This window comes from Panthera leo, chromosome D3 (assembly GCF_018350215.1).
Source record: "Panthera leo isolate Ple1 chromosome D3, P.leo_Ple1_pat1.1, whole genome shotgun sequence".
In the NCBI taxonomy this organism is placed as follows: domain Eukaryota; kingdom Metazoa; phylum Chordata; class Mammalia; order Carnivora; family Felidae; genus Panthera; species Panthera leo.
In genome coordinates this window covers 31,450,437-31,692,543 of record NC_056690.1, presented here as the reverse complement: position 1 = coordinate 31,692,543, position 242,107 = coordinate 31,450,437, and the positions used below count along the sequence as shown (strand labels likewise).

Here is a 242,107-nt window from a genome sequence, read left to right as displayed (position 1 = left end):
ATCTGCACTAAAGGATAGAAGCATAGGCTATAGGAAGTCCAAAATTACAGCTATTGGTTTACATTGGACTTTAAAATACAATGTATATAAATTTTTCCCTTCTTCAGATTTGCCTTGTGATTAACCTAACAGAATTTGAGGTGAGATCAAACAGGTTGGATGCCTAGAAAAATTCATAAAACTGATAAGCCCTTTTATGGGTAACTGAAAGTTCTTTTTCTAAAAGGATAGCTTGGTTTTAGTGATGATTTTTTTGCAAGTGGGAAGCAGAGATTCAGGACAAACAAGAGGATGAATTTTGAGCACAGCAGCAGCCCTTTGCAGTTGGAGGTCTGTGAGGCACATGGCTGCCGTAGAAAGTGGCAGTTAGTTTTAAGCAAATCTACATAGATTGCTAATGAGGAGAATCATCTTTTTTAGTCCCTATATTTCATAATTTTGCCACAGTAGGTGCTCAATAAATGTTTGAACAAAATGTTTGCTACAAACTGATATGTAACTACTTTAGTAGTAACCTCCTGTAGATACAATGGCTTCATATAAAAGAATGGGTATTTCAGTTACTGTTTTAGGCCTGTGAGGAATTTTGTTGTTGTTGAAATTGCCATTATAAGACTTAACCCGGTAGTCTACACTGAGTTGGTGTTCACTCAGGGTAGCTCCCTAAGTCCTTCACAGCAATCAGCTCAGTGACACGACTTTGCCTTAGTTACTGCATTGTCTGCCTCTTCCCCGTGCACATCCTTCTGTAGAGCATGGCATGTCCTTTACCACCAGCCTCTGTTTGTTGTTTCCTGACCTTAGAGCGTACTCACCTTTCTTCTCTGTCTGAGAAATTTGTATTCATCTTTGGAACTTAGGTCAGCAAGTGTTTCTTCTATGAACTCTACCCTGTTTGCAGAAACCCATAGTTCTCTAGTATAACGTTTACTATGGGGTTTCTATTTAAATGAATTAAATTCATTCATTCATTTACCCATTCATGAATCTGATGTTGATTTTCTGTTACAGGCTGGATACTTGAGGAACTAGAGAGATGGCAGTAAAAGGACAGACAGGATTCCTGACTTTATATACTGTTTTAGCAGGGCAGGCAGACTAAGCTAATTATGTTATTTTGGATGTGAGAAGATGATCTAAGTACCAATTTCCACGTGTAGATTATGAGTTCTTTGAGGGCATGGATTTTGTCTCCCTTATATTTATAGGCCTAGTATATAGAATAGCAGTCTGGCAGCTCGTAGGTGCTCAATAAATGTACAAATGAACTGAGCACTTAATGTGCCTATTGGTACATGATTATATGCCTGATCACTTTACTCTCAGCTGCCTTCCAAATTTTTATTTATCATCTATGAAGTGAGCTAACTGATTCCTCTGACTTACTGGAAGTGCTGCTGCCTTCTTCTGGCATATGGTGAGAGTGGCATATGTGATAGTGCACGATGTAAGATAGAGACCAGCAGGATGGGCTCTTCTGGACCTTTCTATCTTGTACCACTAACTCCAGGTCAAGCCCAGGAGGGTGCATTGAATTCTTGAAACCAAGGTCACATGGCTGCACCCTAGCTACAGGTGAGGCTGGAACCGAAGGCTGTATTTGTTTTTGCACTTTCTGTTGTGATAGACCTGCACTTCCCATAAGACAAAGTAAGGAATTCCCTTAAAAATTGTTTCAGTGCTGTGTAAGAAAAGAGAATTGTAAATGTATACTAGCCACTGAAATGCAGCTGCTTGATTGTTCATAAATTCCAGCTATTTTTTGTTGCTTCTGCAGGAGTTGTATCACAGTATACTGTATCACAGTATATTTTAATATTATAAACTGCATTTTTCCTTTTAACCCTGTCTCTAGTATAATCAAGTCTGTGACCAGGCGTTTGTAATTTTCCCAGAACAGTGTCTTTTACAGAAATCAGCACGGTGGAATGTGACTTGGGGGAAAGAGATAAAGTCTTTGCTTGAGTACAGAAATTACATCTTTAAAAATCAGGGAATTCTAGTCCATCAATTCTAGTCAGTCAAAAAAATTTACTGGATGTCCAGCGTCCACTGAGGTTGCTGCATAATAATTTGCATTACTTAGTAAGTTTTTCTGAGAAATTTCGTATCTTCTTTCTATGACAGAATAAAGTTGGCACATGGAAGCTCATTGGGGAAAAGAATAGTTATATGGGTTAGCATTTCTAGCCAAAAACAAGGTTTCTTTGTTTGTGGTAATTAAATAAATGGGTGATGTTTTATCTGGTGGTATTCTGGACATACTTTCTCAAGTCGTAGATGAACTATATGATCAGCTACATTTTGTTCTACAAATACTTATTTGAGGCCTACCTGGTACCTAGTTTCGTGCTTGGCTAAAAAGAAATACAAAGATGAACAAGTTGGAGTGCCTGCCCTTACAAAGCAGTTCTCCTGATTGAAGGGACAAACAGGTGGGCTTTGGAGCTAAGCAGACTTAAGAAACCGTCATTCCTGCCATTTCTTGGAGTCTGTTTCATCCTTTCAGTATGGGGTTATTTATACCTGCCTCATTGGATTCAGCAGAGCAGTGCATGTACAGTGCCTGGCCTAGTTCAGTTCCTTGTACAGTCAACATCGCTATTGTCATTATCACTTAGAGGTCAGAGGGCAGGCAGGAATTTGGGTTTTACAGAGGGAAATCATTTTTCAACTTCAGAATTATAGGACTAATTGGAGAATATGATAACGTCCCCCATTGACACAATGAACCATTTTTTACTTACTTTTGCATTTCTAGTTGCTGCAGCCTAGCAGGAGGTCCATTAAACCAAAAGACCTCATTATCTTCTTAGGCCAGGGACAGTAAATGGGGAGGCTGGTTTTCAGATGGCCACCTTCTCTCTATTCAGCTTGAAGTGTTGGGGAGCTCAGAGTAGGAGGAAGCCCACACGACCCTAAGCCCTTTGACAGTGTAGCCCTTCTGAGGGGGGCTTCACTATTCACCATGAAGTAAAATCCCCATACACCAGGCTCAGCTTTATGCAAAAAGAGGGTACAAAAATTCTTTGTGAAGCCTGTGTAAGCAGTTCTTTGGGGATCATCCTTACTACTCTTCACCCGTAATCATGGATAATTGAAATTCACCTACAGTTGAAACTGTTGGTAAGATATTTGATGGCACCCTTGCATGGAGGTCTCTGTACAGTGTAGGGTCCTTAGTCCCAGAAATGCTGATTTACTCCTCAGCTAAGAGGTTGTTCACATTTCTAGAACATATACAATGTCTGATGACCTGAAACACCCTATCATTTTTATTTGTTCATTAAGATGGGTAATAGCCTAGAGGAACGACCTTTCTCCAGATGATTATCCTCCCCCCAGAAGTGGGGTTTGTGTAAGTTCATCCAGCATGTGGTGTGCTTGGGTTGTTGGTAAGAGTGTGACAAAGAGCAGCAGGGGAGGTCCTGATGCTGTTCCACTGAGGATGGGGTATGGGTGCTTTCTTCATCGAGGGAGGTCTGGTTGCATGGCAGATGCCTCTCCTTCATGGTCAAGAGTATCTGAAGGAGCTGGCCATGGTCTCAGGGCTGTGAGGCATATTGTGCCTTGTGAGGAAAGGTGACTTGTTTTTGAACAGCTCCTGGAGTTGATATATGAAGTGGGCAACACCCTCAGCTTACGAGAGGGGCAAACCTCACCCTGTAGGACAAGTCTTAGCAACCCGTTGGAATCCATTGTATCATCTTTCCCATGGGATTCCTGTTCTCCAAGGCTGTTGTCTGGAGAGAAGGACAGCTAGTTGCCTCATCTGCTGCCCCATCAATCAGCAGGGTGGATAGGCAGGCTGGTCTGCCTAGACCCTAAGTGGGTCCTTCCTGAAGCTGCATTTTAGTTCCAGCAGAAAGCCTTCCAGGATGGAAGGTTGGGTGGCTAGGATTGTGTTTGGCTGCTGGCCTCATCTCCACAGTGCTTTGCGCACTGTGGGGATCTTTTGTTTTGGACTCTACATCAGCTGTTAGCTGACTTGTAGGTCAGGGGATCAAAGGGGGGATGGTCAATCAGATCTTCAGTAATGACATGGGACTGGTGGGGGGTTTTGAATCTTTGTGATAATAGAAGCTGCTGGGTTGAATGAAAGATAAAAGGATTCAGAGCAGGTGGGCAGCAGCCTGAAAAGCAGGGCCATGAACTAAGACAAGGAATACCATGGTTGTCCAGTAGGACATAATTAGGAATTGATGCTGAGGGTAGTTTAAAGTTAAGTTTAAGGTTAGAAAAGTCATCAAAAATCTTCTTTTTAGGTTCCTCATTTTTTTTCAGGTATGAAAAACTAAGGCCCAGAGTTCAAAATCATACAATCACCTTTTAGCAGACCTGATATTAGAAACTGGAGTCCTAATCCCTGAGTGTAAGTCTCTACTCTGCCACACACTGGTTGTTCTGAACTGTGGCAAATCATCATCCTTGGTTTACCCTTGGGAAAGTGGGCCCAGTTATACCCAGTAATACCTCTTGTGGGTTTGTTGTGAAACTTACATGGGATAATGCCCAGGAAGCCCCTTCCCTAGTTATAAATATGAATGATCTTGAATGATTGCTGTGTTCATCAGCCAGAACATGAGGCAGCCCTGGGCCTCTTCAGGTTCTTGCGTTTTTTCAAGTTATGTGAATGGGATCATACCAGCACCATCACCTTTTGAAATTCTGGTTTTGTTCCCACTTTTCTTTCCAATAATAACAGTGACTTTGTCTTTAGTCGTTTGCAGTTCCACCTTCATTTATGGGTCCATTATCTTACATGATGTCTTAGGTCAGCATGGTTCATTATCACACCCTGCTGTAGAGATAAATAATGAAAACAGCCCTTATCCAAGGGCCACTGTGTCAATTATATAACAGCTGTGTGAAGTCAGTTTGTACCTCAGATGTCTGTGTTTCTTGGTATGATACTGGTGCCTGTATCTAGTGAAATAGGAATTCATTCATTCACTCACTTATTCAACAAAACTTTATTTTCTATGTGCAAAAAAATATAATTGATATAGCAAAAATAGTTATAGTACATGTTATTGGTGAAAAAATGTAAACTGCACAAGATTTATAATAAAGGGTAAAGACCAAATTCATATAATAGAAGGTATCGTTAATAATCATAGCACGCACTTACATGGTGCTCTCTATGCCACACACTATTCTTGGTGCTTTCTATGTATATTACTAGAATTCTCATAGCAACCTTATGAGACAGATACTATTTCTGATTCCTTTTTATAGCTAAGTGAACTGCAGCACAGAGAGATTAAGTGACTTGTCCAAAGTTGCACAGCCAGAAAGTAGTAGAGCCATGCATCAAATCCAGGTACTCTGGCAGCAGTGTCCACTGTTAACCACTTTGCCACACTGACTCTGAAATCAACTGCTACATTAGAAAAACCAAGGTACATAATTGTGAATGAGAAATGGCTCATAGCTTGAGTTTCCATAGTTCACAGCCCAGTGTGGTAGGGAGAGGCCAGGCCAAGATCTGATCAAGATCTGGAGATCAGAAAAGTATTTTCAAGAAATGTATTTGTGAGGTGCCTGGCCGGCTCATTCAGAAGAGTGTGCGACTTTTGATCTCCAGGTTGTGAGCTTGAGCCCCACGTTGGGTGTAGAGATTACTTGAATAAGTAAATAAAAGCTTAAAAAAATAAATGCATTTGCACATAAATTGATTCCTTCTCTCTCAAGTTGACCTGCCATAATTCACAAGCTTTGTACAAAATTTCAGTGCAAAAGTAAGGGGCTAAAGACTACCAATTATTTCTACCTTGGTGTGGTGGCCTGAACACATCTCTATTTGCAAATAGTAATTTGATGGTTTGATATATTTCAAACCACATGAACTCATGCTCCTGTCACAGTGGCCTAGAGTGTGGCCTACAGATGTCAGGATTCCTTTTTGTTCAATTTATTATAGGTAATTTTTTGTGTGTTTCCTTTTATCTACCTCTTTTACTATAGGTTTTACAATATGGCACATCCCAACACCATCGGGCATCTACTGAGGAAGAGAGGCCCTGGGAAATAAAAGCTTTCCCAATTCTGTGGCTCACCTCGTGTTTTAGCATTGACATTGATAGTCTTGGAGGCTTGGCTTCTCAGATGTTCAGGAGTCTTGAGCCTGCACTGAGCCCTTGATCACCTGCTCGTTACCTGAGACCTTCAAGGGCTTGTCCTGTCCTCCCTCTGTAGCCTTTTCCTCAGTTAGTCTCTTTTCTACCTCCCAGCCCAGCCCTGGCCATGGTGGGCATTCACAGTGCTGGGGATAGGCTCCTTCATGCTCCCCCACTCTAGGCACTGAGTCTATGCTGGGACCTCCATGCCTGCTTGGACACTCATCTGGGACCTCCATGCCTACTTGGATACTCACCTTTAGGAGACAGCTTGATGCCATTTTTATTGGGAATTTCACCTGGTTCTATCAACTCAGTGTCCCTGTGCTCCTGTCTAACTCGCCACCTGGGACAGGGAAGCTCATGCTATTGGACCTTACCTCTGCCAGGCCTCTTTTAGATCATTCTTCCTGCCTGAGGGGATTTTAAAACCGCATCTCATATTGATGCCCTGAATCATTATATTTTCTTTGTCGTTCATCTCTTAGGGGTTCTGGGTCTTTATGATTCCATTGTGGGCACTTGTGACTATGGACAGCCCACAGGTCTAATATGGTCAGCTCTTGAATAACCTTTACTTTTGTATGTTGAGATACCTAAACTACCTTTGGTATACCAAGTTCAAAGGTTTGAGCAGCAGCTAGTGAACAAACACTTTGAGCTATGGTTGGCTGGCACTATATGCCAGGCAGTAGTTTGGTTCCAGAAACACATATTCGTGGGCCAGGCATTGTGCCAGAGAATGCTGGCTGGTCACTTGTAGCTCCCATCCTTAAGGGATTTCAGCCCAGTCCTGCCACCTTTAGACCCTGATCAGTTGGGTTTCAAAACCAGACAATAGAAATTCTGTATAAATAAAAGCAAAGATTTTTTAATTCTATGGTGGCTTGATTGTATGACATAGAAAAATGCTTTATGTACTTTTGTCACCAACAATAAAAACTTGCAGTAAATGCTTCAGTTGGAATGTATTTTATTAGCTTTATAAATTACCTTAGGGTTATATTTATAGAATCATTAAAAGTCTAAAGGGGTCCCTTAAATTTTTCAGTTATACTTTGCTGCATTTTATTGGGGGAAATTATGTGCCATAACAGTATTTGGAAATTCACATAAGTTTTGGGACAAGGGCCTCTGTGTGTATACATATATAACAGAGATTCATGTTTTTGATGTTCATTCAGTCTTTTTGTCCTTTTACAACATGTTGTACACTCCTAAGTGATGATCCATGTTGGAAAGCAGTTAGCTTGGAAATCATTAAGCCAAAGTTTTGGATCATGGTTTGGTTCAAACTTAGTTTTAGGTACAATATTATCTATCTGGGAGTCTTTTAAGTTCCTTACATGAATTACACAATTTCATCCTTAAAATATTCCCATGAGGTAGATTCGGTGGTTGTCTGTGTTTTACAAGTATGCAAACTGTGACCCAGAGAAGAGGAGTAACTTGCCCGAGATCAGCTAGGTAGTCAATGCTCACATCAGGATTTGAACTCAGGGGGTCTGATTCTAGTTCCACCATGTTATAGCTCCTCCTTTCTTTGGGACTGAAATTTCTCATCTCTAAAATAAGGGATTTGGATTTCACAATTTCTAGTATTCCTTCCAGCTTTAACGTTCTTTGTTCTCAGCTGGTAGAAGACCGGACACACACTCCTGTGAACATGTTCACATACGTGCCACATACAGAGATGTCAGCTGAATGGTCTTGTTGAAATGCCTGCATAAATATTGTGTCTGAGTGCCACGGATGAAGACAGAATCTCTGTGCCAATCTGCATGCACCTTCAGAGGAGGAAAAATTGTTGGTCTCTTGCTAATTGGCTATCACACTTGTGACTTATAATGAAAACAGTGCCACAATATTGAGAACTTTTTTTAAAGAGGGAGGTTCTTAGGACACAGCAGAGCACAAAATGTCTTTTCAATATCTTAATTCTTTACAAAAATAAAGAACACGGGTCTTTGTTGAAGATAAATTTCACAAAAGCATACCTGAGCTCTGATATTTATTTTGCTGGGGATATCTGGTGAAATGTTGCTCAGGTTTCAGAGCCCAAGTGTAGAGCTTACTTGCATGGCTTATAGGACATAACAGTCCACATTCACCCTTGATTTAACACTTCCTGAACTTTGCAGAGGGTAATGGCTAACTATGGAATACTCCCTTTAGAATGATCTGTTGACATCCTAGAAAATATTAGTTACATTCACTCATGCTGGAAGGCACCTCAATCCTCTGTGTCCCAAATGTACAAGGAACTCAGTGCATGCAGCCTAGCAGATGCTTAATTTGGCAGGATGTTCTCATCTGAGCAAGCCGCTGAGTATGGTGATGGCATAGAGAACCTCCTTTAACTAGCCTTCCTCCACATTATACAGAGAAACACATACCACGGCCACTGAACAAAGTAATCATTGAATATTAAAAGGAGCAGGGATTATCTTTCTGCATTTAGTACCAGAGACTAACTTTTTAAAGTCTCTGTAGGAGGGGATAGCTGTGCAGGATGGAATAGTCAAGTTGCCTTTCAGGTTACTGCTGTGTGTGTGTGTGTGTGTGTGTGTGTGTGTGTGTGTGTGTGTGTTGTGGGGAGGTGTTTGTAGGCATGAATCCATGTATGAGGATATGTTTGTATGTCTTGATCATTTCTAGATCAAGGACTGGGAAAGATGGGCGGGGAAGTTATGTGGAATTTAGGAAGCCAGCCTGGGCTCTGCACCCCTCTCCTCCAGTCTGTAGATGCTGCAGCACTGCCCCCATCACTGCAGGAGATCCTCTGCCTGCTCCTCCACCTCTGACCTAAGTAGACACCATAGCTCCGTGTGGGTCCCAGGGGCCCAGTGCCCAGAGCAGGAGAAAGTGAACATGCGAAGAATTGTTTTCTGGCTCTTCCCCAGGTGACCATCTACTCAGAGAAGCTTTCTGAGCATCAGCTTCCTCATCTATGATGTGCAAAAGCCCTCTAATATAGGACCTGGCATTCAGTAGTTGCTGACTAAATGCTAAGTGATTGAATAAATAACAGTGGGATGAAGAAAGTAAAAGTTAAGGGCATCTGATATTTGGTGATGGTAAGGTTGGAAAGGCAACTGCTTTAATTGTGGTTAGTCTGAGGCACTCAGGCAGAAGGTGAAGAATAAGGGAAGCTGAAACTTGTCCAAGGCTGTGGAGAAACCAGTAGAGGCCTTCATGTTCAGGGGATGAGTGCTGCCCATTTGGGAAAGCTGAGGTGTCCGTTCCACCCAGTACAAGCCTCCTACCAATATAGAAGTCTTTAGAGTTCTGTGAGTCTCTGTTAGGCCTCTCGTCACTGAGGGCAGAGCTCTGTCCTTCGTGGAAGAAGGCATGGTACCGGCTGCTGGATGCCCCTCATCTCTGCCTCTGTGTTTTTGTAGATCTTCTGAGAGGCTGTCCCCATTCACCCCAGTCTTGCCCTGATTGCTGCTTATAGAATTAAAAGATACATTGGGCACTCTAGGGAAAGCAGAAATGTAGATCTTCACATGAGCTGGGGCAGCTGCAGGGGAAAGCACATTTTACCGAGCACAGTACAGTAGGTGTGCTCATGAGCGGGGCTGGAGGCTGTGGGCCTGACCAAGCCTGCATGGTACCTGCAGTCTCAGGTTTGTGACACTACCCCATGTTGGTGTCCTCCACACTTGGGAATGGCTTGATCTAGGGCCCAGGCAATAAGGTAACCAAATGGTTCCAACAGAATGGCTTACTTGTAGTTTCAATGCTCATTGTAGACTGAATACGTTTTAATTTCTGGTGTGATGAACAAATTATTCATCTCTAAGTATTACTGAATTAATGGCAACTTTTTGCATATGTGCATTTATATAACCCATTTGATTTTTTTATCATTCCTTTCTTCATCAAACATCCATTATTGCTGAGGAATACTTCTGTGAACTGGTCCCATAAGGCTCACACTATGGAAGATGAGGGGAGAAGAACCACAGTTAGGAAAAGGGCTTCAGCCCTTCAAGTTCCAAGATCCAAAGAAATATTGTCTCTAGCCCTATAGGGCCATATTAATTGCCACTTGCAAATAAAGCGAGACACTGCATACTGCTACAAATGTTTGTTTGTTAAAAACAACAACAACAAAGATAAAACTATGCTTACTGGTTTGCCTCTAGCAACATGTCTCATTTTTCCTCTTCTCCTGTCTCCTTCATAAACCACGTACCAGAAAAGTATGTTGTTAGATACAACTGTTCAGATATAACACGCCCAAATTTCCCTTTTGATTTGCTTGTGCAAGACTGCAGGCTGTAGTTGCAGCTTAATCTTGGTAACGTGAGTTTCGCTGACCAGAATTGAAAGGTGATTCTGGGAAAGGAGTGTGTCTCTGGAGTTAGTAGCAGCATCTGGGGTTGCTGAGTGAGCCCCATGGTTAATCCCAGCAGTTTTCACTGGCTGGGCATAATTTAACCTCCTATTGACGATTGACAAGCAAAGGTCTGTAATATTACTGATGCACAGGGCCTTAGTTTTATTTCATTAATATTGGTGTAATCATAGTGAGTTACCACTTTTCTTGAACTCTGATAATTTTGGGCCTTTAGGGAAGAAAGTTTCTGATTTTAAGGATACTTAGGAAAAACCCTGTTTACTACCTTTCCCATTGAGCTGTGACTTCAGCTGATTTTGAAACTGGGAGGGCTGAGTCCATGGGTGCTCACACGCATTGTTTCTGCATTTCTCACAGCTAACCCCCTGTTTTCTTTTATCTGCAGAATTCCTTGGGATTATTCCCCGTGTGTGCCCCTGAAGAATTGTAGAAAGTCCTTTTCATGTGGTTCCTTCTCACATGTCCTTTATCTCAAAGGAAACCTGTGATCATTGACATTTTATAATTTTGGTCTAGAATTTGTGTATAATTTTCTCTGTGTGAAAAACATATATACTTACATTATCCTTTAGCATTTATTGGCTCTAATTTGGACATGTAGTAGAGGAGGTGAGTACAATAGTTTATATGGTTTACACAGCTTTAATAGCTTAAATTAGCAAAGACAAATGGGCTTTTCTGATTCAGTATGAAACCAATGGAGTGAAGTGTCTTCTGCTTCTTTTATGTCTTTCTCTTTAGCTTGTATGTCTGTGTGGATAGTCTGTGGGGAAAGCATAGATTTTAGGTGCAAGTGAAAGAAACAAAACTGAACCCCAAAGTGTACTTCTCTTCACCTCTCCCAGTACTTTGGATTCAATTTAAGTCCAAACAGTTACTACACTTGCTCTGCTAGATGCTGGGGATGTAAAGATGTGATGTTTTGTGGGCTGGAGAGGTCTCACCATTGGGTGAGGCAGACAAATAGACAAATAATGACAGCAACATGGGAAGCACTGTACTAGAAGGATGTGCTGGTTGCCATGGGAACATAGAGACAGAAATATTTTATTGTAGCAGGAATGTAGAGGTTGGGGAAAGCATCATAGACATGGTGCTTTTCTTTTTTCTCCTGAAAGGTCAGCAAGCATTTGTCAGGTAAGGTGTGGGAAGAACAAGTCATTCTAGGCAGAAGAGATCATGTGCACCAAGGCAAAATGATGGGAAGCCATGGTGTGCTTGAGAACATCTTTGTGTTTTGGTGGGGCTGGCTTCCAGGGTGATGTGTAGGGGAGTTGGGAAGTAAGTTCATAAAAGTGGTCAGGAGCACTTTAGGAGGAAGAGTCTTACACACCTAATTGGTATGGACTAATATTGAAGGTGATGGTATTCTTCTGAAGAATTTAAAATAGAGGAGACACATGATATTTATCATTTAGAAATAACAATTTACTTGATAGAATAAACTTTATTTCTTTCAACAAAAAATTATTTTTGAGAACCTATTACATGCCAGATATTTTTCTAAGCCTCAGGGAAATAACATTAAACATTACCTTAAGGGGCATCTGTTTGGCTCTGTTGGTTGAGTGTCTGGTCTCTGTGCTGACAGCATAGAGCCCATTTCAGATCCTCTGTCCCTCTCTCTCTCTCTGCCCCACCCCTGCTTATGCACTCTCTCTCTCTCTCTCTCTCTCTCTCTCAAAAATAAGCATTAAAAAAACTTTAATAGAGAAAAAAACATTACCTTAAAAATTTCCTACATTCAGGCAAACTTAAATTCTAGTGATCAGAGGCCATAAACAAAACCAAAAGTTAATTGTAGGGCTTATTAAAGTGTTAAATGCTTTAGAAAATATAAAGCAAGGAACACAGATAGGCAATTTTGGACATGGGTCAGGAGGGTTACATTTTTAAATGGGTGCTTTGTTTTACTTGAATATAAAGAAAAATTACTTTGGTTTGTATTTTTTTATGAATTTATTTTTGGTGTAGGTTTGAGGTCTCCGGTTCTGTCACATATTTTATTTCTGTCAATTATTATTGATATTTTATAAATTTGTGTACAGAAATAGTATTGAGAGGGGTGCCTGTGTGGCTCAGTCAGTTAAGCATCTGACTCTTGATTTTGGCTCAGGTCATGATCTCATGGGTTTGTGAGATCGAGCTCCATTTCAGGCTCTGTGCTGACAGTGCAAAGTCTGCTTGGGATTCTCTCTCTCTCTTCTTTCTCTCTGTCTCTCTTCCCCTGCCAAAACAAACAAACAAACAAACAAACAAACAAACATTAAAAAAATTACTATTGAGAAAAATCTCCTATATTGGCTGTGAAATAGCATTAAAACTCCACTCCATGTCCATTTAGTGTATGTCCTCCTCCGGTAATGTGGATAAATATGACAAATTGGGTATTTGGAGATGAGAAAGCCAAAGAGTAACCTCAGAACCCTATTGGAGTGTGTGAATGGTTATTTAAGTGAGAGCATTTACTTCTATCTCCATTAAGGACAGAACAAGATAGAATGGGGGTTAGCTTTAGCAGGAACATTAGAGCTGAAGTGATGACATGTGAGTTTTCCATATTGAAGTGGCTGGCCTAAGGAGCTGGATGAATTGTTCTAATCATGTGCTTCCATACTTATGGAATCATTGATAGTACTGTGGTTATCAGTTCCAACTGATCTGGGCTTCGCAGCAACAACAGTAAACAAATCCATGGAGTAGGTCATGGATGGTGTTTGAGGCCCATTCTGTTTGAGGGGGTGTAGAAGGGTAGCCAGACAAAGGTTGACGGTGATTCTAGCCTATGAAGGGAGACAATTCCACGAAGGTTAGTGTGTGGAGCAGAGCAATCAGTGGGAGGACATTTGAGGACAGTTGACCAAGAGCAGCAGGATGCTCAGAGCTCCTGTGTGTTAGGTCATCAGGCATACCACACAAATGCAGTAAGCTTCCAACTGGGTGTACCTTCAGGGAAGAATTGAGCAGAATGATAGGTTAATTGCTAATTGCAAAAGGTAAGTATTTTATCAACCAGTGTTCCATTGAGGAGGATGGATTTTAAGACCTTGGTCCAGGTTATTATTTTTTTTCTTTAATATTTATTTATTTAGTTTGAGAGAGAGAAAAAGAGGGAGGGAGAGAGGGCAGAGGGGCAGAGAGAGGGGGAGAGAATCCCAAGCAGGCTCCCTGCTGGTAGCCCCGATTCGGGGCTCTATCTCATACAGCATGAGATCATGACTTGTGCTGAAATCAAGAGTCAGTCACTTAACTTACTGAACTACTCAGGTGCCCCAGTCCAGGCTATTAATCAAATTGTTTTGAAGTCTCTTAAGTCTACCAGAAATAGTCTCTTTTTGGTTATTGGGGAGATAGGCAAAGGAATCCAGGAAGTCTTATTTTGCCTATGGTACTATAAAGAAATTCTCTTTCAAAGACATGAAATGAACATGTTCAGGACAAAAAATTTCTTGTCTTTGAGGAACTTAGGATTCTCACTGGCCTCAGTTGTCAGAAGAAGGTCATTTTCTCCAATTAAGCAGTCACCATGGATGCAAGTAGAGTACAGGGCTACAGGCTTCTACATCTCTGCTGTCCAAGGCAGGATTGGCCCTGGATCAGTGGGAGCCTCCTGCTGAGAGCAAAGAGGGACTCACCCGCCCTGGTTTTTCTCCTTCTAAAGTATGGCATTTGAGGGAGGACCAGGCAATCAATGGCTTTTCACCCACATTGATCCCTGCTTTGAATTTGATTAGTTGTGGAAACCAAAGGCCCTTTTTTTAAGTATCTCAAAGATCTTCCTCTAGACATGAAAAGATAGCTCTGTCTACTGACACTGAGCATCTCTAGGACTGTATGTATTGTGAGGGAGCTTTGAGAGTTGGCTGGATATAGCACCATCATGGATAGGAGGCCATCAGTTTATCCTGGAAGACAAGCAGGGCTGAATAAGGCCTACAGTGGGAAGTTTGCTTGAGGGGACAGAGAAGAGCTTCTAAGGAACCAGTAGGGGAAATAAGACAAAACAAAATGTAGCAAACCTTGTTTGATTAGGGCAAGGTACATTCTCCTTACAGTGGAACATCCTGTTATCCATTAAAGAAAGTATAAAGATACCATCTCAAAATTCCAGTGTGGTTTGGCTAAAGGAGGCAGGGAATGCAGGAGTTTATATGGCTGTCTCCCAGCTGCTCCTTGAGGTCAGCGAGGTTGGATTTTGTGGAGGTCTCAGAAGATATAAGTTTTCGGAAGGGAAATTTCATAAAGGGTATGTGACAGTTGGAGGACTCCAGGCAGACACCCTTGTCAGGCTCAAGACAGGAAAGTAAGGCAGTTTTTACCCAAATAGGAAAAAATAACTAGCTGTGATCAACTTGAGGACAAGACTGGGTCAGTAGTACCATGAATACCTGCCTTATTCTCTGGCTCCTATGAGCCTGTTTGTAAATATTAAAAAATAAAACAGGTGGAGAGCTCAGTATCCACACCCAGTTCTCAGGGTGCTGGAAGCTGTCAGGGAAGGAGCTAGCTGTTTCCTGAACAAACAGTCCAGTGCTTTAGTCAGACAATGGGCTTTCTCTCCAAAACACACAAGGCTGCACTGAGAGAGAATATTGTGATTTAGGAATTAGGCCAGATGACTGGGAAGGGACAGATGGAAAAAGCCTAAACATTTATGACATTGAAGACTAGAGAGAGAATAATTCCATAAATGAAGGCCACAGGTAATTAAAAACTATTGTGGCTAATCATTTTAATTCTTTGCCTTAAAATATCTTATATAATTTGCTAGTAATATATTTGAGTTTTATCTCCTCTTTGTCTCTTTTCTACCTCATTTTCTGTATATGTATCCCTAGTGAAGATATTTGCTCAGTTAGAGAAAACTTTCTTCACTCGAATGGATACCAATTGTGTTAATTGTGTTTCCTATAAGAACCTCTGGATGAGCTTTTACTTCTGTTCTTTGATTTATTTAACAAGTATTTATTGAATGCTAATGATATACTGCTCTGTTTCAGACCCAGGGAATTCCTTAGTAAAACCAGGCAGACAGAAATCCCTACTGCCTTCATGCAGTTTATGTTCTAGTGGAGGGAAAAGATTATGCATATATATAAGTATTACATTAGACGGAAATGAATAGTGGAGAAAAAGGAAATAGGAAAGGAGGATGGGAAGGGCCAGAAGTATGGGGAGAGTGTAATGGATAAGAGGTTCTGATCTTAAACAGAGTAGTCAGAGCATACCCCACAGAGATGTTGACATTTGGGCGAAGGCCTAATGAAAATGAGAGAGTTAGCCAAGCAGATATCCCAGGAAAGTATGTTACAGGCAAAGGAATAGCAAGTGTAGGTGAGTCTTGTGTGTTCAGGAGACAGTGAGGAGGCCACTGTCCCAGAGACAACTAAGGGATGGAGAGGGGAGGTTGGAGTTGGTGGGGGTCCAATTATGGAGGGTTGTGTAGAGTTTCTTATAAGGACTTTGGATTCCCTCTGAGTGAAATAGAAGGTATTTGAGAGTTTTGAGCAGAGGAGAGAGCTGATCTGGCTCCCATTTCAGCAGGAACATTCTGGCTGCTCTCTTGGGACTAGAATATGATGGGAAGGACAGAGAGAAGATAGGATACTAATCAGGACACTGTTGAAGTAATCTGGTTGAGAGATGTTGGCACCTTAGACCAGGGTGACTATAGTCAGATGGTGAGAAGGGACCAGTTTCCAGATGTGTTTTGAAGTTGAAGCTAATAGAATTTTTTAATTGATTGGAGAAAAAGAAAGAGTCAAAGAGGACTCCAGTGTTTTTGCCTGAGCAATTTGAAGGATGAAGTTTTGAGATGTAGAAGGCTGTGAATGGAGCCAGTTTGCATGGGAAAACGAGGCATCTGGTTTTGGCCCTGGTAAGTTCAGATGTCTGTTACATTCTGCATGGAGATGTTGAGCACGTGATTGGAGGAATTGAGAGTCTAGGGAGAGGTGGGAAGGCCCAGTATAATTGTGGATGTTATTAGTATGGAAATACTAGACTGCTTGAGATATCAAGAGAATGAGCTGAGGGTGAGTCTGGGCACTCCAAAGTGCCCTCCAAATGAGGAGGTTTTGAGAAGGAGTGGTCCTTAAAGTAGGAGGACATGTCCCTGGATCCTTGAAGCAGTTGGTTCCAGGTGGTTGGGATTGATCAGATCTGTCAAAGGCAGTCTGGTAAGATGAGGCCTGAGGTGACCACATTGGAGCAAACAACATGGAGGTCATTGGGGATGTGGACAAGCAGTTTTGGTGCAATGATGGGAGCCAAAGCCTGACTGGAATTTTTTTAGGGGAGAATTTCAGATTAGAGGCATTAAGTTGTGGGAGCAGAGGAGTGGAGAATGGGGACAAAACCATTTTTATTTTAAAGATGGGGAAAGTTCTATCATGTTGGTATAGCTGATGTGAAGAATCCCAAAGAGGTAGTGTTGATAATCAGTATGTACCAAAATTTCCAAAATTCAGAAATTTTAAAGATCACCTGTCATTTGGATAATCAAGAGCAGGCAACAAAAGCAACAAAGGGCTAAAGTGGAATTTCATTCTTTAAAATTTCTTTCTTAAAATTTTACAGAATCATGATTGTAAGAATTGAAAGAACTTTGAGGATTTAAGACATTGGGTGGCTTTCAGAATTTTTAGCTGGGGACCTTTTTCCAGTGAAATCTCAGAGAAAAGTCTAACTGTATGCATATCTTAGTGGAACTTCCAGGATTTCTTTACTAACCCTACTCCCAACCTCATCTCTTGCAGATGATCCTGAGGACTCAAAGGGAAAACGTAGGTTGTTTAGAGGAAAGATTCAAAAGTACTGGTTTAATCCAGGCATCCCATTTACCAGTAAGGAATCTAGAGGTTAAGATTCTTGCCTCTGCGGAAACATAATATTCACTTTAAGAACTGGAGGAGAAGCCAGTTTTCTGAGTTTCAGGCCAGTGGACTGTTTACATTTATCCTTGGTGCCTGTGGCAAACAGTGCTCCTTGCCCCAAACAGTGCAGGACTCTTGAATGAATGAATGAAGTATTGAAGAGGGAGAAATGACTTAGAGAGAAAGAGCCTGAGGCCCAGAAGTCGCAATATCCAAGGATAAATGCCTCCCTTTCACCTGTTTGGGTCCCCCGTTTGGGGCCTAGGTTTGTGCTGTAAAACACTTGTACATTCATTTATGTTAGTCTTACCAGTTGAGTGTGGTCCTCATAGGCTGTGTACCTCAAATGCATATGGAAAAATCTGTTAGTGGACAACTTAAAACTCTTGTTGAGTTTTATGGTTTATGCTGCTTATATGCGGTTTATTTGCTCAGTGGAGCAAAGTAATAAGAGAACCACTATGCAAGGTTAGTCTTGATGAGTATATATTAAATGCTCTGTACTATCCAGTTACCATTACATTCAAATACATTTATTTAAAACCTATAGATTGAGAGCCATTAATAGTCCTCAGCAAGGCGTACAAGGTTCTTCATGACTGGATACCTGCTCCCTACCTCCCCTGCCTTATTTTCACATACAGTGACATTCTGTCAAAATGAAAGTTAGAACACCCCAAGGAATCACATTCCCAACCACCCCTTGCTTTTTCTGTTTCTTGATCAGTGCGCTGGTTATATGGATGTTCTTTTTTTCTTTCTCTTTGTATAAACCCATTGACCTGGATCTCTCTCTGTCTCTCTCTGTCTCTGTCTCTGTCTCTCTCTCTCTCTCTATCACCCCCACACACTTATACATACTGTACTGCAAGGAAATATTTTTTATAGTGTCAGAGTGTATCAGTCCTTATGCTTGATATTCTTTAATGCCTCAGATCTCATAGTAAAGCAGCTTTCTGTTCAGTGGCTCACAAGCCTCCACAGGCTTGGCTCCACCTCATGCAGACCTGTTTCATTTGCCACTCCCCTCAGGCAGTTACTCAAGCAGGTACTACCAACTGTATCCCTTCTGCTACTACTGTTCCACCCATGGAAGTGGTCAGCATGTACTTCATGAAATGAAATGTAACTGAAGTAGTGTTTATCCTTATGGGGTTGGAGCTGTCTCGATTTCTGTTTGGATGATGCCATGGCCAATTAGGTATTTTATTAGCGCCTTTAAAATTAGGATTGTGTGGCACCTGGGCAGCTCAGTTGGTTGAGCCTCCAACTCTTGATTTTAGCTCAGGTCATGATCTCAGGGTGGTGAGATCGAGTCCCACATTGGGCTCCGCGCTGAGTGTGGAAGCTGCTTGGGATCCCCTCTCTCTCTCTCTCTCTCTCTCTCTCTCTCTCTCTCTCTCTCTCTCTCTCTCTCATTCCCCCTCTGCCCCTCCTCTGCTCGCGCTCATGCTCTCTTGCTTTCTTAAAAAAATAAATAAAATTAGGATTGTGATACATTTAGAATTCTACAAACATTTGGTTCTCACAGAGATTTTCTGCCTTAAAATAGGACTTTATATTTTTCTTGGTTATAAAATAATACTTAAAATTATCAAGGAACTTATAAATTACTAGTGACCCCAGCACCCAGAAGTAGCCACTATTTATATTTTGATCGCATACTTTCAAACTATTTTCTCATGTGCATTGCATATATTGATATGCCTTTTTTGTTCCTCAAAGTATTTTAAGGTAGTTTTTACCTGCTTGCTTTTAGTACTGTGCTAAGAAGTAAGAATACCTCCTCATATTTTATATACAGAAAAACACAGAAACAAATTCACTCATTAATTGGTTTTAAACACAAAAATGTAATAGCGCTGTTTGCCAATTCAAGTCCTAAAGGACTTTTGCTGACTTTTAAAATGCCTTATGGTGTTTTGATGCAAGTTGGGCAGTGTTTAAAGCTGCTCCAAAAGGTAATTGTAGGACTAGAAGTCTAAAGCCTGAAAGTACCTTGGAGTTTTAAGAGCACATTTTTCACTTATGGTTTTCAGATAATTTCAGACACATTAAAGTTATCTTTTCAGCACCATATTGGGAGTGATAAGCCATACCATAAACTGGATTGAGTTAAAAAACCTTTATTACTATCTTTGATGGGAAGCTCTTCTATGTTAATCTTATTATATGGGCAGATATCCTTTTATCATGCCATATTCATCTTTTTGAAGGACAACTATGGTTTTAGTAGCACCATTTAAGATATGACTTTTATTAAATGCTTGGGGTAACTTAATTCATTATACAGAATATAAACCTTCTAATTAAATTCCCCTTTGTTCCAAATTTATAACCAGGAGAGTCAGCTCTGTCTTTGAGGGAGGGGGGAGAGCATCATTAGTGATACAGTGGTCTTTACATTTGACTTTCGGCATGCTGTATAAATCACTATATGATATTAGGTGAGGCACATGCAACTTCTGCAGACCTCTTCCCTCAGATTTTGAGAGAGATCAGTGTGCTAATATGTAGATATTAAGTCTCTTACAGGTTACTCAAAATGTATTCTTTGCATTGAAAAATTTTGTAGGAGAATATGCATATTATCAATCATCCTTATGCCATTCATATACTGTCAAAACCTGACATTTGAGAAGAATAGCCCTAAGGATTAGCTTTTCATTTCTGAAGATTCTCAAAGCCTTATTTTCATAATTTGCTAAATCACTACTTTATGGTGCTGTCATTCTGGCTCCAGTATTCTAACTTCACTGAAGGCTGATAAAAGAAATAACCATACAGGGAGCTCTTTTCTCTTTGTGACAAAACTGGTGTGTAAGATAGCTTCCATACTGTTGTACGGAATTCATACGACAGTATGTTGTAGTATTCCATACTGTTTAATAAAAACAGTTATGGGCGTTTTTAAGTCTTAGAAGCAGGAGAAAGTCTGTTTCTGATTAATTGGAATGCCTACCACTATCAGCTATCGATGGCTTGCCACCATGCCTCTGGTTTCCTTGTCTCTGTGGCAGCTCATTTGCTTGGACTTCATTTTAATGGCTGGTTAGTAAAGCTTTCTTAAGTCACAGAGTTGTTCTCTTTTCCCTTGCATTTTTTCATTTTTTTGGTTTGTTTTTTACTCATTGATTTTCATTTTTATTGGACTTTACCTTGTGGGGGGGTAGGCAATGTGTATACATTAATAAAAATATTGTTGTCATCTCTATACTAGGAAATGTAAACTCACATAGGTTGTGGTAAAATTGTTTATACTGATTTTAGAAGCCTATTAATTCTTCACCTATAGGTTACTGACAGCTAAGTTTAATCTCTGTTATTCACAGTGTAAGTACATAGAGAAGGCCCCTATTATTGAGAGCAAATTCTAGATTTTAATGTCAGAAATGTTGCAGCCAGAATCACTCTCAGTTTTCAGGTTTGTGAATGATAGAAGTGTGAACTGAATGAGCCGATGTTGCTGTATGAATTTTAACTGAAATAGCTACCATAGACTACTTTGCCAGTTCACAAAAAAGGCTGATTTTACAGCTGTGATGTAATACTGTATATAGGTCCTTATTTTGTGACTGAGATTATATCCGTGAAAACTAAGGCTTTACAAAGAGTGTAGGAAAAATTGAAACCAATGTTTTGTTCCCTGTCCCCCCAGATTTATTGATAATTGACGTATAACATCACATAAGTCTAGGATACAGCGTGTTGATTTGATACACTTATATATTGCAAAATGATGATTGCTATAACATGAGCTAACACCTAGGTTAGGTCACCTAATTACTATTTCCTTTGTTGTGGTGAGAACATTTAAGATCTACCCTCTTAGCAACTTTCAAGTACTTTTTATTGTCTTAACTAATAGAATGTTAACTCTACCAAGTCTATTAACTTTGGTCTCTGAGATGCAAGTTTGTTCTCTAGGAAGTAAGGATGGAGCATTTATCTTTGAATCCTGTTCAAGTTTGGGTGTAGAATATAAAGTTGTTAAGCTACTGGGAGGAGGCTCCAGGCCCAATGTGGGGCTCAAACTCATGACCCCAACATTAAGAGGCACATGCTGTACCAACTGAACCAGCCAGGCACCTCCCCAATTTTTTTTAATACAGTGTTTTTTTTGTGTGTGTGTATAAGTTTGGAATTCACAGAATAATTCTTTTCCGTTTTCCTCTCTAACATAGTATACTCCAACTGGCTGATATTAATTTATACATAATTGGAATGACATTTAGGACAAAAAAGTTTTTCCTTCAATTTGATAGAAATTTTGGGTTTTATGTTCCATTACAGGGAATTCATTTTTTGACTTTGGGTAAGTCAGGAATTCTCTCTAGACTATTTCCTCATCTGTGACATGAGAGGTTGGACCACTGTGTCTCTAGGGCGCTCTTAACATTAGAATTTTATGAATCTATGACAATTCAAAGTCACAGAAGCTCATCAGAAGCTTTATGTAGGAACGTAGAAAAACTAAAGAAGACCCTAAATCTGGATGAAATTCTCTATTACTAAGAGTATATAAAGTGATTATCTAAAATCTGTTGCTGATTCTGGAGTTGTGTTTTTTTTTTTTTTTTTTTTTTTCATAAGAAGTAGAGAGTTATGGCAGAAAGGGATGCCATTTTCTTCATTTAAAAAGTCCCAACTTTAGGGGTGCTTCAGTCGGTTGAGTGTCTGACTTCGGCTCAGGTCATGATCTCACAGTACGTGAGTTCGAGCCCCACATTGGGCTTTGTGCTGACGGCTCAGAGCTTGGAGCCTGCTTCAGATCTGTGTCTCCCTCTCTCTCTGCTCCTTCCCTGCTCACGCTCTGTCTCTGTCTCTCAAAAATAAGTAAATGTTAAAAAAATTTAAAAAGTCCCAACTTTAAAGAAGAGAAATTATTGAAGTATTACAGATTTTTAAATCATATCTATAGGTCCCAAAGGAAAAACTAAGTTACGTAGTTAGTTGTTCTTTCAGTATTACACGTCTGAAATCACCACAAATTTGGTAGCCAAAATATTTCCAATGTTTAAACAATCTTTGATACCCTTCAACTTCTGGCTTGGCAGAAATACTCAAGTTCCACAAAGAATGGATGAAATATAGTAAGAAAACATTTTTTTATTCTTCTGTCTTCTTTCTCTCACTTGAGTTTTACTTCATTGAGGACATTTTCTGTCGTTAGTGGGTCAAAATGGAGTTTGGGGTCACAACTGTGGTCACAAAGCTTCTGAAATACCCTATTGGCAGTACAGAGTTGTAGCAACTGGGCCTTATGTCCTGGAGTCATCAAAATACCTGCCTCTTTTAAGAGATACTTTTTTAGTAAATTAGCAAATACCAACTAAACATTCCAATAAAATATTATTAGCTAAAAAAAGGGGGGCTTATTAGGGCTTAATATAAGTAAGTTACCTAATTCTCACTAGGCAGTGGTTCTTCATCCTGGCTGTGCATCTGAATCATTTTAAGGATCTCTAGAAACAACCACTGCCCAGGCTGGACCTTGGGCCATTGAAAGCAGTTAGACTGGGACTCAGGCATCAGAAATGTTGAAAGATGCCCCGGTGATTTCAGTACACAGCTGAGGTTAGAGTCTCTCATCTAGGGTTCTTAGTTTGTTTCACATACCACAATAACCTATTAGAGGACCACTGAACACTGGGATTTTGGATAGCAAAGTGTGGTGGAGATGGCCTTGCAAGGTGAGTCGGGATCAAGTTGAAAGCCTGCCTCTGTTGTCACCAGTTGTGTTACCTTAGACAGATGTTTTACTCTGCAATTTCATTCCAGCTTTAGCATTAATCTTTAACACTTAATAGCATTATAGTAATTTTCTATATCCCATCAAGAAGTCGATAGATTCAAAATTTCATTCCAGTTGTTTTGATTCACATGGCCATGTAATGGAAAGACCTTTAGTTTGATATTTAGCTAATGACTCATCATTGAGGAGATTTAGATTTTATGAATTTGAAATTCTATGGATTGCTGTTGATGTTTGCACTAAGAACTAAGAACTTTCTAAGCACATTACTAGCAAAAGCCTTATTAATGCATCCTGAGTTATGTTAAGCCTACTTAAGAAAAGAAACTGTTTTGGGCTCCTGTGTGGCTCAGGGGGTTAAGCATCCGACTTAGGCTCAGGTCATGAGCTCATAGCTTGTGAGTTCAATCCCTGTGTTGGGCTCTGTGCTGACAGCTCAGAGCCTGGGGCCTGCTTCAGATTCTGTGTCTCCCTCTCTCTCTGTTCCTCCCCCACTTGCACTTTGTCTCTCTCTCTCTCAAAAATAAATAAAGATTAAAAAAAAAAAGAAACTGTTTTGAGAACCTTGTTACATATGTGGACATCCTCATTACAAATGAACCTTACACATTTGTGAAAGCACACTTGGAAACTGAGAGGCAGTTCTGGAGAGAGCCTGCGACCAGAGGTAATGGATTTGGACACACATCTGAATGTTGCCATTTATTAGGAGTTTAATTATGGGCAAACCACTTAATCTCTGAGTCTTAATTTCCTCATCTATGAAATGGGAATAATATCTAACTTAATTATTTCACAGGGTTTCTATGAGGCTCAGATTAGATCATTCATTTATTCAACAAATATGTGATTCATTGAGTTGCATTCACTTGTTGGGCAGCACTCTAGATATGAAGGAGATAAAGAAGGAAAATATGTCATTGGAAAGAGTTAGCAAATATATTGGTCACTTCTCATATGATTAAAAAAATTCATGTTGTGAGCCCTTTGAAGAGGGCTTGCTCTTTCATCTCTGTGTTTCCACGTCTCAATACCTGGCACATAGCAGGGAAGGGGCTAAAGTATTGATTACATAAATGCATGAATCACATAATTCATTTCCTTGAAAACATTTTTTTCTCTGGACTGGGTCTCCCTTGAACAAGTTGAAATAAGTAAAGTGTGGGTGTGGTTTCATGTTCCTGCTGGTTTAAAGTTCCACACAAACTGGGATGTGGTAGTCTAACCTGATATCCTTTCAATCCATAGCAATGGTTAATCTTTTAGATGGAGTTTGATTCAGTTTAGGTTAGTATTCCCTTTATTCCAGTTACCATTTCAACAACATCAGCCTGTTTTTGGCTAATGTCCTTTTCATGTTTGGTATTAATCTCAACTGTAGTATTTCTTTTGGAAAGTAAGATAAATTCTTTTCTTGACATCCCTTTTTTCCATTAAGTAAAAAAAAGTCACTTCATAAATGTTATTTCAAACAGCTGGATTTTAATATTTCTACCTTATGGGAAGAGCATTTGGCATCAGCAATGTTCCTACCACATGGCTTGGATCACACTCTGTGCACAAATTTTTTAACCCAGACCCTGTGGCCGGCAATGAACTTGTAGATGTGCATTTGGGCTGTGTTCACATGCTGTTCTAAATTAGGTCAGGGGGTGGGCTAGTGTCTTCTATACTCTTTGAGAAAAATGTGAACAAATGGAGAATTGTAATATCCTTTTCATACTGGGCCACAGAAATATTTTGAGGATTTAAGTTCTGTCTCTTTGCAACAGGTAAAAGGGTTATTCTCTTTGCAGCCCCGTTTATTGTTAGCATAACGGGAGGAGGCCTTGGTGTGTTGATGCCCAGTCTTTTATCTGAATAATGGAATTTTAGAGTTGAAAGGACCTAAGAATTGATGCAGACCTGCCAGCAATATTCTAGACAGACAAAATTGAGGAGAAATGAAGAGGCTGTGATAGTCAGCATCAGTAGTGATCTGAGACGCTTTTCCTGAAGTTTTTTTTGTACCCAGTGATGTGGACATACTGTGCAAGTTCTGCCAGCTTTTGTGGGTGCTCCTGGGAGAAACCTCACTGTCAGAATGCAAGGTGATATTCAATGTAAGATATACATAGATGTTTATGTGCTCATGTATATATAATTGTGTAATTTCCATTATTCTTAAATGCTTACTTTGATAGTAACGGGTTAAGTTTGCAAATTTATTTTAAAGTCTTGTAAAAGTAAATTCCATTTTCACATACTGATTTGTAGAGATTTCAGGGATCCCGTGTTCAGTGTGGCCTATAGGGATTTGGGCTGGGCTCTATCATATTCCGTAAGTTACTCACATGGCCCTTGGCATTGATGTTTCTTAGCTAGCAGAGAGCACATGTTATTTTCCTATGCTTTATATTATAAAGTCAGTGCTCCCCTTGCTTGCTATTAAAATAGGTTTTACTGAGGCACAAGATAAATGAATACCAGAGAGGTTAAATATTTTGCCCAGAGCTTCACAACATCCAGTGATGAGTTGGAAATAAAATATCTGAGTCTCCTTTTGTTATGCCTGAGCTCCCAAGTTCTTCTGGACTTGTGCTGCTTCTTCTCAGGGTCCGCACATCCTTGGAGGCTTGGGAAACTGCCACAGATGTTTTCAAGCAAAATAAGAGCCTCATATCTATGACTTTTTTTTTTTTTTTTTTTTTTTTTTTTGCTAGGCAGGTCATGGAAAGAAAGCACCTGTATTACTTATTTTGTGGGTTAGAGACATGGGTGAGTAATGTACAGCAGGCTCCAGAGTGCCCCTGGGACACAGTCTTGTGTATTTCATAAGATCCTTACCAAGATAGCCCTTTCTGAGTTCAGTTTCTTGGGATCTACAGATAGACTGATTTCCCAAACTGTCATGGTGCACAAATGCACAAATGCGGAAAAAAAAAATTCAAGTATTGAATTCACTACTTGTATTGACTACTTTATGCTTTATATTGTACTTTTTCAGAGTGCAAATTCACCTGCACCAGCGGTAAATGCTTGTATCTTGGTTCACTGGTCTGTAATCAACAGAACGACTGTGGGGACAACAGTGATGAAGAAAATTGTCTCCTGGTGACCGAGCATCCACCTCCCGGCATCTTCAACTGTAAGTCCCTCCTACTTACTTTGGTATCATTAAATTGGATGTGTTTTTGAAGTAATTAGGAGGTGAGGTCATAGGGAAATAGAAAGGATGTTGATTTTTGGTTAAGAAAAGAAATTTTATATTTTCACAAAGGGAGTGTTTTTTTCTTTCAGGATAGAAAGATGGTGTGTCTAAACTGGGAAATTCATCCTACTTTCAGAAATGGCCAGTGGCATTGTGTTTTAGAATAGGCTTTGGCTACTTACCTTAGAAACACTAACAGGATTGTAAGAAATAATATATTGATTTAATATTCATGCCAGTTTTGTAAAAAGTTTTAGAGTAATTTAAAATAATAATTTGAAAATAATTTAAAATAAGCAAAGAAAGATGTGGAGAGTTCATAATTAACCATGTAATTAAAATAATAGAATAGAAAAATTTATATGGGATGTGAAAAAAAGTTCTGATCATGTATTTTTCTGCTTGGTACTAGATAGAAAACAAATTAAGTGAGGTGTTTACGTGTCTACATCCCAAGGCTGAGGCTTTGACCATTTCTTATACTTGAAAAGGTGAAATCAGAGTTTGAAGTTCTTTCATTTTTTGATCTCATGGTTTTTATGAAGAGGAAGGAGTAAGAAGGCAGCTTTGACACACTGCTGAACTTCTCTTAGGAAATTTGCCTTACCTTTTCCTGTGTTTTCTTGAGCTGAGTGAAGCGGGTTGATGATGAGCATGTCTTTGCAATAGCACATCCAAGGGGGATGTTTGCTCCTCTTCATGGGGTCCTACTGAGATCATTTTATGAAATTCAGCTTCTCTCCCCAGTTTTACTGACATTATCTTGAGAAGTTATATTTGTTTTTATTTACAGATTTAAAATTTCTATTATGGCTATCATACTGCATAAATATTGATACTGTAATGTGAAATGGGAGGAGATTTTTTAAAAGAAATGGTTTTCTGTATTCCTGCTGTATTTTTATATTGAAGGCAAGCTCAGAAAATGGCCATGCCTAGTGAGTTTTAAGACCTATTCTTATTTATGCTTGCTAAATTCAGGAGTCTAGTAGTGTAATAATTCTCTTCATGTCAGTTTGCATTTTCTTATACTGAGTGTTCTTAGAGTCCTATCTCTATACTATAAGAAGACAATTTAAGGTTAGGAGGAATGCTTTCCTGATATTTGGTCCTTGTGTCTCCTGTGGAGATTTTTTCAAAGCTTGTGCCACATCTTGGTTGGGGAGAGCAGAGTTCCTTTGACTTACCAGAAGCAATAATTGAGTAGCCCTTGTGGCCATAAGTACTGTAATTTTCATAATGCAGCTTGTTTGGACACAGGGAAGGGATCCCCATAGTGAACTGTCCTGCCTGCTCCGAGTTTGACTTTTGGGTTGGGATCCTGGCCATGGCACTCACCTAACAGTGGGGCAGCTCTTTGACTTTATCTGCACAGTGGGGCATGAGGATGGGTATTGTGAGGATTAAGCAGGATGGTCCACAGAAAGCACTTAGAATCTTGCTAGTCCTAAGCACTTGATGTAGGTCAACTAGACTCAAGCCAGGGGGTCTTTGAAGGAGAAGAACAATGTAAAGGCAATTTCTTATTTTGTTTTCTCTAGACTTGAGTAACAGCAAACATATTACATGATAGACTATGGAGAGAATATTACAACTGTGTGGTATTTTGACTGGTTTAGAGAGTTCTGTGTGAAAAGCAAGCCAACCGAAACTTTGTCCCTCTAAGCTTGGGCACTTCGCAGACTGTTTCTCTGTATCTTGAAGGTGCTTCTCCTTCTCTTTAGGATAATTCAACTGCAGTCCTCTTATTGTATTGAACCCTCTTCCCTCCACTCCCCCCTTCTCCTCCCTTTCCCTTCCCTTCTTCTTTTCCCTTCCCTTCCTCCCACCTCTCTCCCCTTCTTGTTAGCATTCTTTTCTGTTTTTTAAAATGTACTTTTCTTAAAGTTTATTATTTTTGAGAGAGAGAGAGTGAGAGCACAAGCAGGGGAGGGGCAGAGAGAGAAGGAGAGAGAGAATCCCAAGCAATCTCTGTGCTGTCACAATGGAGCCCAAGGATGTGGGACTCTGCTCATAAACTGTGAGATCATCTCCTGAGCCAAAACCAAGTGTCAGATGCTTAATTGACTGACACCCAGGTACCCCTCTTTTCTGTTTTTGAAAGCCTATTTCCAGGTAACTTATTCATTCATTCATTCATTTTATTATTTATTTATTTATTTATTTATTTATTTATTTATTTAGAGAAGGAGAGCATGAGCAGAGGAGGGGCAGAGAAGGAGGGAGGGAGAGAGAGAGAGAGAGAGAGAGAGAGAGAGAGAATCCCAAGCAGGCTCCATGCTATTAGTGTGGAATCTGACATAGAGCTTGAACTCACAAACTCTGAGACCATGACCTGAGCCAAAATTAAGAGCAACCAACCAAGAGTAATCAACTTAATCAACTGAGCCATCCAGGCACTCTTTTCATTCATTTTTTAACAATGTGAATGCCTTAATTTTGCTTAAAGCAAGGTGAAGGAGTTACAGGTATAAACGTTTCAAAGTTGCCCAGGCAGCTACAAAAGTTTGTCCTAATAAGAATCTTAAGATCCTGTTGACAAGCTGTTGGTCCTTGATGTTCAGATATAACTAACATTTGTTGTGTCCTTGTAGCTAAAATAGGGCATTAAGACAAAACCCAGGAGACATAAGGACACAGAGTGAGACCATGGCTGTGACTTGGGTTCAAGTTTCAGCTCAAGGAAGTGACTAAACCACTTTGACCCTTAGTTTCCCTATCTATGAAACGGGAATTAGTTCTCAGTCATATAAGGGTGCTATGAGAATTTAAGTGAAATAATACACACAAAAAGTATAGTCTACATAATTGCATCATTACTAGCATCATCCCCTCTCATGGTGTGGCCATTTCTTGGAGAGGTGGACCACCATGGCTTTGTATCTTTTGTCTCTAATGTCAGGTTCACTCTTCATATGTTACAAAATTTTTCATGTGTCCAAAGGTTAGTTCATCTTCACAAATTCTAGATGTTTCCTACCTACTTTGTCCCCTCCTCAGCTGAGAGCAGCTTACTCTGATGTGGCCAGCAGCCCTTCTGCACTCTTTTGCCCCAGTTCTTCACAGCCACCAGAGGGAACTCAGCCCACTTGTCACATCAGGACACTTGCTCTGAGTTTGTTGTAGCTGGTGTGTTCTTTGTAGTCAGGAGTCTTTGGGAAAGGTTGTAGCTTCCCTGCTCTTTGTTGATGCTAGAAGAGGATCTAGTATTGAATCAATATATTTTCTTCCCCATACCCTATTGGGCAAGAATATAAACAAAGGATATGTTTCTTTCTGTTAATAGCTATGTAACGAGGCTTAGAAGCTCTCCGTTTGAAAGTGGGTTTTAATAGATCTCCCAATACATTTCCTATAGCAGATGGACAGTATGCCCTTCACCGAGTACTAACTCTGATGTTGAGGCTCCCCTTCCTCTCTACCTTGAGAACTTGAAGTTTTACGGGAATTCCTGCATATAAAATATCACATTCCAGAAAAACACATAGCGCTTCCTCCTTGTTCCTGTTTAAGAACAAGATCCATTTACTTGATTTGCTTTGTTTCCACCTGTAGGAAACATTTGGTGTTCTGCTATTTGATTGTGCTTATGGTAAAGCAAATTGGAATCTTCTGGATTTCCAGATGAGCTAGAATCAGTTTTATGCCTAGGTTATTGGCTGTGGGTGTGCACCATGGCTCAGATGTCTTGGTAATCTCTGTCTCTCACTTGATATTTGCTAAAATTTACCATGAATTAAGGGTAGTAAGAAAATGTTACTGTCATTTATGAAGTTGGTAATACTGATAATCATGGAGGCCCTTATAAGAGCTGTAAGTAGTTTTTCCTGTCAAAAAATGTTGTTGGAACTTAAACTGAGTGGTTTCACCTGCTTGTCTACTTTGCTAACTATGGTTAGGCTCTCCATTGACTGAGGCTAGTTTATTTTCCTGTTAGCCTCAAAGGATTTTGCACAGATGTGGATGACTGGGCTGGTGTTGATGGCCTTGCGGAAAGAATTTTGTTGGATGCATCTTTTTATAGAGGAGGAAAAATGCTATCAGCCTAAATTGCCAGTTTTTCTTATGTCTTTTCCCTTGGCTGTTACATCAATATATTGTACTCATGGGCACTAAAAATACAAATTATATAAATAAAATGATTTATTGTATGAAAGAATTATTTTTGTACATATTATTATATTTACAAATAAAATTATTAAGTGCCTTGTTTGATCATTGTACCAGGAATTGTGTGGGATGAAGGAAAACATAGATCCTGTTATCAAGGTGCTGATATTCAAGGAACTGAAAGATAAATAAATATGAACACAGGATAGTGAGAGCTAAGCAATTCTAATATCTTGTGGTTCAATAGTTTAGAGAGAATTATTTTTATTGGACTGGTAGTCATGGTGACTTTGTAGAGGAGACATGCTGGGTGGCATAGGACAGCGTGTCAGAGCCAAGAACAGCATGAACATGGGGAGAATCAGGGGTAGCGGGTAGCCTGAGACAGGGTTGGAAAGGTGAGTTGGGCCCCTAGAGAAAAGCCAGTAAGTCATGCTATACTTTCTGCCCATCTCTAAAAGATGGACTGCCTATGCATCTGCTGTGCATGTGCAGGGGGGAGCTGCACAGCTCACCTGTTGCCCTGAGTGATGTTGGCATTGCAACTCCCAGACATTCAGTGAACTCTTCTCTCCGTACCAGGCTGAGTGTTTCCTGTTACACTACATTTTCAAAGCCACTGTGCTTCATCTTGGTTGGGGAGAGGCAGAGTTCCTTTGACTTCCAAGAAGCAATAATTGAGTAGCCTTGGAAAGAGCTGTGTGCTTTGGAAGTGTTGGCAAGAACAGACCTTCCTTAAGCAATCGCTGCTAAGGAATTCATGCCACTAGACCTTAAGAGTAAGCCCAAATTTGAAACGAAGCCAGCAGTTTAATCAGAACAACTTTCACTTTCAGCTTCAGTGGAATTTCCAATTAACTGAGGGGATCTGATTCAGGGAAAGTGGGGAGTGTAGGAGCTCCTGTCCCTATTGGAGGGGGAAGTTGCTTCTTTCTCCATAGGTGGTCTCATAAAACTGAATCTCAAAATCAAATGAACTAAAGCTAATAAAGCATACCCAATTAAGCCAGGATTTTAACTACAGGACTTTGTAAGGAGGAAATTTTTTTTGGCCCAAGACCATTTAGGGTAATAACAAGCAAATAAGATGAAATTCAACATATTAAAATCTGAGCTGGGTATCTTTCTTCCCAACCAGCTCTTCTCACAGTCCTCTCCCCTCCCCGTCTCCCACCCCCCATCCTGCCAAAGGGACTGGCACCTAGGCTCAAGTCATGTTTAGGCACTGAACTATACTACCATGTACTTCACCTTTGACTGTTAACTTCCTACTTTCCAAGTATGCTTGTTTGTTTGTTTGTTTGTTTGTTCATTCATTCATTCATTCATTCATTCATTCAGTTTTAAGACATAATTGACATACAGCACTGTGTAAGTTTAAGGTATATAGCATAATACTTGACCTTATGTGTATTGTGAAATGATTACTGCAATAAGTTTAGTTAACACCAAGTATTTTATATTTGGGACCAGACTTATAACCAGGTGGAGAACTTACCACGATCAGTCTTCACAAAGACCAGGCCTTTAATTTTTTCTGTAATTATTTCAGTAAATGTTAACCCTCACTACTGTCATCACATATCCTGTCAGAGTTCATATTTCTTCAATTGTCTTATAAATGTGTATGTTGTTTTGTTTTAAAGTCTGTTTTTAAAAAAAATATTTATTTTAAGTTCTAAGGCCCAACATGGGGCTTAAACTCATGATCCCAAGATCAAGAATCTCATGGTCTACCAACTAAGCCAGCCAGGCACCCTTGTTTTGTTCTTTTATAGTTTGTTTGAACCAGGATCCAAAGAGGCTCCAAAAATTGCTCCAAGATGGATTGATATGACCCTGAAGAATTTTTTACTTTCTTACGTCATGTAACTTTTTGGTAGAAGGGTCTGGATTGTTTGTTCTATAGGGTTTCCATACTCAGAATTTTGCTGACTGCTTTCCCATGAAGTCACTAAATGTGCTCCTCTGTGCCTTCTAATTCCTGTAATTTGATAGTTACATCTAGAGTTTGGGGAGATTTAGGTTTGAATGTTGTGTAGGTGAAGTGGCTTCATAGGTGCCATTGTCTTCCATTCTGAGGCCCACCCTGTCTTGTTGTCCCTCTGTTGTATGATTATTGTTAGTCATGAGGGGTTGCAAGATAGTCATAACCTAATACTACCCTTTTTTCTTCATTTATTAGTGGGGATACTTGTATAAAGAGAAACTTCTCATCAACTATGTGATTACCATGAAGTAGGTATCATGTAGGATCAGTTTTCTTAATAATGAGAAAGTTCCCTATCACCCTTCAGAGGTAACCAATGAGATTTTCTTTATGTGTCATTATGAACTGATATATTAAAACACATCTGATGTATATATGGCACCTTTTGGGAAACCCCCTCTGGTGTACTTGGGTGATCCACTTCCTAGGTCTTATCCAGAATTCTGGATCCCAGTGGCCTGTTTAAACAGGTGAAACTCCAGGAGTGGAGGGTCTGTCCAGTTCCCCAATGCCCAGGAGCCTCATGAACTCATTTCCTCATGCCTGTTCTTTCACCTCACCCAGTTGACCCTTCCTTTCCCTCCCTTGCCCTCTGAACTCCCTACAGCCCTGTGCCTCTGAGCCCACCACTCTGTGTTGCATGTACTTTGTAGACCCTGGGATGTAATCTGCTCTCCAGCTCTTCCTTAGAAGGCTTCAGCTGCCAATAGGCACCACACCTTGACTGGACATGGCCTCCACTTGGACAGGGCCCTCAGCATCTGTGAGAATCCTTGCAGTTCCTTAGTTGGAGCCCTCTACTGCTTTTCTCCACACTTGTGCAGAACTTTGCTGCTTGCTTCTACCCTCCATCCATTCCCTGGCTCACCTTAAAGTGCATTTGGAAAACAGCTTGACAGCCCCTGACTGCTTCCTCTGTAACCCCTTTGTACTAACCACCACTCTCTCCTAGCTACTTTTGCTGGCTCGCTTACTCATTGCCAAGTCCAGTGAACTTTTTTCCATTTCTGATTTTACTAGTCTTTTCTCTGCAGTTGACAAGGCTGATCATCTATCTCCTTTCTGAAATTCCGTTCCCTTGGGGTCACAGGATCTGCAGCTGACTGGTCTCTGGACACCTCCAGCTGTTCCTTCTCTTTGGCAGCAACTCTGTCCCCCAGGTGCTAGCCTTGGCTTATAGTTCTCATTCCTAGCCCTTGTCTGGGTAATACCAGACAGCACATGGGCATCAAAACCGTGTCCATATTCTTATCTCCAGCCCAGACCAATGTATCCAACTGCTTATTGGGCCTCTTCCAAGCCTCTTAAGCCCTGAGCATCCAAAGCTGAAGCAATGCTTTTTCCCTCCACCCTAGACCAGTTTCTCATTTGGTGGTTTTTTTAGTGTTTTGACCATCTGCCAGTTATATTGAGGTGGTGGTCACCCCTTCTAATCCCCTCCCCAAAGCCAGAGACAATTTCTCCTACTTGGAACTCTACAGAACATTGTGCCCTTCGTAAGGTGCTGTCTGTTCTGCTTGATCATTATATGTGTACAAATATAGTCCCCACTAGATGTTGAGCTCTTTGAAGGCAGGGGCTATGCTTACATCTTTGGGAGCACTGATGCTCCTAACATAGCATAGACTGTACATATATGGACACTTGAAAAGTATTTATTGAATTAAACTGAAAACCATTTATTCTTCCTCTGCTACTTTTCAGCATCGTATAAGCATGACCTTCAGTGAACAGGGCCTATACGGGTTTCTGCTATAGCCCCTATGCCCACCAGAGTCCATGGCATATATAGCATATGGTGCATGGCATATATTTAGCATATGGTGAGTGGTATATATAGTGTATGGTGCATGGCATATATAGCATACGGTATGTGACATATATAACATATGGTAATATGGCATATATAGCATATAATACGTGGAATATATAGCATGTGGTTCACGGCCCTGTATGTGTTTGCTGAATGAATGGATGAACGTGATTATTTTTGAAAACTCAAGTCTGACCAGAGGATGCAAAAAAATTTCTGTTGGCATGGCCTAGTGCCCTGCTAGTGGAACTGAAGAGTTAAAAATATCTATACAATCCTGGCAGCCCACATGACAACACACAGAAAGAGATGAAGATAAGGTCTGCCCTCCCAAATTGTCTGTCATTACAGTATATATTGGGTTACCATAAACACCCAAACTAACCAGAGTATAAGCCTGCTCTAGTGTAGTGTTTATTCTGTGATCAACAGTATGATAGACTTTTACTATGATGTATATGAAAGTATGTAAAAGTAATAGACTTTTAGTGTGATGTGCTTTACTGAGATCAAGGTTTCCCAATACAGCAACACTTGGGAGATAAATCTTTGGCTTCTGGATACCCACATGCTTTATATGAAGGGCTGGTTCATGCCGAGCCCCGAAGAAATGTAAAACGCTTCCTTCCGGCCCTAAAGAAGTGTGAGTGTGTGTTCCAGAGTGTGTGCTGTGTGTGTGTGTGTGTGTGTGTGTGTGTGTGTGTGTGTGTGTGTGTAAGTATGGGAGTGCGTCTCAGTGTGGACATGTTGTGTAGCTTTAGTTACCTGATTAGTCCTATCAGGTCAGGTCCCCGTTTTATGCCAGTGTATCTTTAGCATCCCAGGTTTCTTATTGCTCCTGGAGAACATATTCTCCTGTAGTCCCATAAACTGTGATTGGGCTCCCAGACTAGCCCTACAATTTGCTTAAAATACAAAGTATAGGAGTGCCTGGGTGGCTGAGTCCAACAGCTCAGAGCCTAGAGTGTGCTTCACATTCTCTGTCTTCCTCTCTCTCTGCTCCTCCCCTGTTCCCACTCTCTCTCTCTCTTTCTCTCTCACAGAAATAAATAAACATTAAAAAAAATTAAAATACAAAGTATAGTATTAGGTCCTGAGTTCCAATCCTGTAGTCACCACTCACTCACTGTAGCTTTAGGCAAGTTGCTTAACCTCTTCCTATCTTGATTTTCTCATTTATAGATGAAGATGATAATATTGGTATTTCCTTCAAAGGGTTCTTCTGAAGATTTAATAAGATAGTTTAGGTAAAGCAATTACCGTAATGCTTTGTACATAGTAAATGCTCAGTAAATATTATTACATTTATACCCTGTTTATTTGCTGTCTTTTAAAATTCACTTTGAAATAATCATTAAACTTAGAATAAAGTTACAAAACTAATTCTTTTTATCATTCTGTCACTCTATATTAACATCTTAATTTTTCTGACCCAGTTTAGAGTAAGTTGCAGACATCATGTCTCTTTACCTCAAAATATTTCAGTGTGTATTTCCTAAGAAAAAGAGACGCTTTCATAACCATAACATAGTTACCCAGACCCTGAAAATGTAATGTTGACACAGTTCTGTTTCCAATATACAGTTCACATTAAACTCGTGCCAGTTGCCTCATTTGGGTCCTTCATAGAATATTGTTTGTGTTTCTCAGCAAAGGCTCAGCAGGAGAACTGCTTGTGGGAGGCTGCGCTAGGACACCTGTCAGATCCCTCCCACTCTTAATCTGTTGATCATCTTGAATGTTGAAAAACAGGAGTGCACACCGGGTGCTCACTGACCCTGGTTTTTTACCCATTTCTGGTTCCCGTGTGTTTTGTCACTCTTTATTTAAAGAGGATGTATGGAAACACTGTTCCCTTTCTCTGATGACCAGTGGGTACAAAGAGTTTATCTGAAGGCCTGCAGCTTCAGGGGTAGAGATGAGGTAGGCACAGAGCTGCCATTACTGAGTGTCAGCTGTTTACATGCATCATCTCATTCACCTCAAAACCATCCTAGAAAGTTTTCATACGAAACAGTACTCCGAGAGTTTGGGTAATTTATTCAGGCTCACAGAGCTAGAACATGCTGCATTTAGGTATTGAACTTAGGCTGTGGTTTTGTTTTTGCTTCTAGGTGTTTGAGGTTTTTATAATGATTTTTTTTTGAGCAAAGTTAAGGATCTACTCAGCAGTTTTTAGAGGTTTGTAGGGTTTGGGGCTAAAGATCAGACAGACTGTTATTATGAGCACCCATAGAAGTGCGTGCTCCAAGAGAAGTTGTTTCTATGATAATTTTTAATCAATACATAGATGCTGATAATCTTGGTTTCACCCTGGATTTTAAAATAGATTACAAAAAATTAACCCTGTAGTCCTAGTGTGTCAAGGACTATTGGGTTTCCTCTACTAATTAATTAATTAATTAATTAATCCCTTCTTTAGTTCTGCCCAGGTTGTGTACTATTTAGTGACCCGGGGGAAGTCAGTTCCCCTCTCTGTCTGACTTTCCCCATCAGGAGGGTGAGTGTGATGACAGCTGCCCTGTACACATGAGAGATTGTGTGGCTCACGCTTGGTGGGATCCAGTGAGCAAAGCAAATTTCTGCCATTACCCTCCCCCTTTTACCTGCTGTGAGCACCAAGAGCCCTCCTTGGCCAGATGTGGGCTTGTGGCCCTACACCCCTAATTTCCCTTCAAATCTTGTGTGTGCACTGTAGTCCCTTCAGACCCCTTTCAGCTGTCCCAGTGGAGGGAGGGCACTGTCTATTTCCTGGGTCCTTAAGCAACCCAGTGGATTAGACCTTTGATATTGCTGACTGCAGGGAGGGTGGAACAAGGGTCTTCCAGTGTGTTGTGTTGTCCTAGAGCATGGGGGGTGGGGATCGCTTGTGCTTTGAAGGCTCCACTTGCTGAATTCTGGCTTACCTTGGTCAGGGCCAGCAGTAGAGGCTGCTTGTAGTAAATCAAGCTGTTCTACAGAGCAGTGTGTATGTATTCTTTGACAGGGCTCCCCACCCCTGTTTCAATGTTAAAAAAAAAAGAAAAAAAAAGAATCCATGACAAAAACCATTATTGACTTGTATGAAAATGATCCAAGATGGTATTTAAAACAAGGTGAGGAGAAGGATGTGCATCTGTTTGGCTGAGCCGGATCAGATTGCGGGTTATCACTGGCAGCATTCCACCTGGATGTGTTTTGTGGGGTGAGCCACAGAGGAGGCACTAGCAGCGTGCTCACCCTCCTTCTTCACTGCCAAAGAGGGGCCTCCTTCCCCTGCCCCCCCCTTTGGTTTTCTGCCTTTGTTTCTCCAAGACAGTTTTCCGATCAATTAAAATCTTGTAGGGTCTTGAAAGGCAATTCTGCCTTTTCAGATAAACAAAGGCAGAGAACAAATGGGAGGGAAAGTTTCAATAAACCTGAGGCATCATTTCCTCCTGCTGTGACACTAAATTTACGTGGATAAAAACAACCTCTTAGATTTACATTTTGATTCTGTTCCTGCTTTCATGTGTGCAGGGCTGTCCCACTTCAGATGAAATTTATCCACTTCTTTAAATATTTAGTAGTCTAGCGTGGATGTTAATGAAAGTCTGGCGGTGCTATTTTGAGAATTGCAACAATGATAGTAATTTTCAGTGTCAGATTCCTGCTTTGCAAAGGGAGAGAGGGATGGGAGGAGGAGGAGGGAAAAATGGTTTCAGTTCTAATAGAGTTTGCCATCCGCTGGGCCGTGCCAGACAGATGGGTCATGAATACTGTCTAGACGCTCTCTGCCTGAGCGAAGCCCTGGTCTCTAAGGACACGCAATGAGACGCCGGCTTAAGTAACCGGGGAAAGTCAGGGCAAGCTCTCCTGTAATCAGATAGAAATCAATGTGGATCCTGCTTCCTGGGGGAGGCCAATGGGTGGAAGGGGAGGTTAGATGTGGCAGGGGTGTTAAGAGAAACTGCCCTCTGTTACTGATCAATTTTAGTGCAAACTTGACTAACACTAGGCATTAGGGAGAACGTGAAAGGAGGGTTGTAGTATGATAACACTATTGATTTCAACTGTACTCTGCCACAGAATGCAGAATGATTTAATTCAGACATGGTCTTTGGAAGGCCAGAGAGCAGAAAAGGAGGATGTCTTCTTGTGTCATTAAAATAAGAACACAGACTGTTGGGTGACCTGCATTAATTGTGTATATTGATGAGCCAGGTACCCCACCAGTCAAGGCTGTCCATTCTGACTGTTCATTTTCTAGGGGTTAGCCTCTTAATTAAGAAGGGTTTTAGAAACTCACCTGGCTTGATTTCTTTTCTGATGAATCTCTTGAGAACTTTCCAAAGCTGGATCTAATCACAGGCAGCTCTGCTAATGGGGCTATGGGAAATGAGATAAAAATCTCACAAGTACCCTGCCAGGCTGTGCTCTAGTACATGGCTACTTTTTGATGGTTATTTTACTCTATGTTTCCTCAGTGCCAGGAATGGTGTTTACATGATATAAGTAGTGAGTTTCTGTTTATGAAAATTCACAATCTAAATGTGGCGGTGGTGGGGAAGGGGCTGTTTGCTATCAGGATGAAATTATGGGGGAAGGCAAGGGACCACCAATGAGGAGCATGACTCAACTCAACTGGAAAGGGCTTCATTATTGGGCTTGATGTGAGTAGTCATATATTTGCCTTAGAAAACTTACTCAAGGGGAGCCTGGGTGGCTCAGTCAGTTAAGCGTCCAACTTCGGCTCACGTCGTGATCTCACAGTTTGTGGGTCCAAGCCCCGCGCTGGGCTCTGTGCTGACAGTTCGGAGACTGGAGTTTGCTTTGGATTCTGTGTCATCCTTTCTCTCTGCACCTTCTCTGCTTGTGCTCTGTCTCTTTCTCTCTTTCAAAAATAAATAGTAAAAAAATTTTTTTTAATTTAAATTAAAAAAAAAGAAAACATTCAAAAGCATCTGTGGTAAAGCTTGAAAGGAACCATCTTTGAGTAATTGTAAAAATGCAGCTAAAATACAACCACGATGTGACATGTCCTCTACTGCAGAGCTGGAGTTGACCCCCCTATTCCCCTCCACCCCAAGTGTAAGGCCCCTGAATTCACTATCTGGGCTCATAGCTTTTTTGATCATGTCTCAACAGAGAGGTGAACATAAACTTTTAATTTGGAAAAAAAATCTCCAACAACATAAATTTAGCAATAATAATTTTTTTACTCCTTTATCCATTCTTGTTATGCTCTAAGAGCAGAGGGAAAAGTAGACAGTTTTTGCTTCTTCCTTCCCAGAAAGAAAAGGAAAAACAAAGATGAAAAGTATTCTTAAAGTATATAATTCCTGGAGAGGAAAGAAAGAAATCCTGTGTTCAAGAGCTGCAGCCATAAGCAAGGAACAAGTCAGTCCTTGTTCCAAAATGTCTCTTCCCAGAAATACTGCCGAGGTAGCCTGGAAGGTGTGTTGGTATTTCAGAAAGGCATCTTTCCTCCCCCAAATTTTTGCCTGTTGTCCCCATCAGACTCTTACACTTACGGCATAAACTTGCCCGCCCTTTAGATAACCTATAGAGAGTGTCCATTTGTGGCAACAAGGCATGATGTTGCGGGAGTGATGTCAGCTCATACCAGCGGCCTTGGGTGTCTGGAGGGTGAACCACAACACTTGGCAGAACCCCAACACTTTTTGGTTCTGTTCACTTACAGTCAGAGAAACAAAGCATGCATCTGCGTGTTTTAGAGACTCCAGAGATTTTGTGGGGTGACTTGTGGGCTCATGAATGTGCCTTGGCTAGGAGAATATAGTATTGTTCCCCTTCTTTGAGAAAAGGTACCTGCCCTCACGTTGGCACACACCTGTAATGGAAAGGGTGCCTAGGTGTGTTGCCTCCTTATCTTTTCTCTTTATTGGGGGTTTGGGGCTTCTGTTACTTCATTTGATTCTAAAAAAGGGAAGAACAAGGAACATGAGCTAAATTTCTGATCCCTTTCTCCTTAGATCTTGGGGGGAAGGCCTAGCTGTTGTTCCTGTAAGGTACACCGGTGGGGTTTGCTCATACTCACAGCCTCTCCCAACCAGTCTGGGTTTGAAGCAGGCAGCTGGTTGAAGTTTGACGGCAACTCTCTCTGTCATGGAGGGAGTGGCTGGGCCAGGCAAGGACAATTATTTACCTTCTGTGACTTGATTTAAATCTGTGTCTATTATTTGATGTAGTTTTCCACAGAAGGGCGACCAAGGAAAATGCACTCCTCAGAGACACCCTCCTCTTTCTGTTAGGTATACTTAGAAGATAGAAATGTCAAGTGTCGTCTGTTCCATGGGGAGAGAGCTTGTCATGACACCAAATTTTTAAATGCTAATCTGATCTTAGGAGATGGAAAGGGTCTTCACTTCCTCAGACCTATCAGTGCATCCTGTTAACCCCCACAAGGCTGTCAGGAGCCAGTAACCACTGCCTCCTCATGCTCTTGTAGTTCCATGTTTGTTCTCATGTTGAGACATTTAACCTGGAAATGATAAGAACTGATGGCCAGGGTAGTTAGCTTCTCCCAAAAAAACCCAGCATACCAGGACTGATTAATTTTTAAAAGTTGAAAGAGAATTAGTTGCTGAAAGATAGTATCTGAACAGGAGGTTGGAGAGTGCTCTAGATATATTTAGGGTACTTGCAGAAAATGATATACTAAATAGAAGCAATGTACCCTTTTTTTGGAGGCATGTTTCATGGAGAATATTTTTGGGGGTTGAGTATGTAAGAGGCACAGGGCTGAGTAATAGGGTGGGTGCAGGATATATGGAGGATGGGATGGGTGCAGGGTATGCAGAATATGATCTCTGTTTTCCAGATGTTTCCATCCAGTGCTAAAAATGATGCACTTGTCGGGGCACCTGGGTGGCTCAGTCGGTTAAGCGTTGACTTTGGCTCAGGTCATGATCTCATGGTTCGTGAGTTCGAGCCCTGCGTTGGGCTCTGTGCTGTCAGCTCAGAGCCTGGAACCTGCTTCAGATTCTGTGTCTCCCTCTGTTTCTGCCCTTCCCCCACTTGCACTCTGTCTTTCTCTCTCTCTCTCAAAAATAAATAAAACATTAAAAATTTTTTAAAAAATAATGCACGTGAGAAGATCCATAAAAGCTTGGGGCAGTTTCTCTAGTGCTAGTGTGTGGGACAGCAGGGAAAATCTCTTTGAGCTTGGGTGCTCAGAGCAGACCTCATCATGGGGCTGGAGAACTCTCATTTTCTTGAGCAGCAGGAGGGGCTGGAAGCACGGGGGGGGGGGGGCAGGGAATGGGTTCCCAGAGATGTCATGTAGGAATTGTCATGATAAACCAGCTTGCTTGGAGGTAAGGGCTGATTTTGAGAAACAATACTACAAAAGGCAGGTTGAGGCCAGATTCTGAAAAGCCTGGGATATCAGTCCAAACAGTTTTTATTCTCTATCTTGAAGGAAGTCATTGAATGTTTTTGAGTAAGCGAATGAAGCTACGCTATAAAGCAATTATGTACAGGAAGGTCCCGAGAGATCACCTAGTTTAGTGATCCTCTTTATAGACCTGGGAACTTTAAACCCAGGGAGTGTAAATAACTCTCTCAAGGTCACAAAAATAGTCAGTGGCAGATACCCTGATATGAATGCTTTCTATCTCTTAGGCCAGTTCTCTTTCCACTGTATAATGTCAACATACTAATTTGTCCAGTTAGACAGTGACAGGGAAAGACAAAGAATAAAGAGGAAGTTGCCTGGGAGAACCCTTCTCCACAGAATAGGTGGACTTCAGGTGATATTGGTATGCACCCCATAAGGGCAGAGGCACAGAGACATAACTCAGAAGGTTATTAGAGGCAGTAGGCACCCCCCTGCCCACCCGCACATTGGCCACAAGTGGCACCTTTTCAACAGTTTTTGAGGATAGTCCTATTGCTATGATAGTTGTTAAGATCATGTAGAAAAAAGCATTTGGAGGAATCAGTGTGCAAGCCACATCAGGAACTAGATAGATAGGTAGAGTGTGCTCCAGCTTGCAGGTGTCTTAGTTTGGGTGGCCCTAGTGTGGGTCCTGCCTGTGCCTCTGCAGCCTCCCTCATGCTGTAATGTCCACTGTAATGTCTGTCCAGTACCCTCCTAGAGGCTCTGGGAAGGAAGGGGAAGGAGATGGAGGAAGGAAAAAGTCTTTGAGGGAGACAGGATCCAACCTAGTGAAGGGGAGAAGCCACGAGGTGCTGAGGTGGAGCAGCACACTGAGATGCAAATGAGGAAGAAAGATGACCTCATAGGGCAGATCTTCACAGTAATGGGGCCAGTCAGCTGGGGCTCCAGAGTCATAACTGTCAACATCTTGGTTGTGCTTAGCAACTTTCTTTAATTTTTTTTTAATTTCAGCTTTATTGAAGTATAGTTCACAAAAAAAGATTATAAAATATTTAAAGTGTACATCATGGTAATTTGATATATGTATACACTGTGAAAGGATCCCCCCATCTAGTTAATTATGTATCTATCTCACCTCACATTTTATCTTTTTTTTTTGGTGAAAATATTTAAGTTCTCTCTCAGAAAATTTCATTTACACAGTGCAATATTTTCAACTAAAGCCACCTTGCTTTACATTAGATCCTCAGATCTTACTCATATTATAGTTGAAAGTTTCTTCCCCTTTACCAACTTCTCCGTTTTCCCTACTCTCTGGGGTGCATGTGAGTGAGATGTATGTGGGATTTTATTGTGTGCAAATATAACATTTGAATAAGAGCAAGAATTGTGGGGCGCCTGGGTGGCTCAGTCAGCTAAGCGGCCGACTTTGGCTCAGGTCATGATCTCACGGTCCGTGAGTTTGAGCCCTGCGTCGGGCTCTGTGCTGACAGCTCAGAGCCTGGAGCCTGTTTCAGATTCTGTGTCTCCCTCTCTCTGACCCTCCCCCGTTCATGCTCTGTCTCTCTCCGTCTCAAAAATAAATAAATGTTAAAAAAATTTTTTTTTTTTAAAAAGAGCAAGAATTGTATTTGAAGGAATACAGGTTCGAGCTCTTTTTCCCTTTGAAAGCAGAGGATGATGGACCGTGTTTTGCTTTGCTGCTGATGGGTTTGGTGTATGTTCATGTGTGTGCATTGTGGAGATCAGGAAATCTGTGAATTGTGATAGTGGTAGGTAGAAACTTTGGGTGTAATGTTCTCTGAAGGGCCAGGACCTTTAATGATATTTTTCTTGGAGGACCAGTGCTGAAACTTGTTTTTATCATGGATGGCGGTGGATTTGTGTTTACTTGTGTCACAGGAATGAGTTAGAATATGGAAGCAGCAGCTCTGCTACTCTCTGTAAGGACCTTGTTTCATCAGCACTTTAGGCCTGGGGTTTCTTGGTCTGCTCGCAAGTAAGGTGGTTTTTGATCCTAGAGTCCCATGTCATTCAAAACAGCATGTGAATCGGTGACTTTACTTCTGTTATTAACTTGAATGAGATGTCGGATACAGCATTTATTCAAGGGAGGTGTTTATTTGTACATAATGTAATTATTTTCAGGTTTTTGAGAGAGGTGCTCATCAGGCCAGAATATGTCTACCAGTGCCCGCTCAAATTAGAACCTCCCTCTGTGTGATCAGCACATTCGTTCATTACAAAGTGCCAGGTTCTCCGTCTGCTTTTCCCACTGTTACCCCTTCTCATTACCTTTCAACCTCCATCCCCAATATTGCTGTGTAATCTGTTCACTGGGGACAGTAATGACGCAATGTGTGAATCCAGTGTCTGGCACCTAGTAGCACCTTGACAGAAATAGAAAGCTGTGATCTCAGCATTAAAATATGCTAACAAGCTGCAGGAACTAATGGGCACTGCTTTTATGCTGCAGATGTTCTTTCAAGTGCGGGTGACTCTGCTGAGTGCGGGGACAGAACAGGAGGGTGTGCTGCTCATAGCCCAGCATTTGGTGGTGGTTTTTGTTTATTGCAGTGTCATTCTCCAAAAGGGACCTCCTGTCTCCTTTGTAAAGTATGCTGCCTTTCTGGGGCTGTGATGATGGAAGAACCCCCCTTTAGTGAGGACTGTTAGAGAGAGAGCACAAAACAGCAGAGATTATGTGGAAGAGAAATGTTAACAATAATGATAGAATGCAGTAGTTTGATTAAAATAAATTAGATTTTATCCTCTTGGTGGTTGATTGTTTATCTAGACAGAGATTGAGCCCTAGAAAGAGGTTCTAAATGTATTATATAAATGCGTAAAGAATTCTAGCATACCAGATTTAAAGGGATGATTTGAGTGCATTACATTAAAATTTAGCTATATAGAATTTTGAATTTGTCCTGTATTTGCTTCCTGACTCATATTAACAAATGACTCCATTCTGTTCATAATCTTTGCTCTTATTACATCTGAGACACACCCTCAGCTCCCCTCACCCTTTATTTGTTTGCTCTCACTTTGCAGAAGTCAACTGGGTGAAAAAATGTAGTCAGACTGAGTGGACAAGATAGCCAGATGCTATCCCTGCTGTACAGGGTTGGTGGTATTTGTCCAGACTGAAGGATGACTCTCTCTGTAGGAAGGGTGCCAGGAGGAAATGCTTGGCCCACAATGGGAGTTTACCTAAGCTGCAGATCCAGGCAGAGTTGAGGTGGACAGGGTGTCAGGATACTCAGGTCTTGGGCATACACACAGCAGGCCTCATCTGGAAGGTGCTGGGGAGCAGAGAAGCACTGCATTCCTATGACAGATGCTGTTATGTTGGATGTTTTGTGTTGCCTTGGATTATACACTCTGAGTCCATAGATACAGGTCATAATCATTGATATATATTCATCCTTTCATCAAGTGTCCCACTCGGATGTACACTTAGCTGTACATCCTCCAAAGCAGGAACAAGGCATAGAACCTAGTAGGTATTCAATCAGTATTTCTTGAGTGGATTCATACACACCAGCCATTGTACTGGGTAATCCAAATCATGTAAGGCTTGATGGTCCTCACTTGCAAAGGACAAAGAAGACTGATGCTGGGATACCTGTATACACATATGAGCTGGGGGTCAGAAAGGAGTGAGAACTGCCAAGAAAGGGCCAGGAGAAGCCTGGCAGGGGAGCATGCATGCTGAAGCACATCCTGGCACTGGGACTGGGATTTCCCCAGTCATTCTACCCAGTGGGCAGGAGCCCAGGGTCTCCAAGCCTTTTGAGGGCCTACACAAATAATGGAAACCTGGAAAAAAAGTGTACTGCCTCCGAGATAGGAAAAGAAGACTGCAAATTGAAATGAATGCATGTAATTAAATGTCAACATAATGTAATAGCACACCAACTAGTCAATTGTGGTTTATTGTTTCATGTGGGATGTGGGTGCACTTTAGTTTAGGTTTAGGGTGCATAGGTGAGTCCCTTGCAGATGCTGATGTGACCCTGGGAAGCCTATGGTGAGAAGAGCCTGGAGCCTGCAGTGATTCCTGCTCCTGATTGGGAAGGTACAGAAATACCAGGAGCTAACTTCTCAGCATTATTCCATAGCCCAGACATCTCATTGAGGGCATGTCTTCCTCACTGTCCCATGTATCCCCACTCTTCATGGAGGAGTTGGGCTTGGTCACTTTGTGTGTGTGCTTAAGTCAGGAGCCAAAGGGCAAGTACAGAGATGTAATCCCCCTGCACCTGGGCAGAACATGTGTTCCTTCCTTTCCCCCTTCTGCATAGCTCCCAGGTAAGCTGCCCAGGAACTTTCCTGACTACCTCCCCTTCACCTGTGTTCGGCCCCACAGCAGGCAGCAGTTGAGGAAGATTGTGAGCACAGGGCACCCCTGAAAATATTAATTGAACAGTAAAAATTTATCAAGAGGGGAGCCTACTATGTGATAGCAGAATGAATAAAGCCAGAGTCCCTGCTCTTCTGGAATTTACAGTTGGGCTTAGGTGGTAAGATGCATCTTAACTGTTAAAGGACAATAGCAAAGGGAGGGTATGGTCACTGCCCATACCCTTACAGACTGCCCCAGCCCCTTAGTTGGGTGATCCCATGCTTCCCCCTCAGTTCCATCTGCACAGGAACGTTTGCTCTTGTCCTAGAATCCAGCCTGTTGGCCTAGCCCAGACACATGCCAAGATTCTCCTCTTGAGGCAGGACCCTCTTCCCACAAGAGAGGGGAGAGGGCACCCCTTCACCTGAAGAACAGAACAGTAGGGGAATTGCCAAGGGGGAGTTTCAAAGAGAAATGGCTCCCAATAGTCTGGTGGATGGCACTCTGTATGTGTGTGTGTGTGTGTATGTATATATATATATATATATACACACACACCAGGAGCATATTCTTTTGCAATCTCTCTCTCTCTAGTACGGTTCATTGCTAATATGTCCCACCTGCAGTCCGGGTCACTAACATACAGTTGAGGAGACTATATATAAACTGCTTTGCTGTATAGTAGGAAACTCATCATAGATTCTAATTAAAACCACAGTCACCCCTTCTGCAAGCTTTTCTTAATACATTAATATAATAATTTTAGAAGGATATTTTGCTATACCATTTTTTTTCTGCTTCCCACACAGGAGCTAAGCTTTGAAACATACGTGTTCTCTTCTCTCCCCTCATCTCTTTCCCCTTCCCTCGCTGCACCCTCACCATCTGATTCCCTCCTTCACTTCTCTTACTTTCTTCTTCTTTTTCTTTTTTTCTTAGACTGGATAATGATATCTGCTGTCTGTACGTAGGGCTGTTTCAAATGAAATGTGGAAGGAAGGTTTCAGCATAGGCGTTATGGCTCAGGGAATGAGAATGTATTTCACGGGGAGGCAGAGCTCTCCAGAGAGTGCACAGCTCTATAATGGTAGCTCCTTCACACACTCGAAGTCCACACTGGGAGTCCACCTGCCTGCAGATGTGGCCTCTCTCTTTTTGGGATCTTTTCAGACACTGTAGGCACTTGCTTGCCACACAAGTTTTTGAAGACTTTGAAGTGTACTACTGAAATGAACATGGGCACAAAGTGCAGAGTGACAAAGTATCTCTGTGACATGTGTGTGGAGGGAGGGAGGCTGTACATTTCTGTAGTTTACACTTTTTATTATTTAAAAATGGTCTCCTGCCTTTCTAAATTGCAATATTGCAAGATCTCATAGGATCCTGAGATGGCTTTTTCAGGAACCAAGCCTCATTTATAACATTCCAAGCAACCATCTCTTTCTTCTGGATGCAGCCCTGCATCATTTTGAGCAGAAGTCCCATCTTGAGTAATTCTTCTTGGATACCACTTACCAGACAGCAATGACAGGGAACCAATAGGGTCTTTCCCTCCTTTCTTAAAGACTCAACTCCACTAACCTTATATAAAATGCGCAGTCATTATCCTTGCCGTCAGTAAGAACAGGAGAATGAAATTGCCCTTTCCTACAATGGGAAATACTACCTATTAGAGGAGATGCATTGTCAACTCATTCCCACAGAGTGTAACAGGTGCAAGAAAGAGATCAAAGTAATGAATGACAAGAATTTCATCTCAACATCTCTTTGTTTGTTTGTTTCTTTTCTTCAGTCCTCTGCCTCCTCTGTGGCATAGATTTTCTGCTTGGCAATTCTGTCTTAACAAATTCTTTGTACATAATTCTTGCATATTAATAAACTGCAGGTTTGCTATCTGTTCTAAGAATGGATATGTTGGATATGGCAAGGTCAGGTTAATGTGGCCATAGAGGAGAAGAGAACAAGGTTTGGAAGGAAGTTTATTATGTTCACAGGTCCCAGAGAGGGAGTCAGTGCATGTCATTCAGAGCCACAGGGGAGAACATCAGAGTGGAGGCAGACGGTGGAAGTGAGGAGAGTGTGGGCCACAGCCTTTATTGGGGTTTCTGTGGGAAAGACAAGGTAGGGCAGGGTAAATGGTTTGGTTAGTCTGAATAATTTTGGCAGGCTTTGGGCTACAAGGGTGGTCCCTAGCTGCCTGGTACCTGGCCCTGGGTATGATTGAGACACAGGAATATTGCCTCCTGGGGTATATAGGCCAGAGAGAGTAGGTCTGACTCTGGATAGGTCAATTCGCATATCAAAGGCATGCTCTAGGCTGAACCCTTTGCTAGGTCCAAAAATTGGCTAGTCCTGGGAGGGTCAGTCTCTTCCCAGCTAAAAAGGTTTTTTAAGATGTCAGGGCATCTTTTGGGATGAGCACTGGGTGTTGTATGGAAACTAATTTGACAATAAATTTCATATATTAAAGATGTCAAAACATCATAATATACAGAAAATAAATATATATAATACATTATCACTCTATGTAGACACACAAGTGCTGTATCAAACAAGTCACAGCTTTAAAAATATTATTTAGTGTATAAATTTGGGGCAAAATAAGCATATTTGTTAACACAAAGGTATTGATTTATCTGCATTTAAAAAAATTTTTTTAAGTTTATTTATTTTTGAGAGAGACAGAGAGTGCAAATGGGGGAAGGGCAAAGAGAGAGGGAGAGAGAGAGAATCCCATGTAGGCTCCAAGCTGCCACTGCTAGAGCCTGATGTGGGGCTCAAACTCACAAAACCAAAAGATCATGACCTGAGCCGAAACCAAGAGTCAGATGCTTAACTGATTGAGCCACCTAGACACTTCGATTTATCAGCATTTAATAAAATGCTCTTATTGCATTGATATTGGACATTTACTAATAAAGGACTAGAAAAACCAAAATCCTAATACATACAAGGATGTGTTTTGAAAAATAATTTTATTGTATCTATATAGTAAAAAGTCATTCTCAATTTCTCAAAATGCAGTTACTGGTCCTCTTGTGAAAACTGCAATGCTTTTGGTGTCATTTTTGGTGACTTAATGTGCAGTTGACAAATATTGGTGTTGCTAAGATGAATGGATGATAATGTTATATATTTTTAAGATTATGAAGAAAGCAAAAATATTTGTGAAATAAGCCTGTTCATTAGTGTACCTTTTGTTCTGATTCCCATCAGGTGACTGTTCCATTATATGCTTCTTTTTATTTCCATGTGTATGTCTGACAGGTCTCCTCACAGGAGAACCAGTTGTCTCACAAGTGCTTTCTGTTGTTAGGAGAAACATGTTCTTGTTTGGCTCCCAGCATATGGGGGAAGAATCACATATTTCACTGATGTGGTAAGAAAACATCTTCTAAGCACCAAGTGGCATCTTCTCATGGACTTCTAGGCAGGAGATGGGTCAAAAGTCCAGTATACCCTGTTATCTGGGTTGGGGTCTGAATCAGTAATTACCAAAATGACCAACCATGGTGGGGAAGTGAGAGGCTAGCCTGAGTTTTGCTTGAAAAGGGGAGACTAGATTTTGAAGATGGTAAAAACTTTTATTTCTCTCTGAATATCTTTCTCTGAGCATGCCTTTCCTGTGAGAGATTGCTGCTTCCTTAGCCGGGGTGCACTGCCTGCTTCCTTCACCACTTCCTGTACACCTCAGTCACTCTTTTGGTTAAGGTGTTCCCAGGAAGGGCAATGAAGCAGCTGTCATGGTATCTGAGCCATTTTACATTCTCAGTGAGTTGATGTCCCTTACTTTCTCTTTCTGTTGTGCTCTTTGATCACCCCGAGGAGCCCTCTAAGCCATATCGCTTTGGGTTTTAATTATTGTTTAAATATCCCTCTCTACTAGATTATGAGTAATCCCTCCAGGATACGGTCTATATTTTATGCATTTTTAGATCCTTAGTGCCCAGCACAAAGTCTACCACACTCAGTGCATGTTGATTTTGACATAACACAGACTTTTGCATATAAATGATTATGTATGCATATATTTATTATAATTTTATTTTATTTTTAAATTTTATTTTATTTTATTTTTTGAGGAGGTGGGCAGAAGGCAAGGGAGAGAGAGAATCTTAAGCAGGCTCCAAACCCAGTGCAGAGCCTGACGTGGGGCTTGATCTCACACTGTGAGATCATGACCTGAGCCAAAATCAAGAGTTGGACATTTAACTGAGCCACCCAGGCACCCCTATAACTTTATTTATTAAACCATTTGTATAAACAGAGATAAGAAAACAATATTATATTTGCAAACATAAACCAATTTGTACTATTAATGTAGGTTTGGACCCCAATCTCAAGCTAAAGAATCTTAATTGTAGTTCAATAGGACTATGCCATGTGCTTTTCCTTAAACACACATAGTTTATTCTGAATTCTGTGGTTTACAGTGTTATCTAAAATTACTTCTGTCACTTCTTTGCCTTTTCTCTCATTTCTAAAAATTCACATCTCACCCTCCTTCATGGTCCCGCGCTATTGCCTCACCCTCCAAGCTGCCTCAGTGCTCTCTGCTGTGAGGAATTGCTCTGTCAGCTCCATTCTGTTAGCACATGAGGCCCTGACTTCTCTTTTGCAGTTTACTTACTTCAGTGCTTACCCTACCAGTCTTCCTGGTCAAAAGTTCCCTAAAGAGGGAACCATACCTTAGAGATCTTTCTGTCCCCTGTAGTACCATGAACATGACTAGTACTTAATAAATGTTAAGTGAACAAAGCCATAAATGTTTGTAGAAAACAATGTGTTATAGCACCATAATGTTGGTCACTGGTACATGTTCCGATGATTTCTTTGCTTTTTCCTAATGGTGAGAGTTGTAAATTCATTCATTTCTTGTTGACAAGTGTAGTTATAGTAAAGACTCCCAAATGGATCAAGAACACAGCATAAAAGTCCTGGGTGGAGGGAGGGGAAAGGAAATGCTTGGTGGCTGATTCTAAGGCAGGAGCAGTGGAACAAATCTACATAGTTTTATCAACTCTACATGACAAGGGATTCAAAATACCATTCAGGCAAAAAAAAAAAAAACAAATTAGCAACTAAGAAGGAAAGCTGCACATTACTTTGAAAGTGCTATTTGTCAGCATGTGCAATGTAAGACTTAACTCTTCTTCTTTGGCTGGGGAAGGAAAATGAGTCTTTTTTTTTTAAATGTTAATTTTTGGGAAAGAGGACACAGCATGTGTGTGCATGCATGCGAGTTGGGAAGGGTCAGAGAGAGGGGGACAGAGAATCTGAAGCGGGCTCTTTTCTGACAGCAGAGAGCCTGATGTGGAGCTTGAACTCCCGAACTGTGAAATGACCTGAGCTGAAGTTGGACACTTAACTGACTGAGCCACCTAGGCACCCCAAGAATGAGTCTTTCTTATGCACATATCATTTATACAAATATCATCCTGGGCTTTCTACATGAGCAGATTTGTGGCCATGCTGGATTGTGCATGCCAGGTGAAAATTAGACCTGTCTCCATGACAGCAGTTATGCACATATGCTGAGACATTCACTGCATTATTTTGTCTTTCTGTTTAATTACAAAGGTGCAGTATATTACATAGGTAGAATCATGTCCCCCCAAAGTTGTCCACGTCTTAATCCCCAGAACATGTGAATATATTACCTTCAGTGGCAAAGGGACTTTGAGTCCCTAAGGATCTTGAGTTGCAGGAGTTATCATGGACTATCCAGACAGGCCCAAATACATAGGCCTGAAAAAAGGAGAGAGCCTTTCCTAACTGTGGTCAGAGAGAGATGTGACAGTGGAAGAAGGGTCAGAGAGATGTGATTTGAAAAGGAAACGGCCTGCCATCACTCACTTTGAAGATGGAGAAAGAGGCTTTGGGCCAAGGAAGGTGGGCAACTTCTAAAAAATGGAAAAAGCAAGGAAACATTGCTTCTGTGACCCTCTGGGAAAGAACGTGGGCCGGCTGACATTGTGATTTTAGCTCAGTGAGATTCAGTTTAGACTTTTGGCCTCCAGACCTGCAGGATAATAAATTTGTGTTTCAAGTCACTAAGTTTGTGGTAATTTGTTACAGCAGCAATAGGGAACCTAATATACATGGTCCTGCATACATCAAGATACTGTCTAAATAAAAAGAAGAAAAAATATTCCACTTCTACATTTTCTCAGTGTTAATACCCTGTGAGCAATATGGACATTTACATTCACTGCAAGTCAACAAATTTTAGCCCAGCCACTTCATTTTAGTAAGCATTTCCTAAGTTTCTGTCTCAGGTCACTTACACTAGCAGTGACACTAACTTTACTGAAGGACAGTGGAAGGTTCTTATAGGAAAGGAAATTATGCTGAAGAAGGAGTTTGGGGTCAACTGTTCAGTTAGTTAATGTAGTTGAGATTCATTCTACAGAAACTACAGAAAATTTTTGAGCAGTAGGCTGACATAAACCATGACAACAACAACAGCTACAGCAATAGAACACAACTAATGCTTATGTAATCCTTCACCATCCACAAAATAGACAGATTGTCAACAGTGAACAGATAGGAAATAAGTGTGCCAAGTGTGAGATAGGTCTGAATGGGATAGTGGCAGTAAGACTAGGAAGCAATCAGTCAATGTGAATACTCTTAAAACTTAAGGGAAGGATAATCAAAGGACTATGGAGCTGGTGGGAGAGAAGCCCAGGGGAAGCTTTCAGGCGTCAAGGGAATGAAGGTGTGATTCATCAAACCATGCAGTCAGGGAGGAGGGTGCTTCTCAGGAAAAGATGCCAAGTTTGGTGTAAGATGAGCTGAATTTTAGATAGGACTGTGAGACGTTCAGTGTCCTATAACTAGTCAGATCTTGGAACTGATTTTAATGATTATAAAAAAAGAAATCCGGAAGGTATGTAATTGGAATTTGTTCTCTTAATTGATGCAAAAGTCTACTATGCTCAAGCCTTGAAAAGCTCTCCAAGGAAGGGGTGTGTCAGTGCAGCAGGGAGATGGTCCAGAAGAACAGGGCAGGCTCAGTTGTGGTGGCTGTAAGGGGTAGAGCATGGACAGTAAGGACATTGCCCAGAAATGTAAAGACCCCAAGCAAAGCCTGATCCAGGAACTTTTCTATAATGTAGGAGCCAGATGGATCCAACCTTTCGGTGAACAACTTGCTGCCTAGACTGAAAAGGAGGATAATAGTTCTTGTGAAGAAGTGTTCATGTGAGATCTGGACACTTTGGGTGGGGTTGCCATGGGAGTCTTCCCTGGGCTCTTTAGGGACAGCTGATAGGCAAGTCCAGCCCTTCAGCCACAGTAACTAAGATTGGCTTGAAGGGTAGTAGAGTGTTTTTCCTACTTGCTCTTCTTACAGGCCCATGGCTGTAGAATCTTTGTGAAACAATTGGTGGTTCCCACACAGAATGTCTAGATTCTGGCATGATGTGTGTGTGTATGCAGGGGAAGGGCTGCTGTGTGGATGCTGACTTCTTCCTGGATGTGGCCACATCATTGGGCTTTGACAGGTGAGGACAGACTCTCAGGCTCCCTCCTTTTCCCCAACCTTATTTGTGTCTGAAGAGAGCTCCTTGCTCCTCCTCCTTCTTTTTTTTTTTTTTTTTTTTTGTTTTTGTTTTTGTTTTTTGTTTTTTGGAAAGGAATACTTTCTCCTCCTTTGAAAGGGTACACTGCTTGTCAGGCTCCACCTGCCAGTTGTTGTGCACCCTGTACACCCTAGCCAGGGGGTTGGAAGAGCATAGCCAGTGAGCTACCTGTGGACACATGATTGATGAAGAACAGGACACACTGCCTTTGTTGCCTGTTAGTGTTGTAGCTCTGTTCTGTTATTTTAATATTTAAACAGGCTTAAAAACAGTTTCTAACACATAGTCTCATCTCTTAAATTGTCATTTTTTTGAGATAGTGACTGGACCAACGTACATTGTGCCTTCTGGAGGCTCTATTTTGCATCATATAGTACACACTCCACCCACACAATTCTGATACTTAGTCCTAATTCTGAGAAATTAATTTCAGGTTACATTTCAGGCATCCCCAAATACTCTCATGGGCACTCTTGTGCGTAGGAAAGATGGCGCTGGCATGGAGACCAGTTGCAGAGCACTGCATTTTCAGACCATCTTGACAACCACCCTTCCATCTTTGGAGGAAATATAGCAGCTAAGAAATCTGTGCTGCAGAGTAAGAGAAGAGGGCCCAAGATTTCTTTTTAAAAATGTGTTTCTTGTTTTCTGGCATAATTTTTACATTTATGGATAGTACTTCTCAGCCTTTCATGAAATTTCTGCCTCTTATATGTGGAAAAAACAGAGGCTATTTTAAATTATAAAGACAGGCTTTAATCTAGTCCAAGAAACTGGGGGAAATAGACTTCTTTTCTCGCTTTCAGCCCCATTTCCTTACCTAATGTTAAATATGGCTATTTCTCTCAATTTAGAGGGTTTTCTTTGTAGAATATGAATGAGCTATTTACTGGGTAACAAAAAGACAAGCCTTTTAAGTACAAATGGAGCTTTGGAGATCTCTCAATTTGAAAGACTAATCTCTGCATAAACACAACTGTTTCTCCATATTGCTGGAACACTCCATCTAGCTGTTTGGCCACATTTTCTATTATGGTTTTTATAAAATGAAACTATGGCTAATAGCTCAGCAGAGAAATATTTGGGCACAGTAGCAATAGGGATGTGTTTACATTGCCTTAAACTATGCTGATGAACAAAGAATAGTAATTTTCTATAGAAGTTGATCTAATCTGGTAAATAAAATTAAACATTGCATATTTTCATCCCCCTACATTTTTCTGAGATCATGGCAACCAGCAATCTCATTTCAGTGTTTTAGGGGTTTTTATGAAATGTCTGATTATACGTGTTACCTCTCAGGCTCAAAATTTTACGGCAAGCCTTCCTTCTTTATGTAAGAGAATGACATAACATCAAGACTGTCTACCATAGAGAATAATTTGGAGGTCACTCTACATCTAGCACCTTCCACCAGGAAGTGCATCTGGGTATGGAAAGATAGAACCATTGCATTCAGAAATACCTTTTGGGGCTGACAGAACCTGACTGTTTCAAGTTTCACATCCCTGTAGATGGGGCTTGGGAAACCCTTCTTCCCTTCTGCCCCACCCCCAGGGTTCTAGGATAAAACTGGATTAGTGAATTCATGGCTTGATAGACTAAAGAGAAAAATGAGGCTCTGTGCTCCATATTCATGTGCATCTGCCCCTCTTGGTGACATGCTAATTGGTTGGCCTGGGCACAAGACTAGGAAGCACAGGTTTCCTGTTGCTCACACAGTGCATCCTCTCTGCTGTGATGGGAGAAAGGCGAGTGAGGTGAACACCCTTAAAGACATCGCTCATCCAACAATTGGCAGTCTCTTGGATATAAAGTCAAATGATTGTTTTCTTGAGGAAGCTCCTTATGAAATCTACATAGCTATTAATAAGTATATTGCTATTTTGTAATTGAAATTAGGTTGTGTTTAACCTGCATAATAACTGGTTTTAAAAACCTGGATATGTTTTATTTCTGTGATTTAGTTAAGTGGCATTCAGTTGTTGCTTCCATGTACACAGTCAGTTTATCAAATAGCGTGCCTGCTCTTCATTCTCATGCTGCATTTTTCATTATTTTGAAGGTAGATGAATATGTTCAAGTTATTTTTTTTAATGTTTGTATATGTTGACAGAGAGAGAGAGCAACAGCAGGGGAGAGGCAGAGAGAGAATCCCAAGCAGGCTCCATGCTGTCAGCACAGAACCCAATGCAGGGCTCGATCTCACCAACCGTGAGATCATGACCTGAGCCGAAATCAAGAATCGGCTGCTTAACTGACTGAGCCACCCAGGAGCTCCTAGTTCAAGTTCTATAGCACATTGGAGTAAGCAATGAAAAGACAATGTAATATTTTATAACTTCTTAAAGAATCATACAGTATCGAGAAATTAGCCTACAGGAGTTACAGACAAATGCACAGTCATGAATATTTTCAGCTGTCAAAAATGAATAAAAGAGATGAAAACTGGAAAGGGTGGGTATATTGAACTATTTGATTTTGGACTATTACTCGTTTATCAGTCGATGAATTCTACAACCTTGTTCTGGTTGAAGAGGCCAATATTTGCTACCATTTATGCCCTCATTGGCTCATAACACCTAAAAAACCATGTTACATTTGGCCACATGGTCAGTAGAGGACATGGAGCCAAAAGGAAATGGTATTTCCTAGTAGGGATTGTGGCTTGGCAGAGGATTTTTGTGGGAGACATTAAGTCTATTTAAACAATTTCTTCCTCTTCATTAAAAGTGTTTTTCTTTATTTCTAAAGCAATGCTATTATGGACATGTGTGTAAACTGTAATGCTGCAAGTTAGATAGGCCTCTACGTAAAAGAGCTCTTCATATTCTCTGCCCCCTTTGTTGTTTTATTATTTTTTCTTATCACTTGCCACTAATTAACATACTGTATATGTTACTTATTGTCTGTCTGCCATCCCAGAATGTTATTCCAGGAGAGTAGATATGTCTGCTAAGTTCACCGGTGTGATATACCCTCAGTACTTAGAATAATGCCTGGGAGTGCAGTTAATATAAGTTGAAGGAAATAATGAACTAATCTTTAAAATGATGCTCAGAGTGTAGTTTTTATATAGTAATACATATTTGTGATTAATTATCTTTTAAAAAATATTGGAATTGTAGTTCAGCATAAGAAAGCCAACCAAAGTAATATACTACATTAATAGAATAAAGGGAAAAAAACTGTGATCACTCAGTAGACACAACTATGGCATTTGACAAAATTCAACATCCTTTCACAATAAAAACACTCACAAAAACAGGAATAGAAGGGACCTTCCTTACCAAAACAAAGGACATTTATGAAAAGCTCACAGCTAACACCTACTCAGTGGTAGGAGACCAAAAGTTTTCCCTGTAAGATCAGGAACAAGACACAAAGCCCTCTTTGACCACTGCTACTCAATATTGTACTGGAAATTCTAGTCAGAGCAATTAGACAAGAAAAAGAAATACTAGGTGTCCATATTGCAAAGAAAGAAATAAAACTGTCTCTATTTGCAGATGACATTATCTTATGTATAGAAAATCCCAAAGAATCTACAAACAAGCTACTAGAGATAATTTTTAAAATTCAGCAAAATTGCAGGGAAGATTAACACAGAGAAATCCATTGTGTTTCTATACATGTGCAATGAACAATTTGAAAAGGAAATTAAGAAAGTAGTAACATGTTGGTATCTAAAAGAATAAACTACCTAGAAATTTAACCAAGTAGAAAAGACTTGTACACTGAAAACTATAAAATGTTGCCGAAAGAAATTTAAAGAAGCCCTAGTTAAATGGAAAGATACCATATATTCATGGGTAGGAGGACTTAATATTGCTAAGGTGGCAATACTACCCAAAATGATCTGCAGATTCAATGCAGTCCCTATCAAAATGCCAAGAGCCTTTTTTTTTTTTTTTTTTTTTTTTTACAAAAATGCAAAAGCCAATCCTCAAATCACATGGAATTGTAAGGGATCATACATGGCCAAAATAATCTTGAAAAACAACAGTGTTGGAGAATTCATACTTCCCAATTTTAAAACTTAAAAAGCTACAGTAATCAAAACAGTGTAGGATTGGCATAGGAATAGACATATAGACCGATAGAATAAAATTGAGAGTCTAGAAATATACACAGATTAGGAGTTGCCAGCTGCCTGGAGGGAAGAAAGGGAGCTTAGTACTTGTTCATTACAGAGTTTTTGTTTGGAGTGATGCAAAAGATGGAGACACACAGTGATGGTTGTTGCACAACACTGTGAAAGTAATTAATACCACTGAATTGTATATTTAAAATGACAAAATTTGTTATATATTTTATCACACAAAATTAAGATGGAGTTATTGAGAATAAAATTAATGTTGAGTTTTATTTTTCCTTCTCCAGAATTAGTCTTATAGTTCTGGAGATCAGAAGATATTGAATAATAGGCTTTCTGTATAATGACTGTTTACGACAAGAAAATAATATTCAGCAGATCCTTTCCATTCAGAAGGATGCACCTGAAGACTTTTGTAATATGTCTTAACTATGAGGCTGCAGAAATGTTTTAGGGCCTCCTAGCTTTCTCCAGAATCATGTTTTCATAGTGGAATAAGTACTTTCTATATATTTCTTCACCCTGAAGTTTAATGGTCATGCTTCATGAAAAAATGAAGTTTTCTGCATTTAACTGGCTCCCTCACTAGCCTAGTGGTTGGATACAGCTTCACAATCCATGACTCAAATTTGTACAAATTGCAACACAGCAAATGTCCTGGACCACTGGAGCATAAGCTTCATGAGATGTATATGAAATCATCTTGCATCCTACCTAGCATATAGTGTAAACTCTAGAAATATTTGTTGAATCAGTGGATCCATAGGTCACTTTCAAGTAGTTGAAATCACAGACGTAAATCTGTCAGTGGATATGGCTATTCTGTACAGTATTGTTTTTAAAGAATATGTTTTGAAATTTGGGATACTTTCTGAGAAATGGAATGTTTGATCTACAATAATGACACTTCCTCTTTCTCATTCTGAAGTGGGGCTTGCAGCTTGGTTCTCTCATCCTGTGGGCAGGGTTCAGGAAGACTGGGGTGCAAGGAGGTTGTTTTCTCCTTCCCTAGATTGACACCTTCCCTGTTGGCTGCACAAGCACTTAGTGGTGCTCCCTTGTGCCCTGCCCTCAACTTCCATCTCTCCCCGGTATGCTGGATAACTAGAGCACCCCCACTGAGAGCACTCTGATGACATATGTGGACCATCAGATTTTCTCCCTTCCTCTTGCTTCTGACTGTACAACCACACTCACTTCTCTATGCCCGGACTGACCTAGTTAAAGAAGTGTGTTTGCAGACAGTGTGTTGGAATGCCATTGCTGTGGGTGACATCACACACTTGGAGATATTTTGTGAAGTCCTGTAGGTATCATTAATGATGTCATAATTAGTATGCGACACTTTTCACTATGTCCCAGTGACTGATGGCTGTTCCCTCAATTGCTCTCCATGGACTTTCTTACTGGTTTGTTCCAATGGGCCATATACTTCCCTATTAGGACTGATGTCTGTCTCAGACTGTGGACTTCCTTTTGTAGCCTCAGAGTGGCCCAGCATAAATAGGCATCTGTAAGAATCAGACTCATAACCTTGATCTGATTAAGGAAATTTGCAAATAATAATAGTGAACACCGATCAGGTTCTTTGCTCTAGTAGCCTGTCACTGTCTGCAACATAGGGACAGTGATGGTGGTGAAGAAGTGAAACACTTAGCATATGTCTCAATCATAGTAGGCATCACCATCACCATCAGAAAGGAACAAAGCACTATTTTTTCTTTTTTAATAGGGAGGAGGGAGAAAAATGTTCAGGCAGTGATTGTCCAATTTTCTGTGCATCAGATCACTCTGTCCTCTGAGATTCAGAATTCCTGGGGTGTTCTGAGAGTTTGTGTTTCCTACAAGTTTTCAGATAATGCTGCTGCTGCAGCAGCATTAAAGGGACTGCATTTTGAGAACTACCAGCCTAAGAGCACTAGAGAATGTGGTGGAGTCAGGTCTTGAAGGCAGCTGGAGGAAGAAAGGAAGGCTCAAGGTAGACTCACATACCTCATAGCTGTGCCTGAGACAGCCTCCAGATCCAGAAAAACTGGGTGCCCCCCAATTTCTTGCTAATCACTCGATGATGCTACATTGTTCTTGAACAACAGGCTTGTTGTTTCAGGCTTTTATGGAGCTTTTGGCACTACAGAAGACATTTACTAAATAATTTATACCTTATTGTTCTAAGCGTTCTCATAAGGGAAAGTCATGAAGAGAAGGAAACTCAGATCATAAAAATATTGATATTGACTTTCTACTCAGAGAAACGGGATTTGTGGTTTTAGGCAGAGGATTCAGTGGAATGAATTTGTCATGGGCCACTGAAATTAAAGCCTCCCACCTACCACCACCCACTAGGACAGAGGGAGAAAAAGGCATGCCTATTGGATGAGGCCTCACTCTGTTTCATCCAGCCAGCACCACAGCATGGCCAGTCCACAGGCAGTGCTTTTTCCTGCACCCTGCCATCTTGTGAAGAATGGCCTTCCAAAGGCCTACTAACCAAATCAGTTCTTTGCCCTCTGAGATGCTGTGGAGTTCATTGAAACCTAGAAATGTGACAGCACTGGCCTTCCTTGTTTTCATTCAGGCACTTGAAGGGAATGGCCAGCAAGCTGGGCAGATAAAAGGAGTCATTTAGGCTTCAGTTTCAGATAAAAGACTTGAGGTTCATGAAATGTTCCGACATAACAGTGTAGCTTCTGTTCTGTGCCGTGAAGCACATTAGAATAAGAACAAAGGAGCAGTACCGTGGAGTCGGCAGGATCTCGACCTTGCCAAGGCTGAGAGCCAAGTCTGAGGATTTGGGCGTCCTCTGAGCTAATGAAAAATCCACCTGACAGGCTCCTTCACCCTATTCATTCTCCTACCCCCATCCTTTCTGTCTCGTTACCTTAACTTGCACCTGCCTGGCTTTAATGTTAGCAGGAAGGTCATGGAGACAAAGTTTAAGGTCAAGTGCAATAAAATGATTTTATTTATGAATCACATAGGTTCCTGGTTAGTGCACTACAGAATTTTGTATTATCTCATGAATAATCTTGCTCCACAAATCTATTCCATAATTTTAGTGGATGAAAAGGAGCAGGTTTCCTAATTCGCAGTGGGCATTTATGAACAAAAATGGATCTCTCTCCTTGGGTAATATGTAGAGAAGATTTTGTGGGTGCTTACATGTCTTTTACAAATTTCCAAAGATCTTGTTAATTTTTAATTTACTCATAGTCTCTGTATGTCACTATCATTCTCTGAACAGCATTTGTTTGTAGTCAACATTAATTAAGCTTCTCAATTGAAATAAAAATACTTTATTGGTATAGAGTGAATGCCACCAGTGCCCCCCTACCTCCAGCACATCAGATGGGCTTAAACACTTGATGGCAGAATGTAGTTCACAGAAGAACTAAACCTAATTATAGCCTAATGATCATATGCCAGGTGACTTGTGTTTTATTCAAAATGGAGATGTTAAAATTTGTTTTCATCTTCCTCAGACAGCAGTCCTAGACAGGAAAGGAAGAGCGCGCTGCCTGTACCTCTCCTGCCATCTCTAGCTTCTCTAGTTGTTGCAGGCATTTGTCCACAGTCAAGATGTTTCTGAGTGAATACAATATCCCAGTCAGACACATTCAAACACTTGGTGGGTGTTGGAGTCCTGAGGTCAGGCTGGATATGTTTGGCCCAAAGTTTGCTGGTGGCAGTTATAGAGGACTCAGGACAATGCCTAGGAAATGCCTAGGAATGACCTAGGAAAATGCATAGCCCTAAGATTCCAGGTAATGGGGTTGGTTCAAGATTGCTCCTAGAGTCAGTTCACTGACAAGAGTATAGGTCCTATTTGGTCTGGGGTTAAAGTGACTCATGGAACAGAGACCAGATGCTATGGTCTCCTAGGAATTACAGTTTGGGACCTGAGTTTGCCCTGGGTCTGGTATGACTCTTTCCAGTTTCCAGAAAGCCTCCAAGTAAGGTTTAGCAACTGAGTACTGATTTGACTCTAAAGGGAAATAGAGTAGACTGGTGAATTCAATGATGTGAGCATTGGTTTACTGTTTTCAGTTCTGTGCTTTACACTGTTTCTTTTTTTTTTAATTTTATTTTTTATTTTTTAATGTTTATTTTTGAGAGACAGAGAGAGAGAGAGAGAGAGAGAGAGAGAGAGAGAGAAATTATAAGCAGGGGAGGGGCAGAGAGAGAAAGAGAGGGGAGATACAGAATCCAAAACAGGCTCCAAGCTGTCCACACAGAGCCCGGTGTGGGGCTTGAACCCATGAAACATGAGATCATGGCCTGAGCCAAAGTTGGTCGCTTAACCAGCTGAGCCACTCAGGCACCCTGCTTTACACTGCTTCTTAACTAGACCTTTTTCATTTAGGCTGGGTAGCTCTTCTCCCTCCCACTGAAGAAATGCCAAGCTAGGAGTGACTGTTCTGTTTTATTTTAATTAATGTAGTGTGTTTCGTGACTGATGTCCCACATGCCTTTATATCTTATGATATGTGTGAGCTCCTGTGACCCTGCTTAAAACATGTGGAATCTTATGAATAGTCAAAAAGACCTTGCTCCTCCTCCCCCACCCCAGCCTAAAATAATGAATACATAGGTGACAGTTGGCTCACAATAACAGCAGTGTATGACTACATGCTAAACTGTAGTGCTGATAATAAAAGATACATTCACCAGAGGCATAGAGGAACGTGGTGTGGAGAGGTAGGCTGTGATTGTACAAGATGAGTGGAAGGGAGAAGAGGGGCTATTATAGGGAAATAACATAAAATAACCTAAGCAAAGGGACAGAGATGGAGATGAAAATGATATGTTCATGGAGATGCAGGAGATTTTTTCATTAGAAAGGAATGTTTGTAGGGAATATGCAATATAAATTGGATTGATCTGGGGAACCAGACAATGAAGCATCTTTAAACCTGTAAGAGCATTAGCACTTGATATGGAAGCAAGTGGGAGTCTTGATTGTCAACCCATGGACTGTAAGTTCCTTAGGGATAGGAGGTTGCTTTGTATGTGAGAGGTTGTAAATTGGCAGTCCTGGGTCACATCTGGTCCAGACATGTGTTTGATTTGGCATATACACTGTTGTCTTTTAGTGTCTTAGAAATTATGAATAAACTGCTAACATTCAAAAAATGAGGGGACTTCACATTAATCTGGTCAAATTTCTCTTCAAAAAAATGGGAAGGTATAGTAGCAGTTGAGACTGCATTGCTGGTGGTCCTTGGTGGGGATTGAGTAGTAGTTGGTTCCCCATGGCCCTTGCTGTCCTTCACACAGAGGCAGAGAGTCTTTTGCGGTGTTTAACTATTGTCCTCTTCTTTTCCCTCCAGCCCATTTCACTCACTGACATCACCTGCTCAGCAGCTGGCAGTGAGTGCATCTGGCCATATGTTATCATCCCCTGCAAATGTTTGCCTGGCCTAATATCTTTAAACAAGAGAATGAAGTGATGTAGAGAACATTTAAATTAAATCAGGTTATGTCTTATATCAGAAAAAGTTCTCTACTAATATTTTTTTTGTCTTATCCTTTTTGATGTATCGAGAAAAGTTATTTATACAAAATGGTTCCAGTTGGTCAAAATAAAATAAGTCCTGGAGATGTACCATGCAGCATGGTGACTGTAGTTAATAATATTCTATGTATATTTGAAAATTGCTAAGAGATTAGATGTTGAAAGATCTCACCACAAGAAAAAATATTTGTAACTATGTGTGGTGATGGATATTAGCTAGACTTATTATGGTGATCATTCACCATACATACAAAGATTGAGTCATTATGTTGTACACCTGAAACTAATATGTATTATGCCAACTGTATGTTGATTTTTAAAAAATGGTTACTTAAATCAGTTCTTACAAACATGTTTGAGTTTGGCCCCACAATGGACTAGGCCTTTTAAGGGACCAAAGTTACATTAATGAATATTTTAATAATTTGGTGGAATTTTTCTGAGGTAAAGAATAAAGGAATGAACAACAGGAGTAAGAAATCCTGATTGTGCCCTGATTTTCCTGAAGTGGGGAACTTCTTTTATATTTTATTTTCCCTCTGGCAAAATGGCTATGGTATTAGATAGACTTCTTTGGTCAGTCTGAATGACCAGAAGAGGTATTTGTTGCTAGGACTCATGGTCAGAGGAACAAGCTGAAAAAGATATCCACTTGCTGGGAAACTCAAACTTGCCTGAGAGAGTAGCCAACTGCAATTCCTCCATGCGCACCCATCAATCTTTATAACCAATGAAGGAAACAGAAACAATGGTGGGAACGTTTCTAGAAAAGTGCTCCCCAATCTGCTTTTATTTTGTGAACTACTTGTATCTTCTTTAAGTAGCTGCTGGAGGCCAAAAGTTGGGGTAAAGCCCAACTCTGTGCAGGTAGAGAGGCTTGGACATAAATCTTTGGGAAGAAAGACGAGAGCTATAGAAGGCTGAGGACGGAGCTCAGGTTATAGGATTATTGGAAGAGGATGATGGGCATTTTTTAGTCCAGTCCCTTCTTTTCATAGCCGAATAAAACCATGACCTAGAAAGTAAGGTGACAGACCCAACGGATATTCACGTGTGTATGTGACCCCCAATTCATTGCTCCTTTTGATAAGCTATGTTCACATTGAGGAAGGAGAAAGAAGGTGCAGGAGAGACACATACCCATGCTGATGGGCAGTCAAGAAAAACCTTCAAATTAGGGTAGTGGAGGACCAGCACTGTAGTATAAATCCAACAAGCACATCCCATTGGCCAGGAAAAAGGTGGAAGGTTTTCCTTGGTCCCTGGCTCTGATGACCCATCTCAGGTCAACTGTAAGTGCCAAAGATACATGGTCTTCATTCATCTGTCCACTGACCCCTTTATCTCCTTCCCTCCCTGCTCTGGGCCTACTTCTGATAATTAGGTGCAGAGAAACAACAAGAATGACAAGAAAAATGCACTTGCCTCTGGAATCTGTCCTATCCTCACTGACTCTCCCTGAGCCACATTCTCTCTCTCCAAGACCCTGGTGACTCAGAGTCTGAGAACCCACAGCATTTGTATCACCTGGGGCCTTGTTATAAATTCAGAATCCTGGACTCTATCCAGACCTACTGGATTATAGTCTGCACAATTGCTAGGTTATGATTATGCACATCCAAGTTGAGATATACTGCCCTAGACACCCCTTCCCCCCATCCAAGCATCTGTTCTCCTTCAATCCATTCTGAACATCAGACAGAGTCCTGATGTAAAACAAAATCTAGCTAGCTGTGTTGGTTCCTTCCCTAAAATCTTTGCTTGGCTCCCCAGTGCTTAATGGACACAACACCCTTTGCATGCTAGCTCCCACTTGACCACCTGACAACCCTGGTCCCCTCTGTAATACCTTCTCAGTTCTTTGCCTTGAACCTCACTTCTTGAGTGGTCTTCTCCACCTCCTCAGGTGGCTCAACACCCATGCTTGCTTTAAGGCTTTGCTCAGACTTCCTTCTGTGAAGCATCTTGTCATCTCCAGGCTCATGTGCCCAGTGCTCTGATGGTCCATCTGATGCCTGCTCTCCATGTGGTCATTAGGACATGCTGTGATCCTTACTAGCGTGGTGTTGGGCATAAGTAGGTTCTCAGTGTGTATGTGCTGGATGTGAACAGTGGTAGAAGAGGGCACCAGGAGGCCTCAGCTCAATAAGAATCTTATTCTGCAGGTTAACAGGCTGCTTTGATGGTGTAATGATAGTTCTCATACATTAAGTGAGCCATTTAAAAAAGAGCCACAATTGTGGTTCCCTCTTAGACCTGGAGTTGAACATTAAGTTTTCAAGCAAGAAAAGCTTGAGAGTCACTGATGTTATATATCCCTTTGCCTGGAAGCTGCCTGTGCCTTTAAAACACTTCTGGAGAAGGATCTTCTACAACAATGCTTGGTGATATGGGCCTGTGTTTTGTAAATACTAGTCTCAGTGGCTGACCAAGATAGGCAAAGTCCTGGCCCTCTGACATCTGAAACCGCTGCTACATCTCTAAGATTCTGGGAGGTTTTTCATAAATGTCTTAACTACTGTGATCTAAACCTCTTTCCTCTGACTTTGCCCTTTTATTTAGGAGTAGAAACTTGGACTCACAGGTCTCTGGGGGAAGGAAGAGAACTCTACTCTCTACTCCCAAAGCTTTGGAGGCTACGGTTACAGTATGGTCAGACTTAGTTCTCTGGGATTCAGGGTCAGCCAGGGCATGAGGGAAGGAAAGAGACAGTGAAGGAAGAACTCTGAGTGTGCAGAGGCCTTACTGGAGCATTTCCCTGTTGATATCAGACATGTTTGAGAGAGTACAGATGCAGGGTATGAAAGGGATGGAAACATACAGAAGCATTATGTACTCACAGGAGATGTGAGCCAGCTCAGTAGGTATGAGAGTGAATTACTTTCTTAAAGAGTGGAGTTCCTCATGTAATAGTTTTCAGGATTTATAAACAGAACAGTTCTTCAAAAACTAAAGGTTTGTTCTAACAAGCATGATAAGGTGCTTTTGGCTTCTTCATCTTGTGGGAAAATAATCTCTTCTAATGAGATTATATTGCTATCGTGCCTTTAAAATAACTCGGTGAAACGTTAAACCACACAAGCGCTAACTTTACTATTGTCACTGTGTCTTATAGGTTCAGTTGTCTTTAGTACAAGAGTGTCATCCTCACACAGGGTGTTCTCTGGCAAGTGGCTACACCCGTGCTAGAGTGCCATGTTCCATGTTCTTGCTATGACTATTCATTTCTATCTTAAATGAGTCTGACATAGAACTATGTAATTATAATTTGTGAAGTCAAATTAGGCTTTCTTTTTCTTCTTAGGGAATTATTTGATTACTTTGGCAAAGGAAGGAATCATATAGTAACTTATAGGAAATAAGATAAAATTACTAAAAATATTTGAACTATACTATTGTGTAAAAGTTTAGTGTTTTCAGATTTTTCCTCTTAAAAACATCTTGAAGAGAGCTTCGTAATGTGGAAGAATGCTCTGAAAGTTAGATTTGGGCCAAGATCACATGTGTTAGAAACAAATGGCCTGAAACAGAACATAGAAAAGTCACTCCAGCCACACCACCACATCCCCCACATTCAGGCTGTCCCCAATGTAAGCTGGAGAGGTACGGCCAACACAGTATCTAAGAAAGAACATGTAAGGATCACCTAAGCAAAAAAGTTAGCATTCTGGGAAAGCCCAGTCAGTCTTCCCAGCAGATCTTACCTGGAAGCTGTGAATGTGTGAGTCTTTGGACCACAGACAGACACACCAGTATAAGCTGGAGAGTGGCTTCAGTCCTCGCTGACAGCACATGTAGCCCTCCTGCTGCCTCATGCAGCCATCTGAAGATGGCAGATTCTCTGCTCTTGAGAGTGAACACACCTGCCAGGAGAGGTAGCCTGGCTGAGGAAGTGCCAACGAGGAGAGTATCTTGTTGTAGAGAGTCACCAAGGAGATGCTTCCCTCCCTCCATCCCCTGGAAGCCCTTAATTCCACGACCGCTTTCTGGGCAGACAGGGCGATTCAGGCTCAAACCTGAGGAGGCAAGGTTTCTGCAGATGGCAGCTGATGGTTTGACATTAACCATGCTATAGTAGTGGCTTGATTTCTTAGGGGACATAATATGACAAAGTTGTGCCTGTGTCCCCATCTGCTGGGAAGAGCTCCAGTGGCCCATGAGCTGTCAATTCTATCTAAGGCTTGGCTCCTATTGTCACAGTTCTATCCCACCCCCGCCCCCCCCAACCCCAGTCCTGTGCACTTACCCCCACCACTCATACTTCTTCCAGGTACAGTCTTGTTCTATCCCTGGACACCATCACTTATTTATTGGTTCCCTAAATATATATATATGTATATATATATATATATATATATATATATATATATATATATATATATATATATATATACATATATATATACTTATATTTATATTTATATATAAATATTTATATATATATATTTATTTAAGTACCTGACCTATGTTGGATCCTGTGCTGGATGTGTAGATTCTGCAGGGCTCAGGATAGACAAAGTTTCATCTGTCCTGTACAGCCTGCAATCTGTTGGAAGAGGTAGGCAACTAGATAAATAATTATAGGAGGGTCCTGAATAGGGGGCTTCAACTAGAGTGTCAGGAAAGTATCCCTGAGGAAATGACATTTAAGCTGGGATGTGAAAGGTAAGCAGAGTTTGTGGGCAGGAGAATGGCATGTGGAATCCTACAGGGGAGGAGAAGGAGAGAGAGTAGGCAGAGTCTGGAGGAGGGAGGAACAGAGTGACAGAGGCTAGGCCAAGAAGGCCTGATTCTGAGGGACAAAAAGGAGAGTGAGAGGTGTCTGGGGCTGCAGGTGGAGAAGGGGTGGACGTGAGCAAGCTGAGAGCAAGAGGTGGGGAGCAGAACCACAGTGAGAGCTGGGGACCTGCAGAGAAGGGCCAAAGTGGGGCATTTCTGGGAAGAGCCTGTGATGGATGGGTCCAGGCAGCTCTAATGCGCCACATTATTGTCTTGTAGGGACACCAGTCTTCCACCATCCCCAAAACAGATTCCTGTTAGGAATGTGATTATAAGTAAGTTCTTTTGCTTGGCACAAATTGCCACTCTTACTGAGCAACTAGATGAGAAACTATTATAAGTACTTAAATATCTTAGCCCTCCCACCTCCCTTCAAAAATAAAAATAGAACTTGAGTAAAAAGTTACACAAAGGGGAAGGAGCACAGGGAGACTGAGTGTGGTGCTAGGCCAGTGGTGTTCTGTAGGATCTGGGGCCTGGGGTCACTGCAAGGCAGTGACACTCTGAGGCCGGCTGATGAGCACATTGTGGGACACAAAGTGAGTGAGTTCGTGGCTCCTGAAGGTGATTGGCAAAGAGGTCACCACCGGGAGTTGCTCAGCATCTTGCTGGGCAGTTTGAGATGATGAAGCGCGGAGGCAGTGATAATTAGCCTGGGTCAGGGATGCTTGTATCGACCCTCGGCTCCCGGTGGAAGTGTCCATCTGTGCCCAGTAAGCCCTAAGGGATGGGTTGCAACTCCAATTCTCAGTGGGATAGAGAGCTGAGCCCAGAAGCCGTGAGGAGTAAATACGTAGCCTAATGAGCTGGGCAATCAATTATGGAAAGAAAGGAAGGAGAGAAAGCTGGAAGACACTGAAGCAGAAATGGAAGAAGTCTCTTGGTCAGTACTTTTAAGGTTATACCAGTCTGAGGTAGTAAGCAGGGATAGAGGGTAAGCGGATATCTTTCTGTCTTCCGGAGGACCTCTAGGCACTGAGATGTTTAAAAGACAGATAACTGGAATGATGGTGAATCGAGGGAAGGAAGAATTGCTTTTTATTTTAGAGGTGTTTGATTCAGAGTTATATTTCAGAAATTTATCTATCCACAAAATGCCAAATCACTTTCCCCAAGTTCTGAAACCATTTAGAACCCTTCAAAACAATCACAACTGTTATTTCCAGTTTCAGATAAACAAACAGCCCCTCAAATAGTAAGCTTTCTGCCTTTGAAATCACTAACTGGAAATTGGTAGCAAAGTCTGCAGGTCTTCTAGGTACTTTCTGATGGTTCAGATTTTAGTTTCTTTTCATATCAGAAGAATCAGGACACTTGGCATTCCTAATAAACAATGAGTTTTGGATGCCCTTAAGTGATTTTGCATAGTTGGACCAAGCCTCTCTCATATATATTTTTTAAATTAATACATCTTTTTAAAGACTCATAGTAAAGATTAATAGTTCTTTAGTACTACTTCAAAGCTTCTTGTCTGCTTTCTGAAATAGTTGTAGGTATATCCGTGTATCACAGAAAATAGTATTTGTCTTGAAAGGGCTCGCGTATTAAAGAGATGCCTCATGAAATGGGTTGATAGAGAGGTTTGGGAATGGAAAGGACCAGAGAGAGGGATGTGAGTTGTCTTTTCCATGGAGAAAGAGCTATAAACAGACTGGTGAAAAGAAAATCAATTAAATATCGGTTTTGTGGTGATGAAAAATTTTGGACTCTAGATTTTCCCCTTGAGTTGAAAGGTGGGACTGCAGAGATATCTGAAAGTTGACGCTTAATAAAATAATATGTGAGCCCTATATGGCAACTTAAGGTGAAAATGTCGTTCATTCATTCGTCCATTCAATAAATATTGAGCACCTGCTATGTGCCAGGCACCGTGAACAAAACAGACAGTACCTGCCTTCATGGAGCTTACATTTTGGTGCAAGGAAAGAACCAATAAACTAAATCAATTAATTAAATGTATAGTAGGTGATGATTGCTTTGGAGAAAAGTAAAGGAAACAATGGGGATCAGAAAAGTCAGGGGGTTCCAATTTTAAATAGGTGGTCAGGGAAGGTCTCACTGAGGATGTGACATTTGCATGATGACCCAAAAGAGTGGAGGCAGTAAACTATGCAGACCTAGAAGGAAAAGATCGTCCAGTGTCAAGGCCCTGAGGCAGAGCATGTCTGATATAGTGTCTTGAGGGACATCAAGGAAGCAGCTTCATCATGGCTGAGTGAGGGGCCAGATCATATTGGGCTTCATGAACCATTGAAAGAAGGAGTTTCTTACTCTGAAATGAAGAGGCACTAGAGGGTTCTGAACAAAGATGCAGGATGATGTCACCTGTGTTTTAAAAGTTTCATCTGAGAATAGACTGTGTGAGGGCAAGAGTGGGAGAGGGAGATTGAAATAATATAAACGAGAAACAGTGATGGTGGTGTGGACCTACAGGGTGCTACCTGTGAAGGGGTAAAAAGTAGTGGGTATATTTTGAATACTGAGTTCACAGGATTTTCTGTGGACCAGATGGATCGTGTATGGGATATGGGAGTGATGGAAGAGATAGGAGGGCTCCAGGTTTGTTGGCCTGAGCTCATGGAAAGATGCAGTCACCATTGACTGAGATGGGGGGTGGTCTGGATTTGGACATGTTAAGTTTGTGATACCTGATGAACACCAGATAGTGACTGAGATGGACCATTGGATGGAGCACTATGTGTGTCTGGTTCCCAGTGCCTGAAAGGTGAAAGGAAGTGAAGAAAGTGGGTATGAGGCTGAGGGAAAGCTGGTGAAATTTTCTGCCCAACTCTGGAGTTGTTGATGATTTCTCTTGTAATAACATAAGGAGTTTTAAAGTTGTTCACAGTTTTTATCCAGAATATTCTGATTTTCTTTCATAAACCTCCCATTTGTCTTTATTTCTAGTAATACCCTTGCTTAGTGTAGTCTGGATGGAAAAGCATTTTTCCAGGACCCTAATTCATCTCTGTTCTGGGTTGTTTCCTACCCCTGCCACCCCCAATTGGAGAAGCACATAAGAAATGTCTTCCAGAAGAGAAAGGATAACCTTTTTACTTGCAAAACAGCCTTGCAGCTCTGCTAATGATTTAGCATTTGATTTGCCTATGGCATGCCTTAAACCCTTGTCCTGGGGATAGAGTAAGTCCAGAAAATGCCAGAGGTATGCTGCCTAGCATACCTAAGGAGGGCACAGGCAGAAATTGCATGAGTTACCAAAAGTCAAAATTGATTTGACTTTCTTAGATATCAGTGTTTTAGTCTGTATGTTTAATGACCCACACCCCCATCCCCTCTTTCCCTTTCCCACCTCCACACAACTTACGCTTTTATCACGTCTGTAGCTGCTCTGCTGGAGAAACTGATCTGGTTGATAAACCTGGGAAGGCTGTTGAGCCCAGGTGGTGATCAAGTGGTTGACTAGAAAGAAATAGTAGAAAGCGAGGTAAGGAAGAGTTTAGATCGGTAACAAATCAGTCCATATCCTGGACAGTTTTTTCCTCTGTAATGTGATAACATAGGGAAGAAGGGGTCTTGGAGGGAACGTGGCCAGTTCCCTCAGTTTAAGTGAGTTTTAAGCTACTTGACCAAGTCCACACAGCTTGTCAGTAGCCCAACCTTGCTGCGATTCTGTTAGCATCTTTCCTCTGCTGCTGTCACAGTAGGTGAAAGCATAAAAGAAGAGGTATGCTGGTAGGGGAGGAAAAGAATTCTTTACATTTAAGTCACAAAGATCTGAGAACTTGGACTGGAAATTTCACCCCTCCCACAGGAGAATGAGCTGCATTTCTTCAGGGCCCATGACCTGAGACTCTCACACCTTGGAAATGCCCAACGGTGCATCAGAGTGGGGGTCTCCTCCTCCCCCTCCCTTTCTAGCTGAGGGCTCTTAAACATTTGCCCATGTTTCCACGTGGGTTCCATCCCTGAACCCAAACCTGGAGGGAATATGTTGAGCCCCAGGCTCCTGGGCTCAGTATCTATCTAACAAGAGCTGCTGTGACTCAGGGCTATAGTGTCTGAGTATCTCATGTTATTTTGAAGTTCAGAGCTTTGCCTGGTGTATCAAGAATTGCATTTTCTACCCTTGAAGCTCCTTGTCCTCAAGTCCAGGCTTCCATATTTGCTGCTGAAACCTTTGAAAACACTTATCCTGCTCCTGCCTAGATGGACCCTGGACCTGTCATCACTAAACCATGTGGCTGCCAACTCCTGTGTTGAGAAGGATTCTGAATCTGCATCCACTGGAGTGGAAAGAAGTGCTGATATTGAGTGCACCTGCTATAGTGGGGGCAGAGGGCATGGACCCTGTGCCTCAAGGCCACTTTCCTGGCCCAGTAGTCTTGAAGAGGTAGATGAGGCCTGTTTGTTGACCATTTGCAAAATGCCAGGCACTGTGTCTATTGTGTCATTTAATTTTCCCAGTCTCTGTGAGGGTGGATGTTTTTATCTCCATTTTACTGATAAGGAAATGGGCTGAGACAGGAAGCTAACAGGACTGGTCATTACCTAGGTCTTGCTCTGCCAGTTCTGAGGCCCTTCCCCCCAGGTTCTGGGAGGGTCTCTCTGTTCTCACCAGGGGTCTGCCCTATGTAAGGGACCCCAGGCTCAGCATGTTTGCTTTGTCTCCTATTGGTTCCACTCTCACCCACAACCTGATATGATGGGCTTAGATCTGGCCCACTCTGACCAAGCCTGCAGGATCTCCATCTAGGAAAGGAATTCTCAGCAAAAACTCTAAACTGCAGGGGCAGTGGAGTAACACAGGTCTTTGTTTTGATAGCCAAACAGTTTCTTGTTAAATTTTATATTGATTACCGCCCCCCACCCCAAGGGAAAGGGATCTACAGAGGTGTGTATGTGCTCAGCCTGGTCACATCTTTTACTCCCAGCTCAGCAGGCATTTTTTGAGTGGTCCTTCTGTGCCAGGATATCATCCAGGCTGCCCAGGCCCCCACCCAGCCTGGTTAGGGAGAGAAGGACCAGGTTCTAGTCAAATAGGAAAACATTTTGTCTGACAACAATTACAATGTGTCCAGGAGGGGAATCTGACATGTGGTGCCCTTGCCTAGCTTCTCCTTCCCCCTCCTAGTGGGTGTGAGTGGGAGATGCCAGATTCTGCAGTCATCTGAGGGGAACCGGAGATCCAGCAGTTAGGGGGATGAAAGATCAGAGTGGGCAAGATACGTATTTTTGGAGTAGTTTTAATAAGTCTTTTTTTAATGTTCATTTTTTATTTTCAAAGAGAGAGCGTGCACACATGTGAGTGGGGAAGGGGCAGAGAGAGAGACCGAGAGAGAGAGAATCCCAAGCAGGCTCCACGCTCAGCATGGAGCCTGATGTGGGGGCTCAATCTCATGGCCCTGAGATTATGACCTGAACCAAAATCAAGAGTTGGACGCTTAACTGACTGAGCCATCCAGGTTCCCCTGGAGTAGTTTTAGAAAACAGGTTTTAATAAAGCTATGATTTTTATGTTACCTTTAGAAGATACTAAAAACAAAAGATATGTTTATTTCAGGGGTGCCTGACTGGCTTAGTCTGTAGAGCATGTGACTTTTGATCTCAGGGTCATGAGTTCAAACCCCATATTGGATGTGGAGCCTAGTTAAAACAAAGCAAAACAAAAACAAAAACAAACAACGTTCTATTTCACTGATGAGAATTCTCCAGAAAATAATTCTCCTTTATCAGACTTAAAAAGATATAAATCTCCCCCCCTTCACCCCCAGAAGGACAGTCCCCAGTACACATACCCAACATAGGTGCCTATACTTATTTGGTTTTTCAAATGAGTATCAGCTAATATGGTACTGATTTGGATGCTTTGGGGGTGGATTTAAATATCCTTGGTAGTTGCTTCAGCCTTGGATATAGCAGTATTACTCAGCATTTTAACGCTTATGGTAGAGATTTATTCTAAAAAATTAGAATATAACTTTATTTCTGCAGCTCCTCTGAGAACTTTAGAAAGGCATATTACCTAATGGAAGTGATCTATCATGATCTATGGTGACAGCTTCATATATGGAGGAATATTCTACAGCACATATCTAGACACTATTTACTGAACACCTATTATTTGCTAGGTATTGGGCATCTAAAGATGAAAAGACAAGCCACCATTGAAGGTCATAGGCTGGTAGGAAAAGACATGAGAACAGATAGGAAGTATCACTACAGTGGTGACATGTGCCAGCACAATGAGGCCTCAGATATTGGGATATCTGAATCTGCTTGGGAGATCAAGAGGGCTTCATGGAGGAGTACCACCTGACTGGCCTAGAAGACATCCCTCACCTCCTCCTGAATGGTCAGAACTTGGGCTCTTGTAAGAGCTTTCAGAGCTCATGTGTGTAGATCAAATGACAGACCAGGGTGGCACCTTGGGTTGGGTTTCTACTCTGGGCTTACACAGTGTCCTTTGTCTAGGAACCCCAGGGATTTGATCACTTCTTGTTTTTCTGGCTGTGAGCACCTGCTCCTTCAGTGTCTCTGGGATCAGGGGAAACACTTTCCCATGTATTGAGAGTGGCTATCAGTGTGCCTACCCTCTCATAGCTGACTAAAACCTCCTGGGTGAGTACTTGCTTTGCTCATCCATGCTGTTGTTCTCTGGGCATCTTGTCTTGGTGTGAGGCAGTGTAGCTCCACAGTAAAAGTATGGATTTGGAAGTCAGGAAGGCCCAAATTTGAATCTTGTCCCAGCAGTCCTGGCCAAAAAAGCTTGGCCACACAACAGACCTAGTTGTGCTTAGAGTACAGACGTGTGTGATAATGGTGGCTGCTCGTATCTGGGTGTTAACCTGGCCCAGCGCATGGCCCCAGCGTTACCTGCCCATGCTCTGGAGTCTCACTGCTGATGTGCTCAGGTGCTTCAGTTTTAATAATTCAATAATTATCCCCATTTGTCAGATAGTACTGAATCCTGCATTATATAATTTTTATATTAAGGCACCAGGATAAATAAGTAATATCACCACAAAAAATAAGAACAGAAAACACCAACTGTGGCTGAAAATACAAAATGATAAAGCCTTATTAGTTGCTTTAAAAGGGGCCTTTTCTCTTTTTTTCTCCTGGTTTATTTAGTAGTAATCTGGAAGCTGCCTCTGCTAAAGAAGTGATGGATTATTGACAGTTACCCATGGTTCTGTGATGCATCAAGCACTTGGAAATACCAAGAACTAAGAAACAATCCTGGAAACTGAATTTTAGCTCCATTATCTACTCTCTAAACAGTAATCGGATGGGGCTTCAGAAATCATCTAGGGGTGCCTGGATGGCTCAATAGGTTAAGTGTCTGACTCTTGGTTTCAGCTCAGGTCACGATCTCAACTGTTTGTGAGTTTCAGCCCTGCATTGGGTTCTGCGCTGACAACACAGAGCCTGCTTTGGATTCTCTCTCTCCCTTTCTCTCTGCCCCTCCTCTGCTCATGCTCCCTCTCCCTCTCCCTGCCTCTCTCCTCTCTCTCTCTCTCTCTCTCTCTCTCTCAAAATAAATAAACTTAAAAAAAAAAAAGAAACCATCTAATGAGGAAATAGTTACTAAATACACACCATCATTTCTCCAAGGGCCTTGAGTGCTGTTAGCATGGTGAATGCCAAGTATGAAAGTACTTGCATGCTTTAGCCAAAGTTCCCTGGGATATGTGACACTGTACATGATTTTCACAAGCATAATAATTTTGCTACACATTTATTTTTTGGTTATTATTACTTCTTTATGACTTTTCCCCTTACTGAAGAAAACAGTTTCCTTTCTCCAAAGAGCTGGAAATGTATTGGCTTGGCTAATTGTGGAAACAAATAGCAAGGTACAATTTAAAGCCATTTGAAAAGGTTAGTGATGGGTTTTGTCACATGCATAGAAAGCCCATACACCATCCAAGAGAAGGGATCTGATGATATGTAACCAGACTGACCAAAGCTCCTTCTACCAGGTAGAAAGAAGAAACAACAAAGAGATAAAAGATAGCTAAAGAGAAAATGCTGCACACACCTTTCCTCTGTTTACTAAATACATGTTCTTTTAAGAAGTGGAAGGGAGAAAAGAGATCTCACTTTTATTTTGTCATCCATTTTTAAAATATGTATTGAATTAGTATATACATTAGGAAAGGGCATATATCAAAAACTCACTGATCCCATTAGCAATTGCACCAAGAACCATAAAACACCTAGGAATAAACCTAACCAAAGATGTAAAAAATCTGTATGCTGAAACCTATAGAAAGCTTACAAAAGAAATTGAAGAAGACACAAAGAAATGGATAAACATTCCATGCTCATGGATTGGAAGAATAAATATTGTTAAAATGTCAATACTACCCAAAGCAATCTATACATTCAGTGCAATCCCAATAAAAATTGCACCAGCATTCTTCTCAAAGCTGGAACAAGCAATCCTAAAATTTGTATGTATTTTTTACACAGTAAACACACTGGTGCTAAATGCCACTGAATTGTTCACTTTAAAATGGTTAATTCTACATTAATATGAATTTCATTAAAAAAAGCAGCAGCAGGAGAATTCAACAAGCCACCTACAGAGCTCCCTTGATCTGCCTTTTTATTAGAAAAATCTGAATGAAATTGCTGGGGCCATGTCTACTCTGACCAGTGACCAGCGGAGTTATGAGAGTTCAGCTTGTTCCATGTACCTCCGCAATACTCGCTATTGTACAGCTTTTTCATTCAGTCGTTTTTGGTGGGTGGGTAGTAGTATTTTATTGAAGCTTTAATTTTCATTTCCTAGATGACTAAGTGACCTTTTCATATGTTTATCAGTCATTTTGAATTTTTATAATTATGTGTTAGAGATCCTTTTTTTTTTTTCGTTAGTAGAATTTCTGTGAGGGTGATCATTTCTCTTTCATTCCCCAAACATACCCCAGTTCCAGAAACAAGGAATTTGTCTTCCTCCTTTTTCTCCCCTCCCCACTATAGCAAAAGGCACACTGCCCTCAGTAGTGGCCAAGAGCCCTGTATGTCTAGGTTTACCCTTTTCTCCTCTTGTGGGATGTCTGCAGGTTGCATTTGAGCTGAAGGACTTCTCAGGCCCTTGCTGTTTGGTTGGGGATATGCTTAGAAAGAAGTACAAAGACTGGCTGGTTCAGGGAGCCTTCATGACTTCTTGACAGTGCCACATGGCAAGGACAGGGAGAGGGAGGTGGTGGAGGAAGACGGCTGGCTCCCCTGACCTGTGGAGGTGCAGTGCTGCCTGACTTGTACAGAAATGCCAAAACCTGGGCACAGAGGTAATCACAACGTGAATGTCATTACTTGCTGCTGCTGTTGTTCTGTCTCACTGGCAGGGTTTTTAATGCCCATAAGCTGCCTGCATACATTAATTAATTAATTTGTTAATTTCTTCTTTATTTCACCCAGTAAGTATCATTGACCTCTTGCTACATCTTCAACCTTGGAGATAAAACACCAATAAAGCACCTGCCTTCTAAGAGATTTAAAAAAACAGTAAAAATATAATGCAATATCATGAAATTAGAGATACCCTGGAGAAGAATGAAGTGGGGAGCAGGGAAAGAAGGGACAGGATAGAGAATGGTGGCAGCAGATGGTGGGGGAGGTCTTTGTGAACACAACATTTGAGCAAAGAGCTGAACCAAGTGAGGGAGTATCCATGTGTCCATTTCATGGAAGAGTATCCGGGTACAAGGAACAACAATTCAGAAGCCTGAGCCAGGAATGTGCTTTCCTTGGAGGGACAGCACAGAGGCCAGTGTGGCTGGAGCATCATATGCAAGGGTCACAGAGATCAGAGGCCTGGTTAGGTCCTCATGGTCCTTGGTAAGGAATTTGGATTTTGCTTAAGTGAAAGAGGAAGGCAGTATAGGGCTTTGGGCCAGGAAAAACATGAGCTGATTAGGGTTTTTAAAGGATAATCCTACTTGCATCATGGAAAAGAAGCCATCAGACTCCTTGGCTCTGGCCACACCTGCCCCACTCCAAGCTGACCTTTTCCCCAGACCATCAGGGACTTCAAGAGACAGCTTTGCCCCCTTTGCCCCACTTAACTTCTACATCTGCCAGCTTGGCCTTGTGTGTCATTGCTCCTGCTTCAACTTTCTGCTTTTGAGTCTTTGTCCTCTATATCCACACCCTGGTGGTGGGAGTATCCCAGGGAAGAGCTAGGGGCAGGACCCACTAAAGGAGAGCTGACAACTCCTTCAGCACCCCTCTGTGCCCTCTACATCCTGCTGTCTTGGAGGGAAGAGGAGCAAGATTGAAATATGCGCTCAATGTTGTGGGGGCTTAAAATCCACCTGGTCCTTCTCCCTGCCGCCATTCCAGGTGCATTTCTGAGGTATGTTGTAGGCTGCGTGAAAGCTGCACTAATGGTGTTTTCTGTTAACCAGCCCAGGACACTCATTGTTGAGCACCTCCTATGGACACACGAGGGGTGTGAGGCCTCTGGAGACACTGGTTTGATGTTTGCTTCTCGGCACCTTTAATTATAACAGAATCCTCCTTATTTTTCAGAACTCGTTGCTATGCTCTTGATCTGGTGTCCTGTGTCTCCTGCTCTATAGATGCACACAGCATACACACACACTCACATGTGAGCACTGACACCCTGTTACATTGATAGCAGATACACAGATTGGAAATATTGGTCAGCATTCATAAGTCAAAGTACTTCAGTTCCAAGAGCAGCAGGGTGGGGATGGAGGCTACCACCCCCCCCCCACCAGCCTAGCATTCCTGACACAAACAGCTGTAATTGTGTCATAGCAACAGCCTTTCCAACATGTGGGTCAGAGTCACATCTATGCTGCATTAAAATAACCCTGTGGTCTGTCCGCTTCTTTCAACATGAGTGACTTATGGGAACCTGGATTGAAGAGGAAGGTAGGGAAATGTGTGCCAGGCATGAAGGAAAATGGCTAAAAAAATGATTAAAATTATGTATATCTCTTTGCCTTCTAAAAATAACTCAGATAAACCTGAATAAAATCCAGCTTCTCCACTTAGAAGAGATATGGCCAAATGAAGTGAATGCTTATCCCAAACCTCCATAAACACTTAGAAAATTGTGATTAGTTCTTCAGAGACCACAAGCCTCCTGTCTTGGATGTGCCGTCTTCCCCTAGCTCACCATTATGGGACATAAAGCTAAGGTACCCAAAGTGACCTGTGACCTGATGTGGTCTAGTGGTTATATTCCCTTCAGCTTTGTTTATAACCTTGTTACCATCCGCTATGAAATGATACCAAGTGGGTTTCATTGAAACCAAACATTTTTTCACTTCATGTATCCTTCTGTCAGATTTTTATTTCAAAATATTACAGTCTAAGTTAAAACATTTGCATGGGTGTGTTCAGTTGCTGAAAATGTAACTTGTGATATGTGTGCTTTACATTATACCTCAATAAAAAAATTTAAAATTACAGCCCAAATCCCTTTTTTTCTTTATTTTAAAGCCCCTTACCCATTTAGTCCATACCCCCTCCCACAACCCCTCCAGCAACCCTCTGTTTGTTCTCTATATTTAAGAGTCTCTTATGTTTTGTCCCCCTCCCTGTTTTTATATTATTTTTGCTTCCCTTCCCTTATGTTCATCTGTTTTGTATCTTAAAGTCCTCATATGAGTGAAGTCATATGATATTTGTCTTTCTCTGACTAATTTCTGTCAGCATAATACCCTCTAGTTCCATCCACGTAGTTGCAAATGGCAAGATTTCATTCTTTTTTGATTGCCGAATAATACTCCATTGTATGTATACCACATCTTCTTTATCCATTCATCCATCGATGGACATTTGCAGCCCAAATCCCTTTTAAGCTTTATTTCATCTTATGGTTTACAAACTTCACGGGAAGTTTTTAAAATATTTTTTCAAAGTTTATTCTGAGAGAGAGAGAAAGAGCAGGAGAGCATGCATGTATGTGCACAAGCTTGAGGAGGGTCAGAGAGAGAGGGGAGAGAATTCTAAGCAGGCTCCATGCTGTCAACCCAGAGCTGGAGCTCAGTCTCACAAATCATGAAATCATAACCTGAGCTGAAATTGAGTCAGATGCTTAATCAACTGAGCCACCCAGGCACCCCCAGGGGAAGTTTTTTTTAATGTTTTCCAGAAAGGAAAGAAAGAAATATTAAAAGCAAAAAATGACCTTTTCTCCATCCCCCTGACAAGTGTGACTTTGGTCGTGGAGGGCGTTTTGCCATCTGGGCCGGCCAGAGCAGTCAGAGCAGTGAGTGTGGGCAGTGAAGGGACTGCTCCATGCGAGGACCAGTGGGCTGCATGAAACAAGACAGGGACATGAGGTGGGACTGAGGCAGCCTTTTGAGAATTTCTTTTCTGTGATGTCGTGAATGGGAAGTGCTTCCCCTCTTTAGAACTGAAATAGACTCATCTGGCAGCGCTTTTCTCCTCAGAGGATGTGACGTAGTGGGTTTTGGTTCATTATACAACCAAGGAGTTTACAAGAAGTTGGCTGTGCCAGAGATTGCAGTCTCTTGGCACAGGGCAGGGAGGTGCAGGCTGTAGGCTCCTATACTACCTCTCTCTTCAGATATTCTGCCTCCTCCCTCTAGTGACAGTGTTTTTGTGACTCCGTTGTGAAGCTTTCAGAAAATTGGCAACAGAGTGGATCCCTGGGCTGCAAGAGGGGTTTAGTTGGACATATTGGGTGGCCAGCCAGTCTCTATTCCCTTTCATGAGAAAAAGGCTCACTCTGGGGCCATCTAGACCCATTATGAAAAAGGCATATAGATGTTTGACCTGCTACATACCATGCAGGGTCCTTTGTAGTTAATGAGGAGGGGTTGAGATGTGCTATATTTCTATGGTACTGTTTTGTACATAATTTATTATAAACGTCTACGTGTAAGGCAACTGGGATAATGAAAACATCCCGAGAATTATCTTTTCTGTATGTAGCACATAACCTCTGGGACCTAAGTCTAGTGGCTGGTGGTCACTGGCTCTGTCACTGAGTATATCTACTTGTGTATGTGTGTCCAGCTTAACAGAGACTTTTGGAGAGACGCCCTGAGACAGACACATGTAAAGTTGAATGACAGTAAATTTGACCTACTGCTTTTTAAGATACTTTATATGTTTCAAGTAATTAATAGCTGGTACCATTGAATCCAACTTGTGTCTCTTTCCTTTAAAGATAGGTAGTGTTGGTAAGTGTAATTTAGTAGCCCATAGTCAACAATGCTAACATTTGATTTATAGCAAAAGAAGCACCTGAGTGTAGTAAGGATATTTGTATATAAGCAATAATAAGGTTAATGTCAGGTGGCCCATCACTGGGTTTTATACATACTTTACAGACAAAGCATAAGATCTAGAACTAGAGGCCCAGAAAATAGATCTCTTCTTTTTCCACCTATTACTTTTCCCACTAAGCCACAGTGTGAAAGTCTGTACCTTGTCATGCCCAAGTTTTGCACATGGGTGCTGTCAGATCACTGAATTTGTAGAACTCCACAGAGGCTTGCATTGATCACTAAAGGAGAAGTAAAGGTGTTTCCATCATCAGCTTATGAATGGAGATTAAACTTGCTTCATTATATCTAACACTGTAATGCTGTATTTTATAAATATAATTAACACAGATATAGATTATTTGTGTTGTTTTTATATAGTTTTTGTGCCCCTCCCAACCCAGATTCACTGCTGATCCAGAACAGAGTTGGTATAGGTAGATAGGCATCTAGGCAGGAGTTGAAAATGCTCTAAGACCCATGCCACCATTGGCCAGTCTGGCCAGAAACAGGTCATGTTTATCCCTTGAATGGTTGGGAAGGGCTTGAGACTATGAGGTGATACTCCAAGGGCTTAGAAATACAGAGGTACACATGCGAGTGACCTGCTTGCTGTCAGGCTTCTCCACAGTCCAATCATTCAGGAAGGTGAACCTTGGTATTTCTCCTCCATGTTCTGGACTCTTCATGGAATCATTCCTTTCTGAGAGACTTCCCTTTAGTTCCAAGTTGCCTTTGCCTGAGGTGACATCCTTTGGCTGCCTAGGATTTTGCTTATTTCTTTGACTTGCTATAAAGGTAAAAATCATGTGAAATGATTATTTTATTTAGTATAACAAAAGTAGTTATCCCTTCCCTCTGTGTCCTAGTCCCAATTTGCTCTTGTTCATTCACTCTTGTCATCTGTCAAGAAGAAGGAGTTCCTTAGCAAATGCCTCTCTTTAGGCCCAACAGGACAGTCCACCTCCCTGAAGAGGACACAGTCTGGCTAAGGGACATTGTCTGGCCTTACCTAGCAGTGGGGTCTCCACAGACTGGGGCAGCCTTGGGGAAGGTGTCCCATGCCCTAGATCTTTTCCAGAGAGATCTTGAGTGTGATACACTGAACCTGTTCTGAGCCCCTGTGCACAGAGCCCACCAGAGCTGGGTGTATACCCAGAATCCTCATGCTGAACATGCCCTACAGGGGTCTCACTGCTCCCCCAGAAGACTGAGACTCCCTGGCTGATGCTGATGTACCTGGGCTGTCTGGGTGCCCTGTGGGAGCACCAGGTCAGGCCATAGCCCCACCCAATGCCCCCCGCCCCTGCTGCTGTTTCTGAATGTCTTTTCCCTAGCAAAATGGTATGATAGAGGAGAATCTAAGACATGACCCCTGTCTTCTAAATAGCTTGCCATGTTGCTCACAATCGATACATTCAACTGTTTCCAATAATTTTAGAGCCATTTTCTACAAGCCTACCAATGCTGGAATGTGCATGCCCTTCATTTGGAGGCTCATCCTGACAGTCTGGTCTTTTTAATTATTTGAGTCTTCCTTGTTTTGTTTTGCACAAAAGCGTAGTTCTATGTAAAATATCGTAAGTTCCTTTTTACATTTTTGTTAGACCACAGAATCAGCTTTTAGAGCTAGAAAAAATTTAAAAATTATGAGAGAAATCTGGATCTTGGAAGTATTAGTCATTAAAGATAATTTATGTAAAAACAAATAATATCGTTTTTCCTCCTTTTGCACTGTATGCCCCCTACTGCTTCTGGCTATGGTATCCCTAATGTTCTGAGAAAAAGAGGTATTATTAGTTGGGAATTGCTTTGAATACTTTGGAAATATTTTCCAATATTTGAACAGTATCCTTTCATTAAATCATAGAACACTCTGCCTGGCTCATAATATAAGAGCTTTTCTTCTTTCAGCAAGAAACAGAGGGAGGCCAAGATTCAATGTTTTTCTCTTTGCTGCACCAGGAAATCCCAGCGTAGTGCTCAGAGCAGAATGTAGTTTCTTTACTTTGTCCATCGGTGGGCCCCTCTATTTTAGACAAAAAGAATACACAGAGTAGGCCGAGGGTGGCAGAAGTAAAAGCCTCAGTCGTGCCTACCTATGCCCCTGGCCCCTGCCCCCTGTGGTCCTTAGGAAGAAGAATGCTTGTTAGCTTGGGCCTCTCCTTCAACCCCTGTTGGGCCCTTGCTTCCTCCTTACCCATGTGCTGGAGAATGCGAGAGGTCCCTGCTTCCCGAGAATGTGCTGGCAGTGCCCTGCTGTACAGAGGCAGACACGCTGATGACCCTAGACATAGTAGCTGCCATGCTATTGTCTTCAGATGTGGAGTGGCTACCTGGAGGCCATCTTCCCTGTGTTTGGAGGACAGTTGACTGCAAACTTTACCTAGCAACAAAAAGAGCTGGAGTCAGGCAGGGAGAAGAAGTGAGATGGTTGTTATTAATCATGCTGAGATGATGCATTGTGGTTTAAAAATGGAAAAGGAAGGGACAGATTAAATATTGACATTTACTGTATTCCCACTGTGGTCACTTTTGGTTTGTCTGACACGAAAACATATATTCACTGAAAGGGGAAATAAAATCTTTAACTTCTGCTCCAAGAGGCTTCAGTTAAAAAAAAGAGAAAGAGCTTAATATGATTAATTTCCAGCCTGGCCTCAGTTGAAGAGTTTGGTTATTAAAGTCTGTAAAAGCTTTTTCTTAGGTCCACTGAAACAAATTCTATCTTAAGACTTCTCTCAAGTCGATGTCCGAGTTTTATAAAGCAAGTAAAATAAATCTTCTCTTATACTGCATGTTGACAGTATGCCTATACTATAGAAATATACATTAAATAAATGACATTTATAGTGGAAACTTGAAGAAAATATGTAACCTGTAAGAAGTTTGGGTGTCCCCCTACCACTGCCTCCCAGGATATAGGTCTTATCAGTGAATTATTAAGTGATTGTTAAACAAGTCTTGTAAAATGTTAATTTGTAATTCAGTTGTTTTCTCTCTGTACATATTGTCCTTCAAGGCCACTTTTTCCTGTTGTTACAATAGTGAGAATGAACCTAATGGACTAATATTCACTTGGCCCTAGTATCCTTGGCCTCCTGGCACAGTGGTTAGGTGGCTTTTAAGGTCTTATTTGGCATCCATTTTCAAGTTTGCCAAGGTTTCAGTGAGTAAATCATTGTCTGACAAAATGACCTTTGAATGCAAATGTGTGGGACTTTTCAGAAGGACTCAAGTGGTGGGATTCTGAGGAAAGACTATTAAATTTCCAATCTACTTCCATAAATACAGAGTTTTGTCATAGAACAGAAATTACAAATTAGAAATCTCATGGCCTCATTCTGTAAATTGGGAAACAGTTCAATTCCAGTGTCAAAATGGTGGGCATAGATGGGGGAAAGGAAATATGGAATTGAGAAAGGAATTGAACCCAAATCTCTTTTGTTCTTAGTTGACAAATCTCAGAGTCTAAAATTCTACTGACGAATGAAATTGTAAATGTGTCTCATCTGTTTCTCTAAGCCTGCCTTCAGTCAACAAATGTTTTCTATTCATCAGCCTAAGAAACAGCTTTGGTGCTGTCACTCTTAGTGAGTCCATTTATTTATCTTTTAGAGAAAATACAAGGGCATATTTTTTTCTCCTTTCCTGAAATATGGGATGGTGTTTTTGAAAGGGGGTTGTAATGTGGCTTAGTAGAAAGGAAAGAAATACATCAAAGATTCTTAAATCTTCCCTTAGCTGCCTCTCAGAATTGGGCCAATAACCTTTAGAGTGGCTGAGATAGGTCAAGAATAGGTTAATAAAATTACAAAATCTAGAACAAGAAAAGACCTCCAAGGTCATCTGGCCTAGCCTCTGTCTTTAGGTAATTAAGGTGTTAATTTTGTACTGAGATGACAGCTGAAACTCAAAGGGATTATATGCTCCACCTAGATCACATAGTAAAATCATAAGCACTGTTGTTTTATTAAATTAAGTGAGCTCAAAGATCTCCACTCATCTTCTAGCTTAGTGAGCTTGCCTTTGCCTTCACTGCCAGCCTCTTTGTGGAATTATTTTTCCTATTGATTCCCCCCACCCCCACCCCTGCCTTTTAAGGTCCCTCTTTTAATTCTGTAACAAACCTCAGGTTCTCCCAGCTCTTCTGGCCCCTCTGGACTCCCCTGCTTGGCTTGGAGGAGATCGGCTGTGTCTGGAGGGACAGGAAGAGTTATTATGCAGACGACAGGCACCAGCTGTTCTGCATCGGTACCAGTGAGAACACGAGAGGAAATGAGCACCAGTGGCAGCTTGGAAGATTTAGGTTAAACATAAGGAAATGAATCCTGAGTCCTGAAGACTGTCAGGAACTAGAGTAGATTGTTAAGGAAGATTGTGGAATCTGCTTCTCTGGAAAAACAACAAACACACCTTAAAAATAAGGCAGGCTTGCTGCCCAGAATTATGTTAGAGGGGTCTGCTTGAAGTTAGGGGGTAAACCGGATGACCTCCCATCCTCTCTCTTGATTCTATTAAAAGATTTGCAGGGGATGAGGTTTCCACAGTCAGTAGCACAGTCTAATGCTTAACAAGTCTTTTGTTGAAGATATTAATACCATCTTTTCATCTGACCTAAATCTTTCCTGTGGAAGTTAAGCCAAGCTCCCAGTGGGGATGAAGAGCAGAGGAGATCAGAATTCAACCTTGAAAGTATCCAGTTAAATTTAGAGTGTTTAGAGTTAGGGAGACTCAAGAATCGGCACTGAACTGGGTCGCATCATTCAGTGGTTTCAGAGACGGTTATCACAGAACCTTGACTCTTGGTTTTGGTATTAGAGTCAAAGGCTCCCATAGTTGAGATTAATAAAAGGATTGGGAGGTGGGAGGAAAGGAGTGTGATTTCAAGGTTTGTGGCAATTACCACCAAACCACTGCATTAATGTAAGCCAAAATTAAAACCACATAGTATAAAATGTCATGCTCACACATTTATTTGCTGTAGCAAATCTGAAAGCGGTCAGCTCTACAACCAGCACCTCAGCGAACTTGAAGATAGACAACCAAGTAGCACAAGGATCAGAACCTCTTCATTAATCTTTCAAAATTGTGTTTTTATTAGCTTAACAAAACATAAAAAATGTGCATGTATTCAGGAAATGCAGTAAGATGAATTAATGAGTTTTAAAGCTATAATGTTCAATTAATTAGTAATTTCCATTCAGCCTGTTGCCCGACTCATAATGAACATTCTCCAGTCTAAATAAAATTTAGACTGATTCGCTTTTGGGAATTTTATTTGGCTTCTTTTTATTACAGCTTTAAAAAGGGCCTTTTAGCATTTCTAAAAGGGTGACTACTGCACATTTTCAGCCTTTCTTAATTATTACCATTTTTCAAAAGCAGTTCACTAAGCCCTGTAAGAAGATACAAGTGACTTTCATGTCATAATATCAGGTCAAAGTACATTTGGGGAGCCTTAATTTTCTTGAATGTGACAAAAGTCCCCCCTTTTTGAAGACAGAAGGATGACTTCTGAAAACCAAAGCTACAGTGAGAAGAAATATTTTGTTTAGGGGAGGGAGAACAGGAAACGTCCTTTCAGCTGTCACCGTGGGAAGATGCCCAGGTGAGAATGACATTGAAGAAATCCTTCTGAGCACACACCTTCCCCAGCTGTGGAAAACCTCCATGATCCCCTTTCGTTTTCACCCCCAGTTCTCCTTTCAGTATTACTCTTGGGGCAGGCAGCTCGATGCCCACTCCCATAACAATAGAATACCTTACCACTGTCTCCACTTCCATCTCATCTTCCTGATTAATAGGGAATCTTGGTTTCCCATTTAGAAGCATATATATGTTGTACAAGACTTTGAAATTTGGAAATGTTTAGAATACCTTGAAACTCTTTGCTTATAGAGAGTTGTTTGATCTTTTTTTATAAGTTTATTTATTTTGAGAGAGAGAGAGTGTGCAAGCAGGAGAGGGGCAGAGAGAGGGGAAGAGAGAGAATCCCAATCAGGTTCTGCACTGGTAGTGCAAAGCCTGATGTAGGGCTCCAGCTCATGAACCATGAGATCATGACCTGAGCTGAAACCGACTGAGCCACCCAGGTGCCCTGGGTTGTATGATCTTTAAATAAAAACCATATTATGGGGCACCTGGGTGGCTCAGTTGGTTGGGCGTCTGACTTCAGCTCAGGTCATGATCTCACAGTCCGTGAGTTCAAGTCCCATGTCAGGGTCTGTGCTGTCAGTTCAGAGCCTGGAGCTTGCTTCGGATTCTGTGTCTCCCTCTCTCTCTGCCCCACCCCCACTCACACTCTGTCTCTATCAAAAAATGAATAAACGTTAAAAAAAATAAAAATAAATTTTAAAAAAATCCACATTCAACTAACCTCATGGAGTCACTGTGTGTAGATGTTAGCAGTTAACTGGGTTGGGCTGGCTCTAACCAAGCACGGGAATAGCATCCTTCTGTTTATTTTCTCATCTTTGGTACATTTGAGGAGGTGTCTCCTGATTCCATTCTTCAGAGCTCCTCCTTCCCTATAAGACGATGTAGATGATGTCAGAGTGCAGAGGCGCATCTCTCTTTCCTTGCAGGATGATGTTGGGTTTCAGATGTTGTTTTTTGTTATTCACACAAAATACTGCCTTTATGGTGCCTTTTGCAGAAAGACTTTGCCTTGGCATCATGCTTTCTTGCCCCTTATGGGAATAATACCTGGGAGAGGGAAGCATTATTTTCAACTCTTTGATGAGAGGAGATAAGATTGGTGAAAGTTTGACCATCCCTCGTAGGTGGTCCTTCATGAACCCATGTAAAGTTTGACATTCAGTTGCTGACTAACAGAACACAAGTCCTGTCCTTTCAACTGAATCAAGACTGACGTCAGAGGCCTCATCCAGTAACAACAGGGAAAATTTAAATTAAAGAATCCCTGAGCATTTCAGTAAATCCTTCTATAAGATCATATGCTGTGACATAAATGTGTATTGTTGACAGTAACCACCTAGACAGATCATCAAGGGAACAAGTCATGGGACCTGTTCAGTATCAGCACCAGGGTGCCCATAATTTGTGAGGCCATAAGCAGGTCATCAAAATATAGATGGTGTAGCAAATTTGGATTTTTTTATAAGAAAGAAGAAACCATTAGCAATCTACTACATTTCCAAACATTACAATTATTCGGGTAGCTTGAAGTGGGCTTCAAGCTCCACCTACATACCACCCCCACCCTTCTCACAGACAGGATGAAATGGGGGGAAACCTGAGTACGGTTCCAGATTTACAGCCACTGGGAGAGAGAGTTTGTGCAGTCAGAGTGTGTGAAAGGGATTGCAGATCAGTGCTGTGACCATCATTGTTAGGGGAGCGGAGGTGGGGGGTGCTTACTTTATTTCCTCCTATATCTGCCAATGTGATTTCAGCAAAAAACCCTGATTTTCTATCTTCAATCTTAAACAGGTATGATGGCTAAGTATTAATATTAATGAGCATAATAACAATAATAAAACTGGCAGCAGCATCAAATGAATGTGGTCTCCTGCAGTAGAAATATTTACCCGATGTGTCCTGCCAGTTAGAGAGATTTTGGCATTAAACCTAGACATTACCTCATCCTCCTGGGCAGACAGCCGATTTCGATGCTAAGCAAGTCTGCCGAAGTGAAGAGCTGAGTACCTGCCTGATTAGCTGAGTAGCCTCAGACCCTGGTTGGGAGTGATTTTCTTGAACAGGTCTGTCTGTCTGTCTTGTGTCTTTCTTTCTCTCTGCATAGCTCCATAGGGTTGTCATTGTTTTCAAACTGTGCTGATGTATATTTTTTTAATCTTGAAGGGCACACTGTGAAAAGGTCTGCCAGCCAGGTAGGGAGATACACATAGAAATCTGAAAGGTCAGAATTTGGGGGAAAAGTGAAGTGCCTGTGTATGTGTGTATGTGCACATGTGTGCACACGTGCCCGCACACACACACACACACACACACACACACACACACCCTTACACTTGCTAGCACTCGTGCTCCTCTGTAACATTCAGTCAGGGACCAGGGGACGAAACCCAGTTTTTTTGTTTGTTTTAATTCATGATAAATTCAAGGGACATTCCACAATGATGAAGTTTTTATTTCAGGATGTTTCACAACTAAAATAATATTTTGAAACATTGACATTGTACTAAAAATGTGTTTTTGCTACTTTCAACCTTAGAGAACATAACACTTAAAATTCTTTTATTCTATTGGCGTTAAACCACTTTAATTAGTGGTTTGATCACTAGTGGAAATTAGTGGTCCAGGACAGAGGTTCAGGGTGAGCAAAACAGACAAATATGGGGTTAGAAAGTAAAATCTTTGGGTAATATTGAAAATATTGACAAGGCTTTGAATTGTCACGAAAGTACCAAATGTTCGCTCTGTAAGTTTTCCAAATAGGATATGGGAAACCACTCCACCTTCTCCCCAGATCAGCTTGCCTTATGTTTGCTTTAGCTCTTAACTCAAAGTTTCATACCATACAGGTTTGGGGTTATTACTACTAAGTGAATTAATTTTATCAATTGGTGTCACATCTTCTAAAATTCCTTCCCAGAGCTAAACAGTTTTTGTGTTGGCCCTAATTTTTAACCAGAACTTAGGACTATATTGAGGTACATTTTGTGATAAGTTTTTTCCTAAAATGCTCTTATTTGAGTTTAAGTTGTACTAATTCCTTTATACACTCACAATTGAATACTAATTATTGGCCTATGCATTACCAATTTTTTTAAGTGTGAACTTCATTCTAGCCACCAAGTCATTTAAAAAATGTAATTCTGTAAGTGCTAAGCTCATATGTATACTGTTTTGCTATCTAGTAAATTCTTAGGTATTTGTCAACTCTTTACAGAAAAAATAATGTGTTGAGAAAAAGATAAAGTAGCTTCCTCCTGGTGCAGAATGAGCCAAACTCTGTAACTCTGTTTCCCATGTACTCTCAGCCAGCTTGGGCTATGACTGTCCAGAATCCATAGGGACACTGGAACAGGGACTGCCCACTGGGAAAATTGTTTGGGCCAAGCCCAGGAAGGTGATCTGCCTATGAAACAGGCTTTCTGAGTGCTTCTGCCTGGATTTTGACTTTTCCCCAGTGTCCTCAGAGAGTGCAGCCATCTGGGAATCATCAATGGACCAAGCAGCCCTATGTTTGTAGGCTGAGATCCATTCTCATCAGACAATTCACGATGGGCTATTTGGGGAAGGGATTTATTTCCATGTTATAGGTGCTTTGTGTCCAGACAGTTGTAGGTCAGTGGATGCAGCAAATATCTGTGGTAATGGAAGGAATTGGGGGTAAGAAACTTTGGAGAATGAAGGGTGACAGCAGGGTTTGTTGTAGAAATCAAGATTATATATTTGTATTAATATGAACATAAGGTACTGATGGCATTACATGGAGTTTTAAGTTTTGACTGTGCATGAGTGGTATCTCTTACGGTTTATTTATGGCCACAATCAACTGATGATATGTGATAAAAATGTTTATAATTTATATCCTGAAAGTGGAGATTGATACTAAGAGTATTTTTTAAAAGTTCTGAAGCTTTGAAATTTTTTTAAGTTTTTATTTTAATTCCAGTTAGTTAACTTAGAATGTTGTGTTAGTTTCACGTGTACAATAAAGTGATTCAACACTTCTATACATCACCTTGTGTTCATCAACACAAGGGTAATTTTTTCAATGTTTTTATTTTTGAGGGCGAGAGAGAGGCAAATTACAAGCAGGGGAGGGGCAGAGGGAGAGGGGGACACAGAATCTGAAGCAGGATCTAGGCTCTGAGCTGTCAGCACAGAGCCCAACACGGGGCTCAAACCTATGAACCGCGAGATCCATGACCTGAGCTGAACGAAGTCAGACGCTTATCCAACTGAGCCACCTAGGTGCCCCAAAGGGTATTTTTTTTTTAGAGCTTATTTTACTCTATGCCTTTTTTCCTTCAGTTACATGGAAGATGGCCCTAAATACTATTATCAATGGTATCATTGAAAAATGCAGCTTTTTGTGCTCAAGTAACATTTCTATTCTGTGCAGCCTTTGAAAATCCTTTCCACAGATAGTTGGCAGTCTGCCATCGTTTCCAACAGACAACACGTTTCCTCACCACCAGGTACCAGAACAAGTACTGTGACATGTATGGGGTTCCCTGTCTTAAGTAAAAGTACCCTACATACTTTAAATGGGAATTGGAATTTTTAAAAATCTTCTTTTGCTACTTTAATATCAGATAAGGGAAACAGATAAGAAAAGGAAAGAGGAAAAAGGATCAGAAGGGAACTTCCTCACTATAAAAGAGGTCTGTATGTTTTAGCAGCTCAATATAAAATAACCACAGGTATGGGAAGTGCAAGCATAGATGTGCTACAGAAGACCCAGACAAGCAAAGCATGTGTGCAGTATGAACAAGGCATGTTCTGAAGTGAATTTTGTTTTATTCTGGAAGGCTGTTGTAAGCTGTACATCAGGCAGAAGTGAGAAAGGAAAGACCAAGACCATGGTTTTAAAGAAGAGTATCTATTGTCTTTAAATGAACAATTGCACACTCAAGGATAAATAAGTAATAAAGAATACAACTTTTCTCCTCTGCAAAAGGCAAGAGTGTGAGTTAAGATTGATCTGGTCATTGGTTAATAGTCCTGTGCCAACCTTCCCACAAAGATAGCCCTGTTACTTGCCATTGCTGTTTATGATGGATTCTGATGTGGGACTATCCCTCCTTTGTAAGAGATACCACCCTTCCCACCAGAGGACCTAGATGGGTTGTGGAGGGGTGGGCAGAGAAGGTGGCTTGGAGTCAGAAGAACTGGCTTGGTTCTGCCATGTGGCTTGGAGAAGTCACTTGATTCCTGTCTCACAGGGTTATCATGATGGCTTATAGTATAATCCCTGGCACACTCTGAGGACTCCCAAGATATGATGGTTGCTTCTGAATATAGAGATGTAATAATGTCTTTCACTTCCCTTAGGTTTTAGGAGCTGGTCACCCATATGCTAAGTCTCAGCTTCTACCAACATTTAAAAGGAGATTTTTTTTTAGGTTAGCTGTACTAATAATCATGGGGAAAATTACAGTGACTTCTTGACCTTTAAGCATTTTTGGTCAAAACATTAAACATTCTCTTATTATCAATTATAAATGTATAAGGAAATGACAAATGGTAGTAAAACTAGTATTTATCATATTATAATTTAAAACATTAGAAACATTGAGAATTAAACTGTTCTTTTTTAAAAAAAATTTTTTTTAATGTTTATATTTGAGAGAGAGAGAGAGAGAGAGAGAGCAGAGAGATTGGGGTCACAGAATCCAAAGCAGGTTCCAGGCTCTGAGCTGTCAGCACAGAGCACGATGCAGGGCTCGAACTCATGGAGTCACGAGATCATGACCTGAGCCAAAGTCAGATGCTTAACCGACTGAGCCACCCAGGTGCCCCTAAACTATTCTGTTTCTTTGTAAAATGTATTAAGAGTAGTTTGAACAGAGTCTGCTGTCTCCTTTCTGTCCTATAACTTATGATAGGAAACAAGCATTTTTCCTGTGCCCTGATGGATTGTCATACTCCTTTCTTAGTTTGGACCAGCTTCCAACATTTTACCCTTTGTGTTTTCAATGTTGTGAAATATATCTGAGGGTTCTTTTAGTGTAAATTTTTTTGGGTCCCATCATCTCTCCTGGGTCAGCTTTCTCCTTTTTGTCACAACTACTTTCCTCCTTTATGTCGATAGGCTTGCCTTCACTGAGTTTTTCTAGCTGCATATCATACGTCTAGAGCAGCATTGGAGGATCACTCTTCCCACATCAGCTATTTCTTCTATACCTCCAGTTATGATAGATTCAAATTTCTCAGCAGTATCACTTTGCATTTCTTTTTATCTTTGTTGGCTGCTTCTCTCTTCTGATTACCCATTTTTGTAAAATGGCATGTATGTACCCCTGGGACACAGGATACAACATAACTACAGTCTTTGCTGTTTATGTGTAAATAACAGCTGTGTGGTGACCAATCACTAGCAGATTTTGAAGGAAGTGATGTGATTGGTTACTGATCATGATGCTCACGCTGTTATTTACATAGTGATTTGTGGACTAAAGAGCTAGCTGTAGAGTTGTACTCTATGCAATTACTCATAGTCCGTATACTCTGATAATTGAAATTTGAACTGTGTTGCTTAGGGATGGTGTTATTTAAAGTATGGTAATTGACTTTTTTTTTCACATCTGAACTGTGTATAAAGCAAGGATAGCCTGTACTCACATCTTGAACAGACCTGGTAATATGTTTCATAGGAATAGGAATCGTGACTTATAGTTAAAACTAGAACAGTAAAATCTAGTAATCAGCTGGAAGACTTTTTGCATGGGTCTCAGTTTTCCCTGCTGTAAAAGCCTGGATGACTTTACAATGTCTCTTCCAGCTCTAAAATAATTTGATTGTATAGTATAGGGGCACTTTAGAAAGACTTCAAAACAAAATGATATAAAGATGGTTCAAGGTTGGAAGAGGAGACCTCTGGGGAAAGGTTATGACAACTGGGTTAGCGTTCCTGACATATAGTGACAGGTTGCAGCATCTTGTGAGATTCGCACCCAGAGCCTGGTGAGTACCTCTCCATCTCCATAACTGAGAGTGGGAGCTGCAGCCTAAAGGACGAGGGAAATACAGCTTGAAGCGATCATAGGATTAATGTGGTCTGTATGAGGAATAAGAGGGAAAAAAACAGGGAAAATGTATAGATGTAGTGCTGAAGGGGTCATTTCATATACTTGGGAAACAAGATTGAAGTTAGGTCCTCCAAATAAGAGCTAACACACTGAGATTAGGGAAATGGAAATAATTTCTGAGAGGAAAGGTCCTTTGAGCCTGGAATGGGTTACCCATGGAAACTGTCAGTCTTGTGTCGCTTGTGTCTTTACAAAAAGGATCTGTGAGGAATGGCCTGAGTGTAGCCCAAGGAACAAAGAGGAAAAAACTGGGTAGGTTCAGAAGGCCTCTTCTCCACTGTGCTTTTTAATCCTGTTCCTGAAAAGAGAAAGCAGAATATTCTCAAAAATAATCACACAGCTAGCAGTTCACTCCAAAATGGGCATGCTTTTCAAAAATTATAGATAAGGAAAATATGTATCATGAATGCTGTGACCTCCTGAGGGGGAAGATTTTCCTAGAGAACTGACTTGGAAATTTTGGGATGGGAAAGTGGGTGACTGGTTTTGACCTGCTGATATGAAAGACTTATAGCATCAGTATAGTTGCCATAACACCATCCAACAGTATTTCTCTCTTTTTAAACATGCTGTATTAGGAAGTGTTGGCTCTCAAGAGTAAAAACACCTAACCTAAAACAAAGAAAAGACCTTAGCCTCCCTTTTATTTGCTTGACTTGACTCCCCCAAATCAGAGTATATTAGGAACTGCCCCAAATAATCTGTTTTTACTGTCATTGGCACTGGGAAAGATGTTCCAGAGACTTCATGATATAAAACATCTGGAGTATACATTATTGTGACTGCTTATGCATTTAGTTGAAGACATTTCTTGGGTGTTGAAGTTAAATTTATAACAAGGAGTACTTTCACTGCTTCTCACTAAAGTTCTTTGGATTCTCTTCTACCAGTCATTGTGTTTATCTAAGATGGTTTGGAAGGCAAACTGTAGTGTTTTGTTTTTAAATGTGATTTGCTTCTGTTTCTTTTGATGATTGTCTCTTACATTGGACTTCTAGGATGAATATAGACTTAATAAAGAAATGTGTCTATATTTTAGCTATACCACTTTTTAAAAGTTTATTTATTTTTGAGAGAGAGAGAGTGCAAGCAAGTGTCTGAGTGGGGGAGGGGCAGAGAGAGAGAGGGAGAGAGAGAATCCCAAGCAGGCTCTGCACAGTCAGCATGGGGCTTGGTCTCACAAACCATGAGATCATGACTTGACCCTAAATGGAAAGTCAGATGCTTAACTGACTGAGCCACCCAAGTATCTCTAACTATATCATTTTTTAACCCCTCAGCTGTACATCTTTTGTGGCATGAACTACCTGACTAAAATAAGGACTGTCCTCTAGAGTCACAATATAGGATTGATCTTTTTAGATCCCTGTGTACTTAATAGTTGCCTAATCACCCATGGCCTTGTTTCCTATGAATAACTTTGTAAGAAAATATTCTGAAACAGGAATGTTCTACACAGGTTTTGTAAGGCACTTACCATGAGCTTCTGGAGTAGGAAAGGTAGGGTGCTCACAATTTTGATGCTGGGTTCCTTTCAAATGTTGATGCTTTTGAATGTGTGTTATGTCCCTAATAGGATTGCTGCTTTTGTCGTTTACATGCTGGATTCATACTTCTTTAGATTCACTGACTAATTTTATGTAGTTCATAGTTACGGTGTTAAAGTGCCTTGATTAATTCTTGCTTGAACAGTCTTAGAAAACTAATGACTACGGCATTTAACTTGAGAAAATTGGAGATTGATTTTTCCTAGTATTCTGCCTCCTTCCACTTCTAGTTAGCCATAACTTCATCTTTAATTTAATTTTAAATTTTCCATCTATTTTTTGAGGGTTAATTAGGTTCAAATACTGTCCTGGGTATTATAAGTCAAATTCTCATTGACTATAATATTTTGGAGTGTCAAATTTTGCTTGAAGATAACTTTGACAACATAGAGTACTTGCCACAAATACTGAAAAATAAAATTCTTTTGACCTACATATTACCCTTGGGAAAATATCCTATCTTCTCTCACTGCATTTGGACCTCAGAGATTGTGCTCTGAGTTATCAGGTGATGAGAGAAGTGGCTCCTATTTGACTATAGACACTAGTTGCCCAGCAGCAATTCTTTAAACTAATGAGGACCTAAACTGCCCAGAGGGTCTCCTTAGCACCAGAAAAGAATCTTGTAGGGTTTGTAGGCTTGATAAATGTTTATGGTTTGATTAACAAATTATCCCAGTCTGCCCTACATTTTGTGGTTTTTCCGTATAGTCTTGCCTTGTGGTCACAGAGGTGGTCCTGAAGGGACTATGATCTCTGTGCCATTCCTGCTACCATGGTTCTATTCAGCCTGGTACTAGTTTCTGGAATGTAATTTGTAATGCTTCAGAAAGCATGTAGACAGCAGAAGAGTCATATTTTCCACATTATTACTATGAGCTAAACACAAGATCTTTTTGTGGGTGGGCAACTTTTTCCTTCATGAACTTTTTTGCAGTACAGAAATAGTTAAGAAATAAATTACATGCCTCTTTCCCTTTTTTCATTACAGAAAATTGAAACTTCAGGAGCTTCAGATGTTCCTTAGGGGCTGTGGGGGCATTGGGCCCACATTAGCTGATAGATAGCTCAGACTTTCACCTCTCAGCTTTCTGACTATTCTGACTATCAGTTCATGACATCTCAGTTTTCTGTCAGCTTGAAGAACTTTTGCTGAGTTTTGGTTGTTTTTTTTTTTTTTTTTTTTTTGCTGAGTTTTCTTAAGGTCAAGGCCTTAAGCCTTGTTAAGCTTTGATTTTGCTAGAGTAGGTTAAAGGATATTTATAGAATACCTGTCAGACCAAGGTAACAGTGAAGGTGTATCCTAACCTGGCACACAATTAGCTTATCCTTTTAAGTTTGCAACATGTAAGAGAGTTTAGAAGTCCAGTTGATGAAGACTCTCAAAGTCAGAACTTGGAGAAATTGTAGACACATTGGGAATTCACACCAGAAAGTAATGAAGGTTTCTTCAGCTATAAGGCTCACAAGGTGTCATTATGGATAAATGCAGGCAGCTGGGTGCTGAAAAGAGGATGATTCACACAGTGTCAGAGTTATGTCTCTTACCTGCACTGGTTTCACGATTTTCTAAATGGGAAGATTGAGAGATTGTAAATTGCTATTGTATTTCATTTATACCATGTTGCATGTATTAACTTTTACATTTACTTCTAGTAAACCGTATGTAGTTATCATTCCATAATATGGACCCACCTGTTTTCAAAGAGTCCATAATATCTTTGGAGTGCTGAAATCCTGGGTTGAATCCTGATCCATCCATGACCAAGTATGTGACCTATAAAGAGTTAACTTACTTTCTTTTAACCTCAGTGTCTGTATCTATACAATAAGCTAATAAATGGATTTCATTGAATTATGTGGGTATTAAATGAATGCAAATAAGTCACTGAGCTCAGTTTCTCATATATAGTAGTCAACAAATATTAATTCCATTTCCTTTCTCCTTCCCTCCCTTTATGAAGTTCAGACTTAAATATCCCATTCTTGTTTAATTAAACAGATATCTCAGTTAAGTGGGCCTAGCTGCCAGAATAACCCAGATTCTGGGGTACAAAATAGAAATGGAACAGGGCCAGTATGGCCGTGGTATCCCTAATCAAGGATACATAGAATCTTGACTCCACTTTGAGTTAGTGTGTGTGTCATTATGTAAATTCATTTGAAGAAGCTGTGGGTCCACTTAGTACTTTAAATTCTACTTTGAGCAGCAGTGACTCTGAGCCCATTCCAGAATCAAATTTAACCATTGCAGCTTGATGCTCTCAGTGCATGCATCAGCCCAGAGATGAAACCCAGGCCTATGTTGCTGTCACAACCTCTTCCAGTTTCCCAGTGAGCAGGTTAGTTCCAGGTTCAATCTCCCTGTTCGAATCTGCCTCATCTTGCTGTTTATAGAGGAGCGGGATAAAAAGGCTCTTCCAAGCAGCAAAATATAACATTGCTGTGTGCTGTAATTGGAAGGCATGTTAGCCAAAACCTCGTTTTTTTCTCCCGTTACTACTATGGGCGCAGCACTGACGATGTTTTAGTGGGTGGGCAACTTTTCTTTTCATGGACATTTTTTGTGATGTTTGAATAGTTAGGAAGTGGGGCGCCTGGGTAGTTCAGTCGGTTAAGCATCAGACTTCTGCTCAGATCAGCTCATGAGTTCAAGTCCCACATCCGGCTCTGTGCTGACAGCTCAGAGCCTGGAGCCTGCTTCAGATTCTGTCTCTTGCTCCTCTCTCTGCCCCTCCCCTGCTCACACTCTCTCTCTCTCTCTCTCAAAAATAAATAAACGTTAAAAAAAATTTTAAGGGGCGCCTGGGTGGCTCAGTCGGTTAAGGGTCCGACTTCGGCTCAAGTCATGATCTCGCGGTCCGTGAGTTCGAGCCCCGCGTCGGGCTCTGTGCTGACAGCTCAGAGCCTGGAGCTTGTTTCAGATTCTGTGTCTCCCTCTCTCTGACCCTCCCCTGTTCATGCTCTGTCTCTCTCTGTCTCAAAAATAAATAAACGTTAAAAAAAATTTAAAAAATAGGAAGTTATTAAGTTACATGAGTGTTAAAAGGTTGACTGTTAGAGACAGAATGCAAATGGTGGAGCACAGTGTAAATAGCCTTCCCTTATGGAGATGGCTCAGAGAGCATACCTGCTTCTTGCACAACATTGGTATGTACACTTCTATTTCACCAGAGCCTGTTTCAAATAAACCCAAATCCATGGTGAGCTGCCTGTGTGTGTGAGGGAAAGCAAGATGAATAGTTCTGACTTTGCTTTTTGTAAAGCTTCCAAATATATAGCAAGGGGCCAGAGACAAACAGGGTTCTGGTCCTAGAAGTGGAGGATTGCTCTAGCATTTCCATTTGAATGTAACTATAAAAGCTAACTTTGTCTTAGAAGCCTTGCAGTTATAGGACAGTAGTCTTAAAAACAACAACAACAACAACAACAACAACATGAAAGTATGTAAAATCCAAGATAAAGAAATAAACTTAAAATTGTCAGATAAAGCAAGCCATTGATGAGACATTTAGGCAGATTTTCTGGAAAGTACAGAAGCCTGTATTGCTAATATACAACACTGATGAAGGTCCTCTCATGTTTTACCAATCTCTTGAAGAAATCTCAGTAGATTTGCAAATTCAAATGTTTAATTCCTCTCACTTAACAATGGTTTCTGTTTTATTTTTCTTAGGACCTAAAAAAAAAAAAATCAGACAATGATACAAGATCTGTAGGGCCAAAAAACATTTCTAAATTATATTTAGATCACTACTGCTTGAGGTATTTATTTGCATTTTATGGTGAATGTTTCTTAAGCAAGCTGAAATATTTTGATTCTTAAAAGTCTCCATATGTGAGAAAAAAGAATTGTGGGTCTTTGGACCTATATCAAGATTTATTTAGATCTCTTCCTTTTTCCCTGCCCCCCAAACTGAAGGTAGAAATACCGAGGGTGTTGCAAATACATGTTACCATAACAATATTCTATTAAGATTGAATCTTTATAGCAGCCCCTTTAGCAGTAAAATCATGAATGATCTCTTTTAATTGTGTTCTGAAGATCTCATCTTTTACGGAAAGCTGTAGATCTCAGTGCCACCCTGGGCATTCCCATCTTTGTTCACTCATCACTTCAGTCTCATAAGCTAAAGAGCTACAATGCTGATCCAGTGAGTATGTCTTCTTCCTGTGAAGCTGCAGTTGAGGGTATGATTTGTGTAGCTGTCGAGGGTGTAGACAGAACTCTGTCTCTCTGTGACAGAAAGACTCTTTGCAGACACATGCTCATAAAGTTGGGCTTTTTATTGTTCAGGTAGCATTGTAAATTTCAGTTGTTCCTAAACCAACAAAGCAGTATTTCAAGTTGACACTATTTTTGATTCAGAGATCAGTGTATTTTGATCCTAAAAAATTTTCTAAACTCCGGATGAATTTATGTAAAATGGACTTAGATTTGGTTATTCTGGAATTTGGCAACTCACTGTGAATAAAAGGCCTTGGTGATGCTTCCTGAATGCTGAATGGTGGATTTTTTTGTTTTTGTTTTTTGTTTGTTTGTTTGTTTGTTTGTTTGTTTTTGAAGGAAAGCAGCTTGGCATCAGCCTGTGCTCCTCAGGCAGTTGGCATCCCTTTTTTAAAAATAGCTTCTTACAAGCACATATTTGTGCTTGTAAGCACAAGCACAAACATCACAGTGAGTGGACACTCATGTTCCCACCACTTGATGTTGAGAAACATCACAGTGGAGTGGACACTCATGTTCCCACCACTTGGTTCAAGCAGAAGAGTGTCACCTGCCTTCCCTATCTTGTGTGTGCCTACTCTGGGCTCACCCATTTCTCTCTCTTCTCAGAAGTCACCACTACTCAGAATTTGTGGTTATCATTTATTTGTTTTTCTTTATAGATCTCCTCATATACATGTGTTCCTAAACAATTTGATTTTTTAAATATGCTTTTAAACTTTATATGATGAATCATAATAGCTGTATTCTTTTCAACTTTATTTTTCAGTATGTTTCTGACATCAGTCCATATTGCTCCATGTGTGGTATTCTCCCATATAAATATGCCACAGAGTGACTATGTACATCCTCCCAGTGGTAGATATGTGATTTGCTTTAAATGTTTTGTTATTGCAAACAATGCTGGTGTAAATTTTCTCATTCTGGTTTAATGGTGCATGTGTGCAAGGGATTCAGTATATCACTTTTGAATGAAATTGCTAGGTCATGGGATTTGTACACCTTCAATTGTACTGAAAAGCCAAATTGTTTTCCAGAGTTATGAACCAAGGTATATTCTTCCACCAGCAGTGTCTAAGTGTTGAGTTTCTTCCTGTCTTCACCAACATTTGATATTGTGAGACTCTTCAATTTTTGTTAGGTTTTTCATTGTGTAATAATATCTCATTGGAGCTGTAGTTTTCATCTACTTGGTATGTTTATTGGCTATCCTGATTTTTCTGAGAATTACATCTTCAAGTTTTTTGTCCATTTTCTTTTAGGCTGTTTAAGTCAAGATCTGTGAAGTGTCTGAGGTTCTACCCTAGTTGCGAGCTAACAATTTAGCCTGCCAGTTTTATGGATGCCGGCAGAAGATATGAGACTCCTGGATTAGCAACAAAGGACTCTATTACTTCCAGAATAACAAGCAGCATGAGCATCAGCATATTTGCATCATTTCTCCTTGCCCCACGTCCCACTGGGGTGCCAGTGGGCCCAGATGGATGCATATGCAATGGGTTGAATTAGTCCCTGAGTTTAGGGAATGCAAATCTTTTATAATGATGCATTATAAAGGAGGCATGCCCTTCCTTTAGTTTGGAGGGAAATACTCTCTTTTATTTTACTGAAGTAAACAGACTTGCCCTTGGCTCTAGAGGGAGACACTGTCTTTATCTTGCAAGGTTGATTCCTATACAGACATTCTTAAAATGATAATCCAGAACAAAGGACAGTTAGTGCCTCCGCTCACCAGATGTACAGAACCACCAGACCCATGGAGAAGTATTTCCCAATAATATCCACCTGTTGTTTCTACACCTACTTGGCTTCTGGGTTTCCCCTGAGTACATCATTCTATTGATCATGACAAAGGCTGGGAACCAAATCCAGTCAATTTGTTTTGTACAGCATTTGATTAAGGTTGTTATCAACAGAACAAGACCAACATGCAGTAATGACCTCAGCTTTGACCCTCAGGATCCCAGTCCCAACAAGCTTGAAGAAATCCCATTAAACCATCAAAGTCTACCTAAGAAAGTCAGGTGACTTTTCCTTACATATCTCTGTTGACCTTTCCATGTGGCCTGAGGCATTTATCTGGGAATGACAGGGTGGATCAGTTCTTGCACAGATTGCTTTGGCCCAAGAAGCCAGGGCAAGTCTGTCAACCATTCCAATCATGCCCAGTGAGTTGAGACTGACCTGAGTGCCTTCCAGAGCCAAGAAACCATTGATCACTAAGTTCAAGGACAGATTTTATTCCACTTTTTCTAATCAGATGACTCCCTTTGTAGGATCCTCATTACCTGCAGGATGCACATAAATAATGAATCAGTTAATCCTCCAAGAGCCCCTCTTTGTAACCAAGGGTAGCTTCATTTTGGAGAGAGATCCACAGTTGCCTGAGGGCTACATGATCTACTGGTAGTATTTCCTTAAACCTTCAAATGATCTCTTATGACCACCACTGAGGTTCAAATCACTGTGTTTTGGGGAAGCTGGTGGGTGAATACCTGTCTTGCTCAGTGTGAAGCCCAACATGGGGCTCCACCCAAGACCCTGGGATCATGACCTGAGCTAAAATCAAGAGTCAGATGCTTAACTGACTGAGCCACCCAGGCACCCCCAGAGTCCTTTTTGTTTTTAGAAAAAGACCTGTTAGCAACTTGTGGAACTTGCATGTTCTGTGATCCCAGTTTGAGGGGAGACATTGTTCTAACTGATGCTCTTGTTTTCCATTTCTCATGCTGCCTGGTATTACAAATTATGAGGATATTCAAGCTTTTAGTTTTTTGGAACATGAGTACTGCAGATGAATTCTTGTGTGGGAAGAAACCTAGAGTGTGGAAGACAGTGTGCCCATCCTGCCTAGGAGCTTTCAGAGGTGCCCACACTTAAGCCAAACTTGAGATAACCACTCTCTGTTCTCCTCTGTCCTCCCCTCCAAGTATCTTTTCTTACCTGACTTCATCTGCTCTTTATAGATCCGTGCTCTCCACGCAGAGCTCGATTCTTTTCCCCATGCTCTGCATTTTAGATCCCAGTGTGTCTGTCTGCTTTACATAGCAAGTGTGTTTTCTCTGAACTTCCTAAATGGAATTGTTCTGTGTCTTAGCTATGAATACCTGTTTAGAAAATTTGGTTGGGAAGATTAATTATCTTCTTGTTAAACAAATTTACATGATTAGACTATTTTGTAATTTGCTACAGGTGTGAAAATCAGCTTGTTGTGGAAAGTATACTGTAGTCATTAAGAGCCCTTGGCTGTTCCTGTCATTAGAGATGGGACACAATAAAACAAACCAGGAGATTTCAAATTGACAGAGTGTCTTTAGTAATATCCTCTGTGAGTACCTGTGTCAGATATACTGCCAATGGCAGGAATTGGGAGGTGGCACAGACACCACAAGATCACACCCTTTGTCACTGCTCTGTTTCATGATGAGTGGTGTGTGGAGGAGCTTTGATTTGGAAATCACCCTTGTACTGGGGTCCATTCTAGTGAATACACCACTGGGAGTCATCTGAGTTTACTTCAGCCCTATTGCTTAATTGCTTTGCGTTTTGTATAAAAATATCATAAATGTGAGAGGTGCCTTAGGACAAGAATGAGAAATATGGAAAAAATTTTATTATAAAATAGTAAGAGTCATTACTGGAAATGCAATTTGAAACTTAATAGCCATCCATGTTTTCTCTAAGGCTGGTGAATAATCAGCTCCAATGGTTGGTTTTGTTTCTGTAGGCAAGTTATTGAACTTGTGTTGTCTACGTCTCCTGTCTTCAGTCTAGATAACAATATTAGTTTTTACTTTCCAGGGTTATGGTGAAGTAACTCACCTAAACTCTTACTTAATTCCTGGCTCCTAAAATGCCCCTCACAAATGTTACTTGTGATTATGTTTGCTTATATCATTTTTCCCCTAAAGGCAGTGTACTGAAACGGGAAAAAATTTCTGATCGGTTCTTTTGTATAAATGCCTCAATATTCCTGTCTAATTTACTTTTCAGCTTTGGCTGCACCAGGCTGAGTTCTTACTCCCTGGATAAGCTGTATAATTCTCTGACCAGATTGTTTAAAGGCCTTGCTGGTATGTAGAACAAAAGAACCTTTGATCCCACTAGCCAGGCAGCCCCTTGAAATAGAACATTCTCCATAAATGACTTTAGAAAGTCTTCTACAAAGACCGATTTTTTACATTTGTGTAGAATTATGCTGTATCCTAATCATGTAAATATGCTTAACAACATGACTTTTATATGCTTAGATAGGCCATGTCTGCAGTGGGTGGTCCTGAGGGTTTAATTCTATGTAAAAAATTACTGTGCAAACAAGATGTGTTTTCTGAAATGTGACTGACTTACTAAGCTTCATGTCATGGAACATGGCACCTACCCAAAATATCAGTCTTGATCCACATCATTCAAGTAGAAGCTTGCACACTGAAGAAAGGGACCAAAATGATGTAACATCAGCCACAAAAGTGTATCCTGAATGTTTAGATTTGTCTTCTTTATCTGGGCCGGAGGACTTTTTTATTCCTTTAAATGAGCCCAAATTCTTAAAAACCCAGCAGTGAATCCTAGAGTGATTTTGTATTGTCATTGTTTTTGGAATTTCAGTTAAGAAACTCATGATATGATCAACTTTTTTGTAAATAATATTTTATAGTGTTATCTTAATATGGATACTATATAAAAATGTGTTTAATGTATTTATTAGGTGTTTAAAGTTCAGAAAGCATAAGGAAAAAAACCAGGTGGCCTCTTGGTAAGGTATATGGTATATTTACCTTGGTATAAGGTAAATTCCTTATACAGTTATAAGTCAAGCAAGAGTCAAGGGTTAATTTAAAAACATTTTCATTATTTGCCTCCCACAGGGGTTCTTCACCCTTCCTGGTTAAGTTCAGGCATTTCCCCGACTCTTCACTTTTAGGCAATAAAAAGTACCTTGGTCAACATCACAAATGAGTAGTTAAAGCTGTAACATCCCCTACCACCACCACCTCCACCCAAGCCGGGCCCGTATCTGTAGGTAGGAGTCTGGAGAGCAGATGTGGCCATCTGTCCTTCTCCTGTCACACTTCCACCCTTCCTCCAGCATTCTAACCAAGATAAATCATACAAGGAGAGAGGGTAAGGGAAGTAGGAGTGCTGGCAAGGCCACAGGGTAGTTTGTGTTCTTTGGGTCTCCACACATGTATAGCTATCTGTTTAGAACTTTCATGGTATGTGAGGCAGAATTCTGATATGGTCCCCAATATCCCTGTCTCCAGATATACATGCCCTAGATAATTCCTTCCCCTGAGTGTGGGTGGCAGCTGTGACTGTGATTAGGTAGTCGTTCTCAGGATTATATGGCAAAGGTGAAGGGATTTGGCAGATGTAATTAAGGTCCCCAACCAGTTCATGAAAAGGGAGATTATCCAGCATGGGCCTGATCAAATCAGGTGAATCCTTAAAAGAGATGACAAATAGCAGCAGATGACTTCCTGCTGGCCTTGATGAAGGGAGCTGCCTGGTTTTCAGAGGAGTGGGCTATGCTGAAGGAAATGGGACCCCAGCCCTACAAGAGTAAGGAACTGAATTCTGCCCCCAACTTGGGTGGATGTAGAAGAGGATCCCAAGCTCCACTTGAGAGCACAGCCTCATGAGAACCTGAGCAGAGAACCCAGCCATGCCATGCTGACTTCCAACTGATAGAATTGTGAGCTAATCAGTGGTTGTTTTAAGTCACTGAGTTTGTGATTATTGGTTATGCAGCCATGGAAAACTAGTCCATGTGGGTTCTTTAGAATCACCCACTGGGAACTTTCTCTTGCACTTTCCTTGGTGTGGGTGATGCATTTTCCTCCACTAGCCACTTCCCTTGCTATTTGGATGACGCCCTGTACACAGACCCTTTCTGTTAGGATCGCTTCTTTTTTCCAGTTGGACTGTTTGTGGAAGATTTGAACTGACTTTAGTAGGCTCTCCCTCATGATCCACTTTGTTTTTGGAAGACTCTGGCAAACCCTCAGCCCCCATTCCATGCAGCAGGTGTAGCTGCTTTCCTTTACTGCCATCAGAGCAGGCAGTCTGCATCAGAGCAGGACCATCTCGTTGGTCCCTGGATTTCTTGGGTGAGAGTCAGGCAGCAATGCACTGAGCCTCTCTGACTTGTTTGAAGCTTTTTGAATGGCCCCATGACCCTCTGTCTTCCCAGACCTGGACGAAGGGGAAAGCACCATTCACCCTGTTGTGGCCCTTTTATCTTTGACTGCGAGTAAGCATTGAAGGGTCTTATAAATATCTGGTGCCAATTATTTATTTTTGCTAGGTGCTTTCATATGAAAATACACACTTTGTCCATACCCTTGCTTTGACATATTATATTTATTGCATCTTGACACTTCATTCAAAACTACCAATTTCATATCCTGTCATACCCATTTTTTTCCTAAAGAAAACTAACACATAGTTTCTTTGTGTTTAAAAAAATGAAGTTTGTTAGATAGAGGCATATCTTTTAACTTGGGGTTTTTAGGGAAAAAAATTAAGCAGAGTGGTTACTTTATTGTCTGGCAATAGATTTTGAGGCAGTCTTATCACTAGAAAGGAAAGTTACTGTCTGTATCAGTTAGCTAGTACCTCAGTTATACTGTGTAACAAACTACTCCAAAAACTCTATGGCTAATAACAGTAACCATTTATTATTTATTGCTCACTAATGAGCTCCCACCTGTCTTTACTCTAAAACCTGCTCATTCTAGCAAAAGTCAGGGCAATCAGATCATGTGGAATGAACTGTATATATTCCAACTCCCACCAAAGCAGATGTTGCTTATTAATGCATGGTCTCTGTGGTTGAAGCTCTGCATTTTTTTACCCAGGTCAGAACTAAGCCTATGATTTTATTCTCAGCTTCTAAAGCTTTAAGTGTGACTTGATCTTCTTGATCTTAAAAAGAATTAAGATGCCAATTAAGTTGGCTTGTGTCACTATCTATCTCACCCTATTTCTAAATTAAGACTGCCCTAGTTTAAAGGTACTTATCCTCATAGTGCCTAGTGTTAGAAGAGCTTAATTACAATCCCTGTGCTTGATTTGTGAGTATGTATGCCCTTGCATGGATGCATGCTTAGAAACAGGCTAGATACACTTGTATTCAGGTACTCTGGTACACTGAACTAGATTATTTTGGAAAATAGTGTTTGATGATAGAGTAGATTGGGAGTTGGCAGACCTGCATTTTATAAGTCCTGACTTAGTATTTTTGTGACTTTCAGCAGATGACTTAATATCCAAGAGTTTTAGTGTTCACATCTGTAAAATAGAGATACTGATATCAACTTCTTATTTTGCTGGAAGAATGAAGACTGAACAGCATCTGGCATATTCAGTGAGCATTAGTTCCCATGTGATTTGAATCTCTCATTCAGATATTATATTTAAACATTTTAAAGTGTGCCTTTCAGGACATAGAGCCACCTCTAGATCCTGGTAATTCTGGATAGCTGGAGGTACTAACCAGTCAGGATCCCCAGGAAAACATGAATATCCCTGTAAACTTGATTGATTGTACATAAATTGTACCAACACCATTGAGAGTTAACAGGCATGCTTCAGGGGGCAGAGATTCCATCTTGAGTCTACATTGTATCTGGGAAGGTCTTAAAGTCTGGTGGGATGGCCTGCTTACAAGAGACCCATCCTCATTCACCTTGAGGAGCCTCTGAAAGACAAACTTGAGTAGGGGCATTGCAGGTTCGAGGTCATCCTCAGAGAAGGACATCAGGCATTGGGAACTGGGCCCAGCCATACCACCTGAGCCATTGGAGACCTGAGCACAGGTTGCATACCCAAACTCTACTTTAACAGGGACTGGTTCCCAGGAAGAATGATGCCCTATACATGAAAAACTGAGGGCCTTTTTTACTGAACTATGTAAAATGCTGCTGTGACAATTCTAAAGGAGTGTAACAAAAAGGAGAAACTGCCATTCTCCCTCCCTGCACTTGGGCCACTAGGAGTTTAGGCACTAGGACAGGTTTAGGGCACTGGTGACAGGATAGCAGGGCCCACGTGGCCACCAGGGTTTGGCAGAAATTCTTAAGCAAAGAGTGGCTTTGTAGGGACAGGAGGTCCTATATCAGCAAGAAGGGACACAGATCCCTGGAAGTTTCTGTTAATGTGATTTCACTTGACTACTTGGTGCTCTCAGATATTTTGCAGTTCTTCCTGGGGATATTCTCCTTGTGTCCACAAATAAGTTCATTCTGTGCTGCCACTACCCCTTGCTGGGATACCCTGGGTCCTGGCCCCTAAGCTCCACAGCCTTCTACTAGCAGTACCCCCTGCCATGTGCCTGACCCAGAGCCCCACCTGAGGGCCCTCTCCACTCTGGCACTGGGCTACCTCCTATCACTTCCACCTTAATGTGGCTCAGCAAGGGAAGACCAAGATTCTGAGGCAAGATTATAACAACAGTGGTGTTTACTACAGGATCCTATATTAAATGGTGGCTGCCACATCTCACCTGTTCTTTCTCCTTATAGCACTGGTTTTCTAACTGACAACTTGACTCTCGTGTGTGTGTGTGTGTGTGTGTGTGTGTGTGTGTGTGTGTGTGTGTGTTTTCTTGGTGCCTGCAAATTTTGAGCAGCTCTTTACATTTCAGAACATTTTTAAGTATTAAACATGCTTGAAACCTCATGAACTCAATTTCAATCTGGGAATCTTATTTTATTGGGGGGGTGCTCATTTCCTGTGGGATTTTTTTTTTATGATACTATTATAAGCAAACACTCCCATTGGAAATGTATAAAGAATGTTCTCTGTGCATGTTCATTTCCCTTCCCAATTTAGATGAACAGTATCTCTGGAGCCTTCAGGATTTCTGTAGGAGCCTGTTAGGCCTCTTCTTGCCAATGAGCCTATAGTGACTCCTTGATCTGCGCGTGGCGGGAAAAGCATTCCCAGATAAGCTGTGGCAGATCATAAAGTGTGTGGAAGGGATTTTCATAATATTGGAAAACCTATCATGCACCCTGAATAGGTTTACTTGTGTGAGAAGAGAAAAAGAAATATTCGTAATAGGGAAAATGATGTTAGCTGTAACAAAAGCTGAAAGTATGGAAGAAAAAAATAATCTGGTACATATTTTCTGTATCCTGAGGTCACTTGTACTTGAGCCATACATTTAAAATAACAGAACAAAAGTTTCTCCATTGTCTTGAGCATTAATCACTATATCTTAACTCTTTTGTGTGTGTGTGTGTGTGTTATTTCATCTTGGAGCAAAAATAAAATGTCAATTCTACGATGATATATAATGTACAAGTACTTTCCATATATGATTATTTCATCTTTACCAAAGATTTGGAGGTGTTTTCTCCATTTGCATATGAGTGAACTGAGACTCCAGGGAAGAGACTTGCTCAGGGACCTAAGGATAAGAGACACAGCTGGAACTGAACTCCTGAGTCCTGGTCCCAGGTCCCCTCCCTCCCCCTTCTCTTTCCTTCCTTCTTTCCTTCCTTCCTTCCTTCTTTCCTTCCTTCCCTTTCTCCCTTCTCATGGTCTCTTTCTTTTTTATATTACATTTCACAAGTGTGAAAGATAATCTGGATGAGTGTTTACAGTGCATGTTATTGTTAAGTTTATGTTGTATAATGAAAGCATCTCTGCTATTTGTAGTGACCATTGGCAAAGAGAGGCAAGTCTGAAGGTGATGCTGATTGGGGTTGGAGTCTTCTATAGAACGCAGAAAATACTAGCCCTTATGACCTGATATGTTCCCTTTGTAAGATACTATTAAGTTTCATGGTGTTGACTTTACTCAGCTCAATGGAGAAAGCTCTGAGGCAGAGAAGCTAATAAATGAATGTAATGGTGCTCAAAAAGTGACAGTTCTACAGACACTTCATGACATCCTTTACAGATCAGCCTTAGAAAGCAGTGCATGGGAGATGTCTTCATATTGCTGACAGGGCTGTCATTTGGCATATGAATTTGTCCTTGAATGAGGCATATACTGTGCCTTTTATAGGCAGGCAGGCCCCCAGGCTGAAGCATGGGTTCATGTGGCCTTTCAAGCTTGCCTTCGGAAAGTTGGGCTGCTCATAGAACTGGGCTATGTGTTGAGAGAGTCTGCTGCTTTGAGAAAGCCCTCTTCTTCTCCCACCTTCTCCCAACCCCATCCAGAAACCTACTTCCAGGTTGACCAAATGTTAGCCACTCTCCAGCCTGAAGTCTCACTCCCAGTGGTCTTTCTGGCTTTTGACCTTATTCTGGCCACTACCCCTCCTAAGGAATTTGTGGTGACCTGACTGCCTGGTTGGCTACAGTGGAAGAAACAGAAGAAAGGGCACAGATGGAGAGAGAAAGAGAGGCAGAGTCACAAGAACACAAAGGACAAGTAGAATAGTGAGCAGCTCTGCTTGGTTTAGACTGGCAGGTCTAATGAGCAAGATAGGCCTCATGGGACCTGACTGAGTCCAGGACAGCACCTGTGATCTTAGAAAGGCACAGTTGGGTCTAGGGCTGGAGCATCCAGTTTCCCACACTCCTTCAGCACAGCCCGTCCCTCCTCTGTGGGCACCAGTGCCCTACAGCTTGCCTTCTGCTTTATTTTGGTTTGACATCTTCAACCAGCTGCCTCTACCCTCTGCTAGCTCGTGAGGCACAGTAGGCTGTGACCATCCCTCCCAGCTTCCTTGACTGTCTCTTTTTACTCAAAGGTACAACTTCTGCATCTGGCCTTTTCACTTCATTGCCTAATATGCTGCCTTGGACAACTTACCTGTAGTAACCTGGTAGCAGATGCCTGAGATTGCTCTTTTCCACCCTGTGTCTAAAAGTACATATGGGAAAATACAAATTCATAATAGTAAATGTTTATTGGCTATTATCCACATGTCAGGTGCTGAGCTCGCTACTCTTTACCTATATTACCCAGTTTAATCCTCACAGTACCAGTATGAGTCAGGTACTATTATTAATATCTTTTAAAAAAATCAAAGAGGTTAACGTAACTCAACCAAGGTCACATAGCTAGTTTATTCCATATTTAAAAGAATAGTTTGCTCAGAACTGGCTTTTGTTAGTGAATCAGATTGTGCAGTAATACATGAGGCTCCCATTGGATACCCAGCCAGCCCTTGTGTAACAGTGTTTCCCCACCTTCAGTGTACACAAATCTCCAGGGGGGTTTGTGAAGATGCAGATTCTGATTTTGAGGTCAAGGTGAAGCCTGGGATCCTGCCTTTCTAAACAAACTTCCAGGTGGATGTGCCTATTGCTAGTCTATGGACCACATTTTGAGTAGTGAGATTTAGATCCTTGCCTGTAGTTCTAGCTTTGCAGTGCTCTGGATTACAGGAGAGCCAAAGAGACATAGGACCCACCTGAGGTCAACTGATGGGAAATCAACATAGCATTGGCTACTTGAAACCTTTGCTTGGAAAATAGATTAAAGATGTATAGAGAAAACTGGATCAAAGACTGTACTGTCAAATTCTGAGCATACCAGAACTTGCCCAGCCTCTCCCCTTGGTAAGCAACACTGGCCCTCCAGGTGCCTGGCATGGGCCAAAGGTCTAGCAAACAGCAGTGGTGGCCTTTCAGGAATAACTAGGTGCTGGGGGAGACTTCAAGGCATTTTCTGATTTATTTCTCTCATGTTCCAAATAGTATGGTACCTCAGAAAAGCATTCTGAGGATGACCTTTGATAATACAAATGGGTGGTGATTACTGTAAGCTACCTGAAACATGGCTCCCTTAAAAAGGAAGTCATCCAGGAACTGGAGAGTGTTATGCTAAGTGAAATAAGCCACACAGAGAAAGACAGATACCATATGGTTTCACTCTTATGTGGATCCTGAGAAACCTAACAGAAACCCATGGGGGAGGAGAAGGAAAAAAAAAAAGAGGTTAGAGTGGGAGAGAGCCAAAGCATAAGAGACTCTTAAAAACTGAGAACAAACTGAGGGTTGATGGGGGGAGGGGGGGAGGGGAGGGGAGGTGATGGGTATTGAAGAGGGCATCTTTTGGGATGAGCACTGGGTGTTGTATGGAAACCAATTTGACAATAAATTTCATATATTGAGAAAAAATAAAGTAATACATATAATTAAATGATTAAAATTATTAAACTTAAGCATATATAAAGAAAAAGAAAGTCATCCAGATGATGATAACATGCATATGGAGACTTTGGCGGCCTTCAAAGACTGTAGCAATGTAAGACTTTTAGAAAGCCCTGTAGGGAGCTGGGATACTGCAGAGTTCAGAGCATGAGGCACAAGTAAATAATACATGCTTTTATGATGATACCTATCAAGTTGCTTTGTGAGGTGTCTTTTTCGTATTCAGAGTGGACATGCCAAGAAACAGGAAGTGAGCTGCCAGCCCTTCCAGTGGGAAAAACATTAAGAAAGAAAGATTAAGCTTCACATCAACAGAGAGCCCTTCTCTGTATATTGGGCAGGGCATTTGAATATACGTGTGCACTGGGGCGCCTGGGTGGCGCAGTCGGTTAAGCGTCCGACTTCAGCCAGGTCACGATCTCACGGTCCGTGAGTTCGAGCCCCGCGTCAGGCTCTGGGCTGATGGCTCAGAGCCTGGAGCCTGTTTCTGATTCTGTGTCTCCCTCTCTCTCTGTCCCTCCCCCATTCATGCTCTGTCTCTCTCTGTCCCAAAAATAAATAAACGTTGAATATACGTGTGCACAAAAGACAGCTTGGTGTTGTGACTAACTTGTATTTTGTCCATAAATATTGTCCACCCAAATTGCATCCTGTTGCATTATGTTGTTATTGTTTGTTAGAGACACACTGTGGCATCATCCCACTGAGATGGAAGAGATTCCAATTTGAAGCTCTGTAATTCTTGGATAGTATTTTCTCTCATGAAAATGATCTGCTTATCACTTTAGTGGGAAGCTTTCTATTTTGAAATATCTCAAGTAATTCAGGGTCACTAAATTTTATTTTAGGGTGAACCTCATCCTCAAATGTGTGCTCTTAGCATCCAAGTTAGAGAAAAACAATTACCTGATCATAAATTTCACATTTGAGTCAAAAGAATGAAATTTTCCCCTACCTGTGATTCTAGCCATGTATCTCGAGATTCTTTGAAGGATAATTTGTGAAGTCACCAAATTGCTGAAATAATAAAAAAAAAACAACATAAAAATCAATATAACTATGTTGAAATGTAGTGTGTAGCTACTGACTATAAAAGTAACAAGAGGAAGAAACACATCTCTGTTTTTCTCCCAGAAGAAAAACAATCTTTGAATCTAAAATATATACTTAAAATTTTTCAACTGTATTCCATAGCCATTTAATGAACAATCTTAAATTATGAAATACCCAGTATGTTTCTAGTTAGGGAAGAACATCGTTCTAGCGGTGTTTGATATTCTTGGGCAGTGTCCTTCTAGCATAATTCCAAAAATGTCCTGGCCAAAATGAATGAAATATCTAGCAACATCTACAGTATAAGCAGACTGACCCAAGAATAATTTAAACATGGTCCAGAGGAGAGAGGCAACCAGACTAAGTCTATTGGCTCATGTTTCAGGAAGTACCATAGGCTCTTGAGTTCTGGCTTGAGTCAGAACCCTTATTCCCTTGGTGTGAAAAATATAGGTTCTTAATTACAGTTTGGTAATATGTGTAATGTGCAGGGACTATGCAGAGCTCTGAGTGGATCCCCAGAGAAAATTGTAAATCCTGCCCTCTGGAAGCTTATCGTTGAGTTGGGAGGAAGAAGTCAGGGTGTAAGAAATGTTAGCTGGGCACAGTATTTGGTGAGTGGCACAGATTTATAGTCCTGTGGCCTGCGGTGCTCCCAGGCAGTGAATCTTCATTCTGAAGGAACTTTATTGAAAATGCTTCCATACTCAGAGTTGGATTTAAAATAGAATTTGGCTAAAAAAAGAAAAAGAAAAAAAAAAGGAATAGAATTAGGCTGCCTCTTAACACAGTAGTTCTGATTAACTTCATCTGCTGATCACACTGTGCTGCCTTCAGGTCTGGTCCACCAGTTCACTGCTCCTGCACTGTACAGAGCCACATGTTGCTGTTTCTTAACTGCGAGGTCTGCCTTGGGCTCAAGATCAGCCCAATCCTGGAGGCAGCAAAGTGTCTAGGAAGGGATGACACCGGTTATGAGTCGGGATCTGGCCTCATGTTTGATGTTCCTTCAACACAAAGACCATAAGTACGGAGACAGATGTGTGAGTATCCTACTTGTGGAATCTGTCTTATGGCTTAAGAATCACACTTCATGATAACAAGAGAGTGGAGAAACGTCGTATAGTGGGAAGAAAGAGTTACTCTGGCCGGCTATTGTCTGAATTAGAAGGAGGAAGAATGCCTAGTAAAACAGGTCTGCAGTTTGGGTTAGAACCTTGATGCCTCTTTTAGTATGAAAGGTGAAAGGTTTTACTCCCTCTGACCCCGGGTCATAGTCTGAAAATACAGATTGCTCTTGAGAGCAGTCTGGAGTTGTGCTGACAATCAGACAGTGTGAGGGGTTCAGAATAGGTGGAGAAAATGGAGAAACAGTACTTGTGGGGAGGCAGAAGTCATATGCAGAGGTTGGCACTGAGGAGGAAGTGTGGCTGATCAAGTCTCTGCTATTGGGGTTGCTTGGAGGACTTTCATATGCTGAGCAGTGATGGTATTACTGACCCCCTCTGTTGCCTCCAATTTAGCTATAGTGCAGTAGTGTATTTTCCAGTGGTGTTGTTTTGGAGAATAAAGAATGAGGACCATGTGTCATACAGGGTGATGGTACTAGAAGGGATCAGGGCAGGGGCTGACTGGTGGAGAGCTCAGTGGAAGCGGTAAATAAGATCTGAGGACATAAATGCCTGGAGATTGTTAAATCTTGAGGAGGATATGAACTTCCCACACCATATGGGATGGGAGGGCTCACATTTTTTAATTGAAATATTAAAGAGTGATTTGAGTAGTGGTGGGCACCACAGCTGCAGACTTTCTGGTTATATTATTCCTCCCTCTTTGAGATATTGTAACTTCAAATTTGAGACTGAGGCTTCTGCTGTAGTGTTCTGTCTGGGCTAGATGTGGCATTAAATTGATGACTATAAAATACATCTGTCAGTTACTATGATTTGGTGATCTGAGTTTATTTCCAAATAGGTTGGGCCAAAGTACTACTCCATGAACTGTAGTTAGGAAAAAGGAAATATTGATACAATTAGAGTTCCTGTTTTCTATATTTCTTTAAAAAAAAATGAAAGGGTATGGGTGGAATGGCATTGGAATAAGGTCATTTGTCTAAGGAATTATAACAATCCAGGCAACCAGTTGACCTTGGTAACTAGTCTAATCTCACCCCTAATCTTTTGATATTTATCGCCTTGTCTGTGGTTTTATACACATGATGAAGACTCAGCCATCATCAGACTTGGCAGAACAGAGGCATGTTCATCTATGTAATAATGTTAATAGCAGTAGTGCTTGTAAAATACTTGGATTCCTAGCCCCTAGGGCAGAAGCCCTCTTTGCTCCTTGTGCTCCTGCTACATAATGGCACACTCAGCTCTGTGCTCCAGAGGGGCTCTGGGGAACAGGGACCTCATCCTGGGCAGAGGCAGTAGTAGGAGCCCTTGGCCAGGAGTTCAGAAACTCAATGTCAAGTCTGCTATCTGAAAGCAAAACAAAATTCACCAAAATAAAAGTGAGCCTTAGTTTTGGTTAATAACAGCTATTCATTCATTGTTTTCCATTAATCCATTCATCATATTTCTGAGCACCTACTGTGTGTGAAGGGTAAGGGATATATATGCCTGTGAATAAAATAGTGTCCTTGCCTCTCATAGCACTCATTGTTATATTTATAGGCTCAAGTTTAATAGCAAGAGAGGACTCTATCAAAATAAACTTGAGCACATTAATCTGCATAGAGAGCTATTTTTCTTGCTGTATTGATTTTTCAGACTCATAATCCATTCACTTTGATATACTTCTGGTCCCCAACTGTTGTCAAACAATTGACTGTTTAACTCTCCAAACTTGCTTTGAAAGAGTGAGAAAGGGTTGATAAAGAAACTAACATTGAAATTAGTAGATCTTGTGATTGGAGAGTATCTTAAGGAGAAAAGGCTTCATGGTGAAGGAAGTAGAAACAAAATTAAAGATTTACTATTAGCCTCTGATCTCAATTTTTCATATTTTTTTGCACAAAGCAGAGCATTTTCCACTTTGCCTAGCAAGAATTTGATTTTAAATATCTAGGTTTAATTTAAATATTAATTCTATTTATGAATGGTACCCTAGTTGCCCACCATTGATGTTTTGGAAATGATTATGCTGTGACCCTTACCATAGAGTAGTATTTTATACATCTGATTTTATATAATAAAAGTTTTTTTTTTTTAGTATCTATGTCTATAGCTGTAAAGATGAATGGATGGATGGGTAGGCTTTCTTGAATTGAGTTTAATGACTCAACTCAATAGGTGAATAATGTTCTACTTTGGGAAATAAAGGGACTTCTAAGTTTCTCACTTGAATATAATCTGCCTTTCACTGAACTGTAAAGGTCTACAGAAAAGAAACTTGCACGGCTCCTTTGACAAAAGGCAAAATGGAATGATGCTGTGAAAACTGTATGAAATGCACTAATTTAAAATACAATTTTAAAGTGCATTTAATTTGAATGAGCCATGAAGCTGTTGCCTCCCTATTTGTATTTCTGTTAAATTCCCTGGAATAACTTCAGGTGTGTCTCTTGGCTCTTCAAGCTGCCTTCCCTCTTGTGCTTCCTGTGGATTTTTAGAACCAGCCACCTCCTTCTCATTTCTATCACTGAAACTCCTGGTGGGTTTATATTTTGCTGCCTTCTTTAGATTTATAGATTATTATTTCAAGGCAGTTCTTGTCTACACTTTCCTGTAACTCTCTTTTTCTTTGGTGTAATATCCACATGAATATATCAACACTTTAAAATTAGAGGGTAATTAGCTCACTGCACAGTCTGGGTATGTTTGGTATTTGGACTTCTTGGTGATGGTTCACATGTATCATATTTTATTTTCGAAAGCTAGTTAAACTTTTAATGTGTCCCAGAGTTAAATCTTCTTTCTTTCCTTCCTTCCTTCCTTCCTTCCTTCCTTCCTTCCTTCCTTCCTTCCTTCTTCACTGCCTCCCTCCCCTGCTTTCTTTCTTTTTCATAAAGAGGAATGTTTACATTTTTAACCCAAATAAATAAGGTTTGCTTGTATTCCTTTGTAGTTTGTAGGAACATAACTTGGAACTGGAAAAATTTCAAGAAAGAGGACTAGAAAGCTTTATAATTTCTCTTAAACAATAGCAAAAATAGTCTAGCAGCATCCTCAGATGGTTTAGCCTAGAATCTGATCCCTAGCTCTGCCCAGCTTTACACAGGTCAAAGGAGGAAACAGCCAGGCCCAGGTGTGGCCCCTTGGGATTTTATTTATTTGTTTATTTGTTTATTTATTAATAAATATATATATTTTTTTTATTTTGAGAGAGTATGTGTGAGCAGGGGCTGGGGGGGTGGTGGTGAGGGGGGAGAGGGCAGAGAGAGAGAGGAGAGAATCCAAAACAGGCCAATGGAACCCAACACAGGGCTCTATCTTAGGAACCTTGAGATCATGACCTGAGCCAAAATCAAGAGTCGTATGCTTAACAGACCAAGCCACCCAGGTGTCTACGCTTTGGGAATGTTTTTTTTAAAGATATTAGAATTTACTGTCTACTTATTTTTGAGAGAGAGAGACAGAGCTTGAGCGAGGGAGGGGCAGAGAGAGAGGGAGACACAGAATCGGAAGCAGGATCGAGGCTGTCAGCACAGAGCCCGGAAGCGGCACTCAGACTCATGAACCTTGAGATCATGACCTGAGCTGAAGTCGGACGCTTAACTGACTGAGCCATCCAGGTGCTGCAGGGCATTTTAATTTTGAATGTGCTCTCTTAGTGGAGGGGATGTCAGGCCTGCTGGGTTCTCATTACTTTTAGTTATATGTATGTTGACTCTTTATCAGAGAGAATAAGGTAGGTAGAGAGACAGACATAAAGTGAGTGGTGAGTATTCAAGAAGCTAACCTATCCATTGGAACACTCTGGAAGACTACCACAGAGGGTATTTATTTCCTTTGCCATTGGCCATAGAGACTGTATCTAACTGAGCAGACTGGTTTTTAACCACAGCTATCAGTGGGCCAGTCAGAACACACATATTTATGTTTGCCATCTGCCTTTGTATTTAGTTCACTCCCCTGACCTCAGGCCCTAGGCCCAGGGCACTTCTGATCTGCTTTCTGTAATTCTATTTTCCCCTTTTATAGAATATAATATAAATAGAAACATATATAGTTCTTTTTCTTTTGCTTTTTTAATTTAGTATAACATTTTTGAGGTTCATCCATGTAGGTAGTATGTATCTCTCTCTCTCTCTCTCTCTCCCTTTCTCTCTCTCTCTCTCTCTCTCTTTTAGAGAGAGAGAGAATGCCCAGCATGGAGCCTGATGTGGGCTAGATCTCACAACCTTGAGATTGTGACCTGAGCCAAAATTAATAGTCGGACACTGAACTGTCTGAGCCACCCAGGTGCCCCAAATATTTGTGTTTCTTTAATTCCTGAGTAATGTTGCATGGTGTGACTATACTATAATTTGTTTCAGTGTTCATCACTTAATAGATATTTGAATTGTTTCCAGTTTGGGAACAATGCTGCTGTAAATATTCACATAGAAGTTTTGTGTGGACATATATTTTCATTTCTTTTTTGTAAATACCCAAGAGTTGACTGGCCAGGTCATATGGTAAGTATATATTTAATTTAAGAGATAAGGGGGGGTTCCGGAAGATGGCGGCGTAGGAGGACGCGGGGCTCACAGCGCGTCCTGCCGATCACTTAGATTCCACCTACACCTGCCTAAAGAACCCAGAAAACCGCCAGAGGATTAGCAGAAGGGAGTCTCCGGAGTCAAGCGCAGACTAGAGGCCCACGGAAGAGGGTAGGAAGGGCGGCGAGGCGGTGCGCGCTCCACGGACTGGCGGGAGGGAGCCGGGGCGGAGGGGCGGCTCGCCGGCCAAGCAGAGCCCCCGAGTCTGGCTGGCAAAAGCGGAGGGGCCGGACAGACTGTGTTCCGACAGCAAGCGCGACTTAGCGTCTGGGAGGTCATAAGTGAACAGCTCTGCTCGGAAAGCGGGAAGGCTGGAGGACAAAGGGAGGGAGAGCTGCTGAGCCCCCGGACGGCAGAGCTCAGCTTGGCGGGGAACAAAGGCGCTCACCAGCGCCATCTCCCCCGCCCATCCCCCAGCCAAAATCCCAAAGGGAACCAGTTCCTGCCAGGGAACTTGCTCGCTCCGCGCAAACACCCAACTCTGTGCTTCTGCGGAGCCAAACCTCCGGCAGCGGATCTGACTCCCTCCCGCTGCCACAGGGCTCCTCCTGAAGTGGATCACCTAAGGAGAAGCGAGCTAAGCCTGCCCCTCCAGCCCCCGTGCACCTTGCCTACCCACCCCAGCTAATACGCCAGATCCCCAGCAACACAAGCCTGGCAGTGTGCAAGTAGCCCAGACGGGACACGCCACCCCACAGTGAATCCCGCCCCTAGGAGAGGGGAAGAGAAGGCACACACCAGTCTGACTGTGGCCCCAGCAGTGGGCTGGGGGCAGACATCGGGTCGGACTGCGGCCCCGCCCACTAACTCCAGTTATACACCACAGCACAGGGGAAGTGCCCTGCAGGTCCTCACCACGCCAGGGACTCTCCAAAATGACCAAACGGAAGAATTCCCCTCAGAAGAATCTCCAGGAAATAACAACAGCTAATGAACTGATCAAAAAGGATTTAAATAATATAACAGAAAGTGAATTTAGAATAATAGTCATAAAATTAATCGCTGGGCTTGAAAACAGTATACAGGACAGCAGAGAATCTCTTGCCACAAAGATCGAGGGACTAAGGAACAGTCACGAGGAGCTGAAAAACGCTTTAAACGAAATGCAAAACAAAATGGAAACCACGATGGCTCGGCTTGAAGAGGCAGAGGAGAGAATAGGTGAACTAGAAGATAAAGTTATGGAGAAAGAGGAAGCTGAAAGAAAGAGAGATAAAAAAATCCAGGAGTATGAGGGGAAAATTAGAGAACTAAGTGATACACTAAAAAAAAATAATATACGCATAATTGGTATCCCAGAGGAGGAAGAGAGAGGGAAAGGTGCTGAAGGGGTACTTGAACAAATTATAGCTGAGAACTTCCCTGAACTGGGGAAGGAAAAAGGCATTGAAATACAAGAGGCACAGAGAACTCCCTTCAGACGTAACTTGAATCGATCTTCTGCACGACATATCATAGTGAAACTGGCAAAATACAAGGACAAAGAGAAAATTCTGAAAGCAGCAAGGGATAAACGTGCCCTCACATATAAAGGGAGACCTATAAGACTCGTGACTGGTCTCTCCTTTGAAACTTGGCAGGCCAGAAAGGCTTGGCACGATATCTACAGTGTGCTAAACAGAAAAAATATGCAGCCGAGAATCCTTTATCCAGCAAGTGTGTCATTTAGAATAGAAGGAGAGATAAAGGTCTTCCCAAACAAACAAAAACTGAAGGAATTTGTCACCACGAAACCAGCCCTACAAGAGATCCTAAGGGGGATCCTGTGAGACAAAGTACCAGAGACATCACTACAAGCATAAAACATACAGACATCACAATGACTCTAAACCCATATCTTTCTATAATAACACTGAATGTAAATGGATTAAATGCGCCAACTAAAAGACATAGGGTATCAGAATGGATAAAAAAACAAGACCCATCTATTTGCTGTCTACAAGAGACTCATTTTAGATCTGAGGACACCTTTAGATTGAGAGTGAGGGGATGGAGAACTATTTATCATGCTCCTGGAAGCCAAAAGAAAGCTGGAGTAGCCATACTTATATCAGACAAACTAGACTTTAAATTAAAGGCTGTAACAAGAGATGAAGAAGGGCATTATATAATAATCACAGGGTCTATCCACCAGGAAGAGCTAACTATTATAAATGTCTATGCGCCAAATACCCGAGCCCCCAGATGTATAAAACAATTACTCATAAACATAAGCAACCTTATTGATAAGAATGTGGTCATTGCAGGGGACTTTAACACCCCACTTACAGAAATGGATAGATCATCTAGACACACAGTCAATAAAGAAACAAGGGCCCTGAATGATACATTGGATCAGATGGACTTGACAGATATATTTAGAACTCTGCATCCCAAAGCAACAGAATATACTTTCTTCTCGAGTGCACATGGAACATTCTCCAAGATAGATCATATACTGGGTCACAAAACAGCCCTTCATAAGTTTACAAGAATTGAAATTATACCATGCATACTTTCAGACCACAATGCTATGAAGCTTGAAATCAACCACAGGAAAAAGTCTGGAAAACCTCCAAAAGCATGGAGGTTAAAGAACACCCTACTAACGAATGAGTGGGTCAACCAGGCAATTAGAGAAGAAGTTAAAATATATATGGAAACAAACGAAAATGAAAATACAACAATCCAAACGCTTTGGGATGCAGCGAAGGCAGTCCTGAGAGGAAAATACATTGCAATCCAGGCCTATCTCAAGAAACAAGAAAAATCCCAAATACAAAATCTAACAGCACACCTAAAGGAAATAGAAGCAGAACAGCAAAGGCAGCCTAAACCCAGCAGAAGAAGAGAAATAATAAAGATCAGAGCAGAAATAAACAATATAGAATCTAAAAAAACTGTAGAGCAGATCAACGAAACCAAGAGTTGGTTTTTTGAAAAAATAAACAAAATTGACAAACCTCTAGCCAGGCTTCTCAAAAAGAAAAGGGAGATGACCCAAATAGATAAAATCATGAATGAAAATGGAATGATTACAACCAATCTCTCAGAGATACAAACAATTATCAGGGAATACTATGAAAAATTATATGCCAGCAAATTGGACAACCTGGAAGAAATGGACAAATTTCTAAACACCCACACTCTTCCAAAACTCAATCAGGAGGAAATAGAAAGCTTGAACAGACCCATAACCAGCGAAGAAATTGAATTGGTTATCAAAAATCTCCCAACAAATAAGAGTCCAGGACCAGATGGCTTCCCAGGGGAGTTCTACCAGACATTTAAAGCAGAGATAATACCTATCCTTCTCAAGCTATTCCAAGAAATAGAAAGGGAAGGAAAACTTCCAGAATCATTCTATGAAGCCAGTATTACTTTGATTCCTAAACCAGACAGAGACCCAGTAAAAAAAGAGAACTACAGGCCAATATCCCTGATGAATATGGATGCAAAAATTCTTAATAAGATACTAGCAAATCGAATTCAACAGCATATAAAAAGAATTATTCACCATGATCAAGTGGGATTCATTCCTGGGATGCAGGGCTGGTTCAACATTCGCAAATCGATCAACGTGATACATCACATTAACAAAAAAAAAAGAGAAGAACCATATGATCCTGTCAATCGATGCAGAAAAGGCCTTTGACAAAATCCAGCACCCTTTCTTAATAAAAACCCTTGAGAAAGTCGGGATAGAAGGAACATACTTAAAGATCATAAAGGCCATTTATGAAAAGCCCACAGCTAACATCATCCTCAACGGGGAAAAACTGAGAGCTTTTTCCCTGAGATCAGGAACACGACAGGGATGCCCACTGTCACCGCTGCTGTTTAATATAGTGCTGGAAGTTCTAGCATCAGCAATCAGACAACAAAAGGAAATCAAAGGCATCAAAATTGGCAAAGATGAAGTCAAGCTTTCGCTTTTTGCAGATGACATGATATTATACATGGAAAATCCGATAGACTCCACCAAAAGTCTGCTAGAACTGATACATGAATTCAGCAAAGTTGCAGGATACAAAATCAATGTGCAGAAATCAGTTGCATTCTTATACACTAACAATGAAGCAACAGAAAGACAAATGAAGAAACTGATCCCATTCACAATTGCACCAAGAAGCATAAAATACCTAGGAATAAATCTAACCAAAGATGTAAAAGATCTGTATGCTGAAAATTATAGAAAGCTTATGCAGGTAATTGAAGAAGATATAAAGAAATGGAAAGACATTCCCTGCTCATGGATTGGAAGAATAAATATTGTCAAAATGTCAATACTACCCAAAGCTATCTACACATTCAATGCAATCCCAATCAAAATTGCACCAGCATTCTTCTCGAAACTAGAACAAGCAATCCTAAAATTCATATGGAACCACAAAAGGCCCCGAATAGCCAAAGTAATTTTGAAGAAGAAGACCAAAGCAGGAGGCATCACAATCCCAGACTTTAGCCTCTACTCCAAAGCTGTCATCATCAAGACAGCATGGTATTGGCATAAAGACAGACACATAGACCAATGGAATAGAATAGAAACCCCAGAACTAGACCCACAAACGTATGGCCAACTCATCTTTGACAAAGCAGGAAAGAACATCCAATGGAAAAAAGGCAGTCTCTTTAACAAATGGTGCTGGGAGAACTGGACAGCAACATGCAGAAGGTTGAAACTAGACCACTTTCTCACACCATTCACAAAAATAAACTCAAAATGGATAAAGGACCTGAATGTGAGACAGGAAACCATCAAAACCTTAGAGGAGAAAGCAGGAAAAGACCTCTCTGACCTCAGCCGTAGCAATCTCTTACTCGGCACATCCCCAAAGGCAAGGGAATTAAAAGCAAAAGTGAATTACTGGGACCTTATGAAGATAAAAAGCTTCTGCACAGCAAAGGAAACAACCAACAAAACTAAAAGGCAACCAACGGAATGGGAAAAGATATTTGCAAATGACACATCGGACAAAGGGCTAGTATCCAAAATCTATAAAGAGCTCATCAAACTCCACACCCGAAAAACAAATAACCCAGTGAAGAAATGGGCAGAAAACATGAATAGACACTTCTCTAAAGAAGACATCCGGATGGCCAACAGGCACATGAAAAGATGTTCAACGTCGCTCCTTATCAGGGAAATACAAATCAAAACCACACTCAGATACCACCTCACGCCAGTCAGAGTGGCCAAAATGAAGAAATCAGGAGACTATAGATGCTGGAGAGGATGTGGAGAAACAGGAACCCTCTTGCACTGTTGGTGGGAATGCAAATTGGTGCAGCCGCTCTGGAAAGCAGTGTGGAGGTTCCTCAGAAAATTAAAAATAGACCTACCCTATGACCCAGCAATAGCACTGCTAGGAATTTATCCAAGGGATACAGGAGTACTGATGCATAGGGGCACCTGTACCCCAATGTTTATAGCGGCACTCTCAACAATAGCCAAATTATGGAAAGAGCCTAAATGTCCATCAACTGATGAATGGATAAAGAAATTGTGGTTTATATACACAATGGAATACTACGTGGCAATGAGAAAAAATGAAATATGGCCTTTTGTAGCAACATGGATGGAACTGGAGAGTGTGATGCTAAGTGAAATAAGCCATACAGAGAAAGACAGATACCATATGGTTTCACTCTTATGTGGATCCTGAGAAACAACAGAAACCCATGGGGGAGGGGAAGGAAAAAAAAAAAAAAAAAAAGAGGTTAGAGTGGGAGAGAGCCAAAGCATAAGAGACTGTTAAAAACTGAGAACAAACTGAGGGTTGATGGGGGGTGGGAGGGAGGGCAGGGTGGGTGATGGGTATTGAGGAGGGCACCTTTTGGGATGAGCACTGGGTGTTGTATGGAAACCAATTTGACAGTAAATTTCATATATTAAAAAATAAAAAAAAATAAAAATAAAAAAAATAATAATAATAATAATTTAAGAGATAATGCCATACTGTTTTTCAGAGTGACTATACAGTTTTGCATTACATCAAGCAGTGAATGAGAGTTCCAGTTGCTCCACATTCTCACTCACACTTGATATTGTTAGTCTTTTTACCATTAGTCATTTGGGAAGTTATGTCATACATCTTATTGTTGTTTTAATATGCATTTCCTTGATGACTAGGCATCTGATGTTAAGCAACTCTTTATGTATGTGTTTATCGGTTATCTTTGTATTTACTTTTGTGAAGTGTCTATTAAAATCTTTTGCCCATTTTTTAATTGGATTGTCCTCTTTTTGCTTTATAAGAAACATGTATATATTCTGCATATGAACTTTTGTCAGATATTTCTCCAAGTGTGGCTTGCTTTATGTTTTCTTAGCTGTGTTTTGAAGGGCAAAATTTAATTTTTATGAAAGCCATTTTATAATATTTTCTTACACAGATTATGGTTTGTGCCCCAACGTCACAAAGATTTTCTTCTGTTTTCTTTTATAAGTTTATAAAGGTAATTTTACCTCTTATGTTTTAGTTCTATGATCCCTATCAAGTTAATTTTTGTGTATTGTGTAAGATAAAATTCAAGTTCACTTGAATCTTTAATTTTTGTTTCTACTTCCTTCACCATGAAGCCTTTTCTCCTTAAGATGCTCTCCAATCACAAGATCTACTAATTTCAATGTTAGTTTCTTTATCTACCCTTTCTCACTCTTTCAAAGCACATTTGAAGAGTTAAACAGTCAATTGTTTGACAACATTTGGGGACCAGAGGTATCTCAAAGGGAATGGATTATGAGTTTGAAAAATCTCACACTTTCGTGTATCTTTCAAGAAATTTGTTCATTTTTGTCTGAGTTGGCACAAAATTGTTCATAACATTCTTTTTATTGAGAAGGGGGAGGGACAGAGAGAGAGAGAGAGAGAGAGAGAGAGAGAATCTTAAGCAGGCTCCATGCTCAGCATGGAGCCTGATGTGGAGATTGATTTCATGACCCTGCAATCATGACCTGAGCCAAAATCAGGAGTGGGATGCTTAACCAACTGAGCCACCCAGGCGCCCTGTCCATAACATTCTTTATTATCTTTTTAATATTTATAGGATTTTTAGTGGTATTTTCTCTTTTACTCCTGATATTGGTAATTTGTGTCTTCTCTCTTTTTTTTCTTGACTAGTCTAGCTAGAGGTTTATCAGTTTTATTGATCTTGTCAAATAACCAGATTTTCTCTTTGTGATTTTCTTCAATTTAGTTTCTTGGGATTGAGTTTGTCCTTTTTCTGACCTGTCAAGTCCATCTGGTCCAGTGTATCATTCAGGGCCATTGTTTCTTTACTGATTTTCTGTCTAGATGATCTGTCTGTTTTGTAAGTGGAGTATTAAAGTCTCCTGCAATTACCACATTCTTACCAATAAGATTGCTTATGTTTGTGATTAATTGTTTTATATATTTGGATGGTTCTGAATTTGGTGCATAGACATTTATAATTGTTAGCTCTTCTTGATGGATAGACCCCACAATTATGATATAATGCCCTTCTTCCTCTCTTGTTACAGCCTTTAATTTAAAGTCTAGTTTGTCTGATATAAGTATGGCTGCTTCAGCTTTCTTTTGACTTCCAGTAGCATGATAGATAGTTCTCCATCCCCTCACTTTCAATCTGAAGGTGTCCTCAGGTCTAAAATGGGTCTCTTATAGGTAGCAAATAGATGGGTCTTGTTTTTTTTTCTATTCTAATACCCTATGCCTTTTCATTGGCGCATTTAGTCCATTTACATTCAGCATTATTATTGAAAGATATAGGTTTAGAGTCATTGTGATATCTGTAGGTTTCATGGCTATAGTGATGTCTCTGATACTTTGTGGTCCTTGCAACATTTCACTCACAGGATCTCCCTTAGGTTCTCTTGTAGGGCTGGTTTAGTGGTGATGAGTTCCTTCAGTTTTTGTTTGTTTGGGAAAGTCTTTATCTCTCCTTCTATTCTGAATGACAGACTTGCTGGATAAATATTCTTGGCTACATATTTCCCTGTTCAGCACTTTGAAGATTTCCTGCCATTCCTTTCTGGCCAACTTTCAGTAGATAGGTCTGCAACTACCTTTATGGGTCTATCTTTGTATGTTAAGGCCCTTTTATCCCTAGCTGCTTTCAGAATTCTCTTTTTTCTTGTATTTTGCCAGTTTCACTATATGTCCTGCAGAAGATTGATTCAAGTTATGTCTGAAGGAAGTTCTCTGTGCCTCTTGGATTTCAATGCCTGTTTCCTTCCCCAGATCAGGGAAGTTCTCAGTTATGATTTGTTCAAGTACACCTTCAGCCCCTTTCTCTCTCTTCTTCTTCTGGAATTCCTATGATACAGATATTGTTCCGTTTGATTGCATCACTTAGTTCTCTAATTCTCCCCTCGTACTCTTGGATTTTTTTTATCTCTCTTTTTCTCAGCTTCCTCTTTTTCCATAATTTTATCTTCTAATTCACCTATTTTCTCTTATGCCTCTTCAATCCGCACTGTAGCCACCTCCATTTTATTTTGCACCTTATTTATAACATTTTTAAATTCATGATGACTATTTTTTAGTCCCTTGATCTCTGCAGCAATAGATTCTCTGCTGTCTTCTGTGCTTTTTTCAAGCCCAGTGATTAATTTTATGACTATTATTCTAAATTTTTTTCAGTTATGTTGCTTATATCTGTTTTGATCAATTCTTTAGCTGTCACTTCTTCCTGGAATTCCCTTTGAGGGGAATTCTTCCATTTCATCATTTTGCCTAGTTTTCTGTCTCTTATGAGTCTTAAAAGCTTGTTATGTGCTCTGCACCTGCAAGCACTGCTACATTAAAGGGGGGTTCATACACTGTCCAGGGCCGGGCCCTTCAGGAGGTGTTTTTTGGAGAGTGTTACTTGCTCTCTGTTGTTGTGACTTTGGTTATTTTTGGTGTTTTGGGCCCTCCACCAGGTGTGCTTTGATTTGTTCCTTGAAGTAGCCCTGGAAAGGAAAACAAACAAACAAACAAACAGGAAACAAAAATACACAAACACACAACAAATAAAACAAACAATAACAACAAAAACAATCCAAAAGCAAAAAACCAGAAATACCAGCTACAAGTAAAGAACAGAATGGAGGTCGTGCTGATGGAAGAGCACATACAAAGAGAAATGACAGGAGCAGGGGAAAAAAAAATAAACATTGACCAGGCAGAGAGGCAAAATGGCTTAATCCAGAGAGAGAGAAAGGAAAATAAAGAAGGAGGTGGGGGCAAAGAAACAAAGATAAAGTTACCCAGACAGAGATATGGCTTGATTATTCCAGAGAGAGAGAAAGGAAAGAAGGACATGTAGAACATGTGTCAAGAGAATGGATTAAATATGTCTGCTTAAACAAACCAGCAACCAGAGTAACCAGCCTAGAGGAGGGAAGAGATAAGAAGGAGAAAGGGAAGGAAGAATATATCTAAATAACAAGAATTATCTGGGGTGCCTGGGTGGCTCAGTCTGTTGAGCGTCCGACTTCGGCTCAGGTCATGATCTCACGTTAGTGATCTCGAGGCCTGCGTCGGGCTCTGTGCTGACAGCTCAGGGCCTGGAGCCTGCTTCGGATTCTGTGCCTCCCTCTCTCTCTGCTCCTCCCCTGTTCACATTCTGTCTCTCTCTCAAAAATAAATAAAGATTAAAAAATTTTTATAAATAACAAGAATTATCCTAGAACTAATCCAGGCAATGCAGCAGTGCTGGTCTGGAGGAGGGGGCCGTCTGGTTCCTCAGTGTCTATCCCACTCCAGTAGATACACAATTACTGTGCACAGAGGGGCATGATTTGGTGTAGGCAGGTCTGCCCCCACCCTGGGCCCTGAGGACCGATCCCTGAGGCCCTGCCTTGGTTGTGGTAGGGAGAAAAGTGGTGACCACCCCCAGTCTCTTCTCCACGGACCTGGTGTCCCAAATCACTCCGTTCGAGCTGTCCTCACTGTGCCGTGGCACAGATGGGGCAGTCTTATCTCGCTCCGCGGACTCCTGCGCCCCAGCGCTTGGCTGGGATTTAAACTCCCACTCCGTGCACCCTGGCACTGGGGAAGCGCCTCTCTATGTCGCCGGATATGTGGTCCTGGCTGATTTTGCCCTGTGCTGCAGCACTTCAGGGAGGTGACCACTTTCTCCAACTATGGACTGCGCCTGTGACCTACCACGAAACCTGGGGGTGGCTCCCCTCCTCCCCAGGTACACAAACATGGCAGCTGGCCCCAGTCAGAAGAAAGCCCTGCAGTTAGAGACGGGATCACTCTCTGTCCCCATTCAAGGTTTTTTTCTTGTCCAGATAAAGTCCTACACTTCCCCAGATGCTCTCTCTCTTCCCTTCGTCTCTCCACAGAAGGGGATCCCTCCCCTCCATGCCTACGCGGTCTGTTTTATCTCCCCTGGTTTGCAATCACCCATTAGGTGGTCCTGGTGTCTCCCTGTAGACTCAGTCTCTTTTCCTTCCAGACCTTTGGGGTTAAAATTCCCTTGGCTTCAGCCCTTCTTTGAGAGACACGGGAAGTATGGATCCCCCTACTTCTCCACCATGTTGGCCCCTCTGTCCTCTGATATGTTAAAATAGAAACTCAAATCATTGATTTTATATCTTTCTTCTTTTCTAATACAAACATTTAAAGCTATACACATCACTCTAATCACCGCTTTACCTTTATCTCACAAATTTAAAAAAAATTTATTTTTACTCTTTTTTTTTTTCTTTTTTACTCTTCGCTCATGTTCTCTTCTCTGACCTATGTATTATTTAGAAATGGCTGGTTTCATTTCTAAATATTGGGACTTTCTTAGTTATTTTAACATTGTTAATTTCTAATTTAATTCCATTGTGATCAGTATAATGTGTATGATGATTTCATGATTTAAAATTGATTGGCACTTGTTTTAAGGTCTAGACTTGAAAAGAATGTCTGCTATGGTTAGATGTGATACCTTTTATAAGTCTTGGTACTTGATAGTATTTTTCAGGTCTTTCATGTCTTTGTCAGTTTTTAAATAATGTCATTAGTTTAGGGGTCAGCAAACTTCAGTTTGTGGGCTAAATCTATTCTGCCTATTTTTATAAATAAAGTTTTATTGAAACAGAGCTATATTCATTTTTAACATATCATCGCTGACTGCTTTTGTGCTACCAGTTAGAATTCAATAGTTTTAACAGAGACTGTATGCCCCAGAAAGCCTACAATATGTGCTATCTGGCCCTTTATAGAAAAAGTGTTGATCCCCACCCCCACCCCATCACCACGACTATGTTGTTCTAACAATGACTGGGCAGAGGGGATTAAAATATTTATTTGTGATGGTTGGAATTGTCTATTTCTCCCTTTGATTCTATTTTTGCTTTATGTGTTTTGATTCTATTTTCAGGCATATACACATTTGTGATTGTTATGTCCTCCTGATGAGTTGACCCTTCATCATAGTGAAATATCCCTTTTTATCTGTGGTGATACTTTTTGTCATGAAGTCTATTGTATTTAATATTAATGTTGTCATTCTAGACTTCTTATGCTTATTATTTGTATTATGCAGTTGATCCATGAACAACATGGGTTTGAACTGTGGGAATCCACTCATACTCAGATTTTTTTCAACAATTACAGTACAGTTCTATAAATGTGTTTTATTAATAATGTTTTCTTTAACTTTATTGTAAGAATGCAGTATATAATACATATAACAAAAATGTGTTAATCTATTGTTTATGTTATCTGTAAGGTTTCTGGATGAAAGTAGGCTAATTAAGTTTGGGGGAAGTCAAAAGTTATAAGTAGGGTTGACTGCATGGAGGGTTGGTGCCCCTGATCCCTGTTTTGTTGAAGAGCCAACTATAAATTTTTCAGGCAGTTTACCTGAAGCTATTTATTTATTTCTGAAAGTTGGCTAATGCACTGGGTAGGGTATAGAGGAAAGTCAAAGTCTGTAATGGAGCCTGAGAAAGTGCCTGGAAACTGAGGAAAGTCCAGGCTGGCAGTTTGGTTGGTTTGCACTTTGTACAAAGTTCATCACTGTGCCTGCTGTACCTGAGTTGCAGCAGGAAACCAGGTCTCTTGATTATTGTAATCCAGGCATGGATGAGTTTAGTTTGCATAACCCTGAGTATGGTATCAAGGATTGATTTCCTCATCAGTAAAATGGGGATAAGAATACATTTGTATTTATCTCATACCAAATTAATGTATGTGGATAGTTCTGCATATGATGAAGCACCATTAAAGAATCATTTTAAAGACTGGGATAGTATGGTGTAAATGAGAGCAAAAATCAGCTTTCCAGGGCAGCTGGATGGACTAAGTCAGCTGAGTGTCTGACTTCGGCTCAGGTCATGATCTCACGGTTCATGACTTCAAGCCCCTCATCTGGCTCTGTGCTGACAGCTCAGAGCCTGGAGCCTGCTTCAGATTCTGTGTCTCCCTGTCTCTCTGCCCGTTCCCCACTCACACTGTCTCTCTCTCCCTCAAAATAAATAAACATTAAAAAATTTAAAAATCAGCTTTCCATTCATAGATTTTCTTTTTTTTTTTGGATGTGAAAGGTATTTAAACTTTTATTTCTTCTTATGACTCTTTTACTATCACTGTGAAAAGCCTTCTTTAGGGAAGTTTGGCTCTGGTTTATGTTCAAGGGTCTGGGGCTTAGCCACCTAATGAAGGCTTTGAAGGAATGATGACTAATCTTTTTCTTACTTGTCCTTAGGAGGGAAATTGAGGCTAGTATTTTTGGGCCTCTTTGGTTCTAAATGAGAAATTCACTTTCCTTTGGTGTAATTTTGATTTTGTCTTGAATTCTCCTCTCCTCATTACAAAAAAGGGATAGGGGGAAACACCACAAGTGGTTCCTGTCAGTTCTCTTTTTCTCAGAGTGGAGTGATTGCTCTCACAGGCTTTTTTAAGTAGTGAACGCCTGTTGGGGAACCGTCTTTATGCCTTACCATCGACACTGTATTCTGAGGCCTCTGGAGAGACTTGGGGTCCAGAAGTGGGTGTGGAACATCTGAGGGATGTGCAGCAGTGACCCATCCTGTGAAGCAGGGTGTGCCTGTTTAAAGACTGACTAGCTGAAGGGAGAATTTTGTAGTGTAATTTTTCAGTCACTAAATGTAGTTCAATTTCATTTTGTCTTATTGGCATAGAAATAGAGCTATTCAAGGGAAGATCCAGAACTTGAGGAAGCTTAAGTTTTGCCAATAGGAAAAACAGATACAAGCTTTTTTTTTTTACTGTGTCCTTCACTATAGAACCTCTTGTGTTTGTGCACTGCAGATAAACAACATAGATTATTTCCACCCATATATGATCTATGCTACCCTACTCCATTTCAGCCTATTTCAGTATTCATCACTGTTATAATGTTTATGTTTTCTTCTTTGCCCAAATGGGAATAACAAATGGATTAGGTATGCATCATGATGGCTGCTTCTTGTCTAGAGGAGTTACATCAGAAATTTATGGGAATAGCATAAGGATTACTTTATGCATATTTGCTCAGTTGCATCCTGGATTAAGTACATGCAACATGTAAAGAATATACTGTCTAAATATAATTCTTATTTCAAAGAGAAAATCTCCAGTGCATAAAAGGGAAGTATTACTAGTATCATAGTGGAGGAGAGGAATAGGTGCTTAGCTGGCAGACAAAAGTCTTGATATGGAGCCAGGTGGCTGTGCCCTGGGCTAGCTGTAGCCAGCCACTGGGCCCTTGAAAACCTTGGCTAGGCCTACTGGGACAGCTCTAGTGGCCCTGACATCCCTGGGGGGTATGGACAGACTAAATGGTAGACACCAGTATGCTGAAGCTCCTTTTGGTCCAAGAACAAGAAAAGAAGTAAAACATACAGTTGAAAATCACATGACCAGCTTCCAGTGGAGGTTAGGTAGAACAGGGTTGGTTTTTTGGTTTTGTTTTATTTTTTAGTTTTTGCATCAAATTTTCCCAATCTATCTGTATTTGTCTTTTGACAAAAAGACAAATTAAAAAAAAAAAAACTGGTAAGAGACATGTGCAAACAAGTTGAGAACTCCCTAATTCTTTGTTTAGTCTCTAAGGCACAATAGATTTGTATCTAAAATTAAATGGACATTAAATAAAGTGATGTTTGCAGATGTCTGCATTTGTTAAAAGTAGAGGTAATGGAAACAGGAGGTTCTGGGACTTGTATTTTTTTTCTGGAAGGAATAGGCATTTCAGATGTGTCCTATAGAGTCCTTTTTTTTTTTCTTCAGATACATTCATAACTAACAGAGTTTCTGAAAGGTATTCAATCCTGGTTGGGAGCTGGAGATGTGTTTATGCTGTGGGTTGTTAAATATATTTACAACCTTTTCAGAGAGTTCAGTGGGGGTTCTACAGTGGTTATTTATTAGTCTGCTTCAACAGCTGCTGGCTGGAATTAAAGAAAATAATCTATCCAGTGTGATTCGTAGAAATGTTATAAATCACTTCAGATTATAATGAGCAGTAGGAAAGGTAATTTGAAGGAAACTCCACACATGCTGTTAGTTACAGCGTGTCAGGAGAAAGATCTGGTGTGAAATACATAGATAATCAGTGTCTGCTGAGAGCAGTTTTTAAGATGGAAGACTCTCTTGGTGTCTCAACAGCATTTTTTTCGCTACTCTTACTTTTGGGGTTGCCAGGAGTTTTGCCCACTCAGGTCCCATCAAGTCTGTTGACACCTCCACGTGGCCACTAAGAGCCAGTGCCTCACCCCCTTTCTGTGGGCACCGCCAACTCTCTGTGCTGGGAGTTTCATGTGGCCGACATGGCCCGTGTGGTCCCTTCAGAGGGCAAGGAGCTGAGACCTCTTCCCTCAACTTCAAAACCAGCCTGACCCAACAAGGCATTTTTCTACCAGGGTATAAATTGGGCTGCCATTGTTGATGGATTGAAGGAAAATGTAACAAAATATAAAATGTGCATACCTCTCTTTACTCAGCAGTTTAGACCAATGCACAAGATAGATATTGAAGGATGCCTATTGTAACAGCTAAAAATGATTCACTTTAAATTGCTCATTATAATACCAAGAACTCAAATTCACATAAGCAGTGCCAACAATGGGAACTTGGTTTAAGAAATTACAGAAAGAGAATCACCACAAACTACTGATTTGGAAAATAAAGCAGCAAGAGCCTTTTGATCTCTTAGGTAAAAGTGTAAGTGCACACTTGTGTGTGGGTGTGTTTCAGTAGGGTAACTACCGAAACATGAACCGTGACTTTCTTGGGTGGTAGGGCAACAAGGTTCCCTTTTGAGACATGAGTTTGTTGACGCTAGAAGTGGTGTTTCTTACCAAAAGATCGTACAGTGTTCAACAGTCTGTGTATGTCTAGTTAATGCTGAACATTATTAGCAATTAAGATGCCCTAGGACACTATTCCATGGTCACAATGCTTGGAAATGTTCTCCAAATCTGTGAAGTGTAGATTACCTTTGGACTTTGTCTGGTGTGAGAAATTTAGCTCACTGAATAAAATATATGAAAATAATAATTTTGAACTCAAATTCAACTTCTAATGGTAGTTAAAGCTCTATTCACGGAACTAGTGTTGTGTAATTTACATTGGAGATTCAGTTAGTGGTTTAAAAAGTTGTGTCAATTCAGAATATAAACCAGTATATTTTGTGGAGAAGTTATTTAATATCCACTTTTGGACTAGGCCTTGCCGAGTCAGTAAATATTTGGCAATTGCATAATCCTGAAGCACGCGATCACCATCTGGCATCATTTCTCTTCCTACCTCATGTCTGATAGCTTCCTGCACACTATTTCCCAGGACTACTGGCTCTTTCATATCTGCACACCTGTTCTCACACTGTTTCTTCTACCCTGATGTATCTTTTCTATCCAAATCAGATTGGCGTTCGTGCCTTGATGAAGCAAGACCCCCTGACCCCCCAGACAGAATCTGCTAGTTGCTCCTTGCATCTCTGCACTGGCTCTGTGACAATCCTGCACACACTGTGTCACCCTTCTTGTTTAAGTGTCAATCTCCCCAGCCCATCTGTTGGCTCTTGGAGGGAGGGTGGGCTTGCAGTCCTCTTCGTAGCAGCCCTTGGGAATAGTGGGACGGGAAGGGAGGTGCTGTTTCAGAAACACGGAACTCCCCCCTTCTTTTTATGTTGCTTTTTTAAGTCCCTGGTGTTTTAAAACAAATCCTCTCCCAGCCTCAGAGGCTAATTTGAGCACAGATCTGCTGACTCTCCGGGTTTATAAGGAAAAAGGCCTCTTGTGTGTCCAAGCTCCAGGGAACAGAAGGTGCTTCCCATTTGTATCTCCTCGGAGTCCTTCCTGATGTTTTCCTTTTCCATCTCCTTTTTGCCTGGTTGCCCAGGTGTTAAGGAAGAATACGATCTCTGGATAAACAAGGAAGGTGTGGTCTGCAGTTGCTGCCTTTTACAGGCAGTTCCTGGGTGTGGTTGGGCAGTGAAAGAACGGCCCTCTTCCATTTGAGGAGTGCCCCTGCTGTGTTAGCTGGATGCTTCCGGAAAGGCAATTTAGGGGTCACCCATTTCCATTTCTTAAGGATTTATTGAACATGGTTTTGCTGATTCAGTCGTGCCATTAAATCAAATCCCCACCCTCCCTTGGAAGCTTGCTTGTCAGGTGTGGGTAACAAGTTCACATGAGTCGTCAGCTTCTCATGTCCTTGTGCCTTCCTTCCTCGGATGAGCACAGTCTCTGAGATGGGCCGGCTGAAGGTCTTAAGCTTCTGCTCCTAAATTTATCTCCATCCCATCTCTGCAGCCTTCTCCTGCCAGAATGCTCCCAGCAGCTGTGAGCCTCTTGGGTGTGGAGTGTGGAGCCATTTGAATTTTGAGACCATCTGGCTCTTTCTTGTACAGCTTTGTCCATTGTGCTCCTGAGCCCATGGAATGTTTGCGGCAGTGCTTTTGTTTACTGAATGGTGTGCTGGTGGGGGACAAGGGACATGGATTGTGTAGTTTAGGGGTCTGAAAGGTCTAAGATTCCCTGAAGGAGGTTTAACAAACTGAATTGAAGAAGACTTTTTTCAATTGGAGAAAATTCACACTGTTGCATTATTGTTAAAATTAGCATCCCATTGCTTGATAAGCATGTACAAATTATCTTTGTATGTTGACCCTCTTGGTCTGTCATACATGAGGTCTCAGAGCTAAATTGGTGGAGTCACCTGGAGTTTGTTAGTGAGTGAAAGGCAGCCTATGGGGTCAGCCAGGCCTTGGTTAAAATCCAAATTCTGCCCTTTATCTGCTTTGTGCCTTTGGGGAAGTCCATTAACCTTTCTGAATCACAGTTTCTTCAGTAAGGACCTAATATTTACCCCGAACAGGGTTGCTGGGAGGGTGAATTAAGGAGATGTACATGAGGGCAACCAGCACAGGCACTAATATGGAGTGGGTGTCCAGGGACACCTGGACAAGGCCCACCCTGAACATGCACACCACACATGTGCACACGCACACGCAGTGTGAGTCACTCACGGAACTGCACCTAGCATTTGCCAACACTTAGTCCTGACACTGTTGTCTAAATTGCTGGGCCTGCTAGGGAACCATGCTGCTTTTCAAAAATAACATTCAGGAGAGGATTGAGAAACGTTAGTGAAAATGAGATTATTGCCCTAGGCACTGCTCTGCCTCAGGGCTGTTTTCCTGGAGTGTGATTTCCTAATCAGGGTGCTGCAGTGGGCCAGGACATTTTTAGGGTGCCATGGAGTCACAACTGTTGATTTTGTTAATAGGGTAAACAAACCTTCTTGGTCACCATAAATAGTAGAAGCTATGCTTTCCTTCCCACCTCCTAAGCAGGGAAGGTATTTGAAGCTGGAAAGAATTGAGCCCTGAGCTTAATACAGTTACAGATCTGAAAAGAAAACTATGTATAAAGATGTGTTTTCAGGAGACAGAAAATTATGAAATCAGCCCAGCAGTAGGCCCAGAAATTGATTTACCTTGAGTGGCTTCTGGAAATAATTGATTGTTGGTGATGGCAGCCTGCATGAAAATGGAGTTTGTGTTTATTTGCAAAGCACCTACTGGAATCATATTGTTTTCCCATAAGGAGACAAGAAGGGATGGCAGTTAGCTTACAAGTAGACCTAACCAGGGACTTTCTGATATTTAAAATAAAGTCTGAGCACACCAGCAAATTTTCAGAGGACAGAGAGAAGCCACCTTTATAATAATGATTTTTCATAGGCCAAGAGAGGTTTCGTTCACATTCCAGATGCCATCTAGGACAAAGGGTTCAACTCCCTGAAACATGTCAGAGTGTCGGAAGTAATGGGGGTGACATTTCATGTGTCTCTTCTTTACATGCTTGTCTGTATATTTCAAATTTTCTAAAATGAGCAGGTATTACTTTGGTAATTGAGGGTATTATTAGATAAAGCATAAATTAAACTTTCTTAGAATGTAAACATCCATTGTATGAAGTTAACCCTGAGTTTTTGATGGTCAGACCATTCAGGCTTATCCATCAGTGTTCCTTGGAAGGTTCTGATCTGGGAGAAGAGGGCAGAGTTAGCATTTTCTTCTTGATGGTCCTAATTATCTAGGCAGCATGGATCTTGTGGACATTGCAGACAGAGTATAGGGAAGATGGTTCTAGAACTCCAGTAGTCTGTGTGTTTCTCACCGTGCTCCTAACACTCATTGCCTATTGAGCTACCCACTGGTCCTGTATATTTAGATCAGAGGCCTGGAATCCAAGACCTCTAGTTTATAAACAGGGAAGAGAAGGGGACTCTTTGGGGCTTTGCTCCATAATATCCAAATTATATATAAGCGAATCCTTTTGGCAGAACGAAAATTCAGGCTGAACCTTTAGTTGAGGTATGGGAAAATATAAATTTAATCAAGTGTAAACTTATGCAGATTAAGACCTATTCAGGGATGCTGTCACATCCCAGTGCCCAAAAAGAGTGGTTCTGTATAATGTCACCTTGTTCCTGTTGGGATTCAGTAATGGCTTTCTCTTTTATAGAGTGATGTGTTTAGTACCAGAAGTAACCTTGGTTGTTCCTTGATGTGGTTTCCAGCAGAAGTCCACCATAAGTAATTGTATTTTTCAGCAGCAAATGTGTCACAGGGGCAGGGGTGTGGGGGCTGATAAAACTGAAAGCGCAGGAAAGAGATGGGAGATGTTATGGAGGGAAGAAAGCTAATTTATTACACCAAAGCATTTAGTTAGTTGCCTGCTGTGTTCAGGTCATCGTGGGGTTGAATCATTAAGAGATGATACCCGTTAATGTTTCTTGAAAGGGGGGGAAGCCAAACCGAACAAGACTGGGATTATGAAGAACCCAGTTGGTGACAGAGCCATTTGCTTCATTTGGGGTCATAGTACAAGAATTACTTTAAGCCCAAAGCTGAGATGGAATTATTTAGTAGCAGTATGGGAGGATGGGGTTCTGGTACAGTCACTGTAACTGTGGGATCACAAGCCCATCGCTTCCACTTTCTGGGCCTCAGTTCTCCCACCTGAGTAATAAGCAACTGTGTCAGTGCCAAGAGGCCTTTTGGGATTAGGGCTCATCGGTTGGCCTCTTCCATTCTGTGGGGGGGCCAGCTAGGAGTGGGCTTGAAAGCCAACAGCAATTGTGGCAGAGAAACAGATTTACCTACACAAATGGAGAGGGGGGTCCAGTCTTTATCTGATGATGTTCGTAGCTTTTCAGGTGGAAAACTGTGGGTTGAGGGAAAGGAAGTCCGCAAGGAAAGCTCTGCAGAGGAATATTACAGACTTTTCTCCTGCCGCCTAATTACGATGTGCTGCCTGAGAGTGATTTGTCTAACGGTAAAACAGCCCAGGAGTAAATGGCTGAAGGTGGTGTGTGTTTTTTAATACCACAAACCCCACTGCAGTTGGATGTAACTAAATAATATAAGTGGGTTTACTCAGCATCCTGGAGGAAAAGTGACAAACTGTTGTCACACCTGAAGAGGCGTTTGTTCACAGTGGTTTGTAGGTCACTTAATATGAACTAATTAGGCATGATGCTGTGGAAGGGCACCCGGTCCCCACCACACTGCTCACCTGGCTTAGCAAAAGTGCAGATGAGAGAGTGTGGCTCCTGCCTGCAGGTGGGCTCACCTCAAGGGTTATGAATCAGCAGGAAATGTTATGAAATCTCTAGAGAACAGTGAGCTCACTTAGAGGGATGGCATTACTACATTCTCTTGGTGGAGGCATCCCATTCTCTTGAATTTTTTCCAGTTAAAGAGATAACATTTAAAGTTCTGGTGGGTGAGGTAAAGCTGTGAGCTGTTGTAAATTTTTTTTTTTTGCCATCTTGAAATTTATGGATGCTAGATAAGATTACGACAGGCCCAGATGTTGGCATTTACATTCTCATGCCTGTGAGAATTATGCCTCTCCCTTTGTTACTCTCCTTTCTGTTACTGACTTTATTTCAGTTAAATTGTCTTGAGATAAAAAGGAAGGAAATATGTAGCATTTCCTCATTTACTGGAGTAGCATCCATTCAGAGTGCATGGTTCTTTATACTAGAAGTTGGGATTGCAGATTCTGGGCTTCTTTGAAAGCTAGAAGTATTTGAAAAATTAACTTCCCTGCACAAGCTGCTTAAGAGTAAGAACAAGGTCTTAAACTTATTGGAAAAAATTGATAATGTCTAACAATGTGGGTCCACTTTATTAAGTATTTAATAAGTATTAGATGGCATAATATAATGAATACTGATTGCTTCCATTTTACCTTCATAAGGTGGGACTCTTAATTATTTCATGAGTTCTAGGGCAACTTCTTGAATTTCCAGCTCCCCAAAAGCAAGCAGCTATTTAACTGAATTTCACTTTTGTCATGAAATAATGCTGGTATGCACCTTACAAGCACACAATCAAATGGGGCAGAGAGGTGGGGGTGCCTGGTTGGATGTCACTATGATGTTTCAGAAAAGCTGTATAAAGATGAGAAATATTTGCATCTAGGCACAGAGGGAGGTACCATGCAAGCATCTAATTTGCTAAGCTCCCTGCTGGTAGTTTTTAACGCCCTGTTGATTTTATTAAACATTCTTAATAAGAAGTTGGAGTTTTGTTTAGGCTAAAACTATAATGAAAACAGCTGTCTTCATTTCTCAGAAACCATGACAGTCACACGGTTGAGGAATCAACACTGAGCGGGGGCACTGGTCCAGGTCACAGGCTGAGGTGCGGCTTCTAAAAGGTGCTGGGGGTACATCTGGTCAGGGAGCTCAAGGCCATGGTATTTTTATGTGTAAGGTTCAAAAAGACCAAATGGTTCTGTTAAATGTATTTTACTTACAGAGGCATTTACAATGAAGAACAGATACATAATTGTGTTTTTACATGTCTAAAGAAAGGGAACTGAACCTAAATATTTGAGCATGGGAGTGAAACATTTAAAAGGCTGTGGCTACTGAAAGAAGAGGATTTGGAGCTCTGGTAGAAGACCTAAAAGAAGAAACTCCATAAGAATAAAGAGTTTTAAAAAAAGAAGAGAGAGTTAAAATTCATCCCTGATCCTATTGTGCTCCAGACAAACAAGGCCTGGGGGCAGATAGGACTCTTGTTGAATTTAACAGCTTCCAGCTTTTGTAGCTGCAGCTTTCGTAGCTTTTCTCCTGAAGTGGACAGTAGAGTGGTCAAGAGGACAATTTTACTTTTTTAAGCAAAACTTGAAAGTTCAGACTTAGACATTATCACTTTAGTAGCCCAGGGAACTTGTTTGGTCCCTGGGGAACTGAAGTTGCTTTATTTTTCTGAACTGCATTTGTTCTATAAAATGGAGATGATATTACCTGCCTCATGGGTCATTCTGAACTACTGCTGTCATCCAACTAGCATATTTTTATTCAGCAGGACTTTTTTTTTTTTTTTTTTAATGTTGGCCATGTCCGCAAAGAGACATCAGCCACAGCTGCTGTCTTTCGGTGGGCTTATTATTATCTACTTAAGACTTGAAAACAGATTATTATAAATTAGAACAGGAGAAGTACCATAAAAAAGGTTCCAACAAAATGTTGTAGTAGCTCTGAAGAGAGAATAAGGAATGGCTTCAAGAGGAATATAAAAAATGCAGAACCCTGAGCAGAAACTCACTTCAAATATAACAGGAAAATGGTTTCATTCATGGCATTATTTAATTTCTGAAATTAAGAGAAAGCTAACATAAGAAAAATCTTTACCTGATTGGTGTTAGGCACATTGTGATTGATGAAAACAAAATTCTAGAACCCATAGTGAATTTGTGGAGAGACTTCATACTGGGAACTGCAAAGGGCTTAGAGTAAACTAAAGCTCACTGGTGTAGAACATGGCTGGGTTCAGTTGTGTTATGAAAGCACACTATGGTCACATGAAAGGGTATGTCCCTGATAACAGTGATAAGGAAGGTGCTGGTTGTGGTGGATTAGACTGGCTATATTGAGGCACTTGTAAAGATGGAGTACTACTGTAATAGACTAAAACCTTAGTTTGGGAGCATCATTCGTTCCGGAAACATGCTTGTCAACCAAACCACTTGTATATCAAAGCAGATTTCCCCATAAGAAATAATGGAAACTCAGGTGATTCATTCTACAACCCAAATCTAGGGATGTTCCAGAGAATCTCATGAAGGGCAAGAACCTGAGTCACATTGAAAGTGGTGTCCAGAGTCTGTCTCCTGACCCTTGTGTCAAGTATGAGCCCTTTCCTCAGTGTCCAGCCATTGCTGATTTCCTTTTAGGCATGTCCCATTCTTTGCCTCCTTTGAGCCCTCTCTGATATGCACAGATCCTGCCACCCTGGTTTGGGACCCTCTGGCACACTACCACCATCCACACCTTCCCTGCAGCAGTGTGCTGTATGAATACTTGTTCCTCATCCACTCCCAGAGACTTGACTCTAAATCACCAAGTAACAGAGCAGTCAGTGCTTCTTATCTTCTGGGTGCCCTGCCAGTTGATTTCTGTGTATCTCTGAATGTCACAACGACCACCAATACTACTTTCGAAAATTCTTAGGAGTACCCAATTTTCGACTTCACTTCTAGTGGTCATGAACAAAGCAGGGTCTTTCATCACCCTGTAAGCAGTGGTGGAGCCTGTCTGATGGAATAACAGTAGGCATCCCACATAGTCCTGGGACCTAGGCACAGACCTTTCCTTCAGGGTCATCTTATAAAGATGAAGTGTTCCTGTTGGATTTCTTTCTACAAAGAAGCCATTTTATGTTCTGTCTGTGTACAGACTCATTTGTGTTATGCTTCTGGACCAGAATTACATATTCTGGGAAACAGTGAGTCCTTCAAGGTGGCTGAAGCCTCAGCTGTCATAGAGCATATGTGATAGAGCTGAGAGCAAGGAGGTGACCCTAATACTCTGTTTGCAGGGGCAGTCCGAGTGAACCATGAAAGACAGAAGAAAGTATCTGAAACTTGGTACAGTTGGGGGAAGTGATGTTAGATGAGTGGGCAGGATAATATCACAGAGCACCTGAGAAGGGAGGGGACAGTCAAGGGCCCCTAGCCAAAGGGGAAAGCAGGGAGAATGGGAAAGAGACCACTTGCAGAATTAGGCTAAGAAGCCCCTAACCTGCAATGCATTTGGATTTGTGAAGTGGGCAGATCAACCAAGGGAGGCACAGAGACGAAGCGAGCATCCCAGTCCTGCAGCACCCAGTGATGAGATAGGGCAAGAACCCATATCTCTTCAGTTGTCTACTAGCTTTTTTCCATGACACCTCTGCTTCTTCCTTGCTGTTGGAGTGCTGGTGGATAGCTGCTGATGTAATGGAATCCCAGTGCTCTGGGGAAGGCATGTGGAAAGATGTTGCTCACATTTTGTGCGCTCACTCTACACCTTGTTTTTCGCACCTTTGAAAATATCTTCAAGATTCTTTTAGTTCCTGGTTCCTTTAGGCCCTGACAAATCATGATGCTGCCCAGCCTCAGCATGTTTCCTTGATTCTGCCTCTCTCCATGGTTCTTTGCACAGTTTGGTTTGGGCCTTTGGTGGGTGGCCAGGTACTCTTTTTTCTCCCACTATTTCCTAATGATTGGGGGCTAATTTTCCCCATGGCCTCTAGGGAAGTTTTTCTCTCTACTCCCTTTCCCTATTATGTCCCAATTTTGGAAAGTGATACTCTCCTGGAAGGTATGGGGAAGGTGACAAAACCTACATTTGGCCAGTTTCCCTCTTCATTGGCTATCCTAGTAGAGAATGTGCGTGCAGTTATTTACTAAGTTTCAGTTTGGGATTACCTATAGATTTTCTTTACCTGGCTTTATTTCTCTCTTGTTAAGAAAAATTGAGGGTTTGCTGTGCAAAAAGGGACCTAGAATTTAGGTTGAAACTAACTATAATCATTTTATTTGATTTGGATTTATTTATTTTCTTTATTATTTGATTAGTTAAGACTTCACCCATCCTTGATATATTCTTTTTTTTTTTTAACGTTTATTTATTTTTGAGACAGAGAGAGACAGAGCATGAACGGGGAGGGGCAGAGAGAGAGGGAGACACAGAACCGGAAGCAGGCTCCAGGCTCCGAGCCATCAGCCCAGAGCCCGATGCGGGGCTCGAACTCACAGACCGCAAGATCGTGACCTGAGCTGAAGTCGACGCTTAACCGACTGAGCCACCCAGGCGCCCCCATCCTTGATATATTCTTAAGGAAGCATTTGAAAAATGATAATTCGTTAGTATTTAGTTATTATATATTTTTAGTAAATGTGACATTCTAGTAGAGTCTAAATATATGTAGACCTGGCACAACGTTAAAGTTGTTTATGAGTGGGAAATGGATGGAAATAAATAAAAAAGACTTATAGTTGGTGATTTGTTCAGTATCACTTAGCAACATCAATATTTTTATCCACAAATAAAGGTCTCCTGTTTGGTGCATGTTGAAAATATTTGTACACTTACGTGTTTGTGACCTTGTGTACACATTATCTAAGGCACAAGGATCGTTTTGGATGTTGCTGGGTTTACAGTACTTAATTTGGGTGTCTAGACACTGGTTATAATGACAGAAAAGCATCTGAAGATGTGAGACAAGATTTTAAAGAATGGTGCTCTCAAAGTATGTCTGAAAACTGTCTCTTAACACAGAAATAAATTACAGAGTTAGCAAAATCCTAAATTAAAAAGATTTGTTTCCTCAAAAATAATTATTTGCATGATTTGAACATCAGTTTTTCCTTTTTAGAAGTTGAAACATTATGTTCCCTGAGCTGTGCCAAGAACAGGGGGTGATTCCCATTAATAACCATGGAACTTAATTAATCTTTAGTTTTTTGATACCTTTTTTATTTAAATGTTAACAACTCAGATACATCAGCAAATCTCCATTTCTACTGTTGATAATAGTGTCTGTCCTTTATATAAAAACAATAGCATTGGCCCACCACCATGTGTTGTGGTGTGTGTTTCAGTGTGTTTCCTCCTTTGGTGTTAATACAGGATGAGGAGACCAATCCTGATGGGTTTCATGAGTGTAGTTTCTGACCTGGGAGCAAGTCAGGTTGCCATTTGTACAGTGAATTATTTTTTTTAATGTTTATTTATTTTTGTGAGAGAGAGAGAGAGAGAGAGTGAGCAGGGGAGAGGCAAAGAGAGAGGGAGACAAAGAATGTGAAGCAGGCTCCAGGCTCTGAGCTGTCAGCACAGTGCCCAACACGGGGTGTGAACTCACGAACTGCAAGATCATGACCTGAGCTGAAGTCAGACGCTTAACCAACTGAGCCACCCAAGCACGCCTGTACAGTGAATTATTAAGTCTCATGATCCAAGGCTCTGTCTATCTAGGTGTCCACTTTAACTCTTAGTATCTTTTATTTCTTCTAATCATTCTAGTCATATAGCTTGGATTTAATCCCATTATCCCATTTGTCGTCTTTCTTGTGCCTGAAATACATAATATAATTATCTTATTTTTTTCTGCTTCCCTGATACCTGGCACACAGTAGGCATTCTACACATAAATGGCATTGAAACAATAGACTAATGAGTCATACGCAGTGCAAGCATTATTATAAATGTTTTATATTTCAGTTGTTTGAACAAAAAAACATAATTCCCCTATAAAAATATTGCAAATTATGGCCAAAATCCAAATTTAGCCGAGAGCAGTATATATAACTGAGAATGTAAAAGATAAGTTGTTTTTCAATTTTTTCCTAAGTCAGCAAGTCCATATATGTTAGGTGAAATTGTTGTATATTTTGGTAGTACTATTTTAAGCATTTAATATAACTTATGGCTTTAGAAAGGATCTTTTCTGTTAATATTTCACCTTTATATGATCAAGTCTAATGTAGGAAGGGTAACATATAGGTAGAATGTGTAGACACCAAATCTGCACATGAATGTCTAGACTAAACTAGACAACTAAAGACTCAGGGTCCAAAGTTACTTTCAAATAGGTCTACTTAATATTTTGCTACAATGAACTATTGCCCTTTAATATTATTATTTCCTTTAGGGAAAACTGATGTTTAGGATCATAATAACAGAATTTAAATTTTAGTACCTTGACCATTAAAAATAATATTTTAGGGGTGCCTGGGTTAAGTGTCTGACTCTTGATATCAGCTCAGGTCATGATTGAGCCCTTTGTTGGGCTCTGCACTGAGCATGGAACCTGCTCCTTCTCTCTCTCTGCCCCCCGCCCCTCCACACACTCTCTCAAAATAAATAAATAGAAACTTTAAAAATAATTTTGGGTTAGTAATTTCCACTTGTGCATATTTTCAAAAGGTAATCAGTAGTTATATACATATGTCACCCCCATAGAGGGGGAGCATAACTCCTTATTCCTGAGGTGTGGGCTGTGCATCATGACTGCCTTCGAATATATAATATAAAAAGGAGTGGAGAAAGAGTAACTTCACAGTAGAGAAACCTGATAAACACTACCAGAGCCAGGTGGTCAAGGTTAACATCCACAGTCGAGTCACATTGATAGTATGTACTCTAGTGATATGATGTAACAAAAATGACACTTTGCCTTTATGGTTTTTCTCCCTCAAATCCATAACTTTAATCATGAGGGGGAAAAAATCAGACAAATCCCGTTAAGGGACATTCTATAAAATATCTGACCAGTATTCCTCAGAACTGTCATGGTCATCAAAAACAAGTGAAGTATGAGAAACAGTCACAGCTAAGAGGAGCCTAAGGAATCATAGTGACTACATGTAATGTGGTATCCTGGATGGGGTCCTGGTCAGAAAAAGGACGTTAGGTTAAAATAAATAAGGAAATATTAATAAACTATGAACTTAAGTTAATTTTTCTTTTAATTGTAACCCATAAAAGGAAAGAATAACATAGAGTCCTGTTACTTGAATGCTTCCTTTCTCAGTTAATTTGGTGTACAAAATTTTAAGTTCAACTGTAGGAAGACAGCAGTAAAATTGGTCACAACTTGCCTTCTCCCTCTTTCTCATCTATCTCTTCTCTTTCTGTTTTTAGAAATTAGCTAGATTACTTCTGATGAAACCTCTTGATGTTCTCTTACTGAAAATAATCTGCATTTGAAATGGGCTAGAAGATAGCAAACTCTAAGTATCTAAATTTTGTTTTGTAGCTCTATCACATATACAGCAGATATTACCTTAGGGTACAAAGAAAAGTAGATCAGTTGGTTTTAGAGAAGAGTTACATGGTCTATCCTAATATGTAAGCCAGGTGTGCCTCAAAGAGACTCACTGTAATTAGAGAAAGACACAGAATTATAAGTTGAAAGAAGTTTATACTGTATATAATCAAATTATTTTGTAAATGGAGTGAAACTGGGGCTTAGATGATTACTTAAAGCTTGGAAATTGTTTGGGATTTGTATTATTTTCTAAAAAGGTGGTAGGTAGTTTTGTGTGTGTGTGAATCTTTCTCTCCCATTCTGTTTTAATAGCTTTGTCAGTGTCTTCCTTGTGACTTCATGGTTATAGAGAGAATTGCAAGTCCATGTTAATCTAGGTAGATTAGATTTATTATCTACCTAGCATGAAGCAAATGATAGTTTTGGAATGCATTTCTGCCCTATCTAGCCAGTTGCTGAGATCTATAATTTGCATATTCATAAATTGAGTAAATAAAACTCATCTTCTTTAGCATTAGTGATATTGTTTTGTAGAATTCATCATGTCTGGAAACTTGATTGAAGTGTAAGTTATTTATCATCACTTTGAATTTCTGAGACTATTGTTTATTATATACAGGCAATCAGAGAACATTTTCAGTGAACAGAGCTTACCTTCTTGTGATAGGTCATGTCATTTCTACATGTTATTAGGAGGCCACAGGGCCTCACTGGAATGAGTAAGCTTGAGTTGACAGAAATTAGATAGGTATAGACTCTGCTTTTAAGAATCTTAAAATCCAATGAAGACACATGATTACCTGCAATGTATATGCCTCTTTAATCATATGAAATACACAGGTGAGGGTTGAAGTAGATGCATGGTGCTTGGCACTACCTGAACCCAGAAAGCCTTTTTATAAAAAGAGGAATTATGAGTCTAGATCAAATAGCCACACAGACAAATTTGAAAGTAATCACTTCTGACTTAGAGAGCAAGGACAACTTCATGGAATAGGTAGCACATAAGCCCAGTCTTATTTGTTTTATTTTGTTATTTTTTTAAATGTTTATTTATTTTTGATAGAGAGAGGGTGTGTGTGAGTGGAGTAGGAGCAGAGAGAGAGGGGGACAGAGGATCCAAAGGAGCTCTTTGCTGACAGCAGAGAGCCCAGTGTGGGGCTTGAACTCACAACTGAGAGATCATGACCTGAGCCAAAGTTGGACGCTTAACCAACCGAGCCACCCAAGTGCCCCAAGACTAGTTTTATTTCAAGTGTAGGTTTCCAGAGGTAGGGGATGGATTTGAGGAAAAAGGACTTTTACCTGGTAAAGAAAGACATGCCAATGGGAGAAGTTGGAATATATTGGGAAAATTCCATGATAAGCGATTGGTTGTTGCTGATTACCTCCTAGTCTTTGTACATCTGATCTAGGGTACATATGGCCAAGACAATTTATGACTGCTGATTGGCCTTGATCACTTGGCTGAGGTAGTGTTTGTCAGGTGTCTCACTGTAAAGTGATCCTTTCCCCCCTTGTCTAAAGGGAACTCCTCTTGGAACTGAGTGGCTCAGTCAGTTGAGCGTCCAGCTTCAGCTGACGTCATGATTTCATGGTTCATGAGTTCGAGCCCCGCATTGGGCTCTGTACTGACAGCTCAGAGCCTAGAGCCTGCTTTGGATTCTGTGTCTCCATCTCTCTCTACCCCTCCCTCACTCATGCTCTCTGTCTCTCAAAAAAGAAACATTAAAAATTTAAAAAAAGATTAAGGGAACCACCCTTTAAAAGGTGGTTAATGCTGTATATAGATAATTATCAGTGTATTGTTTTGTTTTGAAAATCAACCCATGAAAATCATGGATGTTCCAGACCATTCATCAGGTTTAAGAAAATAATAAGCAAATGTTAGACTTTGTCTATACTTTGAAAAAGATCCTAATCTAAATTTGATCTTCTCAAAAACTAGTACCTAAAGGTGGTTTCCTTTAGACAAAGTTTTTTATAAAGAGATCAGAAGCTGGTAAGAAATGAGTTAAGAAATGACTACCTTAGCATCTGGCATATAGAAACCACTATATAAGTTGTATATATAAGTGTTAGCCATCATTTTTGACGATGACAACATCATCATCATCATCAATCACTTTCATTGAATAGCTGAGGCACCCCGATACTAGATGCCAGTATACCCAAATTCTTAATAACCAGTCTCATTATTTTTGCTTTGAATTTGAATTAGAAATTTTTTAAAACAAAATCAAAATCTGATCATTTTCCAGGGCATAAGGAAATTTTACATATTGAAATATAATGAATGGTTTTTGTAGATTTGATTGGCACTTCAAAAGGTGTTGGAGTAGGGTGCTCTGGGAAACTGCCTATTGATTGTACTGTTGTCAGTTCCTAAGCAACCATTGCCAAATTTATCTTCACATCACACAACTTGTGTGTTTACCCAAGCTGGTTGAAATTCTTACCCTTGTACAAAAATAGACCAGGGAGAATGTTGAGTAGGACTAGAACACTGGAATGGACTGCATTTCTACATACTTTCCAGTAGGTGTCACTCTGGCAGAAGAAAATGAAATCGTGAGTTCAGAAGAGTAGGAAGACACTATTGAGAGACCAGCCCAGGGAGGGATGGGGTGGGGTATACAAAGGCCCCTGTTCTGGCCTTAGTTCTTTCATTTTCACATGAGTTTTTCTGACCAGCAGGGGCAGGTTGTCAAGGGAATGTGAAGAGGAACAATTGTGGAAGACATTTCTGAACCCAACACTTTGGCCACAGCTAACTCAGCCTACTCATAAAGCATTAAAGCAGCAATATAAAGAAAAGCTATAATTTTTGTAGGCAAAACCTGGATTATGTGCAGCACTTGATGTAGCATGGGGAGCAAATTTTTATTCCTAGTAGGGTACATACATACAGGGCCTCCATAGTAAATGCTTATTGGCTAACCAAAAGACCCATAGGGATTTCGTATGTTTCTGGGTAATCTTTCATATTAATGTTTGCTCAGAAATGCAAAATAATTTTGGGGCATCTGGGTGGCTCAGTCAGTTAAGTGTCTGACTCTTAATTTCAGCTCAGGTCATGATCTCCAGGTTCATGAGATAGAGCTCTGCCTCAGGCTCTGCACTGACAGTGTGGAGCCTGCTTGGGATTCTCTTTCTCCCTCTCTCACTGTCTGTCTGTCTGTCTATCTGTCTCTCTCTCTGAATAACTAATCTTAAAAGAAGAAATGCAAAATAATTTTGATAGGAGTTAAATACATTATAACTATGAAAAATATATAATAGCATCATACACGAATTACTAAAGAATATTTATGCCAGTGTTACTTTCTGTTAACAGGTATAGTTAAGAATAAATGTTATGGTGTAATTTGACTTAATGTAATAAATGTATACCTCTAATTCTTCCAAGAGTAACTCCTCCCATCCCTAACATGCTCGAGAGAAATCATCAATTAACCATCTCATGAGCTTGAGCAATCATGGGATTGTGAAGCACATCAGCTACCCAGTTGATACCTTTGATACCTTTCTTCTCAGAAATGCCTTGCCAATTTTCAGGAACTTATATGTTATATGGCACCCAGTGCTCATCCCAACAGGTGTCCTCCTCAGTGCCCATCACCTACTCAGTGCGTATTTGTTCTCAGTATTTAAGAGTCTCTTATGCTTTGCCTCCTTCCCTCTCTGTAACTTTTCCCCCCCTGGTCTTCTGTTGAGTTTCTCAGGATCCACATATGAGTGAAAACATGTGGTGTCTGTCTTTCTCTGCCTGACTTATTTCACTTAGCATAACACTCTCCAGTCCCATCCATGTTGCTACAAATGACCAGATTTCATTCTTTTTCATTGCCAGGTAGTATTCCATTGTGTATATAAACCACATCTTCTTTATCCATTTGTCAGTTGATGGACATTTAGGCTCTTTCCATAATTTGGCTATTGTTGAAAGTGCTGCTATAAACATTGGGGTACAAGTGCCCCTATGCATCAGCACTCCTGTATCCCTTGGGTAAATTCCTGGCAGTGCTATTGCTGTGTCATAGGGTAGATCTATTTTTAATTTTTTGAGGAACTTCCACATTGTTTTCCAGAGTGGCTGCATCAGTTTGTATTCCCACCAACAGTGCAAGAGGGTTCCCATGTAAACATCTCTTTAAGGAAAGAGAAAATCCCTACTTCCATTTTTCCTTAGTAAATAATTATTGACTAATAGCTAAGGAGTGCTTAAGTACTTAGCAGGTGATTAGAACAACATCTACATTGCTGCTTCATCACTGGGGTCTCTGAAGTGCTACAACTACTTCTATTACTCATTCCTTAGCAAATGAATGGCAGAGACCTGGAAAGGTGGTACCTACCCTGAAATAGCATTCATGGAAAATGTCTAGATACGTAAGCCAAGTTGATTTTATAATTTGCTAATTACATTTACAGGCCAATCAGCTAAAAAATTACAACAGATTATTAGCCTCTATTTGTCTAGAATTAGAATTAATAAATGTATGTGTTTGTGGATATATATGTGAATATGTATGTGTACATATAATGTATTTATTATTTCCTCAAAGACTGGAGACCAAGATCACACTTCTTGAGAGTCAAGAAACTGGGTTTTGATAGCACCTCCATGAATTACTTTTTCATTGACCTTGGCTAAGTCATTTCTCTTCTCCTGGCCCCAACTTACCCATCACAGGAGTTGGCTAGAGATCTGTGAGACCTCTTCTACCTCAAATATTGTGTGGTTTACAAGATTGCTACAAGTGTCTGGGAAGTGCCTTAACACCCTCTAACCAGCAGACATGAGTCTTCTGTCTGTGAATTGCTGTCTGCCATTTCACAGTCTACCAGGCGGAGTGTTGAAACCCAGCAATAAAGAATCTCCTAGTTCAGTCCTTTGGTTTGATAGTTTTCAAGTATACTGGGGACTTTTTAGTTTTTAGGTTAACTATTAGCAGAAAAAGTGGAACTCCTCAGTTCCTGTTTTGCTTTTATATTTTCTTTCTAAATTTATGGGTTCAAAACAAATAGGGGAACCAGGGAATTACTTTTAGGGAGTTGAAGCCATCAGTAGTAGGTGAAGTGATTATAAGAGTGTCCCTTTGCTTTTGTGTCTATTGGCATGAGCTAGCTATACCCTGAAAATATTATAGGTGAGACTACTGAAGGAAGTTGTATGAAAACCCAAGTCACTAAGCATCTGTCTGATTGCTGAGTTTTTCTCTGTGGCTCTGAACAAATGTTGGAAAGTGATAGGTAACTTGGCACAATCTCAGAACTCTAAGGAATTCTGGTTTCCTACTTCCCAGGCTGGGACTACTGACTTTGGCCAGCTTTAGAAGAGATCTGCATCTGAAGTATCAGTCTCCATGTTTCTGGAAAGAAGTGGGGCTGACACATCATCCAAAAGGTCCCAGGGGACTTGGATTTCAGCTATGACTCAGTAGGATTCTGAGGGACTCCCTTAAAGATCTCTGGGTTACTTAGTGACAAGATTTTGAAAAACAGAAAAATTCTCCTTATCCCTATTTTTGAATTTAATTTTTTCCCACAAGAAATCAGAGTTTATCTTGTTGGTTTGTCTGTGAAAGGGTCCTAATGAGATTAAGCTTCCTCTTTAAACCTCAACCTTTTATGTTGAGAATAGTAATTAAAGAAGACTCCAATTTCAAGCGTTTTGAGTGTTCAAGAAGCAGTAGCTCTTGTTGGTGTGGCTGATAAGAATATAGGAAATAGGATGCAGAGCTATGGGGTGCCTGGGTGGCTCAATTGGTTAAGCATCTGACTCTTGGTTTTGTCTCAGGTCATGATCTCACTGTTGGTGGGTTCGAACCCTGAGTTAGGCTCTGCACCATCAGTGCAGCTTGGGGTTTCTCTCTCTCTCTGCCCCTCCCCTGCTTACATTTTCTCTCTCTCTCTCAAAATAAGTAAAACTTTAAAAGTAAAAAACAATGCAGAGCTGTGGTTGAAATTACCCATTGAAGATTCTGTAGGTGATCTGTGAGCCAGTTGGTACGCACGACTATGGCTCTCTCAACAAAAACACTTCAAGTCTGTGTGAAATAAAGGAAAACAGTGAGCCTAATCCTGAGTTTTCTATATACACCTGTGGGACCTTGTGAAAGCATCCTAAGAGTTTTGATTTTGTCTTCTCACTTCTACAATGGCTATGATTATGTCATATAAGGGGGATATAAAACTTCTCAGTTTCCAGACCTTACTGTCTCTGGGAATATCCCAAGTATATATTAGGGACCTTCCACTGTAGCTATTCTTCAGGTTCTGTGTTTAAAACGTTTTCAGATTTTTTATCTGAAATGAACAGGTAAAATTATTTTGGGAGACAACGTGTTAATGATTAGTTTTGTTTGACCCTTTTTAAGATGGGCTTCTGTTAATGTATCATATTGTCCTTTACCCTTTTCTTTTGAGCATTACCCAGTAATTTTTCCTCAGGTCATACAATTTAGGATTTTGAATATTTCTAAATAATAAATAGATGCATGCTTTACAATTCCTTAAGATTTTGTACTTGTAATTAAATTTTTGAGTACCATTTTTACATTGGAGTAAATGAGATAATTAAGAGATTTTTCAAGAAGGAGAAATATATGAGAAAATAAATGGTTTCTGCCATGTGATTAAACACTGCAGCTGAGATACTTGATGAGCAGAGGAGTCATTTCATTTGTTGGAAGTATACTTCATCATCATGAGTGGTGTCCTGATTATAGTTCAAGAAACATGTTCAAAAAATCAGGAATGTGGGGACACCCATTCGCAAACACATACACTGCAACTTGCCTTTATTTGATGAGGGACTTACGCTGATGTTTCTTGGAACTTGAGAGGGATCAGGCATTAAAATATACATTTGTTTACCTTAGTGATACGGCACAAGGAGGATGCACTATGAATCTGAAATTAATTTTGGAAAAGCTGAACCTAAAAGCTTTTCTGATTATCAAATCCCCCTATAATCATAAATAATTGTTGTACTATTATGCTAGAGAAAACTTAAAAATCCAAAGATATTTATCTTCACCTAAGAAAGGAAAAAGGGAAAGTCCAAAATATCCAATAGGAAATATAAAGCTCCTCAGTTTTACTTACCCATCTGGCATCAAAGACTTTCTTTATCTCTGGGATTGTAGAGTGATTGAGAACTTTGGGGTTAAGTGGATTCAGGCCCCCAAATCATGGTTTCGTCACTTTTAAAGAGATGTGTCCTTGGGGAAGTTGCTAATGTCTCTAAACTTCCATTTCTGCATCTGTAAAAAAGGTGATAATCATACCTACTTTATAGGTGGATATAGGCTGTTAGGAGAGTAAATGACAACATACACTGTATTTGGTAGAGGGATTATCAGGGACATCATCATCCTTGACCCCCAAGACCCAGATTGACCACCTTGAAAATTTGTAACTCTCAGCCAGCTCTGCTGACCTAAATCAGTTAAACCTGATCTTGTGCCATTTTTCCACCCACTTAACAGGATCCATTTTTTTTTTTTTCAGATTCATTTTCAGTGAATTTCAATTTAGAAAAATCAGGAAAGGCTATTGATAGGATATTGATGAACTTATGACACATAGGAGTTCTGAGTTGTCACCAGCCTTCCTCCCACCCCAGGAATCTCTGTACTTTTCAGACTGTGCCCTCATATGTGATCTGAAGTAGGGAAGTGACATGCTAACTTTTGGAAACATTCAGCTGCCAAGTTTCCTCTGCTGCAGACTTAAAATAGATCAGACTGAGAAAGGAAGGTAGAACTTGAACCAACTGTTACCCTCTATATTGAGACTGTTTTGCTTGATCTAGTGTATCTAATACAGTTCTTTGTTAGGAAAGGAAGAAACTTAACCCTCCATTTCCCATTTATGACTATTTGGGGACAGACCCTATGGTTTACCATCGGTATACCCCAGGTTTACGATTTCCCGTCACTTTATTTTTTTTAATAAAACAATACTTTTATCATTGAGGATGACAGATATCTTTCAAAGGTTTTAGGGATAACTAATGATATTTTTTTTTTATAACATGAGCATGTTCACAGCACCTAATTAATCTGTAAACCAAAATCCACAAAGCATTTTTTAGGTTGATAATTATATCCAGTTTAATTTTGAATGGGTGGCGGAATTAAAGAGATGCCTTCCAGGCACCCCAGATGAAAATCTTTCCAGCCATGCTCGTGGATGCCAGCAGGAAGAGGGGTTTGGGTTCTGGATGGTTGGACTATATCCCAACTTAAAGAGTTGCTGGTGAGTGAATATTGAGTGTCCTGACTCCCAAAATCTGTTCACAAAAGAATGGTTTTCTAGATATATGGCATAAGGGAAGAAGTAAAAGGGGATAGCTATTTCTCATTTAAGAATAGGTAAGTCTATACAAAGGACATTTTCTGTGGCTTTTCCATGTTACTCCTTTCAGCTCAACCAAAGAAATATAGGGGACAGAGCTTCCTTATAGAAGGCCTCGACAGTATTGACATGAGCAGGTCAACAGGAATAGATGGTTATAGCTTCTGGGGCTGATAAACAGAAGAACCCATAGTTCTCATACATCAAGAAGTACTTAAGTGTTTATCAAATGCCATGGGAAATAGAAAAGCCACAAAACAGATCCCTGTTCTCAAGGATCTTTAAACAGATGGCCTTTCAAGACCCCTCAATAATTGTCTGAGCTGTGGTTTAAATCCTCATAGCCAGGTCATAGATAGACTGTTTTCAAACCACCATATTTCTCCCCTTACTATGCTTTTTGTTGGTAGTTATTAGGAATTTTATTTTCGTTTTTCCCCCTAAATGGAATAGTGTTCTAGATCAGAAAATGGCTGTTATTTCAAGAAGTCCTCTTTTGAAACAAGTGTAAGTTGTTATGTCTGAGGGTAAATCGCACATCTCTGGCTATTTTCCCTCCTGTTTGTAAACCAAGGCCAGCACTGGTGCTGCCCACCTCTGCTGACTAAGCCAGTCCCTGAGGGTTGGGGTTGCTTGTCTGGTAAGACCTGCATGATCAGTGCTCTAAGAACCTTTTCCTCACCTATTCTCCTTGGTTTTTGTGTTTCTGAGAATGTAAACAGTTTATTCATGTGTTCCCATTTTCTTCAAAAAACACATACTAAAAACCCAAACCTAAAACCTTCATGGGAACTAAGTCAGTATTTACCCATAGCAAGTAAAGGACACTGAGGAACCCCAGCGACCTTTCTTCTGCTCCTGCTATCTCTTCCCTCTCCTCACCACCTCCCATTTCTCCTGATTTGGCAGTTTGCCTGAAACCATTTTTCTTTCATTACTGTGGCAGCCATCCAGTCTTCCCTTGTTAACTTCCCTGTAGCTTGTGGGGTCATTAAAAAGTCCAGGTGTATATTATTCTTTAGGCTTGGCACAACTTAGGTTTAAATCTCCTCAATTATCTGAAGAAACCTTGTTTTCTGTGCCTCTGCCAACACTGTTCCCCTTTCCCCAACAAAAAGAAAAAGAAAAAGGAAAAAAAAAAGAAGAAAGGAAATGGAGACACATTAAAAGTGATGCTAAGCCAGTGGGAATTTGTAGTGAAACTTGCTCCTTGCATGTTAGTTATGCCTACAGTACTGCTTTGGAACTCTGAGTATTTCATCCAGTATACACTTGTCTGAAAAGCAAAGACAATTAAATCTCATGATTTGAACTCAAAGTATTAATGTATCTTATCATGATTTGAACTCAAAGTATTAACATAAAACAAAGCCATAGCACCAAAGAAATAGGCTTCCTGTGACTGCAGTTCCCCATAAAGTATCCCTAACTCCCAGTTAGTTATGTCCTGGAGGGCTTTTGTAATGCATTGTCTTTTAGGCCTACCAGTTGTCTATGAGAAAGAGGAAGGCAAGGGATGTCCAGGGGTTGGGCCAGAGCTGCCTTAGCTGAAGAAGTGTCTTCCATGGTCTCTGATGGCTGCCTCTGCTGTGGCAGGGGGCCTGAGGAGCAGAAGGGAACAGAGCTATCTCCAACAACAAGCTGGAGTCAGGGCTCGCCAGTGCCATTCTGAGAACAGCTGGGCAGCCCTCCAGGGTGCTGGACAGAGGGGGACTACAGATCCCCAGCCACACAGCCAGGGCCTGCTGTCTCCCAGCAGTGGGAAATAACAGTCTCTTGTAGTAATGGGGTCGTGACATTGGCATGAGCTGCCCCTCACAGCTGGGCTGTCCTGGCACCTGGTCTTGGGCCTATGGAGGGAGCCAGCCCAGCTGTACTGAAATACTCATTCTTTGCTCCCCTCTCACACTCCTACATCAACAGGAAAACAAACACAAGGGATGATATTGTGGTTCATGCAGTGAAGAGAACCTTTCTCAGCCCAGGGAAAGAAATGGTTGCACTCACTGATGGCAGAATCCAGTACCTATACCTTATTTTTGGGTGAGGAGAGGAAAATTCAGTATTTTCTATTTTCATAGCTTCTAGGACAGAGCTCATCTTTACTTGTTGGGTCACACATTTCAAGTGGAGCCTTAAAGGATTTGTGTTTGTAGCAGCGGGAAAAATTCCATCAGTGTTGATTGGATGTGGCCCTGAAAAATAGGATGACGTTATATGTAGCATTTAAAAAGCAGCCCTGGGTCTGCACTCCGACCTATCAATTGTCATTTCATTCATTCAGCAGATCTGACTTGTGAATATTCTCTATACAGGCACTGTCTGACCATAGGGATACAGAAATATACCTCTACGATCCCTGCTCCCAGGAGTGTGGCATCTGTAGGAAGGAGCAGGTGTCCTAGACGTGGAGCTTTAATAGTCACACCCATTTGGGGAATAAGACTGAAGAACCTCAGGCAGGGACCTCCAGTCAGTGTAGAAGCAATCATAGGGAATGCCATTGAGAAAGGTGAAAAAAGGTGTTCTGTGGCTACTTTCTTCCCTGTCTCTTGGAGGGAAATGCAGTACTAGAGTGGAACCCAACATTTGTCTCCTGCTTGGCATGATGGGCTTGAGTTGTCTTTTATTTTCGATAGTATAGTGTGCCTGGTCTGGCATGCTTGTTAGGTGTTAAATGACGACAGGTGTGTCTTGGCCCTGTGAAAATAACTGATGTAGTTTTATACTATGGTTTTATATATACTATCCTTGACACATGAGTCTCTCCCACCAAAAAAAGAAGGGAGGATTTAAAAAAAAAGAAAAAAAAAAAAAAAATATATATATATATATATATATATATATATATATATATATATATATATACACACATATAGTTTGTTTTGCTTTGTTTTATTTATAATCATCTGCCCAAAAGGTATGAAAGTGTCATGGAAAGTGAAAAGTACTTAGATTTACTGAACATTTGCTGTGTGCTAAGTACTGTGCTGGGAATTTAAACAATTCAGTATCCCTCTGAAGAATGTTACTGTATTCACTGAACTGAAGAGAGCACTGAAGCCCAGCATGGTTAAGTACCTTGCCCAAAGTCCCATGGCTAATGTGAAGGAAGTAGGCAAAATCCAAGCCCAAGCCTGGTCCATATTCCATGAGGGAAGGAACACTGCTAACACTTCTTAGGATTATTCCTAATTTGGATTCACTGACCTTTTCTTCATCTTATGTTGTTATGGTTTTTTTTGGTCAATAGTAAGCATTTTCCTCCATCATGCAGCCTCACTGTTTTAGCTGTGACATGCACTTTTGTGAGTATAGTAAGCCTTCATGGGTGCAGCAGAGATGAATACACTTAAGGAAGAAAAGTATATATCTCGTATATTCCTAATTCAGAGGTATCTGAATTGCTTGAAATTCCTGGAGATAGACTAAAAGTGGAAATGAGGCCTTTTAACCTGTGGGGGCTTATTGGCTTAGAAGCCCTGATAGCTAATTTTGCTCAACTTCCTAGTTACTCAGGAGTGGAAGAACCACGTGTGTGGCTGGCCCTACAGGGCCTGCTTGCAGAGACACTGTCTTCATCTGGCATCACAGGAGCCCTAAGGAATTTAAGCTTTTGCAAAAGATCCAACTGCGTACATAAAAATAAAAAAACTCTTGAATTGTTTACAGATTTTAAAAACCTTTTTCTCAGCATTGAAATTCTCTGAATATTTGAGACTATTAACACCAAACCAACAGTTTTCTCTGGGCTCCTTTTTTCTCTTTCTCCTCAATGCAGATCAGTTTTCTCTGTTGGTTTTTATTCATCTTACTGGTCATAATTGTTATGTTGGTAGAATAAAGAAAGTTCTCCCTTTAAAATAGAACTATGAGAACTTTTTTGGCCAAAAATATTAGAATATTGCTTATTTTAAAATGAGATTAACAAAATGGTAACTGCTACTTTTGAACTCTAGCTTGAAAATGTCTTGGTTTCTTGAAGATATGTAGCTATTTAATACAATTATAACACTGTGGATTTGCTATTATATTGTATATAGCTATCAGGAATTGTGAGTAACAGACTGTAGTGCCTTAAAACCACAAGCATTTTTTCCCTCACATTAAAAACAATTCTGGATGAAGGTAGTAGCATGGGGCCGGTAGAGTGGTAGAGTAGCTCCACTAAGTCCTTCAGGACCCAGGATCTTTCTTTTGGCTCCACCCCCTCTGCACTTAGCTTCCAACTTTAAGATTGCTTCATGGTCTAGGATTGCTGCTGAAACACCACCCATGACATCCACATTGTGGGCTGGACAACGGAGGAAGAGCAGAAGTCTAAAATGATACCTCTTTCCTTTAAAGATCCTTTCTAGAAGCCCTATAAAACACATCTGCAAATATCTCATGACGAGGAGGTCATCATATAACCCTGACCAGAGAGGCTAGGCAGTGTACCCATCTTGCCAAAGAAGGAAGAGGAGGGAGGAATTAAAGCCAGAGAAGTTCATGCCACATCAGGACCTATGACCTTAATTACAATTATGGGTTCACAGGTTGTAGTAGACAGAGCATGTGTTTGGAGGCCAGTGAGGTCTGATTTATCTTAGTCAAGTTATTTAAATTTATGGCTTGGGTAACTTATCTATCCGATGAGCATAAGCATCCCTAGTCTGCACAGTTGTCATGAAAGGACACATGGAAAGGCTCTTGTACCCCACCTTGGTAAGTACCTCAGTCTTAAGAGATGTTAGCTCCACTCACCCTACACCCTCTGCTCAATTCTCTTCATGGGCGCTCAGTTCATAAACATTTTATGAATGGATTGATTTCAGCAGATTAACAGGAGCAAATGCATAATTTGAAAAAAAATGATCATAGGAAAGTAAGAGAAGTTGTGACAGTAATTCATTGTTAGAGGCTTTATTCCCTTGAGATGCTCATGTTAGGTAAGGTCTTTCACTTAAGAAGCCTGGCACGTCATAGAAGCCAAAGTATCCTCTTCCCTCCTCCTTGCCACTGAAATGTTCAGCTCATGCTCCTCAGCCCCAGAAGCTTCTTTCCCTGACCTCTGCCCTCTATTGGCCACCCTCTCCTCCTACAGGCACAGGGTCTCAGACTTGTGACTGAAATATTAGCTTAGCAACAGAACCAACCTTTTAAAGGAATAATTCATTGTACTCTTGTTGCCACAGAAAAAAAAATGCTTATCAGTTGCAGGATAAGTCAATTATAATTGAGTTTTGGGAACCAATCTAATCCATAAGTTGGACCCTGCTTATGTTCACCTTGTTTTAAAAGGAATCTCTTTTATGTCTTTCGAGGAAGAAATATTTTTTTAAATGATTAGCAATACTTTGAGTTAATTTCTCTTTTGATGATAACTGATAATTGTGCCAAAATTTGGTTGAATTGTATTAAATTCTCCTGGAAGAATAATGTAGTATTTATTTTTATTTATTTGTTTTCTTTGTTATGCATAAATGAGTCAAGACAGCTGATCTCCATCACAGTTAAGCTGCAGGGCTTCAGAGATGCATGTTGATGGAAGTGGTGGTTGGTATTTTATTTTGCAGGTGTTTTTTTTTCTTCTTTTCTAAAAGATCATTAGGCCCTTGAAGGGCATTTTCAGTCTAACTGAAGCAAAGATAAAAGGCTGTGATAGAAGATGACATTTTAGTTTGCTCAGCAAACTGACCCTCATAATACTTTATGTCGTACAACAAAGAATTACAGACACATGACCAAGAGGGTCTGAACAATAGGAAGTGGAAATTTGGCTCTGTGTGTGTTTGTGTCAGCCCTACCCTAAGCATTGGGTCTTGTAAAAATGCCGCTACATGGTCTAGGATATAATGACCTTGTCCTGCAGCTCATTGCTTAGACTGCTGCCAGATGGGAACCCAGACATCAGCTATCGTGGGAGCCAGGGAGAGGCAAAGACTCCAGTGAGGATGGGAGAGCTCACAGCACCCTCAGGGCTCTGCCAGGTGCCTTCCTGCCTACTGAGTGGTGGAGAATGGCAGGAATCTGGCAGCAAGGAAGTGGCGTGGCTTTGGCCAAGCAACTTCTTAACTGGGAACTTAATGAGTGAAGACATGCCATTGATCAGCATAGCTCTAGGTACATTTAAAGGGCATTTTCCTGATTTTGTACTTGGAGAGGTAAACGGGGTCTGGCAGGTCTCCTGTGCCCAGGACTGCTTTGAGGTGGGCACTACCCTGGTGACCATAAGGTACAGTCTTGGGCAGCCTTTTTGAAGTGTGGAGTTAGTAAGCATGTCTTCTCTTTCCTTCAGAAAGCTGTCAAAAGCCGAGAAGCACTAAATTGAAACAGAGCTTCCATTTCCCTGAAGCTCACAGCACTGCCAAGGACCCTATATAAAGCACATGAAGCTGAACATGACCCCATAAAGCAAGTATTATTTCTGCCACCTTCACCCGCAGTTCCCTGTGTGGGGGGATTACCAAGAAGCCATGCCTCTTCCATGCCCACTCTATGCCTACTGCTGTCTCTGGTAGCCAATGAGATGAGCACCTGAGCATAATCTTCACCAGAGTCAGAGAAAATGTGTTCTTCTAAAATGATAGGTGATCATTTTGGGTAGTTCAAGGTTGCCTGACACTGCTCACATGTCAGTGTTGCTCAGAATTCTGAAAAGAGTTGAACAATGATTCATAAACTAGAATGAATTCATTAATCATTGTTAAGATGGGTGAAGAATATACAGGATTCATTCTTTAGGCTCAGCCATCATTTTAACTGTTTGGGAGTATAGTGAAATAGGCTTAAAGTTACAGTTTTTTATGATGGATTTCAAATATCAGAAGATATCAGTCCCCCATCACATCCTCCCTCTGGCTACCATCTATGCCAGCTGTCATTCTGTGGTTGTTGAAGGTTAGTTGTGAATTCCCTCAGCTCCTGCACTCTGAATGGTGATCTGAATGTAGATGACAGTGCTTGCAGACCTGGGCTTGGAACAGAAGGAGATTCTGAGAACCCTTCAGCCTTTATACTCATTTTGTGTTTGCCTTAGAAGATTTAGGTATCCTTCAGTCTTTGTCAAGAGGCTCTCTAAATCTTTTGTTGTGTTTCAGTGCACATAGAGTAAGAGACCCCAGAGGAAGGCAGAGAAGGGAACAGTCAGTGGGAGCAAAGTTGATGTGCTTGGAGTTGTTTTATGATTTCTAAGTCATGCCTCTTGCTAATGTTTCTCAATGCCCAGAGTTTACTATCTTTTACCTAAATTAGGGCCACTGAATCCTGGTAATCGGCAGGTGGTGTTTTGGGGTAGCTTGTTATTCATCCAGAAGTGATCATTTTTACATGAACTCTCATAATGGGGAGTTTTTCACTAATACCAGCTGTGAGTGTTCTATCTGAAGGCCTTGCATTTCCCTGTCCTAACAGTAGGAGAACAGAGGGTGCAACATAGCCCAAATAAAATTTGCAAATTCCCAGTGAAGTCTGGGATGCTTGTGTGATAGCTCTATGGATGGAGCTCTTCCTTCCTGTACAGGGTGCTTGTTACAGGACACTGGGAAGGGCACTGTTCAATTGTGAAGGAATTGTTGTTTGCAAATTTTGCTCCACAGTGCTTCTCCTGTAAAGTTTTTCTCAGTTTTTTCTTGGAAATCTTAGGAATATGCTGGGCTACAGTGAGAGGTCACAAGAGTGGATGTATGTTGCTTACATACACTGTAAGCAAATGAACATTGGATTGGAATTCATTTTTTTGTTAGATTGGGGAGGAATAGTTTTTGGTGGAAGGAATACAGTCAGAGAAGCCAACTCATGGTGGAAAGACTGATGGCAGATTCAATTTCACGTGTTTAGAACTTTCTCAGGTAATGAAGGTGAGACCGCAGGTTTAGATTTCCTGGAGGGAAGAGAAGCCAGATATGTTATAGTTGACATGCTCCATGTAATATCCTCATCTCATTATTTTCTGGTCAGGAACTTCATGAAAGAGAAGCTGCATCTTTTCCAGGCTAACATCTATAACCACTTTGAGGTCTGTGGGCTTCATGTGTAGTCTGGGATGGAGACTCTTTGGCCTGTTGATGAAGACATCGAAGTAAGCTTAATTTCTTGATCACCTAGTAGAAGTCTGTATCTTTCAGTCATTTGTAATGCTCACTTCTTGGACAATTGAGAAGGCTTTAATATGACCACATTTGCAAAAGTCCAACTATTATCAAGTTTAATAATGGCTATTCTATCATCTTTTATGTTTACCTGTTACATGATTATTTTTGTATTATTAATAAGTATTGTAGGAAAAAAGCAGAATGTGGCTGGACTACAGCTCTTGGGTGGAGCCAGCCAAGGCAGCACTTCTCCCATGTTGTCTCCAACCCCAGGTAGAGTGGCTCCTCTCCCCACTGTCCACAGTGTGCTGTTTAGAGTCTTGTCACATTGCAACCCATCCACCTGGACATCTTCCTTACCACAGCACTAGCTCCTTTGGGGAAGGAGTGACATTCTGTTCATCTTTGTTCCCCAACCCACACCTGATATCTAAGCCCTCCATAAATGTTTCCTGTACAAGGTGTTGCAGAGCTGCAGAGTATTGTGGCTCTCACTCACACTTTGCCATCTCAGGGTTCACTGTCCTTACTGCCTGAGAGTCCTGGGCATTGATGCTGATGGAGCTCTGGTACTAGGTGCAAGCACTTCCCAGATCACTGCTCTGGGTTGGCCCTCTGAAATGCCAGAACTTAGAAGGGGGTCCCAGTGTGGCAAGTGTTCTCAGAACCTCCTCACAGATTATTGTGAAGTTTTAGAAACAAAGACCTTCCCGCTTCTTTTGAATCAGATTCTACTGGATTCTGACAGTAGCTGAAAGGTAAGAATCCAGAGCTTGTGTCTTTGTTGGGAATATTTGTGTTAGAGACCTCTCCCTTTTTGTTTCTTGTCCCCATACAACATCTCCTTAGAGCACAGAGCTTTTTCAGAAGAAACAGATATGATATATCATCCCATTTGTCTCTTTCCCCAGCTGAGTCACTGATTATACTTTAAAATGAGAAAAACTCCCAGAAATACAAAGGAAACATTTAAAGGGAGGGTTACTATGAAGAAAGTCTCTGGAGAGGATATTTTGTCTCCTAGAAGTTATTGCAGGTGTCAAGAGAGTAGATTCCTTGCCCAATTTCTTGCCCTAGTTTATAAGCCCATCATTTAATGTTTGCCATGTCACATGTCACATTTTAATATTCTGATGTTAAACCTTTCTGATTGAAATAAAAAATTGTTTTAACTAAGCTTATAAGTTGGATGACAAATGCTGTCTAGGGTTAGGCAAATCAAATCCTCATCCTCTTTTCACTAAACAGACTAGATTATCTGCTGTATCTGTGGCACTCTCCTCGGCCCTTTGTCAGAGCTCTACAGTTTGTTGGGTGAGAGAACAAACACACATGATGAGTTAAATCATTATCCAAGGCAGAAGCAGGGGAAAATCTGGTGGCAGTGAAAGGTGGAGTGTTAAGTGAGCGATATCCACAGTGTGGTGTTGGGGTCTCAGGAGGGAGGCCTAGAGGAAGGCCATGAGCACTGCTTAGGGACACCTGCCTCCTTGCTTTCAGCGAGGACATGGTTTTGGAGGAAGAATTGACAACACTAAGCAAAACAATATGTTGTTTCCTGTGGAAAGGAATCCTTAGTATACATTTTTAAAATACTATTGGATGTCTTGACCTGACATTTAACAAATCCTGGTGGCATTTTTGTTTTGCTTTGTGGTTTAGCCTTCTTTTAAGTGTCTGAATTTACATGAGACTGGATTCCTATTTCTGCAAGTTTCAACCCGTGCAATTTGAGGCAGATGTGATAGTAAACACAAACAGGATTCTTAACAGGAAAGTAAACTCTTGGGCATGCTGTTCCATGCCTGCATTGACTGGAAAGAAATTTGATTACTTTGGGAAATGAGACTAATATTTCAGTGGTTGTGTAATGGACAAAGAAAGGCATGATCACCAGCCTTTGAGAATTGAGAGTTAGCTACTCTGCAGTTGCAGTACTGAGTCTCGGAGTGGCTTGCATTGAAATTGGTTTGCTCGCTGTGGGGGAACACCTAGAGATGTCAGTGACAAGGCTTTGCTCAGCTGAGTCCAGTCTTTTTAATGTGGTAAGTTAGAAATATGAACAGAGTGAGTTATGATTCTGTTGACTGTAATTTTAAAAAAGCAATTTTTGAGAAGAATCCTAAGAGAAAACATAAGAAATGAAGACGTTCTTATTCTCTAAAATCTAAAATGTGAATTCGTTCTTAATGATAGTGAAGGAAAGAGAAAAAGTGAAGGAAGAAGAAAGCTTTCGTATATAATATCTCTAGCATTATACAAATTCTCTTTAATGAGAAAATGGAACTTTAATACAGAAAACTACCGGCTGCATTATCAGTTGCAAATTGATTTGCTGTAGGCTAATTCTAATATAGTTTGACTATGTGAGGCATACCTCTTAAGGGAACAAAATCAGGTTACCTGAAAATGGACTCTTACTTTCTAGGTGAAAAAACCAGTAATGACATAGCATAGTTTTATCCTGAGATTTCTACTTACTCCTAAATCATGGATGGGCTCTTCTATTGTTATCTCTAAAGTTGAGCTACCATTTTTATCTTTAAGTAGATACTCTGCATACCTTCCACACCCAAATGAGGCTGGAATGAGAATGAGGAGGGGAAGGTCAGTGCTTTTCTGCTCCTTATTGGTGGGGCAGGAGATTGAGTGGAGGGAATCCATCTCTGATATCCAGTGGTTCTTAACCTTTGAGAATGTGACACAGGCCAACCACTCTCAACGCAGAAAAATGCAAATATACCAAGTTTCATATATAGTTATGAGGTCTGCATACTTCTAAAGCCCATCCATGGATTCTCAGTTTAAAGCACCTGCTGTATACTCAATTAGGTGCCATTTTTTAAATAAAGCAATTGGTTGTATCATCTTTTTGAGAAATGATTACCTTGCTATTATTATATTTTCTAATTTTCATACCTGTTTCTATTCCTATGGAACACCTTGAAAATGTGCCCCAAAGTAGGTAACCTAATCTGAGACCCTGCTTTTCCCAGGAGATGAGAATGACTTCCTACTCTTATCTTGTGACCTTCCAGACAGCGTATCAACACCTCCACCACCACCACCATCACCACTACCTTCTTCTTCACTGCCCTTCTCCAGATAGTGTTTTGTGTGTGTGGGTCTAGATACCAGAGAATGAACTGGAGCGGGGATGGAGGGGGTTGCTATATAGGAAAGAAGAAACACACATAAGTATTAACCTTCAAAGGAAGAGGATACAGTCCCCCCTTGGGAGAAGTGATAGCGATACATAGTGTTTATGGATATGTATTACAGACCATGAAAGCAGCTGAATAAGATGCAGATGCTGGCTTATTAACTAACTGTAATCTATTTAGCTTGGAGCAACTTTTGGTTTCTAATGGGATGAAACACAAGCTGAAATTCAGTGAGGATAAATACAAGAGATCAAAATAAAACTCATGAAAATACAATGACCAGTTTAAAAGTTGTCCAAGCCTTTTTTTGAGCCGAGGATCACAGTGGACCATAAGTTGCTGTGAGTTGGTGATGTAATACTGTGTGCTTAAAATGATAGTGGTGAGTTATGAATGTGAGAAATATACAGAAAATGCATACAAAAGAAGGAATTATTAAGTTATAGTCATTTGATTTTATGTATAGTCTTCTGATTGTGTATGGAAAGTGTTTAAGTGGGCCAGTTCCTTTTTAACAGGAAATCACTTCTTCCCCACTCACTAAGCCCAGAGTGTTCCAGTCTCTCCCAGCCTGGGGGGACCTCTTGCTTCATGAATGACTGGCATGGCTGAAAGGAAGAGAATTCCTTATCTCCACATGTTGGCTGAAGGGCATTCTCTTGGCTGGTGATTGCTGTGGCTGGCAGATGCCAATATAGTTCAGCTATTCCTGGGGCATCCTGAATTTGAAGTTTAAGCTGATGGAGACATGATAACATTAGATTTGGCTTCACAGGCAAAGTCATCGAAAATTCTATGTATAATAGCGCTGAAATGCCACCTTTGCCTTTAGCATGTATTTCAGTTACATATGGATCATAGAGACTTTTGTGACATATCCTGGACACCACTCCACTGTTTGTGATATATTTTTTTCTACAGAGAAATTAGTTCCCATTTCCACATAACTTTTGTGTGTATTTTTGAATTGCAGTCTGTCTGTACATCATCTGGGGGCCATATGTACTTGGCAAGAGTTAGACTTTCCTCTCTGTACAGAGCTGGTGCTGGACACTGTGAGCTGCAAAGTCCCATCAAGTGTTCCTTCTTAAAGCCTCTTATGACTCTCCCTTCCCTTCCTCTGGTTCACCACATGTTAGCTATAAATGAATCTAGGTTATTAATGCTGTGCCTTTCACATATTCTTTGCTTATAAATTTCTTGTTTCTACTGACACCTTTCCTCAGGATGACTTCAGGGGCCTCCTGACCAGCCTCCTTTTTCTAGCCTCTGCTGCATATGCCCCAGCCCCTGCTCCAAAACTGTCAGCATCTTTTCACTGCTGATAGGATAGAGTTCCAACTCCTGGTCCTGAGGTGCTCCACACCAGACCCCAGGCCCCTGAGCTCCCTGCTATTCCAGGAAGGCAGCCTGGCCCCCAGCATGGCTGTGTGCATAACCGCCTCCATTCCTTTGCTCAGTCTCCTTCAACTTTCCCACCCTTTCCAGCCTCTGCAGTCATCCCCGGTCCCTTAGGCTGTCCATGCCTGGGGGTGTAATAGGACCATCTCTCCAGCTGGTTGGTGGGTGAGTCCTCCAGCTCAGAGATGTGTCTCCATCTGCCGAATTCTCCAGCATCCCCCCCACACACAACATAAGAGGGTGCTCAGTGAGTGTTGGCTGCTGCTGACAAAGATGCTCTTGGAATAAGCTTAAACGATGACAGGAACATTACTTCAGCTATTGGGAGGACTCTTCTGGAACCTGCAGATGATTAGTGCTGGAGCGGCTGCTTAACAGAGGCACAAGATGACTTTCCCCTCCCTTGATCTCTCCTGGGACTGACCACCCTTCATCTCTTCTCCTGGTTGACTGGATCATGGCCTTGTAGAGAGTCAGGGCTCTGGACCTAATAATGGTCACCAAGGATTTTATATTTTCCTGGCTTATGAAACCATTAAAATGTCTTTAACTATAGTTCTGTTTTTAAGGGAACCCTTGGCAAAGAGAAAAGCAGCATCACTCAATTATTACAAGTTCACCGTTGTTGTTGTTTTTTTTTAATATAGCACATAACTTTTAGTTCTGAAATTGGTTAACTACAGGGTTACCAAGTGGTTAATACCTGGATTTGTGCTCTGTGTAATATGTTTCTGCTGATCTGTTTTTCTTGTAGTGCAGTTTTTACAGGGGCTTGTCTCTCATTTTCTGTCTCCCTAGTAAACTGTCTGGAGACAGTCTAGCGTATTTCAAACAGCTGAGCTACTTGCATTCTGTCTTCTCTGGATAGACTCTTCTAAATTCTTTGGAGCCTTCTCTCTGGGAACATGAAAAAGGGACTCGTGCAGTTATAAAAAGAAACTAGAGATCATCCAGCTATAAAATTGCATCTTAGCATTAGCTTCTGTTTTGTCTACCATTCATTTTCTATTCATCCTTTTCTAAAGTTTGTCCAGCAATTTGAACCTGGTAGTTTTAGTTCTGTGGTTTCTATTGGCTCCCAAACACTTAACCGGTGTTTAAAAATAAAAATTGCAAAGCCATACTGGTGAGTGTGTGAGTAGGCAGAGGCTGAGGACTCACTGCACTACTGGCATCTGAGCACTCTGAGCCTGGCTGCCATGCTTACTAGGTCTGGTGTGCACGGGTGTGTGTGTATGCTTGTGTGCGTGTGTGTGCAAGCATATGCATGTGTGTGAGTATGTGTGTAAAGGGCAGGTCACACCATTTGACAGTTTAGAGCTTTTCTTAAAATGCATGTATCTTTTCATGATTTACTCCACACTGAAATGATCATGGCCTTTGAGGGTTGGAGTCACTGAGTCACTGGCACTAGCTAGTTATGCATCTTTAGTCAGGTAACATACTGCTCAGCCTCAATATCTTCCTCTCTCGAAGTGTGCATAGTGAATCCTGGCAAAAGTAAGAGAAAAGAAAAACCAAAAAGGCATAAAGTGGTTGGCACAGTGTGTGGCACAGAAGCATCTAGCAACCAGCAACCACCCTTTACCTTCGAGCTGCCTGAAGGGCGTGAAGCTACTGGGGAGAGAAGGAGAAGGGATGAGTATGTGTCCCTATCTCTTCTGTGCTGGGTACTGTGTTGAGCCCTGTGTGGGTGTTCTGAGCAGCATACTGGTAGTTGCACAATCAAAGAATTACATCTAAACCTCCCTTTGAATGTGAATTAACTCAAGAGGAGCATGCTATTTCAGAGCGAATGTAATTCTTTCTCAGGTGTCCGTCCTAAGACCAGCAGTCAGGCCTAGAGGAGAGTAGCTTATATGCAGCTCTTCTACTTTGTCCACTTGGTTCCTGTGAGTGGGTGTGATGAGGCATTTGACAACATGTGGGTTTCAATACCCTGTACCCCCTGGGCTGAATGCCTGAGACAACATGGTGGGCAACAGCCATCAGCCTGGGCCCATGTTCTCACCAGCTCACCCCTGGGCTCTATCCCTAAATGGCCCACCTCTCATGTGGCCTCACTTCATTTCAACATGTGTCTAAATCAAACCTTGATACACTTCCTGCTTAGGAGCTCTCTTATTTGTATTGTTATTTTTAATTACTTTACCTATACTGTAAGACTGTGAGTTGTAGTGTAGTTCATATTCTAAGGTTTAATACTACTCAGAGTGGGCTATTTGCTATCCCAAAACTAGTTTCTCTAGCTGTAATATCATCGAATCCTATAAATCCTATAAATATATATAACTTAAGATTTCAAAGTACTTCCTTTGTATGATCTCATTTTTTCTAAAACAGCTCTGAAATAGGTAGAGGAAATGTCGTTTGCCTACATTTGCTGAGGACAATGTTAGGTACAGAAAGGATGGCAAACTCACCGAAGGACTCCCAGTTCCTGGGGCCATGGCAAGAACTGCTCTCCTGATTCCCATGTGTTTGGTGAGTGCCCTTGGATGCTGAACTGTCTGAGAAGGATGTGGCTCAGGCACTGCCTTTCAGATGCTTAGAATCTAGTTAATAGTCGTAGAAAACTGGCTTAGGAACCTAAGTAAGTTGGGAAAATGGTAAGTTTTATTAGAGTTCTAAAAAAAGAAAGCAGCTTGGCCCCTAAGGTATTTGGGGGGACATTTTATCTTTACCACCTTCAACTGAGAAATGAGATTTTAAGAGACATTGTTATTTATCCAAAGACACACAGAGTAAGAGACTAGGTGGCTTGACCACTGATGTGGTTTCTCACTCATTGACTCTCTTAACAAGTAGTTGTATGTGCCCCCCATGTGCCAGGGGTGCTTGAGTCATTGTGGGTGGGCCATCTCTGCCATCACAGATGTCTGCCAGGGGTCATGCCCCGGTACAGGGTTCTGCTGCCCTGTACCAAGGCCATGGCCTTGCTGCCAAAGTTTCATCATGGTTTTCTGGCTTTGCCTGTGGTTTTCTTTGGGGCTCCTCTCAGTTCCACAGTTTTGGTGTGTCCCTGGGTTTAATAAATATTATGCTGAGAGAGAAGAGAATTGAATTGGTAACCACTTTATGCCACACTCTGACAACCAGGAGTCCTTTTTGACACCTGCTTCTTCCTCTCCCGCCAAGTCCTATCTTCATACTTCTGTGTATTTCCATGACCACCTGCCCTCTCTTCCCACTCTACCATGGCTCATGGCTTCATCTCCTCTTCCCTGGAGTACCACTAGGCTTGTTAACCCATCACCCTGTCCTCCTCTCATCCACTTCCCACACAGCACATTCTCCATAGAACTCAGTTGACCTGAAGCCCAAACTGGATCACATAACCCCACCCTCTTCAGTAGCTCCCCCACCTATAGGATCTGGAGTCTGCATCCACCTTGTTTAGCCTCTTGGTCGTAATGCCCTGGCCATGTCACATTGCTTAGAGTTGCCCCAGAAAGATCGTGCTCTTTGCCATCTCAAAGCCTTTGTTTCACGGTAGTCATTCTCTGTTGGAATCTGGTCCTTTTCTCCCCTCCCTCTTTCATCTGACTAATTGTTTCTTATTTCTTAATACTCAGATTAATGGCCACCTCCTCCAGGAATCCTCCCAGCTCTCTCTTCCTCCTACCGGCTAGGTACTTCCTATCTGTTCGTACTCTGGGCTGTAATATCTGCATACACCTAGATTCTAACAATCATTTTATGCCCCCCCTGTCCCCAGCAACTCCAAGCTTCTCTAAGAACAGGAACTTGTCCATCTTATGCTCATCAGTGACTAACATCGTGCCTGGTACTCATGAGGCTTTAAGAAACGGATGGACCATTGGGTGGCTAGGAGGAGGGATGCCTGCAAAAGTGATCTCTCCTCATACCTGTTCTTTGTTAACTCTGGACCAGTGGTTACATATCTCTACTTCTTTTAGTTATGTTTAATTTAGGATAAATTGAATTTAAAAGCATGTAGTGGGGAACAAAGTGAAGAATATATCTGAGAATCATGTTGCAGCAAGTGCCTTAAAATCTGTCTCCTGATTCATTATATAACCAGGATAAATCATAATTGTCCAAATCCCTCAGAGCTTTCCTTCCAAATGAAGTGATTAACTTCTGCTATAAACTTCCTTTGGTCCGGGCTTCAGGCTTTGTGCTGGGCTTGACAGCACTCAAGCTTTCCTGCATACGTGGGCATTTAGATTGTCCTTATCCTTTGGTTCTACCGCTTGGTGAAATATTCGATAACTAGGACAGAGCTTATCTTACACACGGCTGAGCTGACAAATATGGCAGTCTTTCAGGGAAAAGGCGAATGCAGACGAGACCCCTTCCCTGGCTGGAATAAGAATGAGCCTCATGCTTGTCTGGCCCCATTGCCGATGGTCAAATGCACTCGACACGATTTCCATAGCATCCAGACAGCCTGAGTACCTAATATCTACCTGTCTAGTCGATACATCAGCTTTGCTGGAGAGAGAGCAGGAGTTTGTCACAGGGTCTCATTTCTAATGCATCAGGAACAAATCTGTTACCAGCTTTCTTTATTCTGGCATAAATGCTGTAAGCTGCATTAATTTATTATCTTCGGTGGTAAATAACAGTGCCTTCTGGGTTTTGTTTTAAAGGGGGTCTTTTTAAAGCTTTTAATGTCAAGGTGAAGAGAAGGGAGAAGAAACGGATTGTGTCTGACCACAGGGATTAGCAGCTCACTCCAGGTGAAGGGTGTCCACACGTATTAATGCACTAATGAGCAAGAAGGTTCATTTTGATGATTAGTAATTTTGGCAACATAACTTCTGTCCCAGATTTGATTAAGCCTCTGTACAGACTTCCTCTTCCAGGAGATTATCTTTCAAATGCACATTTGGTTTCCCTCCCCCTTTAAAGCCCATTAGGAAAATTAAAACATTTAATTTTGGTGATGAATTTTACTGATGCAGACAACTGCTCTTCCAGATTCTCTCCAAATGTAAGCACAATTGCTACATCAACTAAAATATCTGTTACTTAACACAGACTGGTGTTAAATTGTGTGGAGATTGCAGATTCCTGGTAATATATTACAGAATAATAAACCCTGTGTTAGAAGAAAATATCTCAACATTGAACCAAGCCATTGCGACAGATCAACTAGAGGAGCTAAAAGTTAGCTAATACCTGTAAACTTACTTTCTGCTAAATGGAGGTTTGGTTTGATTTACCTCAGATTTACCCTGCTTCTTCCCTTAAAAAAACTTATCATAAATACTTCATACTGCACAAAGTAGCTAATACCTGAATAACTGATGAATTAAAGTGAATGAACAAACTGAAAGTGTGGCAAAATCCTTGAGGCTAAAGTTGCTGTCATTTAGGTGTTGAAAAAAGTACCTAGTAAAGAATAGAAGCCAAGAAAGGTTCTGAGTCACAGTATTTTGTCTTTTCTCTACTAGCCAAGTGAGTCAGATCATGATAGCAGTTGTCCCATTGTAAGGAAAGCCTCAGAGCCCTGAAATACACACACACACAATCTCTCCTCCCCTCCCCTCTCCGCTTCCCTCTCCTTTTCTCCTTCCCTACCTAAATATTAAGTAGTATCTTATTCCTTGTGTTTGTTTGATTTCTTTCGTTCTTTCTTTTTTTTAGAGAATCACTTGAGCTCAGACAAAACAGCCAATGCAAAGTAAAAAGAAAGGAAATAATATCATCTAAGGATAATTATTTTTCAAATTTACAATGTAGAGAAAATGCTTCTGTGTTTGATTTGAATGTTCTAAACCTAAAGATTTCAAGTAGGAAGTTTGCAGAAATGACTTCTAATAAGAAAAGTTTAATTTTTCAGAATGTTCTCAGTTGCATATTATGTATTTGTTTGCATGAGGTGGAAGCAGGGCAGGGAGTTTGTGTTATTTATCTGCTAGGGCTTAATAGATGGATGCTTTTATATCCTTCAGATGTGACAGAATAAAGAACTATGTAACAGACACAGTCTCATGAAAATATTATGAAATGTATTAGAATAATTACTAAAGATGAACTGGCAAGTTGCTTTAACTAAAATGCAAGTAGGAGAATTAAAGTAGAAAGCTACTTCTGTACTTCCAATGCATTATTTATCATTACCTCCTCTAGCACCTAAATGCCCTCCTGACCTTAGTTTTTCTGTGACATTTATTGTGGTTTTGAAATGATGGAAGGAACTACTTGATTCTCTTAGCCAGAGTAACATAGAGTGGGGGAGTGTGGGGGAGGGATGCAGTATGATCATAAGTAGAGTTTTCTTTTGATCATTAAGATATATTGACTCAATAGCCTCTTTGTAAATTCATTTTAATGAACATGGCTGTTAGTACTATATTCTCCATTGCAGATGAAAATGAATGCTGAGTCAAAATGGAAATTAAAGAAACTCAAAATATAGAATGGTCCACAAGTTTATCTTTGTCTCTGGAATTCTTTTTTTTTATGTTTAATTTTATTTTATTTAAAGAGGGGGAAAGGCAGAGGTGGGGGAGAGAGAGAATCCCAAGCAGGCTCTACCCTCAGCATGAGGCCTGATGCAGGGCTCAATCTCGTGACTGTGAGATCATGTCCTGAGCCGAAATCAAGAGTCTGATGCTTAACCGACTGAGCCACCCAGGTACCCCATCTCTGGAATTCTTGAAAAAATTAGACCTTCATATGAAATGAGCAGGAATTAGAAATGTTAGAGAGAGAACCAATTGATTCAGTCACAGTATTAATTTAAAATAGTGGATTGCTAAAAAACATTAAGTAAAACTACATAAAAAGAGGCCCTACTTAGGAAAATAGGGGAAGGCTGTCTTATGTAGGCAAGGGCTTCCCTGAGGCTGTCTGTTCCCAGATAGCAATAATTTTCTCTGTAGTCTCATTGGAAGTCAGAGAGCACATGACGAGATTGTTAATTTTACAAGAGTCCCTTTCAGGAAATTGTTTCTCATCATACAGTTTTTCAGAATAGGTCAGCTGAAGATACTGTACACTTTCTGATTCTATATTTATTTACAACACATCGACACACTCATACACACACGTCTGCTCACAAACACACTAAAATACTCAAGGATCTAACTTTCAAACAGTTCAATCTGAAACAGTCTGGGTGCCTAAAAAATTAGGGTGGATCTGTACGTGTATGTGTCCCTGAAACATTACACTATATTTAATCAAAAAGACAAAAGGGGTTGCCAGTTGAGTTATAGTAAATGAAAGACTTAGGGAAATCTAACTGCCTAGGAAGGTGGCAATATTAAAACATTGTATCTGTTTTCATTTTCTTAGAGATTTTCTGTCTTGAAATGTCATGCCTCCCCTAGGTCAGTAGCTCCCGAACTCTAGCATGCATTACAGTCTCCTGGAGGGGTCCATAAAACTCAGATTGCTGGCCCCATGCCCAGAAATTCTGATTCAGTAAATTTGAGGTGGGCCTGAAAATTTGCATTTCTAACAAGTTCCCAGTGATGCTAATGCTAATGCTGCTGGTCCAGGAACCACACTTTTGAGAACCACTGTCCTAGGTATCCCATTCCAGAATTCTGTCTGTGGTGTCATGCTTATATATTTTGCATATATTTATTGAGCACTCACCAGGTTCCAGGCACTGTGCTAGATGCATGGAATATGAGAAACACACTGTCCTGGCCTTTGTTGAGAGCAGACAACTGTTCATCATCCTTCACAGGAAAACCCACATTCAATTACCTCAGCCCACCCTTCAATTACCAAGTTGAAGACCTGGTAATTCCTGGGTCCACACTTAGGTTAAGGTGGTGGAATGGTTCAAGACACAGAAGGGTAAACAATTCCAATTACTATTTCCTTTCCTTATAAAACCCTCCTTCCCATCTCCAGTAGACATGTGATGTTAGGTTTTGCAGAGTAACTTCTCTCAGATAGCTGGATCTTTGTATAAATTTGTAGGTCCTTGGATTTTTTTCTAGGGCCACTGCCCATGTCAGGTACATAGTGGGGTTCCAATACTCAAGAACCGTTGTTTATGGTCAAGCCTTTACCATTCATAATCCTGCTTACTCATATCAAATCCTTTGTCTGTTTTTTTTTTGTTTTTTTTTTAGCTTATATAGTGTCTACAAAAAAAGAACAAGGTCACTTTCAGCCTTAAACATTTAGCCCCCAGATAACTTTTGAATAATTATAGCTGACCTTGGATCTGTTTCATGTAAATTGGATGGCTGTCCTTTAAGTTACCAGTAATTTCTTTATTTTAGATTCAAGGAACACCTCATATCTGGAATTGAGAAAGCTTTTTTTGTAAGTTGCATCATTTTCTGGGTTCCTGAGGAGGACACAGTCCAACATCATTCGTCTATGAAATAATATTTTCACAAGAATAATTTACTTGTCCTCTTATCTCACTGACACTTTGAGGAACTTTATGAAAATACTGTGAAAAGACAGACTCACTCCTGCCTGAGGTTGAAACCCCTGTGACATTTACACTAGAGGTGGTGTCACTATGTTTGGGATTGCACCTGTGCCTTCTCTCTCATCCCTGGCAGATGCTTCCTTTTTATTACCCATTTGAATATCATTTTGAGTTTCTTTGAGTGAACCAGTTCGAGCTGAACATTTTTACACAGGGATTCTATAGATAAAATAATAATTTATGGGGGCTAGGAAACAAATCTGTATATTGATTTCTTTATTTTCTGAAGATTTTTGGATTATTATCACTTTTTTAAGCAGAGTATTAAATTCACAAATGGGGTTTCAATAAGGGATATATTTTCAAATATATCATCAAAATTATGCAGTATTTTTAAAATTTCAGTTACATCCCTTGCTTTAGAAGTTTTTTTAGAAAAGTATAATATATCTGGTTGTTTTACCATATCAGGTAAGGAAACAAAAGGCACGTTGTATCCCCATGGTTTAGTTTGCAACAGACTCACCTGGTGTTTTCCATAAGCAGCTCCAGTTTTAGAAGACATATTTTAGGCCTACTTCCTCTGTACTCTTAGGACTGAATTGTTCTTGTGCTATCAACATAATCCCCTCACAAAGAATCATATGATCACCACTGGTTCCTTGGAAATATCCTGACCCTATTTCAGAGGAACTGCTACCTTAATCCCAGAGTCCAGCAACATTGATTTTATGTATTATGGTGCCCTCATTCAGCTGTTTGTGCACTCAGGAAGCTCAGCTAAATCATCCATCCCTCTGTCTTTTTTTCTTTTTTTCTTTTATTGTTAGTACCTGCCTCCAGAATGTTTTCATCTTTTTAAAATAACCTGTGGTAGGAGAAAGACAGTGAAATGATAGTTTGATGCCACCGCAGGTTGCCTTCCTCAGCTTGGGTTTTTGTCTGTGTGTGGTGGCTCATGAGATGTAGAAAAGGAGCTCAGGCCTCCGCAACACACTCAGCTTCATCCAGAGAGACTGAAGGTATTTGTTTTTGTTGGCACATTCTTGGTGGAGACCCAGAGAGAGTTTGCAGGAACTATATTTCTTCTATTTGAATCAAAGTTTTTGCTGCTCTTCCCACGGACTCTTCTGACAGCCTAGCTTGTTTTGATGTTTTTTGGGGGGATGGATTATGGCAGCACAGCTGTGCTCACTCACATATACCCCAGAAGTCAAGAAAGAGTTGAGTCAAGGTAGCTGCAGAGGGAAGATGTCTGTCTCTGACTCCATCTCTAACAGAACCCATAGTTATGTTCCTGAGACTCTTTCATCTGCTCTAGCACTCCTTGGTCTATCTTTCCCCTGGGGTGGGGGTGGGGGGATCATTACATCCAGGGTTGCCGTGACCATAAGCATCTAGCACTCCTTGGTCTATCTTTTCCCCGGGAGGGCGGGGGGCGGGGGGGAGGTCATTACATCCAGGGTTGCCATGAGCATAACAGGACTTAGATTGCAGGGATTGATCAGACTTCACATAGTGAAAGTTAGAAAGAAATAAAAAGTCAAAAGGGAGAGTGAAATCTAAGCGATCAGCAGGACGAGGTGAGCCCAGCATCCTCCTACGCCAAAGCATAAGAGACTCTTAAAAACTGAGAATAAACTGAGGGTTGATGGGGGGTGGGAGGGAGGGGAGGGTGGGTGATGGGCATTGAGGAGGGCACCTGTTGGGATGAGCACTGGGTGTTGTATGGAAACCTATTTGACAATAAATTTCAAATTAAAAAAATAATAAAATGAAAAAAAGTCAAAAGGGAGAGAAGAAGCTCAGAGGAGAAAGAGGGGTTTTGGAGAAAAGGAAAGGTGCCTTAAGAATTAAGGCCATCTCAGGTGAGGTAAATGAGGTAAAGGTGTGGTGGAAGGGAGTAAACTTAGCAAAAGGAGTGAAATCAAGTCTTGTCCACTGTTTACTCACTGTAGAATTCCATTTCTTTTCTCTTGTAACAATTTTAAAATAATGCCATATAAATAAGAAAAAACTCTTTGGAGATTTCCTTGAGAATGTCCAAGTCAATAATTTGTCTAGATTAAAGATTTTATTATATAAATTGGTTTGGTGTCAAAGATTTTGAGTTTCACCTTTAACATTACTAGGTAAATTAGAATAGGAATGAAGAGGTTTAAGTAAATCAGCCTTAGTTTTTTGTTTCTTTCTGAAGTCAGCTGCAATATGAAGGAATGATTCCAAAAGGATGTGTGTGTGTGTGTGTGTGTGTGTGTGTGTGTGTGTGTGTGTGTACATGAGTGCCTGCCAGCCTGAATATATAGAAAGAGGAAGACAGCAGACTGAATTTTTAAAATAAGGAAAATATAGCAGTAATCCAGTCTAGGACAGTATTTCTTAACCCTGGCTGCTAAAATCACCTGGGGGGCCTTAAAAATTACAGATGCCTAAGCCCACCTCTGGGGCTTCGATTTAGTCAGTTTGAGATGAGGCTTAGGTATTGGTATTTGTAAAATACCGAGGTGATAAAATCTGTAGCCAGTTGAGAGCAACTACTCTACAGAGTCTGTGCAGAGTTGAATTCAAGGATAGTGAACAATGGAGCCAATATTGAACTCAGCTATCACTTGTAAATGAGGCCAATGAGAACTCATGTGTGCTTTATATGCCACTTACATAGTGCTTTATTTTTATCACACTCTTAGGGCATTTAGGGGTGAGGATGACCATTTTATAGATAAGGAAACTGAGGCTAAGGAAGGTTATATGACTAATCCAGAATTACACACAATTTGCAGGTAGTGGGTCAGATTCTAGCCCAGTGTGCACGTGTTAGTCTTCTGAATTACAACCACAAACCTCAAAAAGACCTTCAATAGTGTTTTGTTAGTATGTTCTTGATGAAGAATGGAATTTTGAGAGAGATGATTTACCCTGTTTAATTGGGGAGAAATGAAATATTTGAATAGTCAGTTACTTTTCACCCAGTGCCTTTCAAAGTTTTCAACCCTGACCTACACTGAGAAATACATCTTCTATCAAAACCCAATGCAAACACAGGTACATACATTCAGAGCCCAAACACACCTTCTCATCATGCTTATCCTTATTATAGATAAACAAACCGTCTCACAGTGCTTACTTACCCTTGCTATGTGCACTCCGATATTTTCCATTCTATTCTATTTCTTTAAATGCTGGTTGCAGTCTACCGCCCTGACTGCCCTAATGGACTGTGACCCATGGCCTGAAAAACAGTAAATCTTCCCTTCTCTCTGATGCCAGAAAAAGGGTAACACCATTATTAGAAAAGTGAATGACCTGTCTTATACAGCTTTTATGGAAAGATCTGCTGTAGGCCAAAGAATGAATATTATTTGGTAGAGTGTATAGGAAATATTGTTACTTGCAAGCTTGGTCTCTTGATGCTATGTGGTCAACCAGGCTTTTAACCCTTTTAAGGAAATATCTTACACAATGAAGAGTGTAGGTATGATTTTTCCAAGGCAGAATTATGAGTGTTGTTATCCCTTCAGTTTTTAATGTTGCCTTTAACTCTTGGAAGTCTGAGATGAGAAATGGGGGTGTAAAAAAGTAAAACATATAATCTACAAGTATTTTAGAAGGAATTTGTAGTTTCTTGTAGAAGTCATGGTTCCTAGTTGGGGTGTAGAAGGAAGCAAAATCTTGGTGAAGTGATTCAGGTTCTAGCAATTTCTTATGAATTTGTTATCTGACTCACATTTGAAAACCTTATTAAGTGACAGTCTGCATGTAGAAGTCTTTTTAAATATATGAAATACTATTTGCAAAATAATAGTATTTAAAATTTTCTAATTGCCTTTCTGTTGTTGCTGTTGTTATTGTTGTTTTCCAGTCTTGTGTTCCCAGCAAGATTGTGAGGTTTTTGCGAGCTGACCTAGGCATGGATTTCTCTTCTTCCTCACAGGGCTTTTGCCAGAGATGGTTACATATGAGACGCTCTGTGATCATTTGCCACAGGAAGGCTCAGCCTGCATCTAGGTGTCTGGCCTGTGGCCTAAGAATAGAGGAGTATGGGGATGGGAACATTGGGCAGCCTTTTAAAATGTTTCTTTTCTTCCCAAACATTCTTATATCCTGATTTCCCATCAACATCCTCATTTAGCATTTGCATATATTCATATGTGCACACCTGTATCTCCCCTCTTCACACAAGGCTATATGCCCATGAGCTCTCCTGGTGGGAATAGAACTTAAAGGAGGTGGCTCCTGGCTGAGTCCCTCTAGAGGCCCGTCTGCCACTCAGCTAACACTGCCAGCCACCATGGTGATTCCAGTTGATACTTATTCCAGGTAATACTGTTTAACTTCTACCCACCATGAACCACTGGCTAACAAAGAAAACACTAATGTTGAAATACTAGTGAGGAGATTAAAAAATTATATTTACTCTGAAAATTTATCTCAATGTCTTGCTTAGATCTATATGGCTCATTATCCTGATAGATGTTTCTGGTTTTTTCAAAATTTAATGTTAAAGAAGAAAAATATACTGATAATTATATTTTGGTTAGGTTTATATTCATTGAGAATAAGCATCATTCACACCTAGAAAGGTGCTTACAAACAATGACACAATACAAAAATTGCAAAAGCAAGCTCATTGATTATTAAAGCTGAAAATACAAAAATCATAAACTTTAGGTAGTTACATTAATGATAAAACAATTTCATTTCATAGTTTTTTTATTATTGAGATATAATTCACATACCATGTAATCCCCCCCACACACTTAAAGTGACATTTAAGTATTTTTTAGTATATTCATAGAGTTGTGCAGTCATCACTACAATCAATGCATTTTTGTCACTCCAGAAAGAAACCTCATACCCATCAATGGTCATCCCCATTTTCTCCCAAGCACCCAGCTCTAGACCACCGCTAATCTACTTTTTGTCTCCATACATTTGCCAGTTTTAGACATTTCATATAAATGGAATGATATAATATGTGGTCTTTTGTGGCAGGCTTATTTCACTTAGCATTATGCTTTCAAGGTTCATCCATGTGGTATAGCATGTATCAGGGCTTCATTTCTTTGTATAGTTAAATATCTGTGCTGACAGCTCAGAGCCTGGAGCCTGCTTCGGATTCTGTGCCTCCCTCTCTCTCTGCCCCTCCCCTGCTCATGCTCTGTCTCTCTCTGTCCCAAAAATAAATAAAACATTAAAAAACATTTTTTTAAATATCCACACTTTGTTTAGCCATTCATTTGTTGATGAACATTTGAGTTGTTTCTACTTTTTGGCTATTACGAGTGTTACTGCTGTGAACATTTGTATAGAAGTTTTTGTGTGGACATATATTTTCATTTCTCTTGTTTATGTACCTAGAGTAGAATTGCTGGGTCATATAGTAAATGCATGATTAATGTTGAGGAACTGCCTGACTCTTGCCCACAGCAGCTACACCTTTTAACTTTCTCATCAACAATGTTTAAGGGTTTCCATTTCTCCATGTTCTCACCAATACTTGTTATTATCAATCTTTTGATTAGAGTCATCCTAGTGGGTGGGAAGTAGAATCTCACTGTGGTATTGATTTGCATTTCCCTGATGGCTAATGATGCTGAACATCTTTTTATGTGCTTGTTAGTCATTGTATATCTTTTTGGAAAATTGTCTGTATAGATCCTTTGTTCATTTTTTAATCAGATTGTCTTTTTATTATTGAGTTACAAAAATTCTTTATATACTTTAGATATATAACCAGACACATGATTTGTAAACATTTTCTCTCATTTTGTGGATTGTCTTTTCACTTTTTCTTAATGCACAAATTTTTAATTTTGTTAAAATACTTACTAGGTATCTACTTTTATTGTTTCTGCTTTTGGTGAGATAACTAAGAAGGCTTTGCCTAATTAAAGATCACAAAGATTTACTCCTATGGTTTTTTCTAAGAATTTTTTAATAGTTTTAGCTCTTAGATTTAGATCTTTCCAGGTGTATGATTACCATTTGTTGGAAAGACTCTTCTTCCCCAGCGATTGGTCATGGCACTTTTGTCAAAAATGAACTGACTATAAATGTGAGGGTTTATTTCTGGACTCTCTATTCCATTGGTAATACTTAGCCTTATGCCAGTACCACATTGTTTGATTACCACATTGTTTGCATCTTTTGAGATGATCATATGGTTTTGTCCTTTATTTCATTGATATGGTGTATTACTTTAATTGATTTTTGGATGTTAAAATAACCCTGCAGTCCTGGAATAAATCCCAGTTCAGCATATATATTGCTGGAGTTTGGTTTGATGATATCTTGTTGAGGATTTTTGCATCTGATTTTATAAGAGAAGTTTCTGTTTTTGTAATGTCTTTGTGTGATTTTGTTATCAGGGTAATATTTACCTCTTGGGATGAGTTGGGAAGGGTTCTCTGTCTTTCTGTTCTTTAGAAGAACTTGTGAAGAGTATTAATTCTTTAAATGTCTGGTAAAATTCAACAATAATGTCATTTGGGCCTGGGCTTTTCTTTGTGAGAATTTATAAAATTACTAATTCAATGTCTTTACTTGTTATAAGTACATTCAGACTTTCTATTTCTTGTTGAATCAATTTTGGTAGTAGGGGCCTTTCTAGGAATTCTTCCATTATATCTAAGTTATCTAATTTGTTGACATACAGTTGTTCATGTTATTTCAATATAATACTTTTTATGTTTGCAAGATGGGTACACTGACATTGCCTCTTTTGTTCCTAATATTAGTAATTTGAGTCTTTTTTTCCCCCTTTTTTCTTTGTCAGTCTATTAAAGGTTTGTCAATTTTGTTGATCTTTTCAATGAACCAAATTTTGGTTTTGTTGATTTTCTCTATTCTTTTTATATTTCATTATTTTCTGCTCTAATCTTTCTTATTCCCCTCCTTCTTCTTGCTTTAGGCTTAATTTGCTCCTAAATATTTCTTAATTTGTTGTATGCCCTTTGGATAGTTTTCAGAGACTTTAAATAGTTAATTTTAAATAATCTTTGTTAGTTGCTTTCCTGGGGAGTGAGAACATGGATCTCCTTACTCCCCTATTTTAGAAGTGGCTTTTCCATAGTATGTTTTAAATATGTTCAGTTTCAAACACATTATAATATATATGTGGATAAATCATGTTTTCCTTATGTAATTGACTAAAACTAAATTTTACGGCAAACATTTCTTTTTATTTTTTATTTTTTTATTTTTTAATTTTTTAAATATTTATTTATTTTTGGGAGACAGACAGAGCGCAAGCAGGGGAGGGGCAGAGAGAGAGGGAGACACAGAATCCAAAGCAGGCTCCAGGCTCCGAGCTGTCAGCACAGAGTCTGATGCAGGGCTTGAACCGACGAAACGTGGGATCATAACCTGGGCTGAAGTTGGATGCCTAACTGACTGAGCCACTCAGGCACCCCTACAAACATTTCTTTCAAAAAAAAATTTTTTTAACGTTTATTTATTGTTGAGAGACAGAGAGAAACAGAGCATGAGCATGGGAGGGACAGAGAGAGAGGGAGACATAGAATCTGAAGCAAGCAGCAGTCTCTCAGCTGTCAGCACAGAGCCTGATGCGGGGCTCAAACTCACAAACAGTGAGATCATGACCTTAGCCAAAGTCAGACGCTTAACCCACTGAGCTACCCAGGTGTTCCAAAACATTTCTTTTTAAATGGGCAATAGTAAGAAATTTTTCTTTATATTTTATAAATACTATTAAAAGATTTTATTCAAATATATGTTTACTGTAAATTTTTAATAATATACTTCACAAAAAAATCCCTAGCATATCATACGAGTGATTTCATAAGTGTTATTACTTAGAAGAGCTTAAGATTTTTTCAAATGAATTAAAGTCCAGTTAAAAGTTGCTATTAAGTAAATTATAGTACAGGTGAAATGCAGATATTTTAAGAACCCTAAAGGTGGGCCTTGAAGGACTGAAGTGTGCAGAACACTGGAATTTGATCCCAGCAGTGAAGTGAGAGAACATCTGAGGACTGAGCCTTGATATGACTTACTAATGGCAGTCTCAGGCAACAGTAGAGGTAGCACTAGAAACTGGTCTCCTGACCAGCATTAGACCCTACCAGGAGGAGCTAAGGCTGAAGTGTTCTGAGGGCAGAATGACAGCAGAGATAACCTACAGCCTAAGAGTTAGGAGCCATTTATCTGAAATCTGATCAAGGTTCTCTATATGCTATTTGTTTGAACTAAGACTCCCCAACAAGAGTATGTGTGACCAGATTGTACCCTGCAGCCAGCCTTGGCCAGGATTTCTGCCTTTAAGAGGAATAAATGGTAAATAGACAGTTTGGAAAGTTTTTCTGTTAGGCACATTACAGGGAAAAAATTGTAAAGGCATCTGCAATATTACCATTTCTGGCCCTTTAAATTGAAAAAAAATTCTGTTTTATTTGTATAACCAAGATTGAGTCTCTGCCAGAAAACCATTCATCCTGTTTGAAAATTCCAAACATTTTTATTATTGCTACTCTATTTTATTGTATTCTATTGGTTTACTAATTTTGAGTGTTTATTATTGGGAATAACAGATTTGGTTAAGGTCACTTTTTGTAAAAACAGGACCACATTTCCCCTTATCCACATAAAAGGCACTCTTGAGTGCCTACTCTCCTGACGATTTGGGTTTCTGTTTGTTTCATGGTGGTAAGATGTCCTCAAAGCCTAGTTGATCTTCATTATCTCTAGCTAATCAGAGGCCTCAAGCCCATTTCCTTGTGGTGATTTCATTGCCTTTGGAGAAAGATCCCTCATTTAAAAAAAATTTTTTTAATGTTTATTTATTTTTGAGAGAGACAGAGACAGAATGCGAGTGGGTTAGGGTCAGAGAGAGAGAGGGAGACACAGGATCGGAAGCAGGCTCCAGGCTCCAAGCTGTCAGCACAGAGCCCGACACCGGGCTCAAACTCAAGAGCCGTCAGATCATGACCTGAGCTGAAGTCAGACGCTCAACTAACTGAGCCACCCAGGCACCCCAACATCCCTCATTTTAAACAAAGAAATTTGACTGACATTATAGTGGGCTTAAAAATTGTCTTTTAGTTTCAGTAATTTTCAATTCACAAATGAATAAGATATTAAGCTGAACAATTCCTTCAGGCACATTACTATTTTCAGTATTAGAATGGGTTCCAATATGAATCTCTAAATGAAGACGACATTTTAAATTAGAAGAGAAAGGGTTATGGACATAATAAACTAGAGATAGAAAAAAAAAAGGATGGGATGCTTTTTTTCCTGGAAAACTCTGATTTTTATCAATACTTACATTTATTTTTATTTACCTTTTTATACTACCAGTATAGAACCAGCCACTTCATCATTTCAGAGCCCAAGAAAAGGAAAGGGATAAAAGACAATAGCCTTAACTTACCAGAGAACTGGTTTAGTTTAACCTAAAGGAATTGCACCCAAGGGTGCAATTAAGTTTGCTTCCAACAGTGTCTTCCTTGAGATGTGAAGACTTCCTTCTCAAATGGTAGAGTTAAATGGTCTCTGTGTTCTGTCAGCCCTTCCAAGAGCCTTGGTCTCAGAGAATTAATTCATTCCTCGAATCATTTAAATGGGGCTTATTGATCAAGTTCCTTCTAAAAAATAGGATTTGGCTGAGGAGTCTTCCTTGAACCAGTCACAGTTTGGGTTCTGATTAGTAGATAAAAGTAGATTCTGGAGTGAGACTTTCTGATCTAAGTCCTGGTACTGCCACTTATTAGCTGTGTGACGTTGGGCACAATGTTGGGCATGACCTCTCTGTGACTCAGTTCTCTCATCTGTAAAACTGGGATAAAAATCAGTACTCATTTCATATGGCACCTGTAAGGATTAAATGGCTTAATTAAACGAGTAAAATACTTTGGAATACTTCCTGGCACATAGTAAGTGCTATGTAAGTAGTAACTATTGTTATTACTTAGGTTAAAAACTCTTCCTTTTATAGGACCCTCATTTGTTTGTTCATTCATTCATTCATTCATTCATTCACCTGCTCCTTGCTGAGCACTCTGCCAGTCTCAGCACTTCACTAGCTTTTGCTCAGGATGAACTAGGGATGTCATGGACAGGACAGTTCCTGGCTTCCTTTGTATCCTGTCTCTTCACAGTGACTGGTATATAATGAGTGCTCTGCTCTGACAGAAATGAGGATTGACCTCATGTTTTCAAAGTTGATCTGATACCAGAGAGCAGTGGTTCTTGTTTTTAAAGCATATGTGTGCTAGGCTTGTCTTAAAGTGCCAAGGATGAGAAGAACTGAGTATAGTTATATAGATCTGATGTGATTTTGGATTAACTTGGATTTTAGCCTGTGATTTTTCTAGTGTTTGCCTTAGCATATGCTTTAAAACAGTAACTAAAACCCCGAAATGTGCTTTGACTTTTTCCCAACCTTTGGATAAATTAATGCTTTCACAAAAGCCAGGAACCTAAAGGTCTCAGAACTACCCAAACACATCCTAGAACTTATAAGCAAGACAAAGAGAAGCACCAGAGACGACAACGTGCACCTCACCTCCACATTCAGATTGTCTAAGAAATGCTTGTGATTGCACAGGGACTTCTGCCTTCGAATCTTCAAGAATAATGATCATAGCATTGTTCAGTAATTTAGCAATGACACACAGCAAGTATAGATGCCATGTACTATGCCATATACTGTATAAGAATGCACAATGTTTGCCTGGAGTAGAGTGCTAATGAAAGTGGTATTTCCATCTCCAAGGGGCAATTAAAGTTTTTATGGGGTTAAGAACTGGGAATAGAATCGTAGTATCTAGGATCTGAGTTGTAAACATCTTGAGCTTTTTTTTTTTATGGTCTTCTCAGAAATAGGATGCGTTGTGAAGGTTATTCAGCCTTCTAGCTTTTGGAAGAAATTGAGAAAAATATTTGAAAAGCAAAATTAAATATTTTTCTAAATAACCATATTGAATATTTTAAATTTTAAAATATTTGGTGTGTTTGTATATAGAATATATGCATATTTTTTGAAATGTGAAGAGGCTAGAGTAGATCATTTCTACCACACCTTTAATGGGTAACCCCCCTTGATGATGATGTGGCAGTTTTATGAAGGCACCATCAACAGGTCTTGTTGATAGGAAAACAGTTTGGGAGGTGTCAGCAGGTGACCGCTGAAAGAATGCATGCAACACAGGTGGAAAGCCGGTGGGGTATGTAGGTGGCTCAGGTAGTTAAGTGTCTGACTCTTGATTTTGGCTCAGATCATATCTCACTGTTTCTTGGGTTCGAGGCCTATGTCAGGCTTTGCACTGACAATGTGGAGCTTGCTTGGGATTCTCTCTCTCCCACTCTCTGTACCCCTCCCCAACTCAGGCTCGCTTGCTCTCTCTGCCCACCCCCCTTCTCTCAAAATAATAAACTTTTAAAAAATCACTAAAAAAAAAGTGGAAAGCTGTTTCTGGAACCCAAGTGCCAGGACTCTACTTTCCTGGTATCTGGCTCTCTCAGGGAACAGAGAGGCCCAGGAGGACATGAGAGTCAGGCCAAGTTCATAGGAGTGGACTGACAGCATCTTCATAATTCTGCCTTTAAGAAGAGTCTGCTCATGGCACTTGAGTTTTCCCAGAAAGCAAAATCACAATTCTTTCTTAATATATATCCAGAAGTCCTCGGGGACTGCTGAAGTTTTTATGAGGCATGCCAAATATCCTAGAAATTGTATTCCAACACCAGAGACTGTTACCATAAGCTATTTGGCTTCACCATTATTGTGACCCCTGACAACACAGTCCACCTCTCCTGCTTTTTTCTAAGAGGTGTGGGTGGATCAGTAACAGCCCATTAGTACAGTGGGGAAGACAGCAACAAACACCTGCCCTGTGGTGCTGGGCCTTGCCTTTAGCCCAGGAGGGCAGCATCATGATTTTACACAGATGTGCATACAAATCCATGCATGTTGAGTACCATTGTTTAAAATCATTGTTGAGTAGCAATCGCTTGGGCTCTAAACGGGAGACCTAGATTCTACTCTCATTTCCTTTATGTGGTGTGCACAAGTTATATATTCTTCAAGCCCCTGTTTGCTCATTTAATCTGAATGAGGAGTTTGAATTTGACCAAAGTTTCAGAAGAAACTTTGATGTGCAGATGAATCACCTAGGGATATAGTTCAAATGCAGACTCTGGTTCAGTAAAGTCCAGGGCAGGATCCAAGATGCTGTATTTGTAACCAGCTCCCAGGTGATGCCGATGCTGCTGTTCCTTGGATGAATTTGGGGGTAAGGGTTTAGATATGTCTTCTTATTCTGTCCGCCTTCTACCCTATGATACAGGTATTCTTGGCCTCACTTTACAGATGAGGAAACAGGGGCTTAGCTCAAGCTGACATGGTCAGATGGCAGGACTGGATCCCAAACTTGGGTCTAACTGGTCCCAGAAGTTAGCCACCATGAAAACTTTATATTGCCTTCCTTATTTTTTTTTCCTGGGGCTTGGACGAGTAACTGCAATTTTCAAAGGTATGTAACCTACTTGGTAGGGAGTAGTTTAGCCATTATGAAAGTCTATATCACCATAAACACAAAATAATATATAATTCTTTTTTTCATTAGAAGAAAAAATATTATGGTGGCATAGATAAACTCCAAAGTCTTTTAATATAGGGAGTATTGTTGCATATTAGGAAGCTATTTTAAGGCTATTTAATTTAGACTAACTTATTTAATAAGCTTTTAATCCACCTTGTCAGCTTGCTAGCTCTATTATCATGTTGCATATTTTTATATTTGCTGACATTTCTACCAGATGATGGGGGTATCAAGCACTGTGGTTGGAACATATGCAGAGCATTCATATTTCTACATAAAAACCTATGTGTTGCAATTTTTTAAACACTAAGAATACATTAGTAAATTATTCCATGCTATAGGCTAATGTCCACAAATATCAAACTATTACTATGTTTTGAGTCTATAGGAGTCAGCGTTATTTTAAAATCCTCATTCATGACTTTAAGTGTAGCAAACTTACTTAAAATGAACTGTTTTGTTTTCTAAAGGCCAAATTCCAGGGCTTAATTTTTATGTGGAAAACTTCACCTCAGAGCAGAATTTTACAGCATAGTCATAAACCTCAAAGAATAGGAATTTGTAATGGACAGAACCATTAATTCTTAACAGGAGTCACATTAACAGATATACAAGTCACATAAAATGGTTCCAAGAGCCTCTGGCAACATTGAGATACAGAATCTTTAACATGGATTTGCAAGTTAGTGCCTTAAAGGAATCAAGCAGTCAGGCTTTAAAAATCCGAGTATTGATCTGCTTGACATACTTTGGTTAGTTCAGGGGACTTTAGTTTGGATAATTCTAGGTTCACTGCCCATTAAGCAGAATGATAGATAGAGTGGGTAGGAGCTTCTGAGTCAAGCTTCCCAGGGTTCCGACCTGCAGCTTGCCTCTTAGCAGCCATTTGACCTTGCACAAAGTATTCACCCTCTCTGAACCTCAGCTTCTTCCCCTATAAAGTGGGAATAAGAAAACATGACATGAAGGTAAAAGATATACGGTGCCTGAAAGTGCCCAGAACATAACAGTAGATCTTTAGAATGTTTATAAATTCTAATTTTCTGCTATATAATCATTATAAAATATTCCTAACTCTCCAAATGATATTTATCTGTGAAAATTTCTGTTGTGAGTGGGATACCCTTTGAGGGTGGGAATATGGTGACAAGAGACAGCAGGGCATGACCAAGAAGCCCATGGTGATTAAATGCAAGGATTGGACCAGGCAAGATGCTAACCCAAGTTATATGTGATAGAGAAAGATTCTGGTATAGCAGAGCACCCCTTTACCACCTAGAGGTATTTTGTGAAGCTAATGACCCCCTAGTAGCCCCTGAGCTAAAACCCCTGCCCTGTGCTGCCTCTTTTGGCCACTGAGGTTGCAGATGCTCCTAGTCGCTTCAGCTTGTCACATTCGGACCTGGCTGGAAGCCAGTCCTTAGAGCTTGGTTGTTCAATTTCTTAAATAAGTAACTACCTACATACACATAGCACCTAAGACAAGTTCAGCCCTACAGTAAATGCTTGTCTGTCAGATTGCATTGAAGGTCCAGTATATTTCCTCCTAGGGTCTGTAATCACTTAGTAAATATTTGTCAGATGAATTAATGAAATGAAGAGCTTTATAGAGGAAACCTGAAGATGTTGATAGAGTGGGCTTGTGGAGACAACAGCTCTTCAAGTCCTTGTTGCTATCAACAGACCCTGTGAAAATGTCTATCTTAGGCAAGACTTCCAAGGTCTCTGCTGTACTCAGGGAAACCACATACAGCTTTGGGACATTTTTTTTAACTGCTAGTAAAAGCAGTTAGCCCATCAGAGTACTCATTTTAGAGATCCATATTTAAAGACCAGGAGGGAAGAAAGAATTCCTGAATGCAAATGGCTTTTACACTTTCCTACTTACGTGTTTTTATGCAGCAGACTAGTCTCTTCCTACACCCTTCTGCTGTGTGTACTGCCATTTTCTCTGAATTAAGGGAAGAGAAATATTGGCACTCATCAGTTAAAAGGCCCCAGCACAGCGATCCACATCCCATCAGCTAGAATTAGGTGTTTATCAGGACATAAACCCCTGGCTTCTGGGAACCCCTGGTCTGACCTCTGTGTTTTCTTCCTGAAGCACCCTCCCAGGCCAGTGCTTAAAAGAAAATAGAACAAAATCAAGACCACCACCTGGTGATTTAGCCTTGACAACCCTGTAGTGCATGCTGACGGGTGGTGACACACTGCTGTTAATCAGGCAGCATGGCCAGCACACGTCAAACACAGCCCAGAGCGACTCTGGTAAACACCCACCTCAGCCAGCAGTGTGCCTGCTGTGCGGTTTGGGCACTGTTTTGAAAACAAACTCATCCATAAAGTCAAAAGCTTTTAAAGTGATTTTTAAATAGATTAAACATTGGGAACAATTGAACAGAATGAACAAGGAGCTTAATTAAGATTGACTCCCATGGCTCAAATGCCCAGTGATAAGGAAGCCAGCCAAACAAAGTAAGTGTGTTAAGGCTGAGTGGAATACAATACAGCCATTAAAGGTGAAAAATATGCTGGGTTTTGGGTTTGTTTTTTTTTTTTTGTTTTTTGTTTTTTTTTTTGATACATGAAATACGCATCTCAACTAATGTTAAACCCCAAAGTGGACTATTCACAGTCATTTCAAAATGTAGGTATGTCCATTAACAAACGACAGAGCCAACTTTTATAACGTTGACCAATATTTTCATAATATTGACTAACTCCTTGATTTTCAAAAACAGACTCGCATGACAGTCATATGCAATCTTATGAATATTCCCTTTTAAGGACTTGATTTCGAGTGATCACTCGTACCGAACTGACTAGAAAGTGCCATCCCCAGATGGCAAGGACCTGAGGTTGTAGTGACAAGGGAATGTCAAAGACCAGCAGAGCCAGTCTGAAGCCATAGTGTCTAAAGCTTGATGCTTTCTGATGCTGACTCTTCTCTGAGGAGGGTCCCCTGCCCTGGTGACCACACCCCAGCCCAGTTTCCTGAGCCTCACCCTCTTCATTCACCCAGCCACGTGACTCTGAAAAGAAATTAGGGAAAAGCAGAACAAGAAAGGAGAGTTATGTTTTAAATTTGGAAATTGCTCGAGAAAAATCAGGCTGTCTTGATTGGCACATGCAAATGTACGCAACTGTTAATTTTCCTGCTGAAATTCCCATTTCTTTTATCCACAAGAAATCTCTGAAAAATCTTCTTGATGGTTCTTTTGTTCCTTTCCTGCCTCCACCACCAGTAATTAAAACATGAAATAGTGGTGTCTTCTGGCCAACCTAAGGACGTGGTGGTGACATCAAGCCCAGAACACTGCTGTTAGCCCCAGGTGACATGCTGGGGCCGACAGCAGGGACAGGCTGCTGACGTAACTGTCTTCGTTTCTAATGCTGGTAGTAACCAACAGCATTTAGTTTTGCTTTGACAACTCCTCCTACAGCCAAAACTATTGTTATGGTCCACATGTCATTGCTATTTATCCTAAATAAGGAAAAACAAAGGCTATTCTGGGCGCAGAGCAGTGCTTGTGGCTGGGGTTATTTGCAGTATTACTATGGCACTCTGCCCTTTTCACTGTGGCCACACTGATTTTTTATGAAAAGTGCTACAGCAGACACAGGGCCTTCCCTTAAGTCTCTTCACACAGCCCCAGGGCATCAGAATGCACCGGAGATGTCTTAACGCACATATGAAAAACCGTGTAGACCTCAGGGGAGACAGAGACCGTGCTTGCACAAAATGAACCAGGAAAACGCTCCCTCCGGAGAGATGTCTCTGCTTTACCATTTGGACTCTTTAATTTCTGAACGTTGTAAACTCAAACTGCCTAGTAGTTAAGAATGAGAGTCCTGACTTTACAGCATTCTCTGTGGTATATTTTTGCTACCATGCATTGAGAAATAGAGGGGAGAGAAGTGAAGGGCTGACAGGGAAGCGAGAGTGGGAGGGGGAGAAACTGAGTGTTTCCTGCTGTGGTTATGACTTTGCCAGTTGCTAGTGCACAGCTTAGCTGCAAGAGCCATGCGGACTGCTCCCATCAGTTAGAGAGAGACTCTGGGGAGAGAGGGACCCCAAGGATGGCCTGCAGCCTAGCTCCTGGCATGAGGGACGCTGTGGGCACTTCAAGCCAGGACGTGCTCTTAAAGCCGGATCCAGAGCAGAGAAGCTTGAGTGGGTAAGAGTCCGTGCCTGTTTGCACGCGCTGCCTCGGTAAGCTCTCTCTCCATTTCTTCAACCTTGAAAGCTTCTAGCTGAGACCAAGGGAAGAAATATTGTGTTGAGATTTGTAGATCTCCCCCTTTCTGCCTTGTCTGGTTTGATATTTGCCTGTTAAAAAGATTATTGAATGCAGTGGAACAAGATGATCTGTTTAGCTGCATTCTGCCCGTCCATATGTGTAACATGTCCCATGTGAGGCCAAACATGAGAAATGCAGACTAATCATTGATGTATGTTGCTGAATACAACACTGGGTGTTCAGCTGCTGTCAGGATTTGAGACCCTGGACTTGTTATCTGCTCTGTGACACCACCAGCTTCCTACCACAGAGCTTCTGATTTCTGTGGATGGCAGTTGATAATTGGTAGCCACAGTCTGCGGTCAGAGCCACAGCATTTGAGTCTAGCACCTGGGCTGGGCCCTGCTGATACAGTAGAGAGAGAGAGAGAGACAGACAGAAGCGCGCACACACGCACACACACACACACACACACACACACACACACACACACTCACACCCCGCGCTGGCTATAACTGCAGCTCTGAGCTGCCTAAAGAGGAGATTGCCTGAAGCTGAAGGGATGCTTTGAACTGGGGGCGGGGAGGGGGGGACTGCGTCACGGTTGGACTCCCCCTGGCAGAGGACTCGAGTATGTCCAGTGACCACCTGAACAACAGCACACTGAAGGAGGCCCCGTTTAAAGACCTGTTTTTGAAAAAAGGTACACTTTCAGAGGCCAGCTGTGGATGATGCCTGCTCTCTGGGGTTTGTGGTGGTTGTTCCTGAAGTTTGGTCTGAGGACAGAGTTGAGAAGAGTAGAAACTCTTTCTCAAGAAGTTTGTATCTCCTTAAGAAGGGTCTATCAGCTCTGAGAACGCTTCAGGGCTTGACTCTGTAGGAAGATGTGTTTTAGGCTTTTTCATCTTCTTTCTCTTCTGTGATCAGTTTGTTCCTGTTGGAGATGCTATACATAAATACACAGGTTTGTTGCTTTGGAGTTTTATTTTTTAAAATGTTCTGTACATGAGACTAACTCCCCCCCACCCCACCCCCAGAAATGCTATTACTTATCACTAGACTCATGGGTACTTTTTTTCACCCTGAGTCATTGAAAACAGCATTTGACAGAAAAGATGTATTTCTCAAGATGTGGGTGGTTTACTGGGTTGTTTCTCGGGTCACCAGTCTACTAACAGTAGACCTTAGGAAAGCAAACTGTGACTCTGAGAGGGAGACTGTGAGAGACAGACAGACTGCTAGCTAGGGAGCATTCAGGAGTCACTGCTCTAAAATGTGAAGAAATGGTTACTTGTGCAGCTGTATATTTTTTCTGATACATTTTCCTAAATTAATAATGTGGCGATGGGGTGGGGGTGGATTTTAAATGAATCCTATAGAGAGAATTATGGGTTTATGTATGTATTTTTTTCCATTTATAACATAGCAGAGGGATAGACTTCTAAAGGGTTTGTAATTGCTCTTACTCCTCTGCTATGTTTTCAGAAAATCCTGTCAATCATCTTTGATTGGAACATAGTTAGCTAGATTTCTTTCTGAAGAGATCGTGAGACTCTAGATTCTAAAATGCATGATGAAAAGTTGTATCGGATGAATGCTTGGACCTTAGTGGATTAAAAAGATGTTATTCTAGCAGCTGGATGGGCTCACAGTGTCTGCATTCTAGGGATTTGGTAGTCAGTCTAATGATTGCTCACTGATACTTGCCTGCCAGTGTCATCAAAGGCACCTGGCTGCAGACTAGAGTCAGGCAGATGTGGGCCACACCTTGCCCTCAGAGCGCCCCATGCCATTTGACTATACTGTGCTTTCACCTCTCCTCCTACAGAACATAGGTATCATTTCCTACATTTATATCCTGCAAAACATTTTATGTAACTATATTAATATAAATAGGATTCTGTAAACAGGTAACTTAATAGCAACCATGAGGTTCTTTTTCCGGTGACTGTTTACACTGCCTAGAATCGTTATAATTGGATAATTTTTATGAGATATGAAAACCTTTGGTAAAACTTCATCACTGAAGTCATTAGTGTTTGGTGGAATTCTGTGCTAGACATTGTTAAAAGCAGAGTAGCCAATTGGGACCCTTCCTTCCAGGGATTTCTTTAGCATTTTATCTAAAATGAACACTGACTTTGTGCCAGTCATGTGATGTGCTACCTACTAAAGATACTAGAAAAGATCAAGATACTATCTCAGAGCTTACTCGAGAAAATGGGCTCTGTAAGTGATAAGTGCTATGACAGAGTGCAGCTGCATGCTAGGGAGCCCCCCCAAGGGTAGTAAGCCTGTCATCAAGTGGTCAGGAAAGAGCTTCGTAAGGAAGATAAAGCTGGGGGGGTGGTGACAGACACCAATTTGGGGTATTTCTATGGGGTTGTTCTTCTCCCTTTCTTTTGTTCGACTTGTTATGGGATAGACTGGAGTAGCCAACCCACCCAGGGGAAAGAAAATTCAAAATATATAAGATAATAATCATTACGATTATAGCTCTTACTGTTTTACCTTCTGAACTTCAAGCTGTGAAGTTATTCATATAACACAGGCTGAATTTCCCCCCCTTCGACCATGGTGTTTAATGAGTGTGAATTTTCATTCAGCCATTAAAGTCTCCAAGAGTATTTTTAAACTAACAGTTCACAAACTTGAGGCAATTATGGTCCATGTAGATTCCAATTCCTGCCCCCACCTGTCTTCCTGCCCCCACGTCCCTGTCTCTCTAGGATTGGGGAAAGAATTTACCAGCCTTTAGGAACATTCAGCACTTTAAAAGTGTCACAGAGCCGTAAATAAAGAGCAAGGCACCCCCCACCGGGGCTGTCATCTCACCACACCCACTCTGCCCCGGAAAAGCAGATACTTGGTCGCTGTGCCTGAGCCATGGTGGGGACCTAGGAAAGCTCACTGGGAGAGAGGGGCTGCCCAGACTAAGTCTCTGTGGCAGCTAGCCAGGGTCTCAGTGCTGCCAATAGGTTGTAGCACTTGGGGGAACGAAGTGGAGTGCTGCCATTGGTTAGGTGGCAGAGGAGCCATTTGTGGTGGCGTGCAGGGATTTGTGGAAAGCATTCAGCCCTTACAGTGATGTCACAATATTCTGCATGGCACCCAAGGTATTTCCTTAGTGGGGTGAAAGGAGGGGGTTGATGAGAGGCACAGACTTTGCCCCCAACCCCCCATTTATAGGTTCTGTAAGGCATAAATCACACATCTGGAGCTTTAAACATTTAGAAAATAGGACTTCTGTGAAGTTGATATATTAATCAAGGAAAGACTACATGGAAGATGGTGTTAGCCATCCCACAAATAGAAATAAGTGTTATATTAGGAACCTAAGGTGGTAGAACCACGCTTTCCCAGAGTTCTTTAAAAATAGTACAGACGCTCATGCTTCTAGTATGAGTCAGTTCAGCTCCTCGTTGAACCAGAGAATAGACCCACAGGCCTCACACAATTTTCTCTGTTCCTATAATTCTCCACTGCAGAGCTTGGAGTTTCTTAGGGATAGTTCTATAAAAGTAGAGAGATGTAATCATCACCATCATCACTGTCGCTGTTATAGTAATAAAGTAAGGTGCTGGGATGCCTTCCCGTAAGTTGTAGGCTGAATGTATTATAACATTTCTTGTGTTTGGATTGCAATGACTCATCCATTATAACCTTATGAACTAGAACCCCCATGAAAGGAGGGGGAGTGTAAAAATTTGACTTTGGCCTAAAATTCTTTCCTTGCATGTATTGCTTTTTGGCATTGCTCTGTTGATGTCGGTATCTATTGGAATCAAGAAAAACTGACCAAGTGGGCTGTGTTCAGAGTCCATATTGGGCACATGAAATTTTAGAAACCCTAAAGTATCCTATTATTTTCTCAGGACTCTACTATTTCTATAGTTTTTTTTTTTTAATCTTTCTGTTTTTAATAGTTCTTCCAGAATTCATTCTCTCCTTAGCCTCTCCTTCCCACCCTATTCCCAAAACCAAAATCACAAGCATTTTTCCTTTCTTTGTACCCCAAGTTCTGTGCACCAATGCACATTGCCTCTCCCCCACCACAAGAAAACAGACAACATCTTGTAAGGCCAGATGTGGGCAGACCAGGGTGAGGGAGGGTGAGGCAGCAAGGCCCCAGTGTAGTATAAGGTCTCAGCTGGCCTCTGCCTCACTTCTATGCACAGACTGTTGTTCCTAGGCACAGGGCTGGATGCCACCTTGATTCAAAAAGCAGTAATGTGCATGCATCTGTCTGAAGAATATGCCTCTCAGGGCCTGTTTAAATTGTCTCCTATGGGGTGGGTAGTAGGCCTCACCATACCTTCTGCTGCTCTGTATCTATACCCTTTGCACCCTGGGTCTCCCAAGCTTGGAGAATGTTGAGGAGGAATCAGTGATGTGTAAGGCAGGAGGGTGTGTGTGTGCACTTGTGTATGTGCGCATGCATGTGTGGGAACACATGTGGCCAGGAACTGCTACCTTGAAGGGATGGTGGTTTCAGCAGGAAGTGAAGAGTGCTCACCCTGCCTGAGCCCTGACTGTGCAGTACAGGAAATTGCTGGGTAAGGTCCCCAGAAGTCCCAAAAAGGTCTGTGGTTGAGATCTGGAGTGCAGATATCTTGAAAATGGACACCTTGAAGAACAGGTGTGCTGAATTTCACCCGATACTTGCATTCAGAAGTGAGAGGTTTTGTTTTGTTTTATTTTGTTAATATAAAGCTTCTTTTACTTGTCCTGTGAGTTATTTTCTTGAGGAGGTGTAATATCAGGCCCTTGGCAACAGAGCCACATCCGGGTACTGCAAAATACTGTGCGGGCCCAGCTGCCTCTGAGCAATCTCCATGCAGGAGTGAAGGGTTCAGGAGTGGCAAAGGAAGAGACAGGAATCACCTATCACTGTTATTACACAATGTATGCAGAGAGAAGGGGGGGACTGGGTTTCCCATCTACCGTCCAAGCTGTGATATCCTATAGTGGTGTGATCTTTACTTAATTTGCCTTTTATGATGCATTTTTAGTAGAATTTTTCCTGTTTAAAGTAGAAGAGGGTGTGGGAGGACAAGTATCAGGCAAAGGTGCTCACATACCCCCTTGTGAGCTTGAAGGGGGAGTCTTGAAGGGAGAAGTTATCAGTAGCAGAGATCTCTGGAATCTGGATGTCATCATCATACTTGTCCCCAAGAACACTCTCTCTGTTCACTCTAATTTTCATTCTGAGAATTCTCTGGACCCTTTTAGCCCTTTATACTTTCTAGTTGTTAGTGTTTGAGAAAGTAGTCTTTTTTCATTGATGCATTTTGCCCAGCGTTCAAAGTGAAGGTCAGCTGCACATTTGACTGGGGCTGTGCCACTCTGCTGAGGCTCCATCCCCAGGAGCTCCACATGCCTCTCTGACTTCAGGGTTTCAAGAAACATGACAGGTGACCCTGGACTGCAAGCAGGGCCAAATCGCTGCTGCTGTGCTTACTATTGCTCCTGTGTCTGATTAGGACTTGGTTGTTAGGATGGTGGCCTTTGGGACCTGGGCCAGTCTCTGCAGGAAGAGCTGCCTCTCATGCTGGCCCAGGTCCTATAGTAGCTGAAGCTCTGATTGGGCTTCTGTCACCCAGATTGGCCACTGGGCTACACTGCTGGGCTGCTTGCCTTAGTGAGTGGCACCCAGGGTGTGCCAGCCTGTGCTCTTGCCCCAGGTGAGTTCTGAATTATTCGGATGCCTGTGAACCCCTAGGGTCTCTGTGTGTACTTTGCTCCATAGATGCACCTGCTGTGGCTGTACTTGTGCATGAAAACTCAGGAGAGTGGCCCAGGAGCTGTTCTGACCACATCTCAAATCCTAGCATCAGGAGTATCTCCAAGAAATCCAGGCCGTTAGTGTTTGTACTAGAGTGCCTGCTGTCAAATCAGTCTAGACCGCCAGTTCTCCACGTGTGGCTCAAGAATCTCTGGGGATCCCTGAGACCCCAGTCCCTAGTGGTCAGTAAGACCACATCTCCTTCATATACCTCAACCAGAACCAACATATCCCAACAGATTGAAGGTGAAGCAGGGAGAAGAATCCAGCTATCTTCTATTAAGACATATAAGAGGGGAGTCTAAGTAGCTTAGTCGGTTAAGTGTCCAACTTCAGCTCAGGTCATGATCCCACGGTTCATGGGTTTGAGCCCCACATAGGACTCTGTGCTAACAGCCCAGAGCCTGGAGCCTGCTTCAGATTCTGTGTCTCCCTCCTTCTCTCTGCCTCTCCCCAGCTTGTGCTTGTGCTTGTGCTTACTCGCTCACTCTCTCTCTCTCTCTCTCTCTCTCTCCCTCCTTCTCTCTAAAATAAATAAACATTAAAAGAAATTTGAAAAAGTCATATAAGAGATGTGCAGAAGTGTAAAGAAATGCCACCCTTATGAATAAATTTGTTTTGAAAATAGCATATATAGTTGTTATATATTTTAATATATAATTTTTCTTTTTTAATAAATAAATATTTAAAATTTTCAGTATTGAATGTAAATATGGCAAACATCAATAGATGTCATCCATACAAATAAAGCTCTTTGGGGTGTAACCAGTAGCTTTTAAGAGTGTAGAGGGGTCCTGAGATGAAAGCACTGGAGAACTGTTGGTATTAAGCAAAGCAGGAGCGTGGGAGGAAGTGCAGCAAGTTTGGACATTTGGTGGGGCGGGAGAAGGGGGGCGGTGCTTTCCAGCTGTTGGCACCTTAGCAGGGCCAGGGGAGGGCCCACTATACATAGCATGTTGACAAGAAAGCTGATGAAACACAACCTTAGAGCAGGTAGTCCCCTTTAAAAGAAAGATTCCATACACTTTCCACAACTAAGATCTTTCTTATTCATGCTTACGATGAACTCTTTAATGTGCTGTTAGATCAGAAGATCCATGTCCTTCAGAAGATATAAAATGTTCCATGTGCTGTCTCAGACCAAAAGAAATCAAGTCCAGAGCGAACACACATCTAAACATAAAAATGCAATCTATAAAAATCTTAGAAAAAAATATTTTTAGAATACTGGAGAAGGCCTTCTTAATCAAACAGGAAGCTTGGAAGCCATAAAAGAAAAAGTATTTCATGACATAAACATTTATATCTTTTATAGAGAAGCTCACAGCAAAGTTAGTGACAGACTAGGAGAAAATACTTGCAGCACATGTAACAAAGATTTGTAGTCATAATATGTAAAGACTGCTTACCAGTAAACAAGAAAATTACAAATAAACTGATATGAACTAACATGATTATGAAAAAGAAATTGCCAATCAGGGAAAGACCTAAAATTACTAGTAAAACAGATTAAAACAAGATATATGTTTTTGTCTATCAGATTCATGCAGATGAGAAGGGTGAGTATTCAGTGTTGATGAGCATGTGGGGCAAGAGCCTTCTCATAAGGCAGGGTCTCAGTAGCTATGAGCATTTAAAAGGATATGTCCTTGACCCAGAAATTTCAGTTTTAGGAATCTTTCCTGTATGGATACTTAAAATGTGGGTCAACACTCACATTCACACACATACATACACATGCACATACAATCTTTTGGTCACAATAGAAAAAAAGGGGTGGGGGGGGAACACCTAAATATCTATCACTTGGAAAATATAAATTCCAGTATATCAGTGTTCTGGAATAGATAGCCACCATAAAGAATGAGGTTGGCTTTTATATATTCTTGTTTTAAAATGCCATGATACATTGGGTGGAAAAAAGCCAGCAATGTATTTGTACAATGATTCCACTCATTAAAAGAAGAAAGCCCTTATTTATTAAGCAAATGCACAGATATACACAATGGGTGAACTGTGTGAACCCCAGGATGGCATGGGGTTCGGTGGGGTCAGGGAATCCTGCAGGCCTACAAAGGACTGTTACATTGTACACTATTTCCTTCTATATTGTTTAAATAATTTAAATTGTTTAAATAAGTCTTCATTATTTTTATAATAAAAATCCTTTTAAGAATCATAGATACACCCCAAATGCCCATAGAATTATGGAAAATATAATTTGATTGCATTGCTACAGATGGTTATCTACATAGCTTTCTATATTCAGGAAAACATAACCTAGAAAGACGTCCTTCAGGTGAAGAATTAACCCATGAAGACTTTGTACAGGACCCCTCACTGTAATCATCACTTTTCCTATTTTTCCATGTCCATAAAGCAATGAAGCTTTTTTGAGAAAAGAAAACATTTGTCAATTTCAGGGCATGATTTAACCTGATGATCAGCCATTAGGCCTTGGGGTGTGTCCAGAACAATGACAGCAATGCAAGATGGGGGTGAGGTGGAGAGCGCAGCACCTGGGCCTCACCGACAGCCAGGCTTCTCTGTCAGCCATGCCCATGAGATCCACCCTTTCACTGCCCACTAGGACTGTACTCAGCAAGCCCACCCGGCCACAGCCACTTAGCACACTGGCATGGCAGTTCGGTTCCCCCATACTCAGCTCTCCATTCTCCAGGGTGCATATTTGGGCCAACCCCACGATAGGTGCAGGTGTAGTCCAGCCAGGTCCAGCAAGCATGTATGTACATCTTTGTCCCTCGGCTATATAGAGGCCGAAGGCAGGAGTGGAGGGGTAGTGTCACAGGACAGGACATGGTGGGATCCAGGAACACCCTCCATTTACTCCCATGCCAGTTCCAGCCCTTCTGTTTCCAGAGTATGGATGGTGGGGGCACATAGGTGAGATTTGGGGGGGAGGGTGTTACCCCAGTCCTTTCCTGCATCATCCCAAATGTGAGCCCATACAGTGAGAGATAACACCTCCCCACTGGCTATCAGCCTGGGTCCTGCAGCAAGAGCATGTGTGTGTGTGTGTGTGTGTGTGTGTGTATGCATATGCACGCATGTGCATATGCATGCTCTGTATGTATGTATATCCACATCTGTGTGTATTCAAACACATGCATACATGTGTGTATATGTGTACATGAATGCAACATGCCCGTGTGTGTACATGTGTGTTGCTGTGCTCATGTGTATACATGCATGTGTGTATGTGTAGGGTGTATGCATGTGTGTGTTACTGGTTCCAGGCAGTAACACAATTGACAGAGCTCTCCCCTTTTTCTTGCTCTTCATTAAACCCCACATCTCCCCACCTCACAGCAAAGTTGTGTGCTGTCTTCCTCACGATCTTCAGAGCCTCTCACTCTTTAAGTTGACACCCCTACACAATCACTTCCTTTGATTGTGTGGGGAGACTCAGGAAGACAGGTGGGCAACACGCAGCAAGGCAGTGCTAGAAAGCAGGAAATGTGTGTTCTAGGGTTGACCTTGAGCAATGGGACTCTGCTTCCTCCCTGCAAAACTGAAGGACTTGAATTGCCCATCTTTAATTGCCAACTCAGTGCGCTGTTTTGCTAGAAGTAATTCCATGGCACTGTACTAGAATGTGAAGCGTGTGCTAATGGCAGTTAGAAAAGCCTTTGTAATGGCAGTGTCAGGAACCTGGTTTCCGACTGCTCATAAAATATGGTGTCTGCAGGATTAGAGACAGTGGAGATGTGTTTTCTAAATTACCTCCAAAGGCAAAGTAAAGGAGGCAAAGGAGTAAAGGAGGTTGGAGCTTTTTATCAATATATTATCCCTTCAGTATAATGTGTAGATTCTGTGTGGATGTGCTTTGGGAAATGTGACTCAACCATAAAGATGGGGTTAACTTTCCTGGAGAGATTACACTGGGAGGAGCAGCTTCAGTTTTGTGAGACTTTCTTACCTCCCCTGGGTGGCAGGGCCATCTGGCAGGACCAGCAATCAGATGTTGGAGAGGTGACTGCACTCCTGGACCCGCCTGCCCAGGGCAAAGGGGCAGCGTGCAGCGGCCAGCTGGTGGTCTGCACACTGGGCTAGATATTCGAGTTCCATGTGTGAATGGGGTCAGTTACAACATAGCCCCTCTAGAGGTCTTGTAGAGCCAACAGAATACGTTTTCCTAAGGCCCTACTCATTATAAAATTTGCAAAGACAAGGTTTGTCTGAGCACCATGCTTGGGCTGAACACCAGAGGCCTACTGGAAGGTGCCTCATGCCTGGGTCTCTCTTTCTTCAAATGTTATTCAACTGTTTGTGCTTGTGTGTGTGTGTGTGTGTCTGACAATGGTCTTGGGCAGCAGGCCTGGGGAAAAATAGTTTGTCTCTGGGAGGACCAGGTGCTTGCAAGAAGCGCTTGGTGACTGGTGGGTGTGTTGTTTAGAGAACTGGGTGACTGCACAGGGGATATGTCGCTAATATGCCTTCCCTTTCCATCGCAGCGGAGCTGGAGTTTGCCCAGATCATCATCATCGTCGTGGTGGTCACGGTGATGGTTGTGGTCATTGTCTGCCTACTGAATCACTACAAAGTCTCCACACGGTCCTTCATCAACCGCCCACATCCAAGCAGGAGGCAGGAGGACGGGTCACAACCGGTAAGTGTGGCCTGAGCCTCTCGGTGCTGCCTAGGCCTCTGTTTCGGGCTCCAAATAGGCTGGGTGCCAGTAAGAGCCCCAAAGCGGGACAGCCTCTTGAACCCACCTGCTATGGTCCAAAGCATTGAAAACTCTATGGAAGGTTCTGATACTTCAAGAAAAGCATGTGCGTCATGAGAATTCTGCTCAGTGAGTCCTCACAAACTAAAGACACCTGTGTAACCACTAAGAAAAGAGATAGGACCAGCCCCCAGGAACACACTCTGGCCGTACTCCTAGGCCTGCTCCCCACAAGGTCACAACTACCTGCACAGCTGTCTGCACAGATTAGTTTTACCTGCTTCTAAACAATATGTTTAACAATAGAATCATACAGTAGGTGTTCTTTTGTGTTTGGCTTCTTTCACTAAATCACCCATGCTGTTACATGGAGACCTGTTTTGAAAACTGGCCCTGGAGGTGTCCAGTGATCCTTAATGCATTTGTGCAGCACTACCTGCATCTGTAAGACGTCACTTGTCTGAGATCAGCAGCATGGCAGGTGTGGGCAAGCTAGAAGTGGCAGGACAGCAGGGGCTCAGGGCCTCCTCAAGTGGATCAGGCTGGGCCGGGCTATGTAAGGGACTCACAGAACAGCCCACAGTAAGGCTCTACAGGTTGTTCTTTTTACAGTTTCTGGCTACTTCTTGCCCTGAGTCACTCCTCTGGAAAATAAAATACATATTCAGTTAAACCGATCTGTGATCTGCGCTTAGGAGGCAAAAGGCCACTGGCACTTTTTATTCTGAGCTGCTTTTACAATCTGTGATTTTCGTGGCCTCCAGTGAAAGGCTTGGGAATGTGAGTTTAGACAATTACAAGTTCTTGGTTTTCTGGTGGGCAAAAATGATACTGGATACTCAGCCCCTCAGGGCATGTGTCAGGACCAGGGAGGTCTGGTAACTGGCCTAGGGAGGCCATCATGGGTTCTGGCAGGTATAGGAGAGTGGCTACTGGGCTCAGGGCCCCTGGACCCCTCAGGAGGGCAGGGTCACAGTTCATCAGGGCTGCAGAGTTGCTCAGTGACCCATCTGCTCTGCTGTCCTCATGGGAGGAACTGAGGTTTGCTGGGCATTGGATGGGACTGCTGTGCACCACCCGTCAGACTCACAGAGATGAGACAGGATGCCATGGGGCTATGGGGAGCAGTCCTGAGAAAGAACCCCTTTCTCTCTCTTGCTTTCCCTTGTCCTCTGCTGTCCCCTTCCTTTGTCTCTCTGGGTCCCCAGTTGGGCCCACTAGCCTCCTCCGGCCCTATTAACATGGCTTTCCTCACAGCATGACAGTTTCCCTGTGGTCCCGGGCCCTTTGTCATCCCAGCAGTCTGGTAACTGAGGGGTCCAGACTCACTGAACGCTGGTGTCCTGATGCCTATAGATTCCCCACTATTGTATAAGGACAGTTCAGTTACCTAAAGGAGAGAACTAACTCTTCTGAAGTTCTGAGCACAGAATATACACAACTCCCCTGAGTTTAAAGGGAGAGGACAGAGAGAAAATCATACTCACAGCAACAGTTTCAGAACTGCAAAAGGATGAGCCATCACTGCTTTGCCTAAGCCTTAATGCAAAGACTGGAAATGCTGACTCCAGCCTTGGGGGAAAGAGGAAAACTATCCGTATTCATTGTCATCAATAGATAGCTCTCAAGTTTCTATGAAGTACCTGCCATGAATTTACCCAAGTTCCCTGCCTTAGGCTTTCTATTCCAATGCCTGAGGTATTTGGAGTCACTGCACACAGGGAACTCAGAATGCTTTTCTTATGCCTATCCTGGGTCCCCACCCACCTCTGTCTTCCCCACATATTTGCTTTGGGGATCATCTTGCTTCTACCTGATTCACCTTGCTTGGTGAAGTGGCTCCTTCTTCCACTCCTCAGTACATATATGGCCATTCCTGCTGTCACTGCCCCCATCCATGTATCCTCAAATTGTCCATGGGTCTGCTCCTCAGACTGGGAGCTCCATGACCCAGTCAGGTGATGGGACAGGTACACACACAATTATACCCTTACCAGCAAAGAGGTTGCAGCAGGATGACAATTTTACAAAGGCAGAAAAGTGAAATTTTAAGTTTGTTTTAATCAGAACATGTCTTCTGTTTCATTTGGGAATGGCTTTGAGTGGGGCGCCTGGGTGGCTCAGTTGGGCATCCAACCCTTGATTTCGGCTCACATCATGATCGTCATGGTTCATGGGATCAAGCCTTGCATTGGGGTCTATGCTGGCAGCATGGAGCCTGCTTGGGATTCTTTCTGTCTCTCCTTCTCTCTGCCTCTCTTCCACACTCATGTGCGTGTGCACTCTCTCTTTCAAAATAAATAAACTTTTTTTTTTTTTAAAAAAGGGAATGGGTTTGTGTCAAGTCCTCTTCCTGGGGCAGTGGCTTACCTGTGTCCACCCTGTTCCAGGACTTCTTGGGCAACAGTGCCTCCATTTCTTGACATTGAAAAGATAATTAAGTGATTTTTAGATGCCCCTTCAGGGCTATACAGCAAGTGAAGATAATCAGTATCTAGTGATTGTGTCTGCAGAGGTCTTTATCACGCTCTGTGCCTAATTTTGTTAATAACGTCTGAAAGTTTTACCCCTGAGAGCTGGACCCTAGTTCTGAAATGCAGGCTGCACACAGCTTAGGGTTCAATTTCTTGTTACTACTATACTATTTTTTCTTTTCTTTGAGTGGCCCAGCACTGACTGGCTGCTGTTGCTTCTCAAAGCTTGGATTTTCCTCAATAAAATGAGAATATGGATATTGCAAAACTTAGCAATGCACTGTGTTCACCATTTCAAAAAAAATTTTTTTAACGTTTATTTATTTTTGAGACAGAGAGAGACAGAGCATGAATGTGTTCACCATTTCAAACTCAAGATGTATTTTAACACAGTGACCAGAGACCATTCAGGCCCAGTCTGTAGCTCCATATCATGACTAGGACTATTGGCCTAATGTATAGTCCAAAGAGAAAGGAGAGAGAGTGAGAAAAAAAACCTTACTTTTCTTCTGAACACAAATACAAATGTAGACAGCACTGTGGGCCACTTACACTCTTTCTCTCTACCCAGGAATGTGCCCCCAACCAGGCTTCTTGCCTCCTACTTGTCTACCTCTCCTCCCTAATGCCTTTATAAGGCATAAGGAAGAAATGCTGCTTCCCTTAGTACAGTACTGGGAGAGCAGTTGATTAATATACACTCATGGTTCCCAATTGGAGTGATTATGCCCCCTAGGGGACATTTGACAACATTGAGAGCCATTTTTGGTTGTCATAATTAGGGGATGCTACAGGGATGCTCTAAACATCCTGGAATGCACAGGGTAGCCCCCGCAACAAGGAACTATCTGACCCTAAATGTCAGTAGTGCCGAAGTAGAGAACCTCTAATCTCACTAGTGTTGAATGCCATCCTTCCTAGAGGTGCTTTGCTGTTCAAAGAGGTTGCCTATTAACATAAGTGGATCTCTCATGGCTGGCTCTGAGGTTTCAACAGAGAGAAGAGTACACTTCCCAGAGGCTTGGCAGAAAGTGTTGGGGGTCCCTTGCATGATCAGAGGGTCCTGGTTGGAGACTCTGCCTTGGGAATAGTTTCCCCTACCCATTTCTACTTTCCTTTGTTCATTCAGTCATTCACTGGACATGAACCAGACATTGAGCAAAATAATGAAGGAACAATGTGAGGTTTCCTTGCCCCTGACCCTCCCTGCTACCATCAGCAGCATCCAGATGGCTAATTCTACTTGGCATTTTCTCAATCTTAATTGGGAGAGGCTAGGGATCTCCAGTGGCCATTTGTATATATCAAGTGGCTGTTGGCTATAGGAGGAGTCTGGGATGGGGCGTGAGGACTCAGCATGAGAAAGGAAGGCTCTGCTCTTACTGACAGAGCTCATCACTGACAGCCTCCTGGGTTCCCAGTGGCATTGTGCATATTTGTACTCCTTGGGGGAAAGGTGACTGGTGAAGATGGATGCCTTTGTGGTTACTGCTGTCTGTGTGGTTTCATGCCTGTCACTAGAACACCTGAGGGCTACTGAAACACCTTTCCCGATGTCAGCATCTAAATCCCACCTTCCCTGGAGCCTGAATGGTGGGGCTGCAGTACCCTCTAGTTGGCAGCTTGTGGCTGTGGAATGCCCCTTCCAGCCTCACCTGGGTGAGCATCTCATGGTCTGAGCCTGTCATTGCTGACATCCCCTCACTTCTGGGAGCCTTTTAGCCCCATTTGTTCTAAAACCATGTGAGGTCTCCATGAGCATGTTAGTAAAAGGTACAATTTATTTATTTATTTATTTATTTATTTATTTATTTATTTATTTTTAAATATTTATTTATTTTTGGGAGAGAGAGACAGAGAGAGAGAGCAAGCTTGTGCAGGCGAGAGCAGGGAGAGACAAAGAGAGAGGAGAGAGAGAATCCCAAGCAGGTTCTGCGACATCAGCACAGAGCCCTGCGACATCAGCACAGAGCCCAACGTGGGGCTTGATCTCACAAATTGCAAGATCATGACCTGAGCCGAAATCAAGAGTCAGATGCTTAACTGACTGAATCACCCAGGTGCCCAAAAGGTATATTTATTTTAAACTTGTGAGAAGGGCTGTGCATCTAATTTATCAACTTCTATGTGATTTGGTTTAACACTTTGTTAAGTTTATTTTTATATATTTCTTCCAGAAGACTTGCTAGTCAAGATTAAAAAATAAAGGACAATAGTTGGATTTTGTTTTCAAGGAAGAGGTTGTACATGTAGATGTTCTGATTTGACTGAGGAAATTTCACTGCCAAGATGTGTGCTGCCCCTCTGCTCACTGATGATTTGCACTTCAACCAAAGGGAAAAGCAGAACTGAGGTTAATAAGATAGAATCTTAGCTGTGAATATTCCTAGTTCTCAGGGAGATTCTTCTGGAAAATGGTTGGTTGGAACAGTTGCCCCCTTGGGCCAAATGCCAGGCTCACCCTGATTCTGGGAGGTTTGCTTTGTAAAGTCAAAGACACTTTCATCCCTGACTCCACCACACACACCTTCTTCCTCATGCGACACCCCCTCTCAGGGTCTCCCCTGCCAGTTCCAAGTGTCTTTTGGAAGCACACACTTTCTGTACCAGGTCCCTCTGGCCAAGGAAGGAATGGATGGGAATCTGTATTGGCCCAGGCCAATCAGCCTTCATCACCATGGTGTCTCTGACACACCGTGCCAGGGGAGCCCAGGGACAGGACAATACTGGCCATGAATTTGTTGGTAACAGTCATTTCTGGATAAAATTGAAAAATAGCAACCTAGGCTTAAATCAAGAAAAGTAAATGTTTATCTAATGGCAAAGAGCAGTGAATGGCTTTGTGACATAAATCTCTATGTATTCTTTCTGAGGTAGCCTCAGCTTATTTTTTAGAGCCTGGGTTTATGTGATTTCAGAGCTTTGATACTGTCTAGATCTCTTTTCATTACTTTAGACTGCCAAGTAATAGGAAGACAATAAGGGGGCATAAATATTCCAGACACAGCCCTGAAAGGTATTTGCTTACATCACTGGAGCCTCTCTTACCAGAGCTGGGTGGGCGTGGGGGCATGAGCAGCCTTTTCTGACAGCCTGTAGCCCCACCCAGCAGGGCCACCTGAACCCACCTGGACAGCCCAGGGTGCAGTGGGAAGTGGGCGAGGTCAGAGTGGCCAGCCACTTACTGAGGAGCAGCAGAGGGACAGAACCTTTTTACTTACCTGTATGAACTGTATGAAATTGTAGCGCTTCAGCCATTGGACCTATAAAAGCAGCAATTTCAATTAAAAAATTCATGGAAGGAGTCATGTCAAGCATTTCTTCCTTAGGAACCGCTGCAGGGATTAAATCAGGAAAATACAGGTGCCTCAGCCTCCCTGTGGAGACAGAGCAGCGCCAAGCCAGCGCTCAGCACAGTCTGTGCTGCACCAGCTCCAGGGGGAGATGCAGGTGGGATGCTGGGAAGGAGGCCGCTTTTTTGTCCCCTGGTGTTTGGAAGGAGGACATGACTGCAGTGACCAGTACAGAAGCTGGAGTTCTTCTGATCCAAAGTGTCCCAGTATAGGGGAAGTCCACACCCAGAGACTCTCCCTACAGCTGTTGCAGACTCGGCTTAAGATGTGACCAGTGTGTATGGTTTGCCCCACAGGGTGTTTTGACAAAACTTGATTGACAGTAACTATTGGGAGATTTCACATAAAAACTGGAGTTTACATTTTCTCTTGAAAAGTCTGCATATCAGGCCTCTATTCCTGCCTCTGGCACTCTCTAAGATGGGACCACGAAGCAGTTGCCAGGCTGAATGGGTTGGTGCTCACCTTTTGACTACGGTTCCATCTCTCTTGGGGGAACCCCCAGTTGTGGGTGCGGTGCCATTGCTACCTATTGCTTTGCACAGTGGTGGTTGTTTTTTAGAGAAAATATATCCTGCACTTATGTCTTTATCACAAGGGTGAAAACAAAGATAGACTAAGAGGCCCACTGGTTTCCAGAGAAATGGGAGGGAACTTCTTTGTGGAAGTAAAGATCATTCCTGAAAGATTAGACATTCAACCAAGTATGTCTGGGCCAGCAGAGTCCAGTGTCTCCTTTGCCAGATGGATGTGTTTGTTCTGGACCTTGCAGTTCAGTCCAGGCCCCAGAGCAAGGCAGTCTTCTCTGTGGCTGGTGTCTGTGGCCAAGAGAGTAGAGGTGACTGTGGGCTCCTCTTGTTGGCCTTGGGAGCAGGGGTGGCTTGAGAATGGGCAGTTCTGGACACCCCTAGAAGCAGCTCAGGAATCCACTGCAGTGGCTCAGAAGTCACCATGCTTGAAAAGCCCACAGGCTGTGTCCTGGGCCCAATGAAGGGTGCAGGGAGTCAGGGGAGTCACCACACACACAGTTCATTCCCACAGTGACTAAAGAGCTAGACTGCTGTGTACCTGCCTTTTCTCATTTCTACTTAGGTTTAGAAAAGCATTTAGAAAAACATTTCTAAAATGATAGAAATGAACTATTTTCAGTAAGGTGCGAAAAAAAAAAGAACTAAAGGGCTTGATGAGGCAGTTATAATAGGCATGTCTCTGACACTCCAGACTACAGAAAAGAGAGCCCCTCTGGCTTTATTTAGCATCAGATTGAGATGAAAGATGGCAGGGGATAGTTTCTCTGTGGGTGAGGGAGATTCTTGTTGCACTGTGAGACCGGGGGTATTTGTTGTCAACTTTGTCCCATAACAATTCTCCATTATTTCATGAGCCACTGAAACTACATTTCCTGATGTCACAGGGACTGCAAGAGGTAGGTGAGCACCTACTGTAAACTCCAAGCACAGATTTCCTCTTGGCAGTCAAGCCGTTTTCTCCCTGAATAAGTGAGGATGCAGTCAAGCCACCAGACTGGCCATTTAAAAGGCTTTTACCCTTTGGTGTATCTGATTGAAGCATTGGAAGATAGATAATTTTAACAGCTTCAGAGTGAGAATGTCTCCCTTCAAGTAAGAGAAACAGGAGGCCAAGTTGCTAGCAAAAATTGGATCAGGTTGCTGGGCCACAGCTGTTAATATAGCAGATTCTCATCTGAACAAAAGTAGAAAGACCTTTTCAGTGGCCAAGATTTGTCTTTGCAGCAATGCGAGTAGCACAGATTGTCCCTCCACTGTTGTTGCCAGTGCTCGGAACAGTTTTGGAATTACCCTCAGAGCTTGCAGGTCATTTTTGGAAATTTTTCAAAGGAAAAATATTTTTTAGTGTCTTGATGGCAAATCTTCCTTTTTCTTATTTGTTCACTGAGGATGGATTTGATTTTTGGTATCAGCCAAACTCCATTTGGAGTTAAGTCTTACAAATGATGAGACTGATCAGACTAACTGATACAATTTTGGTACAAAACCAAGTGTGGCTCAATTAGTAAGACTGATGTTTTCTGAGCTACAAACTGATGCTGTAGAGAAAGGTCAGGAAGGACCCACAGAAAACGAATGGCTTCCTCTGGAGAGGATCTGGGATTGCAGGAGGTGGGCAAAGAGAGCCTGGTTTGTGTGTTAAAAGTTTTGTGGTTAGGGGCTCCTGGGTGGCTCAGTTGGTTAAGCTTCTGACTTTGGCTCAGGTCATGATTTCGTAATTTGTCAGTTCGAGCCCTGCTTCGGGCTCTGTGCTGATAGCTGGGAGCCTGCTTCTGTGTCTCCCTCTGTCTATGCCCCTCCCCCGTTCATGTTCTGTCTCTCTCTTTAAAAAAAATAAAATAAAATAAAAACTTTTATGGTAAGGATGTATTTGTGTATTACATTTGGAATTAAAAAAACATTCTCTGCTCACATAAACTGATGCTGAAGACAACTGCAATAATGTTCTGAGCATCTATAGACTATTAAGGTAACTGATTTGAGCTGGTTTGTGCTGTGACAAAAAGCATGCTAAAATCAGATTTTTAAGTAAAATTGATGAAAATTTTAAGAGACAAATTTTAGTCATGTTTTAGATAGACAATATAGCTTAATAATCTAATGATAAAGGTTATTTGTTTATACTTAGTCCTTAGAAATTGGTGCAAATTGTTCTGGGGAAAGAAGAGTTCTCTAAATCATTCTAATTCTGTGGCCTTTGTTGAGGATGCTCCCCGGAGCTGTCAAAAGACACCAAGGGAAGTAGCTGGGTTCTGGCTCTGTATCAATCCCCTACCAGCTCTATGACCTTGGGAAAAGCATTTGCCCTGTTTCTAGTCTTACTCTCACAAAAGAGGAGGTGATTCAGCCGATGCTGAATAGCATGTAGTTCCACATTTCTCTGTTGCCCTGAGTTTTCTAATTCCCAGGCTGGTTTCTCTCCAGGTCTAATTGCTCATTCTCCCCCAGCACCAAGCCCAGGACAGGGACCTGTGTGGCTCCTTTTCTGCTTGCTCAGGACTATAGATCTCCCTGATCCATTGTATTGTTCTGGAAATATAAAGGATTCCCTTTTCTTCCCAACAGATCTTCCTGGATGAATTGTGTTTCTCTTAAGGGATGTGCCCTAGATTGAGCAGTTGGGAAGGACATTTTAAGTCTTGAAAATAAGTCTGATGGTGGATTCCCAAGGAGGAATAGTGGGGGAAGTCCTGGGGAAAATAGTTATTGATACCCAGAGGTATCACCTTTGCATCTAAGTTGTTACTGCCATCTAGAGTGGAAAGACAGTAATACTAAAGTATTTGGATGGTGGAGAGGCTGTGTGAGGAAAAGGAAGAAATGAGAGAAAATGTATTTTTCCAGATGGTAAAGGTGTTGCTGAATATCCAAAGATGAGTTTTACCTATGCTTTGAAGTTCTCACCCTGGGACAAGGAGAAAATATATTTCCAAATATTTGAGGGCATACAATACTTTTCATTCACTGAGCCCTTTGGTACAAGACAATATCCAGCAATGGCCTTGCTTTACCACAAACTGGCTGTCACCTCCAGTGAACAGTATAAATCTAAATCATATCTAAAATGAGGGATGACTGGCTTAGATCAGAGGCCTTCAGATGGTTTGTAACCCTGAAGAACAATAAGAAACACATTTTATATCATAATCCACGATACACAACTAAGGCAGAAATTTTGCAAAACAATACTTACAATGTACTCAGGCATTATCTATTCTGTTTCAGTTTTTTGGAATACTGGTTGTGACCCACTTAAATTGATTTTCCAGTTCTCTAAGAGGCTGCAACTCACGGTTTGAAAAACACTTTTTAAAAGGTATTTCCAGTTTCACAGAGAGCTTATTGTTTCCAGTCCCTAAATCTGATTCCTGTTGTCCTCTGTATGTGGTAAGGAAAGTTTAGCTGAAAGCATAAAACTAAGAAGGTTCATAAGGTCATAGGAGTGGACTTACACATGGATGCAAGGCAGCAGGCTTTAGCTGCAGCTCACAGCAGAAGCCCCAGTAAGTCATGGTCACATGTGTCTCTTTTAATGCTATAAATGTTGTATCTTTTGGATGGAAAAAGATCCAAAAGATAAAGAAATGAAAAAGATTATAAAAGAGTACTATGAATAAGTTGAAATGGACAGATTCCTAGAAACATACCCTACTAAGATTGACTCATGAAGAAATAGAAAATCTGAATAGATCTGTAACTAGTAAGGAGGTTGAATCAATATTCAAAACCTCACAACAAAGAAAATAACCTGGAACAGATGCCTTCATTGTTAATTCTACCACACATTTAAAGAAGAATTAATCCAATCTTTCTCAAACTCTTCCAAAAAATTTGAATAGGAGAGAACGCTTTCTCACTGACTCTGTGAAGCCAGCATTTCCCTCAAGCCAAAGACCCAACAGTAAGAGAAAACCATAAACCTATATCCTTTATGAATATTGATACAAAAATCTTCAACAAAATACTAACAAACTGAATTCGGTAGAATACTAAAAGGATTATACACTATGACCAAATGGGGTTTATTTCTCTAATGCGAGGATGGTTCCACATATGAAAATCAATCAATCTACTGTTCATTAATAGAATGAAGGGGAAAAACTACATGATCATCCCATTGATGCAGAGAAAGTCTTTAAAAGTATTCAACACTTTTTCATGATTACAAACACTCAACAAACTAGAACACAAGGAAACTATTTCAACATAATAAATGCCATTTTTTTGAAAAGCCCACAGCTAACATACTTAATGGTAAAGGAACAAAAACTTTTCCTCTAAGATCAGTAACAAGACAAAATGCATGCTCTCACCGTTTCTATTTCAATATTGTATTTATTGGAAGTTTTAGCCAGAGAAACTCAACAGAAGAAGAGATAAAAGACACTCCAGTTAGAAAGGAAAAATTAAAATTGTCTCTGTTCAGAGATATCATGATTTTATATATAGAAAAACATAAAGATTCCAACAAACAAAAACCTGCTAGAACTAATAAACAAATTGAGCAAAGTTGCAGGATACAAAAATCAATATGGAAAAATCAGTTGCTACTTGACACTAACAATGAACAATCTGGAAAGGAAATTAAGAAATCAATTCCATTAAAAGTAGCATCAAAAAGAATAACATACTTAGGAATAAACCTAACTAAGTAGGAGGTGAAAGATTTGTACACTGAAAACTATACAACGTTGCTGAAAGAATTTAGACACAAATGGAAGACATCTTGTGTTCATGGATTGGAAGACTTGATATTTTTTAAATGTCAGTACTACCCAAAGCAATCTACAGATTCAGTGCAGTTCCTATCAATAATGTTTTTTTGCAGAAAAAAAAAAGTCCATCCTAAAATTCATATTCTATCTCAGGGGAGGTAGCTACACCACCCCCCCAACCATAGCCAAAATGATATTGAGAAAGAATAACAAAGTTGGAAGTCTCACACTTCTTGGTTTCAAAACTTATTACACAGCTAGAGTAAAAAAACAAAAACAAAAACAAACAAAAAAAAAACAATGTGGTACTGGCATAAAGACAGATTTATAGACCAATGGAATAGAATAGGGAGCCCAGAAATAAACTCTCCCATATATGGTCAAATGATTTTTGACAAGGATGCCAAGACCATATTCAAGGAAAAAGGACAGTCTTTTAAAAAATGGTGTTGGAATGGGCACCTGAGTGGCTCAGTTGGTTGAGCGTCTGACTTCGGCTCAGGTGATCTTGCAGTCAGTGAGTTTGAGCCCCACATCGGGCTCTGTGCTGACAGCTCAGAGCCTGGAGCCTGCTTTGAATTCTGTGTCTCCCTCTCTCTCTGCCCCTCCCCCATTTATGCTCTGTCTCTCTCTGTCTCTCAAAAATAAATAATTGTAAAAAAAAATTTTTTTTAATGGTGCTGGAAAAACTGGGTGTCCACATTCAAAATAATGACATTGAATACTTACCATCTTATACCATATACAAAAAATCATCTCAGAATGTTCCAAAAACCTAAATGTAAGAGCTAAAGCCATGAAACTCTTAAAGAAAACAAGAGAAGGGGTTCCTGGGTGGCTCAGTCGGTTAAGCATCCGACTTCAGCTCAGGTCATGATCTCACAGCTTGTGGGTTTGAGCACTGCGTTGGGCTTTATGCTGACAGCTCAGAGCCTGGAGCCTGCTTTGGATTGTGTCTCCCTTTCTCTCTCTGCCCCTCCCCTGTTCACTTGCTCTCTCTCGCTCTCTCTCTCTCTCAAAAATAACAAATAAACTGGGGCGCCCGGGTGGCTCAGTCGGTTAAGCGTCCGACTTCAGCTCAGGTCACGATCTCACGGTCCGTGAGTCCGAGCCCCGCGTCAGGCTCTGGGCTGATGGCTCAGAGCCTGGAGCCTGTTTCGGATTCTGTGTCTCCCTCTCTCTCTGCCCTTCCCCCGTTCATGCTCTGTCTCTCTCTGTCTCAAAAATAAATAAACGTTAAAAAAATTAAAAAAAAAAATAACAAATAAACATTTAAAAAAAGTTTAAAAAAAAGAAAACAAGGGAAAATTTTCATAAAACTGGGCTTGGCAATGATTTCTTGGATATGACACCAAAAACACAGGCAACAACAAAAAAAATAGGTAAATTAGAATTCAAAAATTCAGAAGTTGTTCATCAAAGGAAGTTGTTCACTGCCCAGAGAGGGAAAGGCAAGTCACAGAATGAGAAAAAATATTTGCAAATCATATAGTATCAAGAATATATAGGGGCACCTGGGTGGCTCAGTCAGTTGAGTGTCTGACTTCGGCTCAGGTCATGACCTCACAGTTTGTGAGTTCAAGCCCCGGATCAGGCCCTGTGCTGACAGCTCAAAGCCTGGAGCCTGCTTCCAATTCTGTGTCTGCCCCTCCTCTGCTCATGCTCTGAAAAATAAATAAACATTAAAAAATTAAAAAAAAAAAGAATATATAAAGAACTCCTACAATTCAACAACAAAATAATAGACAACCCAATTTAAAAATAGGCAAAGGACTTGAATAGACATTTCTTCAGCGAAGATATCCAACAAGCACACTGAGAAGAGCTCAATATCACTAATTGTGATGATAATTTTATGTGTCGACTTGACTGGGCTAAGCAATGCCAAAATAACTAATAGAACATTACGTTTGGATGTGTCTGTGAGAGTAATTCTGGAAGAGATGAACATTTGACTCAGTTGACTGAGAAAAGAAAATCTGTCCTCCCCAGTGTGAGCAGGCATCATCCAATGCCTGGTGGGCTCGAATAGAACAAAAAGGTGGAGGAAGGGTAATTTTTCTCTCTTATTGAGCTGGGGGTTACATCTTCTGCCCTTAAACATCAAAGCTCCTGGTTCTTGGGCCTTTGGACTCTAAAACTTAACACTTGTGGCCCCCTGGCTTCTCAGAGCACCAGACTCAGACCAAACTATACTACCAGCTTTCCTTGTTCTCCATCTTGCACATGGAAGATTGTGGGGCTTCTCTGTCTCTAAAACCACATAAACCAATTCCTATAATAAATATCCTCCTTTATGTGCATATATTTATAATGATGTTTCCTACTGGTTTTGTTTCTCTAGAAAGCCTCAAGTTAATACAATAATTATACACAAATCAAAACCAAAAGAAGGCACTACATCACACCCATTGGGAAGGCTGTTATCAAAAACAACCCAGAAAATAACAAGTGTTGGTGAAGATGTGAAGAAATCGGAATGCTGTACATTGCTGCTGAGAAAGTAAAATGGTACTGCTGCTAGTAAAACAGTATGGTGGTTCTTCAAAAAATTAACCTTAGAATTACCATGTGATCCAGCAATTCCACTTGTGCTTAAATACCCAAAATAATTAAAAGCAAAGATTCAAAGAGATATTTGTACACCCCTGTTTATAGCAGCATTATTGACAATAGTCAAAAGGTAGAAACAGCCAAAATATCCATCAGTGGATGAATGGAGAAACAAAATATGACACATATCAACAATGGAAATTAGTTAGGTTTAAAAAGGAATGAAATGTGGACACATGCTACTACATAGATGAACCTTAAAGATATTATGCTAAGTGAAAATATTGTATCTGTCCACAAAAGAACAAAAGCAGGATTCCAGTTATGTGAGGTACTGAGAATAGTCAACTTCATAGAGACAGAGAGTAGAATGGTGGTTGCCAGGGGGTCAGGGAGAAAGGAATGGGAAGCTGGTGTTTAATGAGGACAGCATTTCAGTTTGAGAAGATGAATAATTTCTGGATCTGGATGGTTGTGATAGTTGCACAACAATGAGAATGTACTTCATGCCATAGAACTGCACACTTTTAAATTATGAAGGAAGTAAATTTTATGTTATATATAAAAGAAGACAAGTTGGTCTTGATTTCTGACTCACCACCCATCCCCTAAAATATATCAAATGGTCAGATTTAAAGGGAAAAAATACAGTCGTTGTGTTCCAGATCTGCAAATAACACATCTTGATCTTTTGCATCATAAAGACAATCTTTGGAAGATAGGTGATTATTTTTTATCTTTAACGCAGATGTTTTAGTGTCAAGCAGATTCAACTTAACAGGAAATTTTTCTGTCAGTATGGCTATTCATTCACCAGTGGGAAGGAGGAAAACACAAAGCAAACTTCTCAAGTATAAAGGAGTCTAAGGGGTGCCTGGGTGACTCAGTTGGTTGAGAGTCTGCCTCTTGATCTCAGCTCAGGTCTTGATCTCAGGGTCATGAGTTCAAGCCCTGCATTGAGCTCCATACTGAGCATGGAACCTACTTACAGAAAATAATAATAAAATAAAAGGGTCTGAAAATACATGTCTTCAAGCCTGCAAGATTTAGGGCTGTCCTATGTCCCTTTTCCATACAGTGTATATTCAGAAGCCCCCCCACTAATGACCAGCTAGTCACCCAGGGTGGTCCAGGGGGTTCAGGTTACTTTTTGTGGATCTAGGCTGAGGGGCACTGTCATGAGTGGAAGCCTCTCCCTTGGCATGTTTCTGCCATCCAAGCTCTGCCCACAGCCTTGCAGATGCAGAACAAAAATGTCACCCTACTCAGAGATGATCAAACATGAGTGAGTGCAACAAAGAACAATGTACTCATTCACAGTAAAGATTCATTATAGCAAATAAAAGAAGATCCAAGAGAGAATAAGAGCTTATGACCAGCTCTCATTCTTTATGTGTACTGCCTCCCTGCCTTCACCTCATGACACCAGAAGGAGCAGTGTGCAGCAGAGGCAGCCTCTGCTGACGGCTGTACTCATGGTGGTTCCCTCAGAGGGCAGCAGATGCCAGCTGACCTAACGATTGAAGAGCACAGAGAGTCATCGTGCAGCTGTGGGCCTTTGTTCTGTGCAGCGCCTGGGGTTTTGCTGAAACCCAGTGGTGGGAAGTTGTGAGGAAGAACTTTCTGTGAGGGGTCTCATGGGTGATGCTGCTTTTAGGAATCAGCTTCTGACCTTATGAGAAATGTTCTGAAGAAATGTGAGATAAATGCAATTTTGCCTAAGCCTGTCTCATGTGTCCAGCCTTTCCATTCCAAATGCCACCTTTGGTGACAGAGGGTAGCTACGCCTGTGGTGAGCAGAGCCTAATGTACAGAGATGTTGATGTACACGAGATGTACATACCCCTATGCTGTATACCTGAAACTAATGTGACATTGTGTGACAGCTATGCTCAAAAAATTATTTTTGAAAAATACAAAATGCCACCTTTGGAATAGTCTTGTTAATAAACAAATATGGAAATTTCAATGAACTCATTATTTTAAAAGAGATAACTGAAAATTATCCTCACTTCAGTTGTATATAACAGCAAGTAGCCAATACCTGTGATGTTAAGAGCTACCATTTACTGAAAACTTACATGCAAGGCATAGAACTAAAGAATTTACATATATTGTTATATTTGAGCCTCACAACAACCTCCTTTTACAAATTGGAGACACTAAATAAGCTTACCTGAAGTCACATATTGAAGAGGGGCAGGGCCAGGATTCTGGCCTAGGGCTTTCCCAGCTCAGAGTTCACTTGCCCTTACAGGTCCACATCTCTGTTGATAGCTATGTCATCCATCTGGGTAATATTAAGTTGTCATCAGATGATCGGTCATTACCTTTCTTGTTACAGTGCCTTTGTTCTAGGAAGATAACTAGATGTAACATACATGCAACACACCACACACACACACACACACAGAGGGACCCAAGGCTCACTTCCTTCACCCCCAAGACTGGATGCCCTTCTTGTAAGCTTCCTGGAGCAAGTGTGACAGTCTCCCATGTGTTGTCCTGCTCAGTTTTAATGTGTGTTACAACTGGTACTGATAATAGATGCAACATGAGTGATTTGAGGGTAATATACCTTAAAAAAAATTAACTAGAATTGATTCAAAGTGATCCTTGAATATCACATTAGGTCACATTCCAGAATGCTTTCTTGAGTGGAACAAAGGGGTGAGAGTGACAGCTTAACCTCGGGTATTGTACAGACAAAACAGGTTGGGGAAACAATCCCCAACCTCCATACCATGGGGAAGTGTGGCATAGTGCCTGTTGAGTTATGCACATCATCTCATGTGTTGGGAACAAGACCCCTTGTCAGGAAGTATTTGGTAGATGTATGATGAAGTAATGAATAAATACTTCCCTTCCTTTTGGTGGGTATTCTAACAAGGAAACAGCTGTAATGGAAGGAATGTGTTTAAGCCTGTATAAAAATATTAGCAAAATTTTATTCCTATTGCTCAAATTTCTATGAACTATTTTAAGAATTATCTTATTTGACAGCTTATTCCAAGTATAGCACCATGTAAAGATACAAGCATTGGCCAAGAACATTAGAGCCTTCATTGTTGAGATAAACATTGGTTCCATAATGAAGATCCAGAAATACTGCCATTTGAGGAGATGCCAACTGTATGATGAGCCCCTTCTCCCTGAAAATGTCACCACTAGTGTTTTGGAGATGAAGAAACAGAGCAGTCTAGGCAAGAGGGCCCACATCTTTGAGTTCAATTGGCCATAGCTATCTGAAAAGATAGTACAGGGCCCTTGGAAGACACTGGTCTGGGATCAGATCATAGTCCAAGAACTTCACCTCACCCTCGGGGCAAGAATCAGCAAGGCCAACAGTGTGAGAGTTAGTGCTACTGAGGACAGTCTGGCAATGGCCAGCATGAGACAGCCCGGAGGGGAGTGGCCAGAGCAACTTATGGCATGAGGCCCGAGTGAGGCAAGTTGCTAACCATCAGGTCGGCTGAGATCCAGTGGGATCCAGTCTTTCTAGAATCCTGGACATCTTCTGGGTCTGGATTCTCCAGGTACCAGCACAGAACTGGAATGACAGCTTTCTGGGCTGTTGATCCTAACCATTTCTACCATAATAGCATCTTGTAGATCTCATAGTTTTAGTGATCTCCTGCATACCATGTGGGTCAAAGGCCTGAAAAATATGTGTCCCGTAAAAGTGAATAATCGTGGGGGCAGGGAATTGTTAGTGAATAGTTAAATAAGTCGTGTCATTATTAAAATATTAATGATGGCAACGAGGGGGGTGGACTGGGGGCCAGGGGCACGGTAAGTGCTGATAACCTCCTCAGCAGAGGAATGTGAGGTTTGGGGAGGAGCTTATGAACTCCACTTCAGACAGATCAGTGCTGGCATTCTGTGGGTATCCAGGAGACGCCCACAGTGGGGCTGGGGAGGGAGGGAGTGGCCCAGAGAGACTGCTAGAGGAGAGGGGCCCCAGACGGGGCTCTGAGGAACTCCCAACATTTTACCAAATGCAGAACTGGAGGCACCCCCAGGGATCAAGCAGTGTGGCCATAGAGATCAGGTGCCGCAGGAAGGGAGGATGTCCCTGAAGTTAGCAAGAAAGGCTCCAGTGCTGCTAGGAGGCCCGGGGACAGGAAACCACAAAGCGCCAAGTCAAATTGATGACAAGGAGGTAGGTGTGAATTTGGTGAACAGAAGTTTGAGTGTGCACAAGGTTTGGTCTCTTCTGGACAGTTTCCCAGTTTTGCTCATTTTTAGGCAAATGAAGCCATTGAGGGTGGTTATTTCCATTTTCAGAAAATGTTCAAGCCCCTACTTCTGGATCATGTGCCTCCCGTTTCACATGGTGCCGTGGTTCTGGCCCTTATGCTGCGCACTGTGCTCTAATCTGCTGCTTTCGCTGTCGTGTGGTGCCAGTTCTCAGGATCGGGGCAGGGACCAGTGCACAGGAGCAGGACTGGCACTGAGCTCATCTAAAGGACAGGAAGAGGAGCTAGGGCAGAATTACGAGTTGTAGAAATTATCTCCAAGGATTACTTTTTACGCTGGTTTCAATATGAGAGTGACCACAACCACCCAAAGCCATACTGATTGTTTTGCTTTGATCCAGAGGAACCTGTGCTCTGAAGTGCAGTGCAAGCTGCCTGCGCCTGGTGCAGGGCCGCCTCTGGGTGTGGCTCAGCTACGTTATTAGATTCGACTTGGGGTTGTCACCTGTCGTCATGCCAGAGCCATAATGGTCCATTACATAATTTTATCGTCAGACCCTAAGCCCCAACTTCCTCTAAACACAGCTGGGCCTGATCATATTTTTGCCACTGATTCCATGATGTCCTGCGGGTATCTTAGGAACAGGTTGTATGTACTGGACAAACACACATTTAGCTGCGAAGGGAGTGTTTGAATTAGAATTCAGGCCTACAAAAGGGAGTTAGAGAGGGTTGGCCTTTGCATCTGAAGACTTAGAGATGTTTCACCTCACAGGTCTACATGTGGGCATTTTTAAGACTTCAGGAGGCTCAGTGATGGCATAGGGTCTTAAATGCATATTCCTAGGAATCCAGAAGTATAGGCATCTCCCTCCTCCACCCTCACTGCCAAGCCAAGTGTTCTTATTCTCTTTATTACAGTAATAGGCCTTAAGCTAATAAATAGCCCAGGAGACACTTGCTAATAGCCAACAATTTGGGTTCAAAAGGGATAATATATCAAAATGCCTTCTAAACAAGTCTGTGGTGTTAGAAATAACCCTTAATAATATCTGTTTGCTTGTCACCTTGTCAGTCTGATCAAACATTTTTGAAAAAGATACTAAACAACTAGATGTCAAGTTAAATCTGCCTGTGTGAACGTATGGGCTACAGAATAAATTCACCAGAAGACACTTGAAGGGCATTTGGGCTTTGGAAACTCAGTTTTCAGTGTGAAAGCCAACCCGGTGTGTGGCTGGGTAGTGCTTTTCTTCTACTCCTGCTGCTGCTTAGGTCAAAGCTGGTTGCAGTTTTGCAACCACATGCCTTGCAGTTTCACAAGGGCATGGTCTGGTGCTTGGACCAAAGCAGTTAGTGCACATCTGCATGGGGGGTTGGTCTCCAAATAAGAGCTTAGATTCACCCAGACCCTACACAGATCCAAGTGGTGATTGAATGTGACCGTGAGGACATTTTGAATGTATTGCAAAAATACAGCTGTATAGTTTGGCACATATTTGACTTCAGAACTATTTTATTATTATTATTTGAATTTTTTGTTAATGTTTATTTATTTTTGAGAGAGAAAGAGCATGAGCAGGGGAGTGGCAGAGGGAGAGGGAGACACAGAATCCAAGCAGATTCCAGGCTCTGAGCTGTCAGCACAGACCCACAAACTGTGGGCATCATGACTTGGGCCGAAGTTGGACACTTAACCAACTGAGCCACCCAGGCACCCTGACTTCAGATCTGTTTTAAAATCTATTGTGGCTAAGACCAAACCTTCTAACTTTTCCTTGTGGTCACAATTCTCTGTTTTAGATGTTAGGTGTGAAAAAGGACCAGTTCTTTAAGGGTCATTCCATATTCTAAACAGGTGTGCTGCTATCAAAAGAGGAATGTGATCCCTTGATTTTGAGTGCTGTTGTATGAAACTAATGATTTTCTTGTGATGTTTCTTGCCCACCCCCCCCCCCCCACCCCTGCCAGGAAGGGCGCCTGTGGCCTTCAGACAGCTCCGGGCCTCGGCCAGGGGCATCAGAGGTAAGGATTTGGGGAAGGGTTGGGGGCAGGCAACAGGAGGTGGCTGCTGCACCCGTGTGTGCAGAGGGGAGGGGAGGGGAGGACAGGAATTAACCATTGTAACAAAATTGGTGGAAGGGCTAAGTGTATTACAGCACAGATTAAGAAAGAACACATTTCACTGAAGGCATATGCTGGAACCTTGGTTAAAAAGGTGGGGAGGAGTTTTTCCCTAGAATGTCCTAGGGATTATCTTTGCTCCTTATAGAAACCAAGTTGAGAATCACTGATCTTTACATGATCCCATAAGCTGCTAATAATGAGGCTTGGCAGATGTGGGTATAGTTTATAAATACATCTCCCAATTTAATAATACGACTTTTAGAGGTACCTGGCTGGCTCAGTCAGTTAAGCGTCCCGACTTCAGCCCAGGTCATGATCTCGCGGTTTGTGAGTTTGAGCTCCGGGTCGGGCTTGCTACTGTCAGCACAGAGCCTGCTTTGGATCCTCTGTCCTCCCCGTCTCTGCCCTTCTCCTGCTTGCACTCTCTCTCTCTCTCTCTCTCTCTCAAAAAAAATAAATAAATAAATACACATTAGAAAACCGAATATGATTTTTAAAATAACATATTTTTTTGCCTATAAGTTAAAAATATGGTGTGAGAGAAATCAGTGGAGACATATATCTGTGTCTTTCCTCTAGAAGAAATTTGGATGGTGGAAGAAGCGTGAGGATTATGAAAGAAGTCTAGTACCTGGCTTCATTTTGGGAAAACAAATCTGTAATCATATTTACTTTGGAGTACAGAATATTTTTCATGTCAATTACTAAAAATATCAGGAAACTTTTATTCGGAATGAAACAACTAGAAAAGCCTAGAAATCAGAAAGAAAAAGAAGTCATGTGTTCTGTATTTTCTTAAGTAATTGATAGAGTAACATGCTCTATAGTATTTCATACATAGACCCAATGCCTTATACCTGCTGCAAGTACCATTGTGTGCAATTGAACTTATGCCCCACTCTTCTGAGCCACAGGTGAGAGCACGGGCGGCCCAGTCCCCTCACTCCAGGTGAAGGGGAAGGGCCTGGACCCAGTCACCTGGTGGGCAGTCCTGGAGCGCCTCCCCCCCCTCCCGCCCCCAACAGCGCTTTCCACTCTGTTACTGTTTACTGCACTCTGGAAATTGCTGTCATATTCTAAAGGAACCATCAGAAAATGTATACACAGCATACACAGCAACTCCCATTAAACCCAAATTCTCAGTTAACCACAGTTCTCCACAGTGAAACCATGCTAGATAAACCATAGTTTGCCCAGGTGATGTTGTAGGTCACGAGGAATAAGAAAATTACTTTTTTTTTTCCTGAAATAGTCTTTTCCTGTTGTTTCCTGTTTTGAGGACTGTTTGGAAAGTCTTCAAACTGCTGAGAACATACATCAAGATCAAGCATGACTTTCCTTGATACCATCCCATTCGTGATCACTATTGTGTCACGAATGTCTTCAACCCTTTCCTCTTCCCTTGCAGATCATGTATGCCCCGCGGTCCAGGGACAGGTTTACTGCCCCATCCTTCATCCAGAGGGACCGGTTCAGCCGCTTCCAGCCCACCTACCCCTACGTGCAGCACGAGATCGACCTTCCTCCCACCATCTCCCTATCCGATGGGGAGGAGCCGCCTCCTTACCAGGGGCCCTGCGCCCTGCAGCTCAGGGACCCTGAACAGCAGAGGGAACTCAACCGAGAATCTGTGAGGGCCCCGCCCAACCGAACCATATTCGACAGCGATTTGATAGACATTTCTGTGTACAGTGGGGGCCCGTGTCCGCCGAGTAGCAACTCGGGCATAAGTGCCAGCACCTGCAGCAGTAACGGGAGGATGGAGGGGCCGCCCCCGACCTACAGTGAGGTGATGGGCCACTACCCTGGCGCCTCTTTCTTCCATCACCAGCACAGCAGCGCACACAGGGGGAGCAGACTGCCATTTCAGCAGGACAGCTCAGGGGGCACGGTGCTGCCCATCCAGGGCAAGGACAGGAAGCCTGGGAACCTCGTCTGACCCTCTGACGTGCACTGGAGGAGGCAGAAGCCAAGGAGGGATGAGGGCCTCATTGCCTCCGCTCCCAGGCACAGTGTTGTTCTGTTTCACGTGCTACAACGAAGTAAAACCAAATGTGCAAACGTGGTCTTTGTTTCTGATTCCTTTCAGGGGAATTGCATGCAGACTAGACTGAAATAATACAAACTTCCATCCGGTCTGACCGCAAACAGTGTTTATTTGGGGACAGGCATCAGGACGGGGGCTGGTTTTGGCAAAGGGCGGGCATGGGAACACAGAGAAAGGGATGCTTTGAAGATATCATGAAATAAAACCCACAGAGGTATTTGATTTATTTAATTATGAAAGGAGACTTTGCAGAGAAAGAGGCCAGAATGGCCTGGTTTATAATCAATTGATAAAGAAGGATGCATTATTATATATTACGGGGAAGTATTGGCCAGTTTGCTTTTTCTCCCAAGGTGTGGAACTTTTATTTTGTTTTAAAAATATGATTCAGAATTCCCGTTTTGTGTGCCAAGGTATAACGTGAAGAAGTTAGATGAGTGCAAGGAGCTAATTTGTGTTGTGATGATGTGTTTTTGAAAGTTGCACTATCTAAATGTTTATATACGAGGGAACTGTTCTGTGTGGAGTTCTGTATGTTGTCTTCTCGCCTATGGATTCTTATTAGGCCCAAGGAGCACCTGGAGTGTTCCCCATACTCACGTGAGAAAAGATGTTTGGGGTTGTAGCCTAACACATGCCAGCTTACAGAAACCAAGGCAGTGTGACAAGAGTCTGCATCATGTAGCAGTGCGTCACCGAAGCGTTTGGAGACTTTTGGATGGAATAGAGGAAATACTAAATCCCAGCATTTCTGACGTGTTGTGTTACTCTGCTAGTCTTAGGCTGCATATTTTATTACATTTGAACCTGACACTTGCATTTATGTACCCAGTATCATGCAGTGCTGCCCCTGTCCTCCAGCAGTGCAGTTTCTTCAGTAATTTAGAGGGTTTTTTTCACTGTAGCATGAAATATACTCAGACACATACATTATTTTATGCAATAAATTGTTTAAAGTGCAAGGTGGTTATTCTTAATACTGTTGAAATACGTGACTTCTCAGTGTACTCCCGTTGTCTCTCTCCTTTTCTAGATAGCAGATAGTTCAGTTCAAGCCCAGACAGCTGGTCAGTGCTCGAGAGGCAGTGGTCCCCGCGTGGCCTGCCCAGCCTCGGTGTGCCAGGGATGCCACCAGTGGCTTCTCCGTGCGCAGGAAGCCCCTGGAGAGTGAATGAGAGAACACCATGGTGCAGAGCACAATAACAAGCTGTTGCATGTCACTCTCGAAGGAGCGCGGTGTTCAGGACCCACCCCAGCTCCCAGGGGAGTTTCCTTTCCCTGGGCGGTGGTGGCCAGAACTGGACAGTTACCAGATAGTGCAGGGCGGGGTCGGGGGGAGGCATGACCATAAGAGCACAGGATAAAAAGCACAACATGCAGTTAAAATGCAACTAGAAAGCTAATTTTAAATATTGTTAGTCTTAGCTTTAAAATCCTTGATATTTACAAACATTCGCTCTCATGTGGAATGGATAACTTCCTTCTGTGGAAGCTGCCATCTGGCCTGTCAGCCATAGCCTGAGAGTTGGGCCGCGCCATGCCTCAGGAGGGCTTGTCCACCGCTGCTGACCCTGGGCTGGCCAGGCCCCTTTGGCCTATGCATGTAGAACAATGAATGGACTGGAATGATGGCTTGGTGACTCTGATCTCTGCAGTTTTAATGCTGAGTCGGCACACGTGTGTTTGTGTCTGTTTGTGGGTCTCCAAGGTGGTTTCTCAGGGAGGTGACTTTGTGCTGTGGGCTGGGGGCTGGAGAATGTTCTGAACTAAAAGTCCTGTCAGCTGCTCCTTTCTGTTGCTTCTCTTGGTCAGTAAGTGGCTGGTTTTTGTTTTGTTTTCAGGATTGGAATCTCTATTAGATTCCTCCATTTCCCACAGTTAAGATCCACAGAACTAGTCAAACTCTTAAAAGGAGAGTGAGAGAAAATGTGAGCAGCAGTTGCAACTCAGGCATCAGACCTTATTTGAAAGAGTGCGTGCCGGGCGTTGCTGCAGGGATTCTGAGATCGGGCAGATCGCTGAGAGCCTGGACTTGGACCTGAAGGCTGCCTCTCCCATGCTGCATGTGCTCCCACAGTTCAGCTCACTGCCTGGGTCACAGGCCTGCACTTAAGGCAGCTGGGCATCCCCTTGGCATGAAGCCTTGACTCACCCTGTAGAGGGATGGCAGCACCTATGGGGGCTCAGGGTAAATTATGGATCAGGTGTCCTGTCAGATGCAAGAGGAGGTTGGTCACCATTCTAAGCCTCACCTGCAATTTTGATAAAGGGTGAACCCCCCACCCCTATAGCTCTAGCTCAAAATGGTTTCACAATCCTTATTGTTCTACCTGCTACAAGAAATGAACTATGGTCAGAAACCGGTAAATTCCTTAGTCACTTTGCAAGTATATGAATGTTTTGCAGATGTCCACAGTATTGGCGAAGCAATTATTTAATTCAAATAACTTTAATCATCTTTCAGAAGAGGTTCTTCCCATTCTTCCACCCTGGAGAATTGCCCTTTGAGTTAAAGACACAGCCCTATCAAACCATGACTTAATGGTCCTTGAGGCTGGACCTCTGTAATGAATTAATTTAAAAGCCAAGGTCGTGAATTGAATTAATAGTCAATTTCCTTTGCCACGGGGAGAAGGTGATCCATAGCTTCTTGGAAAGTGACCGCCCTGTTTGCACAGCATTGCCCCTCACTGGCTCTGTGCAGGTCAAGGGGTGCCGTGCGGAGGCAGCTTGTACGGGGGTTAGGTTCAAGAAGATCACGTGCTTGGGGGACACACGGGTCTGGCTTGGGAACCAGATTTAGGCAATCTGTGGTAGGTTTATTATTTCAGTAGGGTGTTAAAAATAAAGAATTGTATCGTTCAAAGGAGCAGTGGGTGGGAAGGGGTGCTCCCGGGCATCCTGCTGTGACGTTCCCATCCATTGTCTTGGGACTTCCAGGAGCATGAAACCCAAGGCATGTTGAATCCCATTTCTAGGAACACAGTTTTCAGGAGGATATTTGCTTTTGCAGAAAGTCTACTGTTCTTGAGTCACCAAAGCAGTCCTTAGTACAAGAGATTGTGCTAAACAAATTATGTACTTAAGTAAAAGTTGCTCCATTCTTTGTGTACCTGACGAAAATTTAGTGTTAAAGGAGCTTGGCAAGCATGCCCTCTGATCTTCACCACCATATATGCATATGGACACCCAGCCCACAAGAAATTTCAAGATAGCCGAAGAGCATAGCTAATGAAACTTTACGAAGACTTGTCATGAGGACTACATTTGTATCCACTGATTGTAGCTCAAACTCTTGGGAGAGCACAGGGGCAGATGGCAGGCCTTCAGAAGCACCCACATAGGAATGTGGCACACAGATGACGGTGTCCGTCTTGGGCTTCTGAATATCTTCATTGATCTTCTTTGCCTGTACTTTGTAAGAATGGGACAGGCTCACATGCATGCGCTGCTAGAGAGCTGTTCTGACCTACAATCCGGTCAAATGGCAGCCTTCCCCTTGGAAGCAGAGTTGCCCCTGGACAAGGCTCACTTTCCATCCAGTTGCTTTTCTAAGGATTGCCTGTAGGAGGTTCCTGGGGTCGGGGGCTTGGAGGCAGGGCTGGGGCTGTTCCCCAGCACGCTCCAGCTGTGTTTGCTGGGCTGGGGCCCCTGCTTGAGGCTTGCTGCTTAGAGCGGCAACATTAACTGCATGTCGTTTGGTATCCCTTTCATTTTTCTTCAGATTCCCAAAGCTCAGCAGTGTGCAAAGGAAAAAAAAAAACAACTGGGAAGGACACTTGGTTTTTGTTAACTTTTTGATTTTTGTCTGTGTGACTAAAGCAAGACATATGCCCATGCTTGGCACCAGGCAACCCCCCCCCCCCAAGCCCACCTCCTCGCTCTGCCAGCGCCCCCAATCATCGCTGAATGGCCGTGACACAGGCTTCGTTCTGCTGACATTCACCCAGATCACCTTGGCCTTGGTGAACCTAAATAAAATGACACGACTGGGGGACGGGCTGGTGGGTGTCCCCTCCTTAGTGTGAGCAACACTGTAGGTACCAGTTGCCCATCCAAGTCACAGATGAAGAAAGTGCTTTCACCCCAGATCACAAAAGTTAGTCTCAGCAGCTTTGCTGCTCCCCTGATGCCAGCTGCCAGAGCCTGGCCAGAGGTCAGTGACGGACTGTGCGAAATACCTGCCTCACCATAGCCTACAGTTTTCAGGAACCAAGATTTCAGCTGAGGTTAGTTTACTACCCAAAGTACTGCATCTTTTGCATAGTTTAAGTTTGTAATTTACTGCCAGGGTTAGACAGTTGTTTGCTGCTGTTGCTGCTGCTGCTTCCCAGGCCGGCTGCGTCAGGAAGCTGGTGTGTGTGAGCCGAATGCCTTGCCAAGAAAGCGCTGCCTTCCTCTCATCCTCTTTCCTTCCTCTGCGTGTGCTCGTCTGTGTGCAGTGTGGTGGGGGTCCCGACGCACTACTCGCATGTCATGTCGCCCATGGTGTTCCAAAGAGCTCTGCATGCCAGTCGCTTTGAAGCCCCCACGGGGTCCTGTGCTGACATCAGCAGACCCAGGAACTGAACCCCCACTGCCGCACTCTGCTCCCACCTTTGTTGTGCCTCACTTACAATGGTGCTTTTTCAGTTGTCTTCTGTTTTTATTTGTAAGGTGCTGTATATAACTTGAATATATTATGCATATATCCTACCCAATGGGTAGAACAAAAAAATTGTTAATACTGTAATATAATGTATAGATACCGATTTTAACAGAAATGGCATAGAATTTGTGAATGCCTATGTGCTTTGTCCTCTTTTGTAAGGAAATTTGCAAATGGATGCATACAGATAAAAGTCTATGTAGTTTATTTTCCTATTAAATATCAATATTATAACACAAGGGAAAGAAGTCTGAACAAGCAAGCCACTGTTTATGACCAGCATATGTATAGCAATTGAGAGTTGCACCTTTGCTGTGAAAACCCTTAAAAAAAAAAATCCTACAGCTTTTTGGTTGCCATTAGATGCTTCTCATTTTAATCTCTTCAGTGATGCTCAGTTGGACCAGTGTAACAGAAAAATTTTTGCAACTTGTTTTATGAAAAGATACTATGTTGTAGAATAACGAAGATGTCAAACCCCAGAGAAAAGTGCACATGTCGTTAAAATTGCAAAACTTATGTCCCGGTTAAGTAAATCAGGCTGCAGAAGAGGACTTTGTTCAGTACAGAGGCCTTGGCCATCTGTGTCCCTAGTCTCTCTGTGCCTTTTTCTTTGACAAACCGAAGCTATGGAGCCAATGAACCAATGGGTTTGTAGGGAAAAAGTATCTCAGGAAAAACAAAAACACTTAGAAGACCCCACTGTTAGAAAAACTTGTTTTCTTTTGGGTTATCATTAGCAGAGAATTAGCTATCAGCCAGCCAAGTGAAGAATCTTCTATCCATTCCTGTTGGCATCTCGTGGTGATCTTGACAAACTAGGTTTTGCCAGCGGTTAGGGATTATGTTTTCAGTTGCATGTTCTGTCACACCTCTTACGCAGCATCTATCCTTCCAGCTCAGTGTTAGCCTCTGTTAGGACCTCTGCATTTATTTTCAAATATCCTGATACTAAAGAAAGAAAAAGAAAAGCCTAGCACATTTTTGCTAAAACCACTGAACCATGGGTGTGCACATCCTTTCTGGTGTTGTCCGTAAAGGCAGTCAGTGAAGTTTTGCCCATCTGATCCACAGTTCCACTCTATTCTGTCACCATAATAAATTTCATGTTTTTTATTTGCTCTGTGGTGTATGTTCTGATTTTGAAAACACAAGAGAATCATGCCCTTATCCTCCAGAAAGCAAATTATTACCGATTATCCTTAAACTGAAAACACCTCTACAATGCAACTCTTGATGCTGAAGGACTAAAGACCAGCCCTTCTCTCACTGTTCTGAAAGGGCATGACAAGATAGTTAACCTCGTGGGTGCTCTGTCCTGTCCAGCCCCCACCATCTGCGCCCCTTGTGTGTCCTGCAGGGGCCCCTCGTGCTTCTGGTTCAGCATCAGGAGACAAGGCTCACTGCTGTCAGGAGCAACACTTCCACCCTTCCAGGTTCCATCTCTTGGGAGAACTGTTGAGCATGAGTGTCATCAGAGAATGTTCTAGACTCAGAGGTACTAGAGTGTGTTACCGCACCATTGCTTCCTTTCTACAGAACTGAGGCTTAAACTTTACTGTTAATGATACTGGTTTATTTTAATGTGTTTGTTAGTATATTGCTATTTTTCATTTCATGGCTTTCAAAAATCACATTTTCTAATTGTATTTGTCTAGTTTAAAGCTATTTTAAAACGTGTACAACACTATTCACAGCATTTAGTTCATTTAATTTCTATTATAAAGCAGCCTACTAAAAAAGTACAAACTGTATATGAACTTTTCAGTAGTTCATGTGAGCTCTGATAATCAGAAGTCATTAAAGTGTTTAACAGCTATTTGTGCTTACTTTTCAGAATAATTTCCAGTTATACACAGAGAAATATTTCCAACTGTTGTGTATCTGCCTCTTTTAACTGAGCAATGGTGATGTAGTTCTTAGACCTAAGGTCTGTAATTGCAATACTTTTAAAGATGTTGCTCTAAGTGCTGTTAGTTATGAAATCAGCTTTTTCTGCTTGTTCTTAGTGCTGTGGTCAAACCATAGCATAAAATCATTAAAAATAATCAGTGATATACATGTGTCTCCTATTTTTCTTTCTTGTAATCTTTCAAAAACAAAGCATATTATGTGGGGGGAGAAAACACGTGTTTTAAAACCCGGTCTCAGAGAAACATTCAGGGATTGTCCTCAAGTCTCATCATGGGAGAAGCCATTGAGAACTGCTTCACTGGAGCCCAGGTGCCTGAGGAGGGGACAGATGCCTCAGAGGTTTAGGTTCTTGGCATTGGAAGTTTTCAGTCTGTGATCATGTAGCAAAAGGACTCTAAAATTTCCTTCATTGAGAGATTATAAACTTTCCTCACGGACAAATTTCTGCACAGGAAGGAGGGGGTTGGGAGCTTGAGATGCCTACTTGATCCTGTTCACTAAACCCTGGAGTGTGCCTGTCACAGCAGAGAAACAGCTCCCTCCAACTCTCCCTCTGCCACAAGGAGTCTATACCAAGAGTCAAGTGGTAGCTGTCTCTGTGTAGGGTTCCCTGAAAGCAAAAGCTGAGCTGAGGATCTCCGTGAGGGTAACTTGAAGGGTACCCTTGTCTGGGAGCTGTTCCCAGAGGATGAAGCAGGTAATGAGAGACAAGGGAGACAAAGTGTTCATGCTCATTTCCACTGTAGGCAATTGGGGCTCAGGATGGTGCCAAGAAGCAGAGGAGGTAGGGAGACGGACCATTCTCCACTATTGAGGGTTGCCCTTTGGGGTTATCTTCCCAGCCAGTCGCCCTGGGTGAGAACAAACTGAAGACTTCTGAAGAAGCCCTAAGGCAGAAAAATCCAGACACCTGTGGTCTGGAAGCTGCCAGCAAGCACAGAAGCTGTCCCTCCTGGCTGGAGCTGAAATGACAATGGCCACAGAGCACTAGAGTGGAGTTCTCATGCCTCTGCCACAGTCACACCACATTCAAGTGGGTCCTTGGAAGAGCCAGGCACTGCTGGCTGGGGAGAGAAACACCCAGTTCTGGACCCACAGTTTTCCCAGCTAGGCCTATACTTAGCACAGGACATGAACAGAACCTAACACCTCCTCTCCATGATGATGTCTCCTTCTGCCTCAACTTCCTTGTGTCCCACCCTGGGGACCTGGGGAGTTATCTGCTGTTCTTCAGTGCTGCCAGCACGTGCCTGCCTTGGACCCCAAACCTCTCCAATCTCCCGCTTCCTTTGACCAACTTAATTCTGTACATCAGCTTGTTTGTGAAACAGTAGAGCTGCTGGCTGCTAAGCAGAGCACTGGATAATCACACTCCTCAGGCTGCCCTCTCCCTGCCCCCTTAAGGGAACATTTGGAAACACAGGGTATCCTCTTCCAGATATCCACTCATAGTGAGCCCTGGAATAAAACACCGCATTTCTGACTCTCCATGATGATACTTGCACATAACAGTCTATAATGAGTCTGTTACTTAGAACATCATAATTAGATTGCTCATTATGCTGTTTTGCTTTGAATGGATTCTAATTTAAATGTTCATTTTAAAATAGCAGCCAAAAAGTAAAAATTTAGCATTTGCGAAGTTCTTTGTTTTAACATCATGTTTCTGTTCAGACTGTAGCTTTTACAAACCTCATTCGCCCTATTTCACATACTCTTCTAAAAAATCAGAAGTGTCAATGCTACGGCTGTAGTCACTTGAACACAGCACAGTGTGACTGAAGTGCAGACTTTCAAAATGCCTTACCAGGATGTATGTATATATATTTATAGACAATTGTATACAGGAGCTCCTGTATAACTTACCTGTTTACAAAGCCATTTGCATTTAGAGTTGTGCTGTGGCTACTGTTACCATGCATCTGTAAGCATGCTTTGAAGCCAGAATACAAAGGTCAGTCTCTAGGCTGTGGTGGGCCAGGTGACCCCAACCCCTCCTCGTCTGCTCTCTGCCCTGAGCTGCTGCAGAGTGAGGGCACTATTTGTCACTCCCATCTTTGGCATGGGCTCTATGACGATTTGGCATCTGTCCCTCCTCTGAGATTTCCTACTTACAATTAAAGGGAAGCACAGGCTTTGGAGCCTACAGACCTGTAGGTTCAAATATTAGCCTTATCTCAAATTAATGTCCCTGATGGGCAGTTGCTTTTAAATGTTACCTGTCCAACAGGAATGCCCATGGGAAGCTGGGAGGATGGAGTGTGCTTGCCACGCGGGGCTCTCGATGAAAGGAGCTGCTATTATTACAACATCCATATTCTAGATTTAACTTAAAAACATTTTGCCCAATTACTATAGACCTGTAGACAGCACTTTGCCTTGGAATGCTGTCTACACCAACCACTGCAGCTTAAAATGCCAGTGAAAGAAACAAGCACCAGAGGAAATTAAAGGAGAAATTTAAAATTTTTTTGAGGGATGCCTGGGTGGCTCAGTCAAGCATCCAACTCTTGGTTTCAGCTCAGGTCATGATCTCATGGTTTGTGAGTTCAAGCCATGTGTCAGGCTCCATGCTGCTCGTGTGAGGCCTGCTTGAGATTCTCTCCCTCCCTCTCTCTCTGCCCCTCCCCTTTCTCTTGCTTTGCATTCTCTCTCTCTCTCTCTCTCTCAAAGTACACTTTTTTTTTTAAATAAAAGTTTCTTGAGACAATCAAAAATGGAGACAAAAAATATCAGAATCTACAGGATGCTGCAAAAGCAGTTCTAAGGACATTCATAGCAATAAACACCTACCTTAACAAGCAAGAAAGATACCAAATAAACAACCTATACCTCTAGTCTTAAGGAACTAGAAAAAGAACAAAGTGAGCCCAAAGTTAGCTGAAAGAAGGAAATAAAAATCAGAGCAGAAATAGTGAAACAGAGAATAGAAAAACAACAGAAAAGCTTAACCAAACTAAGAGTTGGCTCTTAGAAGAGATAAACAAAATTGACAAACCAAGAAAAAAAAGAACAAATCAACAAAGTTACAAAATTATAAGTGAAAAGGGAAACTGATACCACAGAAATTCAATCATAAGAGGCTACTCTGAGCAACCATATGCCAACAACTTAGACCACCTAGAAGAAAGGAAAAATTCTTAGAAACATACAACCCACTAAGACTGAATCAGGAAGAAACAGAAAATCTGAACAGACTACTAGTAAGGAGATTGAATCAGTAATAAAAAAATGTCCCAACAAAGAAAAGCCCAGGGCCAGATGGCTTCACTGGTAAATTTTACCAAACATTGAAAGAAGTAACCCCATTCTTCTCAAACTCTTCCAAAAAACTGAAGAGGAGAGAATACTCCCAAACTCATTTTATAAGGCCAACATTACCCTGATACCAAAGCCAGATAAGGACACTAGTAGAAAATAAAACTATAAGCCAATATCCCTGATGAAGAGAGATGCAAAAATGCTCAACAAGATATTAGCAAACCAATTCAGCAGCACTAAAAGGATCATTCACCGTAATCAAGTGGGATTCATCCCTGTGATGTAAGGATAACTCAACAGAGGCAAATTAACCAATGTGACACATCACATTAATAGAAGGAAAGAAAATACTATCATCTCAGGAGATGCAGAAAAGGGATTTGACAAAATTCAAAATCTGTTCATGGGGTGCCTGGGTGGCTCAGTTGGTTAAGCATCCAACTTCGGCTCAGGTCATAATCTTGCAGTTCGTGAGTTCCAGCCCCGTGTCTGGCTCTGTGCTGACAGCTCAGCTTCGGATTCTGTGTCTCCCTCTCTCTCTGCCCCTCCCCCACTCACGCTCTGTCTCTCCCTCTCTCAAAAATAAACATCAAAAACATGTATTTAAAACAAATCTGTTCATGATAAAAACACTTAAATTAGGCACAGAAGGAACACACCTTATAATAAAGGGCATATGTGACAAGCACACAGCTAACATCATACTCAATGGTAAAAGGTTGAAAGCTTTTTGTCTAAGATTGGGAATAAGACAAAGTTGCCACTCTCACCACTCCTATTCAACACAGTACTGGGAAGTCCTAGTTAGAGCAGTCAGGCAAGAAAAAGAAAAGTTATCAGAATTGAAAAGGAAGAAATAAAATTGTCTCTATTTGCAGATGCCCTGATTTTATATACAGAAAATCCTAAAGTCACAACCAAAAAATTGTTAGAAGCAATCAACAAATTCAGTGAAGTTACAGGATATAAAATTAACACACAAAATCAGTAACATTTCTATATACTAACAATGATTTTTTTTTCTTTTAGTTTATTTATTTTGAGAGAGAGAGACAGAGTGAGCAGGGGAGGGGCAGAGAAAGACTTTGAGGGACAAAGAGAATCCCAAGTAGGCTCCATGCTGTCAGTGCAGAGCTGGATGCAGGGCTTGAACTCAAAAACTGTGAGATCATGACCTGAGCTAAAACCAAGAGTCAGATGCTTAACCAACTGAGCCACCCAGGTGCCCCTAACGATGAACTTTCTGCTACCAATAATGAACTTTCTGAAAAAACAATGAAGAAACTGATACCATTTATAATAGCACCAAAAACAATAAAATACTTAGGAATAAATTTAACCAAGTAGGTAAAAGATCTCTACTCTGAAAACTACAAGACACTGGTAAATTTAAGAAGACACAAATAAATGGAATAGCATCCCATGTTCATGGACTGGAAGAATTATTATTAGTAAAATGTCAATACTACCAAAAGCTATCTATAGATTTAATGCAACCTTTATAAAATTTCCAATGGCATTTTTTATAGAAATAGAAAAAAACCCTCCTAAAATCTAGATGGAACCACAAAAACAAAAACAAAAACCCAAATACCCAAAAGAAATCCTGGGAAAGAAAGAACAAAGCAGGAGGCACCACATCTCCTGATTTCAAGCCACACCATAAAGTTATAGCCATTAAAACAGTATGGTGCTGACATAAAAACAGACCAATACACCAATGGAAAAGAATCAAGAGCCCAGAAATAAACCCAAGCATATATGGTCAACTAATATTTGACAAGGGAGTCAAAGACACACAATGGAGAAAAGATAGTCTTTTCAGTAAATGGTGCTGGGAAAACTGGATATTCACATGTGAAAGGATAAAACTTGACCTCTATCTTATACCACTCACAAAAATTAATTCTAAATAGATTAAAGGCTTACAATCTAAAACCATGAAATTCTTAGAAGACACAAGATAAAAGCTCATTGGCAGAGGACTTTGTAATGATTTTTTGGAAGTCACACCTAAAATGTAAGCAACAACATAAGATACAAACAAGTGAAACTAAATCAAACTAAAAAGCTTCTGCACAGCAAAAGAAAACCATCAACAAAATGAAAAGCCAACCTACTGAATGGGAGAAAATATTTACAAACCATATAGCCGGTAAGAGGTTAATATCCAAAATATATAAAGAACTCCTACAACTCCATAACAAAACAACCCAATTAGAAAATGGGCAAAGAACTCCAACATTTCTCCAAAGAAGATATATGAAAGCTCAACAGGTACATGAAAAAATGCTCAATATCACTAGTCATTAGGGAAATGCAAATTAAAATCACAATGAGATATCATGTCACACCTGTTAGAATGGCCATCATCAAAAGGATAAGAGACAATTAGTACTGGCAAGGATGTGGAGAAAAGGGAACCCTCATGCACTGCTGGTGGAACTGTGAATTGGAACAAGCCACTATGGAAAACTGTATGGAGGATCCTCAAAAAATTTTTATTTAAAAAAAATTTTTTTAACATTTATTCATTATTGAGAGATAGAGAGAGACTGAGCATGAGCAGGGGAGAGGCACAGAGAGGGGGAGACACAGAATCCGAAGTAGGCTCCAGGCTCCAGGCTCCGAGCTGTTAGCACAGAGCCCGATGCGGGGCTCGAACTCAAACCGTGAGATCATGACCTGAGCTGAAGTCAGACGCCCAACCGACTGAGCCACCCAGGCACCCCTGGATCCTCAAAAAATTAAAAATAGAACTAGCATATGATCTAGTAATCCCACTTCTGGGAATATATCCAAAGGAATATATGAAAACACTAACTCAAAGATATATGCACCCCTATGATCCCAGCAGAATTATTTACAATAGGCAAGACATGGAAACGACCTAAGTGTCCATCAATGGATGAATGAATAAAGATGGTGGGGTGGCGGTGGTGCTAATGTATGCATGCACACACAGTGAATATTATTCAGCCATTAAAAAAAAAAAAAAAAAGGAAATCCTATCACATGCAACAACATGGATGGATCTTGAAGGTATTTTGCTAATTGAAATAGGTCATAGAAAAACAAACTATATGATCTTACTTATATGTGGAACGTTAAAAAGCAACCAACCAAAAAAACCCTACCAAAGTGATAGAAAAAGAGATCAGGTTTATAGGTTACTGGTGGAGGGGGGGAGGGTAGAGTATAGGGAGGGGAATTAGAAGAAGCTCGTTCAAAAGGTACAAACTTACAGTTATTAGATAAATTAGGCACTAGGATGTACTACACAACCTGATGACTGCAGCTAACCCCGCCCTATGATAAGTTTTTAAGAGTGTTGTCTCTCATCACTTTGTTTTTTCTTTTTATTCTGTCCATATGAGATGATGAATGTTAACTAAACCTATTGTGGGGAGCATTTCACAATATATACAAATCAAACCATCATGCAGTACACCTTATAGAGTGATGCATATCAATTATTTCTCAATAAAACTGGAGAAAAATAGTCACTGATTTTAATGCTCTGGCAACTAGTACAATGTAGGTTTGAAGTATCCAATGTCAAGATAAAAACTAAATCACCAGCCCTAAAATTTCCTTCCCATAGGTTTTATGTAAAACACATGTTTCTCCCTACATTATTATAGACATATACAGATTTTCTGGTTAATGAACCACATTGCAGGGCAGGGAACAGGGTGTGTGTGTCTCTTATAGTCTTAGAAACAAAATGTGGAAACCCCAGGAGAGAATAGTTTGGTGCTCTCCATTTCTCACTCTGATGTTTCTTTCTCCATGGGCTAGTCTCTGCCTGCCAGTGTTTCAGCCAAACACAGCAACAGAGGCAGTGAGGCCAGATGTGGCAACCTGCCCAGTGCTCTGCATTCTGACAGAGGGGCTGCTGCCCATGAACAAGAGCATATCTGGTTCTCACCACCTTTGCTGTTCAGCTGTGAAGGATGCATGTGTGCTATGTGAGTGACGGAAGGACACAAGGCAAATATAGCACAGCAAGTTTTAGACTATCAGGTCCACTAATGTCTGAACACGTCTCTCTGCACAGAAAGTATATAACAAGACAACACTATGAAGAATACAGCTTTTCTCTGCAACACCATTTGCATAACCGCTCACTGGTGTATGATGTGCCAGGGTTTATATTTGGTCATTTTCCTGGGACTCAGTAAAGCCAACCTCTGTCCTTTGGTGAAACCTGTTCTTAATGAGGGATATACTGAACTTATCAGTGCTAAAAATTTCCACAAATGCCAGCTTATGATCGCTTCAGATATTCCAGTGATAGGCCCCCAAGTAAATGGAAAATTCCAATCTGAGCTGGCTCTAAGTATGCAACAGATACAGGCTCAGACATCATGACCACTAATGCAACCCTCCACACAGGAACAAAAGGAAAAAGCAAACTCCCTTTTACCAAGGGGATAATGTGGGATTTCCTAAGGTCAAATCCTCTTTGGATATATGAAATATTAAATGTGCAGATGTATAAAGACTAGATCTAATTACCGAAGTTTTGATTACTTGCTCTCCAGTATGGATTTAGGTGTTTGAAATTAGCTACTAACTGCTTTGCCAAAGTCAACCTGGATAGCAATAAGATGCCAGCATTGCCTGGCCCTGGGCAAATCTTCCTGTGTCACATGCTGAGGGAAATGAAACTGGAGCACAAGAAAAGAAGCAATGTTTCTTTTCTGTAACCAAATATGAAATAATGGAATAGCTACTCTTTCCCCTTACTGCCACTTTAAAGAGAGAAGGATGAAAATAGTAGACTGAAAGAATTAAAGAAAAATTATAAAGTTAAAAGCCAAAAGAAGATGGAAGGCATCAGCAGAAGAGAGGGTAAAGAATGTTAATAAATGAGCTTTAGCTTCAAAAATACAAAAAATTTCAAAAGACCCAAAGCATGGACTTGCTTTATTTTCATGCCTGGCACAAAACTAAATAAACTGAAAGTTGGGATCTGAATTCCAGACCCAGCTCTCCTGTGCCTTTCTTCAATTAAAAAATACTGGTTTCAGGGTGCCTGGGTGGCTCAGTTGGTTGGGCGGCTAACTTTGGCTCAGGTCATGATCTGACGGTCCGTGAGTCCGTGGGTTTGAGCCCTGCATCGGGCTCTGTGCTGACAGCTGAGAGCCTGGAGCCTGCTTTGAGTCCTGTGTCTCCGTCTCTCTCTGCACCTCCCCCACTCGCACTCTCTCTCTCTCCCTCTCTCTCTCTCTCTCTCAAAAATAAACATTAAAAAACTAAAAAAATACTGTTTTCAGTTCTAAAATGACCCACTAAAAGCAAAATTCTAATAAACTTCGCTGCAAGCCTTGGTTACATGACTCGAAAAACTCCTATTAATCTAAAATGCTTCCAAAATAGTGCAGTTACTTAATGATCTAGATGTCTCAATGAAAGCTGCATTAGGTTTTGTGGACAAAAGTGTTTGATGATATTTCAACTTTTTTGGGACACTATTAAACTTGTCCCTTATTTCTGAACCAAAAGAAGTAATAACTTTAATTATGACACACCATATCCTGCATCCTCTTTAACGGCTGAATAAAAAGTGCGTGTTGATGGAACACCATGGCAACCAAGCCCTGTAATTCTATCTCCAGAGGTAACTGAAGGGCAGTCAGAGCCACGGGTATTTGAAGACTTCACAGACCTCGCTTTTAGCACCCTTTGCATAAGGGAGAACAAAAGCAGCCACTATTCTTAGAAAAGTAAAAGCAATGATGACAATTAAGTCACCACATTAAGCATCCAAAGAAAATACTGACTCATATTCAATAAAACGCAAATTAATTAAAACATGCTTCAATCAATCATTATAGAATTTCAAATCTACTACTTAGAGGTTCATAAAAAGTAATAGCTAAAATATTTGTGTACATTGAGAAAATGCTATATGATTCTTTAAAAAATGTAATTTAAGGAGCTAAAACATCTAATTGGCAAAAGGGAAGATAGAGATTTGACATAATTTCCTATGTCACATGCTTAGAGTAACATTTAAGGAATTATCAAAATAGAGTAAAAGGCTTTCACCATGTATTTGATTAAAAAGTCAGGGAACTGGAAGTTTACTGTCCCACTCTTCCTGAAACCTGGGCCATGTGGACCTGCCCACTAGAGACAGACAGGGAAAACTGGCCTTCACCACATGGAAAATCAGGCAAGGTCATGTGCACACTCGCTGTTTCCTTTTTCACTTCAAAGAGAGTTTTCTAACATTTAAACTGATCAAAACTCAAAACATAAAAAGCTGGACAGAGGGAGAGGGAAGGAAAGAAGAAAGCAAGCTCTACGCAATCCGCACTTTCAGGAAGAATGAAGATACATTCTGGCAGCATGTGGAACATCTTTTAACAGTCCTGTAACTTCTGCTCTCATAGACCATGCTGTTCCAGAGAAAACACAATGTGAAAAGCGCTCTTTTGTCTTATTCTCCGTGAGTACTCCCATCTGTGAAGAGAAACTACATGCTCTGAGAATGACTCTTTGGCTGCCTGTGCACTTCCCCATCATGGCTGTCCAATCAAGCCATCAGAATAAAGATCAGGCTCAACATTATATTCTGCCCTGAAGGTTTCTGAAATCAAGATGCATTCTTTCTACTAAGAAAATCATACTTATCAAAATAGCCAGATAATTGCCACAAGATAATTATGATCTGTAATTATTATTGTTGGTGATTGTCAATGATGCATAGGGAAGAATACAGCTTGATTTTCAAAGCCTAACCCCGAAGAAGCATGACAATCAAAAACTTGTTTTGACTAGTTAAAATGAACCAATGTGACACAGAAGTCACAAAAGAAAAATCTCACAGAGGGAAAAATATATCCAATTGGCCTGACTCAGCTTTTCTCAAATATAAGTTACAAGTTCAAACTGTAGGAGGAGCTTTCAAGAATCAAAAGGCTAGGCCAAAACTCATGGCTGAAGATAGGTTCTGGAAAGGAGTGGGACCCCTAGGCCATTCAAGTCTCTAAGGGAGAAGGATGAAGTCTGGACTCTGCTGTACCTTTAGGTACATGCGGCAGAATCTTGTGGAATCTCATTGAATGCCATCTTGATACTACATGACATACAGATGGACAACAGAGACTGGACAAAGGTCATATTTGCAGTGAATAATTAAAAGTACCCACCTCCAGTTCTATAGATTTCTGGTTCAAGTTGTTCAATTCCAAGGCAGCAGAGAGGCTCATACTCTATTTGAAAGCTCCCGTGCTACTTCAGCGCTAGGCCAATATGATTTGATGCATTTTGACTGTGACATGGATAAAGTCAATGTAGTAAGCTTTTAATACAGCAAAATATTTCAAACTAACTTTGGTAACATTTGATTAAATGTTTTACCTTAGGCCCTATAGAGACCCAATTTTGAAAATCTCAAATAAATGAAGATTCCCATTTCAAAAGATGAACTGTAGCCAACAGAAGAAATGTGTCTACCATGAAAAAAAAGTATTTTTCAGAAATGTATATCTCACAAATACATTTTACAAAAATGAGATTTCAAAAATATCAGGAAAGATGCACTCGCTTTTTCTGCCTTATTTGTTAAAATCACTTCCTGTCCATTTCATCATC

General features: G+C 41.2%; 1 protein-coding gene and 1 long non-coding RNA gene across 11 annotated transcripts; one reads left to right on the top strand and one right to left on the bottom strand.

The window, feature by feature from the left end:
- The first annotated feature begins 51,248 nt into the window (after positions 1-51,248).
- LDLRAD4 (low density lipoprotein receptor class A domain containing 4) lies at positions 51,249-231,373 on the top strand. Of its 10 annotated transcripts, none has more exons than XM_042910177.1 (5): positions 97,042-97,168; positions 169,366-169,506; positions 202,464-202,618; positions 222,474-222,527; positions 224,038-231,373. In XM_042910177.1, exons 3-5 carry the CDS (start codon positions 202,514-202,516, stop codon positions 224,566-224,568), a joined length of 690 nt encoding a protein of 229 aa, XP_042766111.1. In that variant the 5' UTR covers positions 97,042-97,168; positions 169,366-169,506; positions 202,464-202,513; the 3' UTR covers positions 224,569-231,373. The 10 variants fall into 10 exon arrangements, with proteins under 10 accessions (XP_042766116.1, XP_042766111.1, XP_042766112.1 ...); XM_042910178.1 differs by lacking the exon at positions 169,366-169,506 and adding an exon at positions 143,622-143,664; XM_042910175.1 differs by lacking the exon at positions 97,042-97,168 and adding an exon at positions 162,329-162,444.
- LOC122203404 lies at positions 188,544-195,401 on the bottom strand. Its single transcript, XR_006195163.1, has 3 exons — positions 194,715-195,401; positions 189,851-189,913; positions 188,544-188,896 (listed from the first exon to the last, which is right to left on the bottom strand). It is a non-coding gene; the product is annotated as an uncharacterized LOC122203404 (long non-coding RNA).
- Positions 231,374-242,107: the final 10,734 nt, after the last annotated feature.

Coding starts and splice junctions, on each gene's coding strand:
- LDLRAD4 (XM_042910173.1), top strand. CDS start 192,837: ATGTCCAGTGACCACCTGAACAACAGCACACTGAAGGAGGCCCCGTTT. Junction 192,907..202,463: donor AGACCTGTTTTTGAAAAAAG/GTACACTTTCAG, acceptor TTTCCATCGCAG/CGGAGCTGGAGTTTGCCCAG. Junction 222,528..224,037: donor CTCGGCCAGGGGCATCAGAG/GTAAGGATTTGG, acceptor CTTCCCTTGCAG/ATCATGTATGCCCCGCGGTC.